This window comes from Gopherus flavomarginatus, chromosome 3, assembly GCF_025201925.1.
Source record: "Gopherus flavomarginatus isolate rGopFla2 chromosome 3, rGopFla2.mat.asm, whole genome shotgun sequence".
NCBI classification, from domain to species: domain Eukaryota; kingdom Metazoa; phylum Chordata; order Testudines; family Testudinidae; genus Gopherus; species Gopherus flavomarginatus.
Window position 1 is genome coordinate 288,719,600 of NC_066619.1, and position 250,020 is coordinate 288,969,619.

The 250,020-nt window shown below is 48.8% G+C and overlaps 1 protein-coding gene across 1 annotated transcript; it reads left to right on the forward strand.

The window, feature by feature from the left end:
* Positions 1–31,994: 31,994 nt before the first annotated feature.
* On the forward strand, positions 31,995–240,163 carry SEMA4F (ssemaphorin 4F). Its single transcript, XM_050946080.1, has 14 exons — positions 31,995–32,102; positions 98,763–98,914; positions 121,042–121,105; positions 162,721–162,815; positions 163,464–163,557; positions 164,515–164,634; positions 167,167–167,309; positions 177,620–177,795; positions 196,397–196,544; positions 199,990–200,212; positions 201,406–201,515; positions 210,872–211,029; positions 236,976–237,034; positions 237,859–240,163. Exons 1-14 carry the CDS (start codon positions 32,000–32,002, stop codon positions 238,479–238,481), a joined length of 2,268 nt encoding a protein of 755 aa, XP_050802037.1. The 5' UTR covers positions 31,995–31,999; the 3' UTR covers positions 238,482–240,163.
* The last annotated feature ends 9,857 nt before the right edge of the window (positions 240,164–250,020 follow it).

Sequence of the window (250,020 nt, forward strand, 5' to 3'; positions counted from 1 at the left end):
TAGCTCCAAAAGCTTCAGCAGAACTTGCACCAGGGAGGAATTTTGCTCTGTAGCACCAGTTCTGCCCTTCAGGCCAGTGTAACCCACTGGTCAGTATGTGTTGCCTGAGCCACAGAGAATGCAAGTCTGTCTCTTTAGCTCAAGCTGTGGAGAGTCATGCTTTTAGAGATGAAGGTCACCATTTTAATCTGTGGTGTCGCACTAGGATCACCATTGAAGACCGGCAGTGCTTCAGAGAATGTTAGAGTGTGCACTCTTCCAGTTAAGTTAGTGTCCCACTCCAGTCCCACATGGCTCCCATATGTTCTGGCCCAGGCTTACTCTGTAGCCAGATGCCCCAGGATCGCTTCCATCCCACTTTGTCTTAAAATTACCCTAAGTTTCTGGGTTGCTTCTTCAGCATTTTAGACTTTTTTTCTTTCAAAGAAATTCCTAAATCAAAATCATTGTAATTGATTGAATTTGGGAATGTGCTGTGAGCACCAGGACAAAAGAAAATAGGGCCCCTTGCTAATTCTCTGTGCCATGTGGGAAGCAGGGAGCACTGGAGTCACATGATCATGGTAGTTAAGCAGGAAAAGATCTGCCTGATTAAGCGTGTCCTTAGTTAGGTCAGGACAGACACTGAAATTCTAGTGTAATAACAGAATGCATGTTAAAAGAGAAAAATCTGTAAGCATGTGAATTACCCAGTGCTGAAGACAGTAAATTGACAGACAGGCCTCCTGGGGCCTATTTCCAGCTTTTGTGTTGACTCTGTGTGGCCTTACCCAGCTGACTTCAGGTGCCTCAGTTTTCCCATTTGTAAATGACCGTAACATTTACCCCTCTTCCCTCAGGAATTCTGGGAGGGTAATTAATGTTTAAAGTACTTCAAAATCTTTAGATGAAAGAATTGATAGCTATATGCCAGCCTCTGCCCCTCATAATCTCTATGTCTTTATTCATGGCTCCTTTGTGCTCCTAATGGTCCCCAGTGCTAGCAGGCGGGACCCCTACCTTCTCCTAATTCAGTCAATACTTAGGACTTGTTTCTCCTGCCAGTAGTGTACATGCATAAACTAAATGCCCTCATTGTTGCACTGCTGCCACACCTGTCCATCCTCACCCCTCACTTCTATGGCTATAAAAACTGATACAGAATTGTTACCTCCACTCCCTGACTTATGTCTAAAATGTAGATTGTAAACTCCTAAGGGCAGGGAACTAGTCTTTATTCTGGAAAGGGCTGAACAGTTGTGGGTGATGTCAAGATAATAGAAATCTATACTCAATTCATAGATTCTAGGACTGGAAGGGATCTTGAGAGATCATCGAGCCCAGTCCCCTGCCCTCATGGCAGGACCAAATACTGTCTAGACCAGGCCTGCAAAACATATGGCCCACGGGCCGCATGCTGCCTGCAGAGGCTCACTGTGCGGCCCGCGGCAGGATTCAAAAGGCTCTGCGCTGCCCAAAGCCGCGGGGAGCCCAGAGCTATTTAAATCCCAGCTGCGGCCGCGATTCAAAGAGCTCTGGGCTGCCCGCAGCGGTGGGGAGCCCAGAGCCATTTAAATCTCAGCTGCAGCTGGGATTCATAGGGCTCTGCACTGCCTGCAGTGGCGGGGAGCCCAGAGCCCTTTAAATCTCAGCTGTGGCCAGGATTCAAAAGGCTCTGCACTGCCCGCAGTGACGGGGAGCTCAGACCTCTTTAAATTTCAGCCGCGGCCGCGATTCAAAAGGCTCTGGGCTGCCCGCAGCAGCGGGGAGCTCAGACCTCTTTAAATCTCAGCCATGGCCGGGATTCAAAAGGCTCTGGGCTGCCCGCAGCTGCGGGGAGTCCAGAGCCCTTTAAATCCCAGCTGCAGCCACGATTCAAAAGGCTCTGAGCTGCAGGCAGTCGCGAGCTCAGAGCTCTTTAAATCTCAGCCGCAGCCAGGATTCAAAGGGCTCTGGGCTGCCCGCAGCTGCAGAGAGCCCAGAGCCCTTTAAATCTCAGCCACCAGGGCCGGCTTTAGGCCAATTCAACCAATTCCCCTGAATCAGCCCACCCCTAAGAGGGCCACATGCCCAAGCCCTAGTACTGTGTACCGGCAAAAGCCAGTGAGCTGAACCAGGTGGCCCAGCTTCCCCAGGGGGCAACTTAAAAGGCCTGTGGCTCCCAGGCCCTTTAAATTGCCACCAGAGCACCACTGCTGGAGCTCTGGGGTAGGGCTGTGGGGCTCTGGGGACTATTTAAAAAGTCTGGGGTTCCCGTCGCTTCTACCGCCCCGGCCCTTTAAATAGCCACCAGAGCCCCACCACTTCCCCAGGGTTCCCGTGGCTATTTAAAGGGCTGGGGCGGTAGAAGAAGGGGAGCCCTGGGCCCTTTAAATACCCCCAGAGCCCTGGGGTAGCAGGGGGCTCTGGGGGCTATTTAAAGGGCCGGGGCTCCAGCTGCCTCTGTGGCCCCGGTCCTTAAATAGTCGCTGAAGCCACACCACTTCCCCAGGGCTCCCTCGGCTATTTACAGGGCTGGGGCAGTAGAAGCAGGGGAGCCGCAGGCTCTTTAAATAGCCCTCAGAGCCCTGGGGTAGTGGGGGGGAGGGTCTCCAGATGCCTTTGCTGCCCTGGTCCTTTAAATAGCCCATGGAGCCCCACCGCTTCCCCAGGGCTCCTGCAGCTATTTACAGGGCTGGGGCAGTGGAAGCAGGGGAGCCCCAGGCCCTTTAAATAGCTCCTGAGCCAAGGGCTGCTACTGCTACCCTGGTGAGGGAGGCAGGAGGAGGGGGCACTCACCATACTGGATGGGCTGTACCCCCTGTACCTGCACCAGTTGCCCACAGCCAACCCCTGCCGCACCTCCTGCCCTGCCTGCACCAGTTCCTGTCTGCAGCCAGCCCTGCACCCGCTGCCCGCAGCCAGCCCATCTCCAGCCAGCCCCTCACCCCCTGCCTTGCCTTCAGCCCTGCACCAACCCATCTCCAGCCAGCCCTGCATCCCCTTCCCTGTCTCCAGCCAACCCCTGCCGCACCCCCCTGCCTGAAGCCAGCCAGTCCTGCACTCCTTTTTCTCCAGCCCTGCCAACCCATGCCGCACCCTCCCCCCCGTGGCCCTGCCTGAAGCCAGCCAGCCCATCCCACACGCCATCTCCAGCCTGCCCCACACCCCTTGCCCAGCCTGCAGCCAGACCCTACCTCCAGCCACCTCCCCACCACCTCCAGCCAGCCCCATGTCCACTGGTGCCCTGTAGTTCCCAGGGAAGTAACCCTGCACACCTGCTTCAATGAGGTGGGCAGGGAGCAGCTGGGACCCACACGTGCACCCTAGCACACCCTCAAGGAGTGGCGGAGCTCATTTCTAGTTCAGACATATCTTTTTAAAAAAGAACTTTAGGTAGGGTTAACATACATCTGTACTTTCCTGGACATGTCAGGCTTTTTGGATCTTAAATCGCCATCCAGGAGGAAAATACGGACGTATGGTAACCCTATTGGTACAAAAAATACATACTGTGGCAGAACTTTTTACAGGGAACCGGTTGCTAAGAAATGAAAGGCTTTTTTTTTACATTTTTTTTTCTTTCAGTCATCCCTGCCGGGGCCCCGCCGAAAATGTTCGAATTGGGCCCCGCACTTCCTAAAGCCGGCCCTGCCAGCTGCGGATGGAATTCAAAGGCTCTGGGCTCTCCACAGCCGTGAGGAGCCCAGAGCCCTTTAAATCTCAGCCACGACTGGGATTCAAAGGGCTCTGAGCTGCCCACAGAGATTCTTGGCCGTGGCTGAGATTTAAAGGGCTCAGGGCTCCCCGCTGCCACGGGCAGCCCAGAGCCCTTTGAATCCCGGCGGCAGTTCCAGAAGATGCACTGGGGCTGGGATTTAAAGGGCTCGGGCTCCCCTCAGCAGCAGGAGCTCTGGGCCCTTTAAATCCCTGCCCCATCCCCACGAAGCTCCGGGTTCCTGCAGCTGCCGGAGCCCCGGGCCCTTTAATTTGACCCTGAGGGCACCCAGCCACCTCTTCAGCTGGGAGCCCCTGGTTGATTTAAGATCAAGTATCGCCTCCCAATCCCCAACCTTCCTTTTTGGCCCACAGCTGTTTTGGTGGGGCGGCAATGGGAAAGGAGGGTTTGTTTCTGCAGGGCTGGGCGGTGCTGGGGCGGAGTGTTTCCGCTGGGCCGGGGGGCGGGGGGGTGTTTCCACGGGGCCGGGGGGTTTTGGCCCTCAGCTGTTTTCTTTGGAGTAATGTGGCCCTCGCTGCTTTACGAGTTGTGCAGGCCTGGTCTCGACCATCCCAGATAGACATTTATCTAACCTACTCTTAAATATCTCCAGAGATGGAGATTCCACAACCTCCCTAGGCAATTTATTCCACTGTTTAACCACCCTGACAGTTACAAACTTTTTCCTAATGTCCAACCTAAATCTCCCTTGCCGCAGTTTAAGCCCATTGCTTCTTGTTCTATCCTTAGAGGCTAAGGTGAACAAGTTTTCTCCCTCCTCCTGATGACACCTTTTTAGATACCTGAAAACTGCTATCATGTCCCCTCTCGGTCTTCTCTTTTCCAAACTAAACAAACCCAATTCTTTCAGCCTTCCTTCATAGGTCATGTTCTGAAGACCTTCAATCATTCTGCATCTGACGAAGTGGGTATTCACCCACGAAAGCTCATGCTCCAAAACGTCTGTTAGTCTATAAGGTGCCACAGGACCCTTCGCTGCTTTTACAGATCCAGACTAACACGGCTACCCCTCTGATACTTCAATCATTCTTGTTGCTCTTCTCTGGACCCTCTCCAATTTCTCCTCATCTTTCTTGAAATGCGGTGCCCAGAACTGGACACAATACTCGAGTTGAGGCCTAATCAGCGCAGAGCAGAGCGGAAGAATGACTTCTCGTGTCTTGTTTACAACACACCTGTTAACGCATCCCAGAATCACATTTGCTTTTTTTTGCAACAGCATCACACTGTTGACTCATATTTAGCTTGTGGTCCACTATAACCCCTAGATCCCTTTCTGCCTTCTCCTTTCTAGAGAGTCTTTTCCCATTCTGTATGTGTGAAACTGATTGTTCCTTCCTGCACTTTGCACTTGTTTTTGTTAAACTTCATCTTGTTTACCTCAGACCATTTCTTCAATTTGTCCAGATCATTTTGAATTATGACTCTATCCTCCAAAGCAGTTGCAATCCCTCCCAGTTTGGTATCATCTGCAAACTTAATAAGCGTACTTTCTATGCCAATATCTAAGTCCCTGATGAAGATATTGAACAGAGACGGTCCCAAAACAGACCCCTGTGGAACCGTACTTGTTATACCTTTCCAGCAGGATTGTGAACCACTAATAACTACTCTCTGAGAACAGTTATCCAGCCAGTTATGCAGCTACCTTACAGTAGCCCCATCTAAGTTGTATTTGCCTAGTTTATTGATAAGAATATCATGTGAGACCATATCAAATGCCTTACTAAAGTCTAGGTATACCATATCCACCACTTCTCCTTATCTACAAGACTCATTATCCTATCAAAGAAAGCTATCAGATTGGTTTGATATGATTTGTTCTTTAAAAAACCATGCTGGCTATTCCCTATCACCTTACCACCTTCCAAGTGTTTGCAGATGATTTCCTTAATTACTTGCTCCATTATCTTCCCTGGCACAGAAGTTAAACTAACTGGTCTGTAATCTCCTGGGTTGTTTTTATTTCCCTTTTTATAGATGGGCACTAAATCTGCCATTTTCCAGTCTTCTGTAATCTCTTCTGTCTCCCATGATATTCCAAAGATAATAGCTAGAGGCTCTGATACCTCCTCTATTAATTCCTTGAGTATTCTAGGATGCATTTCACCAGGCCCTGGTGACTTGCAGGCATCTAACTTTTCTAAGTGATTTTTAACTTTGTGTTTTTTTTTTTTATCTTCTAAACCTATCCCATTCCCATTAGCATTCACTATGTTAGGCATTCCTTCAGACTTCTCAGTGAAGACCAAAACAAAGAAGTCATTAAGCATCTCTGCCATTTCCAAGTTTCCTGTTACTGTTTCTCCTTCCTCACTGAGCAGTGGGCCTACTCTGTCCTTGGTTTTCCTCTTGCTTCAATATTATTAACAGAACCACAAACGTTTCATTGGGTTTTATTACAATATTGTAAAGAGAAAATTCAGACACACAAACATTTTCTCCTGTTGTCAGAATTAGTAGCTGTAATGTATTGGGAGGGCTGCGGTTACGCGTGCCTTAGTTCCATGCTTTTTGGCTCTCATTGCCACTAGCATGGAGCTACCACGATGACAGTAAGGATACTGCTCCCCACTCTACCTCGTCCTTGTCACTTTTCATAACTCCACAACAAGAACTTCAGGTGGAAATCTTTAAAGGATTTTTTTTAAATAAATCAAACATTTATTAAGAGAATCCTGGCTGATTTGGGACTTGGTTAATAAAGAATTAAGGAGGGTGTGGTGATTTGGGGATCTGTCTGTGCAACTTATGAATTCTGGCTGATATTGTGAAATTACCATGAAATTGCTGCATCATGGAAAGCTTCTAATGTGTATCCACCTTGAGCTGAAATGGCTTGTGTCACATCTCTGCCAATGCACAGTCAACCTGTGGAATTAGTTGCCAGGAATTAGTGAAGGCCAAAACTATAACAGGGTTCAAAAAAGAACTGGATAGGTTCATGGAGGATGGGTCCATCAATGGCTATTAGCCAGGATGATCAGGGATGCAGCAGCATGCTCTGGATGTCCCTGGCCTCTCTTTGCCAGAAGCTGGGATGTACAACAGGAGATAGATCACTCAATGATTGTTTGCTCTGTTCATTCCCACTGAAGTACCTGGCATTGGGCTGCTTCCAAAGACAGGATACTGGGCTAGATAGACCTTTGGTCTGACCCAGTATGGCAGTTCTTATATTCTTAAACCAGGGACAATGGCTGATCATCAAAGCTGATTAGCACCTGAATAGATCTTACCTAGGAAGAATAAATGAGTAACTGCAGCCAAGGGGAAATCAACTCTCTCCAAACTCCTTGCAAGAGGAGGGGGTTTGGAGAAGTGGAAAGTTACCAAACCAAAAAACAAAAAAAGCCAGGTGTTGGGAGGAATCATAGAAACCGGGGAAGACCCACAGGGAGACGCAAGAAGTTTGGGCAGGAGGGAGGGAGGAAGGGAGTTCATAGACAGACAAGATAAAGGGACCAAGTATCAGAGGGGTAGCCGTGTTAGTCTGGATCTGTAAAAGCAGCAAAGAGTCCTGTGGCACCTTATAGACTAACAGACGTTTTGGAGCATGAGCTTTCATGGGTGAATACCCACTTCATCAGATGCATGTAGTGGAAATTTCCAGAGGCAGGTATATATATGCAAGCAAGAAGCAAGCTAAAGATAACGAGGTCAGTTCAATCAGGGAGGATGAGGCCCTGTTCTAGCAGCTGAGGTGTGAAAACCAAGAGAGGAGAAACTGGTTCTGTAGTTGGCAAGCCATTCACAGTCTTTGTTCAATCCTGAGCTGATGGTGTCAAATTTGCAGATGAACTGAAACTCAGCAGTTTCAACCGCATCTGCTCTAACCCCTCAGACAGAGACCAACACCTACAAAATCTCCACCAAGCATTCTCAAAACTACAATACCCACATGAGGAAATAAGGAACCAGATCAACAGAGCCAGACGTGTACCCAGAAGCCTCCTACTGCAAGACGAACCCAAGAAAGAAACCAACAGGACTCCACTGGCCATCACATGCAGTCCACAGCTAAAACCCCTCCAACACATCATCAAGGATCTACAACCCATCCTGGACAATGATCCCACACTTTCACAGGCCTTGGGTGGCAGGCCAGTCCTCGCCCACGGACAACCTGCCAACCTGAAGCATATTCTCACCAGTAACTGCACACCGCACCATAGTAACTCTAGCTCAGGAACCAATCCATGCAACAAACCTCGATGCCAACTCTGCCCACATATCTACACCAGCGACACCATCACAGGACCTAATCAGATCAGCCACACCATCACCGGTTCATTCACCTGCACGTCCACCAATGTAATATACGTCATCATCTACCAGGAATGCCCCTCTGCTATGTACATTGGCCAAATTGGACAGTCTCTACGGAAAAGGATAAATGGACACAAATCAGATATTAGGAATGGCAATATACAAAACCCTATAGGAGAACACTTCAACCTCCTTGGCCACACTATAGCAGATCTTAAGGTGGCCATCCTGCAGCAAAAAAAACTTCAGGACCAGACTTCAAAAAGAAACTGCTGAGCTTCTCCTCCCTTGGTTTTCACACCTCAACTGCTAGAACAAGGCCTCATCCTCCCTGATTGAACTAACCTCATTATCTCTAGCTTGCTTCTTGCTTGCATATATATACTGCCCTTGGAAATTTCCACTACATGCATCCGATGAAGTGGGTATTCACCCACAAAAGCTCATGCTCCAAAACATGTTAGTCTATAAAGTGCCACAGGATTCTTTGCTGCTTTTACCGATCCAGACTAACATGGCTACCCCTCTGATACTTGACTTTTTTTTATGAGATTACAAGTTTAGATGATAAAGGTAAGTAAGAACATAAGAATGGCTGCATTGAATCAGACCTTTGGACAAAGGTCCATTGCAGTCCTTGGATGTATAAACAGGAGACTATCAAGTAAGACTAGGAAAGTTGTACTACCTCTGTATTTGGCCCCAGGGCGACCACTACTGGAATACTGTGTCCAGTTCTGTGTGTGCAGTTCAAGAAGGGTGTTGAAATATTGGAGAGGGTTCAGAGAAAAGCCATGAGAATCATTAAAATATTTGAAAACATGTCTTTGCTTTCAAGTATTTGTCCACCCGGATCCCTGTGCGAAGTGCTCAGAATGGTTTTGGCCTTTACTGTCTGTTGAGACTGGGTACATGCCCTGTACATCCTCTCCTCTTGTGACACAGACATGCCAGGCAGGTACATTACACCTATGTCCAACCACCCTCCTAATATTTCACCGAAGGGGGTGTCATAAACAGATAGCTAAGGGTTAATGTCTCTTTCACCTAAAAAAAAAAAAAAGTAACCTGAAGCACCTGACCAGAGGACCAATCAGGAAACCAGATTTTTTCAGGTCTGGGTGGAGGAAAGTTTGTGTCTGAGTTCTTTGTCTTCTGCCTGTACTCTCTCGGCTATGAGGAGTGATTTTTTTCTGTCTCCTGCCTTTCTAATCTTCTGTTTCCCAGTTGTAAGTACAAAAGATCAGATAGTGATTTATATGTTTTTTTTTTTTTTTGTATTTACATGTCTATAGTTGCTGGAGTGCTTTGAATTGTATTCTTTTTGAATAAGGCTGTTTATTCATATTTCTTTTAAGCAATTGACCCTGTATTTGTCACCTTAATACAGAGAGACCATTTTTATGTATTTTTCTTTCTTTTTATATAAAGCTTTCTTTTTAAGACCTGTTGGAGTTTTTCTTTAGTGGGGAACTCCAGGGAATTGAGTCTGTGCTTACCAGGGAATTGGTGGGAGGAAGAAGTCAGGGGGAAATCTGTGTGTGTTAGATTTACTAGCCTGACTTTGCATTCCCTCTGGGTGAGGGGGGAAGAGAGATTAGCTCTCGGTAATTCTGTTTTCCAGGACTGGGAATGGGGAGGGTGGAGTCCCTCTGTTTAGATTCACGGAGCTTGCTTCTGTCTCTTTCTCCAGGAACACCTGGAGGGGGGAAGGGAAAAGGTTTATTTCCCTTTGTTGTGAGACTCAAGGGATTTGGGTCTTGGGGTCCCCAGGGAAAGTTTTTTGGGGGACCAGAGTGCCCCAAAACACTCCAATTTTTTGGGTGGTGGCAGCTTTACCAGGTCCAAGCTGGTAACTAAGCTTGGAGGTTTTCATGCTAACCCCCATATTTTGGACGCTAAGGTCCAAATCTGGGACTAGGTTATGATATGGTGTGCAGCGTTGTGGGAAAGATAGAATTCAGAAGCAGTAGGAATATTATAATTTTCTCTTCTCTGCTAGGGGATTTTTAGCAGAGAGAAACAGTTTGGTTTTAAAAGGGAACCAGAGAGAATTTTTTTTCTGCTCTCTCTGGCAGTTGTGGCTTGCATATTAAGCAAGAAACCATTAAGGAGCTATTAAGGGTCTTTTGTGACAATAGCACTCCCATTGAGAGTCATTACCAGCACTATACACATGCAAATAAAGTGGTTTTTCTGGTTTACTTTACATTGAAAAGATTAGCTAGAGGAAGAAAGGGAAAAAGACACTGTTGCTAGGCAGACCCCAGGAGGCAACAGAGCCTGCAGTTCAGACAATAAACACCGGAGGGCACCCCAACACAAGAAAACAGGAACCATGCCTACCAAGACAAAAATGGAGGCCGAAGAACAAATCAAAGACACCGAGCACAGGCGAGAGATGGAAAAAAACAAACAGGAACTAGAAATAAAACAAAAAGAGATGGAGATGAAAGAAAGAGAAGAACAGATCAAACAGGCAGCCCATAAAAGAGAACAAGAAGCCAAAAATGCAGCCCACCACAGAAAACTAGAAGAAGAAGAGGTGGCCCACCGCCGAGACATGGAAAAACAACAAAAAGAAAGTCAAGAGAAGGAAAAACAGAGAAAACATGAACTAGACTTAGCGCAAGCTGGGCTGCATGTGCCAGCCAATCCTAACAACCCTTCGCCAATTACGGTTCCACATCACAGGAAATTTCCCACCTACAAGGCAGGTGATGACACTGAGGCCTTCTTGGAAAATTTTGAAAGAGCCTGTCTTGGGTACCGCATCTCTGAAGACCAGTACATGGTAGAATTGAGGCCACAGCTCAGTGGACCTTTAGCAGAGGTGGCAGCTGAAATGCCTAAGGAGAACATGAACGACTATAAACTTTTTCAAACCAAGGCCAGATACAGAATGGGGATAACCCCGGATCACGCCCGTCGGCATTTCAGAACCCAAAAGTGGAAACCAGATGTGTCATTTCCCAAACACGCCTACTACGTTGGGAAAAATTATGAGGCCTGGATATCAGGACACAATGTTAAATCCTTGGAAGAACTGCACCTCCTCATACAAATGGAGCAGTTCTTGGATGGTGTTCCTGAGGACATAACATGGTACATACAAGATGGAAAACCCAAAAATCTCGCTGAGGCGGGGGAGATTGGAGCCAGATGGATGGAAGTGGCAGAAAGCAAGAAAGCTACTGTCAAGGGGAACGAATACCCCAGAGGGCACATCGACCATAAACCCTACAACCGAGGACAGCCAAAGACCCCACATACAACCCAAGTAAAGCCACAGACGCCCTATTCTTCCACCTCACCAGTCTCCAGTAACTCACCTCGACCCAGTGACCCATCAGATGGAAGATGCTTTAAGTGTAATGAACTGGGACATATCAAGGCCAACTGTCCAAAAAACGCCATCCGAGTGCAGTTCATTACACCACCATCACCCAAAAGATCCCCAGGCCCAGATGCCTCTCAAATACCCTTGGAGCGAAGGGAAAATTTGAGAGTGGGCGGAAAGAAGGTTACTGTGTGGAGAGACACGGGGGCACAAGTGTCAGCTATCCACCAATCCTTCGTAGACCCCAAATTCATCAACCCAAAGGCCCAAGTGACAATTTACCCCTTCATGTCATAAGCTGTAGACTTGCCTACAGCTGAACTGCCTGTCCAGTACAAAGGCTGGTCAGGAATGTGGACTTTTGCAGTCTGACAATTATCCTATCCCCATGCTACTGGGGGAAGACTTGGCAAACCAGGTGAAGCGGGCCAAGAGAGTGGGAATGGTTACACGTAGCCAAACCAGGCAAGCTTCCAAATCCATTCCTGTTCCTGAGCCGTCCACAGAGGCCCCGTCTGTGTTACCAGAGACCCAGACAGAGGTAGTGGACCCAGATTCCATGCCAACCACTGAAACAGCCACAGCGCCTCCAGTCCCAGGCTCGGAACTGGAACAGCAACCAGCACCAGCAGTTGCAACCACATCTTCAAACTCAACACCAGTGGGCGCCAGCGAGCCAGAACTGGCAGAAGCAACAGACAGCCATACCCAAAAGGCTCAGCCAGAGCCTGAAATACCCTCAGATGCACCAGCGGAGAGCGGTTCACCAGCAACGGAAACAACCCCATCACCTACATCGCTTCCAGAGGGACCAAACCCAAGTCCACAGCCTGAGGAAGAACTGGTAACCCCAGCCTCAAGGGAACAGTTCCAGACTGAGCAGGAAGCAGATGACAGCCTTCAGAAAGCTTGGGCCGCGGCACGGAGCACCCCACCGCCTCTCAGCTCTTCTAATCGATCCCGGTTTGTTATAGACCAAGGACTTTTATACAAGGAGATTTTCTGGTGGACACCGGGAAGAATGGCAGCCGCAAAAACAGTTGGTGGTTCCAACTAAGTACCGGGGGAAGCTCTTAAGCTTAGCCCATGATCATCCCAGTGGCCATGCTGGGGTGAACAGAACCAAGGACCGGTTAGGGAAGTCCTTCCACTGGGAGGGGATGGGCAAGGACGTTGCCAAGTATGTCCGGTCTTGTGAGGTATGCCAAAGAGTGGGAAAGCCTCAAGACCAGGTCAAGGCCCCTCTCCAGCCACTCCCCATAATTGAGGTCTCATTTCAGCGAGTAGCTGTGGATATTCTGGGTCCTTTCCCAAAAAAGACACCCAGAGGAAAGCAGTACGTACTGACTTTCGTGGACTTTGCTACCCGATGGCCGGAAGCTGTAGCTCTAGGCAACACCAGGGCTAACACTGTGTGCCTGGCCCTAACAGACATTTTTGCCAGGGTAGGTTGGCTGTCCGACATCCTTACTGATTCAGGATCTAATTTCCTGGAAGGGACCATGCAAAAACTGTGGGAAACTCATGGGGTGAACCACTTGGTTGCCACCCTGTACCACCATCAAACCAATGGCCTGGTGGAAAGGTTTAATGGAACTTTGGGGGCCATGATACGTAAATTCGTCAACGAATACTCCAATAATTGGGACCTAGTGTTGCAGCAGTTGCTGTTTGCCTACAGGGCTGTACCACATCCCAGTTTAGGGTTTTCACCGTTTGAACTTGTGTATGGTCACGAGGTTAAGGGGCCATTACAGTTGGTGAAGCAGCAATGGGAGGGGTTTATGCCTTCTCCAGGAACTAACTTTCTGGACTTTTGTAAGCAACCTACAAAGCACCCTCCGACACTCTTTAGCCCTTGCTAAAGAGAACCTAAAGGATGCTCAGGAAGAGCAAAAGGCCTGGTATGACAAACATGCCAAAGAACGTTCCTTCAAGGTAGGAGACCAGGTTATGGTCTTGAAGGCGCAACAGGCCCATAAGATGGAAGCATCATGGGAAGGGCCGTTCACAGTCCAAGAGCGCCTGGGAACTGTTAACTACCTCATAGCATTTCCCAATTCCTCTCTAAAACCCAGAGTGTACCATGTTAATTCCCTCAAGCCTTTCTATTCCAGAGACTTACAGGTTTGTCAGTTTACAGTCCAGGGAGGAGATGACGCTGAGTGGCCTGATGGTGTCTACTACGAAGGGAAAAAAGACGGTGGCGTGGAAGAGGTGAACCTCTCAACCACCCTGGAACGTCTGCAATGGCAACAAATCAAGGAGCTGTGCACTAGCTTCGCCTCATTGTTCTCAGCCACCCCAGGACGGACTGAACGGGCATACCACTCCATTGACACAGGTAATGCTCACCCAATTAGAACCCCACCCTACCGAGTGTCTCCTCACGCCCAAGCTGCTATAGAACGGGAGATCCAGAACATGCTACAGATGGGTATAATCCACTCATCTACCAGTGCATGGGCATCTCCAGTGGTTCTGGTACCCAAACCAGATGGAGAAATACGCTTTTGCGTGGACTACCATAAGCTAAATGCGGTAACTCGTCCGGACAACTATCCAATGCCATGCACCGATGAGCTGTTGGAGAAGTTGGGATGTGCCCAGTTCATCTCTACAATAGACTTAATCAAGGGGTACTGGCAAGTACCGCTAGATGAACCTGCCAAGGAAAGGTCAGCATTCGTCACCCATGCGGGGGTGTATGAATTCAATGTCCTTCCTTTTGGGCTTCGAAATGCACCCGCCTCCTTCCAGAGGCTGGTCAATGGTCTACTAGCAGGACTGGGAGAATATGCAGTTGCCTACCTCGATGATGTGGCCATTTTTTCAGACTCCTGGCCTGAACACCTACTACACCTGGAAAAGGTCTTTGAGCGCATCAGGCAGGCCGGACTAACTGTTAAGGCCAAAAAGTGTCAAATAGGCCAAAACAGAGTGACTTACCTGGGGCACCAGGTGGGTCGAGGAACCATAAACCCCCTACAGGCCAAGGTGGATGCTATCCAAAAGTGGCCTGTCCCAAGGTCCAAGAAGCAGGTCCAATCCTTCTTAGGCTTGGCCGGGTACTACAGGCGATTTGTACCACACTACAGCCAAATCGCTGCCCCACTGACCGACCTGACCAAAAAGACCCAGCCAAATGCAGTTAAGTGCACTGATGAGTGTCAAAAGGCCTTTACCCAACTTAAGGCAACGCTCATGTCTGACCCTGTGCTCAGGGCCCCGGACTTTGACAAGCCATTCCTAGTAACCATGGATGCATCTGAGCGTGGTATAGGAGCAGTTCTCATGCAGGAAGCAACGGATCACAACTTCCATCCTGTCGTGTTTCTCAGCAAGAAACTGTCTGAGAGGGAAAGTCACTGGTCAGTCAGTGAAAAGGAATGCTACGCCATTGTGTACGCCCTGGAAAAGCTAAGCCCATATGTTTGGGGACAGCGGTTCCAGCTACAAACTGACCATGCTGCACTAAAGTGGCTTCATACTGCCAAGGGGAACAACAAGAAAGTACTTCGTTGGAGTTTAGCTCTCCAAGATTTTGATTTTGAAATTCAGCACATCTCAGGAGCTTCTAACAAAGTAGCTGATGCACTCTCCCGTGAGAGTTTCCCAGAATCCAGTAGTTAAAAAGTGTTCTTAAAATGTAGAAGTCTGTTAGTTTTATACTTAGTGGTATATGTAAAGGAGCACGTGTTGTATTAATCTGTTTATTTGAAAGTTCTAGGAGGAAATCGCCGCCAGTGAGCTTCCCCACTGTCTGCAATTTGGGGGGCGTGTCATAAACAGATAGCTAAGGGTTAATGTCTCTTTCACCTAAAAAAAAAAAAGTAACCTGAAGCACCTGACCAGAGGACCAATCAGGAAACCAGATTTTTTCAGGTCTGGGTGGAGGAAAGTTTGTGTCTGAGTTCTTTGTCTTCTGCCTGTACTCTCTCTCGGCTATGAGGAGTGATTTTTTCTGTCTCCTGCCTTTCTAATCTTCTGTTTCCCAGTTGTAAGTACAAAAGATCAGATAGTGATTTATATGTTTTTTTTGTATTTACATGTCTATAGTTGCTGGAGTGCTTTGAATTGTATTCTTTTTGAATAAGGCTGTTTATTCATATTTCTTTTAAGCAATTGACCCTGTATTTGTCACCTTAATACAGAGAGACCATTTTTATGTATTTTTCTTTCTTTTTATATAAAGCTTTCTTTTTAAGACCTGTTGGAGTTTTTCTTTAGTGGGGAACTCCAGGGAATTGAGTCTGTGCTTACCAGGGAATTGGTGGGAAGAAGTCAGGGGGAAATCTGTGTGTGTTAGATTTACTAGCCTGACTTTGCATTCCCTCTGGGTGAGGGGGGAAGAGAGATTAGCTCTCGGTAATTCTGTTTTCCAGGACTGGGAATGGGGAGGGTGGAGTCCCTCTGTTTAGATTCACGGAGCTTGCTTCTGTCTCTCTCTCCAGGAACACCTGGAGGGGGGAAGGGAAAAGGTTTATTTCCCTTTGTTGTGAGACTCAAGGGATTTGGGTCTTGGGGTCCCCAGGGAAGGTTTTTGGGGGGACCAGAGTGCCCCAAAACACTCTAATTTTTTGGGTGGTGGCAGCTTTACCAGGTCCAAGCTGGTAACTAAGCTTGGAGGTTTTCATGCTAACCCCCATATTTTGGACGCTAAGGTCCAAATCTGGGACTAGGTTATGATAGGGGGTCATGTGGGATCTCGACCAAAAGCCAAGAACTAGCTAGTGATCATGATCATTGTGGGATATTTGTACAGGAAATGGTTTTTAGAGTTTTATGTAACATGCACTATTGGGTTCCAAAACAGCTGGAGGTGAAAATTGTCACCTGAGGCGGGAGGGGTCTCAGATGACACAGTCAACACAGAACAATTTACATCTGTTGACTCAGCCCAGCCCTGTGTTTACAGACTGGAGCAGTTGTGAGGCTGGAGCACTGATCAAGATAAAAGAACCACAAGGAAAGACTCTGAATGGGGACTGAGCTGGAGTTAATGAAATGTCTGGATTATGAAATGAGACGACAGTCTGGGACTGTATAAAAGAAGGAAAAAAGGCACACACTGTTGTCCATTAAGGAGAAGATACTCTGCCAGTGGGAGTGTCTCACTGAAAGTGGATTGAAGTTCCCTGGACTAGACAAGCACTTCATGGACTGACCACTGGCCGAGAAATATCTTAGGAAAATAACTTGTTAAAAAATATAGGCTATAGCTTGCCTGTTATATTATTATTTTACCTGTAACCTTATATTACAAATAAGAAAATCCTTATACTTGTTTTTATTTAATTCTTAAATTTGAGCTTTGTAATATCTCAGTTTGGTTTTACTTTGGACATGCTAAGTGTCTTGTGATGGACTGAAGTGAAGCCAGTAAACTGGGGTGTGTGGCTTCCATAGAGGCAGCGGATTGGTATAGGTTGCAGGTGGCCAGACGACAAGGGTCTAGGCTGTCAGGTGCAACAAGGTGGAGTGTGTAAATTGCTAGCCTGTAGAGGGAAAGAGCAGGGTTTGTGGTAGCCTGGAGAGGAGTGCCTGCAACCGGTAGCTTTAGGAGGATGCCTTTTGCCCAGTGGGCACTGACAAGACTCCCTCACACCGTAAGCAGGTAGTAGCAATTCACCCCAGACACCTCAGTTAACCCCAGGAGTGTGCACAAGGGGTCAAGCAGGGATACCCCCTCCCAATAACCATTAGGGGCCCAGAACTCCTCCAGCCTTGGGGTTGCAGGAGGTGAGCTCACAGCTCCTCTGGCCCTGGTGCTGCAGCAGGCGCACAGAATGTGCCCCTCCAAAAGCGGTCAAATTTTTATTCCTGTGCATGCTCCTGTTAACCCTGAAGAGTGTCACATGAACACCCTTCTCCCCAGCGTGGGCATAAAGGTGGAGCAGCTGCAGCTGCCCCTCAGCTTCTCTTTATTGCCTATGGCAGCGAGACAGAGCTACACAGTGTCTGACTACTCCCCTGTAGCTTGCTTAGCATATTTCAGAGGTTTGGGAATTAGTGATTGGTTAGTTTATTGTGGTCCTGGTGTTTGAGCTTCATTTGGCCCACAGGCAAAAAGAGGACTTTTGTTTTTAAGTCTCAGCTTGGTACTGAGGCACTCCTCTGATGGCTGAGACTAAGAGTATGTCTACACTATGAAATTAGGTTGATTTTATAAAAGTCGATTTTTAGAAATCAGTTTTATACAGTTGATTGCGTATGTCCACACTAAGCGCATTAAGTTGGCGGAGTGTGTCCTAACTACCATGGTTAGCATCGACTTCCACAGCAGTGCCCTGTGGGTAGCTATCCCACAGTTCCTGCAGTCTCCGCCGCCCACTAGAATTCTGGATTAAACTTCCAATGCCTGATGGGGCAAAAACATTGTTGCGGGTGGTTTTGGGTACACATCATCAGTTGCCCCTCCATGAAAGCAACGGAAGACAATCATTTTGTGCCTTTTTTTCCTGGGTTACTCATGCACACGCCATACCATGGCAAGCATAGAGCCTGCTCAGCTCACCGTCATTGCTGCTGTTGTGGGCAAGTCTACTGTGGGGGCTGCTGTGATCCAAGTAGCCAATGCAATCATTGACGTTCTGTCATCAAGGGTAATGACTCTGGGAAATGTGCAGGCCTATTTAGATTTTAGGTGCATCATACTCCTGTCCTTTGTTGCTGGTGAAGAAGTCTTGCAGCCATACGTTCCAGTCTGGTCGGTGCTGTAACACCCCATAGCATTTCCGTGGTTGACACATGCAACAGCTCCAGGGCTCTTGCTCTTTTTCCTTGGCAAAGGTACCTTGCCCTACTCGGACCTGCAAGCATTCAACACAGAAGCAACTGCAGCAGCTGGCATTGCTACACAGCAGTAGCTCCTTGCCTTTGCAGCAGACAGTGCAGTAGGACTGCTAACCATCGTCATCCACAGCTTCCACTGCAACTCTGCTCTTCTGCTCCCCAGCAACGAGCTCGGGGATCCGTACTGGTCCTCCTGAGTGCTGCTGGCAGCAGATGTTGCAGTAGCATCATCCACCACTTCTGCTGCAACTCTGCTCTCCTGCTCCCCAGTGACGAGCTTGGGGGATCTGTACCAGTCCTTCTGGGTGCTGCTGGCAGCAGATGGTGCAGTAGGACTGCTAACCGTCGTCCTCTACCACTTCCGCTGCAACTCTGCTCTCCTACTCCCCAGTGACGAGCTTGGGGGATCCGTTTATAAAGCATGGACATTAGTAAGAAGCAGTTCAACTATAGGCTGAGCAAGTGCAGAATGGTGATAGAATGTGCCTTTGGACGTTTAAAAGCTCACTGACACTGTTGGTCAGATTGCAGCGCAACCAACATTCCCATTGTTATTGCTGCTTGCTGTGTGCTCCATAATATCTGTGAGAGTAAGGGGGAGACATTTATGGTGAGGTGGGAAGTTGAGGCAAATCACCTGGCATCCGATTTTGAGCAGTCAGACACCAGGGAGATTAGAAGAGCACAGCAAGGTGTGCTGTGCATCAGAGAGGCTTTGAAAACCAGTTTCATGACTGGCCAGGCTTTGGTGTGACCGTTGTGTGTGTTTTTCCTTGATGCAAACCCGCCCCCTTTGTTGATTTTAATTCCCTGTAAGCCAAACACCCTCCCTCCTTCAAAATAAAGTAACTATTGTTTTGAAAGCATGCATTCTTTCTTTATTAATTAAAAAAAATGAGATAATGGACAAGTTAGCCCGGATGGGGTCGGGGAGGATGGAAGGACAAGGCCACATTGCTTATGTAGTCACACTAAAAATCAAACTGTTTGAATGACAGCCTTCTGTTGCTGGGGCTGGGTGCCTGGAGCCTCCCACCCCAGCGTTCTTGGGCACCTGGGTGAGGAGGCCTGTGAGAAGGAGGGTAGGTGGTTATACAGTGGATGCAGCAGGGGTCTGTGCTCTTGTTGGCTTTCCTGCAGCTCTAACAGATGCTTCATCATGTCCGTTTGCTCCCCCATTAGCCTCTGCATCGCGTCCTGCCTCTGCTCTTTCCACTCACTTAATTCTTTCCTGGCCTCTGCCACTGAATGCTTCCATGCATTAAGCTGTGCCCTATCAGTGCAGGAGGACTGCATGAGCTTGGAAAACATGTCATCTCGAGTGCGTTTTTTTCCGCCTTCTAATCTGCGATAACCTCAGGGACCAAGATGATGGGGGGAGTGTAGAAACATTCTACGCTCTATGATTCTGGGGGGACTGCATGGTTACCTGTGCTGCTGAGTTTGCCACGCTGACCAAAACTGACACCACTATAGTAACCCTCACCCCATGGAGTTGAAACAATTCCTAGCCCACAACCTAGAACATTCATAAATGTAATACAATATAACTCCAAAGATATTGCAATATCTGTTACAACTTCAGGATCTTGTCTAGTTCATTGTCCCCACATTGAGGCAAGATTAAATATATCATTCTAGACCATTCCCAACAAATGCCTCTCTGTCACATCCTAGACCAATGCTCAGTTTGTAGAGCTTTTCCCAAGTGCACGAAACAAGCCTGTGATAATCATCTGAAATTACTGTTGATTGAAAAATTCATGAGTGCTTCTGATTCTGAGGCCCCCCTTTGAAGCAGTTATATGTTCTTCTAAAGGCAGTTTTAATTAGTGCCTCTGTTATCCCAGGAGCGAGGGTTTCTTCTGGCACTTAGGGCTAGATTCACAAAGGGTCTTAGGCACCTAACTCCCAGAATCAGCACCAATGATATTCACAAAACCCTGCTCAGCTGCTGCTGAACATAAGATAAGAGCTAAGGCATTCATATATACCCCAAATCCCAAAGCTAGTTGATTCGGGGCCACTCACCATCACAGATCACAAAGGATATTCAAGCAGTTCACCATCTATTCTCCCAGCTAGGCCTGAGGATCAATCACAAAATGTCTGCTCTAACCTCAATCAAGAGTTTCTCGGCGCAACATTGGACTCCGTGTTGCATAGACTGCATCTTCCTCAACGAAGGCTTTTTACAATGTAACATCAGGCCTTCATTCTCAGCCAAGGACTCTGAGAGTCTGCCTCAGCTTGCTGGGACACATGGTAGCACTCCACATGCAAGATTATATGATGCAATTGCAAAAAAAAAAATAGCACTCTAGGGTATATTAACAGCCATGATGAATATAAGACATGGGGAGAGGGGGGGTCAAATAAGGTGTCTAGGACAAGGTTACGGTTATTATGCTATCTGTATGCATGTATCATTTTTGTATTTAAAGTTATAAGAACTGGCTCTCTACTGTCTGTATTTCAAATTTGTGCTCTGCTTCTGGGTGACGCCTCAGACCATTTGGTGTTAACTCTGCCTAGCCTGCTTGATGGCTCATTAAGGACCACCAGCTATACAACTGATCCACTGAGAGAAGGTAGATACACCTTATGACTCAGCAAGGCATGCAGGGACATGCCTATGGAGAGAACTCTCAGGTTTTTCTATGCCATGTGCTGGAGAGTTTGTCTTTGAAACAAAGAAAGCAGAGGCCACATGGCAAGAGACTATCAAAGGCTGCTGCATCTCCTCCATCTTGTCTTCAATCCTGCTTCTGACCTCTGGAGAAACCTTGCTACAAACTGAAGCGCTGAACAAAGGACTGAATGACCCATCCCAGTGGGGGATGTACTCCAGAGACTTGATTTGAACCTGCAGTTTATTCCATTACTGCTACAAGCCTGAATCAAGAACTTTGCCATTACTGTATGGAATTGATTCCATTTAACCAATTTTAGCTCTCATCTATATTTCTTTCTTTTATGAATAAACCTTTAGATTTTAGATTATAAAGAATTGGCAACAGTGTGATTTGTGGGTAAGATCTGATGTGTATATTGACCTGGGTCTGGGGCTTGGTCCTTTGGATCGAGAGAATCTTTTTTCTTTTACTGGGGTATTGGTTTTCATAACCATTCATCCCCATAACGAGTGGCACTGGTGGTGATACTGGGAAACTGGAGTGTCTAAGGGAATTGCTTGTGTGACTTATGGTTAGCCGGTGGTGTAAAACCAAAGTCCTCTCTGTCTGGTGAGTTTGGTGTGCCTTAGAAGTAGAGAAACTCCAGCCTTGGGCTATAACTGCCCTGAATTGATACTCTCAGTTGTGTCCCACCAGAGGCAGCATCATTACAGTGCCACTTCTGAGCAAACTGATAGCATACGCTATGAGATCGCAAGCAGTTTCTGCAGCTTGTTTGGCCCAAGTACCTACAGAAGACATGTGTAGATCTGCAACTTGGGCATTGATGCATATCTTTACAACATCCTCTCTCAGCATTTCACAGGTGAGGCTAAGTTTGGAAGTGTGGTTTTACAATGTTCAGGTAAACTCCCAAACTCACTTCTGGACTGAACTGCTTGGGAGTCACCTGAAGTGGAATGGACATATGCAATCGCTCAAAGAAGAAAAGTGATCACTGTCCTGTTCTGTAACTGGAGGACCAACCCCAACTAAATCCCCAAGTGCCCTGTCATGATACAATTCCCCACTCTGAACCTTAGCGTCCAAAAGATGGGGTACCAGCATGAATTCCTCTAAGCTCAATTACCAGCTTAGAACCTGTAGCGCTGCCACCAACCAGGAATTCCAGTGCCTGGTACACTCTGGTCCCCCCAAAACCTTGCCCGGGGAGCCCCAAGACCCAGACCCTCTGGATCTCAACACAAGGAAAGTAAACCCTTTCCCTCACCATTGCCTCTCCCAGGCTTCCCCTCCCTGGGTTACCCTGGAAGATCACTGTGTGATTCAAACTCCTTGAATCACAAAACAGAGAGGACAATTCACCTTCCTCCCTCCTTCTCTTTCCCCCTCCAAGACTCTTCCTGAGAGAAAGTAATCCTGGCACAGAGAGAAATCAGCCTCTCTCTCCCTCTTCCCTCCTTTCTCCCCACCAATTCCCTGGTGAATCCAGACCCAGTCCCCTGGTGTCTTACCAGAATAAAAAAACAATTAGGTTCTTAAACAAGAAAAGCTTTTAATTAAAGAAAGAAAAAAATAGTAAAAATTATCTTTGTAAATTAAAAAAAAATGGAATAGGTTCAGGATCTTTCAGCTATAGACACTGGGAACACCCTCCCAGCCTAAGCATACAAGTACAAATTAAAATCTTTTCAGCAAAATACCAATTTGAACTCCTTTCAGCCAAATACACATTTGAACTTCTTCCAACCAAATACACATTTGCAAATAAAGAAAACAACCATAAGCCTAACTCGTTTTATCTACCTAGTACTCACTATTCTGGATCTATAAGAATATGTATCAGGGAAATTGGAGAGAAACCTGGTTGCACGTCTGGTCCCTCTGAGCCCCCAGAGTGAACAACCACCAAAACTAACAGCACAGCACAAAAACTTCCCTCCCTCAAGATTTGAAAGTATCCTGTCCTCTGGTCAGGTGACAGCCAGGCTTACTGAACTTGTTAACCTTTTACAGTCAAAGAGATATGAAGCATTTTTGTTCTATTAACGCTTACTTATCTGTTTATGACATGCCCCCTCAAGGATTGAGCTCACAACCCTGGGTTTAAGCAGGCCAGTACTCAAACCACTGAGCTATCCCATCCATTGTGGATAACTATTAGAATCATTCAAGCAGGGGCACTGTCCCCTGGGTCTCCCATCTCTCAGGTGGGTCCTGCCTGAACCCCCATGCTAGAAAGTCATTCTTGCGCTCTCTTGGTGTCTCAGTGACTAAGTCAGTGGTGGGTAACCTGTGAGCCATCAGAGTAATCCGCTGGCAGGCCATGAGACAGCATTTACATCCCTGCGGCCCACCAGTTCCCACAGCTCCCATTGGCCAAGAACGGTGAACGGCAGGCACTGGGAGCTGCGGGCGGCCGTGCCTGAGGACGGTCAACATAAACCCTGTCTCGCGCCTGCCAGCAGATTACCCTGACGGGCTGCAAGTTCCTCACCACTGCTCTAAGTATTTATCCACCTTGGAACAGCTTCAATAGGAGATACTGAGGAAGCCCCACATCAGAATATCTCATGGCTCGATAGTTAGAGCACTCCCCTGGGAGCTGTGGGAGACCCCTTCAAGGTGAAGTGGCCTGTGAACACTCCTCCAATCATGGGGGGGGAAGGAAGGAAGAGGGAAGGCAGCTGCGGGGGGTGGGTGGGAATTTTTCGTGGGTTACAAATTGTTGTCATAACCCGAAGAAGTGTTTTTTTACTCATGAAAGCTTATGCCCAAATAAATCTATGCCACTGGACTCCTTGTTGTTTTTGTAATAACCTCCTAACACCCCCCCCCACCTTTGCCCGCTGCCTTCCCTGGCCAACCTTCCTTTAACACCCTCCACTCACAGGGGTGGGAATGAGCCACTTCACCTTGAATGGTGTGTTGAACTGTTTAGTGTTGTTTGTTCTACGTTACATTGACTGTGACACGCCAAGGCCATGTCTAGGCTACCACCTATGTTGGTAAAATGTATGTTAATAATTATTGGAGATACACCTATCTCCTAGAACTAGAAGGGACCTTGAAAGGTCATTGAGTCCAGCCCCCTGCCTTCACTAGCAGGACCAAGTACTGATTTTTGCCCCAAATCCCTAATTGACCTTCTCAAGGATTGAGCTCACAACCCTGGGTTTAGCAGGCCAATGTTCAAACCATTGAGCTATCCCTCACCCCATATTCCACCCTACTGAGCGACATGTCTTCACCTCTTGTGCTGTATCAATGCAGCACTGTATCTGTAGACATGGCCTTAGTGTTTCCCAGACTGCAGCAAAGCTCTGTGTGGCTCAAAAGCTTGTCTCTTTCACCAACAGAAGTTAGTTCAATAAAAGATATTACCTCACCCACCTTATCTCCCTGCTATCCTGTGCCTAACAGGGCTAAAACAACACTGCCCAAGCTCCCAGAGACTTCCTGTTGGTGGAGCAAGAAATTCAGCTCAGATTTCCTGAGGCCCAGGCTAGTGTCCTCCTCTCAGGTAATAGGTGGGGTGGGTGGAGAAAGAAGTGTTTGTCTGTATGAGTGGAGATATTCCTAGGCTAGCTGAGGAGAGATGGAGGAGGAGGAGGGTAGCACATGTGGAGGGGGGGTAGGGGATGTGTGGGGACTCTGTTCATTGGGTACAAAAGGCTGTGGGGGAGGGGGAGTGTGTGGGGAGCAGAGGGAGAGGGGGGAGGGAGATGTGTGGGGAGCAGAGGGAGAGGGGGTGAAGAAGGCTGTGGGGAGCACAGGGAAAGGGGGTGCAGGGGAAAAGGGATGTGTGAGAAGCACAGGGAGAGGGGGTGCAGAAGGCGGTGGGGGAGAGGTGTGGGGAGCAGAGAGAGAGGGGGTGCAGAAGGCTGTGGGGGAGAGGTGTGGAGAGCACAGGGAGAGGTGGTGCAGGGGGAGGGAGAGGTGTGGGAAACAGGAGAGGGGGTGCACAAGGCTGTGGGGGAGGGGTTACAGGGGGTACAGGGGGAGGGGGGTGTGGGGAGCATGGGGAGACGGGGTGCAGGGGGAGGGGGGTGTGGGGAGCAGAGGGAGAGGGGATGCAGAAGGCTGTGGGGGAGAGGTGTGGAGAGCACGGGGTGCAGGGGGAGGGGGATGTGTGGGGAGCACAGGGAGAGGGGGTGCAGAGGGAGGGGGATGTGTGGGGAGCACAGGGAGAGGGGGTGCAGAAGGCTGTGGGGGAGAGGTGTGGGGAGCTGGGGGAGAGGGGGTGCTGGGGGAGGGGGATGTGTGGGGAGCAGAAGGAGAGGGAGTGCAGAAGGCTGCGGGGGAGAGGTGTGGGGAGCATAGGGAGAGGGCTTACAGGGGGTGCAGGGGGAGGGGGATGTGTGGGGAGCAGAAGGAGAGGGGGTGCAGGGGGAGGGGGATGTGTGGGGTGCAGGGGGAGGGGGTGCAGAAGGCTGCGGGGGAGAGGTGTGGGGAGCATATGGAGAGGGGTTACAAGGGGTGCAGGGGGTGTGGGGAGCAGAAGGAGAGGGGGTGCAGGGGGAGGGGGATGTGTGGGGAGCAGAGGAAAAGGGGTGCAGGGGGAGGGGAATGTGTGGGGAGCAGAGCGAGAGGGGGTGCAGAAGGCTGTGGGGGAGAAGTGTGGGGAGCACAGGGAGAGGGGGTGCAGGGAGAGGGGGATGTGTCGGGAGCAGGAGAGGGAGTGCAGAAGGCTGTGGGGGAGAGGTGTGGGGAGCACGGGGAGACGGGGTGCAGGGGGAGGGGGATGTGTGGGGAGCACAGGGAGAGGGGGTGCAGAGGGAGGGGGATGTGTGGAGAGCAGAGGAAAAGGGGTGCAGGGGGAGGGGGATGTGTGGGGAGCAGAGCGAGAGGGGGTGCAGAAGGCTGTGGGGGAGAAGTGTGGGGAGCACAGGGAGAGGGGGTGCAGGGAGAGGGGGATGTGTCGGGAGCAGGAGAGGGAGTGCAGAAGGCTGTGGGGGAGAGGTGTGGGGAGCACGGGGAGACGGGGTGCAGGGGGAGGGGGATGTGTGGGGAGCATGGGGAGAGGGGGTGCAGAGGGAGGGGGATGTGTGGAGAGCAGAGGAAAAGGGGTGCAGGGGGAGGGGGACGTGTGGGGAGCAGAGCGAGGGGGGGTGCGGGGGAGGGGGATGTGTGGGGAGCAGAGCGAGGGGGGGTGCAGAAAGTTGTGGGGGAGAGGTGTGGGGAGCAGAGCGAGGGGGGGTGCAGAAGGCTGTGGGGGAGAGGTGTGGGGAGCACGGGGAGACGGGGTGCAGAGGGAGGGGGATGTGTGGAGAGCAGAGGAAAAGGGATGCAGGGGGAGGGGAATGTGTGGGGAGCAGAGCGAGAGGGGGTGCAGAAAGCTGTGGGGGAGAGGTGTGGGGAGCACGGGGAGATGGGGTGCAGGGGGAGGGGGATGTGTGGGGAGCACGGGGAGATGGGGTGCAGGGGGAGGGGGATGTGTGGGGAGCAGAGCGAGGGGGGGTGCAGAAAGTTGTGGGGGAGAGGTGTGGGGAGCAGAGCGAGGGGGGGTGCAGAAGGCTGTGGGGGAGAGGTGTGGGGAGCACGGGGAGACGGGGTGCAGAGGGAGGGGGATGTGTGGAGAGCAGAGGAAAAGGGATGCAGGGGGAGGGGAATGTGTGGGGAGCAGAGCGAGAGGGGGTGCAGAAAGCTGTGGGGGAGAGGTGTGGGGAGCACGGGGAGATGGGGTGCAGGGGGAGGGGGATGTGTGGGGAGCACGGGGAGATGGGGTGCAGGGGGAGGGGGATGTGGGGAGAGCAGAGGAAAAGGGATGCAGGGGAAGGGGAATGTGTGGGGAGCAGAGCGAGAGGGGGTGCAGAAAGCTGTGGGGGAGAGGTGTGGGGAGCACGGGGAGATGGGGTGCAGGGGGAGGGGGATGTGTGGGGAGCACGGGGAGATGGGGTGCAGAGGGAGGGGGATGTGGGGAGAGCAGAGGAAAAGGGATGCAGGGGAAGGGGAATATGTGGGGAGCAGAGTGAGAGGGGGTGCAGAAGGCTGTGGGGGAGAGGTGTGGGGAGCACAGGGAGAGGTGGTGCAGGGGGAGGGGGATGTGTGGGGAGCAGAAGGAGAGGGGGTGCAGAAGGCTGCGGGGGAGAGGTGTGGGGAGCATAGGGAGAGGGGTTACAGGGGGTGCAGGGGGAGGGGGGTGTGGGGAGCAGAAGGAGAGGGGGTGCAGGGGGAGGGGGGTGTGGGGAGCAGAAGGAGAGGGGGTGCAGGTGGAGGGGGGTGTGGGGAGCAGAAGGAGAGGGGGTGCAGGTGGAGGGGGGTGTGTGGGGAGCAGAAGGAGAGGGGGTGCAGGTGGAGGGGGATGTGTGGGGAGCAGAAGGAGAGGGGGTGCAGGTGGAGGGGGATGTGTGGGGAGCAGAAGGAGTGGGGGTCCAGAAGGCTGTGGGGGAGAGGTGTGGGGAGCACGGGGAGACGGGGTGCAGAGGGAGGGGGATGTGTGGGGAGCAGAAGGAGTGGGGGTCCAGAAGGCTGTGGGGGAGAGGTGTGGGGAGCACAGGGAGAGGGGGTGCAGGGGGAGGGGACTGTGTGGGGAGCAGAGCGAGAGGGGGTGCAGAAAGCTGTGGGGGAGAAGTGTGGGGAGCAGAGCGAGAGGGGGTGCAGAAGGCTGTGGGGTAGAGGTGTGCGGAGCACAGGGAGAGGGGGTGCAGGGGGAGGGGACTGTGTGGGGAGCAGAGGGAGAGGGGGTGCAGCAGGCTGCGGGGGAGAGGTGTGGGGAGCACGGGTAGACGGGGTGCAGAGGGAGGGGGATGTGTGGGGAGCAGAGAAAAAGGATGTAGGGGGAGGGGAATTTGTGGGGAGCAGAGCGAGAGGGGGTGCAGAAGGCTGTGGGGTAGAGGTGTGCGGAGCACAGGGAGAGGGGGTGCAGGGGGAGGCGGATGTGTGGGGAGCAGAAGGAGAGGGGGTGCAGAAGGCTGCGGGGGAGAGGTGTGGGGAGCATAGGGAGAGGGGTTACAGGGGGTGCAGGGGGAGGGGGGTGTGGGGAGCAGAAGGAGAGGGGGTGCAGAAGGCTGTGGGGTAGAGGTGTGCGAAGCACAGGGAGAGGGTGCAGGGGGAGGGGATTGTGTGGGGAGCAGAGGGAGAGGGGGTGCAGCAGGCTGCGGGGGAGAGGTGTGAGGAGCGCGGGGAGACGGGGTGCAGAGGGAGGGGGATGTGTGGGGAGCAGAGGAAAAGGGGTGCAGAAGGCTGTGGGGGAGAGGTGTGGGGAGCACAGGGAGAGGGGGTGCAGGGGGAGGGGACTGTGTGGGGAGCAGAGAGAGAGGGGGTGCAGCAGGCTGCGGGGGAGGTGTGGGGAGCATGGGGAGACGGGGTGCAGAGGGAGGGGGATGTGTGGGGAGCAGAGGAAAAGGGGTGCAGAAGGCTGTGGGGGAGAGGTGTGGGGAGCACAGGGAGAGGGGGTGCAGGGGGAGGGGACTGTGTGGGGAGCAGAGAGAGAGGGGGTGCAGCAGGCTGCGGGGGAGGTGTGGGGAGCACGGGGAGACGGGGTGCAGAGGGAGGGGGATGTGTGGGGAGCAGAGGAAAAGGGGTGCAGAAGGCTGTGGGGGAGAGGTGTGGGGAGCACGGGGAGAGGGGGTGCAGGGGGAGGGGACTGTGTGGGGAGCAGAGAGAGAGGGGGTGCAGCAGTCTTTTAATAAGACTAGTGAGGAACCTTGCGATGATGGAGGGATGATAAACGGGAATGTGGATATGGAAGTGGATATTACTGCAACTGAGGTAGAGGCCGTACTTGAACAGCTCGATGGGTCGAAGTCGGAGGGCCCGGACAATCTCCACCCGAGGATATTAAAGGAACTGGCGCGTGAAATTGCGAGCCCGTTAGCGAGAATTTTTAAGCAATCGATAATCTCGGGTGTTGTGCCGTATGACTGGAGGATTGCTAATGTAGTTCCTATTTTTAAGAAAGGGAAAAAGAGTGATCCGGGTAATTATAGGCCTGTTAGCTTGACGTCTGTAGTATGTAAGGTCTTGGAAAAAATTTTAAGGGAGAAAGTAGTTAAGGACATAGAGGTCAATGGTAATTGGGACGAATTGCAACACAGATTTACTAAAGGTAGATCGTGCCAAACCAATCTGATCTCCTTCTTTGAGAAGGTGACGGATTACTTAGATAAAGGAAATGCGGTAGATATAATTTACCTAGATTTCAGTAAGGCGTTCGACACGGTTCCGCACGGGGAGCTGTTAGTTAAATTGGAAAAGCTGGGAGTGAATATGAAAGTTGTAAGGTGGATAAGGAACTGGTTAAAGGGGAGACTCCAGAGGGTCGTATTGAAAGGTGAACTGTCGGACTGGAAGGAGGTCACCAGTGGAGTCCCTCAAGGATCGGTTTTGGGACCGATCTTATTTAACCTTTTTATTACTGACCTTGGCACAAAGAGCGGGAATGTGCTAATAAAGTTCGCGGATGACACGAAGCTGGGGGGTATTGCTAACACGGAGAAGGACAGGGATACTATTCAGGAAGATCTGAACCACCTTGTAAACTGGAGTAATAGAAATAGGATGAAATACAATAGTGAAAAGTGCAAGGTCATGCATTTAGGAATTAATAATAAGAATTTTGGATATACGTTGGGGGCGCATCAGTTGGAAGCGACGGAGGAAGAGAAGGACCTTGGGGTACTGGTTGATAGCAGGATGACTATGAGTCGCCAATGTGATACGGCTGTTAAAAAAGCAAATGCGATTTTGGGATGCATCAGGCGGGGTATTTCCTGCAAGGATAAGGAGGTGTTAGTACCGTTGTATACGGCGTTGGTGAGACCCCATCTGGAATACTGTGTGCAGTTCTGGTGTCCCATGTTCAAGAAGGATGAATTCAAACTGGAACAGGTTCAGAGACGGGCTACGAGGATGATCCGAGGAATGGAAAGACTGCCTTATGAAAGGAGACTCAAAGAGCTTGGCTTGTTTAGCCTGGCCAAAAGAAGGCTGAGGGGGGATATGCTCGCCCTATATAAATATATCAAGGGGGTTAACGTTAGGGAGGGAGAGGAATTATTTAAGTTTAGTACTAATGTAGCCACGAGGACGAATGGGTATAAACTGGATATTAGGAAGTTTAGACTTGAAATTAGACGAAGGTTTCTGACCATTAGGGGAGTGAAGTTCTGGAATAGCCTTCCGAGGGAAGTAGTAGGGGCAAAAGACTTTCCTGGCTTTAAGACAAAGCTTGATAAGTATATGGAGGGGATGTTATGATAGGATCGTTAATTTGGGCAATTGATCTTGAATTACCACCAGACAGGTCTGCTCAATGGTCTGCGGGGAGATGTTGCATGCGATGGGTACTGAGTTGCTGCGGAGAACTCCTTCTTGGGTGCTGGCTGGTGACTCTTGCCCACATGCTCAGGGTTTAGCTGATCGCCATATTTGGGGTCGGGAAGGAATTTTCCTCCAGGGCGGATTGGCAGGTGCCCTGGAGGTTTTTCGCCTTCCCCTGCAGCGTGGGGCACGGGTCGCTTGCTGGTGGTGTCTCTGCAGCTTGAGGTCTTCAAACCATTTTTGAGGATTTCAATAACTCGGTCCTGGGATAGGGGTTGTATAAAATTGGATGGGTGGGGTTCTGTGGCCTGCCTTGTGCAGGAGGTCAGACTAGATGATCAGATTGGTCCCTTCTGACCTATGAGTCTATGAGCAGGCTGCGGGGGAGAGGTGTGGGGAGCACAGGGAGACGGGGTGCAGAGGGAGGGGGATGTGTGGGGAGCAGAGGAAAAGGGGTGCAGAAGGCTGTGGCGGACAGGTGTGCGGAGCACAGGGAGAGGGGGTGCAGGGCGAGGGGACTGTGTGGGGAGCAGAGGGAGAGGGGGTGCAGCAGGCTGCGGGGGAGAGGTGTGGGGAGCACGGGGAGACGGGGTGCAGAGGGAGGGGGATGTGTGGGGAGCAGAGGAAAAGGGGTGCAGAAGGCTGTAGGGGAGAGGTGTGGGGAGCACGGGGAGACGGGGTGCAGAGGGAGGGGGATGTGTGGGGAGCAGAGGAAAGGGGGTGCAGAAGGCTGTGGGGGAGAGGTGTGGGGAGCAGAGGGAGAGGGGGTGCAGGGGGAGGGGACTGTGTGGGGAGCAGAGGGAGAGGGGGTGCAGAGGGAGGGGACTGTGTGGGGAGCAGAGGAAAAGGGGTGCAGAAGGCTGTGGGGGAGAGGTGTGGGGAGCACAGGTAGACGGGGTGCAGAGGGAGGGGGATGTGTGGGGAGCAGAGGAAAAGGGATGCAGGGGGAGGGGAATGTGTGGGGAGCAGAGCGAGAGGGGGTGCAGAAGGCTGTGGGGGAGAGGTGTGCAGAGCACAGGGAGAGGGGGTTCAGGGGGAGGGGACTGTGTGAGGAGCAGAGGGAGAGGAGGAGCAGAGGGAGAGGGGGTGCAGCAGGCTGCGGGGGAGAGGTGTGGGGAGACGGGGTGCAGAGGGAGGGGGATGCGTGGGGAGCAGAGGAAAGGGGGTGCAGAAGGCTGTGGGGGAGAGGTGTGGGGAGCAGAGGGAGAGGGGGTGCAGGGGGAGGGGACTGTGTGGGGAGCAGAGGGAGAGGGGGTGCAGAGGGAGGGGACTGTGTGGGGAGCAGAGAGGAGGTGCAGCAGGCTGCGGGGGAGAGGTGTGGGGAGCACGGGGAGACGGGGTGCAGAGGGAGGGGGATGTGTGGGGAGCAGAGGAAAAGGGGTGTAGAAGGCTGTGGGGGAGAGGTGTGGGGAGCACAGGTAGACGGGGTGCAGAGGGAGGGGGATGTGTGGGGAGCAGAGGAAAAGGGATGCAGAGGGAGGGGAATGTGTGGGGAGCAGAGCGAGAGGGGGTGCAGAAGGCTGTGGGGGAGAGGTGTGCAGAGTACAGGGAGAGGGGGTTCAGGGGGAGGGGACTGTGTGAGGAGCAGAGGGAGAGGGGGTGCAGCAGGCTGCGGGGGAGAGGTGTGGGGAGACGGGGTGCAGAGGGAGGGGGATGTGTGGGGAGCAGAGGAAAGGGGGTGCAGAAGGCTGTGGGGGAGAGGTGTGCGGAGCACGGGGAGAGGGGGTGCAGAGGGAGGGGGATGAGAGGGGGTGCAGCAGGCTGCGGGGGAGGGATGGCGGGGTGGAGCACGGGCCGTAGCAGGCGGGGCCGGGACCTGGTCTCAGGTCTGGCCCCCGCCCCACGTGTTCACCCCCGGAAGGAAGTTGGCCCCGCCCCGGAGTTACCTGTCGCGGGAGCGCTACGCGGGGTGACGTCACGGTGCCACCTGGGGGCGGGGCCGCGGCTGCAGGGAGCGGCGCCTGGCCGGGGAGGCTGCAGCAGCCGCGGAAGCCGAGCATGGGGCCCGGGCTGGGGCTGCGGCTCCTGCTGCTGCTGGTGCCCGCGGGGCTGGGGGCTGCCGCGCGCTCCGCCGTGCCCCGGACAGCGAGACCCTTCCCGGGTAAGGGCGGGCGGTGCCGGCTGGGGGGCCCCGCCTCCCCCGGCTGGGCCGAGGGTCCCCATTTCCCGACCCCCGTCTCCCCGTGCCCCGGACAGCGAGACCCTTCCCGGGAAAGGGGGGGGGGAATCTCCCTAGGCTGCGGCGGGGGTCCCCCATCTCACCGGGTCCCGGCTGGGGGCCCATTTCCCTTGGGTGAGGAGGGGGTTCCCCCGCTGCCATCTCCCCGACCCCTCGCTGGGGGGTCCCCATTGTCCCGCGCCCCGGACAGCGAGATCTCTCTCGTGTAAGGGCGGGCGGTGCCGGCTTGGGGGGGCATTTCCTGGCCCCCCATCTCCCCGTGCTCCGGACAGCGAGACCCTTCCCGGGTAAGGGCGGGCGGTGCCGGCTGGGCCCCGCCCCCCAGCTCCCACGGCTTGGGGGCCCACAGCTTCCCGGGGGGGGCATTTTCCCGCCCCCCATCTCCCCGGGCCGGGGGGACGGGTCCTATCGCCCTGGCGCTCCGGGTGCTACTGCCCGACCCCGAGGAGCCTGCTGGTCGCCCGGGCGTGGCTGTCTCTTGCGGGGGGGGCTGAGCCTGGCTGCAGGGGCGCACCTGGCGGGCAGCCCCGGGCCCTGCGGGCAGGGACCGAGGAGCGGTTCCCGCCCGCCGGCAGGTCCCCAGCCTCGCCCATCAGCCCTGGGCACTCGCTGGATGATGTCACCAGCAATGCAGAGCCCCCAGCCTGCGGGTTGGCTCCTGGCATCCGCCGGGCCGGTTTCCCTAAGATGCGGCAGGCGCTGCTCTGAGCTGGGTCCCCTGCCTCCGGCCGGGCACGCTGTGCTGTGCCGTTTGCTGTGGGGCTGCCTAGGGTGCTGCCTCCCCTCCCATAGCTGATCAGGTTGTATCCCGGTGAGCTGCGCATGCACAGCTGCATTTTGTACGTCGCCCAATCGATTTTTACCTTTTCCTTTTGAAAAAGGACATTGTTTTAGAACGATATTAAAAGAACATGATCTAGGTTGAAAGTGAAGCACTCACAAGTAAGAGCCCTGATTTGGCCCCTGTGTGCCTATGCATTGTGACACAGTCTTTAAATGATCACACATTGTTTCTTCACAGGACCACTGACACACTCAGTGAGGGAGCATAAGGGGGCAAATTCAGGCTGGGCAGGTAAACAAATCTGGTATTTCTGACTTTTGAATGCGTCACTTTCCAACCTTACTATTCTTTTAAAATAAAACTACCTAGCCTTTTTTAAGGAACTGAAAAAAAAATCTTAATTCAGCCACCTGGCTAATCAACAATGTTAGAACCATTAGAGCCACAGCACCTTTCTGTCATTTGAGCGAATGGAGTAACTGAAACCAGTAGCAGGTTGTCATCCTCTGTGTGGGCCAGCTAATAGAGGGAGGCAAGGCACAGATTCTTGGCAGTGGGTTTCACAGCTATTTGGCAACAGCAGAAGAACCTTGAGATTCTGGAGTTCTGGCTTCTGTTCCTGGTTCTGAGGGGAGTGTGCTCTAGTGGTTACCAACCCACCCTGTCCTCATCCTTTTAAATTTATTCAAGTCTTGTTACAGTGGTAACTACAGTTTATACTGTTCATAATACTCCTGGTTGTGTTTCTTGCTCCACTTGTGTTTAGCAGTGATTTTTTTTTTCTTGGTTTGGGTGGATAACAGGGAGGAATGATCTGTCACCCTGTATCATCTATGGTAGTGGCGCTCAACCTTTCCAGACTACTGTACCCCTTTCAGAAGTTTGATTTGTCTTGCATACCCCCAAGTTTCACCTCACTTAATAACTACTCACTTGCAGAATCAGGCATAAAAATACAAAAATGTCACAGCCCACTGTTAGTGAAAACTTGCTGACTTTCTTATTTTTACCATATCATTATAAAATAAAGCAATTGAAGTACAATGTTTGTATTCACATTGTAGTGTGTAGAGCAATATAAAAAACACATTGAATGAAATTTTAGTTTGTACTGACGTTGCTAGTGCTTTTTATGTAACCTGCTGTAAAACTAGGCAAATCTCTAGATGAGTTGATGTATTCCCTGGAAGACCTCTGTGTACCCCCAAGGGTACACGTACCCCTGGTTGAGAACCACTAACCTACAGGTTCCTCAGAGGCTGAAATAAATGCACATCCGTTGCTGCTGGTCTCTTAGCCCTTGTCTTTGCTAGGAAAAAGGGTGTGTTCTTACTTTGCTACCTGATTCATAGACTCTAGGACTGGAAGGGACCTCGAGAGGTCATCGAGTCCAGTCCCCTGCCCTCATGGTGGTAACTAAAAGGGGCAAAACTGCCAATAGAGACAAGGCAGTTGTAGCTTTAACATGAGTAATTAGCAGATCAAGGAAGTTCTGGTTCTCCCATAGTCTTTATGTTAACCTTCTAACACGCGTGAAAGGTGCAATCTGCCTTGGCTTCCATAGGAAGTTACTATGTATTAAGTGACACAAACAGAAACACACTTTTCTATCCCAATCACAGGAGTATATCTTCGGTAGGAAATGTATTTGGAGACTTCTGTTTGTCCATATAAATGCATTGCGTTAATGGAAGTAAATAAGCTACACTTATTGGCTTGTTATCGTCGCCATTTCCTGTAGCTTTCATTATATCATCTTAACTCTCTCTTCTATCCATGTGATCTACATTACCTCTACAATCTAAGTAGCATGCCCTTCAGAAGAGTGATCTCGTCAGAACCCGTTATGTTTGTAGAGGGCCTGGCGCAGCAGGGCTGGGGCTCTGTAAGCTCCAGCCATACGTATTTTACTACTGATGTGTGGAAATGATTTCTGAGCCGAACAGTTTCATGTGTGTAGCAGTGATGGGATATGGCTCCCCTATTATAGCAGTCCTTTGTCCATGGCTTAAAGTGACAGTATTTGGTCCTGCCGTGAGGGCAGGGGACTGGACTCGATGACTTCTCGAGGTCCCTTCCAGTCCTAGAGTCTATGAATCTATGATTAACTTATTGCATGTTTAGTATCAGGTTATATAATTATTGTAGAAATACCAGCCCTGCAGTAAGACTCAGGGACCAGGATCTACTTAAGCTGCTTCCTCACTTGCCTGTTGCTGGTTTTAGAATATTGATTTTTATTTTTTTTTTTTTGCACAAAGCCCATTGTTTGCTTGGCCCCATTCTTTCTGATAAATATCTGTGCAAAGTGATTTATACTTCTAGAGGGAGGGTTGTAAATGCATTAGCTAGCTGAAGGTGAAAGCGTGTAGCTGAATCAGACTCTGTGAAATGGAAATGGTGGTAGAGGTAATGGCTTTTATTGGGCATATACAGGAGTTCAGATACAAAAGTAAGGAACTCCAGGCCAGAGTGCAAATCCAGTTGTGTCAAATGTTTCCTGATTGTTACTGATTAGATTGAGTGGAGAATAAAGTGTCCTACGTTGCTTCATTGTAGCTCTAGCTAATTTTGTAAATATTTGAAATGAGAAAATATGGTTTCATGGGAAGATTTACTTACTTACTTACATACAGCCTGTATGTCTGAAGGCACTGAGCCAAGGAAGTTGAAATCCCACCTTTTAAAACTCCCTTTTAAATGCTGCTTCTGCATGGAGGCGAGCAAGAATAACTGCACATAAAATGGCATTTTTGTCTTCTATGGGGAGGAGCTGATGTGGGTGTGCTGGCTAAAAGTATTGCCTCTGTCTCCAGCAGGACTAAAGGCTCGGGCCAATGTGCTAAGGCAGTGGCATAGGCACCGGCTTTCTAATTTCCCTAGGGTGCCCAACCCTCTGTCCCAGGCCCTTCCCCCACTTCACCCTTTCCCTCAAGGCCCCACTCCTGCCCTGCCTCTTTCTGTCCCTTCCCCGAGCATGCCCCATGCCCACTCAACCCCCCACCCCAGTGCCTCCTGCACGCCATTGAACAGCTGATCTGCGTCAGGCAGGAGGCACTGGAGGGAAGGGGGGAAGAGCTGATCAGCAGGGCCGCTGGTGGGTGCTGAGCACTCACTATCTTTTTTCCGTGATGCTCCAGCCCCAGAGCACCCATGGAGGTGACACCTATCGGCAATGGAATGGGAAAAGCAATCTGTGGCATCCTTGCTTCCCCTTAAATGCATCTCAGTAACAACTTGTAACTAGAAAAGCAAACCAGTCCTGTACATTTGTGTGGTTAGAATGTGTTCCACGGGATAGCCTCTCTTCGAGGCTCCATCTAGCTCCTACAGAACGTTCTGGCGCATCCAGAAAGGAAATTGCAGAAAACTTGCTGTTGACTGAAATGCCCAATCATCAGCTCACTCTATTAAGGCAGGGTCCCCTCCTTGTGAACTGATGCATAAGTAGCATCTGCTACCCCTATGAGGATGGATCAGAGTTAAATCATTCTGATTTGTCGCCTCACTGGTGGCTGAGGTTGTAACCCTTAACTAAACGCTGCTGCTCTCATCCAGCACTGCCTGAACTTGTCAGCATGCTTTCCCCCAGACTAGCCGTAAGGTGTTGAGCTGGAAATCTCTCCATGAGATCTGAGACAAGTAACATAAGAAGGTAGATCTGACAAGGACCTCTTGGGTCATTGAGTCCAGTACCCTGCTGTCACAGGCAACCCCGTCAGATTGCGCTGTTCATAAATTTATCAAGCTCCATCTTAAAAGGAGTTGGGTTGTTTGCCCCAACGCGCCCTATTGGGAAGCTGTTCCAGAACCTCCCTTCTCTGATGGTCAGAAACCATCTCCAAATGCAGCAAAGAATCCTGTGGCACCTTATAGACTAACAGACGTTTTGGACATGAGCTTTCGTGGGTGAATACCCACTTCTTCAGATGCATCTCCAAATGTTCATCCTAAATTTACTCTTGCGCCAACACTGTCCTTCGGCTTCAATATCTCTTCTCCCTCCCTTGTGTTTACCTCTTGATGTATTTATAGAGAGCAATCGGATCCCCCTCACAGCCTTCATTTTGCTTGGCTGAACAAGTCAAGTGTTTTTAATCTCTCCTTATAGGATAGGTTCTTCATTACTTTTGTCACTGGAGAGCAAAACAGCCTCAGACTGGGGTTCTGTGCACTAGGTGGAGTGGGGGACCCCTTCTGAGTCTGGTACTAACTCCAGCCCCGGAGGGTTGGGAGGGAGCAGGTAGATTGACATCTCAGTTGTTTTCCAGTCTCAGCTTTAGTTTTTTGTTTTTTTTGAAAAAAGCTTCAGCTGTTATGAAAGAAACCTTCAAAACATGAATCAAATGAAACTGATTTAATGACATCCTCCTGAGTCTGCAGAGAGCCTGAAACAGTAGTTTATAAGTGTGAGCTGCCCCAAACTGGCCTTTTCCTTCTTTCAGTTCCGCTTTGCATTGGGGCTGGTCTCTGTTGAACTTTAATCTTTAACACTGCTGGGGTGGATGTTTACTAGGGAAATGGTGTATTCTTACTGTGTCAGTGAACACGTGGGAACTAACAAGGTGTACAGTTCTAGTGAAGACAAGGCCGTTTGTAGTTTCACATTTTAGCAGGTTGAAGTTATGGCTGTGGGAGCGCCTAGAGTTTACCATGGCTACCTTGCATGTTAAAACTCCAGCTGTCTTGTCTTCACTGGGACTTTGCCATGTGTTGGCTAACACAAGATAAGAGTGCACCTTCTTGTCTAGTGACTGCAAGACTAATGTGTCAGCAGAATGCTGTACAGACTCTCTTCAGATTATTGTAGTTCTCACGCTGTCCCTGCTTACCTGGCCTCTGGCCAAGATCTAACCATTCTTAAACGCTGTCCTGGACTAGCTCTCAGTAGCTTACTCTCTTGACCACCTTGCCTCTCCCTGTCCTCCCCTTAATTTCTCCTCATGGGACTTGATCTCCTTAGGGTCTGCTCCTGCTCCCATTAAAGTAAGTGGGAACTTTCTTAGATATTAAGCCCACATCCAGACCAACCCGCGGCATCGGCGGGTTAAAATCGATTGCTCGGGGATCGATATATCGCGTCTAGTCTGGACGCGATGTATCGATCCCCGAGCGCGCTTACATCGATTCCGGAACTCCATCAACCCGAACGGAGTTCCGGAATCGACACGGAGAGCCGCGGACATCGATGCTGCGCCGTCTGGACGGGTGAGTACCTCGATTTTAGAAATTCGACTTCAGCTACGTTATTCACGTAGCTGAAGTTGCGTATCTAAAATCGATTTTAATACCCTAGTCTGGACGTGGCCTAAGACAGCCCTTGTGTTTTTCTCTTCTCTTATAACTCGGCTCTGCCATTCCTGGAGTCTGCAGGTCATCCTTAGTCCTTTGTGTGCTGCAATCTTTGTCCTGGACGGAGGGGGAGGTCCTGGGTTGCTTTCAGTCCTTGTTAGTGAGGAGGAGTGGCTTTCAGAGAAGGCAAAGTTCACACCGAGACCCCAAAACATGGCTTTGGCGCCTTCTGCTTTCTGCTGGAAACGAGTTGCCTTGCAAGAATGCTCTGAACTCCTCATGCTCGTTCTGTCAGTAGCTGCACTCACTGGTAACATTGCCATCTCAGACAGGCCCTGTACACTCTGGTTGTGCCGGTCTCTGCAGTGTGCTCCCTTCCCTCCCACTATCTCCTTTCTTAATCACTGTGGACAACACGCCCATCCTGCCTATTACTCAGGCTCATAGCTTGGGTATCACCTTTGACCAGGGCCCCACTCTAGGTCCTCAGACCCATGCTAGGTCTACAACTTGCAGGTTCTTTCTGCATAATGTTTCCTATGATATGGCCTCCCCGATCCATTCATGCAGCTAAAGCTCTCATCCAGGCTCCCTCTGTTCTCTTGTGCTCCTCCTCCTTGGTATCCATCTCTCTACTCTGGCCTGAGATTGTAAACTCTTTGGGGCAGTGACCCTTTCTCTTTGTTCTGCGTTTGTACAGTGCCAAGCACAGTGGGGCCTTGGCCCAGAACTAGGGCCTCTAGGTGCTGTGGTAATGCAAATAACCTATCTCCACTGGAAGCAAAGTCACACTGGTTTTCCTGGGGCTGAATTGATAATGAATAACCTGATTGGGCCCAGCCCTTGTCTCTTTCTGTTAGTCAATACAAAGGAATGACATTCTGAACAAAGATTTTGAGGCATCCGAGGTGTTGCAGGGACTGAGCTGTATAGTGGCAGGGGGAGGTGTGGGCTCAAGACTGAGGGGAGTGGCTGGGAGGATGGGGAAGGGAAAGAGTTGACAGCTCCTCCGCTCCAGAGTAAGATGACCAGATAGCAAGTGTGAAAAATTGGGGTGGGTGTGGGTAATAGGATCCTATATAAGACAAAACCCCTAATATTTGGGTATCTGGTCACCCTCCTCCAGGGTAAGGGGAGTCCTGCTCTGAGCAGCTGGCTGGGGGCTGCATATCTGTCTGTCTGCATTCCAGGCTAAACTTTCAAATGGAATCAACCTTTCCCTGTTTTGAGGGGGCTTCCCTTCCAAGTTAGTTGGGAGCTGCATTAAAGCCAGTATGACTTACTGCGTTGAGCAGTCCTCCCGGGAATGCTTGGCTCTGTGTCCTGGGGCTGGCAGCTCTGCTTTGAAGAGTCTAGAATGCTTGGCAGAACCCAGGTATCAGGTTTCACACCCCCATCTCCTGCACCAGAACATGGTGGAGAGTCTATGATTGGTTTGAGAACCCGGCCTCTGGTGAAGGGCATGTGCAGGTCTTGCCTCCCAGAATCCTGTTCTCAAATCTGCACAGATCATAGCAAAGGAAGGTCCTTCCTTGCCCTGCAAAGTCAACGTGAAGTGAGCGGACCCATTGGTTGGGTGGAGGTGGTGACTGTTACCTGGCTGAGTCTAGCTAACCCCTCCTTATCTGCAGCATGAAAAGGGTGTGAGAAAGGGAGGGTGTGGGTGGCATTTCATAGTGTTCCCTCTTCTCTAATCTCCTGCTGTCGGACTTGGCCAGCAATACACCTGCCGAGAGAGATTACAGTATGTGCAGGGTCTGGCATGCAGCAGCCTCTTTCCGGCAGCAGCAGATGTGCTCTCACTGGCTGACCAAAACTTCGTTTGGCATCAGTGTAGGGCGCTGGTGCTCAGGTGAGGCTCTACACAGCCCCATCCTCTGCCCTCCTCATGCTAGGTTCATAGCTTTCAAGGCCAGAAGGGGCTGTTACAATAATTTAGTCTGAGCTGTATAACACAGGCCAGAGAAACACACCAGCGGTTCTTGCATCCAGCCCATGACTTCTAGTTGAGCTAAAGTCTCCTTTAGAAAGAGACCTCTAAGATTGATTTTAAAGACCTTACGGGACAGAGAATCCACCACAACCGAAAGTAACTTGTTCCAATGGTAATTACCCTCACTGGTGAAAAGGTGTATTTCTAGTCTAAATTTGTCCAGTTTCAGCTCCAGTCATTGGATTTTATTTCTGCTTTTTTATGTTAGATTAGAGAGCCGTCTGTTTTGGGAGAAAAGGCTCTCGTGAGCAGAGCTTGGCACGCTCTGCAGGAAAGCTGATGGTGGTAATGGTTCGGTGGAAGCTGGGCATGTGGGAGCCCTGTCAGTTGGGCCCATAGAAGGGAGAGGGCATATCTTTCCTTGTCCTTCATGGGGGTGGGTGGTGGTGGAGATGAAGTGAATTGAGTGGGCATTACTGACTAGAGCTGCCAGGGCCCCTTTTCAACTGGGCATTCCAGTCGAAAACTGAACACCTGGCAATCCTAGCATAGATACAGTGTCTGTTTCAGAGTTAATTTGTGCCTGGGGCAGCCCATTCCTCTAAGCTATTATCCTACATTGGCTGCACACTCGGGTGGGTGTGGCTGCATTGGTTACACTTGGGATTTATTTTCTGTCTTCACAACCCATAAGAGTTTGTATTCTGTACCTGGGTTCTGCAACTGTAGCTCATACAGTGCAATAGCATTAGCCAGCTCCCGCCTCTGAGATGTCCCTGCACTGAATGCACTCGGGCACACAGCTAAAAAGCGCACTCTCAAATTTCAAAATTCCTAAAATTGTTTCTTTACACAAAGCTGCAAACTAGGTGAGTTACACCGTAAACGTGAACGGTGGGAACCCAAGGGGGATGAGGCTGTGTAGCCACGGGAGAGAGGCTGCTACTGCTGTGTATGAGGCTTGGTTGGAGGGGTTCGTCCCATGTATCTGGTCCCTGGAGTATCCCTGTAGTGCTGCGTATATGACTAAGCTAGCGCTCTGCATCCATCTAGGTCACTTACTGGGTCTGGATTAGGTCTCCAGGGTTTTATGCTTTGGAGATTTGGAGCTGTGAAACAGCTGGAGCAACGGCTGCTAATCCCTAATCCCTGCCGCTCAGGCCATGTCTCATCTCTGCAGTGCCACTGGTGTGCAGGCGGCCCAGCTCCTGCCTGCTGAGCCACTGTCTGAAAATAAACCTTCCTGGTCTGACCTCTGCTCTGAGTGGCAACAGGCTGTCTGGGGAGCCCCAGCCAGGCACAGGAGAACCTCTGTTAAATGAGAAGTGGAACAATGGAAGTGGTCACCTGTTGTGATCTGCCAAACTATAGCAAAAACAGTGAGGAGTTCGGTGCTACCTTAAAGATCTGGAGAGCAGGTCTGCTGATGGAGGTCTCTAGGGGGAGGTGGGAATGAGGGAAGGTTTAGGGCTGGTTCTGGCCCCAGAGAGAGACATTCAGAGGGAAGTAAAACACAGGTTGCCTGTAACCTGCTGGGGGCAGGCCTCGGACTGGGCTGTTGTGTGGTGCACTGGCACAGCTCAGACTGTTTGGTTATCCTATAGAAGCTCAGCGTTCACGTTTCTGAAAGAGGAAGGGTTGGTCTGTCTGTCAGTTCTGCTTTCGCTATTGCTAAGGCTACGATATACTCACGGGTGCTGTTAGTAAAAGTCACGGGCAAGAAACAAAAAGTCACTAAATCTTGTGCTGGGGGCGGTGCTCCAGTGGTCGCAGGTGCTCTGGGAGTGGGAAGAGGGGACCTGGGGTCCAGTTGCTGCTGCTCGGAGGGGAAATGGGGGGGGGGGCGCATGACGCGGGGCCCCACTGCTGCGAAGGGGGTATGTGTGTGGTATCCTGGCCCTGCTGCTCCTGCTCCGAGCGGGATGCGTGACCTGGAGCCATGCCGCACCTGCTTCTGCTGTGAGTTGGGGATGGGTGATCCGGGGGGGGCGCTGCTGCTGCTCCTCTCACATCACTGCAGCACCTAGGACTATCTGTCTGGCGGACAGCTGCAGCCACTGCAGAAGTTACGAAGGTCCCAGAAAATCATGAAATTTGTGACCTCTGTATCAGAGGTGTAGCTGTGTTAGTCTGGATCTGTAAAAGCAGCAAAGAGTCCTGTGGCACCTTATAGACTAACAGACATATTGGAGCATGAGCTTTCGTGGGTGAATACCCACTTTGTCAGATGCATGTAGTGGAAATTTCCAGAGGCAGGTATATATATGCAAGCAAGAATCATGGTAGAGATAACGAAGTTAGTTCAATCAGGGAGGATGAGGCCCTCTTCTAGCAGTTGAGGTATGAAAACCAAGGGAGGAAAAACTGCTTTTGTGACCTCTGTGAAAGACTCGCAGTCTTAGCTATTGCTGGGAGGAAATCGGTACCTCACACTATGCAGCTGGGTGTGAACAGTTATGCTGGTGGAAAACTCATCAGATGAGGCTCTGCTGGTGTAAACATCTTTAAACTCTCATAACTGCATCTGTTCAAGGGACTACCCAGTGGTTCTCAAACTGTGGGTTGGGACCATAAAGTGGGTCGCGATCTTGTTTTAACAGGGTTGCCAGGACTGGCTTAGACTTGCCGAAGCTTGAGGGTGGCAGGGCTCAGGTTACAGGCTCCCTGCCTGGGACTGAAATCCTTGGGCTTCAGCACAGGGCTTCCTCGCCTGGGGCAGTGGGACTTGGCTTTGGCCCCTACCTGGGGTGGTGGGGTGTACCATGCTACGTGGCCTGGCCTGAGGGCTTTGCTGTGGGCCTGGCCCTGTGGAAGATGGTGAGAGGGGCAAGCTTTCGAGCCACACAGAGCTCTTCCTCAGGTCTGGGAAACGTACTCAGAGTGCAACAGCTAAATACAAGGTGGAGCAGATCATTTAGCATAGGTAGTTAGTGCATTTCAAGGGACCATTCACATGTAGTGGCCTGTTCACACCCCTCTAGTCATGGAGAGGAAGGCAACTGGGGGAGGTTGTTGCAATAAGTCAGAAATCAGGGTCAATGTTCAGTCCGTGATTTTTAGTGTCTAGCAAAGTAATGAATGTAAGTGCCCAGGCTCATCTTTTGAAAGTGTTGTACAGGCTTCCTTTGAGGATGAGGCCTGAGAGGTCAGATACAGAATGATCGCTTTGTGATCTAGGGGTTACAGAAAGGGATCTAGGGGTTATAGTAGACCACAAGCTAAATATGAGTCAACAGTGTGATGCTGTTGCAAAAAAAGCAAATGTGATTCTGGGATACATTAACAGGTGTGTTGTGAGCAAGACACAAGAAGTCATTCTTCCGCTCTACTCTGCGCTGGTTAGGCCTCAAATGGAGTATTGTGTCCAGTTCTGGGTGACACATGTCAGGAAAGATATGGAGAAATTGGAGAGGGTCCAGAGAAGAGCAACAAGAATGATTAAAGGTCTAGAGAACATAACCTGGGAAGGAAGGCTGAAAGAATTGGGTGTGTTTAGTTTGGAAAAGAGAAGACTGAGGGGGGACATGATATCAGTTTTCAGGTATCTAAAAGGGTGTCATCAGGAGGAGGGAGAAAACTTGTTCACCTTAGCCTCTAAGGATAGAACAAGAAGCCATGGGCTTAAACTGCAGCAAGGGAGGTATAGGTTGGACATTAGGAAAAAGTTTCGTAACTGTCAGGGTGGTTAAACACTGGAATAAATTGCCTAGGGAGGTTGTGGAATCTCAATCTCTGGAGATATTTAAGAGTAGGTTAGATAAATGTCTATCAGGGATGGTCTAGACAGTATTTGGTCCTGCCATGAGGGCAGGGGACTGGACTCGATCACCTGTCAAGGTCCTTTCCAGTCCTAGAATCTATGAATCTATGAAAAAGTGTTCACTTGGTTTGCTAAGCAATGCCAGTGCCTCTCAGCCATCTCCTTGGCTGGGGCCCAGCCCCAGATTGGCCCACAAATGGTTCACTTAAGCCATGGGGTCTGCTATGAGGCTGGCTCTCCTCTGTTCCCCCTCCTGTACACTGACATTGGGGTCTGGAAACTGTTCCAGGGGTTAGTTCTCAGTGCCCAGGACTGTTGATTTTGTACACAGGGGTGGGGCCTTCCTCTGCAAACAAGGTGAAAGGAAAGTGAGTGAATCTGAGTGTGGGCAGAGTCGCTGGGCCCATTGCTGAGATAGAGCAGGCTCTTTCCCCGTGGTTGCGTGAGATGTCTCCTGCTGCTGTCTGAGCACTGAGGGTACGTCTACACTACGGGATTATTCCCATTTTACATAAACCGGTTTTATAAAACAGATTGTATAAAGTCGAATGCACGCGGCCACACTAAGCACATTAATTCGGCGGTGTGCGTCCATGGTCCAAGGCTAGCGTCGATTTCCAGAGCGTTGCACTGTGGGTAGCTATTCCGTAGCTATCCCATAATTCCCGCAGTCTCCCCCGCCCCTTAGAATTCTGGGTTGAGAGCCCAGTGGCAAAAATCATTGTCGCAAGTGGTTCTGGGTAAAGGTCGTCATTCCTTCCTTCCTCCGGGAAAGCAACGGCAGACAATCATTTCGCTCCCTTTTTCCCTGGATTGCCCTGGCAGACGCCATAGCACGGCAACCATGGAGCCTGTTCAGCTTTTTTTTTTTTTTTTTTTTTTTTTTTTTTTACAGTCACTGTATGCGTACTGGATGCCGCGGACAGAGGCGATACTCCAGCATTCATTTGCTTTTGCAAGATAGCAGAGACAGTTATCAGTCGTTCTGTACCGTCTGCTGCCGGTGTAAATTAGCAATGAGATGACGGTTATCTGTCCTTCTGTACTGTCTGCTGCTATCATGGGTGCCCCTGGCTGAGATCGGCCGGGGGCACAAAGGCAAAACTAGGAATGACTCGCCGAGTCAATCCCTCCTTTATGGTTTCTAAAAATAGAGTCAGTCCTGCCTAGAATATGGGGCAAGTGTACTAGAGAAGCAGTGTATCAGAGAGCACAGCTGCTCCGTGTCAGATCCCACAGAAATGATGAGCTACATGCCATTCACGGGGGGTACCCCTGCAACAACCCCACCCGTTGCTTCCCTCCTCCCCCAACCTTCCTGGGCTACCGTGGCAGTGTCCCCCCCCATTTGTGTCATGAAGTTATAAAGAATGCAGGAATAAGAAACAGTGACTTGTTAGTGAGATAAAATGAGGGGGAGGCAGCCTCCCAGTGCTATGACAGTCCAGGCAGGATATTAAGCGGTGTGGGGGAGAGAAGCCCAGCATGCCGCTGCTATGATAGTCCAGGCAGGACAGAATCTTTTCTTTACACAGGAAAGGGAGGGGGCTGATGGAACTCAGCCCCCAGTTGCTATGATGAGGACGGTTACCAGCTATTCTGTACCATCTACTGGGAATGACCAAGAATCATTCCTATTTTCACCCAGGCGCCCTGGCCAGCCTCACCTGAAGCCAGCCAGGAGCACTCACGGGTTGATAACAAGGACGGCTACCAGTCCTACTGCACCGTCTGCCACCGGGCAGGGGAGAGGAGTGAATACTGCTCTTCACTGCTGCAACATCGCATCTACCAGCAGCATTCAGTAGACATAGGATGACATTGAAAGAAGTCAAGAAACGATTTCTTTCCCTTTTCTTTCATATGGGGAGGGGGGGGGGGAGTAAATTGACGAGCTATTCCCTGAACCACGCCGGACAATGTGTTTGAACCTACAGGCATTGGGAGCTCAGCCAAGAATGCAAATACTTTTTGAAGATTGCTGGGGACTGTGGGATAGCTGGAGTCCTCAATACCCCCTCCCTCCCTCCATGAGCGACCATTTGAGTCTCTGGCTTCCCGTTACGCTTGTCATGCAGCATTGTGTAGCCTGTAGATTTTTTTTTCAAACGCTTTGGCATTTCGTCTTCTGTAACAGAGCTTTGATAGGACAGATTTGTTTCCCCATACAGCGATCAGATCCAGTATCTCCTGTACGGTCCATGCTGGAGCTCTTTTTGGATTTGGGACTGCATTGCCACCCGTGCTGATCAGAGCTCCACGCTGAGCAAACAGGAAATGAAAATCAAAATTTCGCGGGGCTTTCCTGTTTACCTGGCCATTGCATCCGAGTTCAGATTGCTGTCCAGAGCAGTCACAGTGGTGCACTGTGGGATACCGCCTGGAGGCCAATACTGTCAATTTGCGGCCACGCTAACCCTAATCCGATATGGTAATACTGATTTTAGCGCTACTTCTCTCGTTGGGGAGGAGTACAGAAACCTATTTAAAGAACCCTTTATATCGATATAAAGGGCCTCGTAGTGTGGACAGGTACAGCGTTAAATCAGCTTAACGCTGCTAAAATCGGTTTAAACGCTTAGTGTAGACCAGGCCTGAGAGTGATTCTCCCACTCCAGCCAGGCAGAGGGTGTGTGTGCATGGGGCTCAGACCTGCTGACCTGACACTATGTTGGGCCTCAGACCCTCTGCTATGGTGAGATCTCCAACCATTGTGGCTTGTGTGGGACAGTGGAAAAACAATGTCCCATTGGACATGTTCTAATGCCGATGTGGAAATGTCAGAACAAAGATCCTTCCTGGAGTTGATGATGGAACAAATGGGACGAAAGGGTGGCTGATGTCCTGATCTGATCTTAAAAACCTGTTCAGCAAAGGCAGGGGAGATGGACAATTGGGAAGCAAGGAACACCTTGAATATGTATCCCTTTCCCTGGCATTGCATGCATAATCCCATTGCTGTAGCTGTTTCTGGATTCCCTATGCACAGGCCTGGGGTAGCAGGACACGGGACCTGAGAACAGTCCCTGTGTCCAGGTCTCCCTGCACTCTTCTCTAGGTCTCTCCATCTCAGAGGGCTCCCAGCCTGGAGGTTGGGGGTGGAGGTCTCCCTCTCTTCCCGCTTGTATCCTGCATTCTGCTTTGGGCTCCTCAGACTGTAGGGAGCTCCAAGAAGAGCCACAGAAATGACCGGAGTCTCGAAGGAAAGATGTAAAGATCTTGGCTAAGCAATGGATGGAGTGGGGAAGAGTCTCTCTCTTCCTGTGCCACAAACTCCCCCGTACAACCTCCCATCTGGCCGTCTGCCCTGCTCCCTGTTTTAGCTGGCTCACAGGTGTTCCTTTTCTGCCTTGCTATCAAGGAAGGGGAGAGGTTGCCACAGGACTGGTCATGGGGCATCAGGTCAGACTGGTGACTCCTAGCGATGGATGCAGGCTGGGTGCCTGTGCTGAGAATGTCCGCTCCATCAGCTCCCGTTGATCACTGGATTGTGGGGCAGAGGATGACCTTTGGCTCTGTTTCTTTCTGTCCAGGAGGGGCACTAGAGGCAGCCTGAAGTGATTGCTCGTCTCCACTGAGGGCACTCATGGGGCTCCCTCCATCTTGTCCCCAGTCCAGTTCACTGCAAGTGTCAATGAAAAGGCATAGGCTGCTGCTGTCTCATCGTCTCCTGTTCATTGCAGGGGGATGGGGTGGACCTCGGCTGGGTGTCTGAGCCTGAGGCATGGGTGATAGAAGCTGGGTGAGGCTCTGTCCGGAGCAGACAGGTGTCCACCATTCTCCTCTCGCTCTTGCTGGATCCCCAGCTGCCCTGCTAGTGGCTGGACCAGCACTTCCCTTTGTCTGCACAGAGAGCTGAGGTCTCTTCTCCCCTAAAATCTATTGGGAAGCTGGAGCTGGTGACCTGCATGCTGAGCAGTGCTGTGTGCACAAACACCTTGCACCCATGTGCTGGCAGCTGCCCTGGTGGCATGTGTGAACCTGTTTCTACCACGTGATGCTGCTGCTCTTGTGGTTAGTGGACAGAGGCTGGGACTGGAGTTGGAGAAAGGGGGTGCTGACGAGTTGTTCTCTGTGGGATCCCTTGGCTCTGGAGTTTGATTCCAACTCCTCTGCGGCCCCCAGTCAGCAATAGCCTGGACTGACTGATCTTAGGGTGTGCTGCCTGTGGCTTGCACCTTGGCTGTGACTGGAATAGCTGTAGTTACATGGGGGAGGGGAGGTTGCTGGCTGGTTGTGTGTTTAAACCTTCAGTCAAAGCCTCGCCTGAGGGAGAGGCTTTGTATTTGTCTGTAAGATCCATGTCTAGTTGGCAGCCGGTTTCAGGCGGAGTGCCCCGAGGGTCGGTCCTGGGGCCGGTTTTGTTCAATATTGTCATTAATGATCTGGAGGATGGCGTGGACTGCACTCTGAGCAAGTTTGCAGCTGACACTAAATTGGGAGGAGTGATAGATATGCTGGAGGATGGGGATAGGATACAGACAAATTAGGGTATTGAGCCAAAAGAAACCTGATGAAGTTCAACAAGGACAAGAGCAGAGTCCTGCACTTAGGACGGAAGAATCCCATTCACTGTTACAGACTAGGGACTGAATGGCTAGGCAGCAGTTCTGCAGAAAAGGACCTAGGGGTTACAGTGAACGGGAAGCTGGATATTAGTCGACAGTGTGCCCTTGTTGCCAAGAAGGCTAATGGCATTTTGGGCTGTATAAGTAGGGGCATTGCCAGAAGATTGAGGAATGTGATCATTCCCCTCTATTGGACATTTTGGTGAGGCCTCATCTGGAGTACTGTGTCCAGTTTTGGACCCCATATGACAAGAAGGATGTGGAAAAATTGGAAAGAGTCCAGCAGAGGGCAACAAAAATGATTAGGGGTTGGAGCACATGATTTACGAGGAGAGGCTGAGGAAACTGGGATTGTTTAGTCTGCAGAAGAGAATAGTGAGGAGGAATTTGATAGCTGCTTTCAACTACCTGAAAGGGGGTTCCAAAGAAGATGGCTCTAGACTGTTCTCAGTGGTACCAGATGACAGAACAAGGAGTAATGGTCTCAAGTTGCAGTGGGGGAGGTTTAGGTTGAATATTAGGAAAAACATTTTCACTAGGAGGGTGGTGAAGCTCTGGAATGGGTTACCTAGGGAGGTGGTGGGATCTCCTTTGTTAGAGGTTTTTAAGGTCAGGCTTGACAAAGCCCTGGCTGGGATGCTTTAGTTTGGGGTTGGTCCTGCTTTGAGCAGGGGGTTGGACTAGATACCTCCTGAGGTCCCTTCCAACTCTGATATTCTATGATTCCGTGATTCTGTGAACAGCTGGGTGTCACAAATGCTGCCTCTGGTGGGAAGGGGAAGATCAGAAGATCCAAGAGAGAGCTACACTAGCAAAGGGAAAGTGAAGCTGAACAATGGGAACTTTCTAATTGGCAAGATTTACCCAGGGGAAGCAGAGGCGCTCTGGGGCTGTGTGGAGCTGTCTGGTGCACACAGGATACATGCTGAGAAAACTGCCTCCTTTTGGTTTTCATGGTTGCAGATGTGGCACAGCATAGGAGGGAAATGGCCCTCCGTCAGAAATCCCGAGCTCATGGTGCTGCTGAGGAAGAGAAGCTGGTCTCTTGGTTTCAGTGGAATAATCAGAGGGCAGCTAATTCCCCCCACCTCCCCCAGCACATGGCATCCACTCCAATGGAAATCCTGCATCAGGGAGGAGAGTCCGAGGGTTTTTCCAAGTTACAGTAGCTCTTGACAGGTTTCAGAGTAGCAGCCGTGTTAGTCTGTATGTGTAAAAAGAACAGGAGTCCTTGTGGCACCTCAGAGACTAACAAATTTATTTGAGCATAAGCTTTCGTGGGCTACAGTCCACTTCATCAGATGCATAGAATGGAACATATAGAAGAGTATATATATACACATACAGAGAAGATGCCATACCAGTTCTAAGAGGCTAATTAATTAAGAAGACCTGTTAGCAGGAAAAAAAAACTTCTTATAGTGATACAGACAGTTGATAAGTGGTGTAAGGATAGTTATCATATGGAAAAAGATTCAAGTAGTGTAATGACTCAGCCATTCCCAGTCTCTATTCAAGCCAGAGTTAATGGTAGCAGTGACTCCATCCTGGGGTGCTGAAGCCCAGAGTGGAGTGAGAATAGTGTGCTTTACTTCCCCCTCTCCCTCGGGGTGACTTCTCTCAGTCAGACACAGAGTGCAAAGTAACCATGCAGGCTCCAGCCCAGATTCTGCTGCTGGCCGAGGGTCCTGGAGACTGGGTCACAGCAGGAGCATACAGCAAGGACAGGGAAGTGGGGGAGAAAAGTCCCTCTTGTACCTGGCCAGCCTCAGGAAGGCATGGGGGACTTGCTCTGAAAAGGAGTGCTGTCCTGGTTGCACAAAGGAATTGACTTGTTGCTGCCTGCAGGTCCTGGCCTGGCATAGCCTTGGTTTGACTGCTAGTGTGGAAGGAGCAGAAGTACTTCATCCTGACCCAGGAAGGGCACTTGGCCTCTCAGTTCTGCCAGTCACGGGTGCACATTCCCTGGGTCTGAGCCATGCTGGCACTTCCTGCTCGTGCCCTGTCCCGCTGGCTGCAGTGACCCAAGAGCATCAGTACCAGCCTCGGTGCAGAGTCCACAGTGGCTGTGAGTTCTACACTTAGATTTTACCAGCCAGTTAGCAATTGTAAACTCCCCAGGCACTTAACAGCCTATCCACAGAGTCACAGATAGTCCCCTTGGGTGCTCCAACCTGTCTTTCCACCAAAGTACGTGTGTCTGTGATAGGTGGTCCCTTGCACCATGAGTTACAGCAATATTCAGGTTGCTTCTGATCCCAAAGGATCAGTCCCTTAACAGAGATCGATTGTCTCAAACCAAAGACAGCGCTTGTAGTTTATTACAGGATTGGCTGCAAGAAGATTTTATTAAAAAGGAAATGAGTTATTTACAGTGTTAAATCAGGTGAACGTGCATGCACATACAAATGAGTTACAAGCTTACCTTTCAAAAGGTAATATGGGCTTCTATAATAAGCAGGATCTATGTGTTCTTTAGGGCTAACCCAGGCTGAACAGCTGGAGATCCCTTGTTTATTTCTTGGAAACCTGGCCCCTCTGAGTCCAAGCAGCACAGAGATATAGTTTCTTCTTGTCAGGGGTTTTTATCCCCTTTCTTCCTTCCATTCTGAGCTGCTAACTTGGTTGAGGGGGGGAATCTGCTTTCATGACTCATCTTCAAGGGGGAGAACAACAAATGTCTTTTGTCCTCTTTGGCATCCCACAATAGTCTGTCTGGCAATGAACCTTCCCTATTGGGCAGGATGTTACATCTTCTGCTGGAGATGAGCACTTCATACCAGTTCATGTGTCTGGTGAGTTACACAGTCATGGAGGCTCAGTACAACTGCTCAGCTATTACCATACAGCATGGGATGCTGATGCTGAGAGTAAGATTAATGCCGGCAGCAGCTCGCCAGCATCCCATAAGGTCTAAACATGTTCTTAGAATCCTAACGCCTTTTTTAACAATAGTAGCGCACGGGTGAGCCAGGCTGATTCCAGCCATAAATCTGTCAATGCCCTAGTGAGGCACAGGGACTTTGGCATGAGCTGGCACTTGGGTGGCCAGCATCATGTGTTCCATCCCTGGTAACCTTAGCCCTGCTGAGATGTGTTGTGGATACTGATGAGAGTTTACATCCACAGTGCATCTCAGCTGGGTTGGTGTTTCTGTGGCTTCTCCCCACTTCTCCCTTCCCAGGTACAGATTAGCACGACCCAGGGCATCAGTCAGGAGATCATCTTGTCATCTGAGCTTATGGGTGGGGTTCTGACCAGTGAGTGTGGAGCTGGCAGTGCTGCCCCACAGCAGAATAAAATAGGAAGACAAAGAGGCAGATCTGACTTTTCTGAGCACCAGCTTTGCTTTCTGCACAGAACTGTCTTGCCCTGTTGGATGCTGGCAGGACCGTTGCCAGCGGTGTCCCAAATTGAATGAGAATTATGTGCTAACCCTGCTGGAGGCATGTGAGGTGAGAGCCCAAGAGAAGAGGGATGATTGTGTACAGGGCTAGGCCCATTAGCAGTCTGAGGGGACTTGTTCTGGGGCAGCTTGTTATGTGCATGGGCTGAGGCCTTGGCAGAGGGTCAGGCTGTAATGGAGAGGGTGCCTGGGACACTTCTTGGGGCTACCCAAGCTGTCCTGCGTGAATCAGTACAACCTCCTTACAGCATGAGAGCGCCTCATATGTGCTCACCGGGGAAAGCCTCCCCCCATCTGCTGCTCTGGGCTTCCCACTTCTGCTTTTTCGCCTTGCAGGTGAGCAATTTACACACCCTTTGTTACTGTCAAGTGCCCAGGCCCTTGTCTTTTGGACACCTGCAGCATACACAGATCTGCTGTCTCTGTGGAAACAGTGCACCCCCCAGGGGGCCCCCCACTCACCACTCTCCTTTGCACAAGGCTCTACAGTAAAGCCAAACCGATGTTTGTTTCACCGACCCTGAGACTGCGATTCAGATAAAAGCAAGTCTAATGTGCATTTCTCAAATGTGGTCTCCAGCAGATTTTTTTGTGGCCGCAGCAGTCTCAAAGCATGGGTGGAGATTGTGGGGCCAAAGCAGCGGCACCTCCCTGCAGCACCCAGCTGTTCTCCTGATGAGCTGTTTCCAAGGGCAGTGAGATGGACAGCCTTGGTGTTTGCGCTGGTGCAACCAGTGGGGATGGGTGTGCTGTATTGCGCGGCCTCCTGGGGGCTCCGGGCAGTGCCTCTGGAGACACCTGGGGCCAGTGTGCATGGAGCCGGAGGTGGCACTTGTCAGTGGAGGCAGCTGCAGTGTTCAGTCACTGGGGCACCTTCTCCGCTCCTGCCTGGCCAGGGCACAGGGAGCCTGGGACTCCCCTGGCAGCCAGTAAGTTCCTGACCCACCTTCCCTGGGTGGGCTCTCGCTGAAGGGCTGCGGGAGGCAGGGACAGAGAGACAGATTTGTCAGAGAAGTCACCAGCAAGAGTTGCTGGCTACACTCTAAGGCCACCAAAAATTTGTTGTGAGAACCCTTTTCTCTAGCACAGATTTATTAACAAGTTACTCTAATAAGATATTTCTCTCCCCCATTCACACTGCGGTGTGTGGCTGACAGTGGCTGCACAAACGAGTCTGTCCTGGAGGGCCTCCGTTTGCGTGTGAGTTGGTGGCTGTGCTTGAATTTCTTCCCTGCGGTGACAAATTACAGTGTCAGTCACAACTCGCTGAAGTCACAACAGCCCAACACTGTGGCATTTAATTTCAGAAGGGGGAACTATGCAAAAATGAGGGGGTTAGTTAAACAGAAGTTAAAAGGTACAGTGACTAAAGTGAAATTCCTGCAAGCTGCATGGGCGCTTTTTAAAGACACCATAATAGAGCCCAACTTCAATGTATACCCCAAATTAAGAAACACAGAGGGTCCCATATGAGGAAAGACTAAAGAGGCTAGGACTCTTCAGCTTGGAAAAGAGGAGACTAAGGGGGGATATGATAGAGGTATATAAAATCATGAGTGATGTGGAGAAAGTGGATAAGGAAAAGTTATTTACTTATTCCCATAATACAAGAACATGGGGTCACCAAATGAAATTAATAGGCAGCAGGTTTAAAACAAATAAAAGGAAGTTCTTCTTAAAGGTATACCACAAATTAAGAAACATAGTAAAAGAACTAAAAAAGAGCCACCCTAGCTTAACGACCATGTAAAAGAAGCAGTGAGAGATAAAAAGACTTCCTTTAAAAAGTGGAAGTCAAATCCTACTGAGGCAAATAGAAAGGAGCATAAACACTGCCAGCTTAAGTGCAAGAGTGTGTAACCCTTCTGCCCCTCTGAGTTGGCAGCAACAAGGGCCGGGTTCAGTATCCAGGGGTTCCGTTTCAGTAACACAATGCATAACCGGCTCTAGCCCCCACCCAGTGACCTGGGACACTCACATATCACACCCCCCGGGCGCCTCTAGGAGGCAATACTTCCCCTCTCGCAAGCACGGAGTCTGAATGTGGCAAAATCTTTTTAATAAAGGAAGGAATCAATGCTGCATCCCATTGGAGAAACACCACAAACAGGGTTATAACACAAACCATAAACAAAACCCACCTCCAAGTACGTTTGGCACTGTCCTTTTTCCCCTTAGGGTTTTAAGTCCAATCACCCCAAAGTCCAGCAACCCAAAAGTCTCTGGTCAATGCCACCCCAGAGTTCGAGAGTTTATCTGTAGAGGTCCCTCCCCCAGCCTGGGTAGAAAGGGGCACCTTACGTGGTCCAGGGCCAACTGCCCTGCCTCTCCGTGGGTTCTGCTTCCGCCTTCTCCACAAACTGCTCCGCTTCACCAGCTGCTCCACTCTGCTCCTCCAGCCGTCCTCAGAAACTGCTCCGCTCCACCAGCTGCTCTGCTGCATGAGCTGCTCCAGTTCTCCCTGCAAACTGCTCGGCTCCGCTCACTCTGTGGGCCGCTCCACCCATCCCACAGCTACTCCGCTCTGCCAGCCGCTCCGCTGCCACCAGCTGTCCCGTGATCCACTCCAGCCGTCCCCACAACTGCTCCACTCCGCCAGCCGCTCTGTTCCACAGCATATCTTCAGGCTCCCCCACTAGTTAGCACAGTACTCAGTGCTCTCAGCTCAGTAATTTCAGCTCTTTAGTGATTTCAACTCTTAGTGATCTCAGCTCTTAGTAGGGGAGCCCCAGTGCTAGTGCACCATTAGCCCAAAGTGAATTCAGCTCAGTAACCTGTATTTAGATTCTTGAGGGAATAAAAAAAAATCAACTCTGACATTCCACAGTGGAGAGAGAAGGGGGTGGAACTGGTGCTTCTGGCTCCACAAGGAGACTGCACCACCAGGCACAGATACCTGTCCCCAGCCTCTCTCAATTCTCTGGGTTTTGGAACCCATGTCCCTTGTCTAGCAAGTACCACCCAACTGAGGGTGAGTCATTTGTCACCGAGCAGTCCCACAGCTCAGCAGTCTGGGATAGAGTAGGCGTGCCTATGCAAATACACTCTCTGAAATTCTTTCCACCAGATGTCAGGGTAGAGCTTATCCTGACTCTGCTTACAAGTGTAATAAGAAAAGCCAAAGAGGAGTTTGAAGAACGGCTAGCCAAAAACTCCAAAGGTGGTAATAAAATGTTTTTTAAGTACATCAGAAGCAGGAAGCCTGCTAAACACAGTGGGGCCCCTTGACGATCAAGATACAAAAGGAGGACTTAAAGACGATAAAGTCATTGCGGAGAAACTAAATGGATTCTTTGCTTCAGTCTTCACGGCTGAGGATGTTAGGGAGATTCCCAAACCTGAGCCGGCTTTTGTAGGTGACAAATCTGAGGAACTGTCACAGATTGAAGTGTCACTAGAGGAGATTTTGGAATTTAATTGATAAACTCAACATTAACAAGTCACCGGGACCAGATGGCATTCACCCAAGAGTTGAAAGAACTCAAATGTGAAGTTGCAGGACTATTAACGAAGGTTTGTAACCTGTCCTTTAAATCGGTTTCAGTACCCAATGACTGGAAGTTAGCTAATGTAATACCAATATTTAAAAAGGGCTCTACAGGTGATCCCGGCAATTACAGACCAGTAAGTCTAATGTCAGTACCTGGCAAATTAGTTGAAACAATAGTTAGGAATAAAATTGTCAGACACATAGAAAAACATGAACTGTTGAGCAATAGTGAATATGGTTTCTGTAAAGGGAAATCGTGTTTTACTAATCTATTAGAGTTCTTTGAAAGGGTCAACAAACGTGGACAAGGGGGATCCAGTGGACATAGTGTACTTAGATTTCCAGAAACCCGTTGACTAGATTCCCTCACCAGAAGCTGTTACGTAAATTAAGCTGTCATGGGATAAAAGGGAAGGTCCTTTCATGGATTGAGAACTGGTTAAAAGACAGGGAACAAAGGGTAGGAATTAATGGTAAATTCTCAGAATGGAGAGGGGTAACTAGTGGTGTTCCCCAAGGGTCAGTCCTAGGACCAATCCTATTCAATTTATTCATAAATGATCTGGAGAAAGGGGTAAACAGTGAGGTGGCAAAGTTGCAGATGATACTAAACTGCTCAAGATAGTTAAGACCAAAGCAGACTGTGAAGAACTTCAAAAAGATCTCACAAAGCTAAATGATTGGGCAACAAAATGGCAAATGAAATTTCATGTGGACAAAAGTAAAGTAATGCACATTGGAAAAAATAACCCCAACTATACATACAATATGATGGGGGCTAATTTAGCTACAACGAGTCAGTAAAAAGATCTTGGCGTCATCGTGGATAGTTCTCTGAAGATGTCCATGCAGTGTGCAGAGGCAGTCAAAAAAGCAAACAAAATGTTAGGAATCATTAAAAAGAGGATAGAGAATAAGACAGAGAATATATTATTGCCCTTATATAAATCGATGGTACATCCCCATCTCGAATACTGTGTACAGATGTGGTCTCCTCACCTCAGAAAAGAAATACTGGCACTAGAAAAGGTTCAAAAAAGGGCAACTAAAATGATTAGGGGTTTGGAGAGGGTCTCATATGAGGAAAGATTAAAGAGGCTAGGACTCTTCAGTTTGGAAAAGAGGAGACTAAGGGGGATATGATAGAGGTCTATAAAATCATGAGTGATGTGGAGAAAGTAGATAAGGAAAAGTTATTTACTTGTTCCCATAATACAAGAACATGGGGTCGCCAAATGAAATTAATAGGCAACAGGTTTAAAACAAATAAAAGGAAGTTCTTCAAGCAGTGCACAGTCAACTTGTGGAACTCTTTACTCAAGAAGGTTGTGAAGGCTGGGACTATAACAGCGTTTAAAAGAGAACTGGATAAATTCATGGTGGTTAAGTCCCTGAATGGCTATTAGCCAGGATGGGTAAGGAATGGTGTCCCTAGCCTCTGTTTCTCAGAGGTTGGAGTTGGATGGTAGGAGAGAGGGCTAGCTCAGTGGTCTGAGCATTGGCCTGCTAAACCCAGGCTTGTGAGTTCAATTCTTGAGGGAGCTACTTAGGGATCAAGGGCAAAATCAATACTTGGTCCTGCTAGTGAAGGCAGGGGGCTGGACTTGATGACCTTTCAGGGTCCTTTCCAGTTCTGAGATAGGTATATCTCCAATTAAAAAAAAAAAAAAAAGGAGATCACTTGATCATTGCCTGTTAGGTTCACTCCCTCTGGGGCACCTGGCATTGGCCACTGTCGGTAGACAGATACTGGGCTAGATGGACCTTTGGTCTGACCCAGTATGGCCATTCTTATGTTGTAAGGTGCTACGAAGAGATGAGACGGTACAGGCCAGACTGTAGTGTTTGTGGGGCTCTTCTTCCTGCCTCCAATCTTTCTGAGAGCTTTCTGCTTTGCATGTCTGAACCTATCAGTACAAATGTGCTGGGCTGGGGCCAGCACTCCCTCGCAGCAGCCTGGAGAGGATGGCGGGTTCATTTTGATGAGGTGGCATTATTTTTCATTTGCGTTACTGTAGCACGTTGGAGCCCTGCTCATAGACAACAATCCCAATGCACTAGGGCTGTACAAATGCATTATAACAGCCATACTGGGTCAGACCAGGGTCCATCTAGTCCAGTATCCTGTCTGCCGACAGGCCAATGCCAGATACCCCAGAGGGAATGAACAGAACAGGTAATGATCAAGTGATCCAGCCCCTGTTGCCCATTTCCCAGCTTCTGGCAAACAGAGGTTAGGGACACCGTTCCTGCCCATCCTGGCTAATAGCCATTGATGGACCTATCCTCCGTGAATGTATCTAGTTCTTTTTTGAACCCTGTTATGATCTTGGCCTTCACAACATCCTCTATCAAAGAGTTCCACAGGTTAACTGTGTGTTGTGTAAAAAAATACTTCCTTTTGTTTGTTTTAAACCTGCTGCGTATTAATTTCATTTGGTGACCCCTAGTTCTTGTGCTATGAGAGAGAGAGTAAATAACACTTCCTTATTTACTTTTTCCACACCAGTCATGATTTTATAGACCTCTATCCTATCATCATCATCATCATCAATAATAATTATCCCCACGTAGTCATCTCTGTTCCAAGGTGAAAAGTCCCAGCCTTATTAATCTCTCATATGGCAGCTGTTCCTTATCCCTAATCATTTTTGTTGCACTTTTCTGAACCTTTTCCAGTTCCAATATATCTTTTTTGACATGGGGTGACCACATCTGCATGCTATATTCAAGATGTGGGCTACCATGGATTTATATAGCAGCAATATATTTTCTGTCATATCTTTCTCAGTGATTCCCGACATTCTGTTCATTTTTTTGGCTGCTGCTGCACATTGCGTGGATGTTTTCAGAGAACTATTCACAACAACTCCAAGATCAGATTTCAACAGAAAGATGGTCCTTTCTTTGTCAGTGTAATACCTTGTGGGCCCCTTGCCTGGCTGCAAGGGACAGGAGAGGGGATGGCAGCAGGTCACCAAGAGAAGGCTGTTACGCTTGCTCTTTTTCCCTGGAGACCAGATGGCTGTGAAATGGGTAACTCCTTTACAAACCTTCTTTATAAAACCTGCCCTCCATGGTACCTACATGTGATACCCAGGAACAAGCTCATCAGCTCTCAGAAAGCTGTGGAGTGATCTGGAAAGCAGGGCCCTTGGCCAGCTGATTGTTGAGCTCTGATGATGCCCTGAGTGTCTTGTTTATTGGCTGAGTGTCTTTATTGGCTCTGTGGATGCTTCTCTGAGGAAGCCTCCCTCTATAGATGCTCCTGCAGTTAAATGTCATTCTTAAGCTCTCCCCAGGCTCCAGTACACTGTCCCTGGTCAGGCAGAAACCCTACCCTTTCTTCCCATCACCCCAACCTTGGCTGGCTGTCTGAAATGGCTCTCTTCTGCCATGCTGTGCCTTCGGGCTTGTAGTGTGATGTTGCACTCCATATGCTTTATGGAAATATGCTTATGAATATGACATAACTGGAATATGTTTTATGCTAAAAACCCCTTATGTTAGCTTATTATCTACTGAGTGTGTTCATCCTATTTGTATGCATGTATCATTCTTGTGTCTGAAGCTAGAAATATGAGTATAACTCTGAGGTCCTATTGTAATTATGCAACATGTGGGCCATTAATGGTGGCTTAGAATCTTGATGGCTCCCATTGACTAGGACAATTGGTTGTGAATGGGTTTATTTACCTGCAAGCCTTCCTGTGTACATGTGGGCCAGCCTGTGGGTAATGAAAAATGTCTCTCAAGGACATGTGACCATGTCACATGGTGCTGGAATCCATCTTAAATCTGGTACTTTTCCATTTAGAAGGAGGGTGGGGACTCAGAGACAAGATTCCTGCCTTATGCTAAAGCTGTAAAAGGGGGTGAAGCAGGACAAAGAGGTGCCAATCATGAGAGAGCCCCTGCTTAACACCTAAGATGTCTGCTGGAACTAACATGGGCTGTACTGGGGAAAGGACTGGGTCCAGACTAGGAAGGTGTCTGTGAAAGAAGCTTATTGGAACATCTCTGAGGGTGAGATATTACCTGTAATCAGTTTCTTAACGTATTAGGCTTAGATTTGTGTGTTTTTGCTTTATTTTGCTTGGTAACTTACTTTGTTCTGTGTGTTATTGTCAGGGCTTTGGAGCGGAGCCCAGAGCTGGAGTGCGGAGCATCTCCGGAGCAGTGGAGCTGCAGGTTTTTACCTGGAGCAGAGTCGGAGCATAGCTCCAAAGCCCTGGTTATTATTTGCAACCACTTAAATCCTTCTTCTTATACTTAATAACATCACTTTCATTTATTAATCAACCCAAAGTAAGTGATTTAATACCTGGGGGAGCAAACAGCTGTGCATATCTCTGTCAGTGTTATAGAGGGCAGACAATTTGAGTTTACCCTGTATGAGCTTTATACAGAGTAAAACGGATTTATTTGGGGGTTGGATCCCATTGGAAACTGGGTGTCTGGGTGCTGGAGATAAGTGACCTGCTGAGCAGTTTCTAGTTAAAGTCTGCAGCTTTGGAGGCGTGGCCCGGACACTGGGTCTGTATTGAACAGACTAGCATGTCTGACTCAACAAGGCCAGGTTCTGAAAGTCCCAAGCTGGAAAACGGGCTCAGAGGTAATTTCAGCACATCAGGTGATAGTCCCAGGCAGAAACCCTACCCTTCCTTCTCTGCTGTCCATCCCCCCTACCTTGGCTGTCTATCTGAAATGGCTCTGGTCTGCCATGCTGTGCCTTGGGACTTGTACCATCTTGGTACTGTTGGGATGTGGGTGGGACTAGTTTACCTGTGGCTATGTCCATACAGGGCTTTCCCTTCCCAGTATTTCACTAGGATCAGTGCAGCTCCCCAGGTGGATAGACTGGAAGGAAATGGATCAACAACCTTGCAAGTAAAGTTTGCAGATCACAGAGATTGCTGTGCTAGTAAATAAGGGTAGGTTCTGTAAACTGGACAAAACACAGCAAGTTTTAATAAAACCAAAGGCAAGATTATACCTGTGGGAATGAAGAATGTGAGTCACATTTACAGGCCAGAGTGCTATATCCTGGAAAGTAGTGACTCTGCAAGGGATGAAAGAGTCACAGTGGAGACCAGGTGAACATAACCTCCCACTGTGATGTATAAGCAGAGGAATATTGACTAGGAGTAGGGAGGAGTTATCCCTTTACACAGCGTAAGTGGGAATGTTACTGGATTCTGTGTCCAGTTCTGGTGTCAGCACATCCAGAAAGACACTGAAAAACTAGAAAGGGCTCAAGAGCTACAAGAACAATTTGAGGTCTGGGAAACCTGCCTTACAGCACAGACATAGAATTACAGAAGATCAGGGTTGGAAGGGACCTCAGGAGGTATCTAGTCCAACCCCCTGCTCAAAGCAGGACCAATCCCCAACTAAATCATCCCAGCCAGGGCTTTGTCAAGCCTGACCTTAAAAACTTCTAAGGATGGAGATTCCACCACCTCCCTAGGTAACCCATTCCAGCGCTTCACCACCCTCCCAGTGAAGTTTTACCTAATATTGAGCCTAAACCTAGCCCAGTGCAACTTGAGACTGTTACTCCTTGTTCTGTCATCTGGTACCACTGAGAACAATCTAGATCCATCCTTTTTGGATCCCTTTCAGGTAGTTGAAAGCAGCTATCAAATCCCCCCGCATTCTTCTCTTCTGCAGACCAAATAATCCCAGTTTCCTCAGCCTCTCCTCATAAGTCATGTGCTCCAGCCCCCTAATCATTTTTGTTGCCCTCCGCTGGACTCTTTCCAATTTTTCCACATCCTTCTTGTAGTGTGGGGCCCAAAACTGGACACAGTACTCCAAACGAGGCCTCACCAATGTCCAATAGAGGGGAATGATCACGTCCCTCGATCTGCTTTCAATGCCTCTACTTATACAGTCCAAAATGCCAGTAGCCTTTTAGGCAACAAGGGCACACTGTTGGCTCATATGCAGCTTCTCATCCACTGTAACCTCTAAGTCCTTTTCTGCAGAACTGCTGCCTAGCCATTCGGTCCCTAGTCTGTAGCAGTGCATTGGATTCTTCCATCCTAAGTTCAGGACTCTGCACTTTGTCCTTGCTGAACCTCATCAGATTTCTTTTGGCCCAATCCTCCAATTTGTCTGGATTCCTCTGTATCCTATCCCTACCCTCCAACATATCTACCACTCCTCCCAGTTTAGTGTCATCTGCAAAGTTACTGAGAGTGCAGTCCACGTCATCCTCTAGATCATTAATGAGGATATTGAATAAAACCGGCCCTAGGACCGACCCTTGGGGCACTCCATTTGATACCGGCTGCCAACTAGACATGGAGCCATTGATCGCTACCTGTTGAGCCCGACGATCTAGCCAGCTTTCTGTGCACCTTACAGTCCAATCATTCAGCCCATACTTCTTTAACTTGCTGGCAAGAATACTGACAAAAGGAGCTCCACCTACGTAGCTTGTCGAAGAGAAGGTGGAGAGGTGACTAGATCAGTCTACAACAGGGGTAGGCAAACTCTTGGGCAAACTGTATGGAGGGCTGGGTAGGGAAGTCTGTGCCTCCCCAAACAGCCTGGCCCCTGCCCTTTCCCATGACCTGCCCCCTGACTGCCCCCCTCAGGACCTCTGACTCATCCAACGCCCCCGCTCCCTGTCCCCTGACCGCTCCCTCCTGGGACTCCCTGCCCCCAACCACCCCCAGCCAACCCCTCCCCCCTGCTCCCTGACAGCCCCGACCCCTTTCGACACCCCCGCCCCCGACAGGCCCCTGGGACTCCCATGCCTTGCCAACTTCTCCCCCCCCCGAACCTCCACCCATCCAACCGCCCCCTGCTCCATGTCCCCTGATTGCCCCCCGGGACCCCTGCTCCCTTACCATGCCGGATCTGGCCACACTGCCGGCGGTATGGCAGTGTGGTTGCGGGGGACGGGGGACAACAGGGGAGGGGCCGGGGCTGGCTAGCCTCCCCGGCTGGAAGCGCAGGGTCTGGGCAGGACAGTCCCACAGGCCATAGTTTGCCTACCTCTGGTCTATAAGGACTTGCATGAGGGGAATATGGTAGAGGGCTCTTGAATACATAGGTGCTGACTCCAGGGCTGGACCACCCACAGAAAAAAAATGGTGGGTGCTCAGCCCCCACTGGCAGCCAACGCCTCCCATCTGCCCACTGCCGATCACTCCTCCCCTTCCCTCCTTGCGCTTTTTACCCTCTCCGATCAGCTGTTTCATGGGTCTGAAATCCTGGATCTGAAAGTTGTCAGATTCCCAACTGTAGTGCTAACTAGCACAAGCCGCTTGTCTGAGGAGACCAACAATTCACTAGCTTGGAGCAGTTTTTCCCCATGCACTTAGCAGCCTGGTAGCAGTCAAAGCTGCATGATTCATCCCCTTCCCACACAGCTCTGGCTTTACATTTCTGGACTCCCTTTCTGCCTCTGATAACCCATCATTTGACACTCCCATCTCTTGAGAGGGGGATGGGGCCATGTTTCCTTTGTGTCTGAGATGAAGCTAGGCTTCTTCCAGGTGCTTGGATCAGCCCACAGGGTGAGATCAGGGCTGAGAGGTTCCTGTCAACCCAATGAAGGGAATTGCGGGGGCTGCCGGAGGGATGAAGGTTTCTTCCTAGTCCACCCAGTTAACTGCTGCTGAACCCTTGATTCGAATGCAGGCTGCTGATTTCCCACAGAAAGTCTGTGCTGCTGATGTTGGTGGGGAGGGGAGGAGTGGAGTCGAGGGGACTGCGCACGTTCACTGGTCCATGATGAGTAAGTGCACGCTTCTCTGCTGAGAACTGCCTGTGCAGATCCCTGCTCCTGGGACGTGCCCCCAGTGCTGTGAGCGACATCCCTGTAGCAGGTGGTGGAGCTGGGGCTCTTAGCATGGTGAGCATTCAGTGCAGGGGTACGTGGGCATTGCGGCTTCCCTTCAAGGCATTAAAAGTGGGAGTGCTTAGAACAGGATCAGGCCCCATTGTGCTGGGTGCTACTGCAGATGTGACCGAGGACAGTCTCTGACCCAGGAACTACCATCCACAGGACAGGTGGACAAATGAAGCACCTGGAGTGGGAAACTGAGAATGATCAAATGAGGAGGGTTCATTCAGCAGAAGGCGGCGTCATGTCACTTGCCTAACAAATATGCTTTGTTTGTAGTCTAAATGTTTAGCTTGAGGTCAAGACTTGGTTGGCAGCCAGCAGTGCTGTGCTGACTCTGCCAGTGTGGGTGCTACATGGAGCAATATTGGACTGACCTGCAGCCATCTGGGGAAGACCTTTGTGGAGCTTGAAAGCTCCCCCTCACCCACCTCGTCTCTCTGCAGTGACTAGGCAGGTCAGCATCAAAGGTTGAATTCCGGTCCCCATCCCCCCCTTGAATTTAAGCTCTGACGAGTCTGGGTCTAGTTTAATAACACAGATGAGACTTGGAGAGGTTCAGAGACCAGTTCTCTCCCCCCTCCAGTCCCTGGGCCTCTTCTCTTTGGCTTCTAGGAGAAAAATCTGTCCTGTCCCAGTATTGCAGAGTCACCTCAAGCACGGTCTTTGGCTCAATGTCAGCTTTTCCTGAGTGCCCTGCAGGCTCTGGAGCAGTTCTTTCCTGTCTCCCAGAGCAGAACAGTCTAGGCAGAAATAGTCACTTGTTGCATTTGCAGCTCCAGCTTGGGTAGCTAGGTAAGGCATCCATGTAGAAGGGCTGGAATGGCCTTTCCTTGGGACTCTTGGAAATCACAGGAAAATCCTTTATCATTCACTTCTGCTGCATGCTGCCTTCGTATGCTACCCTTACTCTCTCTTTGGAAATCTTCTTGTGAGAAGCTCTCTGTGCAAAGCTGGGATTTGCATAGTGTCCCTCAGCTTATCAGTTCCCCGATTGCCCAGGACAGGAGAAAGGCCTCTGTCCCATATTGGGCTGAGGGGAGCAAAAGCATTGCAGCAAAATCACATTCCCTATAATGACCTTGGCATCCATAAACTCTTCATTCAATCCACAAGGTTGGCTTTCTCCACCAAGCATATAGATCCTGTGGTGCTCAAACTCTGCCAACCAGGAGCCTTTCTCTTGCCAGAGTAGAACATCTGCAGGCTGTATCTTCCTTGTGGAGTTTGCGGATGCTCCAGGAGCAAATTTTCTTGCTTGCAGGCTCCATTAACAAAGCTATAAATGCCAAGACAGTCACTTCAATGCAAGAAGTTTGTAGGCTCTTCAAGTCTGTTAGATCTGTATTTGTCTCTTTTAAAATGACTCTATTAACAGCTACAGTAGCCAAGGGAGGGCGGGGTTTTTACTCCAACTCTCAGGCTATACCTGATTCCAAGAATAAATTAACATTTTGCATAAAAATTCTGTAACCCTGCCTTCCCAATCGAGGTGTGAGGCCTTGAAGTCAACGTGCTCAGAGATCTCCCAGACGCCCTGAAGCAAAGCGAGGGAGTACCGGAACAGATGGGTCAGAGGTTTATGGTAAAACACAAATGAGAGTGACTGTCTCAGTCTGCTTTGTATGCCATAAAGAATCAAAAACTGGCCCAGTCCCAATGTCAGCCTACAAGGAATGGAAGATGATGTGGGGGGGGGTCAGCAGGAAGGTTCTCTCTTGAAGGTCAGAAAGTGGAGGGCTAAACTGAGAACTGCCAAAAGCCAAGCAGAGTTGGACCTTGCAAAGGAGATTAAAACCAACAGTAGAAAGTTCTATAGTCATATACATAAAAAGAAAACAAGGAAAGAAGTGGGACTGCTAAGCACTGAGGATGGGGTGGAGATAAAAGACAATCTAGGCATGGCCCAACACTTAAACAAACACTTTACCGTAGTTTTTAATAAGGGTAATGAAGAGCCTCAGGTTAGTGGCAGGGTGGCTAATAGGAACGAGGATATGGAGGTAGAAATTACCGCATCTGAGGTGGAAGTCAACAGCTAATCGGACTAACTGGGGTGGGAGGGCTGGATAATCTTCATTCAAGAATATTAAAGGAACTGGCACACAAAAAATCCTTGCACTTTTATGAATCTGTAAACTCGGGTTGTACCCTATGGCTGAAGAGCTGCTAATATAGTTCCTATTTTTTAAGAAAAGGGGAAAAAAGTGATCCAAGAAACTACAGGCCTGTTAGTTTTATCTCAATTGTATTCAAGGTCTTGGAACAAATTTTGAAAGAGAAAGTAGTTAAGGACATAGAGGTAAATGGTCATTGAGATAAAATACAACATGGTTTTACAAAAGGTAGATCAGGCCAAACCACCCTGATCATCATCTTTGACAAGATAACTAATTTTTTAGACAAAGGAAACGCAGTAGATCTAATCCATCTGGATTTCAGTAAGGCATTTGATACAATATCGCATGGAAATCATTAGTTAAATTGGAGAAGATGGCGGTTAATATGAGAACTGAAAGGAAGATAAGGATCTGGTTAAAGGGGAGACTACGAGTCATGCTGAAAGGTGAACTGTCAGGCTGGAGGGAGGTTACTAGAGGAGTTCTACAGGGGGTCAGTCTTGGGACCAATCACGTTTAACATTTTTTGTTAAAAAAAGTGGGAGTGTGCAAATAAAAATTGTGGATGACACAAAGTTGGGAGGTGTTGCCAATATAGAGGAGGACCAGAATATAATACAAGAAGATCTGGACAACCTTGTAAACTAGAGTAATAGAAATGGGATGAAATTTAATAATGTAAAGTGCAAGGTCATGTACTTTGGGACTAACAACAAGAATTTTTTCTATAAGCTGGGGACTTATCAGTTGGAAGTGATGGAGGAAAGAGATCTGGGTTTATTGGTTGATCACAGGATGATAAGCCACCAATGTGATGCGGTTGTGAAAAAGGCTAATGCAGTCCTAGGATGTATCAGATGAGGTATTTCTAGTAGAGACCAGGAAATGTTACTGCCATTATACAAGACACTGGTGAGACCTCATCTGAAATACTGTGTCCAGTTCTGGTCTCCCATGTTTAAGAAAGATGATTTCAAATTAGAACAGATGCAGAGAAGGACTACTGGGATGCTCTGAGGAATGGAAAACCTACCTTACAAGAGGAGACTCAAAGATCTTGGCTTGTTTAGCATAACCAAAATAAGGCTAAGGGGAGATCTGATTGCTCTCTATAAGTATATCAGAGGGATACATACCAGGGAGGGAGAGGAGTTATTTAAGTTCCATGCCAGTGTGGACACAAGAATAAACTGACTGTCAACAAGGTTAGGTTTGAAATTAGAGGAAGATTTCTAACCATCACAGGAGTGAATTTCTGGAGCAGCCTCCAAAGGAGAGCAGTGGGGGCAAAAATCCTAATGGTCTTAAAGACTGAGCTTGATACATTTATAGAGGGGATGCTTTGATGAGGTTGCCTATGATGGCATGTGGCCCATTGGTGACTGCTAGCAGCAAATATCTCCAGTGGCTGGTGATGGGACACTAGATGGGGAGGGCTCTAAGTTACTACAGAGAATTCTTTCCCAGGCGTCTGGCTGCTGGGTCTTGCTCACACGCTCAGGGTCTAACTGATCACCATATCTGGGATTGGGAAGGAATTTTCCCCTGGGTCAGATTGGCAGAGACCCTGAGGGTTTTTCACTGTCCTCTGCAGCATGGAGCACAGGTCACTTGCTGATTTAAACTAGTGTAAATGGTGGATTCTCTTTAACTTGAAGTCTTTAAATAATGATTTGAGGATGTCAGTAACTCAGCCAGAGCTTATGGTTTTATTACAGGAGTGGGTGGGTGTGGTTCTGTGGCCTGCAATGTGCAGCAGGTCCAACTAGATGAACACGATGGTCCGTTCTGACCTTGGGGTCTATGAGTCTGAATCTCCAACACCTTAGCAGGCACATATTCACACATACTTGTGTGTGCGGCTTTTGATAGTAATGTGTCCAGTTCAAAGGCAGGGTGCTCGTCCACAGTGCACTGATACCTCATCTTAACCTCGAGTCTATTGTTAGATGTGTATAACAGGATATGCCATGTGGTTCAGTCTGTGATCAGCTGGACTGTTGAGGGAGGGAGGGAGAAGGTTACTGTTTTTTATTTTTTACTGATTTTGTGACTTTACCTGGAATTCAGATATTTTAAACTGATGCATGATCTTGACTGATTTACTAAACTGTGGGCTGAATGAGTGAGAATGCACTTTAAAACCAGTTTCCCATCCACAACACAGTAAACTTTCAAGTTTGCTTTTCTCTTAGGCTCTGATTTTATTAGTGTTCTTAAAAGTCAGTCACTCTACCCCTTGGGAGCACTTGGACTTGCTACAGTAACACAGATTTTAATCTGTTACCGTTTTGTAATATAACTCTCCCAGTGCAGTTTCATACAGGTTACATCTAAAGTGCTTCCACCAAATGCAAGGGAAGGGGCTATTTCCAGCAGCAGGTTGTGGGGAGGTGGAGAGCCCCGAGGCACGTGGTGATTGGTGAAGGAGGCAGCTGCGGAGCTGACTGTTATGCTTGTCGTCATGGGACCGAAGAGGCTGGTTCAAGCAGAGGTACCTGATGCTCTCGCATCTCAGCATATTGAGGCAGAGCTGCCATTTGGGACCCACAACCCCTGGCTATTGTGGACATTCTGCATGTCAGAACTAGCAACCTGTCCATGCCTTTCTCGTGCCACACAAAGCCATGTAACTGGTGCACCTGCCAGTCTTCACTTGCAACCCTCCCATTTCCTCTCAACTGCAGGGAGCCTGGCCCCTGAGCCAAATGCTGCCGCTGCCATTCCTGGAATGTTTCTAACTTGTGAACATTGCCATGTACAAGGGCTTCTCATTCCTCTTCACCCAGGACAAAGGCTGCAGTGTGTTCGCAAGGCAAACAGGGCAGGCAGAAGGGGCTTAGGCATGATACTGCCTGGAGGAGGCCACAACAAGGGCTCTTTGTGAAGACAGGCTAGGCTGGTGCAGTCTGGCCTTTGCACATCTGGGCCTTTAAAAACAATTACAGGAACAGCTTAAAAAGCTTCTTGTGTCTCTGAGCTGGCACTTGACTTGATCTCTGTCCTGACGACTAGGGGAGCCTGCATCTTGCATTCAGAGAGGACCCCGTGAGCAGAGAGGCTGGTGACCTCCCTGTAGGAATGGGGGAGAGAGGAGGCTGTGAAAACAGCTGCTCCCAGTGCACCTCGTTCTAGTGGCTCTGGCACTTAACCATGGCATCTCCTCGGATAGGCAGGTGTCTGATATGGGAAGGCATTGGTGCCAGCTTTCTGTGTCTTGGGCCAGGCCTTGGGGCAGTGGGTGTCTGATCAGAGGTCTGAGGAAGGAGACTACAGAACTGTTGCTAGGCTGGAGTGTCGTAGATGTGCCCATGATACTCAGCTCTGTTTGCCACTCTCAGGGGTTTTAGATACAGTTTAACTGGAGGGTGATGGCCTGGCAGTACCACCTACTCTGAGTGCACCCAGTGAAGTGCTGTCCCATCTGTACAGGCAAGTCATCCTTCCTTGTGATCAGTGGGGTCAAAGGCTGCTGAGGGATCTTCTCAATGTGCATCCCTTTTCCGCGTCCTGTCTGGAAAGATCCACTGTCTCCATCCCAAACGAGGTCTGAAACTATCCTGCTAGGACTGTCAGGTCTGCAATCCAAGGACAGCTGGAGTGGCCCCATCACAGCCATGTGCTTGCCCTTTCCACACACCAGCCTGTCTCAAAAAGCCTCTTAAGGAGAAAGTTGATGTTCTCATGTGGCTTCTTGAGCAAAGGTCAGTGGTGACAGCTTGTCTTCTCCATGGGATTAACACACCTCACCAGTGCCAGGTCTGGCATCTCGGGGAAAGTCTATGCTACTACTTAAGTCGACATAACTTATGTTGCTCAGGGCTGTGAAAGACACCTCCTGAGTGACCTAAGTACTGGCGCTTTCGGTGGGAGATGCTGTCCTGTTGGCAGAGAGTGTCCTCACCAGACACGCTACAGCGACACAGCTGCACTAATGTGGCGCTTCTAGTGTAGCCCTGCCCTGACTGGCAACTACCAGCCATGGACAGGGCTCTGCTTGTAGAAGATTAGCTGCTTGCAGTTCCCAAAGCATATCCAAAACTGCTGTCAGAGAAATGGGGTGGAAAAGCCGATGAGTGTAGAAGGTGCCTTCCACTCACTGTCCTATAACCCAGTCACTGCAAAATAACTGGACAGCTCCTGACACCCATGCACTCTACACTCATTCATGGCTGTATGCAGGTTAACAGGCCTACAACCTACAGCTCTTCTACTGGTCTGGACTTCACTAATCCTGTGGCCAGGAAGAAATTCTGCTGCAGCCTGGGAAACCATTTATCTGATAATTGACAAAACTTCCCTAGGTGTTGCAGCCTTCCTTGCATGGGAATGCATGCTTCATTGGTCTCTGGCCACTCATAACCTGTGGTGACCAGTGAAGGGGCTGCTTCACACGCACAGACCATGCAGTCTTAACTGCCCTCTCTGACTGATGGAATTTAAGGCCAGAAAAGGCCATTGTGCTCATCTAGTCTGATCTCGTATGTAACACAAGCCACTGACTGACACTCGGGGACTTCTGCTTCTGTCTGCATAAATTCTCGTTGAGCTAGTGCATATCTTCTAGAAAGGCACCTGATGCTAATGTAAAGACTTCAAATGATGGAGAATGCCCATGTCTCTAGGTAAGTTGTTCCAATGGTTTATTACTCTCACTGCTTAAAATTACGCCTTATGTCTAATCTTGACTTCTTTCTTCTGCTTTCAGCCACTGGATCATGTTCTCCCTTTGTCTGCAAATTAAAGAGCAGTATGGACACATACACAATGGGAAATGACTGCCTAGGAAGGGGCACTGCGGAAAGGGATCTGGGGGTCATAGTGGATCACAAGCTAAATATGCAGCAAAGAATCCTGTGGCACCTTATAAACTAACAGACGTTTTGGAGCATGAGCTTTCGTGGGTGAATACCCTCTTCATCAGATGCATGTAGTGGAAATTTCCAGGGGCAGGTATATATATGCAAGCAAGCTAGAGATAACGAGGTTAGTTCAATCAGGGAGGATGAGGCCCTGTTCTAGCAGTTGAGGTGTGGAGACCAAGGGAGGAGAAACTGGTTTTGTCGTTGGCAAGCCATTCACAGTCTTTGTTTAATCCTGAGCTGATGGTGTCAAATTTGCAGATGAACTGAAGCTCAGCAGTTTCTCTTTGAAGTCTGGTCCTAAGCTAAATATGAGTCAGTGTAACACTGTTACAAAAAGAGCACACACCATTCTGGGATCTATTAGCAGGAGTGTTGTAAGCAAGACGCAAGAAGTGATTCTTCTGCTCTGCGCTGCGCCGGTTTCGCCTCAGCTGGAGTATGGTGTCCAGTTCTGGGCGCCACATTTCGGGAAAGATGTGGACAAATTGGAGAAAGTCCAGAGAAGAGCAACAAAAACGATTACAGGTCTAGAGAACATGAGCTATGAGGGAAGATTGGAAAAATGGGGTTTGTTTAGACTGGAGAAGAGAAGACTGAGAGGGGACGTAAGTTTTCAAGTACATAAAAGGTTGTTACAAAGAAGAGGGAGAAAAATTGTTCTTAACCTCTGAGGATAGAACAAGAAGCAATGGGCTTATATTGCAGCAAGGGAAGTTTAGGTTGGACATTAGGAAATACTTCCTGTCAGGGTGGTTAAGCACTGGAGTAAATTGCCTAGGGAGGCTGTGGAATCTCCATCACTGGGAATTTTAAGAGCTGGTTGAACAAACCCCTGTCAGGGATGGTCTAAATAATACTTAGTCCTGCCTTGAGTGCAGGGGACTGGACTAGATGACCTCTCGAGATCCCTTCCAGTCCTATGATTCTGTGATGATTCTATGCAATCAGATCTTCTCTCTGTGTAGATGCTCGCAGACAGTGAGCAAGCCGCCTCTTAGTCTTCTCCTTAAACTGAGCTTTAAAGATTGAGGTTGTTTAGTTTCTTGCTGAAAGGCAGATTTTCCAGACCTCAAATCAGTCTTCGTAGTTTTTCTATGGTGTCCCTAGCCTCTGTTTGACAGAAACTGGGAATGGCCGACGGGGCATTTGCCACTGTCAGAAGACAGGATAATGGGCTAGATGGACCTTTGGTCTGACCCAGTATGGCCGTTTTTATGTCCTCCAGTTTGTCCATATCCTCTTTGATGTATGGACACAGGAAGAGGGCACAGTATCCAGCAATGATCTCATTAATGCTGTATGTAATGGTTATTCCACATTCCTGTTCTCCTACTTGATATTCCCATTTTGACAACCGAGAATCTCATTAATCCTTTTAACCACAGGATTGCACTGAGAGCTCATCTTCACTTGGCTTCCAGCATGATCCCCAGGTCCTTTACTCTGATGCTGCTGTTGTCTAGGATGTAGTCCCCACTCTAGAAGACTGTCCCACACTCTTTGTATGTACACCTCTACCCTGATATAACGCGACCCGATATAACACGAATTTGGATGTAGCGTGGTAAAGCAGCACTCTGGGGGGGCGGGGCTGCGCACTCTGGCTGATCAAAGCAAGTTCTATATAACGCGGTTTCACCTATAATGCGGTAAGATTTTTTTGGCTCCCGAGGGCAGCGTTATATCGGGGTAGAGGTGTAGACGTACTAAAACTCATTTGAATGAGCCCAGGTTACCGTGTGATTTAGAATCACTCTTTAGAAATTACCTGTCACTATTTACTGCTCCTCCAGTTTTTTGTCATCTGCAGATTTTACTAGAAAGGATTGTATTTTATTTTCCCAGGCAACTTGATGGCTCTTGAATGACACTGGGCCAAGTATAGATCCCTGTGGGACCCCACTGGAAACGCTGTGATAGGATGATTCCTTTGATATGTCTAAGCAGTTTTTAATTCACTTTTAATATGGGCTATATTGATTTTTGTATACTGCTAATTTTATAATCAGAATATCATGGAGGACTAGGCCAAATGCCTTGCAGAAGTCTAAATACACTGTCTATACAGTGAACTTTATCGACTAAAGTTGTAATCACCCTTAAAAATGACAGTTTGTTTGACAAGACCTATTTTCCCTAAAACTATCCCAAGTTGCATTAATACCACTGCAACCTTTTAAGTCTTCACTGATTGCATCTCACATCAGCCTTGCCATGATTTTACCTGGGACTGTCATCAGGCTAACTGAACTGCAGTTACCAGGGTCATCCCTTTTACCCTTTATGTGTACTGGCAGAACATGAGCTTTTTTTCAAGTCATCTGGAACTTCCCTATGTTTCAAGGTTTATTAAAAATAAATGTCTAATGCTTCAGAGAGCTCATCTGCCAGTTATTTTAGTACTGTGGGTGCAAGGTATTGTGGTCCTGCAGACTTAAACATTTTTCACTTCAGTAGCTGCTATTTAACATCCTGTCTGGTTACGGTTGGAATAGAAAATACAGAGGTTAGGTTTATTTCAGGAGTAGGTGGGCGAGGTTCTGTGACTTACAGGAGGTCAGACTGGATGATCATGATGGTCGCTTAAAGTCTGAGTCTATTGTTAGAATGGGAACTATTTCATTATCTTTGTAAGATATGAATATAACATCAAGCTTCCATGTTCCTACCCTTAGGAGTCTTCAGTAGTAACTTAACCAGTCTCAACCCTTTCTCAGAGATTAATAGATTTTAAGGCCAGAATCGTGACCAGTGTGAAAATGAGTCTGATCTGCATAATCCAGGCAAAAGAAATGCACCGAGTAAACTTGGCATAAAGAATTGTCTTTTAGAAAGAGATCAGCCTTAATTTCAAGTGATGGAGAATCCACCACATTCCTATGTACATTTGTTCCAATGGTTAAACCTCCTCACTGTTGAAAACGTGCATTATTTCTAGGCTGAATTTGCATAGCTTCAGCTTCCAGCCATTGGATCTTCTTCTGCATTTTTCTGCGAGATCAGAGCCCCCTACTATCAAAGCAGAACACTTGACAGGACAGTCTTGAAAGACACCTATTTTCATGTTTTTGATCTGTCTCACTGACTCCTCCACTGGCGTATACAAAGGGGGGTCTCTACCCGCTAACACTGACCCATTGTGTCCTTTCTGTAGCAACAAGTTTTCACCAAACATCTGACTGTCACAGCTATTTTTCTCAGATGTCAGGTGTCTTGGGCCTGTATCTAGACTTGAGCCCTGAGGAAATGCATACATTGTTCCAGTCCTGGGAACTTTTGTATAAAACAAGGATAGTTCACTTTCATCCCAGCACTAACAGCGGGGACATTGGACTTGCAAAGTTTTCTGAAAGAGGATGAGTTTGTTGTGCCGCTAGCTGGATGACTCCTTTCACCTGGCTACATCTGTGGCCTATGTGGGACAGGCATCTCTCTTTTCTACACTGAGCACCTGCAACACTGGGGCTCAGGACATTTAAGATGCTTCACTGTTAGAGGGGAAGGAAGAACATACCTGTCAGGCTGTTCCTTTCTCCCCTTCTCTGCTCAGTAGCTACCGCAGGTAAGGGCTGAGGTGCTCCTTCAGGATGGTTGAACTCTGCAGTGGATGAGGCTCAACATCAGTGCACTGGAGCTGAGAGCTGTTTGTCTGACCTACCAGACTTCCTCCCTCTGATCATATGCAAACTTGACGTACTTCTGGCAGGCCAAAGAGGGTGCACTACAACAAGTGCCAAGGAGCAGTCTGCTCTAGCCAACTGTGGCACGGAGTTTTCCTGTTCAGAGCACAGTGTCCACCACTGGGTCGCTCTGATGTCTCAGATGTTCAAGAAGGCAATATTGGGACAGATATTTACACTCGACAGCACAAGTGCGCTATCAAGAGCTCTTGACTTGCTTTGGCTGTTATCAGGGGATAAATTCCACCAGGCACAATACCAGTTGTCGCCAGTTCTGCTCCAGCAGTGAACAAGATCCAAGTCACTGACTTTTCTTTCTCCCTCTGGCCTGGGGTCAGGAGTTCAGTGTGTTCCCTCTGATTCCACTCAGTGGGGACCTCTTTCTCCAGAAGTCTGTCAGGATGAAAACCAAGATTTCCTGAAGGAGGGAAGGATGGCCTTCTTGGTAAGATTTTAGCCTGGAACTCTGGAGAACTGAGTTCAGTTCCTGTTTCTGCCACATACTTCCTCCATAACCTTTGGCAAATCACTTAATTTTGGTGCCTTAGTTCAGGCCCAGTTCTAGAGATGGGCAGGCAGAGTGACTGCCCTGGATGCAAAATTCCAGGAGGCTCTGTGCTGTTCAATTTTTGCTCTGCTGATTGGCCAGAGTGTGTATTTGCTTGGCCACTGGGACTGGGAAACGCTGTCATGAAAACATTTTTCATCCTACCCAGGAAAATGGCTAGGGATGCTCCTGCTTTGGTCCCCATCTGTAAAGTGGAAATGGTTCTTCCCTGTCACCATTAGTGAGCCATTAGTGACGATGAGACACTTAAATACCATGATGGTGATGGCTATGTAAGTATCTGAGAACTGCAATTAGTAGCCCAGACTGGGTCTTGGCAGTTTTGTTGTCTAACACTCTGGCTCTGATTTTGATATCACTGCCTTGCTTTCTGACCTACTGGCTCTCTGGTCCTGGGGTTGCAAAGATGCTCCACTCACCCAATCCAAAGTTTCTCAAGTCACTAAATTGGCTCCTGGGTAGCTAGGACATTTGGGTGAGGGAGTTCTGCTGAGGTCTGACAGATTTTATGGGAAGCAGGAGACTTTGATCAGATGAACCTACTCTTAATTTGAAGTGATTCCCCCATCTGAGCAGCTCAAAAAGGAGTGGACCTGAGAAGATTCTTTGCTTTAAATTTGGACTATGTAGGATATGTGGAACAGCCTCCTGCTGCAAGACAAGCCCAAGAAAGAAATCAACAGAACTCCACTGGCCATCACATACAGTCCCCAGCTTAAACCTCTCCAATGCATCACCAGTGATCTACAACTCATCCTGGACAACGATCCCTCGCTTTCATGGACCTTGGGAGGCAGGCCAGTCCTCGCCCACGGACAACCTGCCAACCTGAAGCATATTCTCACCAGTAACTGCACACCACACCATAGTAACTCTAACTCAGGAACTAATCCATGCAACAAACCTCGATGCCAACTCTGCCCACATATCTCCACCAGCAACACCATCACAGGACCTAACCAGATCAGCTACATCATCACCGGTTCATTCACCTGCACGTCCACCAATGCTATATACGCCATCATCTGCCAGCAATGCCCCTGTGCTATGTATATTGGCCAAACTGGACAGTCCCTACGTAAAAGGATAAATGGACACAAATCAGATATTAGGAATGGCAATATACAAAAACTTGTAGGAGAACACTTCAACCTCCCTGGCCACACAATAGCAGATTTTAAGGTAGCCATTCTACAGCAAAAAAAACTTCAGGACCAGACTTCAAAGAGAAACTGCTGAGCTTCAGTTCATCTGCAAATTTGACACCATCAGCTCAGGATTAAACAAAGACTGTGAATGGCTAGCCAACTACAAAAGCAGTTTCTCCTCCCTTGGTGTTCACACCTCAACTGCTAGAAGAGGGCCTTATCCTCCCTGATTGAACTAACCTCGTTATCTCTAGACTGATTCTGGCCTGCATATTTATACCTGCCTCTGGAAATTTCCATTACATGTGTCTGACGAAGTGGGTATTCACCCATGAAAGCTCATGCTCCAATACGTCTGTTAGTCTATAAAGTGCCACAGGACTCTTTCTTGCTTTATACCAATGATAGGAGACTGTGTAGCAAGCAAGAAGATTTGGATATTCTCACTGAGAAGAAATTTGTATAGTTGGCATTACTGAAACCTGGTGGGATGAGTCAAATGATTGGAATGTTAAAGTCACTGGTTATAATCTGTTTAGGAAGGAAAGAATGAACAAAAGGAGTGGTGGTGGGGGGTGGAAATCTGCATTTGACACTTTCTACTTAGATCATTATCAATAGCTAAGTGCAGAATCTTGAATGCATATGAATCAATATGCTAGCTAATGAAGCCCAGGAGGGGGTGCTCATAGGTGTCTGTTAAACCACTAAATCAAGAAAGCTACTTCTTAAGCACCTGTATGTAATGTGTGGAAAGTTAAAAATATGGTGTTATGGAGGGTTTCTGTTTGGAAGATGCACGTTAGAGGTCTCATGCAGCCTGTAGCAAAATGTCATGAGTTCTTCTTTGAGTGATTGCTCATATCCATTCCAGTTAGGTGTGTGCGCACTGCATGCACGTTCGTCGGAGAAACTTTTACCCTAGCCACACTCGGCCGGTCGGCTGGACGCCCCCTGGAATGGCGCCGCTATGGCGCCAGATATATACCCCAGCCGACCCGGCCACCCTTCAGTTCCTTCTTACTGTCCGTGTCGGTCGTTGGAACAGTGGAGTGCGGCTTAGGGGTAGCCCCTTCCCCGCACCCGGTGCCGGAGCTCATGCCTGGCTCACCGGGTTTCAAGCAGTGCTCGGCCTGTCGTAGGCCGATGCCAACAGGCGATCCCCATGACTCCTGTTTGAAGTGCCTCGGGGAATCGCACTTATCTGCTAAGTGCCCAATTTGCAAGTCTTTTAAGCCAAGAACTAAGAAGGAGCGGGACATCAAGTTAAAACAGCTCCTCATGGAAGCGGCCCTGACACCTTCGCCTTCGGCATCGAGCACGAGCCAATCCATGAACAGAGGCACCCCTACGGCACCAGGCATCGCCGGTACGCCTAAGGACTCCCGGCACTGGCCACCGCCGGCACCGAAATCCACTCCGCGCCGCTCCCTCTCCCCGAGGTCGAAGACGGCGAAGGGTCAGATGGCCCCGACAACACCCGCGTCACAGCCAGAGACTGCGCCTAGGTCGGACCACCCAGCACCAATACCTGCCGCGGCGCTGCCGAAACCAGCACCGTCGACTCCAGCCCCACGAGGGCCATTGTGTCCGGCACCTGACAGCTCCCCGGCACCTGCCGTGGTAGAGCTCACTTTGCCGTCTATTCCGGAGACGTTTTGTGTGGCGAGAGACTTGATCGCCATCACCGAGGCAGCACTGCCCCTACCCCCGGCACCGCCGGTGCGGGTATTACAATCCAGGGGCAAGCCGCCCTGACCAGACCGCCGTCTGTCAACGTAGTGGACTGGCACCGCTCAAGGTCATGATCCCGCAGACGCTCTGGGTCGAGACGTCGCTCCCACTCTCGACGTCGCTCCCAGTCCCGGCACCGTTCCTCGCCACGGCACCAGTCGGACTCTTGGCACCGGTCCATCTCTCGCTCCCCGACCCGCTACTCGCGGTACCGCTCCAGTTCCCGGCACCGACCCAGGCACCGTACCTCCCGGAGCAGATCAAGGCGTAGAGACTCAAGATCCCGGTCGACCTCCCGGCACCAGTCCGGTCGCAGGTCTCGGTCTCGTTCTTGGTACCGCTCTGTGTACCGGCACCGGTCCCCACGGTCAAGGGGTGTGAGATCCATCGGGACTTCGGCTCCAGGCTTCTCTGCTCCTCCATGGCCGTTCAGACAGATGTCCGTATCCTCCCAGGCGGACAGCTATTATGACTGGGACCGTGATACGGGGCTACCTATGGGAGTTTTCCAGGACTCTCGGCCTCAGGACATAGGACCTCAACAGTGGTCCTTTTGGACACCCTGGGCATATCACCAAGCCCAGGGTGCTCCCCTAGTCCAGACCTGCTCTGTTGCCTTAGAACATCGGGCACCAGAGGCCACCATTTCCCGCCCCCCCCCCCCCACAGCTGAGTCGGAGGAGCACGCGACACATCCTCCAGACTCCCCGGGACAGCTGGAGCAGGAACCGTCCCAGGAGCAAGAGGCCATCCAGGACCCTCTCATTTCCGGGGTATCATCCTCCTCCTCACCGGATGAGGCTGTGGCAGGGACCTCATCATCAGGGCCCCCGCCGATAGACTTCGGGGCCCATCAGGACCTCCTTCGCAGGGTGGCTCTCAATATCAACCTCCCAGTGGAGGAAGTCCCGGAAGTCGAAGACCCCGTAGTGAGCATCCTTACCGCCGATGCTCCCACACGGGTGGCACTGCCATTTATTAAGACTATCCAGGCCACTGCCGACACCCTCTGGCAGTCTCCAGCCTCCATTCCACCGATGGCAAAGGGATTTGAGAGAAAGTACATGGTACCCTCTTGGGGGTATGAGTACTTGTACGTTCATCCTCCTCCCTCCTCCTTAGTTGTCCAGTCGGTCAACGAAAGGGAACGCCATGGCCAGCAGGCGCCTGCCCCAAAGTCCAAGGAAGCCAGACGGATGGATCTCCTGGGTCGTAAGATGTACTCAGCGGGGGCCCTACAGCTCCTAGTGGCCAACCAGCAGGCTCTACTGAGCCGTTATAACTATAACACCTGGGCAGAAGTGGGTAGGTTCACCGAGCTGCTACCCCTGGACTCACGCCAGGAATTTAGCGCATTCCTGGAGGAAGGGAAGAAAGTGGCCAGGACCTCTCTCCAGGCCTCCCTAGACGCGGCCGACTCAGCGGCCAGAACTTTGGCCTCGGGCATCACCATGAGGCGTATCTCCTGGCTCCAGGTCTCTAACCTGCCTCCTGAGCTGCAGTACACCATCCAGGACTTACCCTTTGATGGCAAGGGTTTGTTCTCGGAAAAGACTGATCCCAGGTTGCAGAGCCTGAAGGATAATAGGGTCATCATGCGCTCGTTGGGAATGCATACCCCCGTAACCCTACGTAGACCCTTCAGACCCCAAACACACCGCCCGTACTTTATTCCTCGGCACAGGCAGGACCTCAATAGAAGGCACGGGCGGGGTGGCCGCAGATGCCAGTCCGGTCCCCAGGGGGGCCAAAACCACGGGCCCTCTAAGGCACCACCGGGACCTAAGTCCAACTTTTGAAGGTGCACCCGGGGACGGCATACCAGTCTCAAGACAGGATCCTTCCCCTCCCTTCTCCAACCGTCTCTCCTACTTCCTCCCGGCATGGTCCCAATTGACTTCGGATCTTTGGGTTCTACGCACAGTGAAGCAAGGATACCACCTCCAATTTGCTTCATCCCTGCCCTCCCGCCCCCCATCCTGGTCCCTCTTCAGGGACCCATCTCACAAACAAGTCCTCTTACAAGAGGTCTAGTCTCTCCTCACTGCGGGAGCCATAGAGGAGGTACCTTTAGACAAGAGGGGGAAGGGGTTTTACTCCCGCTATTTTCTGATTCCCAAGTCCAAGGGAGGCCTCAGGCCTGTCCAAGGGAGGCCTCAGACCTATCCTAGACCTGCGAGGACTCAACAAATGGATGCTCAAGTTGAAGTTTCGCATGGTCTCCCTGGGAACAATTATCCCGTCCCTGGATCCTGGCGACTGGTATGCTGCCCTCGACATGAACGATGCGTACTTCCACATTGCCATCTTTCCACCACGCAGGAAGTACCTTCGCTTTATGGCCAACCACCAGCACTTCCAATTCACAGTCCTCCTCTTCGGCCTCTCCACGGCCCCGAGGGTGTTCACGAAGTGCATGGTCGTCGTCGCCGCCCACCTCCGCCAGCAACGGATACATGTGTTCCCATATCTGGACGACTGGCTCATCAAGGGGACCTCTCAGACTCAGGTCCGGCAGTATGTCGGCATAATCACGGACCTATTCTCCTGGTTGGGCCTACTCCTCAATACCGAGAAATCCACCCTGGTCCCCACGCAAAGGCTGGACTTCATAGGGGCAACGCTGGATTCCACTCAAGCCAGGGCCTACTTGCCTCAGCCCGGCTTCCAAGCAATCATATCGATCATCCAAGGTTTGCAGGCCTCCCTAATCACCTCAGCTCACACCTGCCTCGGCCTCCTGGGGCATATGGCCGCATGTACTTATGTGACCAAGTATGCCAGACTCTGCATGCGACCCTTTCAAACATGGCTCCATTCGGTCTTCCGCCCGGGCAGGGACCCTATAGACGTCCTGGTGACAGTTCCCTCGAGCCCCCTCCGCTCCCTCGATTGGTGGCTAACTCCATCCCTGGTATGCGCAGGGATGCCGTTCCATCCACAGCCGCCGTCGCTGGCCTTAACGACAGATGCATCATCCCTTGGTTGGGGGGCCCATCTAGGTCATCTGCATACCCCGGGCCTTTGGTCGTCCCAGGAGCTAAGGCTCCACATAAACGTCCGGGAGTTGAGAGCAGTCCGCCTCGCGTGCCAGGTGTTCCAGCAACATCTTCACGGCCGTTGTATTTTGGTCTTCACGGACAACACAACGGCCATGTACTATATCAACAAATGGGGGGACCTGCTCATCTCCCCTGTGTCAAGAGGCCATTCGACTCTGGGACTTCTGTATAGCCCACTTGATAGACCTGGTGGCGTCCTTTCTCCTGGGGGTCCGGAACGCTCTGGCAGATCGGCTCAGCCGGTCCTTCTTATGTCACGAATGGTCAATAAGACCGGACGTCATCCATTCGATCTTCCGGAGGTGGGGATTTCCCCTCATAGACCTGTTCGGCTCTCGCTCGAACAGGAAGTGCCAAGAGTTCTGCTCCTTTCAGGGTCTCTCTCCGGGGTCGATCACAGACGCATTCCTCCTGTCGTGGAGGCACCACCTGCTGTATGCCTTCCCTCCGTTTCCTCTGGTGCACAAGGTCCTGTTAAAGCTCCGCAGGGACAAAGCGCATCTGATCCTGATTGCGCCTGCGTGGCCCAGACAGCACTGGTACGCCACCCTGCTAGATCTGTCCATGGCCACCCCAGTTCCCCTCCCTCTCCTTCCAGACCTGATCACGCAAGACCACGGCAGGCTTCGCCACCCAGACCTGCGAGCCCTCCACCTCACGGCGTGGCTCCTGCATGGCTAAACACAGCGGAGTTACGCTGTTCTGCTCCAGTACAGCATATTCTCCTCAGTAGCAGGAAGTCTTCCACCCGCTCCACGTATTTGGCGAAGTAGAAACACTTCTCTTGCTGGTGCGCAACACAGGGCGTTACTCCCTCGGAGGCCTCGATTCCCATGGTCCTAGACTACCTCTAGTACTTTAAGCAGCAGGGCCTGGCGACATCCTCTCTGAAGGTGCACTTAGCGGCTATGTTCACTTTCCAGCCCGGCGAGGGTGGTCACTCCGTGTTCTCCCACCCCTTGGTCTCTAGGTTCATTAAGGGCCTAGAGCGCCTCTATCCCCCTGTACGTCGCCCTGCCCCTACCTGGGATCTCAATTTGGTCCTAAACAGACTAATGCACCCACCCTTTGAGCCACTAGCAACTTGCTCGCTCCTGTACCTATCGTGGAAAACAGTCTTTCTGGTGGCCATTACATCGGCCAGGCGGGTCTCCGAGCTGAGAGCGCTCACTGTGGACCCGCCATACACTGTCTTTCATAAGGACGAGGTAAAACTGCGACCTCATCCAGTGTTCCTCCCTAAGGTTGTGTCTGCCTTCCATACCAACCAGGACATCTTCCTCCCGGTCTTCTTTCCGAAGCCCCATTCTTCTCGGCGGGAGCAGCAGCTACACTCCTTAGATGTACGCAGAGCGCTCGCTTTCTATATTGAGCGGACGAAGCCCTTCCGGAAGTCTCCCCAGCTGTTCGTGGCGATCGCGGAATGGCTGAAAGGTCTGCCAGTCTCCTTCCAGAGAATCTCCTCCTGGGTGACTGCATGCATCCGCACATGCGATGACCTAGCTCATGTCCCTTCGGGCCACCTCACAGCGCACTCTACTAGAGCTCAAGCGTGATCAGCCGCCTTCCTGGCGCGCGTGCCCATCCAGGAGATATGCCGTGCAGCGACCTGGTCATCGGTCCACATCTTCACCTCGCACTACGCGCTGGTCCAGCAATCTAGAGATGATGCAGCCTTTGGCGCAGCGGTTCTGCATACTGCCACATCTCACTCCGACCCCTCCGCCTAGGTAAGGCTTGGGAATCACCTAACTGGAATGGATATGAGCAATCACTCGAAGAAGAAAAAACGGTTGCTCACCTTTGTAACTGTTGTTGTTCTTCGAGATGTGTTGCTCATATCCATTCCAAACCCGCCCTCCTTTCCCACTGTCGGAGTAGCTGGCAAGAAAGAACTGAAGGGTGGCCGGGTCGGCTGGGGTATATATCCGGCACCGTAGTGGTGCCACTCCAGGGGGCGCCCAGCCGACCCGCCGAGTGTTGCTAGGGTAAAAGTTTCTCCGATAGGCGCGCACACAGCTAACTGGAATGGATATGAGCAACACATCTCGAAGAACAACAGTTACAAAGGTGAGTAACCATCTTTTTCTAAAAATTAGAAATGATTTTTTAAATATAAAGTCTTGCACTAAGCATAAGAACTTTCTGTTTTGGACTTTATGATGGATAAAGATTAATAAATCACTGAATTAGTAGTTACCTAGGGGCCAGTGATTATGAGCTGATTGTTTAATATGGAAAACAGGAGAGTCCTAATCAGTATTTAGAAAAATGTGAATGAAAATTGGGCGTTTTTGGCCATCTAATAAAGTTCTTTTAAAAAGCCACAATTCCACAATAAAGAGGAAAACTTAGGCTAAAAGCCCATTCTGGTGCAGTGCCCATCTGAAGGCAGCAGTTTGAAAAAAGCAATATGTAATAAATGGAAAAAGTGAGAAATTGCAAATTATATAAATTAGTTTGACACTTCAGAACTCCTAATTAGGGAAGCTAAAGACAACAGGGAAAAACCTATGGTTGGCAGAGCTAAGGACAATGAGGATTTTTTAAAAGTATAATAGGAATAAAAAGTCCTAGCAAAATGGTGTGATGGGTTTGGTCACAGAGATCCCCTTGGGACTCACCTGATGTGATGAGACTACCTCTGAGCCTGTTTTCTCTGCCAGTTTGGGCCTCCAGAACCCTGTCTTGTTGTTCCAGATACGCTAATCTGCTGCAACACAGACCCAGGTCTGACCACGTCCCCAAAGCTGCAGACTTAACTGAAAATGGTTTTAGCAAGTGCTTCTGTCTCTAGCACCCAGACACTCAGCTTCCAATGGGATCCAAACCCCAAATGAATCTGTTTTACTCTGCATGAAGCTTATGCAGGGTAAATGCATAAATTGTCCCCCCTCTATAACACTGACAGACATGCACAGCTGTTTGTTCCCCCAGGTTTTAATTACTTACTTTGGGTTAATTAATAAGCAAAAGTGATTTTATTAAGTATAAAAAGTAGGAGTTATGTGGTTCGAAGTAATAACAGACAGAACAAAGTAAGTTACCAAGCAAAATAAAACAAAACATGCAAGTCTAAGCCTAATACAGTAGGAAAGTGAATACAGGTAAATCTCACCCTCAGAGATGTCCTCAGAGAGAGCTTTTCACAGATTAGACTTCTTCCTAGTCTGGGCCCAATCCTTTTCAGACCATCGTAGTGGTTTATGGGTGCATCAATCACTCACACCACCTTAGTTAGAGTCCTTTGTCCCAGTTTCTTTCAGGCATCTCTTTGGGGGTAGAGAGGCCATCTCTTGAGCCTGTTGAAAACAAAATGGAGGGGCTTCCAGGACCTTTTATATTCTCGGGTGGGTGGAAATCCCTTTGTTCTTCTGTGCAAAGTCACAGCAACAAGATGGAGTTTGTAGCCACCTGGGCAAGTCATGTGTCCATGAATGATTCAGCTTTTTGCAGGCCGATGCCATTGTTTACATGTTAGTTTGAATGTTCCCAGGAAAGCTCAGATGTGGATTGGCATCTCCCAAAGTCCATTGTCAGTTAAGTGTTTCTTGGTAGGACTATTCTCAGTAAGTGCTCATTCTCAGGAAGCTGACCAAATGCTTCACTGAGGCTACTTAGTATCAAACACATTGAGATACAAGTACATAGCCAATATTCATAACTTCAAATACAAAAATGATACAGAGATACAGACAGCATCATCATAACCAGCAAATTGCAACCTTTCCATAGACACCTTACTTGACCTCCTTTGTACAAGATTTGGTGCAACAATAGGACCTTGGTTACAACAATGATCTATATGATCACAGTTCATGTCAATAACGTCACAAATGGTATTGTTAATTATGCTGCAGAAAAGGCAGAAGTGTCCAATAAATATTTCTGTTCTGTCATTGGAAAGAAGCAGGATGATGTTCTCATATTACATAAAGATGATGAAGTACTTTCCAGTCCATTAGTAACTGAGGATGTTAAACATCATCTGCTAGGGTTAAACACATTAAACTAACCTGCCAGGATAACTTATACCCCAAAGTCCTTTTGTTTTAAGTGACTAAGTAAAACTTGGAATATAAGGAAAATCCCGGAAGAGTGCTCTTGTGCTGATATTCCAAATGGGCAAGTGAGGAGACCCCTATAACTATAGGCCAGTTAGCCTGACATTACTCTGGCCAAAAAATGGATAAGCTGCCATGAGATGCTCTCAGTAGAGAATTAGAGGGTGGTAGCATTATTAATGCCAATTAGTATGAGTTTATGGAAAATAAGTCTTGTCGTAGATGTAATATGACCACAAGAAAGGAATCTGCTGCTTTGGCATCATTTCCCGTTCTGAAATAGAGTTGGTGTGATCCTTCAGTGCTGTTTTGAGGCAGGAGCCTAGGGGAGGAAAGGTTCTAGTGGCTGAGAGGGAGAGAAGAAAATAAGCTGAAAGGGGTATATATTGGTGATAGATCCAATATCAGTGCAACATCAGCTCCTGAAGAATCAGGGTGGGGCATGAAAGTTGCCTGCTGGAACAAATTTGAACCCATGGCCTTCCACACAAGAAGGCTTTGAATTGAGCCACAAGGATAAAAGTTCATCAAAGGGTAGGTCTGAAAACATCTAAGCAATCTAGAGATGGTGGCTGCTGTTTTCCTTTAAAGTTTCTCACCCATTATAATGGCATGTAATTTAAACAAGCACTTCAGAAGTCAACTAATTAGCTCTCAGAGGCATCCCTCCGGAGTTCAGGAAGGGTTGGTGCCCTCCTCTCTTTGCAGTAATGCTACAAGATTGTAGTTCCAGCTGGAATCATGGAGACCATGTCTGCAGTTTTAGAGAAGGCCGGAGGCTTCCTTGTGGGGTGTGGGGAGGCAGGGGACTGCCAAGAGCATATTTCGAGCCACTGGACAAAATAAAAAGAAGAGCAGATCTTTAAACGCAGAACTGGTGAGCAAAGAAGAACTTATTACATGGTAAGCCTTCAACTCTGGGGCAGAGAGTGCAAGAAGCTAGATCAGAGGAAAGCCTGAAAGGGGAGACAGGAGAGGCTTATCCCTAGTACAGTTCATGGGCAAACCATCCGTCTGGATACATATCCCTCAGTACTGAGGGAAGCGTAAAGTAACAGCAGGGGCACCAGCTGGCATGTGGTTTGCATTTGTTTGGATCTGACCGTGTCATGGATATGATCCTAATCTATCATGTGCATGGGGATCTGAAGAATCTCCCTTTCGTTCCTATCACACATTTACCAATGGGAAAAGACTGGACATTTTCAGGTTTCAGAGTAGCAGCCGTGTTATCTGTATCTGCAAAAAGAACAGGAGTACTTGTGGCACCTTAGAGACTTACACATTTATTTCAGCATGAGCTTTCATGAGCTACAGCTCACTTCTTCAGATGCATAGAATGGAACACACAGACAGGAGATATTTATACATACAGAGAACATGAAAAGGCAGAAGTATGCATACCAACAGGAAGAGTCTAATCAACTGAGATGAGCTATCAGCAGCAGGAGAAAAAAAAACTTTTGAAGTGATAATTAAGATGACTCATAGAAGGTGTGAGGAGAACTTAACATAGGGAAATAGATTCAATTAGTGTAATGACCCAACCATTCCCAGTCTCTGTTTAGGCCTGAGTTAATTGTATCTAATTTGCATGTTAATTCAAGTTCAGCAGTCTCTCTTTGGAGTCTGTTTTTGAAGTTTTTTTGTTGCAAAATTGCCACCTTCAAGTCTGTCACTGAGTGGTTAGAGAGGTTGACGTGTTCTCCCACTGGTTTTTGAATGTTATGATTCCTGATGTCAGATTTGTGTCCATTTATTCTTTTGCGTAGACTCTCCGGTTTGGCCAATGTACATGGCAGAAGGGCATTGCTGGCACATGATGGCATATATCACGTTGGTAGATGTGCAGGTGAACGAGCCCTTGATGGCGTGGCTGATGTGATTAGGTCCTATGATGGTGTCACTTGAATAGATATGTGAACAGAACAACTGTATTTGCTCCAATCCCTCAGACAGAGATAAACACCTACAAGATCTCTATCAAGCATTCTTAAAACTACAATACGCACCTGCTGAAGTGAAAAAACAGATTGACAGAGCCAGAAGAGGACCCAGAAGCCACCTACTACAGGACAGGCCCAACAAAGAAAACAACAGAATGCCACTAGCCATCACCTACAGCCCCCAACTAAAACCTCTCCAGTGCATCATCAAAGATCTACAACCTATCCTGAAAGATGATCCCTCACTCTCACAGATCAGGTCAGTCCTCGTTTATATACAGCCTCCTAACCTGAAGCAAATACTCACCAGCAACCGCACACCACAGAACAAAAACACTAACCCAGGAACTTATCCTTGCAACAAAGCCCGATGCCAGCTCTGTTCACACATCTATTCAAGAAGACCTGCTTGCTCAGGGGTTCGGGGAACGCGAGAGCAAACCGCGGGGAAGGAGACCAGCTTCACCGCGGTTTGCTCTCGCGTTCCCCGAACCACCCTGCAAACTGCAGGGAAGGAGACCTGCTTGCTCGAGGTTCGGGGAACGCGAGAGCAAACCGGGGAAGGAGACCAGCTTGATTACCAGAGGCTTCCTCAGGTATGCTGGGATACCTGCTTATTCCACGGAGGTCAAGAAAAGCGCTGGTAAGTGTCTACACTTGATTACCAGCGCTGGATCACCAGCGCTGGATCCTCTACACCCGAGACAAAACGGGAGTACGGCCAGCGCAGCAAACAGGGAGTTGCAGCGCTGGTGATGCCCTGCAGATGTGTACACCTCCTAAGTTGCAGCGCTGTACCCCCCTCACCAGTGCTACAACTTTGTGATGTAGACAAGCCCTAAGAAAGAGAAAATTATCCCAACAGTGAGCAGTATCCAGCTGTGGATCAGTCTCCCAAAAGGAAGGGTGGAAGCCCCTTTGCTTGGGATTCTTAGAGCCAGACTGGTCAGTACTCTAGGAACAATATACTTACACTTTTGTAAAGTGTTTGGCTTAGTACAGCACAATGTTCTGATTAAAAAATTAGCCCTATACAGTATCAGCAGAGCACATATCAAATGGCTTGAGAACTAGCTAACTGCCCCTAGGAAATCACTGAATGGGGATGTTTCTAGTGATGTTACACAGGGATCAGTTCTAGGCCCAATACTATTCAATATTTTTATCATTGATCTAGAAGTAAACATAAAATCACTGTTGATAAAATATTGGACGACACAACAATTGGCAGGATGATATATAATGAGGACAAGTCTGTTATATGGAGCTATCTGGATCACTTGGTAAACTGGGGCCATTCAAATAAATGGTGTTTAGTACAGCCTAAAGCAAAGTCATTCATCTAGGAACAGGAAGTGCCGGCCAAACCTATAGACTAGGGGACTGTATCCTGAAAAGGAGGGACCTGAAAAGGATCTCGGGGTCATAGTGGACAAGCAACCCAAGAGGAGCTGCCAGTGTGATGCTGTGGAAAAAAGGGTTAGTGTGATTCTTGGCTGTCTAAATGGGGGGAGTAAGCAGGGATAGTTAGGTGGTTTTTACCTCTGTATCCTGCACTGATGAAGCCAGTACTGGAATACTGCATCCAGTTCTGGTGTCAACATTTTAAAAAAGGATGTTAAAAAATCGGAGAGTGCAGAAAAGTCACAAAATGATTCGAGGACAGGCCGGAGATGCCTTTCAATGAGATTTAAAGAGCTGAATTAAGGGACAGTCACTTCTAATACTTGTCATCTGCCATGCAAAGCTGCTGCTTCTTTTGGCAGTTCTGCTATTCACCTAGAACATCTCCGACCATCTTCCTGGGGGTGGTATTGCTGGCTAAACTCCCATGAGCCGGAAGATGTGGAGGTCACGCAAAGTAGTAGTGAAGGTTATTTCCCAGTAATTAAAGTCCTTTGAGATAAGCATCTGTTTGTGTTCATTCCCTGCCCATCTTCTTTGTTTCTTCATTTTCTGGGGTGAGGAATTCCCGAATTAACAGAAGTTACTGAGGGTTAGTTAGGCCATTCCTACTTTCATACTCTTAAACCCCCTTGTTGATTACTGTTCTGTGCATTCTCTCTGGGGCACCTGGCATTGGCCACTGTTGGAAGACAGGATACTGGTCTAGATGGACCTTTGGTATGACCCAATATGGCTGTTCTTAATGTTCTTATGTCCCTCTGTGGCATGGGGGGACAGAGGGTCAAGTGGCCCCTAATGGACACTGCTCACTAGAAGATTTCAGTGGCTTGTAGTGCACCTGCTTTGATCCTGTGAGGCCAGGGCTGTATCTTGGGAACCCCTTGACCAAATGACTACTTTATCCTAGATCCTAAAGTGCCACACCAGTTTGCCTCATTTAAATAATTTATCTGGAGGTTTCACAGTTTAGCTTTAAACAGAAACCCTGCTTCAACGTTAACTTAGTTGCCACTGCTCGTGCATAATTACAATGATGATATTAAGCCTGTGCACCTCGTGTGGAAATTAGAAATCGGAACGACAGTCTATTGTAACTTTGACTCTTCTTTTGGAATGTGTTTGGATTTGTTGGTGGGAGGGTGTCTTTATAAAACCCTAGGTGGCTACATTTACCTTCTCCCCATGTTTGGAACCTCCAGCCTATGGCAGTTGCTTAGCAGGAACCAGTCTTCCCAGCATGGCAGTGGGCTCATATGGCTTTGATGTGATAACTTTTCTGCTGATCAGGGAATTTTCTCTGTGATAACCAAACTGTGCTATTGCTAAATACAATGAAGGTGCTAACGCCCTACTTTGCCTGGGGATATGATTGCTTCCTGTAGAGACAACTTATGGGATTTATCCATTATGTTGAGAGACTCTGTGCTGGAGAGCCTGGGAGGGTGTGGTAGATGTGCTGGGGGCTAGTTTAAAATCTGCTGCTGCTACTTGTTCTGAAGTGTGGGAGGAGCCCTGAGGAGAAGGTTTGTCCTCCTAACACTTGCCTCATTGCTGAGAGAATTCACTGGTGGCTCCTTGTCAGATTAAGTGAGTGCCTAGACTTGCAGCTTCTCTTTCCAGGGCTTGAGGCTGGAGCTACTACCTGTGTTTGCTGCCCTCCCTGACTTCTCATGCGACTGGTTAGAGAGGCGTCCCTGCAGATGGCTGCTGTCTTGCACAGGGGCCAGGCCACTGAGTCCTACTGAAATAGTCACCAATCCACTGGATTGGTGCTACACGCCAGCTTTGGAACAGCCTCTTGGAGGAATCTCTGTGATGTCCAGACCCCCAAGGGGCCCCAGTGTTCAGGGCAGTTCCCCAGCCTCACCTCCTAGACTGAGCCTTTGGCTCCAGTGCTCCTGCTTCACCCCGTGAGCTCTGCCCAGCGAGTCCAGCTGAGCTAGGCTCCTGATATAGACTAGTGCACCTAGCAGATATCTGCAGTTTTTAAAACAGAGTAGGATTTACTGGTGAAGTGGACACAATCCTCAGGTTAGCACAGAGAGCTGGAGGTTAAAGTATCGTCCAGTCAGCTCAAGCCACAGGTCATTAGCCAAGCTGTGGGGAACTCCATTTTCTGTCTCTGGCTTCCTTCCTCAGTCAGGGAGCCCAGGCTTTTTCCAGAGCCCATGTCTAATCCCCCACCTTGGAGGACTCATCTACACTTAAAATTTTGCAGCTGTGCCGTGGCAGTGCTTCAGTTAAGATGCTACACGCCGGAGGGAGGGCTTCTGCCATTGCTGTAGTTAACCCACCTCCCTGACAGCCAGTAGCTAGGTTGATGGGAGAATTCTCCCAACGACACAGCGTGCTTTACGCTTGGAGTTAGGTCTGTTTAACTGTGTCATTCGGGGGTGTGGGTGTGTGTGTGGATTTTTCACACCCCTGAGCAATGTGGTTATACCAACCTAATTTCCTAGTGTAGACTAGCGCTAAGCCCTTTGCTCCCTAGCTGAGGTCTGTGCTTAGCTTCCCTTTCTAACAGCACTGTTCATTCCTCTTAGCCTGCCCTGAGAGAAAAGTTAATCCCCCTGCATTAGGTAGCCATGCAAAGTATAGGGGGAAACTGAGGCGCACATAGGATTAATAAAAATATTAGAAAAAATTCCTGCTTCCTAACATCTCTTCCTCTCTTCAAGATCCAAAACCCCATATCCTCTTGTGCACTCCAAACTCCCTCCTACACCCCCGGCCATGACCCCCGTCCCAGAGCCAGCACCCCATACCCCGTCCTGCACCCCAAGCCCCAGCCCTGAGTCCCCTTCCAGTTCCAGCACCCCATATCCTCTTCTGCACCCCAAACTCCCTCCTACACCCCCAGCCCTGACCCCCCTCCCAGAGCCGGCACTCTGTACCCCCCTGCACCCCAACACTACCCCAGCCTGGAGCCCGCACCCCATATCCCCTCCTGCACCCCCAGCTGGGAGCCCCTTCCCAGAGCCAGCACCCCATACCCCCTCCGGTACCCTGTACCCCAGCCCTGACCCCCCTCCCAGAGCCAGCACCATGTACCCCGTCCTGCACCCCAACACTGCCCCAGCCTGGAGCCCCCTCCTGCACCCAACTGCCTCCTAGAGCTCGCATCGCTCACCCCCTCCTGCACCTCAACCCCCTGCTTCAATCTCAGCCCAGAGCCCATTCCCACATTGTGAACCCCTCGTTCCCAGCCCAGAACCTGCATCCGCTCCTGAACCCCAACTCCCTGCCCCAGCCCAGTGGAAGTGAGTGAGGGTGGAGGAGAGTGAGTGATGTGGGGGGCTGGAGTGAGCAGGGTGGGTCTTTGGGGAAGGGGAAGGGCCTCGGGGAAGGCGCGGGGTAGATCCTGGGTTACCTTTAGATTCAAAAAGTGATCTTGGGCGTTAAAAGGTTGGAGACCACTTAATTAGTTGAAGTCGATGCCACACACATACACACCCCCACTCATCAATCTAGGGTTGACTTGGATTAGCTACATTGAAGTAAAAGCTACCTGTGCATTGGCTGGACTAGTTAGCTGTCTTGCTGTACAAATGTGAGTTATCTCATTCTGCCTCTAAGGGTTTGTCTGCAGTGCACGCTAAGCTCAGGTCTTTGGCATATGGCCCATCTGCAATTGCTAGCAACAAATATCTTTGATGGCCGGCGATGGGACACTAGATTAGGAGGGCTCTGAGTTACTACAGAGAATTCTTGCCCAGGTGTCTGACTGTTTGTGCTTTGCCCACATGCTCAGGGTCTAATTCAGGGGTAGGTAACCTATGGCACGTGTGCCAAAGGCGGCACGCAAGCTGATTTTCAGTGGCGCACACACTGCCTGGGTCCTGGCCACCAGTCTGGGGGGCTCTGCATCTTAATTTAATTTTAAATGAAGCTTCTGAAATATTTAAAAAACCTTATTTACTTTACATACAACAATAGTTTAGTTATTTATTCTAGACTTATAGAAAGAGGCCTTCTAAAAACATTAAAATGTATTACTGGCATGTGAAACCTTAAATTTGAGTGAATAAATAAAGACTCAGCACAGCACTTCTGAAAGGTTGCTGACCCCTGGTCTAACTGATTGCTATATTTGTGGTCGGGAAGGAATTCCCCTCCCCAGGTCAGACTGGCAGAGACCCTGGGGTTTTTTTGGTCTCCCTCTGCAGCATGGGTCATGGGTCACTTGCTAGTTTGAACTACAGTAAATTGTGGAGTCTCTGTAACCTTGAAGTCTTCAGATCAAGATTTGAGGACTCCAGTAAGCCAGCCAGAGGTTATGGGCCTATTACAGGAGTTGAGTGAGGGTTTTGGACATGCCTGGCTCCCCAGGCTTCAAGAGATGCTCCTCCTATAAGGATGCCATCCCCACCTCGGATGGACATTCACAGTGCGTATGCTGTTTGGGAAAGTCTCACGTACCCCATTTGTTGCATCCACTGCAACAAATGAAAAGCGCGGACCGGCAAGGACTGGGAGCTCAGGCTTAAGATGCTGCTCCTGGAAAACTTCTTCAGATCTGCCTCTGATCCTGGCCAGCAAACCTCTGTGACACCCTCCAGAGGTAAAGCAAAAACAAAAAAAGGTCCAGCTTCCTCTCCCCTGAGGAGTCATTTCTTGGGGAAACAGTTAAAACTGGGTCTCTGGTCACTCCAGCTCCATGACTCAGCACTTTTCATGCGGCAGGCACCTCCAGCACTGACCGTTAATTGGCTTCCCCACTACACGGTGCCAAGGCCCAGGACTTCCAGTTGCCCGCCTCTTTCAGCTCTCCTACGGTCACCTTTACTACTACGGTGCCGACAGCGCGAGCGGCGGCTGCGGCACCGTCCTTTGATCCTGTGGTGCCACTTTTACAGCCACCGCTCTCAGCACCGAGCCTCCTGGGGTCTCCTGCCTCCCTTGCTGTGCCTACCTCAGGGGCTCCTACTCCCCGGAGCCAACTTGCACCCCCGGGACACCCTTCGGTGTGCCGGCAGACGCCCCAGCAGACTCTGCCTCCACAAGCTACACCAGCACCGACTCCTGGTCACTCCGCTCCACTGCAGCTTTTACAGCCAGAGGAGTTAAGGGTGTCCCATGCTCCTGACTCTTCTCTTCTCAGCACCAGCTTATCACCGAGCTCTTTAGCACCCTACTTGCAGTACTCTCCTACCACTTCAAGCCCCTCCAGTGGAGTCTGGGAGGAGGAAGAAGATGAAGAGGAAGATAACCAGATGTTTTCCTCTCAATACTCTCCCCAGAGCCAGTAGATGCATTACCGCACGATCTCCATATCCTCAAGGCTATCCACACTGGTATTGCACTCTCTGGATGGGACCACCTATGTTCTTCCTCCCCACCCCCGGGGCAATGGCCACACTGGGGTCCATGGACCTACACCGCACCACACTCAGGTCTTCCCTGGGATGCCTGGAGGAAAGCTGTCAGATCCTCCCCATTGCCTGCTTACACTGAAACCCAGACAAGACCTGAAGTGGCTGCCACTCCTACAGAAGACACTGCCCCACACACCCCTTCTATAGCGATAACACCACAAGATGCCATGGTACCCCCACCAGCTCGCTCACTTTCAAGGGTTGTTTCAGAGAGTAGTGGAAGAGCTCAAGATGATCCTGGAGGAGATACCTGAAACATACCACGAGCTTACCAGCATCCTGCAAGCTACCACCTCCTCCAAAATAGCCCTACCAATTACTGGGGCCATTATGGAACCTACTAAAACTATTTGGCAGACCCCAGCTATTATAACGCCCACTAGCAAGAGATTGGACCAAAAATAATTTGTTCCATCTAAGGGTTCTGAGTTTCTATTTACACACCCCTCACCCAATTTGCTAGTGGTTGACGTGGCCAATCAGCAAAACAAATACCAGTGCTTCCACTCCAGACAAAGATAACAAAAGACTGGACTCCTTTGGCTGCAAAGTGTGTTCTTCTTCCACTTTGCAATTTAGATTAGCAAACTATGCAGCGCTCTTAGTAAAATACGACCACAAAAATTATGCTAAGGTAATGCAATTTATTGATGATGTGTCAGAGGATAAATGACAACAATTTAAAGCAGTGGTGTCCGAGGGCCAATTGATCTCTCGCACAGTTCTTCAAGCCTGTGACTATGGGGTGTGTTTAGGGAGTAGTGTCATTTTGCCATAATTCTTGGGGTGTGAGGTTTTGAAATTCTGTGGTTCTGTAGATTCAAATCTAACTTAAAACATTTGGCTGATCAGAGCCTGGATCATGGTGCAAGTCCCAGCACATCTGGCGGGTGGAGTTTTTGACACCTGTTCAGTCAGCAGCTGTCCGGGCTCCTGCATGGTGAGAAGTCACTGTGTTGCTGTGGAGAAGTCACACATGCCCATACAGATTGCTGGTAGGCAGTGAGGGCAGGTGTGCTTAGGTTGTCATTTGGAATTTAATACTTTTCACTTCCCTTGCAGCCACTGGAATATTATGCAAAGTGCTGATCTGAGACTCTCCTTTGTGAGGTGGATTTGAGTTGATACTTTGGTTTGTTCAGCGTGATGAAGTGCATTAGCCCTGTTGTTTGAGAAAATATCTTGTTTGGGGGCCCAGCATAATTTTATTTCATTAACTGGCTTTTTCCTTATTTTATTTTCCCCTGAGATGTGCTGGAAGTCTGTGTTTGTAAAGCAATGACATCAGATATCAAGTTGGTGGCATTTCTGTGCTCTCTTTTCTGCAAAAGGACCTAAAGTGAATTGAAGATGTGGGAGGGGGGAGGTTTTGTCAAATGCCAGCTTAGGCTGGGTCGAAGTCAAGTACCTTAACCATAAGACCATTCTTAATCTTCCTGCAACTCCTGACTCATTCACTGCAGCGAGCTCTGCAATGAGGGATTCATTCCTTGAGCAGAGAGGCAGAGGGCATGCAGTGCAGTTGAACTGATGCAAATGGCAGATTTTCCATGGCTTACTCAGACAAAGCTGGATGGAGTATCATGCTGATCCCAGGACAACGTTCCTGTGGCCAAATCTGGAGGTGATAGAGCTGTTTTGGGGGGCAGGGAAGGAGGTCAGAAAATGTTGGCACTGATCAATCTAACCTGTTCCTGAAGCTTGTTCTCAGAAATGGCTGCACAGTTAATGTATGTCACAGATAAAACTGAAATGAGAGGGTATAATGTGAGGCAACCTTCATATTGGGGTCACTAGCAATCCTCCTCCAATGTACTACTTAGGCCTGTTATCTCTCCCCTCCACCCAGTGTGACTTCTCCGGGGCTTTGTGCAGCCTGGCTTGAAATGTCCTGTTGGTGGCACCTCCACCACTTTCCTTATGGAAAAGTGAAAATGAACTCTATCCCTTTGACACAGTTAAATCCAAGAGAGTGGGTGGCTGGTGTAAATGTACTGGCTGCAGCTCTGTGGCAGCATCAGTCACCAGGGCAAGGCAGGGGGAGGTAGTGGCAAGGAAGAAAGTACATTTTCAGCAGACTTGAAATAAGTGTAAGTGAGGCAGAGAAACATGCTATGGAGAGCAGAGTACTAGGGGACAGGAGCTGCAGATGAGAGAGCTCTTGCAGCACCAACAGTGGCCCAGTTGTGTGAAGGGATGGAGGAGGCCAGTTCTGGATGGGGAGGGAAGGGAGAACAGAGAAACAAAAGGCTTTTGAGCTCAGCTAGGGCACATGCCTGGCTGGTTTTAAAAGCTTAGGGCAATTTTGTACTTGATGCTGACTGAAGGCAGTAAACCCTGTAGCCTGTGTAACTGCACCTTGGGGAATGAGGCAGGAGAGACCTAGCCAGGGTTGCCTCTTCCCTGCCACCCAGCATCCCTTCAGAACCAGAACCGTGCAGGGGAAATCCCCCTCCTTGTACACTAGGATCCATGCAGTGCCACCCTGCCCCATAACCAGGCAAATTTGGGGAGAGAAATTCCTGGGAGGAGCCTGGTGCCGCAGGGGCCTTGCTCCTCAGAGGTACTTTAGTGTTGCAGTACTAGGTACAGCAACCCCCGTGTCCTGTGGTGCCCTGCTGTCCAGTGGAATCCTCAGCCCTGTACAATTCTTGGGGATAGTGAGGTGCCTAAGAAGCCAGCAAGCTGTGCAGGGAGACATCAAAGCTAGCTAGGAGAGCAGTGGGGAGAGGAGAGGGGCGTGGATACCTAAATGGCTGATGTGATGTACCTGGTTGACAGGCCCAGAGATTCTTGCCTCATTCCACCTGGGATCCTCCTCCTCGAACCCAGGCTCCTAAGCCAGGCCAGCCCTTTAGGTAGTTCCTAGCCTAATAGTTAAGACCACCTCTCTCTCGTGCTCACGCTTGATATGTCTCTCCTGCTTTTCTTGGGCCCTTGCTGGCTTTTGTGTGGGTGCCAGCTGCCCTCTCCTACTTCTTAGTGGCCTGCATCTGCCCTCCAGCTGTGGGATCTGACAGGTGTCAGGTCTGAGGCGTGCTCCAAGCATGCCCACGGGATTGGGGCCTGCTGAAGGCTCCAAACCACTCAGCTGCTGGGGGGCAGCGTAAGCACATAGGCAGCTTTGTGCATATTGGCCAGCAGAGCTCAGGGGTCTCTTGGCGCTGTCTGAGCACATGCAGACTAGTGATTCATAGACTCTAGGACTGGAAGGGACCTCGAGAGGTCATCGAGTCCAGTCCCCTGCCCTCGTGGCAGGACCAAATACTGTCTAGACCATCCCTGATAGACATTTATCTAACCTACTCTTAAATATCTCCAGAGATAGAGATTCCACAACCTCCCTAGGCAATTTATTCCAGTGTTTAACTACCCCGACAGTTAGGAACTTTTTCCTAATGTCCAACCTAAATCTCCCTTGCTGCAGTTTAAGCCCATTGGTTCTTGTTCTATCCTTAGAGGCTAAGGTGAACAAGTTTTCTCCCTCCTCCTGATGACACCCTTTTAGATACCTGAAAACTGCTATCATGTCCCCTCTCAGTCTTCTCTTTTCCAAACTAAGTAAACCCAATTCTTTAAGCGTTCCTTCATAGGTCATGTTCTCAAGACCTTTAATCATTCTTGTTGCTCTTCTCTGGACCCTATCCAATTTCTCCACATCTTTCTTGAAATGCGGTGCCCAGACCTGGACACAATACTCGAGTTGAGGCCTAACCAGCGCAGAGTAGAGCGGAAGAATGATTTCTCGTGTCTTGTTTACAACACACCTGTTAACGCATCCCAGAATCATGTTTGCTTTTTTTGCAACGGTATCACACTGTTGACTCATACTTAGCTTGTGGTCCACTATGACCCCTAGATCTCTTTCTGCCATACTCCTTCCTAGACAGTCTCTTCCCATTCTGTATGTGTGAAACTGATTGTTCCTTCCTAAGTGGAGCACTTTGCATTTGTCTTTATTGAACTTCATCCAGTTTACCTCAGACCATTTCTCCAATTTGTCCAGATCATTTTGAATTTTGACCCTGTCCTCCAAAGCAGTTGCAATCCCTCCCAGTTTGGTGTCATCTGCAAACTTAATAAGCGTACTTTCTGTGCCAACATCTAAGTCGTTGATGAAGATATTGAACAGAGCCGGTCCCAAAACAGACCCCTGCGGAACCCCACTTGTTAGACCTTTCCAGCAGGATTGGGAGGGGATGTGGGAGGGGAGGCAGGAGAATGGCTAGGGACTGAGAGAGGTGTGCTGGGTTCGGACAGGAGCTGCAGTAGCGAAAGGGAGATGAAATCTTCCTCTGGGCCTGCCTTTCATCAGAGAGACATTGAGCACAGCCGCGACGCTGGCAAAGTGAGGATGGTGGAAAGGCTGTTCAGGGCTCCCCCGGTGTTCTGTTGGAGAGCTCTCATCGCCCCCTGCTGGCTCCCCTTGGAAGCTGCAGCAGGTAACAGCTAGATGGAGTGAGTCAGCTGCTGCCTCTTGCACCCTCCTGCTGCACAGGGAGCTGCAGGATTCCCACTGTCTGAAGTGTTTTCCCGTCATTGAGCCTACGCTCCAGGTTTTCCTTAAAATTTCTCAGTTACCACCTCTTCAGTTTCCTGGCAGGAGGAGCATGGGATATCATAGGGCAGGGCAGGCTCCTGCAGCCCCAGACCTTCCCCACTGTGCCAAGTCCTGCTTGGATCAGTGCTCAAGAGCACGGTGCTAAATGCCAGCACTCTTGGAAGCCCTGCTTGCATTAGCAAACACATGGTCAGTCCCACTGAGGGGCAGGGGGGCTGGGGTGAAATGCCATTGCAGACCAGGCTGGTGAGTGCTGTGTATCTGCCTCACTGGGTCTCTGGGCAATGGCAGGCTGAGAAGCAGGGCTGCCCGGGTGGGGGGCAAGTGGGGCAATTTGCTTGGGCCCCTGGAAAACTCTCGCAGGCCCTGGCCCTCGAAGCTTTTTCCACTCCAGGTCTTCGGCAGCAATTCGGTGGCAGGGGGTTCTTCCACCCTGGGACCTGCCACCGAAGTGCCAGGCCTTCGGCAGCAATTCGGCTGAAGACCCCAGGCCCCCTGAATCCTCTGGGTGGCCCTGCTGAGAAGTGCAGTCTAGGGGTGGGACATGCCGCTGATCTGTGCACGTGTGTGTTCTCAGGCGGTGGGGGCAGGGGAGTGCAGCTAAAACTGCACTCCCCAGGACTGGCTCTAGGCACCAGAAAGCCAATAGCATGCTTGGGCAGCACAATTCCAGGGGCGGCATTCCAGGAGGCCTTTTTTTTTTTTTTTGCTTCTGCAGTTGTGCACTCTGAGGTTTTGGGTTTTTTTTTTTGCTTGAGGCAGCAAAAAACCTAGAACCGGCCCTGGCACTCTCTTCCCATCTGGGTCTGAAGCAGCAGGTAACTGTTGGATCCCGAAGCTGAGTGCATTCTTGGTGACCCCACTCGCCTGACTCTCACTGGTCAGCGTGTGTGGTGCTGGGTTAGGCCTTGCCTACTGCAAGCCCAGGACAGACTGTATGCTTGCTCTCTAATTGCAGAGGTCCAGCAGATGGTTCATCGCTTCTCCCAGGAGGCCATTTCCAACTACAGCATCTTCCTGGTGGCCCCGCAGACAAGGACCCTGTATGTGGGAGCCAAGAACGCCATCTTCGCCCTGCCTTTGGAGTCAATCAACCAGCCTGCCAAAATGGTGAGCACAAGACCCCAATCCTATGGGGCCGTCTGTGGCAGGGTGGGTGCATGTGGGGTGTGATCACACATGAGGTTAATTGTGCTGGCAGGGCGTGTGTGTATATAGGCTGTTTTCGAATGGGGGAGGTGCGTATCTGAGCCGAGGTGGAGTCTATCTGGGTGGATTTCAGGAGATGCAACCAGGGACTCATAGGGACCGGGGAATGTGGATGGGGGGTGTAGACCTGATTGTGCACATCATGGAGGTTACTGAGTTTTGTGGCACTGTCCATGGGTGCATTGCTGTGAGGGTGGGTAGGGGGTGTGGCTGTGGGTGCAGGTGCACAGGGATGATACACTCAGGGTAGAGGTGCATGCGGGGTTGTTGCTGTTGAGGCGTATGATATGAGTTTGGAAAATGAGATCTTGGGTGCTAGTTACCCCCTCCCCCACTGTCTGAGAAGAACTAAAGCAAATGAAATGCGTAGTCCAAAGGTGCCTAAAACCAAACAACCGCAGAACATAACTCCGGACCCACCTGCCAGCAGCACAAACAGCTCTTACAAGACTGCACTACTGCAGTGAGGGAGGCCAAACAAGCTGCCTGCTCCTCCACAGTCCATGAGGCAGAATCGTGGTCATCAGGGCTGTTTCACTTAGTGAACTGGCTCATCAACCAGCCTGCACAGCCTGGACACTAGATCCAAGCACTACTGTGATGAGCTGTCTGCACATTTCGCTGATAGCTCAACTGAAGATGAATGGAACTGACCCCAGCCAGATCATATTATCCACCCCATAACCTCAACTGAGAGTGGCCCATCAGACATGCTGAAGCTCAAGAAGAGCCTAATGAAGGATCTAAATAGCATAGCTGCACACCATTACCACACAGATCTTTGTAAGCAAGCACATTTATTCTTAAGGTGAAAGCGTTACAGAAAAAAAATTAATACAAAAAAGAACTTAAGCACATGCGAATAAGCTTACAGAGATCACACCCCCCCCCCCCCCCCCCAGTTCCAGCACAGGCTCTGGTAGGAGTCGGACCTTCAAACCCCACAAAAGGGTGTTTTGGTAATTAACAGTTCATAACAGTTTTAGCTCAGAACAGGCATCCCCATGAATCAGTTAGTCTTTCTTTATACAGCTTGGGCCTTTGATTTTTCAGGAGCAGGTAATAGTAGATAGTGGTTCCCTTCTCAGGATGTAGCTTCAAAAGATTAAACACAGACTGTGAATGGCTAGCCAACTACAAAAGCAGTTTCTCCTCCCTTGGTTTTCACACCTCAACTGCTAGAAGAGGGCCTCATCCTCCCTGATTGAACTAACTTTGTTATCTCTAGCCTGATTCTTGCTTGCATATATATACCTGCCTCTGGAAATTTCCACTACATGCATCCGACGCAGTGGGTATTCACCCACGAAAGCTCATGCTCCAATACATCCGTTAGTCTATAAGGTGCCACAGGACTCTTTGCTGCTTCAAAAGACTGGATTTTTGCATACCCAGAGGAGGGAATTTGCGTTCATCTTCCCCCAAATGTTTCCCAAACAAACCACTTGACACTGTCCAAAAGTCCATTCTTGTCAGTCCCATTGTTCAGTACAGTCCTTTGAAGTTCATAACACTTTCCAGGGCTAACATCCTGTGTTCCCTCCTAGAGAGGTCACGTACAATCCTGGCTCACAACACACAACCTTTGCATTTAATATAATGGACACCAAAGATATTTAATATGATTTTTCTAGGATATTGCAGGGAATTACCATATTTGTCACAGCCAGTATTAAAACATCTTTGGAATGTCTAAATATTATAACTTCCTAACTCAAAATGTGTTGCTTCCAGTATGGGGAATTCTATATTAGACCTCATCTTGACAGATACAGAGGAACTGATCACAGAACTAGAAATTAATGGTAGAAGAAAGAAATAATGGAGATATCCTGTCTCCTAGAACTGGAAGGGACCTTGAAAGGTCATCGAGTCCAGCTCCCCTTCCTTCACTAGCAGGACCAAGTACTGATTTTTGCCCCAGATCCTTAAGTGGCCCCCTCAAGGTTTGAACTCTCAAACCCTGGGTTTAGCAGGCCAATGCTCAAACCACTGAGCTATCCCTCCCCCTTCAGTACAAGTGATCACACATATAATGTGCAAACAGAATAAAGTCTGCCACTGCCTCCTTCCTCTGGTGATGTCTGGCCCTCCTTTTGTCCCCCACCTCATGTGCTCTTCTGCAGTGTTGCCAACTCTTTTATGATTTTACTATGAGTCTCATGATACTTGGTGGCTTTCATAATGACCCAGCTCCTGGAGACAAGTGAGTATGTGAGAGACTTGGCTGGCATTTTCAGAAAGTCCGTTTGTAGCCCGCAGGGTTTGGAGAAAAGTTTACAGATGTGACATATGCTTGAACAGCTCAGAAACCAGAGAGAGCAAGAGCTCAAACTTGGTTTAAAAATCATGAGATTTTTTTAAATAAAATAATCTAATGACTTCTTGAGGCCCGGGTCATAATTTTTGAACTCCTGGGTGTGGCAGTACTGGAGATGTCACAATTTTGCCCTCTCTCCATCCATCTCCCAGCCCTTTGAGACCTGCAAGGCACAGCACTGCTGTCTGCTGGCAGATTCTCCCCCGCCCCCCCTCATTATTCACACCAGGATCTTTTGGGGGCTATATCAAGTATCTTCTGTCCTGCCACTTCCAGCCTCCGCCTTCCCACTCCCCCTCCATCAGGTCTTTCTCTCCCCTACACCCTCCTGATAGCTCGTCCCTGACCACATCCCTCTGATTTTGATGCCTGGATCTCCCTCTTCTTCAGGGCCATCAGCCTCCTCTCGAGGTCCCTGTGCCAAACACAGCAATTTCCTGCAATATCCTAGAAGCGTCTCATTGAATTCATTTTTGTTCTTTGGAGTCTATTCATTAAATGCAAAGGTTGTGTGGTGGTGGTGTCCAGGATTCTACCGGATATCTCTAGGGGGGATATGTGATTTTTGGTTATAAATTAGGGACACATCAGTTGGAAGTAACAGAGGAGGAGAAGGACCTCGGAATATTGGTTGATCACAGGATGACTGTGAGCTGCCAATGTAATATGGCCGTTAAAAAAGCTAACGTGGTCTTGGGATGCATCAGACGAGGTCTTTCCAGTAAAGAAAGGAGGTGTTAGTACCGTTATACAAGGCACTAGTGAGACCTCATCTGCAATATTGTGTGCAGTTCTGGTCTCCCATGTTCAAGAAGGATGAATTCAAACTGGAACAGGAACAGAGAAGGACTACTAGGATGATCCAAGGAATGGAAAACCTGTCTTATGAAAGGAGACTCAAAGAGCTTGGCTTGTTTAGTCTAAAAGAAGGCTGAGGGTAGATATGATTGCTCTTTATAAATATATCAGAGTGATAAATATCAGGGAGGGAGAGGAATTATTTAAGCATAGTACCAATGTGGACACAAGAACATATGGATATAAACTGGACACTAGGAAGTTTAAACTTGAAATTAGACAAAGGGTTCTAACCATTAGAGGAGTGAAATTCTGGAACAGTCTTCTAAGGGGAGTAGTGGGGGCAAAATACATATATCTGGCTTCAAGACTAAGCTTGATAAATTTATGGAGGGGATGGTATGATGGGATAGCCTAATTTTGACAATTAATTGATCTTTGATTATTAGCAGGTAAATATGCCCAGTGGTCTGTGATGGGATGCTAGATGGGGTGGGATCTGAGTTACTGCAGAGAATTCTTTCCTGGGTGCTGGCTGGTGAGTCTTGCCCACATGCTCAGGGTTTAACTGATCGCCATACTTGGAGTCAGGAAGGAATTTTCCTCCAGGGCAGATTGGCAGAGGCCCTGGAAGTTTTTCACCTTCCTCTGCAGCATGGAGGATTCTCTGCACCTTGAGACGATTTGAGGACTTCAGTAACTCAGACATAGGTTAGGGGTTTGTTACAGGAGTGGGTGGATGAGATTCTGTGGCCTGCATTGTGCAGGAGGTCAGACTAGATGATCATAATCGTCCCTTCTGACCTTGAGTCTGAGTCTAAGAGTTGTGAGCCCTGAAAAGTGTTATGAACGCCAAAGGACTGTATTTGAACAATGGACCAGACAAGAATGGACTTTCTGACAGACAGAGTCGTGTGGCTTGCATGGGGAATATCTAAGGGACGGTGAATGCAAATTCCCACCTCTGACTATGTAAAAACTCTCCTTTTTGAAGCATGACCTGATTACCTGCTCCTAGAATCTGAAGATCAAAGGCCCGAGCTATATAAAGGAAAGACTAACTGATGCCTGGGGTGCTTGTTCTGAGCTAAAGCTGTTATGAACTTTGTAACCCCGGGAAAACTCCTTGGTGGCATTTGAAGGACTGACTCCTCCCAGAGCCCTCTCTGGAGTTGGGGGTGGTCTCTGGTGAGCTTACTAGTGTGTGTAAGATCTTTTACTGTTTTAATGTTTTCTCTGTAATCCTTTTGCCTTAAGACTAAATGTACTTGCTTAGAAAGAGCTGTGTGGTAACTTAAACTATGGGCAGTTACGCTGTTTGGAGCCTCTGAAGAGAAAGGAAAGTGTGGACAGTGGCCTGTTTAGGCAGGCTGGCTTGCTAGGAATATGCAATGCTGTTATAGCCCTGTTGGTCCCAGGATTTTAGAGGGACAAAGTGGGTGAGGCAATATTTTTATTGGACCAACTTGGTGAGAGCTCTGCTTTAGGTCTGGGAAACTAACTCAAGAGTGTCACTGCTGGGAGTAACATGGTGTAGACGGGACCATGCAGCCTGAAAAAACCCTGGTCAGGAGGTGGGGAGAAGTGCGGGTCTCTGCCCAAGAGAGGTGACAACTGAGGAGCTATGAGCCTACAGTGGGTTTGCTCAAGGGAGTACAGAGGAGGAACACAGATGCAGTTGCCCTGAAGTGTGACAATCCAGTCTCACCTACTAGCCTTCCATCTCCTCTTTTCTTGCCTCGTCTCACCTCTCAAGGCTGGATCAAGTCAGCCACTCGCCCAGCCAAGCACCTCTCAATTTCTGCATTGCCCCTCTGGCCACTGTCTTGTTTCCATTAGCATCGCTCACTATCCCGGTGATGGGGCCTCTGCACATTCCAGTCCATTGATGGCCATGACCTCTTTGCAGGTCTAGGTCTAGGTCTCTCCTCCACTGAGTGTTGTAGAATCCCTCTACCTAGGGGGATACAAATGCATTTTTGTTTTTTTTTTACTTAAATACTTTTCTAAAAATACTTTTTTTAAAATTTAATTTGAAAAGATTGCAACCTATACTAGGGCCTAGACTTACTCTGATATAATTTAAATAAAATAGTACTCGTGCAGTATGTTTGCTGTCAAAGTTTTAAAGAAAATTAAAGCCCTGAACTGGTGGACGTCACCTGGAACCAGAGTTCACAGAAGTGCTAAGCCAGCAGGTTCAGAGAATATTTGCTTCACTTCAGCTTATTCAACTAGTTCATTCAAGGTTGAGAAGCTGATTGGGAGTTGAAAAAGCTGGACCACTGGTTTTCTTCTTTGAGTGACTGCACATGTCTGTTCCACTTAGGTGTACATGTACTCAAGCCAGAGAGCTTTCTGTAGCAGTGCCTGTCAGAGTGGAGCATATGCCCTTTGCTTCCTCATGCCTTCAGCCAAGGTTAGAAAAGGCAGAGCTACCCTGAATCTCCCTCAATTCCTTCTCACTGCCTTGGGCTACAAGTTGGAGCTGCTTGTAAGGATTTTCACTTTTTTTTTTTTTTTTTTTGCAAATAATAGATTGTAGTTGATGTAAATAGTTAGTGCTTTTGATGGTTTTGTCTCTGCAATGGGGTGTACAGTAACTCCTCACTTTAAGTCGTCCTGGTTAACGTTGTTTTGTTGCTGATCAACTAGGGAACATGCTCATTTAAAGTTGTGCAATGCTCCACTCTTACGTTGTTTGTCTTCCTACTTTCTCCACAGCTGGCAGCCTCCCTGCACTCCCCCTCCCCACAGCATGTCCTACCTGCCTTCAGACCCCACAGATCAGTGCCTTCCTCCTCCTGCCCCCCCGGAACAATCAGCTGGCTTGCAGCATTTCGGGGGCGGGAGGGGGCAGGAGCGAGGACTTGCCACGCAAGGTCCCCACTGCCTCCGCAACGCCGCAAGCCAGCTGATTGCCTTGGGCAGGAGGCAGGGAGGAGAGAGGGAGAGCCTGCTTGCTGAGTCCTTGCTCCTCCCTCCTCCCACCTGCACCCTAAACACCTCAAGCCAGCTAATTGCCCCAGGCAGGTGGGAAGGGGGAGGAGCGAGGACTCAGCGTGCCTCCCCCCTCCCTCCCCTGCCTCCTGCCGGTGGCAGTCAGCTGGCTTGTGGCATTTAGAAGGGAAGGGAGGGAGGAGCGAGGACGCAGTTTGGGAAGTAAAGGGGGAGGAAGTGAGGGGGAGAAGAGGCAGGTCAAGGATGAGGGTTTGGGGGAAGGGGGGGAATGGGTGGGCTGAGTGAACCCCCCTGCCCCCCTGCCTCTGGTGCCTGCAGAGTAGGGGAAGCTGCTGCGCAACGTGCTTCTCCCAACCTACAGCACGTTCAGCCTCCTTGCCTGCCTCATCTCCGGTGCCAGTGGGCTGTGCCCATGTGGGGTGAGCCGGGGGCACCTCCCAACTATAGTACTGTATGTACTGTATGCTTGTAAACACACAGCACGTACACACTACTCTCCCCCCCATTGTAGTATTAAATTGCTTGTTTAATATATATATATATATATATATATATATAAAATGCCTTTTGTCTGGCAAAAAAACATTTCCCTAAAACCTAACTCCCTCACTATTTACATTAATTCTTATGGGGAAATTGTATTCACTTAACGTTGTTTCACTTAAAGTTGCATTTTTCAGGCACATAACTGCAATGTTAAGTGAGGAGTTACTGTGTTAGGACCAGAGGCCCCCTGCTGGAGGCCTTGTGGTCCTACCACACCCCATCCCAGAAAGGAGCAGTGGAGATGAGTCCTCCAAGCTGACCAGAGCAGCTGTGTGGGATGCAGTCAGTCAGAAAGCGGCTGCAGAGAAGCAGCCAGTTAGGACCTAGAAAGCTCATATAAAAGGAGCTGCAGGGCCAGTGTGAGTCAGTCTGACAGAGACCAGAGGAGCAGGAATTTGCTCCTGGGTGGGACTTACCTTAGGGCTGAAGTCTCATTTCAGGGAGAAGATGAGGGGCTGTGGGGAAGTGGCCCAGGGAAACAGTAGCAATTAGTTATATGGACACAGCAGGGGGCTGCTACTTATATGGTCTCTGGAGTTGAGTTGGGACCTGGAGTAGTGGGCAGGCCTGTGTCGTCCCTTCCCCCCCCCACCCCGCCCCTGCCATCAGCCACAAGTGGAGTGGCCTAATCCCAGAGAGGGGAATTTGTTTAAGCCCTGAGGAAGGGAGTTAAAACAGGCCTGGAAAAGGGGCTGAATATTGAACTTCGGTACACCCCCCAGAGGTCATGGTGGATTCTCCATCCCTGACAGTTTTAAAATCAAGAGTGGATATTTTTCCAGAAGGTATGCTCTAGGAATTAGCTTTGGGAGGTTCTCTGGCCTGTTGTACAGGAGGTCAGACTAGATGATCACAATGGTCCCTCTTGGCCTTGGAATCCATGAATCTGTGACCAGCAGTTTTGACTCGAACACTCTCACTGGCTAACCTGCTGTTGTTTTGTAGGTAACGCCTGACCCCACGCAAATTGACAACTCATTCTCAGAGTGCCCAAGCAACTTCACTGGCCTTCTTATGGAATGTATCTATACTGGACATTTGCAAAGCAGCAACTTGGTTGTCAGCACAGACCTCCACTAAGCCTTATGCTATTGCTTGAGCCTCTAGAGCTGACATGGGCTTGGGAGAGCAGTGCTGCAATCCCTTTCCAAACAGACTCCAAGCTCTGACCCCCCCACACCCCCGCTTGAGAGTCTGCTTGAGAATCACCTAGGTGGAATGGACATGTGCAATCAATCGAAGAAAGGTTACGTGCTGTGTTGTAACTTGTTCTTTGAGATGTTCTTGCACGTGTCTGTTCTACCACTCACCCTACTTTCTCTCTGCTTCAGAGTCTATTTCATTGCTATTCCAGTGCGAAGGAGCTGAGAGAGGGTCAGGGTGTGTCTGCCCTTTGTATTGTTGGCTAGAAGCATAAGGAGGTGCAGGGCACATGCTCTGCCCCAGTAGGTACCGCTACAGAGAAAACTCAGGTTCAAATGCGCACACCAGAGTGGAATAGACATGAGCAATACATCTCAAAAACAATGGTTGCAAAACAGGAAAGTAACCGATTTTCCTCCTTCAATGTATGGATAAAAATGAGATGTGAGAGGACGAGGTCTACTAGTTCAAAAACCTTGAAGAATATGGTGACCAGAAACAAGAATTAAATTCACTAACTGCAGATTGTTTCCTTTGTTTAATAAATCAGCTTTAAATGTAAAACGTGTTGATAATCTGATTTTTTTTTTATTATTTATTCTGCACATTTAAGGTAGTTTTGTTTAGCTAATTAAATTATTTTAAATGCTGTTTTTTGTGTGTATTAATTGAATTTGACTTTCCATCCAAATAGAGCTTGACACAAATCAAGTGTGTGTGGGGAGGGGAGTCAATCTTGTTACATATGCATCATTCACCATTTTCTAATATCATAAAAAAGTAAAAAAAATAAAAAATAAAATAAAATTTGAAACTGAATATATGTAAGTTAATCTATATAATTGCTTAAATAAATGTGTATTGATACAGTGTATCCTCCTGGTTAGCAAAAAATGCCAAATTTAGTGTGAAGGCTATATTTAGTTACAGATCATCAACATGTTTTAATGGCCATCAGCCAGTGATGATCAGCCTTTCTTTAGGAAAATAACTAAAGTACAAAAGCAAAAGAGATTAACATGGGTGATTTAACTCAATCTCCCCTGCCCCTGCCCCAATGTCCTGTGCATCGCTTCCACTCCTGTAGTGTCAACCACTCTGGGGAGAACTTCACAACTGCACAGACAAATTCACTCTCTCCTCCTCTGTCTCTGCAATTGGCAGTACTCTTGCAGACATTTGCCCTTGTTGCCTACTCACAACCTAGGACTACCTCCTCCCTCTCTGTATGATCTTGAGACTGTGCAAAGAAAATGATTCACTGTGAGGTCCCTCGCTCACTTTCTACCTCTAGCTCCTCCGCCTTGACCTCAACCCCTCCTGGCTGCTAAACTCTCTCACCACAGCTTCCTGCCCTCTTCTTGGACAATATGAACATGCTCTAGTCTCCATGCCTCTTGTCTTCATCCCCTGGCTGCTCTGCCCCAGTTCCATACTGGATCCCCTTCTTCCAGTTCCTGATGCTGCTGTCACCCTGGCTTCATGGCCAGGCCTTGGCGGGACTCTTGCCTCATCCTCCTTGATAGCTCAGTTGCTTTTGGCACCATTGATTGCACTCTCCTCCATCTAATTCTGCCCTCCCATGGCTTCCACAGTACTATCTTGTCCTGAATCCTCCTGTCTCTTGGCTTTGACAGAACAAGGAATAATCGTCTCAAGCTGCAGTGGGGGAAGTTTAGGTTGGGTATTAGGAAACACTATTTCACTAGGAGGGTGGTGAAACACTGGAATGGGTTACCTGTGGAGATGGTGGAATCTCCTTCCTTAGAGTTTTTTAAGGTCAGGCTTGACAAAGCCCTGGCTGGGATGATTTAGTTGGGAATTAGTCCTGCTTTGAGCAGGGGATTGAACTAGATACCTCCTGAGGCCCCTTCCAACCTTGATATTCTATGATTCTACTGCTCCTCTCCCACCCTCTTGCCATGGGACTCCATAGAGCTCGACCCTGGACTTTTCTTTCTTTTTCTCTTCTCTCTCTCTGTTTTTTAACACCTTCTTGGTAGGTGACCTCGTCTGCTGACCCAGCTTCAGCTACCATCCTTGTGCTGATGTCTCGCAGATCTTGCTGCTCTGCTCCTGCCTCCTTCCATCCATCGCACACTTCAGCACATCTCTCTGTCTCACCTGCCAAAACCAAGCTCCTGATCTTCCCTTGAAAACACCCCATCCTCCTTGTCACATGATTGTCACTTTAGACGCCTTCCTCTCCCCTCATACCCAGACTGTGTTTTTCCTAAATAACACCTCTAAGATCCAGCCTTTTTCTCTGTTCACACTGGGAAAACCCTCCTGGCCCCTCTCCACCCTTATCACTGCAATTCCTTCCTCTTCAGCCTCCTGGACACTCACCCCACACCTCATGCACTCTGCTCCATTCAGATGCAGCTGCTGGGATCATCTTACTGGCCAGGCACTTGGAAAAACCTACCCCTTCCACAGGTCCCTCTGTTGGCTCCCCATGTTCTACTGCATGTTAGATGCCTATATACAAATGTGAGAAGTATGGGTAATAAGCAGGAAGAACTGGAAGTGCTAATAAATAAATACAGCTATGACATTGTTGGCATCACTGAAACGTGGCAGGATAATACACATGATTGGAATGTTGGTGTGGATGTGTATAGTTTACTCAGGAAGGATAGACAGGGGGAAAAAGGGAGGAGGTGTTGCCTTATATATTAAAAATGTACACACTTGGACTGAGGTGGAGATGGACATAGGAGATGGAAGTGTTGAGAGTCTCTGGGTTAGGATAAAAGAGGTAAAAAACAAGGGTGATGTCGTGCTAGGAGTCTACTACAGGCCACCTAACCAGGTGGAAGAGGTGGATGAGGCTTTTTTTAAACAACTAACAAAATCGTCCAAAGCCCAAGATTTGGTGGTGATAGGGGACTGCAACTATCCAGATATATGTTGGGAAAAAAACACCGCGGGGCACAGACTATCCAATGAGTTCCTGGACTGCATCGCAGACAACTTTTTATTTCAGAAGGTTGAAAAAGCTACTGGGGGGAAGCTGTTCTAGGCTCGATTTTAACAAATAAGGAGGAACTTGTTGAGAATTTGAAAGTAGAAGGAAGCTTGGGTGAAAGTGATCATGAAATCATAGAGTTTGCAATTCTAAGGAAGGGTAGAAGGGAGTATAGCAAAATAGAGACAATGGATTTCAGGAAGGCAGATTTTGGTAAGCTCAGAGAGCTGATAGGTAAGGTTCCATGGGAATCAAGACTGAGGGGAAAAACAACTGAGGAGAGTTGGCAGTTTTTCAAAGGGACGCTATTAAGGGTCCAAAAGCAAGCTATTCCGATGGGTAGGAAAGATAGAAAATGTGGCAAAAGACCACCTTGGCTTAACCACGAGATCTTGCGTTACCTACAAAATAAAAAGGAGTCATATAAAAAATGGAAACTAGGTCAGATCACAAAGGACGAATATAGGCAAACAACACAGGAATGCAGGGGCAAGATTAGAAAGGCAAAGGCACAAAATGAGCTCAAACTAGCTATGGGAATAAAGGGAAACAAGACTTTTTATCAATACGTTAGAAGTAAGAGGAAGACCAAGGACAGGGTAGGCCCACTGCTCAGTGAGAAGAGAGAAACAGTAACAGGAAACTTGGAAATGGCAGAGATGCTTAATGACTTCTTTGTTTCGGTCTTCACTGAGAAGTCTGAAGGAATGTCTAACATAGTGAATGCTTACGGGAAGGGGGTAGGTTTAGAAGATAAAATAAAAAAAAACAAGTTAAAAATCACTTAGAAAAGTTAGATGCCTGCAAGTCACCAGGGCTTGATGAAATGCATCCTAGAATACTCAAGGAGTTAATAGAGGAGGTATCTGAGCCTCTAGCTATTATCTTTGGAAAGTCATGGGGGACGGAAGAGATTCCAGAAGACTGGAAAAGGGCAAATATAGTGCCCATCTATAAAAAGGGAAATAAAAACAACCCAGGACACTACAGACCAGTTAGTTTAACTTCTGTGTCAGGGAAGATAATGGAGCAAGTAATTAAAGAAATCATCTGCAAACACTTGGAAGGTGGTAAGGTGATAGGGAATAGCCAGCATGCATTTGTAAAGAACAAATCGTGTCAAACCAATCAGATAGCTTTCTTTGATAGGATAACGAGCCTTGTGGATAAGGGAGAAGCGGTGGATGTGGTATACCTAGACTTTAGTAAGGCATTTGTTACGGTCTCGCATGATATTTTTATCGATAAGCTAGGCAAATACAATTTAGACGGGGCTACTATAAGGTGGGTGCATAACTGGCTGGATAACCGTACTCAGAGAGTAGATATTAGTGGTTCACAATCCTGCTGGAAAGGTATAACAAGTGGGGTTCCGCAGGGGTCTGTGTTGGGACCGTCTCTGTTCAGTATCTTCATCAACGACTTAGATGTTGGCATAGAAAGTATGCTTATTAAGTTTGCAGATGATACCAAACTGGGAAGGATTGCAACTGCTTTGGAGGACAGGGTCAAAAATTCAAAATGATCTGGACAAATTGGAGAAATGATCTGAGGTAAACAGGATGAAGTTCAATAAAGATAAATGCAAAGTACTCCACTTAGGAAGGAACAATCAGTTTCACACATACAGAATGGGAAGAGACTGTCTAGGAAGGAGTATGGCAGAAAGAAATCTAGGGGTCATAGTGGACCACAAGCTAAATATGAGTCAACAGTGTGATACTGTTGCAAAAAAAGCAAACATGATTCTGGGATGCATTAACAGGTGTGTTGTAAACAAGACACGAGAAGTCATTCTTCCGCTTTACTCTGCGCTGGTTAGGCCTCAACTGGAGTATTGTGTCCAGTTCTGGGCACCGCATTTCAAGAAAGATGTGGAGAAATTGGAGAGGGTCCAGAGAAGAGCAACAAGAATGATTAAAGATCTTGAGAACATAACCTATGAAGGAAGGCTGAAAGAATTGGGTTTATTTAGTTTGGAAAAGAGAAGACCAAGAGGGGACATGATAGCAGTTTTCAGGTATCTAAAAGGGTGTCATCAGGAGGAGGGAGAAAACTTGTTCACCTTAGCCTCCAATGCTAGAACAAGAAGCAATGGACTTAAACTGCAGCAAGGGAGATTTAGGTTGGACATTAGGAAAAAGTTCCTAACTGTCAGGGTGGTTAAACACTGGAATAAATTTCCTAGGGAGGTTGTGGAATCTCCATCTCTGGAAATATTTAAGAGTAGGTTAGATAAATGTCTGTCAGGGATGGTCTAGAAGTATTTGGTCCTGCCATGAGGGCAGGGGAGTGGACTCGATTACCTCTCGAGGTCCCTTCCAGTCCTAGAGTCTATGAATCTATGCATCAAATCAATGTCTTTGTCCTCCCCTTTGGCTCTCTTCCCAGCCCTCCCCTATACCCCTGCTTCTCTTCTTTCTCATCTTATTGTTACTCCCCTCAAACTCCAACTTGTCTGCCTGTCGGGCAGCTTCTCACACTGTTTTCTCCCCACCACCACCACCACATCTGTGGCCCCCTCAAGAGCTACTCCTGCACTCTGAGTGTTTTTCCCAGACCTAAACAAGAGCTCTAAGTAGCTGGAAAGCTCGTCTCTCTCACCAGCAGATGTTGGTCCAATACAAGGTATTACCTCTGTCAAAGTTAGAATCAAGACTCACAATTTGTCAGACCACTCTGTTTATTAGCGCAGCGCTCCGCCAATAACATTCAGAATATGTGAGTGGCCATGCAAGACCCAAACAGTCTTATTTATACAGATAAAAGAGCGGGAATTAGACAAAGGAACAAAGAAAGCAAAACAGGAAAATTCATTTGGGGCACAGCATGCATATCCTATTTCCTTACTAACTGTTATCGATCTAAGGCTAATGCTTCACCAATTGCCCTTAAACGGTGCAATTGTTCTATGTTAATGTCTGTATTCCTGACACCTGGTTGCAACATTCCAACATTTTTGCTTACAGATACAGACAGCATTTCTTTAATCCTTTCTATTCTTAATATATAATTTATTTTACTTTCACAATCCCTCCTTTTGGTCAGGCGCACGCCATGACCAACCCTTACTGGGTTCCACAAATTAACCGTTCCTTATCTTTTAGTTCATCAGCGATATTCAAAATCATCATGTTAGCACTCTGTTTTGGGGTAGTCATCTGGGTGACACAATTGTGAACACAACAGGAGATTAACTGAAAGCATACAAAAATCACTAAGATTCCAAACAGGATAGTTAGGTCTCCCTGAAACAACCAGTTTCCTATGCCAGAGAAATTGAACAGGTTACTTAGCCACTTCCATAAAGAACTCAGCTCTTCATGAGGAAGATATGCGATTTGTTCTAAGTGGCTAGCGCGATCTATTACCTCATTGGTATTGTCAGGTATAAACACACAACATTCTTTTCCAATGAGAGCACAGGTTCCTCCTTTTGCCGCCAGCACTATATCTAATGCTTGACGGTTTTGGAGGGCAACCTGTCTGATCACCCCTGTTTCTTTGGCCAGGGTTTTTAAACTTTCTCCGGTTTCATTTGCCATTATTTCAACCACTGCTTGTAACCTTAGGAGTCTTTTTACGTGGTGTATTACTCCCCCAAGTGGGATAAAGGAAGTGCCAATGGCCTCTTCCCAAGTTAAGGGGCTTATGTTATGTATATACCATTGGGCATCTAGTAAGTCCCTTCTTTTTCGCCTGAAATTACGGAGGCGTTCTCGTGGGAGGGACTCTAGCACCCGGAATTGTGGGAAGAGTTGGGCAGGATAACAGATACCTGACCAGTTAGCTGGTAATACAGTATAAGCTTTGGTTCCACAAACCCAATGATGGCCTATTAAGGCCGGGAAAAGTCAATTGCATCCATTTGTTACATAGGTATCTGCAAATGAGGAGTAATATCCTCCAAAGGGCACAGGGTAATCCTCCTTACGAAGAGTGGTAGTATTTGTATGGCATTGGAAGATTGTATTATTTTTACTAAGATTACTGTAGGGGGAACATGAGATTGATTTTTCTGTTTGATCCCAGGTTGAGAAAAAATTCATATCCCCATACCCAGTCCGCCACTTCTTAGTTTTGTTTGAATAATCCCATACACCATTTGCCACAATATGCTGAAGGCAATGGCTTGTTCCCAGATCCAGCCCTGTCCCATTACACACCCAACACCAATGACCTTTCCCCTCCACCACACTTATCCATTTAGATACATTTATTCCCACTGCTTCCCAAGTGTCATTGCTGTTCCATGTTTTGTTAAATGGACGAGGTCCTCCAGTAAGGTCTGGGGAATTCAGTGGGATAGCCAGGACAGGAACACCAGCTTGAGAGTGGGCTGGGATGTGGCTGCAGACCCAGCATTTAGAAATATTAAGGGTCTGGGCTATCCACACTTGCTGCTGGATAAAAGAATTGTCATTGTGGGCACCCCAGACCTTAAGATACCAGCAGCCGAGGAACAGGCGCCACCAGAGGTGCATGTTGGAGGCAAGGCCCTTCTGGTTCTGACAACCTCAACTGAGGGAACTGCACTCACAGTTTTATGTCCACCAGACAGCAGGCGCAAGGCTCACTGCTGCTGCTTCTTGGGCCTTGCTTTAGATCGTCATCTGCTTCTGGCAACCCTTACGAGAGCGTAGATTGTAAGGTATTGCAGGCTGTTCCTCTACGTCTTCTTCTGGAGTCAAAACTGACTCTGCGCAGTCCTGAGGTGTTGATTGGTTCACCGGGGAGGGTGTCTTCTTACACTGTGAAGCATGTGTCCATGCTGCAATGCCAGATAGCTTAACAGCTGTCTGGGTAGTAAGCAGTACCTGATGAGGACCCTTCCAGCGAGGTTCCAAGGCGTGTTTTCGATGGTGATGCCGTACGTAGACCCAGTCACCTGGTTCAAGGTTGTGGCAGGCGTCAGAGGTGGGTTCCGTCGGCCAGGCGGCTCGAACCTGTGAATGGAAGTGACTTACAGCTTGCATTAATCCCTTGCAATATTGAAGGAGCGTACTGTGAGTCAAATTCAAGTCTGGGACTGGAGTAATGGTAGCCACAGTTCGCATAGGGCGTCCCATAACGATTTCAAAAGGACTCAGTTTATGCCTTTGGGATGGAGTGGATCGCATTTCCATAAGGGCTAGTGGTAAAGCTGCTGACCAGCTTAACCCTGTGGAGTCACAAATTTTAGCAAGTTTATTCTTAAGTACACCATTTCGCCTTTCCACAGCACCTGCACTTTGTGGGTGGTAGGGACAGTGCAGCAGGTGTGTGACATGTAATATACGATCCAGGTGTTGAACAATTTGTCCGGTAAAGTGTGTACACTGGACAGAGTGGCAGGAATTCCCTTGGCAGGCATAATATGGTTTAACAAACATTTAGCAACAGACAGTGAGTCAGCCTTGCAACAAGGAAAGGCTTCAATCCAACCAGAAAATAAACATACCATAACCAAAATAAATTCAAATCGTTGACACTTAGGCATTTGTACAAAATCAAGTTGCCAATGCAAGAAGGGTGCTTGGGGCAAGCCTCGGAATCCCTGAGCCACTTTTACAGGTTTACCAATATTGTGGCTTTGGCAAGTGGTGCAGGCGGCACAGTGGCGGGCTGCAAAAGAGCTGAAATGGGGAGCCCACCATCCCGCCTTAGTTAGAGCAGACACCATTCCCTCCTTTCCGACATGCGAAACACCGTGTAGCAGGGCGGCCAGCGATGGGTAGAATGAAAAGGGGGCTACGAAGGTACCAGTAGGCGAACACCAAAGGGAATCAGGATGTAGAGAGCAACCCTGGGCAACCCAGGAATCTTTTTCAGTTTCTGGGGCAGAGCCCTGGAGCAGGGTGAGGTCAGTGAGGGTGGGTGGTGGTATAGAAACAGAGAGGGAACCTAGAAATGCATCTGGGGAAGGTTCTATAGCAGCAGCATGTTTAGCAGAGGCATCAGCAAACGCATTACCCTTAGCAACATCAGTGTCTGCCATTGAGTGGCCAGGGCACTTAACAATAGCCAGGGCAGAGGGAAGTAAAACTGCATACAGGAGAGCAGCGATATAGGGGCCGTTCTTAATAGGGGTACCGGCAGATGTAAGGAAACCCCGAGCTTGCCAGAGGGTACCAAAGTCATGTACAACCCCAAAAGCATAGCGAGAGTCAGTGTAAATGGTGGCGGAGCGTCCCTTAGCCAAGAAGCAGGCACGGGTGAGGGCAACTAATTCAGCAACTTGTGCTGAGGTTACAGAAGGTAAAGGTGCAGCTTCTAGGGTTTCAGAGAGTGACACTACAGCGTATCCTGCAAGGAGACGACCTTGGTTGTCTCGAAAACAGGAACCATCAGTAAACAAAACAAGGTCAGAGTTAGGGAGAGGGACATCAGAAAAGTCAGAGCGCGGGACGGTGATAGCAGAGACAGTAGCAAGGCAGTCATGAGGATCACCGTCATTAGACAAAGGAAGGAGAGTGGCAGGATTTAACTGAGAACAGCGCTTTATAGTGATATATGAGGCCGACAGCAGTAGAAGTTCATACCTGGTAAGGCGAGCAGAGGAGAGGTGGCTTGTATTGCGTTGTAACAGCAGAGTTTCTACAGAGTGAGGGACCATGAGAGTAAGGGGGGAGCGAAGGACAAGGGATTCAGACATTTCGACTAAGCGTGCTGCAGCAGCCACAGCACGCAGGCAGGGGGGCAGGCCTTGGGCCACGGGGTCCAAAGTGGCAGAGAAATAAGCTACTGGGCGATTCCTGCCTCCGTGCACCTGAGTGAGAACTCCAAGTGCACATCCAGATTGTTCATGGCAGAAAAGGGTAAAAGGCTTAGAATAGTCTGGCAGCCCTAAAGCGGGGGCCGAAGCCAAACCTTGTTTGAGGGAAACAAAGGCAGAGTCTGCTTCAGGTGACCATGGCATGGGATTAGGCACAGAGAGTCGAGTGAGTTCCTGTAGAGGTTTTGCAAGGGAGGCGTATTGGGGAATCCATTGCCTGCAAAATCCAGTCATGCCTAAAAATTTTCGGACCTGGCGTGGAGTGCAGGGTCGGGGAAAGCTAAGAATAGCCTGGACGCGGGTGGGAGAAAGTGTACGGGAACCCTGGGAGAGGAGAAAACCAAGGTATGTGACAGAGGTTTGACAAAGCTGTAGTTTAGAGCGAGAAGCCTTGTGACCTTTGTTTGCTAGGGCAGTAAGGAGCACTAAAGAATCAGTTTCTGAGGCAGATAACGAGGGGGAACAGAGGAGCAGATCATCTACATATTGGACTAGAGTGGACCCAGATGGGAAAACAAGGTCAGCTAGGTCTCGGGCTAATGCCTGGGAGAAATAAGATGGACTTTCCGTATACCCCTGAGGGAGTGTGGTCCATGTATATTGCTGTCCCCTGTAGGAAAAGGCAAAGAGGTATTGGGAATCAGGGTGAACCGGAACAGAAAAGAAAGCAGAACACAAATCAACAACAGTAAAATGAGTTGCAGCTGGTGGAATAGAAGCCAGGATCGTTGCTGGGTTTGGGACAACAGGAAAAACAGGTATGACAATACGATTAATGGCTCGAAGGTCCTGAACAAATCGCCATGATTTGCCATCAGCTTTTCGAACAGGGAGGATAGGGGTGTTACAGGGACTGGAACAGGGAACAATAATGCCTTGCTCCTGCAGGGCAGTTATGACCGGAGCAATGCCAGCCTCTGCCTCAGGGTTTAAAGGGTACTGAGATAGGCGAGGCAGGGGTTTGGAAGAGTCAACAGTAATGCAGACAGGATCAGTATTTAAGCGGCCCACCTCAGAGGGATGGGTTGGCCACAGAGAGGATGGGACCTGCGAAATTAGGTGCTCAAGGGACGGGACCAGTGGGCAGCAAGGGACCGGAGTAGAAAGGGATGTTTCAGACAGCAGGGAGGCTACAGAATCACTCAGGGAAGACTGGGGAATTTGTAAATAGACCCCATCCGGGGAACAGTATGTGGTGCAGCCAAGCTTACATAACAGATCCCAACCCAAAAGGTTTACTGGAGTGGAATCAGAGAGAAGGAAGGCATGATCTGCAGAAAGGGGACCAACCTGGACCGGTAGAGGTTTTGAAATGGGATAAGGGGTTGGGACTCCCGTAATGCCCACAGCGGACACGGTTTTTCCGGAGCGGGGAACCTCAGGCAGGTCGATAGTATGAACTGCAGAGAGCGAAGCTCCCGTGTCAACAAGGAAAGGGAGAGAAAGATCATTGATAGTTAACACACACTCACCAGTGGGAGTGAGAGGTAGTAAAGGGGCTAAAATTTCCTGAGGTTCCCCGGTGTCCCGTCATTGTTGTGAGGCTAAGTAAGGCTGGGGGCTGACTGGCTGTGCTGGCAGGGGGTTTAACTGGTTGTTCACAGAGTTACCAGGCCGGCTTGGACACTCATTTTTCCAATGTCCCGGCTGTTTACAGTAATTACAAACATCCCCATAACCCGAAAATCCAGTTCCCTGTTCCCTCCCGCGACCACGTCCCCCCCGTCCTCGTCCCTGGTATTTTCCCCGTCCCTGGTACTGTTTGCCCTGCCCTGAATAATGCTGTATTTGCAAGGCCATTAACTGCTGAGCTGATTGCTCTTCCTTTCCTTTTAAAGTATGTTGGCAATGCTCTGCCACTGTTTGCAATTTGTCCATGGTTTCGGTCTCCCATCCAACACTTATGCGTTTTAGCAGATTGCCAATAGCAGACAGGAGACCATTAACAAATGCACTAGCCAGGGCACCTTGTCCATTTGTATCTGGTTGCTGTATACCAGAATGTTGCAGAAAAATGTCAGTTAGCCGGGTGCGATAGTCGCCAGGGTTTTCTCCCTGTCGTTGCTTACAGCTATTTATGGCAGTCCAGTTGGTTTTAGGAGTCCATACCCGAGGGATGGCTTCAAATAGATTTTTAGCTCGTTCCTTACACTTTTTTCGGTATTCAGCAGTAGGACCAGTGTCTGGCAAAGTAGAGTGGCGGTCAGCAGCGGGCCAATCTGCTGCTGTGAGCCATTTATCATGCTCACTAGGGGCTGTTACAAGTAGCTTGCACAGCTGCAGGAGGTCTGCCTCAGAGGGTTCATAGGTATCGCACACCAACAAAAATTCCTCTGCAAATTTGGTAGGATTTTCTCGGGGCTTTGGAAAGCCTTTTATAATTGAAAGGAGCTCAGTTCGAGTCCAGGGTTTATAGCTCCAAGTGGGACCCCCGTCCTGGCCCCCAGTATGCAGGATTCGGAGGGGAGCCTGGATATTTTTAAGGCCTAAGCGTGAACTTTTACGAGGCAGAATTAGTCCAGAGGAATGGGCCTCGGCATTACCAGATGGTCCAGACGGGTTCGAACTGGAGATCTCTGGGAATTGTTCCTGATCTGGGAGATCTGGTGACAGTTGTTCCTGAGCTAGGGGCGTGGGTGGCCGTCTATTGATTCGACGCAAGGCTGCCAGGCCAATTAATGCGTCTTCTTCATCCTCATCCCCGGAATCTAGCAAGGGGTTTTCTTCGTCTTTTCCCACCCGGAGACAGGAGTATGAAGGGGGGTCTGCTTGGAGAACAGGGTAAAGGGGAGCGCTCGGTCTAGTGGTGGGAGAGGAGGTTTCCAATAAAGATTTTAACTTATCATTTGAATCTTTGAGAGAGGCGAGTTTCGATTCTGTCCATCTATGATTTGCCTCTTCCCACCATTGCATGAAACAATCGACCTCTCCTTTTGCCAATTTAGTTTTAGATTGGCTGAGCTTGTCTTTTAAGACGTCTACTCGATCCTTATCCCAAGATCCTAACAGTGGCCACTGAGTTTTGGGATCTCCCTGAGTTAGCCTAGACCATTTTTCCAGAAACTTACAGGAGTCTAGACCTTTCCTAAAATACATAAAATGAGCCGGAGTTCCTTTAGGGAACTGCCCCGGCTTAGACGTCTGGTTACCCATACAGGAGGACTTCACACACCAATCACACAAGAAGGAAATTAGGGTTCGTCAGAGTGATGCCCAGTGCAACACAGAAAAGGAGCCCACAGGCTACTGCCTCAATCGCCCTTGCTTTCACACTAAGGGTTTTACCCAAGGTGTGGTGCGGCTGCGATTGTGCAGATTTCACTCACTCAGACCGCAGGGACGGGAACCCCTTGGTCGGCCGATCCCCAGATAGAGACGGCACCCAGACTCAAACACTCCACAGGGAGGACGGATAGACACAGAGATAGGACAGTCCTCAGTCCGGACAGAACACAGAAATAATTACCTGACCAGAATCCTGATGTCAGATCCCGGGATCCCTACCAGAACAGAGTGGGAACCAACAGGTTCGATGGTGTAGACTTCACTGTGGTCGTGCGCCTTTCCGTTTTAGTGGAGGACCGCTTGGGCCAAGTGCCCAGGTGCCGGCTGCCACGGTCGTCCTACACAAACGGTCAGGAATCACACAGCCCCAGTGAAGACGGTTGCCATCTCGGTGGAACCTCCAAATTGTCAAAGTTAGAATCAAGACTCACAATTTGTCAGACCACTCTGTTTATTAGCGCAGCGCTCCGCCAATAACATTCAGAATATGTGAGTGGCCATGCAAGACCCAAACAGTCTTATTTATACAGATAAAAGAGCGGGAATTAGACAAAGGAACAAAGAAAGCAAAACAGGAAAATTCATTTGGGGCACAGCATGCATATCCTATTTCCTTACTAACTGTTATCGATCTAAGGCTAATGCTTCACCAATTGCCCTTAAACGGTGCAATTGTTCTATGTTAATGTCTGTATTCCTGACACCTGGTTGCAACATTCCAACATTTTTGCTTACAGATACAGACAGCATTTCTTTAATCCTTTCTATTCTTAATATATAATTTATTTTACTTTCACACCTCACTCTCCTTGTGTCTCCAATACCCTAGGACCAACCCAGCTACAGCAACACTGCATACATCAGCTGTAAGCAGTCAAGCACTTAACTGTGGATGGGCTGAGTCTGAGCTGGAGTAAAGGGGTCTTATTTAAAATATATGCTCTGGTTCAAATGGGAATGGTTCTATTGATGTTCTCTGGCCCATGCTGTATGGGAGACCAGACTAAAGGATCACAGTGGTCTGTTCTGGGATTAGAATCTGTGACAGTGAAGGTGTCCATGTTGGCTTTGGCTGCTCCTTCCTCCTGTCTGGGTTTGTCAGCTGCTTGGGCAAGGAGTGTCTCCCCAGTGACTGTGCAGTGCCCAACAGGGTGGGCTCCAATCCTGTGTGCAGCACAGGCAGTGCTGAGGGCGGGTGTCCTGCAGTGCTTGAAGGATAATTGACATTGAAGTTTCTTGCTTTTTTTCAGATCTCCTGGGAAGTGCCTAAGAATCATCGAGATTCCTGCACAAGGAAGGGGAAAAAAGAGGCAGGTACCGGGGTAGGGTAGGGCTGTGGGGCAGCCCCTTGTAGTTCTTTTCACAGTATGCTGAGTCACCAGGCTGTAGGCTCTGAATGTATGCAGAAGGAGGCTGAGTCAGGACCATAGATTTTAGGATTGGAAGGGACCTCGAGAGGTCATTGAGTCCAGTCCCCTGCCCCCCATGTTCTAGACTGCTTTCCTCCTCCCAGGGGTTCCATTGGTCCTAAAACAGCAGCCTATGTTCAGTGTGATCTTTGAGGAAGAAGGCCGTCCTGGTTACAAAACCTGCCTTGTTTAGAGGGAAGACACCTACAAAAATACAGTATATAACACATGGAAGAAAGGGGAAATTGATAGTAATGAATGTAAATAAGAAGTTAGGAATTGTAGACAACTGATTAGGGAAGTACAGTGTCACAAGCAGAAATCTATATGGCCAGCAGATTTAAGGGCAATAAGGAGTTCTTAAAATATATTAGGAACAAAAATAATCCTGACAATGGTAATTCAATAAAGGCCAAACTATTCAGTAACTATTTCTGTTCTGTATTTGAGGAAGAACAGATGATACAATCTCATCATATGGTTATAACACTCTTTCCGTTCCAGTTGTATCTCTGGAAGATGTTAAGGCAGAAGCTATTAAAGTCAGATATTTTTAAATCACCTGGTCCAGATAAAACTCTTGGATACAAGTTAAAAGAGCTGGATGACAAGCTCGCTGGACCATTAATGTAGATTTTCAGTAAGTCTTGGTGTGCTCAGGAAGTTCCAGGAAACTGTGAGACAGCTAATGTGGCAATTTTTAAGAAGGGGAAAACAGGATGACCTGGGTAATTATAGGCCTGTCAGTCTGATGTTCATCCCAGGCAAGATAATGGAGTGACCGATAGAGGGCTCAGTTAATAAAAGAGGATAATATGATTAAGGCTGCGAATTTGTCACGGAAGTCACAGATTCCTTGACTTCTGAGAGTTCTGCAGTGGCCGGTGTGTCTCGCCTGTGGGCCACCTGAGCAACTCAGGCAGCCCCCCTGGGCCAGTCACACTGTCTGCTGCTAGGGCAGTCTCGGGCCACCACACCCGCCTCCCCTAGCACCAGTGGGGGGTGGGAGGGGAGGGGTCCCTGGCCATTCACTGCCTCCTACCTTCCCCCAGCGCCCGCGGTGCCTCCAGGCTGCCCCGCCACCCCCCAAGATTTAGTCAGGGATATGTAGTGCAAGTCATGGACAGGTCATGGGCCATGAATTTTTGTTTACTGCCTGTGACCTGTCCATGACTTTGATTAAAAATACTCGTGACTAAAATGTAGCCTTAAATATGATTAATGCTAATCAACATGGATTTATGGAAAATAGATTCTGTCAAACTAATGTGAGATATAGATATATATTTACAAGATCACAAGCTTGTTTGATAAAGGTAATAGCATTGCTGTAATACACTTACACTTCTGTAAGCAATTTGATTTTGTGCTGCGTGGCAGTTTGATTTAAAAAAACCTAGATCAATTTAAAATTAAGATGGCACACATTCAGTTGATTAAATATTGGCTAACTCATAGGTCTCAATTTAATTATAAATAGGGAATTCTCATCAAGCAGGTGTATTTCCAGTGGGGTCTCACAGGGATCAATTCTTTGCCCTTTGAAATTTAACATTTAAATCAGTGACCTGGAAGAAAACACAATGATCACTGATAAAATTTGCATATGAGCAAAACCTAGGGTAAATGAGGAGGACAAGTCACTGATTCAGAGCGATCTTGGTTCCTAGGTATGCTGGATGCAAGCAAAGAATGTATGTTTTTAGTACAGTGAAATGTAAATAAATGATAACGTTAAGAATGGCCACTCTGGGTCTAGCCTTGTATCCTGTCTCTGAGAATGGTCACTGCCAGATAGTTCAGAAAGAGTGAGCAGAACAGGGCAATTGTCAAGTGATCCATCCCCTGTTGGCCAGTTCCAGCTTTTGGCAGTCAGAGATTTGGGGACACCCAGAGCCTGCGTCCTTGACCATCTTGGCTATAGCTATTGATGGACTCATCCTCCATGAATTTACCTAATGGTTTTTTAGAACCCAGTTATACTTTTGGCCTTCACAACATCCTGTGGCAACAAGTTCTGCGTGTGAAGAAGTAATTCCTTATTTTAGTTTAAAACCTGCTGCCTATTACTTTCATTGGGTGGCCCCTGCAGCTTGTTTTGTGTGAAGAGATAAATAAGGCTTTCCTATTTACTTTCTCTGTGCCATTCATAATTGTATAGACCTTTATCATATCTCTTCTTTTTCTCTTTTCTAAGATAAGCAGTCCCAATCTATTTAATCTCTCCTTATATAGAAGCTGTTCTGTTCCCCTAATTATTTTCGTTGCCTTTCTACGTACCTTTTCCAATTCAAATACATCTTTTTTGAGATGGATTGACCAGAACTGCATGCAGTATTCAAGATGTGGGCGTAACATGGATTTACATAGTGGCATTATGATGTTTTCTGTCTTCTTATCTATCCCTTTCCTAATGGTTCCTAACATACTGTTCACTTTTTTGACTGTCGCTGCACATTCGGCAGATGTTTTCAGAGAACTACCCACAATGACTCCAAGATCTTTCTTGAGTGGTAACAACTAAATTAGACTCCATTATCTTATATATATAGTTAGGATTATGTTTTCCAGTGTGCATTACTTTGCACTCCTCAACGTTGAATTTCATTGCCACTTTGTTGCCCAGTCACTCAGTTTTTTGAGAGCCCTTTAAGATTCCGCTTGCATGTTTGATATTTTTGATACACCTAGGAACAAAGAATGTAGGCCATACTTACAGGATGGGAGACTCTGTCCTGGGAAGCATTGATTCTGAAAAAGATTTGGGGATCATGGTGGATAACCAGCTGAACATGAGCTCCCACTGTGATGCTGTGACCAGAAGAGCTAATATCCTTGGATGTACGTATAAACACTGAAAACTCAGGTAGGAGCAGAGAGATTATGTTATCTCTGTTTTGCACTGGTGCAGATACTGTTGCAATACTATGTCCAGTTCTTTTGCCTACAATTCAAAAATGCTGTTGATAAATTGGAGTGTGTTCAGGGAAGAGCCACAAGAATGATTAAAGCAGAGATTCCCAAACTTTTTGCCGGTGTAAGCCTATTTTAATTACCGTATATAGTCAATCATAAGCTGGTTTGTTTATAAGCTGACCCCCTGCCCCCCAAGATGGATAAGTAAAAATGGAAAATTTTTGTGACCCATTCATAGGCCGACCCTATAATTCAGGATTCAGCAAACTTTGGCTCCTGGGCCATCAGAATAAGCCGCTAGTGGGCCAAGATGGTTTGTTTACCTCGAGTGTCCACAGGCACGGAGGTAAACCTAAGTAAACTAAGTGTCCCGGTATGCCAGCTGCTTACCCTGACAGGCTGGGACAGCAACTGGTGGGGAAGTTTTTTTGGGGGGGAGATTCTCGGAGTCAGGAGAGTAACCCCAGTGACCACCCCCACATAACCCCACCCCTAGCCTGGGATCTCCACACTCTCCCCATCCCATCCTTTCCCACCTTATCTGGGGAGGTTGTCTGTGGCCTGGCTGCAGCCTGCTCTGGTGGGCCTGGTGGTGCGGGCGCAGCCTTCTCTGGGGGTGGGGCCAAGCGGCACGGCTGCAGCCTGCCAGCCCTGAAGCTGCAGCTGCTTCAGAGGCTGGGGGGAAAGCAACGTAGCCAGAAGCGGAGAGACTCTGGCCTCATCTATTCCCTTCTGGCTCTGCTGGCTGTGCTGCCTCTCCTTGCTCTCTCTGTTGTGGGGAGGGGCCGTGTCCCACCTCTCCCTCTCTATACTTGTTCATAAGCTGACCCCCATCTCTGGTGCTTCCCTTTTTTACTAAAAAAATTCGGCTTATGAATGAGAATATATTTCTTCCCGGGACCCCAGACAGCATGGAGGATGCCATTTTGTAGAGCAAAATGTCATCCTCCATACAGCGTGATCTCACACACGTTTTGCACAGTAGAAATTGCTATGACCCTATTTGCTGATAGTGTGACCCCAGTTGTGACCCACAGTTTGGGAACCACTGGATTTAAGGATTAGAAATCATGCATTTTTGAAAGAGGCTGAAGGAACTCAATATATTATTGTAACAAAGAGAAGGTTAAAGGTGACTTGATAAAGGCTTTAAGAATCTACCTGGGAGAGCTGGCTTTATTTTAAAGAATCCTTTTTGAGGTTGCAGGAAAAAACCATCCCGATGTGTAGAAAGAATAATAAATATGGCAGGAGACCAGCTTGGCTTAACAGTGAAATCCTTGCTGATCTTAAATGCAAAAAAGAAGCTTACAAGAAGTGGAAGACTGGACAAATGACCAGGGAGGAGTATAAAAATATTGCTCAGGCATGCAGGAGTGAAATCAGGAAGGCCAAATCACACTTGGAGTTGCAGCGAGCAAGAGATGTGAAGAGTAACAAGAAGGATTTCTTCAGATATGTTAGCAACAAGAAGAAAGTCAAGGAAACTGTGGGCCCCTTACTGAATGAGGGAGGCAACCTTGTGACAGAGGATGTGGAAAAAACTAATGTACTCAATGCTTTTTTTGCCTTTTCTTCACAAACGAGGTCAGCCCCCAGACTGCTGCACTGGGCAGCACAGTATGGGGAGAAGGTGACCAGCCCTCTGTGGAGAAAGAAGTGGTTCAGGACTATTCATAAAAACTGGACGAGCACAAGTTTATGGGGCCGGATGCGCTGCATCCGAGGGTGCTAAAGGAGTTGGCGGATGTGATTGCAGAGCCATTAGCCATTATCTCTGAAAACTCATGGCGAACGGGGGAGGGTCCTGGATGACTGGAAAAAGGCTAATGTAGTGCCCATCTTTAAAAAAGGGAAGAAAGGGGATCCAGTGAACTACAGACCAGTCAGCCTCACCTCAGTCCCTGGAAAAATCATGGAGCAGGTCCTAAAGGAATCAATTCTGAAGCACTTAGAGGAGAGGAAAGTGATCAGGAGGTGGCGGAATCTCCTTTCTTAGAGGTTTTTAAGGTCAGGCTTGACAAAGCCCTGGCTGGGATGATTTAGTTGGGAATTGGTCCTGCTTTGAGCAGGGGGTTGGACTAGATACCTCCTGAGGTCCCTTCTAACCCTGATATTCTATGATTCTATGTGACCTCGCCTAGCAGCTGGGACCCCTGGACAATGGCCTGGAGATGGGGAATCCTAACAACTGGTGACTAAGAGGCCCACCCCAGCTTGGCCCTTAGCTGGTTCTGGCCAGTGGGAGGACAAAGGGCTGAGAAGAGAGGACCCCGGTGACCTGACCAACTAGTTCCAGCCAGAGGGAACAAGGACAGACGCGAGCGGGCCCCAGAGACCTGTTTACCTGGGATGGAAGACAAAGGACAGGGAGGAACTGTTGAGGCTGGGATGCCCAGCTGGAAAGCGCATGGTCTCTGGACTGGAGAGAGAGAGCAGGCAGAGCCTACCTGGATGCAGGGGAGACGTAGATGTGCTCTGCTGAGGGAGGCCAGGCCTGAGGACTCTGAGAGTTTCTTATGCTGTGTTCAGTCAGTCAATAAACTCTCTTGTTTTATACTGGCTGAGAATCGCTCTGGTCTAGAGACAAGGGTTGCATTATTTCCTCTGGGAGTGAAGGCCCAGGGGTCCAGAGCAAGTGGACTTCCTTAGGGGGCTCATGGCAAGAGACAGATGTGCTAAGGCTGTGGGGGGGAAGGAGGGATAGCTCAGTGGTTTGAGCATTGGCCTGCTAAACCCAGCGTTGTGAGTTCAATCCTTGAGGGGGCCACTTAGGGATCTGGGGCAAAAATCAGTACTTGGTCCTGCTAGTGAAGGCAGGGGGCTGGACTCAATGACCTTTCAAGGTCCCTTCTAGTTCTAGGAGATAGGTATATCTCCTATTATATTATATAAGGCTCAGAGAGGTGCAGTTCCAGGAGGCAGAGGGGCTTAACCCCCAAGAGAGAGTGGACCCCCGAGAAGCGCTGTTGCACTGACAGGGGTTCCCCCCAGGGACCGTACGAGGCCAAGAGTGGGCACAGCCTGTGAGTCTGTGACAACTGGGTGTGGTGGTCAGGTATCAGAATCTGAAGAACCATCATCCCATGAGCTGAAGGGGAAGCCTCAGACATAGTTGCCAGTACCAAGGCTGGAGATCCAACTGGGATTCAAGCTGTCAGAGTGGCCCTGGGGAAGAGACCCTGTTAAAGAACTGTAGCAGGGGAGACTCCTGTTCCTCAATACAAACAGATTCTCCAAGGACAGAAAAATGGAGGGTGCTGGAGGGCTATGGTATTCAGACGACTAACTTGCTACCAGGGCCTGGCATTGCCAAGATGGAGAGCACTGTACTGGTGAGGGTTGTAGAGGAGCTTCTATAACCTTGGAGCCCTGCTGTCATGGAGGTGAAGGTACCGCGGTGTGTAGGTGGCCATTTTGGTGCCTTGGCATGCCAGTCATTTCTTGCAACTTATCTGGGCGTTCTATTTAACACCCTGTTTAGTCCCTAATTGATTGAAAAGGAGTTTATCATCCTGCTTTTTCCAACACCAGATAGCCCTTGCCCCATGGAGCCCAGTACCCAGATCAGCACAGTTCAGATGAAGCAGCGAGGAATTTGCTGATAAGCTCCATGTGGTTTTAATGAAGAGGGAGAAGAGATTGACTGGCATCAAGAGAGGGTCAGGCAACTGGGGAAGCACAGAAGGCATGATGCAGGCTGAAGTAGACAGGTGGAAGGGAGAGGAGAGACTCAGGCTCAGTCTGTATTATGCAGAGACCAGACAGGATGGACAATGGGAAAAGCCAGTGAATGGGTATACAGAGAGAAGGGACATGGCCAAAGCAGCTCGAGAGGAAGAGAACTCTTTAGCTATGATAGCCTGGGGGTCCCTTCATCCAGGACTCTGGGGAGCATCAGGGACAAATGAAAATTCTCCCTACCACAAATTCATAGATTCCAAAGCCACAAGAGATCATTAGGATCATCTAGTCTGGCCTCCTCTGTAACCCAGACCAGAGACCTTCCTCCAAATAACATCTAGAGCAGAACTTCTAGAAAAATATCCTGTCTTGGTTTACAAATTGTCAGTGATGGAGAATCCAGCATAACCCTTGGTAATTATTCCAATGGCTAATTACCCTTTGTCCAAATTTTACACCATATTTCCAGTCTGAATTTATCTAGCTTCATCTTCCAACCATTGGATCGTGATATAACTTTCTCTGCTCAACTGAAGAGCCCATTATTAAATATTTGTTACATAGAATCATAGAATATAAGGGTTGGAAGGGACCTCAGGAGGTATCTAGTCCAACCCCCTGCTCAAAGCAGGACCAATCCCCAACTAAATCATCCCAGCCAGGGCTTTGTCAAGCCTGACTTTAAAAACCTCTAAGAAAGGAGATTCCACCACTTCCCTAGGTAACTCATTCCAGTGCTTTACCACCCTCCTAGTGAAAAAGCTTTTTTCCTAATATCCAACCTGAACCTCCCCCATAGCAACTTGAGACCATTACTCCTTTTTCTGTCATCAGGTACCACTGATAACAGTCTAGATCCATCCTTTCTGGAACCCCGCTTCAAGTAGTTGAAAGCAGCTATCAAATCCCTCCCCCCCATTCTTTTCTTCTGCAGACTAAACAATCCCTGTTCCCTCAGCCTCTCCTCATAAGTCATGTGCACCAGCCCCCTAATCATTTTTGTTGCTCTCTGCTGGACTCTTCCGAGTTTTCCACATCCTTCTTGTAGTGTGGGGCCCAAAACTGGACACAGTACTCCAGATGAGGCCTCACCAAAATGTCCAATAGAGGGGAATGATCACGTCCCTCAATCTGTTGGCAGTGCCCCTACTTATACAGCCCAAAATGCCGTTAGCCTTCTTGGCAACAAGGACACACTGTTGACTCATATCTAGCTTTTCGTCCACTGTAATCCCTAGGTCCTTTTCTGCAGAACTGCTTCCTAATCATTCGGTCCTAGTCTGTAAGAGTGAATGGGATTCTTCCATCCTAAGTGCAGGACTCTACACTTGTCCTTGTTGAACCTCATCAGGTTTCTTTTGGCCCAATCCTCTCATTTGTCTAGATCCCTCTGTATCCTGTCCCTACCCTCCAGCGTATCTACCACTCCTCCCAGTTTAGTGTCATTTAGTCCATTCATCAGCCCATACTACTTTAACTTGCTGGCAAGAATACTGCAGGAGACCGTATCAAAAGCTTTGCTAAAGTCAAGGAATAATACATCACTGCTTTCCCCTCATCCACAGACCCAGTTATCTCCTCACAGAAGGCAATTAGGTTAGTCAGGCATGATTTGCCCTTGGTGACAGGGCTGGCTCCAGGCACCAGCCAACCAAGCACATGCTTGGGGCAGCACCTTGGGGCGGGGCGGCGCTTGGTTTTTTTTTTTTTTTGGTTCATCAGGGCAGCACTGGAGGGTTTTTTTTTTGTTTCGGCAGCACAGTGCTCAGGGAGGGCGGAGGGTTCGGGTGGCACGGCACTCAGAGGGGTGACGGGAGCTTCAGGGGTGGGGGCTTGTGCGGCACTCGGGGGGGCAGGGTCTTTGGGCAGCGCGGCGCTCGGAGGATGGGTGGAGGCTTGGTGCGGCGCTTGGAGGGAGGGCAGGGGTTCCAGTGGCGTTGTGCTGTGGGGGGAGATGGACGGTGGGGCGGGCGGCGCTCTTCTTCTTTGCTTGGGGCGTCAAAAAAGTTAGATTTCAGAGTAGCAGCTGTGTTAGTCTGTATCTGCAAAAAGAACAGGAGTACTTGTGAGCCGTCGCTGCTTGGTGAATCCATGCTGACTGTTCCTGATCACTTTCCTCTCCTCTAAGTGTTTCAGAATTGGTTCCTTGAGGACCTGCTCCATGATTTTTCCAGGGACTGAGGTGAGGCTGACTAACCTGTAGTTCACCGGATCTTCCTCCTTCCCTTTCTTAAAGATGGGCACTACATTAGCCTTTTTCCAGTCATCCGGGACCTCCCCCAGTCACCATGAGTTTTCAGAGATAATGGCCAATGGCTCTGCAATCACATCCACCAACTCCTTTAGCACCCTCGGATGCAGCGCATCCGGCCCCATGGACTTGTGCTCGTCCAGCTTTTCTAAATAGTCCCGAACCACTTCTTTTTCCACAGAGGGCTGGTCACCACCTCCCTATGCTGTGTTGCCCAGTGCAGCACTCTGGGAGCTAACCTCGTTCGTGAAGACAGAGGCAAAAAAAGCATTGAGTACATTCGCTTTTTCCATATCCTCTGTCACTAGGTTGCCTCCCTCATTCAGTAAGGGGCCCACAGTTTCCTTGACTTTCTTCTTGTTGCTAACATACCTGAAGAAACCCTTTTTGTTACTCTTAACATCCCTTGCTATCTGAAACTCCAAGTGTGATTTGGCCTTCCTGATTTCACTCCTGCATGCCTGAGCAATATTTTTATACTCCTCTCTGGTCATTCGTCCAGTCGTCCACTTCTTGTAAGCTTCTTTTTTGCATTTAATATCAGCAAGGATTTCACTGTTAAGCCTGTTGATCACTGATTACTCTCACCCCTCGCTCCACTGATATGGTCACAAGGTGCCCGTTATCTACCGGGTAATGAGCGTTGGGATAGGGCGGAGGCTCGATCACTGGATGTCCTCGGGAGGGTTGACAAGTGCCCCGAAGGTAGCAATGGGGATAACGCAAACAATGAGTTGTGGGGTTAAAATTGAGGGTTTATTGAATGAGTCACAAGTGAGGATGAGGAACAACTTAATACTAGTTACAACTTGGGCCTACAATATAATACTAGAACAAATAATAAAAATACTGCAATTACAAACAGAAGCTGACCCTGGTACCGCTCTAAGTCCCAGTAGTTATTCAGGTCCTTCCAAGGGTTAGTAAAGGTGCTATTGGTGCTATTATTAAGCATAAATGCAATTACTCGTCTAAGTAAAAAAAAAATGCAATAAGACAGTTAAAGATTGCCATGAGACTCCGGCCAATCCCCCTTGCGTTCAAGGTTTCCTGGTTAGTGGGTTTCCCCTAGCAGGAGCCTTGGGGCGGCGGGAATCGGCTTTCGTCTCCGGCTTACAACACGATTACAGGCTCAGTTAGTTAGCAGAATTAGCAGCTAGGCATACTTACACACACAAACCACAAACGTTTCATTACCACCGGCAGATGGGTAGGCTTCTGAGAACACGGAGCTGAGGGAGACCTCGAGTTGATCAGGCTCGGTTACGGATACAGGTTTCTGCGTTTTCTCCCTGCCCACTGCTTGCACGGTGGGCAATTTATAAGGGTAATGACGTGTTCAGTTTTTTGGCCAGGTTTCTCCTAATTAGGAGATTTACAGGTGCCTCGTTACCACCCTTGGGGGGGGGGGGGTCCTGGAAATGGCTGACCACAAAATTTGCCTAGCCCCAACGGTAACTTTCGGGTAATGCTTCTCGCTTGAGAGTACGTGCATGCTCGTTTCCTGAACATGGAGGCCAGGGCAAAAGCTGCCTAGGTCTGTGACACTAACAAAGCCAAGCTGGTCTCTTGCCATATTTACTATTCTTTCTACACATCGGGATGTTTTTTTCCTGCAACCTCAAAAAGGATTCTTTAAAATACAGCCACTCTCCTGATCTCCTTTTCCCCTCATGTTATTCTCCCAGGGGATTCTGCTCATCAGCTCCCTGAGGGATTCAAAGTCTGCTTTTCTGAAGTGCACGGTCCGTATTCTGCTGCTCTCCTTTCTTCCTTGTGTCAGGATCCTTAACTCGACCACCTCATGGCACTGTCTCCCTGGTTCCCATCCACTTTTGCTTCCCCTACTAATTCTTCCTGGTTTGTGAGCAGCAGGTCATCTTGTCCCCTGCAAAAACAAACACTCTCCCACCACCTTGTTAAACATGCAGCACACAGGGAAACTGAGGCGAGCACACGCTATTCATGTACAACACTACAAAAATCCCCAACTTCGTCACATCTCTTCCCTCTTGGAGTCTGAATTGAGCTGGGTCACTCCAGCCAATAACCTGGGGAAGTTCAGGCCCCCCTCTCCGGGACACAGCATCCACTATAACATCTGCTCTCCTCTAAACATGGACCACCCCCAGATGATGATCTTGGCAGATCAGACTCCACCCTTGGAGTTTGGCATTGGCTCCTTTCATCCGGTGCAGCCACGTCAGGGCGAGTGGTCAGTGTATACCAGAAAGCACCACCCAAATAGATATGGCTGCAGGTTTTTAAGAGCCCATCCCAGGACCAGGCATTCCTTTTCCATGGCCGCGTAGTTCTGCTCCAGGAAGAGCAGCTTCTTGCTCAGGTACGTGATGGGGTGTCTCTTCCCCTTCACATTGGCCTGCATCAGCACCATGCCCAGCCCTGTGTCTGAGGCCTCCGTGAGCACCATAAAGGGTTTGTCTAAGTCTGGGTTTACCATCCCCAGCCCCTGGGTTTAGAGCCTCTTTCAGTGCGCAGAGCGCCTCCCTGGCACTGCTCGGTCCAGACCATGTTGTCTGTTTGTCCAACTTATCAGTCTTCATAATGGGAGCTAAAGGGGGTACAAACCTGCAGCAGTACCCCGCCATCCCATTAGAGGCCTGGGCCTGTCTCTTGGTTTGAGGAATGGGCCAATCTCTGGTTACTTTCACCCTTGGCTGGCTCTGGCTTTAGACAACCGCTTCCCACCTTGTGGCCCAGGTACGACACCTCTGCCATCCTCATTTACTCTTTCTGGCCGCTATCATCTGTTCTGCATCCTGGAGGTGTCCTAGCCCCACTTCACTGGGACACATGGTTCTCCCAGGTCGGGCTGAAGACACAGATATGATGAATGTAGCCAGGCACAGTCCTCCACCCCCCTCAGTAACTGACCCCACGGCACTGGGGAGTGGCAGGTGCCCCCTTGAGGCCAAAATGTAGGACCAGGAACTCTGAAGGAATGTCTAGTATAGTGAATGCTTACGGGAAGAGGGTAGGTTTAGAAGAGAAAATAAGGAGAGAGCAAGTAAAAAATCACTTAGAAAAGTTAGATGCCTGCAAGTCACCAGGACCTGATGAAATGCATCCTAGAATACTCAAGGAGTTAATAGAAGAGGTATCTGAGCTCTAGCTATTATCTTTGGGAAATCATGGGAGATGGGGGAGATTCCAGAAGACTGGAAGGGGGCAAATATAGTGCCCATCTATAAAAAGGGAAATAAAAACAACCCAGGAAACTACAGACCAGTTAGTTTAACTTCTTTGCCAGGGAAGATAATGGAGCAGGTAATCAAAGAAATCATCTGCAAACACTTGGAAGGTGGTAAGGTGATAGGGAATAGCCAGCATGCATTTGTAAAGAACAAATCGTGTCAAACGAATCTGATAGCGTTCTTTGATAGGATAACGAGCCTTGTGGATAAGGGAGAAGCGGTGGATGTGATATACCTAGACTTTAGTAAGGCATTTGATACAGTCTCGCATGATATTCTTATAGATAAACTAGGAAAGTACAATTTAGATGGGGCTACTATAAGGTGGGTGCATAACTGGCTGGATAACCGTACTCAGAGAGTAGTTGTTAATGGCTCCCAATCCTGCTGGAAAGGTCTAACAAGTGGGGTTCCGCAGGGGTCTGTTTTGGGACCGGTTCTGTTCAATATCTTCATCAACGATTTAGATGTTGGCATAGAAAGTACGCTTATTAAGTTTGCGGACGATACCAAACTGGGAGGGATTGCAACTGCTTTGGAGGACAGGGTCAAAATTCAAAATGATCTGGACAAATTGGAGAAATGGTCTGAGGTAAACAGGATGAAGTTCAATAAAGATAAATGCAAAGTGCTCCACTTAGGAAGGAACAATCAGTTTCACACATACAGAATGGGAAGAGACTGTCTAGGAAGGAGTATGGCAGAAAGAGATCTAGGGGTCATAGTAGACCACAAGCTTAATATGAGTCAACAGTGTGATACTGTTGCAAAAAAAGCAAACGTGATTCTGGGATGCATTAACAGGTGTGTTGTAAACAAGACACGAGAAGTCATTCTTCAGCTTTACTCTGCGCTGGTTAGGCCTCAACTGGAGTATTGTGTCCAGTTCTGGGCACCGCATTTCAAGAAAGATGTGGAAAAATTGGAGAGGGTCCAGAGAAGAGCAACAAGAATGATTAAAGGTCTTGAGAACATGACCTATGAAGGAAGGCTGAAGGAATTGGGTTTGTTTAGTTTGGAAAAGAGAAGACTGAGAGGGGACATGATAGCAGTTTTCAGGTATCTAAAAGGGTGTCATCAGGAGGAGGGAGAAAACTTGTTCACCTTAGCCTCCAATGATAGAACAAGAAGCAATGGGCTTAAACTGCAGCAAGGGAGATTTAGGTTGGACATTAGGAAAAAGTTCCTAACTGTCAGGGTAGTTAAACACTGGAATAAATTGCCTAGGGAAGTTGTGGAATCTCCATCTCTGGAGATATTTAAGAGTAGGTTAGATAAATGTCTTTTAGGGATGGTCTAGACAGTATTTGGTCCTGCCATGAGGGCAGGGGACTGGACTCGATGACCTCTTGAGGTCCCTTCCAGTCCTAGAGTCTATGAGTCTATGAGAGCCCTATGGGGTGATGGGAGCAGATTTCAACCCGGCAACTGGGTCCAAAGGCACCTGTAGCCCCAGTGAGAGTCACAGTAGTGAGGTTCCTCCCCCCCACACCTCTTGTCTATGGTTTTGTCAGTCCTGGGCATGGGGCAGACGTCGAACACAGTGATGGCACTGAGCTTCCAGTAGTGCACACCGGGTCTGATCAACTCATCTTACTTGGGGTCCAGCCCCACTGGTGACTCACAGGGGCTGGAGGAGGCTGGATCACCCCTAACGCCAGCATGTCATTGCCTTCTTTTCTGGATCCCGGGCTGTTTTCCCGGTGACTGAACTGGGAACACTTCCCCTCCCAACAGGGACAGCTCGATTAGTGAGCCCAGTCTGGCTGGTGCCCAGCTGCAGGGACAAACGCAGCCCCTCCAATCTCAGCCTGGGGGCAGGGGTCAGCGGATCAGAGAGGGGAAGTTATTCCAGCAGGAGGCCGGCTCCTGCCTTAGGAGAGAGATTCTCTTTGCCCTTCTCCTTCCCCTGCCACACACTCATGGCCGCACCAACAGCCTGCCTGTCAAAGTACAGCTTCATTATGTTGATATGGTACAACTGCCCAACTGGGCAGCTCCAGCACATGACTCACTTCCTTCAGCTCATTGCTGATTTCACAGGGCTCTTTCCAGGTGCCCTTTGCACTGAGCTGAGACCCCTCTTCCGGTCCCTGATCAGGCACATTGTTATACCAGCCCTTTTGCAGTTCCTGGGCCCCGGCTAGGTTCTTCCTGGCCAAATCCATGAGCTTTCCCCAAAACGATAGTTCAGAATCCACCACCGATTCCCCATTTGTTTTTCATCACGTCCTTGGGTCCCCTACTTCTCCTTCCACACATCGACTCAAAAGGGTGGACCCTTGGGAATTTCCAGGAACCTCCTGATGTTTAGAAGAAGGGACATCCCCCCATGGTACTTCTGGTGGGCCACCAGATTCCTTCTGATCCCCCAAGTTCAGTTTTCCCGTAGGGAGCCTTTCCTGGTACCGGGTTGCTTCTCTCACTTGGATCCTTCCCCGGGATCTTGTAACACTGGGGCCTACAAGGCCCCAGCTTCTTCCAGGCAGGATCCTTCTGCGGCCAGGTCTAGAATTCAGCTGCTGGGTTCAGGGCCCAGCACTCACTGCTCTGCCTTAGTTTTCCCACCTTGGGACAAGGCTGATCTCAACCCTGTCCTGGAAACTCACTTCCCTCCATTGGAGGTTCCATGTCCCCCTGCTGGGTGGATTGCTGGTGCCAGGCCAAGTGACCCTCCCTGACCTCAGCTGCAGGCAAGGACCAGGGCACCCTCTGGCCAGTTCTTCAGTCCATCCCTCATCAGCACTTCTGCAGGGAGCTGATCCTGCACCCCAGCCTCTTTGGGGCCCCCATTCAGATGTGTCCTTGCTATAGGGTCCTAAGTGGGGTCCAACCCCACAGAGAGACAGAGAGAAACAGAGAGAGTTTGCTATAACATCTGAGAGCTACTAATCTAAGCCATTCCAGTACAACCAACAGCAGGCTTTTCCCACACCTTTGGACTTTCAAATAAGGAGATCTAGACCTGAGAAAAGGGGACTAGCGCTTTCTACAGCACATCATCCATGCCTTCTTCTAAGAAATAGTTTTGACATCTCTGAGGGTCTCAAGCAACCTACCTTCCCAGGTCCTGTAATAAACGATCCATCCAACTGCCATTTGGAGATCAGCTATTCCACTTCCTGCCTGTGTCCCAGTGAGGGTAGGGAGCGAGCCCACTGCTTTGGTTGCTGCACCAGAGCCAGTGTGAGCCCCTCTCTCCTGTGCAGGGCTGTTGTCACACTCAGCTCCAGGGCTGGCTACAGATAGGCAGTTAACCGGAGCTTTGCAGTTCTTCCCTTGTGCTACTAGCCGGGGAAAAAGTACCCCGCTTCCTGCTGGTCGGGCCAGTTATGGGCCATTCACATGCTCACTGGCTCCTGCCCTCTCCACCTTCCAATCTCCGGGTTCAACTCTTTGGCTGTTACTGGCACGGGCTCCGGATCCAGTCTCAAAGAGACAGTCACTTCCCAAGAGTACATCAAAGATGATGTGCTGACGGACTCCAGCTAACAGCCCTGCACCCCGATCCTTCCTGTGTCTGCACAGGCACCCCGGGTGAATGGCTGCCATCTGGGAGCCTTCCCCCAAGTTTCACAGCCCCTAAGCAGCTGGTGAGGTGGCGTCACATCCACAAGAGTCTCGGTCCCAGAATATCTTCACTCTGTGAATGTCTTCCCACTGGCTCCCACTGGGGATCAGAGGCGCCTGAGTCCGGGCGTTACAAGCAGACATATCTGCTGGGCTTGGAGTGGAAGCCCGTCTGCCTTCCCCATGTCAGCCCTGCCCCAGGAGCTGGCTGGGTGACCGATTCCTAGTTCGCTCTCTCAACTTGTGCTACAGGCTGTGTCCCCTTCGTCTGTTAACCCTTTGAGGCTTCTCTTGGGCAAAAATTTCCTGTGTCTTTGGGCTTGACATCACCGTGGGTCCTTTTTAGCCAAAGTAATTACATTTCAGGTCCCTTAAATCCCACGAGGGGTCAGCCTGCCCCAGCATTCATGGGCACCTCTGAGTTTGGCTTCCTGGTGTCCCACCTTTGAGAGGTCTCTGAGTGACTCCTCTTCTGGGTCTCCCTCCTCCCTGTGATCTGCTGTCTACAAACTCATCCTCCAGTGCCCCTGCACTGCACAAAGCTTTAGGCTTCCAGTCCACTAACCACATCTTAAGGTCTCGAGGGCAGATGTCATACAGCAGCTCCAATCCCACCAGGTTATACACATCCTCCACAGTAGTGGCCCTGTGCCCTTTCTCCATTTGCAGAGATATTCCTCCAGCAGGTTGGCGACCTCCTTGTAGGTGCCGCCTGAGGTCTTGTATACACCTCAAAATCATTTCCTGTACTCCTTGGGGGTCAGTTCAAATTCAGCAGCAAAGCCTGTTTGAACAGATCATAAGGCTTCTCAAAGGCGGTGATGTAGGCATCAATATCTCCGCCCCCGCTCCCCCAACCGGGGCAGCAGTTTGGTGTCTAGATTCCCTGCAGAACTGGCATCTTGGGGCCCTTCCCCACTCTACCCCTCCGGCAGGCCCTCGTGGCCCTCCTGTCCTCCAACTCCAGCTCATGTTTTCACTGCTCCAAGCAGTCCGCCAGCCTCCGTTCCTCCAGCTCCAGCTCCTTCACTCTCAGCTCCAGTTTCCATTTCTTCACATTCACTGGTGGGAACACAGGTGGGAAGCCTCCCTCCTGGCTGGGGAACTGGATGCGGTGGACCCCCTGCCACTACCCCAACTGCCCCCCTGCTACTCCCAGACTCTTCAGGCATCCCAGGAGCCCCCCCCGGGATCTGGAACTTGCTCCACAGACTGGTCATTCTCTGTGAAAAATGGGGTTTTCTATTTAGAATACCCAGTAGATAAATTTAATTGTCCTATTTGTCCACAAATTTTAGCATCATTTGGGAAATAAGCTAAGCAATCAGCTGCTCCTTAGTGAGCCTTCCCATGCTCAGCCCTCTCCCCCTGCACAGACATGCCAGGTCCCTCTTATGGAGCTGGTTATAGGCCATTTCCATGCTGGTTCCTTCAATTCCCTCATTTTATCGCTGGCAGCAACTCACTGCAAAGCACTTGCGCTCGCAGCCGACTGTCTACTCTGCAGGGTGCATCTGCCAACCATCACAGGTTGTGCCCACTCTTGGCCTCAGATGGTCCCTGGGGGGAACCCCCGTCAGTGCGACAGTGCTTCTTGGGGGTTAAGCCCCTCTGCCTCCTGAAACTGCACCTCTCTGAGCCTTAACATGTCTGTGTCTCGCCATGGACCCCCTCAGGGAGTCCACTCGCTCTGGGCCCCCGGGACCTCCACTCCCAGAGGGAATAATGCAACCCTGTTCTGTAGACCGGAGCAAGACTCAGCCAGCATAAAGCAGGAGGGTTTATTGAGCGTCTGAACACAGCACAGAAACTCTCAGGGTCCTCAGGCCTGGCCTCCCTCAGCCCAGTACATCTATGTCTCCCCTACATCCAGGTGGGCTCTACCTGCTCTCTCTCTCTCCAGTCCAGAGACCCTGCCCTTTCCAGCTGGGCATCCCGGCCCCAACAGCTCCTCCCACATCCTTTGTCTTCCGCCCCAGGTTACAGGTCTCTGGGGCCCTTTCACTTCTGTCCTTGTTCCCTCTGGCTGGAACTGGTTGGTCAGGTCACCGGGATCCTCTCTTCTCAGCCCTTTGTTCTCTCACTGGCCAGAACCAGCTGAAGGCCAAGCTGGGGTGGGCCTCTTATTCACCAGTTGTTAGGGTTCCCCATCTCCAGGCCGTTGTCCCAACCACTAGGTGAGGTCACATCTGTTTCTCTGCAACAACAAACCCTCTCCCACCTCCTTGTTAACCATACAGCACACAGGGAAACTGAGGCCCGCACACGCTATTCATGTAAACCACTACAAAAATCCCCAACTTCGTAACACCACTATTCTCTTTTGGACCCCACCAGGTGTCCTTAAGTCAGGGGTTGTGACAGTCTGTGGGTCCTCTATCCACCCAATCGGTGGGGTTGCTGCAATCCCTGGTCACCTCAGTGAACAATTTGATAGGGTTCTAACCAGAAAAACCCAGTGCCCACTGGTACTGCATCATTCATAGGCACTGACTAACCTTCAGTACCACAGGATTGCCCTCCTGTACCTTATGCCTCCTCAGCACCAGGAGACACCCAGGAGCAGCAGGGCCCCCAGATGGAGGGAAACTTGCTTCCTCTTCATTCCTAGATGAGACAGTAATGCTTCCACCACCACCACCTTATGCCAATGACTTTCAGGCCTTCCACCTTCTCATGAAACTCCTGGCAGAATCCCTCCAGATCCTACTAGAGGAAGTCCAGGAGTCTCAGTGCTTCTTAGACATTTTAAATATCACCCCTCAGGAAAAAATTGCCCTTGCAGTAAATGACGCTCTGTTATTGCCTGCTTGTACAGTCTGGCAAACAGCTGCCCCTATCCAGCTTGCTCGTAAGGGGGCAGATAAAAAGTACTATGTTCTGGCCAAGGGAACAGAACATTTATTGTCTCACTTCCAGTTCCCTGGTGGTGGTGGCAGCTAATGAAAGGAAAAGACAGGCCCATTCCAGACCCCCTCCTTATGATAAGGAGTCCAAATGTTTAGACCCTCCTGGCTAGGAAAAGCTACTTCTCAGCAGCTCTTCAATTTTGTGTGGCAAACTACCAAGCCATGTCGGTGAAACAGGCCTTCCATTCCAAGTTCACTCATTGTATTGAACATCTGCCACAGGACCAGAATGAACCATTTCAGGTCTTTATTTCAGAGGGTCAGTTGGTAGCCAAAATCTCCCTCAAAGCTGCCCTAGATGCCATAGATAGTTTCTAGAGCCCTAGCCACCACTGTGGTTATGCAAACAGCATCCTGGCTCCAGTCTTCCAGTCCCCCAAGAGAAGGGCAGAATGAAGTTGAAGGTCTTCCCTTTGAAGCATCTGAGCACTTCAGCTCTGACACAGATGCCTCCCTCCACACTCTGAAGGACTCGAGAGCTACCTTATGGTCTCTGGGAATTTATGTTCCTGAAACAGAGAGAGTTTGCTATAACATCTGAGAGCTACTAATCTAAGCCATTCCAGTACAACCAACAGCAGGCTTTTCCCACACCTTTGGACTTTCAAATAAGGAGATCTAGACCTGAGAAAAGGGGACTAGCGCTTTCTACAGCACATCATCCATGCCTTCTTCTAAGAAATAGTTTTGACATCTCTGAGGGTCTCAAGCAACCTACCTTCCCAGGTCCTGTAATAAACGATCCATCCAACTGCCATTTGGAGATCAGCTATTCCACTTCCTGCCTGCTTGGGAACAAATTAACTTAGACAGATTTTGGAGGTGATCAACATGATCAAATCTGCAGATGACACAAAGTTAGGGAGGGTTGCCAACGCCCTGAAAAACAGAACTAAAATTCAAAGGGATTTTTGATAAATTGGAATACTGGGCTGGAGGCAAAAAAATGAAATTAAACAAAGACAAATGTAAGGTACTATACTTAAAAGCAAAACCAAATGCACAAATATGTAATGGAGGATAACTGGCTTGGCAGCAGCACTGCTGAGAAGGATCTGGGAGTTGTGGTGGATCACAACCTCAACATGAGTCAACAATGCAATGCTGTTGCAAAAAAAGCAAATGCAATTTTAGGTTCTATTAACAGAGGCATAGAATGTAAGTCACGGGAGGTGATCATACCACTATATTCGGCACTGGTTAGGCCTCAACTGGAGTATTGTGTCCAGTTTTTGTTACCAGTGTATAGAAAGGATGTAGAGAAACTGAAAAGGATCCAGAAGCAAGTGACAAAGATAATCAAAGGAATAGACTGCCTAGAGAGATCATGGAAGCTCCTTCACTGGAGGTTTGCAAAAACAGGCTAGAGAGCCATCTGCCTTGGATGGGTCAGACACAACAAATCCTGCATCTCAGCAGGGGGTTAGACTAGATGACCCTTGCGGTCCCTTCTAGCCCTACGGTTCTATGATGTGTTTATCAATCTAATTAGCACAATTAGCAATATCGCAAACATTACAAACCAACAAAATAGACTGAGCTAATACAAAGCATCCAGCCCTATACTATGGATACACTCATCCTCCTTTGTGAGGGATCCCTGTAATGGGTAAGATGACTCAGAAGTGGTCCTTTGGCCGGCAGGTTCCAGGAAATCTCCATGGAGTGTACTGGCCAAGTGCCACCTATTATCATAGATTAGCTAATGCCCATCATACCTACTGCATATTCAGTAGGGGTTTCAGCCCTTTTTCCTTATGTGTATTTCCTCACCCTATTAATGTTGGGGTGTCCTTCTTCCATGGGTCACTAAATGCACTACCCCAAACTTATTAGCATATATGTCAGTTAGTAACTAAAGAGACAAGGTCAGTGAAGAAATATTTTTTTTATTGGACCAACTTCTGTTGGTGAGACAAGCAAGCTTTTAGAGAAGAGCTGTATGTAGCTTGAAAGCTTCTCTCACCAACAGAAGTTGGTGCAATAAAACATATTGCTTCACCCACCTCTTGTCTCTCTAATATCTAGGACCGACATGGCTACAGTTAGTTACTATGGCATTCTTGTGGTATCAGCAGATGTTCCTAACTTGATGCAGTCCTCTGAGCTGTCCTGGACTTGCCTCCTCTGAATCCACCTACTCACTGAGTTGCTGATTGGGAGTCTCCCATGGTGGAGCTCCCATATGGATGTACTCTCAAAGGAGAGGTTACTTACCTTACAGTAATTTGAGTTCTTCAAGATGTTTTGTCCTTCTGGGTGTGCCACGTCCCTCCCTCCTTCCCCTTGGAGGCTCAGTTCCTTCTCGACTATGAAGCAGAGTAGTGGCACCTCCTTATATACCCTCGTTTGGAGTTATGAGGTGCTGCTCTGTGCAGCTGTGGGCCTGCAGACACTGCTTTGCATTCTCCAGTTGAGAGTGCACACTCGCTATGGCAGAGTGCCTTTAAGGACAAAACACCTCAAAGAACTCAAGGTACCATAGGGTAAGTAACCTCTTCTTCAGTGCTTAAGGCCAACATTTGGGCATGACTGACATCCACAAAACCACTGCTCAGCTGCTGCCTGACTCTGTAGGTGCCTGAAGTCACTAGGCGCCTGAGTTTCCACCAGTAAAGTCCCAGAGGCACTTAAATTTCTGTCAATGGGCAAGTCCTTATGCTTCCAGGCTGCTAAGTGCCTCCCTCACATGGAAGCCCAATGGAATTCACAAACAAGGCATTCTCCCATCTAGCTCATCTGTGGGGCCGGGTCTGGTAGGCATTCTCTGAGCACACTTAACTGGCACAAAGTGGTGGTGGTGCTGGTGCTGGTTCTCCTCTCTTCTCCCTCTCCCACCCAACGATGAGATATTCTGGGGTGGGTCTCTTTCTCCTGTTGAAGCTGTCCCAGTTTGTTTGAAATACCATCAGTCACCCAATAAATATTTAAGTATGTCTACGCAGAAAAGAAAAACCCACAGCTGGCCCATGCCAGCTGACTCGGGCTTGCGAGGCTGTTTCATGGCTGTGTAGGCTTGGGCTAGAGCCTGACCTCTGCGACTTTCCCACTTCTCAGGGTCCTAGAGGAGCCCAGACATCTGCACAGCAGTGGAACAGCCCCACAGCCCAGGCCCTGCAAGCCTGAGTTGGCTGATACAGGCCAGCTACAGGTGTCTAGTTGCTGTGTAGACATACCCTGAGAGAACGAGAATGACACTCCAGCTCAGTGGTTGGGACCCTCTCCTGGGAGGTGGGAGACACAGGTTCAAGTCCCTGTTCTGAAGGAGACAGAATGGATGTTTGAATCTGGTTCTCCCCCATTCCAGGGGAAACGCTCCAACTACTGGGCTTTTAAGCATAAGGGGTGGAGAACACCACCACCTCCTGGCTGAGGTGCCAAGCTCAAGGAGAGGGTTCACTGTTGTGAATCCTGAGTGGAGGGAGGCACTTTACCTACCGTTGAGAGACTGGGCTTAGGCATTGTCCTTGGCATTTCACTCCTGGCCAGCTTAGGCCTCTCCCCACTGAGCTTGCCCGGTTTCTGTTAACCTATCTTTTAGAAGCCTGATTCTCCCCATGCATTGTGTACGGAGCCTTGGTCCAAAGCTGGGGGTTGTGAATTCCAGTGGGTGACAGGGCACCTAGGCCCCTCTTGTGAAAGAATATAGGCCCTACCAACAGAATGGGCAACGGTATCTTGGGAAGCCATGTCATAGAAAAGAATTAGGGGTCATAGACAAGCAGTGGAACATGAGCTCCTCATGTGATCCTCTGGCCAAAAGATCCCAGGTGTCTAAACAGGGAGGAGTGAGAAGGAGATTTTACTTCTGTGTATGGCATTGATGAGACCAATACTAGAACACTGCACCAGTTCTGGTGTTCATGGTTTTTAAAGGATGTTGAAGGATGCAGAAAAGATTCACACAGCTTATTTGAGCACTGGAAAAGATGCCTCGTCGTGAGAGACTTAAGGAGCTCGATCCATTTTGTTTATCAGAAAGAAAATTGAGAGGTGACTTATTACAGTATATGAGGCCTGTCACAGGGCACAAAAGGGCTCTTTAATCTTGTGGAGAGGGGCAGAACAAGAACCAGTGCCTGGAGCTGAAACCAGACACGTTCAAGGGATCACATTTGAGGGACTAGTTTTTAGCAGTGAGGGTGATTAACCACAGGAACAAACTCCCAAGGGCAATGATGGATTCTCCATCTCTTGAAGTCTTCACACCACAATCGAATCCCTTTCCAGAAGGAGCCTTAGTTAAACACAAGTTACTCGTTTTGTACAGGAGTGATTGGGAGAAATTCTATGGCCTGTGTATACCTGAGATCAAGCTAGATGATTGGATGGTCCCTTCTGGCCTTAAGCTTTCTGAATCTGGGCACAGTGGAACTCATCTGTAATGCTGCTCAGTTAGAACACTGACCCACTCGATACCTGTGGGAGTTGGGACCAGCTCTCCTGCTCCTACTTCCCTCTGTGCCCATCTCTGTGCCTTTGGTACAAGCTGTCTGTATCTCTGAAATCCTTGCTCCCTGCTTGGCTGGGGTGGAGGAGCTGTGGGAAGCTGCTGCCTGGCCAGCATTTTCCTTCAAAATCATGAACACAGGCTCCTTTGTGAGCAATGCAGAGCCCTGCACAAAGCTACTGTTTGTTGGGGAGCAACAACATTAAAGCCACAATTGTTCTCAGTGAGATTCTTTGGACCTTTCCACATCTGCACCCCTACACCCCTGCCTCCTGCTGCAACAAAGAAGCCAACATCTTGGCCCCCATCAGCTCCACCCTCCAAGCTGACGGATCGCCTGTGGAGGAGCTTAGATCCTTCTGAAGTGTAGGTGGATTCACTGGAAAATGGGAACATCCAAAGCCATGGTAGGGAGAGTAAAAACTGGAAGGGCTAAGGCTGTCTCTCTCCTGTTTCAAGGCAGGATCTGCTCCCTAACAGCTATCCTCCATGGGTGGAGCTTTCCCGAGGTGCAGGTTATTTTGCCCTTTCATCGGAAGTGGCTGGGCCTGACCACCCGAGACAGAGACTGGGTGTGCTAGTCCTCTGCGCTGATCCAACCTGACTATGCTTGGTCCTGCAAAGACCAACACAAGATAGTGTGATCTCAGCCAGCTGGTGTCTGTATAGCCCGTCACTGGGACTTGCTCTTGTTCTGTTCAGTCAGACCTGCTCTACATGACACAGTTAAGTCAATGTAAGGCAGCTTATGGTGACCATATGATGTCAGTGTACACACTACAGCCATACTCCCGCTGATGTAAGTGCCCTGCTAAAATGATGACATAACTCCACCTCCATGAGAGGCATAGGGCTTATGTCGGTGTCCTTAGGGCGACGAAGTGTTTGTTACGTACATTGGCTGTTGGCTGTCTTGTCAATTTCATGGCATCAGGAAAGTCCGGCAGCTAGAGCCTGGCTGGCCCCAGCTCCCTACTCCTAGATGGGCTTGTGCCCGGAGGCTCCTTATTCTGGGAGCTGAAAAAAGTAAGTGGTGGTATCTTTCCAGCAACACCCATTCATGGCATAACAATTAGAAACGACTCGGAGAAGACTGTGCAGATGGTTATAAACTGATTGTCCCTCTCTTCCTTCCATAGTGTGATTAGCAGTGGCAGTCACAATACAGGCACTGTGACAAAGTTCCTCCTCTACCTTGGTGGGACCTGGCAGGTTTGGTCACCTCAGTGATCTTCCCCACAGTCTGGGTCAACTCCTCCTGTGTCTGATCAGGAGTTGGGAGGTTTGGGGGGAACCCGGGCCCGCCCTCTACTCCGGGTTCCAGCCCAGGGCCCTGTGGATTGCAGCTGTCTATAGTACCTCCTGTAACAGCTGCATGACAGCTACAACTCCCTGGGCTACTTTCCCATGGCCTCCTCCAAACACCTTCTTTATCCTCAGCACAGGATCTTCCTCCTGATGTCTGAGAACGCTTGTACTCCTTAGTCCTCCAGCAGCACAGCCTCTCACTCTCAGCTCCTTGTGCCTCTTGCTCCCAGCTCCTCACACGCACTTCCTCTCCTCTAGCTCCTCCTTCCCTGACTGGAGTGAGCTCCTTTTTAAACCCAGGTGTCCTGATTAGCCTGCCTTGATTGACTGCAGGTGTTCTAATCAGCCTGTCTGCCTTAATTGGTTCTAGCAGGTTCCTGATTACTCTAGTTCAGCCCCTGCTCTGGTCACTCAGGGAACAGAAAACTACTCATCCAGTGACCAGTATATTTGCCCTCTACCAGACTCCTGTACCCCACTGGTTTGGGTCTGTCACAGCACTTTGATACCCAGTGATGATTCCTTGAGTGCATACCTCACTGAGATGAATGAGGTAGTACATATAGGGCTAGAGACCTGCTTAAAAAAACAAAACAAAACAAAAACAGAGCGCAGAGTTTCTGGAGCACAGTGATGGCAGATTGGGAGCACTGATGTGATGTAGTGCCCTGTAACGCTCTCCTCCTCTGGCCTCTTGATTAATAGATTTTAATGCCCCTGGGGATGGGCGGGTGGGGAGGTGGGACACCATTATGGTGATCTAGTCTGACCTTGTTACTAACACAGGCTAGAGAATTTCATCAAGTGATTCTTGCTTCAAGACCAGAGTTTTTGTTTGACCAACAGCATCTTTTAGAGAGAGACACCTAAAAGATGTGTGTGACGGGTTGGCCCCCTCTTCTAGGATGCCACCTGATGTACTGGGATTTCACTAAGGCCACGTCCAGACTAGGAATTAAAATCGATTTTAGATACGCAACTTCAGCTACGAGAATAACGTAGCTGAAGTCGAATTTCTAAAATCGAGGTACTCACCAGTCTGGACGGGGCGGCATCGATGTCCGCGGCTCTCCGCGTCGATTCCGGAACTCCGTTCGGATTGATGGAGTTCCGGAATCGATGTAAGCGCGCTCGGGGATCGATACACCGCGTCCAGACTAGACGCGATATATCGATCCCCGAGCAATCGATTTTAACCCGCCGATGCCGCGGGTTAGTCTGGACGAGGGCTGAGTCTCTCCTGCTTAAGTAGCCTGGGTTCCCTCTCCCTGCTGTGCTGAACTAGGCTCTGCGGCCTCTTGCAGCACACACACAGGTAGGGCCACATCCCGCTGCAGACACGGATGGAAGTCAGCTCTTTGTGAGAGGGCTCCCCCAGCACTCACGTGCAGACTCCTTTTGGGAGATAAACCCAAAATACTACTATCTTTCACTGTATAGAAATATCTGTACAGCTCAAGCTCATAAAATTCACCCTCTTACTCAATGTGAAGAGAGAGATGCACGACTTCTTGCCCCCCCGTTAGAAATTACAAACTGGGTTTTATTACAAACAAGAAATAAGTATTAACTACAAAAGGTGAAGTTTAAGTGGTTCAAGGGATAGCAAACAGAACTAAGCAGATTGCCTTAGTAAATAAACAAAAGCTGCAGACTGAGCTTAACGTATTTGATAGATAGGATACAAATTAACAAATTCTCACTCTGAGTGATACAGGCTGACATTCTTAAGGCCCAAGTTGCCTTGGCTTTCCCAGGTTTTCTTACACAGGCTAAAGATCTTAGCCTGGGACCATCACTTCTCACAGTTCAGCCTTTATTCCTCAGGTGTTTTCAGGTGTGGAGTTGTAGGGAGAGTGCAGATCCCATCATGTTGTCATTGTCCCTCTTTTATATCTTCCCCCCATCTGCTGGAGAGCTTTTTTGCTGTGACCTGGGTCAAACCTAGTTCCCATTGTGTAGCGCCATCTCTGAGAGGTTGCTAGTGCAGACAGTTCCTGGGATAATTCTTATGCTCGTGTGCATTGCTTCAGTAAACCACTAACATTGTTTGGCCTCAACCAATGTAGCACATTTGAAATACAGAGACATGGTCAATATTCCCAGCTTCAGATACAAAAATGATACATGCATACAAATTGGATAAATTATTACTTTTCCAATGATATCTTACAAGACCCATCTTGCATAAAGTATATCTTAGTTATACCATATTCATATCATTACCATATTTCCATAAAGAACATGGGGTGTAATGTCACACCTCTCCTCTGAGATTACTGCCAGAAGATTGGTCACTGACCAGTGCGGAATCAGTATACCTAAAATCCCTTTTTGGCTTTGGTTACACAATCTTCAACTGACAAGTGACAGAAAATCCACTGTCCGCAGGTAAATTATCCCAATGGTTAATCATCCTCACTGTTGAAAATTATGCCTTATTTCTAGTCTGAATTTGTCTAGATTCAGTTTTCAGCCTTTGATTGGATATTGTTCTGCCTTTATGTACTAGTTTTAAAAAGCAGTTTACCATCAGAAATCTTCTCCCGATGTAGGTGCTTGTAGACAGTGATCAGATCTCCTCTTAGCCCAATTTGTTAAACTAAGCAGATTGAGCTTCTTCAATCAATCTCTCACTATAAGGCAGGTTTTTCAGACTTTCACTCATTCTTGTAGCTCTCCTTTTCAGTTGTCGGCTGCCCTTTCAGGAACCAGAACTGTAACTAGTAATAGGCTCACTAATGCTGTGTATATGGGTAAGATCACTGCCCAGCTCCTACTCGATATTCCTCTGTTCATACATCCAAAAATCATATTTGCTCACTGAGCCACCACATGACATGGGGAGCTTGTGTTCAGCTGATTTCCATCATAACCCACAAGGTCTTTTCAGAGTCACTGATTCCTGAAATACGGTTCTCTATCCTATATGTGTGAGAGGCATTCCTTGGGAGAGTGCTGGTGGATTGCACTTTCCCCTGGCTCCCTTTCCTGCTCATCCTGGGCACTGATTACATGCAAAAATAATCAGTTTAGGCGTTCATCTGCGTAGAAGTAAAGTTCCCAGGTCTGATGGCACTTGGTAAACACAGGTTACAAAGCCGTTTCCATTATGAGCCCATTTTCATATGCTCCTAGCTTGCCAGTTGAATTTCTGTCATCAGCGAGACCAGGCTTACTGCATTAGTGCTCTATGGGCTTCATTCCCTTGAAGGTTTTGATCTTTTCCAGCACCAGCAATAAACTCTGCCTATCACAACCCTCTCTGTTCTGAGGCCAGTCTCACTCTGGCTGTAGTGAGGGGCCAAGCGCTCAGTGAAGGTCTCTGAGACCTGGGCATTATACCTGCCCTCAGCCTCTCTAGTCCTTTCTGGTTTTTCATCCTCGAATCAGTTCTTTCTCCGTGATAAGTGTCAGAGGAGGTAGTCTAATCTAGTGGATGGGCATGGGGCTGGGAGTCAAGAGACCTGGGCTCTGCCATTTACCTGCCAAGTGACCTTGGTTAAGTCACTTCACTTCTCTGTGCCTGTTTTACCTTCCATATCTGTCTCCTGTTTAGACTTGCGGCTCTGAGGCAGTGATTGTACGGCACCCAGAACAATGGGACCCTAATCTCAGTTGAGTACATTCGGTAACCTTATAATACAAATAATACAGAATAAAAACAAGTAAAGGTATGGCAGGATATATAAGGATTGGGGTGCAAAGGATACCCAGAATGTTGTAATGCCATGATAGTAATCAATGGCATACCCTCACCGGGTTATCAGACTCAATTCTGTTCACCTGGTATAGAAAAGGTTGGGGGGGGAAGGGTTGGAGGGGAATTTAAACAAAGAAGTAGAGAGTGTGGGGGGGAATGGGTGGCAAATGATTAGGATGTAGAAAGACTTCCCTGTGAGGAGATAGTAAAACGATTAGGACTATGTTTAATTAGTAGAGAAGGCTAGTGAGAGAGGATGTAAGAGAGGTTTTGTGAGTTCATTGGGGCAGGGACTTTACTCTGTACTTTGGAAAAGCACCGAGCACATTGTGGTTCTATTGTCGTCATGCAAATAAATCACTGTCTAGATGAGTGGTAGATAGAGAATCCTGTTTATCCTCTTCCAATACAGACAAGGAAGCAGTCAATGAAATCAAAAGGAAACCAATTTAAAACAGCTCATAGGAAATTTTTTATACACAATACCCAATAAATCTGTGGACTCCCTTTGCCATAGTATATCATGGAGTTGAGAACTTTTCAGGATTCAGAGAGGTGGAATGTTTCTCTGATAGACAGTCCACTTACATTTGATAAGAACATAAGAACGGCTGTACTGGGTCAGACCAAAGGTCCATCTAGCCTAGTATCCTGTCTACCGACAGTGGCCAATGTCAGGTGCCCCAGAGGGGGTGAACCTAACAGGCAATGATCAAGTGATCTCTCTCCTGCCATCCATCTCCATCCTCTGACAAACAGAGGCTAGGGACACCATTCCTTACCCATCCTGGCTAATAGCCATTTATGGACTTAACCACCATGAATGTATCCAGTTCTCTCTTAAACGCTGTTATAGTCCTAGCCTTCACAACCTCCTCAGATATGGCGTTCCACAGGTTGACTGTGCTCTGCGTGAAGAACAACTTTCTTTTATTTGTTTTAAACCTACTGCCTATTATTTTCATTTGGTGACCTCTAGTTCTTTATTATGGGAATAGGTAAATAACTTTTCCTTATCCACTTTCTCCACATCACTCATGATTTTATATACCTCTATCATATCCCCCCTTAGTCTCCCCTTTTCCAAGCTGAAAAGTCCTAGCCTCTTTAATCTTTCCTCATATGGGACTCTCTCCAAACCCTTAATCATTTTAGTTGCCCTTTTCTGAACCTTTTCTAGTGTCAGTATATCTTTTTTGAGGTGAGGAGACCACATCTGTACGCAATATTCGAGATGTGGGCGTGCCGTCTATTTATATAGGAGCAATAATATATTCTCAGTCTTCTTCTCTATCCCCTTTTTAATGATTCCTAACATTCTGTTTGCTTTTTTGACTGCCTCTGCACACTGTATGGATATCTTCGGAGAACTATTCACGATGACTCCAAGATCTTTTTTCTGACTCGTTGTAGCTAAATTAGCCCCCATCAAATTATCTGTATAGTTGGGGTTATTTTTTCCAATGTGCATTGCTTTACACTTATCCACATGAAATTTCATTTGCCATTTTGTTGCCCAATCACTTAGTTTTGTGAGATCTTTTTGAAGTTCTTCACAGTCTGCTTTGGTCTTAACTATCTTGAGCAGTTTAGTATCGTCTGCAAACTTTGCCACCTCACTGTTTACCCCTTTCTCCAGATCATTTATGAATAAGTTGAATAGGATTGGTCCTAGGACCGACCCTTGGGGAACACCACTAGTTACCCCTCTCCATTCTGAGAATTTACCATTAATTCCTACCCTTTGTTCACTGTCTTTTAACCAGTTCTCAGTCCATGAAAGGACCTTCCCTTTTATCCCATGACAGCCTAATTTACGTAACAGCCTTTGGTGAGGGACCTTGTCAAAGGCTTTCTGGAAATCTAAGTACACTGTGTCCACTGGATCCCCCTTGTCCACATGTTTGTTGACCCCTTCAAAGAACTCTAATAGATTAGTAAGACACGATTTCCCTTTACAGAAACCATATTGACTATTGCTCAACAGTTTGTTTTCCTATGCATCTTGACAATATTATTCTTAACTATTGTTTCAGCTAATTTGCCCGGTACCAACGTTAGAGTTATCGGTCTGTAATTGCCGGGATCACCTCTAGAGCCCTTTTTAAATATTGGCATTATATTAGCTAACTTCCAGTCATTGGGTACAGAATTCAATTTAAAGGACAGGTTACAAAACTTAGTTAATAGTTCTGCAACTTCACATTTGAATTCTTTCAGAACTCCTGGGTGAATGCCATCTGGTCCTGGTGACTTAATGTTGAGTTTATCAATTAATTCCAAAACCACCTCTAGTGACACTTCAATCTGTATCAGAGGAGTCGTTGTGTTTAGTCTGTATCTGTGAAAGCAGCAAAGAGTCCTGTGGCACCTTGTAGACTAACAGACGTATTGGAGACCTGCTAGAGACCTGCTTCTGACTTGCATATATAAACCTGCCCCTGGAAATTTCCATTACATGCATCCGATGAAGTGGGTATTCACCCACGAAAGCTCATACTCCAATACGTCTGTTAGTCTATAAGGTGCCACAGAACTCTTTGCTACTTCAGTCTGAGACAGTTCCTCAGATTTGTCACCTACAAAAGCCAGCTCAGGTTTGGAAATCTCCCTAACATCCTCAGCTGTGAAGACTGAAGCAAAGAATCCATTTAGTTTCTCTGCAATGACTTCATCGTCTTTAAGCACTCCTTTTGTATCTCGATCATCAAGAGCCCCCACTGGTTGTTTAGCAGGCTTCCTGCTTCTGATGTATTTAAACATTTTGTTATTACCCAAATGCAGAGCATCTGTCCCTAAAAATCAGCCTTTCACTCCCCTTAGTGCTGCAGGGCCAACACAGCGTTGCCCGAGGGAGCCAGTTTCTCTTCCATCTTGTGCATCATCAGCAGACCTGTGATCTAAGTCCTGTCTGCGATATCTTTCCCACGATCCTTCATACATCTTTGGATCCTTTCACAGCAGTATCTGAGCACCTCACAGCCTTTAATATATTATTTAATGTCACACGACACTCCTGTGAAGAAAGGAAGTATCCTCCCCCCGTTTTACAGGTGAAGAACTGTGGCAGAGACAGGTTTCATAGACCTTACAGCCAGAACGGCCCATCGTACCAAAACCTTTGGAGTTTTTAGCTAGCTGTTCTTCAAACTTCTTTTTGGCTTTTCTTATTACACGCTTGCACTTAATTCGGCAGTTTTTATGCTCCTTTCTATTTGCCTCACTAGGATTTGACTTCCACTTTTTAAAGGAAGTCTTTTTATCTCTCACTGCTTCTTTTACATGGTTTTTAAGCCAGGGTGGCTCTTTTTTAGTTCTTTTACTATGTTCCTTAATTTGGGGTATACATTAAAGTTGGGCCTCTATTATGATGTTGTAGACGAGCAGACTCACCCCTGCGGCACTTCCTGCTGGTGACTTCTGAGAATTAGCTCGATTCAACTCTGGAGCACTCTCTGCAGGCCAGTGATCCGCCTGTCCTCTGGCCCCACATGTCCCTCCCTGGACCCCGGTGCCCTTTTATCTGGGGTGCTGCCCCCTGGCATTAATCCCTCAGTCTTAGGGTCTCCCCTCTCTGGGGAATCCCCACTCACTATCCCCACCTTGCCACAGTATATGGCTACTGTCAGTCATTGTCTAGCCCCCGCGCCCTGGGGCAGACTGCAGTATCAGCCTACTCATCACTGGCAAGGAGGGTTTGGACCTGCTGCCTTGGCCTACCCGTGGGCTGCCCTCTGCAACCCCCAGTACCTGTTGGCCTCATGCTAGGCCGCAGCCTGGGGCTTTCCAGGAGCTCCCCAGCTCCTCTGCCTTTCTCCGGCCCTGCGTCACTCAGGTACCCTGTCTCTAGCTCCCTGCCACCAGGCCCATCTCCCTGTACAGGCAGAGGAAGACTCTTGTCTGCCCCTGGCTTCTCTGCCTCTATAGGGCCAGCTGAGTCTGTTTGGGGAGTGGCCCCAGCTGCAGCCACTTCCCCCAATCAGCCCAGCCTAAAGCTGCTTTCTTCAGCCACAGCCCCCTCCCAGGACTGTCTTTAACCCCTCAGGGCAGGAGCAGGGGACCACGCTGCTACAGGTGTCTTTAAAAAGCGCCCATGCAGCTTGCAGGGATTTCACTTTAGTCACTGTACCTTTTAACTTCTGTTTAACTAACCTCCTTTTGAAATTAAATGCCACAGTGTTGGGCTGTTGAGATGTTCTTCCCACCACAGGGATGTTGAATGCTATTGTATTATGGTCACTATTTCCAAGCGGTCCTGCTATAGTTACCTCTTGGACCAGTTCCTGCGCTCCACTCAGGATTAAATCTAGAGTTGCCTCTCCCCTTATGGGTTCCCGTACCAGCTGCTCCATGAAGCAGTCATTTAAAGTATTGAGAAATTTTATCTCTGCATTTTTTCCTGAAGTGAAATGTTCCCAGTCAATATGAGGATAATTGGAATCCCCCACTATTATTGAGTTCTTAATTTTGATAGCCTCTCTAATTTCCCTTAGCATTTCGTCATCACTATCACTATCCTGGTCAGGTGGTCAATAATAGATCCCTAATGTTATATTCTTCTTAGAGCATGAAATTTCTATCCATAGAAATTCTATGGAATGTGGATTCACTTAAGATTTTTACTTCATTTGAATCTACATTTTCTTTCACATATAGTGCCACTCTCCCCCCACCCCCTGCACGACCTGTTCTGTCCTTCCGATATATTTTGTACCCAGGAATGATTGTGTCCCACTGATTGCTCTCAGTCCACCAGGTTTCTGTGATGCCTATTATATCAATATCCTCCTTTATCACGAGGCACTCTAGTTCACCCAGCTTATTATTTAGACTTCTAGCATTTGTGTACAAGCACTTTAAAAACTTGTCACTGTTTATTTGTCTGCCCTCTTCTGATATGTCAGATTCTTTTTTACGTGAATGTTTGTCATCTGATCTGGCCCTTACATTATCCTCTTCCATCCTCTGCTGCTGACTATAACCTGGAGATTCTCTATCGTTAGACTCTCCCCTAAGAGAAGTCTGTGTCCGATCCACATGCTCCTCTGCAGCAGTCGGCTTTTCACCATCTCCTAGTTTAAAAACTGCTCTACAACCTTTTTAACGTTTAGTGCCAGAAGTCTGGTTCCACTTTGGTTTAGGTGGATCCCATCTCTCCTGTGTAGGCTCCCCCCATCCCAAACGTTTCCCCAGTTCCTAATGAATGTAAACCCCTCCTCTCTACACCATCGTCTCATCAATGCATTGAGACTCTGAAACTCTGCCTGCCTACCTGGCCCTGTGCATGGAACTGGGAGCATTTCTGAGAATGCCACCATAGAGGTCCTAGATTTCAGTCTCTTCCCTAGCAGCCTAAATTTGGCTTCCAGGACATCTCTCCTACCCTTCCCTATGTCATTGGTACCTACATGTACCATGACCACCGGCTCCTCCCCAGCACTACACATAAGTCTGTCTAGATGCCTCGAGAGATCCGCAACCTTTGCACCAGGCAGACAAGTCACTGTTGTTAAAGGTGTGTTGTCAGATGCTACCGGTGTGGTGCTCTGCTCTCTCCTTGTTGGTATCACTCGGCTGCGTGCGTGTGTTCCCTCTTGTGCTGTCCCAGCTCTGCAGATAGCTGACACAGCAGACCCGAAGAGAACCCCCAATGACCACGGAGTCTAGTAAGGTACGAAGGCACGTCGGCCAGGTTTATTGCGATCTCGGACACAATTGCAGTTCCCCGTAGATTACTTAGTCTACCGGGCATACTACGAGAAAGTGCCTCTTGGCAATGGACCTGGCTCAGTCAGTGGCAGGACTTTCCACTGCCCCCTAGGCCAGACAAAGACATCACCCCAGGGATACATTCTTATACACAGGTACAAACAAGTTACACATCACTCCTGACGTATTGAGGTACAACCCTTCTACGTAGCAAGGTACAACCCCTCTACGTAGTAAGGTGACGCCTCTCACCTTGTACATGTTGGTTTGAACAAAACAACTCTATCCATCATATTACCCTTTTGCCCCTGTCATTGGGATGGGTCAGTCTGTTCCTTGTTATCTGTGTGGAATGTGCAAGTATGTGAATGTTCTGATCGCTAGTGTTCAGTACCTTTTAGGTACGTATCTTCTTGCAGCATCAGCCCTTTCCTTGCCAGCTTCTGTGAGCAGGGCCTGCCTCTGGCTCCCAGCTTCACTTTGCTTTATGTTAGCAAAGTCTTGGCCATTATTTTAGTTCAGGCCTCAGGTCTCATACTGGGCCTTCACTTACTACAGTCACCATACCGTTCTCCCGGTCATCACAAACCCAGTTTTCTACGTTTCTAATGATTGAATCTCCCATTACTATCACCTGCCTTTTCCTAGCAACTGGATAAACATAAACATGCACAAGGGACAGACCCTTCTGCTTTATGTATAACCCACAGCTTACCTTCTGGCAGGTTAGCCCTTTACTGTCTGCAGGGGGGTGCTCCTACCTTCCTCTGAAGCACCTGGTGCTACCTCCTGTCCAGTGAATGACCAGGCTTCATGCATCCCTGTTTTGATCAGATGAGCCTTGTGTTCTGAGACAGTTAATCCCCTGGACGCTGTCTGAATCTGACTGTGAATAGGAGCTGGGTTGCCGCCAGACCTCCACTTTCTACATGTCAATCTGGTGGGGGAGAAGGAGTGTTAGGGGTAAGCCCGGCAGCTCTGCTGTGGTGGTAAGAAGTTTATTCATGCTCCTGCCTTTAAATTGTGGTTCGGCCACAAACATTTTGAGGGCAATAATAGCAATTTTCAGTGCTCAGGCTGGGTGAGGTGCCCACCGCCGTAGTATCTGTGTGCCAGCGATTTCCTTCCAAACAAATGTTGGTGGCACATTTTCAAACATTCATAATTTGATTTGAAAAATAGCCTCTTGCACCTGGCCAAAGCCTGTTCTCTCACTGTGGGAAGCGTCTCAGAGTTTCTTGGTCTTTTTGATTTAGCACCTCGGTCAAAAGAAATCACTAATTTTCCTAGTGGGACGCTTAGCCTGAGCAGGCTGCTGGTCCAAGTCACTGCATAGATCACCAAAGTCATAAGGTGGAAAGTGGGGCTGCAATGCTGGGTCTCACAATGAGGTGGCACTCTGCGGTAGCAAATCTTTGACGTACTCATGTAGCTATTGGCAGAATTGGGAGCTACATTTGAAGACCAGACCTAGCAAGTGGGTTTAACCAGCAGTCGCAGAGAGAAGAGGAAGGTAGGATGGGTCAGAGCTGCAAGCATCTATGACTCCATTTGGTGAGCTGGATTCATAGACTCATAGACTCTAGGACTGGAAGGGACCTCGAGAGGTCATCGAGTCCAGTCCCCTGCCCTCATGGCAGGACCAAATACTGTCTAGACCATCCTTAATAGATATTTATCTAACCTACTCTTAAATATCTCCAGAGATGGAGATTCCACAACTTCCCTAGGCAATCTATTCCAGTGTTTAACTACCCTGACAGTTAGGAACTTTTTCCTAATGTCCAACCTAAATCTCCCTTGCTGCAGTTTAAATCCATTGCTTCTTGTTCTAGCATTGGAGGCTAAGGTGAACAAGTTTTCTCCCTCCTCCTGATGACACCCTTTTAGATACCTGAAAACTGCTATCATGTCCCCTCTCAGTCTTCTCTTTTCCAAACTAAACAAACCCAATTCCTTCAGCCTTCCTTCATAGATCATGTTCTCAAGACCTTTAATCATTCTTGTTGCTCTTCTCTGGACCCTCTCCAATTTTTCCACATCTTTCTTGAAATGCGGTGCCCAGAACTGGACACAATACTCCAGTTGAGGCCTAACCAGCGCAGAGTAAAGCGGAAGAATGACTTCTCGTGTCTTGTTTACAACACACCTGTTAATGCATCCCAGAATCACGTTTGCTTTTTTTGCAACAGTATCACACTGTTGACTCATATTAAGCTTGTGGTCTACTATAACCCCTAGATCTCTTTCTGCCATACTCCTTCCTAGACAGTCTCTTCCCATTCTGTACGTGTGAAACTGATTGTTCCTTCCTAAGTGGAGCACTTTGCATTTATCTTTATTGAACTTCATCCTGTTTACCTCAGACCATTTCTCCAATTTGTCCAGATCATTTTGAATTTTGACCCTGTCCTCCAAAGCAGTTGCAATCCCTCCCAGTTTGGTATCGTCCGCAAACTTAATAAGCGTACTTTCTATGCCAACATCTAAATCGTTGATGAAGATATTGAACAGAACCGGTCCCAAAACAGACCCCTGCGGAACCCCACTTGTTAGACCTTTCCAGCAGGATTGGGAGCCATTAATAACTACTCTGTGAGTACGGTTATCCAGCCAGTTATGCACCCACCTTATAGTAGCCCCATCTAAATTGTACTTTCCTAGTTTATCTATAAGAATATCATGCGAGACCGTATCAAATGCCTTACTAAAGTCTAGGTATATCACATCCACCGCTTCTCCCTTATCCACAAGGCTCGTTATCCTATCAAAGAATGTTATCAGATTAGTTTGACACGATTTGTTCTTTACAAATCCATGCTGGCTATTCCCTATCACCTTACCATCTTCCAAGTGTTTGCAGATGATTTCTTTAATTACCTGCTCCATTATCTTCCCTGGCAAAGAAGTTAAACTAACTGGTCTGTAGTTTCCTGGGTTGTTTTTATTTCCCTTTTTATAGATGGGCACTATATTTGCCATTTTCCAGTCTTCTGGAATCTCCCCCGTCTCCCATGATTTCCCAAAGATAATAGCTAGAGGCTCAGATACCTCCTCTATTAACTCCTTGAGTATTCTAGGATGCATTTCATCAGGCCCTGGTGACTTGCAGGCATCTAACTTTTCTAAGTGATTTTTTACTTACTCTTTTTTAATTTTATCTTCTAAACCTACCCACTTCCCGTAAGCATTCACTATACTAGACATTCCTTCAGACTTCTCAGTGAAGATCAAAACAAAGAAGTCGTTAAGCATCTCTGCCATTTCCAAGTCTCCCATTACTGTTTCCCCCTCCTCACTGAGCAGTGGATCTACCCTGTCCTTGGTCTTCCTCTTGCTTCTAATTTATTGATAAAAAGTCTTCTTGTTTCCCTTTATTCCCATAGCTAGTTTGAGCTCATTTTGTGCCTTTGCATTTCTAATCTTGCCTCTGCATTCCTGTGTTATTTGCCTATATTCGTCCTTTGTGATCTGACCTAGTTTCCATTTTTTATATGACGCCTTGTTATTTTGTAGGTCACGCAAGATCTCATGGTTAAGCCAAGGTGGTCTTTTGCCACATTTTCTATCTTTCCTAACCATCAGAATAGCTTGCTTTTGGGCCCTTAATAGCGTCCCTTTGAAAAACTGCCAACTCTCCTCAGTTGTTTTTCCCCTCAGTCTTGATTCCCATGGGACCTTACCTATCAGCTCTCTGAGCTTACCAAAATCCGCCTTCCTGAAATCCATTGTCTCTATTTTGCTGTACTCCCTTCTACCCTTCCTTTGAATTGCAAACTCTATGATTTCATGATCACTTTCACCCAAGCTTCCTTCTACTTTCAAATTCTCAACAAGTTCCTCCCTATTTGTTAAAATCAAGTCTAGAACAGCTTCCCCCTAGTAGCTTTTTCAACTTTCTGAAATAAAAAGTTGTCTGCAATGCAGTCCAGGAACTTATTGGATAGTGTGTGCCCCGCGGTGTTATTTTCCCAACATATATCTGGATAGTTGAAGTCCCCCATCACCACCAAATCTTGGGCTTTGGATAATTTTGTTAGTTGTTTGAAAAAAGCCTCATCCACCTCTTCCACCTGATTAGGTGGCCTGTAGTAGACTCCCAGCACGACATCACCTGTGTTTTTTACCTCTTTTATCCTAACCCAGAGACTCTCAACCCTTCCATCTCCTATGTCCATCTCCAGCTCAGTCCAAGTGTGTACATTTTTAATATATAAAGCAACACCTCCTCCCTTTTTCCCCTGTCTATCCTTCCTGAGCAAACTATACCCATCCACACCAACATTCCAGTCATGTGTATTATCCCACCAAGTTTCAGTAATGCCAACAATGTCATAGTTGTATTTATTTATTAGCACTTCCAGTTCTTCCTGCTTATTACCCATACTTCTTGCATTTGTATATAGGCATCTAAGATACTGGTTTGATCTTGCCTCCCAGCTTTGCCCTGACCCTCCTTTCTCTCTGCCATTATAGCCCGTGCTCCCTCCTGTTTCCAACCCATCTCCCAGGTCTTGTTCCCCACTTACCTGTGGGGTTTGCTCACCTGTCCCCATCGAACCTAGTTTAAAGCCCTCCTTACTAGGTTAGCCAGTCTGTGCGCAAATAAGGCCTTTCCCCCCTCGAAAGGTGAACACCATCTCTGCCTAGCAGTCCTTCCTCGAATAGCATCCCGTGGTCGAGGAAGCCAAAACCCTCCTGGCGACACCATCTTCGCAGCCAGGCATTCACCTCCACCATGCATCTGTCTCTGCCCGGGCCCCTACCTTCGACAGGAAGAATTGAAGAGAATACCACCTGCGCTCCAAACTCCTTAACCCGTACTCCCAGAGCCCTGTAGTCACTCTTGATCTGCTCAGTATCACACCTCACAGTATCATTTGTGCCCACATGGATGAGTAGCATGGGGTAGTAGTCAGAAGGCCGGATAATCCTCGACAATGCCTCTGTAACATCTCGGATATGGACCCCTGGCAGGCAGCATACCTCCCGGGATGAACGGTCAGGGCGACAGATGGGTGTCTCCGTCCCCTCAGCAGAGAGTCTCCAACCACCACTACCCTACGTTTCTTATTATCAGTGGTGGCAGCAGACCTCCCAGCCTTAGGGGTACGAGGCTTCCCCTCCTTAACTGTTGGGGGTGATTCCTTCTCTCCTGTATCAAGAAGAGCATAATGGTTATCTATTACCACAGCAGGAGGGTTCGCAGCAGGGGTGGAGCACTGCCTGCTGCCAGAAGTAACCAGCTGCCAGTGTCCACCCTGAGCCATCTCCTCCTCCACTGGTGTGTCAGTAGTCCTGTGAACTGGGACAGCTACGTCAGCTGTCTCCACATGGATACTGTCCAGGAATTGCTCATGGATACGGATGTTCCTCAGCCTAGCTACCTCCTCCTGTAGCTCTCCCACCTGCTGCCTGAGAGATTCCACCAGTAGGCATCTTTCACCTACGAAGAGTTAAAAGGGAATCTCACAAACCTGGGTGACTGGGCAACAAAAATGACAGATGAAATTCACTGTTGATAAATGCAAAGTAATGCACACTGGAAAACATAATCCCAACTATACATATAAAATGATGGGGTCTAAATTAGCTGTTACCACTCAAGAAAGATCTTGGAGTCATTGTGGATAGTTCTCTGAAAACATCCACTCAATGTGCAGCGGCAGTCAAAAAAGCGAACAGAATGTTGGGAATCATTAGGAAAGGGATAGATATAAGACAGAAAATATCATATTGCCTCTATAGAAATCCACAGTACACCCACGTATTGAATAACGTTTGCATTTCTGGTCACCCCATTTCAATTAAAGGTATATTGGAATTGGAAAAGGTTCAGAAAAGGGCAACAAAAATGATTAGGGGTATGGAGTCTTCTGTATGAGGAGAGATTAATAAGACTGGGACTTTTCAGCTTGGAAAAGAGATGACTAAGGGGGGCGGGGGGGATATGATAGAGGTCTGTGACTGGTATGGCAAAAATAAATAAGTGTTATTTACTACTTCTCACAACACAAGAACTAGGGGTCACCAAATGAAATTAATAGGCAGCAGTTTAAAGCAAACAAAAGGAAGTGTTTCTTCACACAATGTACAGTCAACTGTGGAACTCTTTGCCAGAGGATGTTGTGATGGTCAAGACTATAACAGGGTTCAAAAAAGAAATAGATAAGGTCATAGAGGATAGGCCCATCAATGGCTGTTAGCCAATGTGGCAGGGATGCAAAACCATGCTCTGAAGTGTCCCTAGCCTCTATTTGCCAGAAGCTAGGAATGGGCGACAAGGGATGGATCACTTGATGATTCCCTGTTCTGTTCATTCCCTTTGAAGCACTGGCATTGGCCACAGTTGGAAGACAGGATACTGGGCTAGAAGGACCATTGGTCTGGCGCAGTATGGCTGTTCTTATGTTAAGGGCTGTTGTAAAGAGGACAGTGATCAATTGTTCTCCATGTCCACTGAAGGTAGGACAAGAAGTAAACAGCTTAATCTGTAACAAGGGAGATTTCAGTTTGGTACAGGGGAACCCCATTTTATCCAATCTACTTGGGGCCAGGGCCAGATCAGATAATAAAAAATTTGGATAATCAGGCGAATGTGCGGGGCTTGTGCTGTCAAGCCCACGTGGAGGGGCTTGGTTCACTTAATACAGAAAGATGGTTAAATGGGGTTCTACTGTATTAGGAAAAACTTTCTAACTGTAAAGGTAGTTAAGCTCTGGAACAGGCTTCCAAAGGAGGTGGATTCTCTGTAATGTCTTTAAACCATGATTTGAGGACTTCAGTAACTCAGACAGAAGTGAAGGATCTATTACAGGAGTGGGAGGGTGGCATTCTGTGGCCTGTGATGTGCAGGAGGTCAGATTACATGATCATGATAGTTCCTTCTGACCTTTGAGTCTGAGTTGTGGAATCTCCATCACTGGAGGTTTCTAAGAATAGGTTGGCCAAACACCTGTCAGGGATGTTCTAGGCTTATTTGGTTCTGCCTCAGTGCAGGGGATATAACTTCATGACTTCTCAAGGTCCCTTCCAGTCCTGCATTTCTATGATTTCATGGTCTGTCCTTCATGGTAAAGATTCTCTTAGGTGCTTCTTCTGGCTCTGCTGGCTGAAAAGTCAAGCATACTCGTGGGTATGACACATTTACACAGTGTTTCCAGCATGTTGTCAGTTACTGCGGGGAATTGAGTATTTATGTCACCTACTGACATGGCTGTGAGTGCCTTCTCTGCAATTACTACTTACGTGAGCAAGAGTGGTCCACTCCTCCATAGGCGCCGACTTCTTCTGGCACCAGTGGGTGCTCGACAATCCCAGCCCTGCCCCAACTCCACCCCTTCCCGACCCCCTCCCACCCCCATTCCACCTTCTTCCCCAAAGTCCCCACCTCAACTCCTCCCCCTCCCGCCTCCATTCCAACCCTGTTGTCTCCTCCTCCCTGCCCCATTCTACTCCTTCCCCAAATCCCTACCCCAGCCCCGCCTCCTCCCCTGAGTGCGTCACGTTCCTGCTCCTCCCGCCTCCCTCGCAGCGCTTACTACAGCTGTTTGACGGTGGCAAGCGCTGGAAGGGAAGGAGGAGCAGAGACGTGATGTGCTGGGAGGTGAGGGCGGTGGGGCGGGGAGCTGCTGGTGGGTGCAGAGCACCCACTCATTTTCCCCCGTGGGTGCTCCAGCCCCGGAGCACCCACGGAGTCAGCGCCTATGTGCTCCTCTTCTCTTGCACTCAATCCTTGACATCAGTGCTGGTTGTGCTTTTCACAGTGCCTGTGTCATGACTGTTTTCTCTGTCTCTGCAGGCAGAGTGTCACAATTACATTCGCATTCTGGAGTTTGCTGATGAGAACCACCTCTTCACCTGCGGGACCTTTGCTTTTGATCCACAGTGCGGCTTCATTGTAAGGGCCTAGTGCCTGTTGGGGGAGGAAATAAACGGGGGGGTAGTGAATGGGCGAGGAGAAGAGTCCAGTGCTGCCTGCTTGGGGAAATGGGCAGAGGCCAAGAAGAATGAACCTAAAGCTAATGAGAGGCTTTTTTGTGGCTTCATCACCCTAGTTCGAGCCCTCGGAGGCCGTAAGAAATTCACCCTCAGCCTCGTGGTGAGCTATGGAAGTAGTATCCCCATTGTGCAGAAGGGGAAGTGAGTTGCCCAAGGTCATGCCAGGAGTCTGTGTCAGAACCAGGGTTCGAACCCTCCTGAGGCCCCAGGCAGTGTTTTAACCACAGGACATTCCCTCCATATATTAAATTTCCAGTCCTGAGTGGGGTCGTAGTGAGGCAGGAACCCAGGGAAGGATTGGGGCCTCCAGTGAGTGGTTAACGGTCTTTGTAACGAAGCACCGCAGCAAAAAATAAATGTTCTCTTGGCTGTAATAACAAGTTAAACAAGAGAGGGGACAAGTCCTGGGGCTTCCACCATTGAGAGTTCACACAATCTAGCTTAACATCAGCCTGTCCCACCCCAGACAGTCCCTAGGGGAATCGTGTCTGTAAGCCTCTCCCCAAACCCAAATGAGGTGGCTGAACTTTCTCTGCTTTTATTGCAGAAAGTGGCCAATTTCAGCAGCGTGGAGCGGCAGGAAAGTGGCCGAGGAAAATGCCCCTTTGAGCCTACACAACAGTCAGCAGCTGTAATGGTCGGTATGTTTGTTGTAGTGTCAGTGGCATTTTGATTTGGTCTGGAACTCGGTGCAGGGAGCAAGACTGTGGCTCTGGAAGGAAGAAACATGTTGGGGGCAGCAGCAGCAAGCGAACAAGCTTCCCTCAGCATCCAAGTGTAAAGGGAGTTCAGTCCTTGGCCTCCTATGCAGACACTGCTTGCAGGGCCAGTTAGTTACAGTAGCAATGTGGACACCTGTCTATTAGAAACTGGACAGAAGCACCAGCCCTTCGTTCCCCAGAGTCACTACATGGGGGCAATGGCTTCCTGGGATTACTATCTCTCTCTCAATGGAACTTGTGACCTATGTGTAAAACCCCATAATCCGTATCCTGACCCGGAGCTGGAGAGGGATACAAATTACACTGTGCACATCACAGAGCGGCATCTGCTGGTGCCCACTCCAGGAGCTGGTGTGGGCTGTATGAGGTCTGCACCACCTTGAACCATTTAGTGTTTGAAAGTTAACACTTTTTAAATACGCTGACCTGAGCATCCAGGACTGAGGCTACCAAGGCCCAGGGTGCCCCCACGACCTAGAATCTCCCAAACCTGGTCCTCATTTTCTTGCCTGTGCTTGAGCCATGGGTACCCAGGCAGAGTGCAGTGACTGACTTGGTTAGGAAGATTCCCTTCCATCTCCAGCTGGAGAAGGGTGCCACGTGACTGGGTTAGCACTGAGGCCACAGGTGGTTACCACTAGCATTCTAAACCAGCTGCTGAACCTGGGGGAAAAATGAGGGAAAATCCAGCATCTCCTTGCCATCCAGATGCTACACTAAAGCCCGATTTGCCACATTTTCCTACTAGGTTCAGGCACAGCTCTGCATTACAGCCTGGCCATGGTGTACTCCCTTCCCCTCCCCCATCTCTTTCCCTGCATTTCACATTGGTCCCTTGTGTCTTTCACACCTGTCACATCTTGGACCTTCCTCTAGATGGTGTCCTGTATGCTGCCACTGTCAGCAACTTCCTGGGGACACAGCCCATCATATCCAGAGCAACAGGAAACCTTGAGGAGCGCATCCGGACAGAGATCTCAGTGACCTGGCTGAATGGTGAGTGACCAATGAAAATCAGAATCATAGAATATCAGGGTTGGAAGGGACCTCAGGAGGTCATCTAGTCCAACCCTGATATTCTAAGATTCTATGAACCCCCTGCTCAAAGCAGGACCAATTCCCAATTAAATCATCCCAGCCAGGGCTTTGTCAAGCCTGACCTTAAAAACCTCTAAGAAAGGAGATTCCACCACCTCCCTGGGTAACCCATTCCAGTGTTTCACCACCCTCCTAGTGAAATAGTGTTTCCTAATGTCCAACCTAAACCTCCCCCTCTGCAACTTGAGACCATTGCTCCTTGTTCTGTCATCTGCTACCACTGAGAACAGTCTAGTTCCATCCTCTTTGGAACCCCCCTTCAGGTAGTTGAAAGCAGCTATCAAATCCCCCCTCACTCTTCTCTTCCGTAGACTAAATAACCCCAGTTTCCTCAGCATCTCCTTGTAAGCCATGTGCCTGAGCCATCTGATAATTTTTGTTGCCCTCCACTGGACTCTCTTCAATTTGTCCACATCCTTTCTGCAGTGAGGGGGCCCAAAACTGGACACAGTCTCCAGATGAGACCTCACCAGTGTCGAATAGAGGGGGATGATCACATCCCTCGATCTGCTGGCAATGCCCCTACTTATACAGCTGAAAATGCTGTTAGCCTTTTTTGGCAACAAGGGCACACTGTTGACTCATATCCAGCTTCTCGTCCACTGTAACCCCTAGGTCCTTTTCTGCAGAACTGCTGCCTAACCATTTGGTCCCTAGTCTGTAGCAGTGCATGGGATTCTTCTGTCCTAAGTGCAGGACTCTGTACTTGTCCTTTTTGAACCTCATCAGGTTTCTTTTGGCCCAATCCCCTAATTTGTCTAAGTCCCTCTGTGTCCTATCCCTACCCTCCAGCGTATCTACCACTCCTCCCAGTTTAGTGTCATCTGCAAACTTGCTGAGGGTGCAATCCATGCCATCCTCCTGATCATTAATAAAGATATTGAACAAAATCGGCCTCAGGACCGACCCTTGGGGCACTCCACTTGATACTGGCTGCCAACTAGATATGGAGCCACTGATCACTACCTGTTGAGCCTGACCATCTAGCCAGCTTTCTATCTACCTTATGGTCCTTTCATCCAGCCCATACTTCTTTAACTTGCTGGCAAGAATACTGTAGGAGACAGTATCAAAAGCTTTGCTAAAGTCAAGGAATAACCCATCCACTGCTTTCCCCTCATCCACAGAGCCAGTTATCTCCTCATAGAAGGCAGTTAGGTTAGTCAGTCATGACTTGTCTTTGGTGAATCCATGCTTACTGTTCCTGATCACTTTCCTCTCCTCTAAGTGCTTCCGAATTGATTCCTGTGGGACCTGCTCCATGATTTTTCCAGGGACTGAGATGAGGCTGACTGACTTGTAGTTCTCTGGATCCTCCTCCTTCCCTTTTTTAAAGATGGGCACTACATTAGCCTTTTTCAAGTCATCCGGGACCTCCCCCAGTCGCCATGAGTTTTCAAAGATAACGGCCAATGGCTCTGCAGTCACATCCGCCAACTCCTTTAGCACCCTCAGATGCAGTGCATCCGGCCCCATGGATTGTGCTCGTCCAGCTTTTCTAAATAGTCCCGAACACTTCTTTCTCCACAGAGGGCTGGTTACCTCCTCCCCATGCTGTGCTGCCCAGTGCAGCAGTCTGGGAGCTGACCTTGTTTATGAAGACAGAGGCAAAAAAAATCACTGAGTAAATTCGCTTTTTCCACATCCTCTATCACTAGGTTGCCTCTCTCATTCAGTAAGGGGCCCACACTTTCCTTGACTTTCTTCTTGTTGCTAACATACCTGAAGAAACCCTTCTTGTTACTTTTAACATCCCTTGCTATCTGAAACTCCAAGTGTGATTTGGCCTTCCTGATTTCACTCCTGCATGCCTGAGCAATATTTTTATACTCCTCCCTGGTCATTTGTCCAGTCTTCCACTTGTTCTTTTTTGTATTTTAAGATCAGCAAGGATTTCACTGTTAAACCAAGCTGGTTGCCTGCCATATTTGCTATTCTTTTTACACATCAGAATAGTTTGTTTCTGGAACCTCAATAAGGCTTCTTTAGAATGCAGCCAGCTCTCCTTGATTCCTTTCCCCCTCGCTTTATTCTCCCAGGGGATCCTGCCCATCAGTTCCCTGAGGGAGTCAGTCTGCTTTTCTGAAGTCCAGGATCCAAAATGCTGCACTTGCTAAGTGTCTAAGGGATCTGGGGACAGAGAAAGAGAAGGGGGGAGATGGATGTTTCTGAGGGCGACCAGGGTGGGTGTCTTAGAGATCATCAATGGCTGATGATACACAGAGAAGATGCCAAGTGAATCCTGCCTCCTCTTGGCCCCTGAGAGTGTCCAGGGCAGGTAGGGATGATATCAATATACTGGCCCTTTGCCCAGGAACAGTGGTAGTCACCTGTGGGGGAGAGAGGGGGCAGGAAGGATCTGCCTTGTTCAGCATTTGAACCTCCGATAGTTCATTTCCTGTTGTGATTGTCTCTCACCTGTATCCATAGACCCAGCCTTTGTGGGCTCCACTTTCCTGAGAGGGGGCGAGAGTGGAGAGGACGACAAAATCTATTTCTTCTTCACGGAGACAGCTAGAGAGTATGACTTCTATGAACAAGTGAAGGTCCCACGCGTGGCCAGAGTCTGCAAGGTACAATCCCCAGGGCTCCACAGTCCAGAAGGGAGGGGATGACCTCACAGGCACCTGGCAGCTCCTGTGCAAGGTGAAAGCTGCCTGCCAGTCCAGGGTGTCTGCCACTCTCAGGAGGTGATAAAAAATAATTATCCTTATCTGGCCAGGACACCAGTGTGACGGTCTGGATCACAGAAACCCCTTGGGAACTGCCAACTGATGTGCTGAGACTGCCCCTGAGCCTGTTTCCCCTGGCAACTTAAGACGTCATTGCCCTGCCTGGTTTGAGCCAGACATGCTAGCCTGCTGCAAACCCAGACCCAGGTCTGAACCTCATCCCCTAACAGCTGCAGGCTTAACTGAAAACAGCTTAAGAAATGTTCCTGTCTCCAACACTCAGATACCCGCTCTGTCCTAAACAGATAGCTAAGGGTTAATGTTCTTTTACCTGTAAAGGGTTAACACAGGGAACCTGAAACACCTGACCAGAGGACCAATCAGGAAACAAGACTTTTTCAAATCTGGGTGGAGGGAAGTTTTGGGTGTGAGTTCTTTGTTCTTTGTCTTGTGTCTGTGCCCTCTCGGCTCTAAGAGTGATTTTTCTATCTCCTGGCTTTCTAATCTTCTGTTTCCAAGTTGTAAGTACAAGGATAGTAAGACAATAGGTTTATATTGTTTTCTTTTGTATTTACATGTGTGTAGTTGCTGGAATGTTTTAAATTGTATTCTTTTTGGATAAGGCTGTTTGTTCATTTTTCTTTTAAGCAATTGACCCTGTATATTGTCAACTTGATACAGAGCCTATTTTTAATGTCCTTTTTTCTTTCTTTTTATATAAAGCTTTCTTTTTAAGACCTGTTGGAGTTTTTCTTTAGTGGGGACTCCAGGGAATTGAGTCTGCAGCTCACCAGGGAATTGGTGGGAGGAAGAAGTCAAGGGGAAAATCTGTTTGTGTTAGATTTACTAAGCCTGACTTTGCATACCCTCTGGGTGAGGGGGAGAGATTAGATCTCTCGGTACTTATGTTTCCAGGACTGGAAGCAGGGAATCTCCTAGGGTCGTCCAGGGAGGGGAGCCTGGGAGGAAGTAACAAGGAAACAAGGGGAGGGAGTTATTTCCCTTTGTTGTAAGACTCAAGGCATCTGAGTCTTGGGGTCCCCCAGGGAAGGTTTTGGGGAGACCACAGTGAGCTAGGCACTGTATAATTCCTAGCTGGTGGCAGCCGTACCAGGTCCAAGCAGGTAACTAAGCTTGGAGGTTTTCATGCTAACACCCATATTTTGGACGCTAAGGTCCAGATCTGGGAAAAAATGTTATGACACGCTCCCACGCTTATGCAGGGTAAACTCATAAATTGTTCTCCCTGTATAGCACTGATAGAGAGATATGCACAGCTGTTTACCCCTCCTCCGCCCCCCCCCCCCGGCATTAATACATACTCTGGGTTAATTAATAAGTAAAAAGTGATTTTATTAAATACAAAAAGTAGGATTCAAGTGGTTCCAAGTAATGACAGACAGAACAAAGTAAATTACCAGACAAGATAAAATAAAACATGCAAGTCAATGCTTAATACACTAAGAATGTGATTAGAGATGAAATCTCACCCTCAGAGATGTTCCAGTAAGCTTCCTTTACAGACCAGCCTCCTTTTAGTCTGGGTCCAGCAGTCACTCCCACCCCTGTGGTTACTGTCCTTTGTTCCAGTCTCTTTTAGGTAACCTTTGGGTGTGGAGAGGCTACCTCTTGAGCCAGATGAAGACAAAATGGAGGGGTTTTCAGGGGCTTAAATAGACTTTCTCTTGTGGGTGGTCCCCCTCCTCCAGAATTCAGCTCCAAGATGGAGTTTTGGAGTCACATGGGCAAGTCACAGGTCCATGCATGACTGAGTTCCTTACCAGCCAAGCCACATTCCTGGGAAAGCTCAGGTGTGGATTGTCGTCTCCAACTTCATTGTTGGTTTAAGTGTTTCTTGATTAGGCGCTTACTGAGAATAGTCTTTTCTCACGTACCTGACCAAATGCTTCACTGAGGCTACTTAAAATTAAACAAGTACATAGCCAATATTCATAACTTTTAATACAAAATGATACATGCATACAAATAGGATGAATATATTTAAGAACAAATCGTGTCAAACTAATCTGATAGCATTCTTTGATAGGATAACGAGCCTTGTGGATAAGGGAGAAGCGGTGGATGTGATATACCTAGACTTTAGTAAGGCATTTGATACGGTCTCGCATGATATTCTTATAGATAAACTAGGAAAGTACAATTTAGATGGGGCTACTATAAGGTGGGTGCATAACTGGCTGGATAACTGTACTCACAGAGTAGTTATTAATGGCTCCCAATCCTGCTGGAAAGGTCTAACAAGTGGGGTTCCGCAGGGGTCTGTTTTGGGACCGGCTCTGTTCAATATCTTCATCAACGATTTAGATGTTGGCATAGAAAGTACGCTTATTAAGTTTGCGGACGATACCAAACTGGGAGGGATTGCAACTGCTTTGGAGGACAGGGTCAAAATTCAAAATGATCTGGACAAATTGGAGAAATGGTCTGAGGTAAACAGGATGAAGTTCAATAAAGATAAATGCAAAGTGCTCCACTTAGGAAGGAACAATCAGTTTCACACATACAGAATGGGAAGAGACTGTCTAGGAAGGAGTATGGCAGAAAGAGATCTAGGGATCATAGTGGACCACAAGCTTAATATGAGTCAACAGTGTGATACTGTTGCAAAAAAAGCAAACGTGATTCTGGGATGCATTAACAGGTGTGTTGTAAACAAGACACGAGAAGTCATTCTTCCGCTTTACTCTGCACTGGTTAGGCCTCAACTGAAGTATTGTGTCCAGTTCTGGGCACCGCATTTCAAGAAAGATGTGGAAAAATTGGAGAGGGTCCAGAGAAGAGCAACAAGAATGATTAAAGGTCTTGAGAACATGACCTATGAAGGAAGGCTGAAGGAATTGGGTTTGTTTAGTTTGGAAAAGAGAAGACTGAGAGGGGACATGATTCAGTTTTCAGGTATCTAAAAGGGTGTCATCAGGAGGAGGGAGAAAACTTGTTCACTTTAGCCTCCAATGCTAGAACAAGAAGCAATGGGCTTAAACTGCAGCAAGGGAGATTTAGGTTGGACATTAGGAAAAAGTTCCTAACTGTCAGGGTAGTTAAACACTGGCATAGATTGCCTAGGGAAGTTGTGGAATCTCCATCTCTGGAGATATTTAAGAGTAGATTAGATAAATGTCTTTTAGGGATGGTCTAGACAGTATTTGGTCCTGCCATGAGGGCAGGGGACTGGACTCGATGACCTCTCGAGGTCCCTTCCAGTCCTAGAGTCTATGAGTCTATGAGTAGATCATAACCTTTACAGAGATATGTTACATGGCATATGTAGCATAAAACGTATTCCAGTTATGTCATATATACATTCATAAGCATAAGCATATTCCCATAAAGCATTATGGGGTGCACCGTCACAACCAGAACTGGAAACCTGGTTCTGCCAGAAGAACCTATGGGATATGCAGTGATGGTACATGGCCAGGCCCTCACTTGTGCTCACTGTCAGGAGCACAATATGTCCTGCCACCGCTTGGGGGCAAGGATGTCACTGTGGACTTGGAGCCCCTCTGCTCTCTTTGCCAAAGAACATCTTCCATCCCTGATCAGAGTCTGTCACTAAACTGAGCTCTGCTATATCTCCAGATTCTGTCCACTCCTCTCCATCCACGCAGCTGAACTCCGGTCCTGGCCTTGGCCATCCACACCTCCACCATAGCAAATTCCTTTTCTCTGGCCTCCCTAACACACATCTACCTCTCGTCTCTGTCCAAACCTCCACTGCAAAAATAACCTATCTCACTGCCCCCACAGAGTGTGTTCAGCTCCTGGTAAGCCTTGTGGGTTCCCTTTGAACTCCTGGTTCTCCTTCCTGCCTCTCAGCCTCATCTTCTCTTACTTCTCCATGATCTCCGTCCTCAGCTCATGCTGCTTGCCTAGACATTCCTGCCTGTACTTCCTCTGCACTGCCTCTCATGCAGTCTTCTCCTCTCCATCATATGGGCCGCCATCCATATACTGCTTGTCTGTGTCTCCTACAAGCATCTCTGTGCTTTCCTCCATGGCTCCTTTTCCCTCCACGCGCTAGTCCATAAAGACTGTCTTGTCCTCCTCCATGACCCTTTCCTAGCCCCACATCTGCTGTGACATCAATAGTAAATAGCCATCTTGAAGGGCTATGCAGGGTCTTCCAATGTCATTAAAGTTGATTGCTTGCTGAATACCTTTTAAAAACTAATCTGTAATGGTGTCTTTCTGCTGTGTTACCCCAATATGCCCTCCCCCACTTCCTTAGCTGCTTATATCCACCTGTTCCTGCTTGTCTTAGGTTGTGAACTCTTTGAGACAGTGCCTCTCTCATTCTGTCTATGCAGCATCCAACACAACGTGGTTGTGATGTGTGATTCAGCTCTTATTTATTATCATTATTTATATTATCATAGTGCCTAGGAGCCCCAGTCATGGACCAAGAGCCCATTGTGCTAGGTGCAAAATACAGACCCAAAAGGCTGTCACTGCCTCAAAGAGCTTACAATGTAAGTACAAGACGAGATGACAGATGGATACAGACGGAGTACAAGGAAACAATGAGACAGTATTGGTCATCACAAAAGACAGTGGTATCAGTGAACCAGCAGCCTAAACCTTGTCAAATTTTTGTTGGCTTCACAGCAATTTTAAGTTGGTATTTGAAGGAGAACAGTGAGTTAGTTTTGCAGATGTTTGTGCAGGGCCACCCAGAGGATTCAGGGGGCCGGGGCAAAGTGGGGGAGCTGCAGCGCTTGTACTTACCTAGCGGCAGTCCGGGTCTTCAGTGGCATTTTGGCAGCAGGGAGCCCTTCAGTCACTCCACATCTTCGGCAGCACTGAAGGTCCCCCCACCGCTGAAATGCCACTGAAAAACCGGAGCGACTGAAGGGGCCCCCGCCGCCAAAGACCCGGACTGCTTCTGGGCTAGGGCTCACAAGGCCTCTGCGGGGCCCAGGGTCTGGGGCAAATTGCCCCACTTTTCCCCCTGCCCCTCCCCAGGCAGCCCTGTATTTGTGAGGAGCACCTTCCACGCTCAAGAGGCAGCATGGGAAAAAGCACGGAAGGTGCTTGTTTGAAAATTTACGAGTGAGTGGTGCAGGATGGCATCATGGGCTGATCGGAGGCTGGAGTCAACCTGTCAATACTAAAGGCTCTGTAGGCTCTACAATAATATACAAATAAAGAACACAGGTTTCCATACTGACTACTGATCACATCCATGTTTAATAAAAATGCTTCATTTGTTATCTGCATCTACTGCAAACCTTCCAGTGTGCCCCTGCAGAATCTAAGTCCAGCTTGCTGTGCAGCGCTGGGTGGGGCTTTACCTTCGTTATCGTTGTAAATGCCATGATCAGTTAGTCTGCCTGTCTGTGTATTGCAAAGCTCAGTGCTCATCTGTTAGAGGGACAAGGTGAGTGAGGTAATATGTTTTTTTGGACCAGCTTCTGTTGGTGAGAGAGACAAGCTTTTGAGTCACACCTAGCTCTGCTTCAGGTCTGGGAAAGGTACTTACCGCATCACAGCTAAATGCAAGGTGCAACAGATTGTTTAGTATAAGTTAGCATGTATTATAAGGGACCATTCAAGGTAGAGTGGTCTGTTGACACAAAATGGGAGGGTGGGGGTTAGTGAGTTACAGATTATTGTAATAACCCATAAATCCAGTGTCTCTGTCCAGTACATAATTTTTAGTGTCTAGCAAAATAGTGAATTTAAGCTCCCAGACTTGTCTATTTTGAAAGTGTTGTGCGGGTTTCCTTTGAAGATGAAGACTAAGAGGTCAGATACAGAGTGATCACTTTGTGAAAAGTTTTCATCCACCGGTGACAGGGTGTTTTTGTCTTTTATTGTTTGTCTGTATGAATTATCTCTAATATCCCAGGACCGACACAGCTACAGCTACACATGCTCATCTATTGTCTAACATGCTATGTTAGCTGTAACACAGACCATGCCTGGTTTGGGTAGCTTGTGATATCTGACAAGCTTGCAATCAAGATCATTCATCAGTAATTTAACACCGCCTCTGGTGGTTATGTATTATGCCAATTGAAGCTTTCTTTCTGTTATCTTGGCCTGTTGAGAGTGGTTTACAATAGGAACAGCCATACTGAGTCAGACTAATGGTCCATCTAGCTTTCTTGTCTTCCAACAGTGGCCAGTGCCAGGAGCTTCAGAGCGAATGAGCAGAGTAGTGCTATTGAGTGATCCATCCCCCGTCATCCACTCCCACTATCTGGCAGGCAGAAGCTAGCGACACCCAGAGCACGAGGTTGCATCCATGACCATCTGGGCTAATAGCCATTGCTGGACCTGTCCTCCATGAACTTCTCATTCTTTTTTCAATCCTGTTATAATTTTGGCCTTCACAGCATCCCCTGGAAAGGTGTTCCACAGGTTGACCATGCATTGTGTGAAGAAGTATCTCCTTTTGTTTTGTTTTGTTTTGAACCTGCTGCCTATTGATTTAATTGGATGACCCCTGGTTCTTGTATTATGAGGAGGAGTAAATAACACTTCTGTATTCACTTTTTCCACACCATTCTCTAGCATAGCCCCCCCTGCCCTCCCCAGCCATCTCTTTTGTAAACTCAGCAGTTCCAGTCTTTTTAATCTCTCCTCATACAGCAGCTATTCCATACCCTTAATCAGTTTTGCTGCCCTTCTCTGCACTTTTTCCAGTTCAAACATACCTTTTTTGAGATGGGATGACCAGAACTGCACGGTCATTCACGGTGTGGGCATATCATGGATTTATATAGTGGCATTATGTGTTCTGATTTAGGAAAGGTAATAACATTGTTAGCTTTTTTGACTGCCACTGCACACTGAGCGGATGTTTTCAGAGAACTATCCACAATGACTCCAAGAGCTTTCTTGAGTGATAACAGCTAATTTAGACCCCATCATTGTGTATGTGCAGCAGGGATTATGTCTTCCAGTGTGAATTACTTCACATTTATCAACATGGAATTTCATCTGCCATTGTGTTGCCTAGTCACCCAGCTTTGTGGGATCCTTTTGTAACTCTTTCCAGTCTGCCTTGGACTTAACTATCTTGAGTAATCTTGTATCATCTGCAGATTTTGCCACCTCGCTGTTCACTCCTTTTTCAGGTCATTTATGAATGTGTTGAACAGCACATGACTGCTTACTTTGCATAAGAGCCTTTGGTGTTGGAACTTGTTGGAGTTTTTCTGAAGGTCCAAGTGCACTGTGTTAATTGGATCAACCTGTGTGTGTGCTTGTTGATACTCAAAGAATTGTAGTAGATTGGTGAGGAATGATTTCCCTTTCCAGAAGGCTGAGTTGACTCTTCTCCAATGTATCATGTTTGTCTGTGAGCCTGATAATTCTGTTCTTTGCTATAGTTTTAATCAATCTGCCTGGTACTGAAGTTAGGCTTACTGGCCTGTAATTGCCAGGATCGCCTCTGGAGCCTTTTAAAAAAATCGGCATTACATTAACTATTCTCCAGTCATCTGAACAGAAGCTGATTTAAGCAATAGGTTATTAGTTCTGCAGTTTCTTGTATGAATTCCTGATCAGTTTGTTCCAAACCCACCTCGATTGACACCTCAGTCTGGGACAGTTTTTCAGATTTGTCACCTAACAAAAATAGCCTGGCTGTGGGAATCTCCTTCACATCCTCTGCAGTGAAGACCGATGTAAATAATTCATTTAGTTTCTCCGCAATGGCCTTATCTTCCTTGAGCCTACTTTAGCACTTCAATCAGCCAGTGGCCCTGTCATAAACAGATAGTCAAGGGCTAATAGAACAGAAGTACTTCATCTCCCTTTTGCCTGTAAAGGGTTTACAAGATCAGTGAGCCAGGCTGTCACCTGACCAGAGGACCAATCAGGGGACAGGATACTTTCAAATCTTGAAAGAGGGACGTTTATGTGTGTGCTGTTAGATTTTGGTTGTTGTTCACTCTGGGGGCTCAGAGGGATCAGACGTGCAACCAGGTTTCTCTCCAATCTCTCCGATACAGGCTCTTATAAGTTCAGAATAGTGAGTACTAGGTAGATAAAGCGAGTTAGGCTTATGTTTGTTTTCTTTATTTGCAAATGTGTATTTGGCTGGGAGGAGTTCAAATTGGTATTTTGCTGAAAAGATTTTAATTTGTACTTGTATACTTAGGCTGGGAGGGTATTCCCAGTGTCTGTAGCTGAAAGACCCTGTACCTATTCCATTTTATATTTAAAAGATAATTTTTACTGTTTTTCTTTCTTTAATTAAAAGCTTTTCTTGTTTAAAAACCTGATTGTTTTTTTTTTATTCTGGTGTGAGATCCCAGGGGACGGGGTCTGGATTCACCAGGGAATTGATGGGGAGAAAGGAGGGAAGGGGGGGAGAGAGGTTAATTTCTCTCTGTGTTAGGATTACTTTCTCTCTCAGGGAGAGTCTGAGAGGGGGAAAGAGGAGGAGGGAGGAAGGTGAATTTTCCCCTCAGTTTTAAGATTCAAGGAGTTTGAATCACAGTGATCTTCCAGGATAACCCAGGGAGGGGAAGCCTGGGAGAGGCAACGATGAGGGAAAGGGTTTACTTTCCTTGTGTTAAGATCCAGAGGGACTGGGTCTTGGGGGTTCCCAGGCAAGGTTTTGGGGGGACCAGAGTGTACCAGGCACTGGAATTCCTGGTTGGTGGCAGCGTTACAAGTACTAAGCTGGTAATTGAGCTTAGAGGAATTCATGCTGGTACCCCATCTTTTGGACGCTAAGGTTCAGAGTGGGAATTATACCATGACAGGCCGCACTGCCAATTAGTCTGGCAGGCTTCCTGCTTCTGATGTACTTAAAAATTTTTGCTGTCAGTTTGATGACCAGATAAATTGGGATGGGGGTGGGAGGTAATAGGCTCCTGTGTAAGACAAAGCTCCATATCGGGACTGTCTCTATAAAATTGGGATATATGGTCACTCTAGCTGTCAGTTTTTGTCTTTTTGCTAGTTGCTGTTCAAATCCTTTGTTTGGCATGCCTAATTTTCCTTTGACTCTTGACTTGCCAGAATTTATGCTCCTTTCAAGGATTCCTTTTTGTCTCTAACCACCTCTTCAACTCTGTTGTTTAGCCATGCTGGCATTTTTTTGATCTGCATGTTGTTTTTTTATTGCATTTTCTATTTTGGCTATACATTTAATTGAGCCTCTATTATGGTATGTTTAAAAAGTTCCATGAAGCTTGGAGGCATTTTATTCTTGCGACTATTCCTTTAATTTCTGTTTAACAAACCTCATTTTTGTGTTGTTCCCCTTTTTGAAGTTAAATGCTACTGTGGTGGGTTTCTTTGGTATTTCCGCTCCAAAAGGAGTTAAATATAATTACATTATGGTTGCTATTACCCAGCATTTCAGCTATATTTACCTCTTAAACCAGATCCTGTGCTCCACTTAGGACTAAATGAAGAATTGCCTCCCTCCTTATAGGTACCAGACTAGCTGCTCCAAGAAGCAGTCATTAATGATGTCTAGAAACTTTATCTCTGCATCTTGTCCTGAGGTGACATGTACCCAATCACTATGGGGATAGTTGAAATCTTCCATTACCATTGGGTTTTCTGGTTTTGGAGCTTCTGTGCTCTCCCAGAGCATTTCACAATCATCATCACCGTCTTGGTTATGTTGTTGGTGGTATATTCCTACTGCTAAACTCTTATTATTCAACCAGGGAATTTATATCCATACATTCTATGGTACAGTTTGGTTTATTTAAGATTTTCTCTATATATGACTCTCTGCTTTCTTTCACATATAGTGCCATTTCCCTACTCTGTCATTCCAATATATTTTGTAGATTCCAAGGCCAGAAGAGACCATTGTGATCATCTAGTCTGATCTCCTGTATAACACAGATCATACAACTTCCCCCAAATAATCCCCAGAATAGATCTTTTAGAAAAACAACCAGTCTTGATGTAAAATTTGTCAGTGATGGAGAATCCATCACGTCCCTCATGGTTAAAAATGTATGTTTTATTTGCAGTCTGACTTTATGTACATATTCTGCCCTAATCTTGGGGCTGCCTTCTTCTGTGTTGAGGACACCGGAATGGACCTGTTGGTCATAGAAGCCCCAAGTGAAAGCAGAGTGCTAATGCTTGAACAGAAGAATACCCAAAATGCTTGGATGAGTTAAGATAAGCTCTTGCTAGAAGCTGTGAGCAGCCGATGAATCCTCTTTTTCTTGAGGGTAAATGTCTCCTTTTTTCTCTCTCTCTAGGGGGACTTGGGAGGCCTGAAGACCCTGCAGAAGCGGTGGACAACTTTCCTAAAGACCCAGCTGGTTTGCTTGGATCCAGAGAGTGGAACCAACTTCAATCTACTGAAGGATGTATTTACCTTGCACTCTGTAAACGGGACTTCTGCAGTGTTCTATGGTATCTTCTCAGCCCAGAGGTGGGTGCCTTTCCTGGCTCCGGCAGGTGCTCATTGAATGAAAAGTGGACTTGGTATGCAAAGGGGAGTGATCCTCAGTCTCGTGATATGGCTGTGCTCTGCACACCAAGTCTGAGTTCCTGTGGACATCTCTGCCAGCAGAGCCAAGTGTATATCGTCTCAAGCAATGCAGTGCTCTGTACAAGGATAGAATAAGGAGGAAAAATCCTCACAACTTCTCGCTTCCTTACAGGTGCTAAAGAGCAGGTGGGAGCATCCTGGTCTTTTAGTCCATTGACTGCTTTTATTCTCTTCACTCCTAGTTACAACTGTTCATCTTGTGTGTTGCCCAGATCATTTTAAATCTGGAAACACTGTGTTTTGGAGAACTTCGGTTTCTCTCTGAGTGACTGTCCACACAGATTCCACGCTTGACACACACGCGGCCCATGTGTGCAATAGCAGTGTCCATTGGGGCCAGGCCTGCACTCTGATGTCCTTACATTTCCCCCCAGTAAATGAAGGCCTATAAGGTTGAGCGGGATCAGCCACTGCTCAGTTCCTTAAAGCCCATGGTTGTGAGACAGAATCCCTGCAGTGTCCATTCCCTTGCTTTGTGCGACTTAAGTATTACCTTACTAATGTCTATAATTAGTATTAGAGTAGGTAGAGTTAGTTTAGTTAGGTTTCCTCTCCTTGTAGGCTTCATAAAAACAACGCCTCCCCTTTACCAAAATCCAAAACTTTTCATCGGTTTCCTTTTTTCCTAGGGCCCCCCCCCCCATCATCTCTCCACAATACAAGAGGTTATTCTGATATCATAGAATCATAAAAATGTAGGGCTGTGTCATGGTATAATTCCCCACTCTGAACCTTAGCGTCCAAAAGATGGGGCACCAGCATGAATTCCTCTAAGCTTAATTACCAGCCTAGAACCTGTAGCGCTGCCACCAACCAGGAATTCCAGTGCCTGCTACACTCTGGTCCCCACAAGACCTTGCCCGAGGAACCCCAAGACCCAGACCCTCTGGATCTTAACACAAGGAAAGTAAACCCTTTCCCTCACCATTGCCTCTCCCAGGCTTCCCCTCCCTGGGTTATCCTGGAAGATCACTGTGTTTCAAACTCCTTGAATCTTAAACAGAGGGGAAAATCCACCTTCCCCCCTCCTTCTCTCTCCCCCTCCCAAATTCTTCCTGAGAGAGAAGGTAATCCTAACACAGAGAGAAAATTAACCTCTCTTTTCCCCTTCCCTCCTTTCTCCCCACCAATTCCCAGGTGAATCCAGACCCAGTCCCCTGGGGTCTCACCAGAATAAAAAACAATCAGGTTCTTAAACAAGAAAAGCTTTTTAATTAAAGAAGGAAAAAAACAGTAAAAATTATCTTTGTAAATTTAAGATGGAATATGTTACAGGGTCTTTCAGCTATAGACACTGGGAATACCCTCCCAGCTTAAGTATTCAAGTACAAATTAAAATCATTTCAGCAAAATGCCAATTTGAACTCCTCCCAGCCAAATACACATTTGCAAATAAAGAAAACAAACATAAGCTTCGCTCGCCTTATCTATCTAGTACTCACTATTCTGATCTTATAAGAGCCTGTATCGGAGAGATTGGAGAGAAACCTGGTTGCACGTCCAGTCCTTCTGAGAACTCAGAGTGAACAACAACCAAAAACTAACAGCCCACACAAAAACTTCCCTCCCTCAAGATTTGACAGTATCCTGTCCCCTGATTGGTCCTCTGGTCAGGTGACAGCCAGGCTCACTGATTTTGTTAACCCTTTACAAGCAAAAGAGATATAAAGTACTTCTGTTCTATTAACTCCTACTATCTGTTTATGACAGGCTGGAAGGCACCTTGCGAAGTCATCTAGTTCAGCCCCTTACTAGGGGCCAGACCAGCTGTGCCTAGATCATCCCTGGCAGGTGTTTGTTTAACTTGTTCTTAAAAACTTCCAGTGGTGCGGATTCCAAGCCCTCCCTTGGCAGCCTGTTCCAGAGCTTAACTCCCCTTAGAGTTAGAAAGCTTTTCCCAAAATCAAACCTAAATCTCCCTTGGTGCAGATTACTTTTTGTCTCACCTTCAATGGATTTGGAGAACAATTTATAACAACCCTTAACATATGTGACACAGTACTCCAGCTCAGACCCCACCAGTGCCAAGCAGAGCAGGATATGTATCTCCTGTGTCTGACATATGACACTCCTGTCAGTACACCCCAGAATATTAGTCTTTTTCTCAGCTGCATCACATTTTTGGCTCAGATTCAATTTATGATCCACTATAACCCTCAGATCCTTTTCTGCAGTACTACTGCCTACCTTGTTTTGTAGCTGTGCATTTATATGTATTTGTGTATTCTTCTTCGAGTGCTTGCTCATATCCATTCCAATTAGGGATCATATCCATTCCAATTAGGTGTGTGCGCGCCGCATAAACGTTTGTCGGAGATTTTTTTTTTACCCTAGCAACACCCGGCGGGTCGGCTGGGCACCCCCTGGCGTGGCGCCGCTATGGCACCGAATATATACCCCTGCCGACCCATCCGCTCCTCAGTTCCTTCTTACCGCCCGTGTCGGTCGTTGGAACAGTGGAGTGCGGCTCAGCTGATCTCCACTTCCCTAGCTATTCACTCCTTCTAGTTCTTATTGTGTATATAGTTTTATAGTTCATAGTTGTAATTAATACTTTTCATAACCTTTTTCTTAATGTAGTTAGTGTATATAGTTCAGAGGGTTGGGGATTAGCCCTTCCCCTCTCCCAGTGCCCAGGCTCATGCCTGGTTCACCGGGCTTCAAACCGTGCTCGGCCTGCCGGCGGCCGATGCCAGTGGGAGACCCCCACGACTCCTGCCTAAAGTGCCTGGGGGAATCCCATCTCAAAGATAAGTGCCGGATTTGCAAATTGTTTAAGCCGCGGACTTAAAAGGAGCGGGACTTTTGTCTTAAGCAGCTCCTAATGGAGGCGGCCCTCACCCCTCCATCTTTGGCACCGAGTACCTCACAGTCCACGCCAGGGAGAAGTGCCCCATCGGCACCAGAGAGTGCTGGCACCGCCAAGATGCCCCAGCACCAGCCATCACCGGCACAGAAGCCAGCCCAGCACCACTCCCTCTCCCCGCGTGCCAAAAAGGTTAAAGCTCCTGCGGCTCCGATATCTGCACCGCAGTCTGAGCACCAGCCAAAGCCGAGTCGCCCGGCACCAACAACTGCCGCGGCACCGGCAGGTTCGGCACCATTGATTCCGGCCATGCAAAAGCCGTCAAGTCCGGTGCAGGATAGCTCCCTGGTACACGCCTCTGTAGAGCTTATTGTTCCCACCACGCCAGAGACCTTTTCGACGGCGAGGGAACTGATTGCCCTGACGGAGCCCTCCCTGCCTCAACCCCCAGCATCGCCGGTGCGGGTTATTGCGTCAACAGGGAAGCCTGCCCTCGTCAGGCTACCTTCCATCGACGCCGCAGGCAGGCACCACTCCAGATTGAGGTCTCGACAGCGTTCCCGATCTCATCGCCAATCCCGATCTAGATGCCGCTCGCAGTCCCAGTACCGTTCTCCTTCTCGGTACCGGTCGTACTTGCGGCACCACTCAAGGTCCCGCTCTCCGGACCGGTACTCCAGACGGCAGTCCAGCTCCCAGCACCGTTTGCGCCGCAGCCGCTCTCACCATAGAGCCTCACGATCCCGGTCGACCTCTCAGCACTGTACTGGTCGCAGGTCCTGGTCAACCTCTTGGCACCGGTACGACTCCCGGTACCACTCTCCGGCACGGCACGACATCCGGTACCATGCTCACAGGGCTTCTCACGCACTCTCTGCTCTGCCATGGCCATCACGGCACCCATCTCAGTCTTCACACGCGGATAGCACCACATATGGGGACTCAGAAATGCAGAGCCGTGTCCTCCAGGAGGCTCAGGTCTCGGAACAAGCACCTCAGTGGTCCTTCTGGACGCCTTGGGCATATCACCAGGCCCAAGGCGAACACATGGTTCCACCTCGTTCCGTCCCGTCGAAACATTGTGCACCAGAGGCCACTGTTAGCCGCCCTCCTCCAATGGGTACAGATGAGTCGGCTCTGGCGCCGGACCCTCAGGTGCTCCCGGACCCTGATGCTCCTCCAGAACCGGAGTTACTAGATGAGCCAACCGTGCCGGGTCTGTTGTCCTCCTCTTCACCGGACAAGGCAGTAGTGGCACTTTGTCATCGGGCCCACCCTCGATCGACCTCCGAGCCCACCAGGACCTTCTTCGGCGAGTCGCCCTAAATATCAACATCCAGGTGGAGGAGGGTCCGGAAGTGGAAGACCCGGTCATTGACATACTCTCAGCAGATGCCCCAACTCGCGTGGCTCTGCCATTCATCCGTTCCATCCAAGCCAAAGCGGACACCATTTGGCAATCTCCGGCGTCTATCCCTCCTACGGCCAGAGGCGTGGAAAGGAAATACATGGTACCCTCTAAAGGGTACAAATAATATACCCATCCTCCTCCATGCTCTCTGATCGTTCAATCCATGAATGAGCGAGAGCGCCATGGACAGCAAGCCCCTGCCCCAAAATCGCAGGAGGCTAGACGGATGGATCTGCTGGGGCGTAAAGTTTACTCCTCCAAGGGCCTCCCGCTACGGGTAGCCAACCAACAGGCCCTGCTCAGCAGATATAATTATAATACCTGGCAATCGGTGAGTAAGTTCGCTGAACTGGTCCCACAGGACACGTGCCCGGAATTTCAAGCCCTTCTTTAGGAAGAGAAGAAAGCACGAACTTCCCTGCAAGCCTCCCTCGATGCTGCTGACTCGGCGGCCAGAACTGTGGCCTCGGGGATTACGATGCGGAGAATATCGTGGTTACAGGTCTCAGGTCTACCTCCTGAACTGCAACACACTATTCAGGACCTTCCGTTTGAGGGACAGGGCCTTTTCTCTCAGAAAACGGACTCTAGACTCCGGAGTCTCAAAGACAATCGCGTCATCATGCGTTCCCTCGGGATGCATACCCTGCAAACCCAACGGAGGTCCTTCCGTACCCAACCTCAGCGCCCTTACCCACCACGCAGACCACGACAAGATTTTAGCAGGAGGCGTGGTCGCGGGAACCGCAGACGGCAATCGGGTTCCCAAGGGAGCCAGAATAACGGTTCCGCCAAACCATCAGCGGGACCAAAACCGAACTTTTGAAGGTGCGCCCGAGAGCAGAGCACCAGTCCTTCCCCAAGATCCCCTCCAGTTTTCCAACCACCTTTCCTCCTTCCTCCCTGTGTGGGCCCAATTAACCTCAGATCGTTGGGTCCTACTCACGGTGGAGTCTGGATACCACTCCAATTTATTTCACCCCCTCCTTCCCACCCTCCCTCCCCGTCCCTCTTCAGGGATCCCTCTCACGAGCAATTCCTCTGGCAAGAGGTTCGTACGCTCCTCTCTATCAGAGCTATAGAGGAGGTGCCGGAGGAGTTCAGGGGCAAGGGATTTTACTCCCGATATTTCCTAATCCCCAAGGCGAAAGGAGGTCTTCGACCTATCTTGGACCTGCGCGGTCTCAACGTCTTTCTAAAAAGTTGAAGTTCCGCATGGTGTCCCTGGGGACCATCATCCCATCCTTGGATCCCGGAGACTGGTTCGCTGCTCTCGACATGAAGGACGCATACTTTCACATCACCATTTACCCTCTGCACAGACGGTACCTACGGTTTAAGGTGCACTATCAACATTTTCAATTTGCGGTCCTTCCGTTTGGCCTCTCCACCGCCCCACGCGTATTCACAAAGTGCATGGCTGTAGTGGCCGCCTTCCTCCGTCGTTGATGAATACACGTCTTTCCTTACCTAGACGACTGGCTTATTCGCGGGACCTCCGAAGCCCAAGTTACCAGGCATGTTGCCGTCATCATGGACCTATTCGAGCGTTGGGCCTGATGATCAATCTAGAGAAGTCTACTCTAGTGCCCACTCAAAGAATAGAATTCATTGGGGCCGTGCTAGACTCAAAACTCGCAACAGCCTGCCTTCCACTGTCCTGCTTTCAGGCAATAGCCTCGGTCATAGAAAGCCTCTGAATTTTTCCGACGACCTCGGCCCGCACCTGCCTCACTCTTCTCGGTCACATGGCCACGTGCACTTTTGTAACCAAGCATGCCAAATTACGCCTGCGTCCCCTTCAAACCTGACTCGCCTCGGTTTACCGTCCAGGCAGGAATGCCATAGACATGGTCGTCACTGTTCCTCAGAGCGTCTTAGGCTCCCTCAACTGGTGGCTAACATCTGCCCTGGTGTGTGCAGGAATGCCGTTCCAACTGAGAGAGCCCTCAGTATCCCTAACGACGGATGCGTCATCTCTTGGCTGGGGAGCACACCTAGGCCATCGTCGCATGCAAGGTCTCTGGTCTTCTCAAGAGCTGGCGTTGCACATAAACGTCTGGGAGCTGAGAGCAGTTCGCCTCGCCTGCCAGACGTTCCAACATCATCTGCAGGGCGGTTGTGTTCTAGTACTCATGGACAACACAACAGCAATGCACTACATAAACAAGCAGGGAGGGACTCGATCCTCCCCCCTTTTTCAGGAGGTGATCCAACTGTGGGAGTTTTGTATAGCCCACTCCATAGACCTTGTAGCATCTTTCCTCCCAGGGGTCCAGAACACTCTGGCACACCATCTCAGCAGATCCTTTCTCTCCCACGAGTGGTCACTTCGCCCGGACATTGCACATTCCATCTTCCAGAAGTGGGGCTTTCCCCACGTAGACCTCTTCGCTTCCCGCAACAACAGGAAGTGTCAGAGGTTCTGCTCCTTCCAGGGTCTCGCCCCGGGCTCAATATTGGACGCCTTCCTAATCTCTTGGGCGAACCACCTGCTTTACGCCTTTCCCGATGGTGCACAGGGTTCTCGTAAAGCTTTGCAGGGACAGGGCTCGACTGATCCTGATCACCCCTGCATGGCCCCGACAACACTGGTATACCACGTTGCTGGACCACTCAATAGCCAACCCGATCCCCCTGCCCCTTCATCAGGATCTGATAACGCAGGACCATGGCAGGCTTCTCCACCCAGACCTGCAATCCCTCCATCTAACGGCGTGGCTCCTGCATGGTTAACCCAATCGGAGTTACGCTGCTCTGCACTGGTGCAAGAGATACTCCTGTGTAGCAGGAAATCTTCTACTCGGTCTACTTACTTAGTCAAGTGGAAGCGGTTTTCTTGCTGGTGCCAAATGCGAAATGTCACACCTACAGAGGTTCCCATCCCCACTATTTTGGAGTACCTCTGGTATCTTAAACAACAAGGCCGTGCTATCTCATCTTTGCAAGTGCACTTGGCAGCTATTTCTATTTTCCACCCTGGAGAAGGAGCTTACTCCGTCTTCTCCCACCCTATGGACTCAAGATTCCTCAGAGGCCTGGAGCGTCTATACCCCCTAGTACGTCGCCCCGCCCCTTCCTGGGACCTCAGTTTAGTCCTGACGAGACTTATGTCCCCCCCGTTCGAGCCATTAGCAACCTGCTCACTCCTATACTTATCATGGAAAACAGCCTTCCTTGTGGCCATTACATCGGCTAGGACAGTCTCTGAGCTTCAGGCTCTGATGGTGGACCCACCGTACACGGTGTTCCACAAAGACAAGGTGCAGCTACGCCCACATCCAGCATTCCTCCTGAAAGTAGTCTCGGCCTTTCACCTCAACCAGGACATATTCCTCCCAGTCTTCTTCCCCAAACTGCATACATCTCGTACGGAGCAGCAGTTACATTCGCTTGACATCCATAGGGCGCTCGCCTTCTATATTGACGATACGAGACCTTTCCGCAAAACGCCCCAACTCTTCGTTGCAGTGGCGGACTGGATGAAAGGCCAGCTCGTCTCTTCTCAGAGGATTTCGTCCTGGGTAACAGCATGCATCCGGACTTGCTATGATCTAGCGCATACCTCTCCCGGTCATATTACCGCACATTCTACCAGGGCCCAGGCCTCGTCGACTGCCTTCTTAGCCCAAGTACCTATTCAGGAGATATGTCGGGCTGCTACGTGGTCTTCGGTACACACCTTTGCTTCCCATTATGCCCTGGTGCAACAATCCAGAGACGATGCAGCCTTCGGCTTAGCAGTTTTGCATTCTGCAGTTTCTCACTCCGACCCCACCGCCTAGGTAAGGCTTGGGATTCACCTAATTGGAATGGATATGAGCAAGCACTCGAAGAAGAAAAGACGGTTACTCACCTTTGTAACTGTTGTTCTTCGAGATGTGTTGCTCATATCCATTCCAAAACCCGCCCTCCTTCCCCACTGTCAGAGTAGCTGGCAAGAAGGAGCTGAGGAACGGATGGGTCGGCAGGGGTATATATTTGGTGCCATAGCGGCGCCATGCCAGGGGGCGCCCAGTCGACCCACCGGGTGTTGCTAGGGTAAAAAAAAAAAAATCTCCGACGAACGTGCACGTGGCGCGCGCACACCTAATTGGAATGGATATGGTCCCTAATTGGAATGGATATGAGCAACACATCTCGAAGAACAACAGTTACAAAGGTGAGTAACCGTCTTTTTAATTTTTCCTTCTTAAGTGTAGTACTTTGCACTGGCAACCCCTCCCAGCTTTGTGTCATCCACAAATTGTATGAGCATAGTCTCCACTCCATTATTGATGTAATTGATGAAAATATTCAGTAGTACCAGATCTCTGTGAGAACCCACTAGATATGTCCTCTCAGTTTGACAGTAAACCATTGATAACTATTCTTTGAGTTTGGTCTTTCAAACTCCTCTCTTAACGTTGTAGTTATGTGCCTGAAAAATGGAACTTTAAGCGAAATGATGTTAAACGAATCCAATTTTCCCATAAGAATTAATGTAAATGTGGCCGGGGGGTGGGGGAGAGTTAGATACCAGGGAAATGTTTTTCACCAGACAAAAGACTATATTATATATATTTATACACAGTATAAGTTTTAAACAAGTTAATACTGTTCACAGCAATGATGATTATGAAGCTTGGTTGAGGTGGAGTCAGAAGGTGGAAGAGGGTAGGATATTTCCCAGGGAATGCCTTACTGCTAAATGATGAACTAGCACTCGGCTGAGCCCTCAAAGGTTAACACGTTGTTAATGTAGCCTCACACTCTACAAGGCAGCATAAATGGAGGGAGGGGAGACAGCATGGTAGACAGAAACACACACCGTGTGAGAGAGAGAGAGGGAGATGCACATTGCCCCTTTAAGTACACTGACCCCAGTCTAAGTACACTGCCTTTTAAGTAGATCAGCAAGTTGAGACAGCAGCTGCTGTGAGCAAGCTCCCTCCATCCTGAGCCCTGTCGTGTTCCTCCCCCCCATCCCGCTCTATGGAGATGGGGTAAATGTGGGGCAGGAGCAGGGGGGAGAGAGACACCCTGACATCAGCCTCCTTCTTCCCCTTCCCCCCTCCTCCCCACACAGCAAGCAGGAGGCTCCTGGGAGCAGCTCCAAGGCACAGGGCAGGAGCAGCACAGGGCAGTGGAGGGAGGGACAGCTGAACTGATGGCAATTCGTAGCCTGTTGGGCAGCTGCCACACAGGGAACTTAGGGGAGCTGATGGGGAGCTGCCGGTCCACCCTGGTTCCAAGCCCCTACCAGCTAGCTCCAATGGGCTGCTCTTTCTGCAAGCAGTGGACAAAGCAGGTGGCTGCCAAACAGCGTTATACGGGAGCATTGCGCAACTTTAAATGACCATGTTCTCTAATTGATCTGCAATGTAACAACAAAACAATGTTATTTAAGTGAGGCGTTATTGTAGTAATTTCTTCTACAACACGTTTCCCTAGTTAGCTTTTGAGAATGGGGTTGTCAAACTGGGGATCAGGACTCCTCAGGGGTCACAAAATTATTACATGGGGGGTTGCAAGCTGCACCTCAAACCCCGCATTGCCTCCAGCATTTGTAATGGTGTTAAATATATTTAAAAGTGTTTTTAATTTATAAGGGGATCACACTCAGAGGCTTGGTATATGAAAGGGGTCACCAGTACAAAAATTTGAGAACCACTGCACTAGGGCACTAATGCTGTTAAAGGAAGTTACGTGACAAATTGCTTGACATATTCATGTTAGCTATATCCTCTGGGTGCTTAAAAATTGATTGTTTAAAAATTAGTTCTAATATCAACAGTGTGTCCTTGCTGCCAAGAAGTCCAGCGGAGTGCAACAAAAATGATTAGGGGGCTGGAGCAAATGACTTATGAGGTGATGCTGAGGGAACTGGGTTTGTTTAGTCTGCAGAAGAGAGGAATGAGGGGGGATTTGATAGCTGCTTTCAACTAGAATCATAGAATATCAGGGTTGGAAGGGACCTCAGGAGGTCATCTAGTCCAACCTCCTGCTCAAAGCAGGACCAATTCCCAACTAAATCATCCCAGCCAGGGCTTTGTCAAGCCTGACCTTAAAAATCTCTAAGGAAGGAGATTCCACCACCTCCCAAGGTAACCCATTCCAGTGTTTCACCACTCTCTGAGTGAAAAAGTTTTTCCTAATATCCAGCCTAAACTTCCCACACTGCAACTTGAGACCATTACTCCTTGTTCTGTCATCGAGTACCACTGAGAACAGTCCAGATCCATCCTCTTTGGAACCCCCTTTCAGGTAGTTGAAAGCAGCTATCAAATCCCCCCTCATTCTTCTCTTCTGCAGACTAAACAATCCCGGTTCCCTCAGCTTCTCCTCATAAGTCATGTGCTTCACCCCCTAATCATTTTTGCTGCCCTCCGCTGGACTCTTTCCAATTTTTCCACATCCTTCTTGTAGTGTGGGGCCCAAAACTGGACACCGTACTCCAGATGAGGCCTCACCAATGTCAAATAGAGGGGAATGATCATGTCCCTCGATCTACTGGCAGTGCCCCTACTTATACAGCCCCAAATGCCATTAGCCTTCTTGGCAATAAGGGCACACTGTTGACTCACATCCAGCTTCTGGTCTACTGTAACCCATAGGTCCTTTTCTGCAGAACTACTTCCTAACCATTCTGTCCCTAGTCTGTAACAGTGAATGGGATTCTTCCGTCCTAAGTGCAGGACTCTGCACTTGTTCTTGTTGAACCTCATCAGGTTTCTTTTGGCCCACGCCTCTAATTTGTCTAGGTCCCTCTGTATTCTAGCCCCACCCTCCAGCGTATCTACCACTCCTCCAAGTTCAGTGTCATCTGCAAACTTGCTGAGAGTGCAGTCCATGCCATCCTCCAGATCATTAATGAAGATATTGAACAAAACTGGTCCCGAGACCGACCCTTGGGGCACTCCACTTGAAACTGGCTGCCAACTAGATATGGAGCCATTGATCACTACTCACTGAGCCTGACGATCTAGCCAGCTTTCTATCCACCTTATAGTCCAATCGTCCAGCCCATACTTCTTTAACTTGCTGACAAGAATACTGTGGGAGACTGTATCAAAAGCTTTGCTAAAGTCAAGGAATAGCACATCCACTGTTTTCCCCTCATCCACAGAGCCAGTTATCTCATCATAGAAGGCAATTAGGTTAGTCAGGCATGACTTGCCCTTAGTGAATTCATGCTGACTGTTCCTGATCACTTTCCTCTCCTCTAAGTGCTTCAGAATTGATTCCTATAGGACCTGCTCCATGATTTTTCCAGAGACTGAGGTGAGGCTGACTGGCCTGTAGTTCCCCGGATACTCCTCCTTCCCTTTTTTTTAAAGATGGGCACTGCAGTAGCCTTTTTCCAGTCATCTGGGACCACCTCTGTTCGCCATGGGTTTTCAAAGATAATGGCCAATGGCTCTGCAATCACATCCGCCAACTCCTTTAGCACCCTCGGACGCAGCGCATCCGGCCCCATAAACTTGTGCTCGTCCAGTTTTTCTAAATAGTCCTGAACGCCTTCTTTCTCCACAGAGGGCTGATCACCTTCTCCCCATACTGTGCTGCCCAGTGCAGCAGTCTGGGAGCTGACCTTGTTTGTGAAGACAGAGGCAAAAAAAGCATTGAGTAAATTCGCTTTTTCCATATTCTCTGTCACTAGGTTGCCTCCCTCATTCAGTAAGGGGCCCATAGTTTCCTTGACTTTCTTCTTGTTGCTAACATACCTGAAGAAACCCTTCTTGTTACCCTTCACATCTCTTGCTAGGTGCAACTCCAAGTGTGATTTGGCCTTCCTGATTTCATTCCTGCATGCCCGAGCAATATTTTTATACTCCTCCTTGGTCATTTGTCCAATCTTCCACTTCTTGTAAGCTTCTTTTTTGCGTTTAAGATCAGCAAGGATTTCACTATTAAGCCAAACTGGTCGCCTGCCATATTTCTACACATCGGGATGGTTTTTTCCTGCAACTTCAAGAAGGATTCTTTAAAATACAGCCAGCTCTCCTGGACTCCTTTCCCCCTCATGTTATTTTCCCAGGGGATCCTGCCCATCAGCTCCCTGAGGGAGTCAAAGTCTGCTTTTCTGCAGTCCAGGATCTGTATTCTGCTGCTCTCCTTTCTTCCTTGTGTCAGGATCCTGAACTCGACCATCTCATGGTCACTGCCTCCCAGGTTCCCATCTACTTTTGCTTCCCCTGCTAACTCTTCTCTGTTTGTAAGCAGCAGGTCAAGAAGAGCTCTGCCCCTAGTTGGTTCCTCCAGCACTTGCACCAGGAAATTGTCCCCAACACTTTCCAAAAACTTCCAGGATTGTCTGTGCACCGCTGTATTGCTCTTCCAGCAGATATCAGGGTGATTAAAGTCTCCCATGAGAAAGAGGGCCTGCGATCTAGTAACTTCTGCTAGTTGCCGGAAGAAAGCCTCGTCCACCTCATCCCCCTGATCTGGTGGTCTATAGCAGACTCCCACCACGACATCACCCTTGTTGCTCACACTTCTAAACTTAATCCAGAGACTCTCAGGTTTTTGTGCAGTTTCATATCGGAGCTCTGAGCAGTCATACTGCTCTCTTATATACAATACAACTCCCCAATCTTTTCTGCCCTACCTGTCCTTCCTCAACAGTTTATAGCCATCCATGACAGTACTCCAGTCATGTGAGTTATCCCACCAAGTCTCTGTTATTCCAATCACATCATAGTTCTTTGACTGTGCCAAGACTTCCAGTTCTCCCTGCTTGTTTCCCATGCTTCTTGCATTTGTGTACAGGCACTTAAGATAACTCGCTGATTGTCCCACTTTCTCAGTCTGAGACAGGAGTCCTCCCATCTTGCACTCTCCTGCTCATGCTTCCTCCTGGTATCCCATTTCCCTACTTACCTCAGGGCTTTGGTCTCCTTTTCCCAGTGAACCTAGTTTAAAGCCCTCCCCACCAGGTTAGCCAGCCTGCTTGCAAAGATGCTCTTCCCTCTCTTCATTAGGTGGAGCCCGTCTCTGCCTAGCACTCCTCCTTCTTGGAACACCATCCTATGGTCGAAGACTCAAAAGCCTTCTCTCCGACACCACCTGTGTAGCCATTCATTGACTTCCACAATTTGATGATCCTTACCCAGGCCTTTTCCCTGCACAGGGAGGATGGACAAGAACACCACTTGCGCCTCAGACTCCTTTATCCTTCTTCCCAGAGCCACGTAGTCTGCAGTGATCCGCTCAAGGTCATTCTTGGCAGTATCATTGGTGCCCACATGGAGAAGCAGGAAGGGTTAGTGATCTGAGGGCTTGATGAGTCTCGGCAGTCTCTCTGTCACATCGTGAATCCCAGCTCCTGGCAAGCAGCGGACCTCTCGGTTTTCTTGGTCGAGGCGGCAGATGGATGACTCAGTCCCCCTGAGAAGGGAGTCCCCAACCACCACCACCCTCCTCCTTGTCTTGGGAGTGGTGGTCATGGAACCCCCATCCCTAGGACAGTGTATCTCTTGCCTTCCAATCGGTGGAGTCTCCTTCTGCTCCCTTCTCTCAGATGTACCATCTACTCCACTCTCCGCATTAGTACCTGTGGAAAGAACATGAAGATGATTGCTCATCTGTATCTCCATTGCTGGTACATGGATGCTCTTCTTTCTTCTTCTGGAGGTCAGATGCTGCCAAATTTCTTCACGGTCCCTCTCTCCCCTCTGCACAGTCTGCTCTGATTCTTCAGGATGTTGTGCCCGTAGAAGCATATCCTGACATCTGTCCAGGAAATCTTCATTTTCTCTTATGCAATGCAGGGTCAATACTTGTTGCTCCAGACCTCGAACCTTCTCTTCCAATATAGAGACCAGCTTGCACTTTGTACAGACAAAGTCGCTTCTGGCCTGTGGAAGAAAGACAAACATGGCACAACCTGTGCAGGATACAACAGCTGAGTGCTCACCTTCCATAATTTCTTGCTTTTAAGAGCTTCCTCAGCTGTTGCAGCAACTCACAGAAGCCCGTGAGGTGAAAACCTCAATGGGCCCTCCCCAGGCAAACTCCCTCTGTCAGCCTCTGCTGTTCGCCGCTTAGCTGGTTCGCTGCTGACTGCCTTTTTATAGCAGTCAGGCCCACTCAAGGCCCACCTGGAACAAAGCACTCCCAATTCACACTGTTCAAACAAACAATCAAGCACACGGTCAAACTGACAAACTGTCCCCTGCAACAGACACTCAGATACTCACCAACACAGCCCCCCCTAATTGCAGCACTTAGCGTACCTCCTCACAGACAGATCCTAGGCAAGCTTCCTCTGTTAACCTCTGCTGTTCGCCACTCCCTCTGCTGTTGGCCGCTACCTGAAGGGTGGTTCCAAAGAGGATGGATCTAGACTGTTCTCAGTGGTACCTGGTATCAGAGGGGTAGCCATGTTAGTTTGGACCTGTAAAAGTAGCAGAGAGGCCTGTGGCACCTTATAGACTAGAAAGCATGGGCTTTTGTGTGTGAATACCCACTTCGTCGGATGCAGAGCCTGATGACAGGACAAAGAGTAATGGTCTCAAGTTGCAGTGTGGCAGGTTTAGGTTGGATATTAGGACAAACTTTTTCACTGAAAGGGTGGTGAAACACTGGAATGGGTTCCCTAGGGAGGTGCTGGAATCTTCTTCCTTAGAGGTTTTTAAGGTCAGACTTGACAAAGCTCTGGCTGGGACAATTTAGTTGGGAATTGGTCCTGCTTTGAGCAGGGAGTTGGACTAGATGACCTCCTGAGGTCCCTTCCAACCCTGATATTCTGTGATTCTATCACGTGGGCAAGAGAAGTGGGCAGAGCTGCAAGTCCTGATGACAGGTCCCCCGTACCACATTCTATAAATACAAAGTCTCAATGAAACCACATCTGGAATTTCTAATGAAGGTGATGTCCAGCTCTCACCATAATCAGACAATCCATCTGCCTACCTTTTCCTCTGAAACCTGTGTGCATAAGGATGAGGAGAGACTCCCTACACTAGATGTTTGTTGTGTCCTCTTTTTATATAGCCCACATCTATTTACCGTATATACTCAATCATAAGTCAGTTCGTTTATAAGCCGACACCTCCCAAAATGGATATGTAAAAATGGAAAATTGTTGTGACCCGTTCATAAGCTGACCTTATAATTCAGGGGTCAGCAAACTTTGGCTCCTGGGCCATCAGGATAAGCCGCTGGTGGGCTAAGATGGTTTGTTTACCTCGAGCATCTGCAGGCATGGAGGTAAACCTAAGTAAACAAAGTGTCCCGGCATGTCAGCTGCTTACCCTGAGGAGCTGGGACATTTTTTGGGGGGGAGAAGCTGGGAGTCAGGGGAGTAACCCCTGTGACCACCCCCAACATGACCCCACCCCTAGCCTGGGACCTCCACACTCTCTCCATCCCACCCCTTCCCACCTTATCTGGGGAGGGCCAGGGGAGGATGTCTCTGACCTGACTGGAGCTGCTTCAGCAGGCTGGGCAGCACGGTTGCAGCAAGTTCCAGAGAGCTGGGCTGGGCGGCGTGGCCACAGCCTGCTCTGGGGGGCGGGGCCAAGCGGCATCCCTGCAGCCTACCAGCCCCGGAGCTGCAACTACTTCAGAGGCTGAGGGGAGAACAGCGTGGCCAGAAGCGGAGAGACTCTGGCCCTGTCTCTTCCCTTTTGTCTCTGCCGGCTGTGCTGCCTCTCTTTGCTCTCTCCGTTCAGGGGGAGGGGCTGTGTCCCATCTCTCCCTCTCTATACCCGTTCATAAGCCAACCCCCATCTCTGGTGCTTCCCTTTTTTACTAAAAAAATTCGGCTTATGAGCAAGTATATATGGTATGTCCCATCCAGGAAGGATAAAGGGTCAGGCAGTTCCAGCCCAGGAAATTTCTCACTGGATAATCTCATGTTATGAGTAGGTTTGCCAATTTTGATTGGACATATTCCTGGAGGTTTCATCACCTTACATAATCTTTAATTACAGATTAATCTTTAATTTGTGGAGACTCCAGGACAATCCTGGAGGCTTGGCAACCCTCATTTATGAGCTAGCTAACACTTTATGTCCTCCAAGAGTGGCAGTGCATTCTACCACAGCCCAAGCAACTTGCCTGACTTTGTTGAAAAATGTGCCTATAGAGGACATCTGTAAAGCAGAGACATGGTCCTCGAGGCATATCTTTGCCAGGCATTGTGTGGTTATTGCACTTTCCAAAGCTGACTTAACTTTAGGAGAGCAACGGTGCAATCCCTTTTCAAATTGACTCCAGGCCCCACCGCCATGATGCACAGCTTGGGTGTCATCTAAGTGGAATGGATGTGTGCAGTCACATAAAGAAGAAAAATCTGTTACTTAACTGCGTTGTAACTGTGTGAGAACCCACAGCCTACACTCTTTCTCCTCTTCCTTGGAGTCTATCTCATCATGATTCTGGTGTGAAGGAACTGAAAGGGGATTGGGGACTCCACCATTTATGCCTTTGGCCCATGGTGTGGAGAGCAGGGTTGCTAACTTTCTAATTTTTGGAAACCCCCCCCCCCCACACACACACACTCTCTCTCTCTCTCTCTCTCTGCCCCACCTCTTTTGCCCCTAGACCCTTCCCCCTGTCCTGCCTCTTCCCCAGTCACTCACTGCTCTCCCCTCTCCCCCTTCCTGGTTGCTCAATCCTCTCCACCTCCCTCCCTCTCCCCAGCTGGGCTCCCTCTGTTCTGGAGCTGGGACAGGAGCTGCAGCCTGATGTGGAGCCTACTGCCTGCCCATGTGATGCAGGTAGGAGGCCGCCCTGGCTGAGCAGGGGTTGGGGCAGGTTGATGACCGGGTCCTTCCCCTCCCCTTCCTTCCCTATCCACAGTAATCTGACTTTTGGTGTCTGGTCCCCTTTTTTTACTGGACTTTCCAGTCAAAAACTGGACACCTGACCACCCTAGTCAGGAGGTGCAGGGCACATGCTGTGTCATGAACTCTTTGGCTTGAGCACCCCGGGTGCGCCCACACCAAAGAAGAAGAGAGACACAACACATCTTGAAGTACAACAGCTAAAATATAGGAAAACAACCATTTTATCAAACGACCTGTCCCAAGTTCTGCAACAGTGCCACACTGTGATATGTAGGTCTGATACTTGGGAACCCCTGGATTTGACATGCGAAGCTGCCTTTGCCTGTGCCAGGTCTTCTGCATCTACTGTTATAATGTTTTATGGTGACACATCTGCCAGGAGAACTAGCGTCCCATCCTTTACCGCTGAGCCCTACTTACACAGCTTTCGCTGAAGACAAATGGGTAATGGGCCCACACCCCAATTTCTTCCCTAACGTGGTTACTGATTTTCTCTTGTCTTCCCCAAATCTTTCCCCTTCAATGGAGGTTAGCATACACCCTGACACACACGTATGCATGACATTAAAAGTGCTCCTAACTGCTACCTAATGGAACAATCCCCCAAGTAGAGTTAGGGGACAGGCTATTTCCTCCTGATAGATAGATCCCACTGGGTCAAATCCTCTATAGGAACATGCTGTGGGTTAGCAGCTATCCCATCCCACTGCAACCAAGGTGTCTTACAAGGCTTGCTTTCTGTAATGTCCTCAGTGTAGAACTATACAGAGCTCAATTCCTACCTTCATAGCATCACTTTTGCCCTAGCTTTGACATCTGGTGCCTAGTTCAGGAGAGCAATTTTTCAGTCACTTATCTAACTATCTTCCTCGTTCCCTGCTCTTTAGGGGTTTCTTACCACTCATGAGTGAATTTCCCCAAAGTGCATAGCTCTACTGATAATGCCTATAACTGGATTCATAGAGTTTAAGGCCAAAGGGGCCATTAGGTCACCTATTGTGACCTCCTGTACATCACAGGCCATTACATTCACTCAGTTACCCCTGTATGGTGTGTGACTAAGGCACACCTTCCATAAAGGCATCTGGTACTGATCTGAAAACATCAAGAGCTGGAGAATTCACCACTGCCCATGATACTTTGGTCCAACGGCTAATCTGTTGTTTTTTTTTATTGTCCCTAACTTCTGATTTGAATTATCTGCCTCCAGAATCAAGCCATTGAGTCTTGTTATGCTTTTCTCTGCTACATTAAAGTGCCCTTTAGTACCTGGCATTTTTCTTCCATGATGGTATTTATAATCAAGTCACCTCTAAATCTTTTTTGATATGCTGAATAGAAACTTGAGAGGTTGTATGGGCCACACTCCTTATTTAACTTCACACAAGTCATTCCTTGATGCCACTCGGAGTCTGAGGATCCTCCCCTGACAATCTGCTCAAAGCTTCTCTTACAGCTAATTAACCTCTCTTTCTGTTTCTCCTTCAGGGATGGCGGGCAGGTCTCAGCTGTCTGTGCCTACAGCATTTGGGACATCCAGAAAGCCATGAACGGCCGTTTCAAGGAATTTGAACATGATTGTGACAAGTGGACAAGTATCATGGGTGGGGATGTCCCTGAGCCACGGCCAGGCGCAGTAAGTGATGAGAACTGTGCTGACATACAGATCTCTTCTTTTTTTCTTTTTCATGAACAGGACTGTGACCTTCAGGCTTTGGCCTAGAACACTGGGTGGGGCAGTGAGGGAGGTGTTGACAAACAGGGCCGGCTCCAGGCACTAGCGCAGCAAGCAGGTGCTTGGGGCAGCCAATGGAAAGGGGCGGCACATCTGGCTCATCGGCGGCAATTCAGTGGCAGGTCCCTCTGTCAGGGAAGGACCTGCTGCCAAATTGCCACCGAAGATTGAAGCAGCGGCAGTAGAGCTGCCACCGAAGTGCCGCCAATTGCGGCCTTTTTTTTTTCCCTCCTGCTTGGATCAGCAAAAACGCTGGAGCCGGCCCTGAACTAACATATGCTTCCTAATATATATATATGTATCATATTAATAATGTGTACCATATCATTCATACACATATCTACCTATCTATCTCAGTATGCAGTAAGCACAAATATTATAGCAGTTATATAGCCTAAATTGGCCTATAATTTTTATATAACCCTGATAACTTATGCTAAGTGTCCCATAACCTTTGCATTCACTAAAATAAGTGGCAAAGAGTCCTGTGGCAACTCATGCTCCAATACATCTGTTAATCTATAAGGTGCCACAGGACTCTTTGCTGCTTTTACAGATCCAGACTAACACGGCTACCCTTCTGATACTTAAAATAAGTGTTGGCTTACGCAAATAAAAAAGCTGTCAAAATTGGTACAGATGAGTGCTTTATCATAGGAGCAAAAAGAAAGTTTCTCTCACAGGCCTGTGTTGGAATGTCCCAAAGGAAGAGGACATAACAAATAATTGTTCTACCCTAGTCCAAAACTGGAAGGTGAAGTCATACCTTTTGGTACCTAAAATGCATGTGTACAGAATAAAACGATAAGGGTTACACCATGTTATTTTAAAAAAAAAAAAAAAGTAAAAACCTAATTGGTTAAATTTAGTTTCAAATAGTGTACACAATACCTTTTACTTGTAAACAGGATATAAAAATGGCTTTAGGGTGTAACTTTGGGAGTCCACTTTCCACATAAACAGACGAGAACAAGGAGTAATGGTCTCAAGTTGCGGTGGGGGAGGTTTAGGTTGGATATTAGGAAAAACTTTTTCACTAGGAGGGTGGTGAAGCACTTGGATAGGTTACCTAGGGAGGTGCTGGAATCTCCTTCTTTAGAGGTTTTTAAGGTCAGGGTGGACAAAGCCCTGGCTGAGATGATTTAGTAGGGAATTGGTCCTGCTTTGAGCGGGGGTTTGGACTAGATGACCTCCTGAGGTCCCTTCCAGCCCTGATATTCTGTGATTCTGTGATTCTATAAAGTAAATATAACAACACTGTATGAGGTAGCTTCCTGGAGACTGGTATTGTATAAAACAGAGGTGGGCAAACTATAGCCCATGGGCCACATCCAGCCGTCAGCTCCCGCTGGGGAGCAGGTTTGGAGGTTTGCCCCGTTCCAGTGCTCCAGACAGGGAGCGGTGTCTAGGGGTTTGCTCCACTCTGCCCGGCTCCTAGGAAGCAGCTGGCATGACCCCATTCCGTCTCCTACGTAGTACGTGGACGTATGACCAGGCGGCTCTGCACACTATGCCGTCCGCAGTCACCAACCCTGCAGCTCCCATTGGCCACGGTTCCATGGATGGTGCCTGTGGAGGGGGAAGCTTGCAGAGCCGTCTGGCCATGCCTCGGAGCCGGAGGGGGAACATGCTTCCAGTAAACGCCACCCGAAGCCTGCACCCCTGAGCACCCCCTGCACCCTAGTCCCCTGCCACAGTCCTGATCTCCCCCTCCCACCCTCGATCCCAGCCAGGGCCGGCTCCAGGCACCAGCTCAGCAAGCAGGTGCTTGGGGTGGCACGTTGGGCTCTTCGGTGGCGAGTCCCTCTGTCCCTCTCAGAGGGAAGGACCGGCTGTCAAATTGCCACTGCAGAAAAAAGTGGTGCGGTGGAGCAGGTGCTGATCATGATTGCGGCTTTCCTCCCCCACCCCCCCCCACTTGGGGCAGCAAAAACCCTGGAGCCAGCCCTGATCCTAGCCCAGAGCCTCCTCTTGTGCCCCAAACCCCACCTCAGACCCCGCACCCCCAGCCAGAGCCCTCACCCTCCCCACCCCAACAGCCTGCCCCAGCCCTGATCCCCCTCCCGCCATCCAAACCCCTCAGCCCCAGCCTCACCCCCAATCCCAGAGCCTAACCCCCCTGCACCCTGAACTCCTCGTTTCTGGCCCCACCCCAGAGCCCGCACTCCCAGCTGGAGCCCTTACCTCCTCCTGCACCTCTACCCCCAATTTTGTGAGCATTCATGGCCTGCCATGCAATTTTCATACCCCGATGTGGCCCTCAGGCCAAAAAGTTTGCCCACCCCAGTATAAAACCTTTTTTCCTGTGTTATATTATAATGGCTTATAGCAATAAACCTAACTAACGTTGGTTATTTGTCTCGTAAGTATATTTCATAACAAACCAAAGTATGGTCAAGCAATTAACTGTGCCCAATTTATCAACAAATTGGCGCGCTGAGCGAGGAGCCATCCAGCCAAAACATCAGTCAAACCAAGCAGTGTTGGGTCGCAACCTAACTGCTCGGAAGGGGTAACGTTGAATGAGAGGTGGGACGCTAGTGTTTGTTAATCTCATGTACATTTGTGCAGGCCAGCAAGCGCTGTGCTCAATCCTGCAATTCCAGGCCGCACAGAAGTTGCTACTGTAACTTCTTATTAAAAAAAGTGCTACTATAGCAGAATGCCTCTTTAAAAAATTAACTGATTTTATCAGACGTGCCTAATAAAGCACTCAAGGCAAAACACTAATACTTAAAAAATTCCTGAGCAAAAAAACATACTTTAAAAATATATAAAAATTAATTACAAGTAAAACTTCCGAGGCAAAATGCACAAATACAGCAAAGGTGAAAATGGCAAAACACCGAAGTCCCAAAATTAGCAATTATAATTGCCAAAAATAACTGATTGTCTCTGTGAGAGGGCAGATTTTATCTGGGGAGGATTTGTTGTAGGCAGAGATGGCAGTAGTTTCTAATGCTTCTCATTATATCCCCCTTTCTCAGGTGCTTAGTTAAGCTATTAACCATCTCCCCAGTCAGCCATTAGCCTGTAGATACCTTTGTGACCTGTTTGTAAGGGCAGCTAAGTAGTCCCTCTATTGCTCTGAGATGTGCCTTAAAAGCCTGAATGGGCCATTGTGGAGTTAGCCCCAGTCCCAGTGGAATTTGCTGAAACACAAGATGATTTGCTACTGTGTGTATGAAACCCCATATGCAGGTTGTATGCACCATATTTTGTATTCAGAAGATCCCGAGGGTACTGAAGGAGTGGAATTACCAGTTTCTGACTAGGAAACAACATCCAGTCCAGGTGTTCTGCTGCCCAGGTCATTTGAACATGTCTTCCTGTTTTTTACCCACAGTGCATTACCAAGAGCATGAAGCTGGCTGGCTTTGGCTCCTCGCTGGCACTGCCTGACCGTGTTCTGACATTTGTCCGAGATCATCCTCTCATGGACCAGATTGTTCATCCACTGGAAATGGGGCCCGTGTTGGTCAAGCTGGACACACAGTACCTCAGAATTGCAGTACATCGTGTCAGAAGCGTCTCTGGGCAGGAATATGATATGCTGTACCTGGGGACCGGTGAGGGAGATGGCAGCACTGGGTGGAGACAGGAATGGACAGGCACAGGGAAAGAATGGGCACAGGTTGGGAGAGTATTGCTATAAATCAGGTGCAGTCACCTGGGGGCAGCCACATGGAGTGGAGAGATGATTGATTATTTGTATTGTAGCTCCTGGAGCCCAGTCATGGACCTGGACCCCATTGTGCTAGGCACTGTACAAATGCAGAATAAACAAACCCCTGCCCCAAGGAGCTTACAGTCTAAGAATAACACAAGAGATGGACACAGACAGACTGAGAGGGGAGTACCAAGAAACAGACAATATTGGTCAGCATGGTAGGAAGTGGGCTCAGCACACTAGCACCATTGTCAATTTTTTTTTTTAGACTTCACAGCAAAGGAGGGTTTTGAAGGAGGATAATGAGTTAGTTTGGGGGCTGTTTACTGGGATCATCTCCCAACTGTGGGGGTAACAGGAGAGAAGGCACAAAATGTTTGTTTGAAAATGTAACAAGTGGGCAGAGGAAGCTGTCATGATGGTCTGACTTGAGCAGGAGTCAGCATTTCAGTAGTTAATGAGAGATGATAGCAATAGTGGGAATAGGTTGCAAAGGGGCTTGAAAGCAAAGACAAGGGCATATGTCTGAAGTGACAGAAAAGGGGGAACCAGTGGAGGTATGCGGGGAGGGGCTAGCATGGTCAAAGCAATGAGCTAGGAAAACAATCTTTGCAGCAGTATTCTGAATGCTGTGCATTGGGCAAGACTACATTTGTCTAGGCCAGGGAGAAGGATGTTCAGTAATGGAGATGTGTGAGAACCAGAGCCCAGATGAGAATTTTAGCCGTGTGGGTGGGTAGGAGAGTCCATATTTTAGAGACATTATGCAGAAAGAATCTGCAAGACATGAACATGGTATGACCTCTCTCTAGGTCCTCACATCCAGAGTCAAAGGGGACCTCTGCAATATGGGACTGAGTGACAGGCAGATGCTGATGTTGTCCACAGTGATGGAGAGAGGAGGTGTCAGGGAGGGCTTGAGATGCAGGCTGAGGGTCAGCTATCTGAGGTGAGAGCAAGAATGGCCACCCCCTGGCATGGGAGCTGAGGCCCTTTTGGGAAGGGACAGTTGTGGAATTTGTTTCTGCTGCTGTGGCACCAGATGGTGGTGCTGATCTAATCTCTTCCCCTGCTCTGGCCTTTCCTTTGCAGAGGATGGACATTTGCACAAAGCAGTGAAGATTGCCCAAAAAGCTGTCATCATTGAGGATCTGACACTATTCCCAGAGCCCCAGCCAATTCAGAACCTGCAGCTCCACGAGGTGAGAGAACAAGCCCCTGGGTGCCTGGAGCTAGCTCCAACTAGGCTGGCATGTTCCAAGCACTGATGGACACATGGTATTTGAAAAGGAAACAACACGTACAGGGTGGGAAAATGGGGGTCTGCTGGATCAAATCCAAAAAGTGGCTGCCTGGCCCCTACCTTCCTTATCCTTGATTCACTGGCAAATGAGGTTTACTGGGTTCCATTGCTCCCTGTTGGTGAGGGTAATAGATTCCTCCCTTACCCATACGCCCCAGTTATCTGCCTGAGTGCTTATACTGTGCTCAGCACCATGGCAACTGTACATCTGACAGGTTATATATTAGAAGTTCCATGGAATCTTGTTTTTCTTCCCCCGTCCGCGTCGGCTGGTTGCTGTAGGAATGGTGATCACGTGAGTTTAATATGTGGTCCTGGCAGCACTGAGATTTGTGCAGGGAGTGATTCCCGCAGCTGTGGGCTACTAGTCACAAAAGTGCTATCCTTATGCTCATGGGCCTTCCCTTTGTGGCTGGCAGCTCCAGCAATATATACAGGGCCGGCTTTAGGAACTGTGGGGCCCGATTTGAATACCCAGCGACGGTCCGGGTCTTTGGCGACACTTTGCAACAGGGAGTCCTTCACTCACTCTGGGTCTTCCGCGGCACTGAAGGAACCCCCTGCCGCCAAAATGCCACCAAAGGCCCAGACTGAGTGAGGGACCTCCTGCCGCCGAAGACCCAGACCGCCGCCAGGTATATTAAAAAAAAAATTTTTTTTAAATTAAAAAGGTGCCTAAGACGTGGGGCCCTCTTAGGCACGGGGCCCGATTCCAGGGAATCAGGGTATATAGGTGTCATGGTGCCATCCAAGGCAGAGAGAGAATTTCTCAGGTACCTTGGGCCGACTTCCTGATTCCAGACTCAGTGTGAGGTGGGGAGACAGATCAGCTCCGTTGGCCCTGTCTGCAGTTCCTTTCTCAGGTCCTTGCAGGTTTACAGGCTGTTCCTCTAGTCTCCAGGAGCGTTTTGTTCAGCTGTGAGTGGACATTCCCCACAATACATTACACTTCTCTGCCCTAATGATCACACCCTTAATCTTTTCACCTCATAGGCAGGAGACTGTTCAGTTCTCTGTACCTGGGTCATAGATTGCTCTTCTGAGAGTTACCATATGGATGGATCCATGCTTGGCACTGAACCGGAGCTCTTAGAAGAGCAGTTTCTATTGGGCTGGGCATGTGCTCCTTTGTGAATCCAAATTTTTAGTTCAAGAGATGTGGCTGTGATCCCGTCCAGCTCCTTTCTTGCTGCTGCAGTACAGCAAGTCGTTGTCTGATGGACGTGCTAGCACTGAGCTGGATCTGCTCTGTCTCCCTTGGGAGTTCCTGTTTGAGGATGTCTTCCTATTCATTGCGCAGTTTGCTGAGTCTCAGCTCTCGCACCCGTCTCACTTCCCCCTTCACCCATCCCCAGAGAGACAACTCCCACTCAAAATGTTATTCAAGTGGCTGGCTATATTCCACTTGTTGAATTACACTCCTCCTCACACCAGAGAGGAAGAGTGTCCCATTGGCTGATCCCTGCCTGATTTGTGAAGGAGGTGATAGGAAGCTGCACAGAGTGGGAGGAATGCAAAGATCTATGCAGGAGAGGCACCCAGAGGCTCATGGGGTTATAGAGCCTTGTCATAAACAGATAGCTAAGGGTTAATGTCTCTTTCACCTGAAAAAAAAGTAACCTGAAGCACCTGACCAGAGGACCAATCAGGAAACAGGATTTTTTTCAACTCTGGGTGGAGGGAAGTTTGTGTCTGGGTCCTTTGTCGTCTGCCTGAATCTCTCTCAGCTATGAGGAGGATTTTTCTATTTCCTGCTTTCTAATCTTCTGTTTCCCAGTTGTAAGTACCAAAGATCAGATAGGGGATTTTTAGGTTCTTTTGTATTTACATGTCTATAGTTGCTGGAGTGCTTTAAATTGTATTCTTTTGAATAAGGCTGTTTATTCAATATTTCTTGTAAGCAATTGACCCTGTATTTGTCACCTTAATACAGAGAGACCATTTGTATGTATTTTTCTTTCTTTTTTATATAAAGCTTTCTTTTAAGACCTGTTGGAGTTTTTCTTTAGTGAGGAACTTCAGGGAAATTGAGTCTGTACTCACCAGGGAATTGGTGGGAGGAAGAAGTCAGAGGGAAATCTGTGTGTGTTAGATTTACTAGCCTGACTTTGCATTCCCTCTGGGTGAAGAGGGAAGTGCTTTTTGTTCCAGGACTGGAATTGGAGAGGGTGGACTCCCTCTGCTTAGATTCACAGAGGTTGCTTCTGTGTATCTCTCCAGGAGCACCTGGAGGGGGGAAGGGAAAAGAGTTATTTCCCATTGTTGTGAGACTCAAGGGATTTGGGTCTTGGGGTCCCCAGGGAAGGTTTTTGTGGGGACCAGAGTGCCCCAAAACACTCTAATTTTTTGGGTGGTGGCAGCAGTACCAGGTCCAAGCTGGTAACTAAGCTTGGAGGTTTTCATGCTAACCCCCATATTTTGGACGCTAAGGTCCAAATCTGGGAGTAGGTTACTGACAAGCCTACATGCAGTGCATGCTGGAGGTGCATGAGGATTGTCAAAGGGACCCTTCTAGAGGCTCAGATTTAGTCTCTCAGACTGCATGGAAATTTTTCAAAGCACAGTGTGGGCAGTGCTTGGTCTTTGAAAATCTGCTATCAGCACTGAGCACCTGGTGCCTCGGCCTTAGGGGACCTTGTAGCTGTGATGCTGTACTCCCTGTTTCTAAATGTCACTGCTTCCCTGTTGCACTCTGCCACCAAGGCTGCTCAAGATACTTCAGCAAGGGGTGCATGGTGTTGATGGGGATGGCATAATGACTGCACCAGCCTGTCAAATGATAGAAAAGCCTCAGAAATCAATGGGGTGGGGAGGGACCTGGTCACTGGGGTGTAAGAGATTCCCAGATGTACAGATTTCAAGGGCAGAAGGGATCTCTGCTCATGTAATCTGACCTCCTGTGTAGCACTGACCAGAAAACCTCACCCAGTGATTCCTGCATCCAGCCCATAATTTCTGTCTGAGCTAGAGCAGATCCTGTGGAGAGCCAGGCCTGGATCTAAAGACTCCAAGTGATGGAGAATGCACCACATCCCTCGGTCAGTTGTTCCAGTGATTAATTCCTCTCACTGTTAAACAAAATATTTGCCCCTTACTTCTAGTCTGAGTTTATCTAGCTTCATCTTCTGGCCCCGGACCATGTCGAAGGAAACTTACCCTTTATTTGTTACATAGAGCAGCCTGAGTATTTAGTTATTAGAGAAGTTATGAACCTCTGCATGTCACATCTATCCATCATATTCATGGAGCAGGGACATGTCCTATGTTCTGTCCTTGGACCCCTGGGGAGGACAATGCAGTTCCCCCACTGACGGAAAATTCCACCAGATCTAGAAGTGTGACGTAACAAGCCACACATATACCCTGCTTGCTGCACGGCTGTGATGTTCCCCTGGTGTTATCTGGACTGGTGATCTGCTAGGTCACTCCAATCCTTGACTCTGGGAGCCAGCCTTCCCCTGCTCTGCTGTGAGAACCCCACTCCTGGGTTGTTCCCACACAGCCTCTAGCATGTAAGCTGCTCCCAGCTACATGAGTGAGCACTTTTGGCTAGTCGCTGCTTGGATTGTGCAACCGATTGTGGATTGTGCAGCTAGCCAATATCTCTGGTCCCAGACACAACCCTAGGAACTTCCATCTTGCAGTGTCCAGTTATGCCGCTGAATGCTGCAAGCTTGTATGAGTTCGTGGGCACCACAATGCTCCACGTGGGCACCAATGACACTGCCAAGAATGACCTTGAGCAGGTCACTGCAGACTATGGTTCTGGGAAGAAGGATAAAGGCATTTGAGGCGCAAGTGTTGTTCTCGTCCATCCTTCCTGTTGAAGGAAAAGGCCCAGGTAGGGACCGTCAAATTGTGGAGGTAAATGTGTGGTTACGCAGGTGGTGTCGGAGAGAGGGCTTTGGATTCCTCAACCACAGGATGTTGTTCCAGGAAGAAGGATTGCTAGAAAGAGATGGGATCCACCTAATGAAGCGAGGGAAGAGCATCTTCGCAGGCAGGCTTGCTAACTTAGTGAGGAGGGCTTTAAACTAGGTTCACCAGGGGACGGTGATCTAAGCCCTGAGGTAAGTGGGGAAGTGGGATACCGGGAGGAAACACAAGGAGGAGGGTGCAATGGGGGGGCCTCCTGATTCATACTGAGAAAGCAGGGCAATCGGCTAGTTATCTTAGGTGCATGTACATGAACGCAAGAAGTCTGAGAAACAAGCAAGAAGAATTGGAAGTACTGGCACAGTTAAAGAACTATGATGTGATTGGAATAACAGAAACTTGGTGGGGTAGCTCACATGACTGGAGCATTGTCATGAATGGGTATAAACCTTTCAGGAAGGACAGGCAGGGAAGGAAAGGTGGAGGAGTTGCACTGTATGTAAGAGAGTGGTATGATTGCTCAGAGCTCCAGTATGAAACTGGAGAAAAAACCTGTTGAGAGTCTTTGGGTTAAGTTTAGAAGCAAGAGCAACAAGGGTGGTGGTGATGTGGGCGTGTGCTATAGACCACCGGACCAGGAGGATGAGGTAGACAAGGCTTTCTTCCCACAATTAACTGAAGTTTCCAGAACACAGGCCCTGGTTCTAATGGATATCTTCAATCACTCTGACATCTGCTGGGAGAGCAATACAACAGTGCACAGACAATCCAGGAAGTTTTTGGAGAGTGTTGGGGACAACTTCCTGGTACAACTACTGGAGGAACCAACCGGGGCCATTCTCCTCTAGACCGGCTGCTTACAAATAGGGAAGAATTGGTAGGGGAAGTAGAAGTAGGTGGCAACCTAGGCAGCAGTGACCATGAGATGGTTGAGTTCAGGATCCTCACAAAAGGAAGAAAGGAGAGTAGCAAAATACAGATCCTGGGCTTCAGAAAAGCAGACTTTGACTCCCTTAGGAACTGATGGGCAGGATCCCCGGAGAGGCTGATATGAGGGGGAAAGGAGTCTAGGAGAGCTGGCTGTATTTTAAAGAAGCCTTATTGAGGGTGCAGGAACAAACCATCCCAATGTGCAGAAAGAATAGCAAATATGGCAGGCAACCAGCTTGGCACAACAGTGAAATCTTCGCTGAACTTAAACACAAAAAGGAAGCTTACAAGATGTGCAAACTTGGATAGATGACTGGAAAGAGTAGAAAAATATTGCTCGAGCATGCAGGGGTGTAATCAGGAAGACCAAAACACAACTGGAGTTACAGCTAGCAAGGGATGTGAAGGGTAACGAAGGGTTTCTACAGGTACGTTAGCAAAAAGAGAAAGGTCAGGGAAAGTGTGGGACCCTTAATGAATGGGGGAGGCAACCTAGTGACAGATGTGGAAAAAGCTGAAATACTCAATGCTTTTTTTGCCTCAGTCTTCACAGACAAGGTCAGCTCACACACTTCTGCACTGGGCAGCACAGTATGGCGAGGATGTGAGCAGCCCCCAGTGGTGAAATAGCAGGTTAAAGCTGTACATGCACAAGTCCATGGGGCCGGATGCACTGCATCCGAGGGTGCTAAAGGAGTTGGCGGATGTGATTGCAGAGCCATTGGCCATTATCTTTGAAAACTCATGGCAATCGGGGGAGGTCCTGGACGATTGGAAAAATGCAAATATAGTGCCCATCTTTAAAAAAGGGAAGGAGGAGAACCCGGAGGACTACAGACCGATCAGCCTCACCTCAGTCCCTGGAAAAATCATGGAGCAGGTCATCAAGGAAATCATTTTGAAGCACTTAGAGGAGAGGAAGGTGATCAGGAATAGTCAACATGGGTTCGCCAAGGGCAAATCATGCCTAACCAACCTGATTGCCTTCTATGATGAGATAACTGGCTCTATGGATATGGGGAAAGCAGTGGATGTGATATATCTTGACTTTAGCAAAGCTTTTGATATGGTGTCCCACAGTATTTTTGCCAGCAAGTTAAAAAAGTTTAGATTGGATTAATGGACTATAAGGTGGATAGAAAACTGGCTAGATTGTCGGGCTTAACGGGTAGTGATCAACAGCTCAATATCTAGTTGGCAGGGCCGGTTTTGTTCAACATCTTTATTAATGATCTGGATGATGGGATGGATTGAACCCTCAGCAAGTACACAGATGATACTAAGCTGTGGGGAGAAGTAAATACACTGGAGGGTTGGGATAAGGTCCAGAGTCACCTAAACAAATTGGAGGATTGAGCCAAAAGAAATCTGATGAGATTCAACAAGGACAAGTGTGGAGTGCTGCACTTAAGATGGAAGAATCCCATGCACTGCAACAGGCTGGGGACTGACTGGCAAAGCAGTAGTTCTGCTGAAAAGGACCTGGGGATTACAGTGGACGAGAAGCTGGATATGAGTCAGCAGTGTGCCCTCGTTGCCAAGAAGGCTAGTGGCATGTTGGGCTGCATTAGTAGGAGCATTGCCAGCAGATTGAGGGAAGTGATTATTCCCCTCTATTTGGCACTGGTGAGGCCACATCTGGAGTATTGCATCCAGTTTTGGGCCCCCCACTACAGAAAGGATGTGAACAAATTGGAGAGAGTCCAGGGAAGGGCAATGAAAATGCTCAGGGGGCTGGGGCGCATGATTTACAAGGAGAGGCTGAGGGAACTGGGCTTGTTTAGTCTGCAGAAGAGAAGAGTGAGTGGGGATTTTATAGCAGCCTTTAACTACATAAGCGGGAATTCCAAAGAGGATAAAGCTCGGCTGTTCTCATTGGTGGCAGATTTCAGAACAAGGAGCAATGGTCTCAAGTTGCAGTGCGGGAGGCCTAGGATGGTGTCATGGTATAATTAATTCCCCACTCTGAACCTTAGCGTCCAAAAGATGGGGTACCAGCATGAATTCCTCTAAGCTCAATTACCAGCTTAGTACTTGTAGCGCTGCCACCAACCAGGAATTCCAGTGCATGGTACACTCTGGTCCCCCCAAAACCTTGCCCGGGGACCCCCAAGACGCAGTCCCTCTGGATCTTAACACAAGGAAAGTAAACCCTTTCCCTCACCGTTGCCTCTCCCAGGCTTCCCCTCCCTGGGTTACCCTGGAAGATCACTGTGATTCATACTCCTTGAATCTTAAACAGAGAGGAAAATGCACCTTCCCCCCTCCTTCTCTCTTCCCCTCCCAGATTCTCCCTGAGAGAGAAAATAATCCTAACACAGAGAGAAATTAACCTTCCTCTCCCCCTTCCCTCCTTTCTCCCCACCAATTCCCTGGTGGATCCAGACCCAGTCCCCTGGGGTCTTACCAGAATAAAGAAACAATCAGGTTCTTAAACAAGAAACTTTTAATTAAAGAGAAAAAAACAGTAAAAAATATTTTTGTAATTTTGAAAAATGGAATAGGTACAGGGTCTTTCAGCTATAGACACTGGGAATACCCTCCCAGCTTAAGTATACAAGTACAAATTAAAATCTTTTCAGCAAAATACCAATTTGAACTCCTTTCAGCCAAATACACATTTGAACTCCTTCCAACCAAATACACATTTGCAAATAAAGAAAACAAACATAAGCCTAACTCGCTTTATCTACCTAGTACTCACTATTCTGAACTTATAAGAACCGGTATCAGGGAGATTGGAGAGAAACCTGGTTGCACGTCTGATCCCTCTGAGCCCCCAGAGTGAACAACAATCAAAATCTAACAGCACACACATAAACGTCCCTCCTTCAAGCTTTGAAAGTATCCTGTCCCCTGATTGGTCCTCTGGTCAGGTGACAGCCAGGCTCACTGTTCTTGTTAACCCTTTACAGGCAAAGAGATATGAAGCACTTTTGTTCTATTAACTCTTACTTATCTGTTTATGACAGATGGAGATTAGGAAACACTATTTCACTAGGATGGTGTTGAAGCACTGGAATGGATTACCTAGAGAGGTGGTCGAATCTCCATCCTTAGAAGTTTTTAAGGTCCAGTTTGACAAAGCCCTGGCTGGGATGATTTAGTTGGTGTTGATCCTTGTTTGAGCACAGGGTTAGACTAGATTATCTCCTAAAGTCTCTCCCAACCCTAATCTTTTATGATTTGTCAATTTAACAAAGAAATAGATATGTACCAGGCTTGTTATCCCAAGGGGAGTCTCTGACTTGCTTCAAACCAAACGCACTGCTTCAGGTAGAGTAAACAAACATATTCATTAACTACAAAAGATAAATTTTAAGTGATTCTAAGTCAAAGCACAAGAAGTCAAATTTGGTTAAATGAAATAAAAGCAAAACACTTTCATTGCCCTTACAAACTTAGATGTGTCTCACCACAGGCTGGCTGGTTGCCCTTCAACCAGGCTCTCCTCTTTAATCAGTGCTTCAGTCACTTGGTGGTGGTGTCTGTAGATGGAGTTGGAAGAGAGAGAGAGAGCATGGCAAACATCTCTCCCTTTCATCATGTCCTTTCTTCCCTCTTGGCTCCCCCCCCCCCTTCAGAGTCAGGTGAGCATTACCTCATTGTAGTCCCAAACTGACCAAGGGAAAGGGGGTCCAATAGATCCTTTGTTGCTGTCTAGGTCAATGTCCTTTGTTCCTGTGAGGCTGGGCTGGGGTTGTCCCATGCATGCCCTGATGAGGTGTGAACTGCCCCTCAGCTCCTGGAGAGTTTTGCCTGGACCTCTGCTCCTAGAGAGTTTTTTGCCTGGGCTTGTTTTAAGCCGTGAGGACACATTTTCAGCCTTATAACTATATACATGAAATTACAACCTATAACATTACTATAACAACAATGCTTAGTGTATCATGAACCTTCCAAAGTCTGCCGTGACAAACTTTGCATTGGATACCACACAATCATCCAAGGATGAACATGGGGGTGCAGAGTGTTCCCCTGAGGTACAGAGCATCACACCCTGCAGGTCACATAATTTCAAAGCCTCCTAGGCAAAGAGGCAGCAAATTTGCTGATGCCAGTCACATCTCTCAGAGGACCCAGAGGCAAAGAAGAGTGCTGTGCTGACCCTGTCTAGCATGTAGAGGAGCCTGGTTCCTATGGGTTGGTCTCTCTCCTGCTCCCCTTTAAAGTCAGGAGGTGCTAGATGGCTTCAGGGATGAACCAGCGTCTCTGTGAGGACCTTGTTACAGGAGGGTGAGGGGTACCTATCACTTAGATTTTGCCCTGTTGTCCTCCCTTGGAATGCTCATTGGGCAACTTGAGCACAAACAAACCCCAACTTTGAAAATCTCCTGGGTGCTCAGCTCACACCTGAGCCCATCCGTTGTGCCCAAGATACTCTTTGTACATAGCCAAACTTTGCAAATGTTGGTTTTCACCTTTTGTTCTCTCTTGCGACCTTTGTAGAGTTGGTTGTATGTAGGGTCCTCTACTGAAGTGACTCAGGTCAACACAACAGACTGTGAGAGATACAAGAGCTGCATCGAGTGTGTCCTGGGCAGAGACCCCTCCTGTGCCTGGAGCAGAGAGCTGGGTGCTTGTATACACCACCAGGGACAAAGTGGGTAAGTGATTTGCCTCCATTTCCTATTGTCACCAAAGGACCCATGAAAAATAAAACCTATGAAAGAGATCATCGTCGACCTTGAGGGATTGCTGCCACCACCGATTGCCTATAGCCTGGATCGTGACATCTTTTCCCTGAAATCTGACATCTGCAAATCTCCTGTCACCACCTCTTCAACATTGCCATTTGCAACACCTGCGACCTTAAGATTCCCCATCCTGGGTCCCATCTCCTCTGGCCAGGGCCATTCCAGCTTCCTGCCCTCTGGCCTCCCTGAGCTCCAGCCCTTCTAATGCCAACTTGTCCAGAATGCTGCTTCACACCTTATCACTTCGCTCCACCCCCTGCACTCTGCCAGTGATACCAGCCTAGATACTCTATTTGTCTGCTTCTCTCATAGCCCTCTCCATTCTTTCTTGCACACCATCACAATGCATGAAACCTGAAATGATCTGTGAGGTCTGTACCCTCGCCTTAATCCCTATCTGCCTACAAGAATAGAGCCAAAAATGACTGTCAGGCTGTCTGAAGTGGCTCATGAATGTGGGTGCCAACCTCAGGGCATATGGTTATAAACCAGGGCACAAACCTCAAACTGGTCATGTGATCTATAATTAGAGTTCACCAACCAAGTGTCGAGTGTGAATTCCTCAAGCACTATAACAGACTGAACATGAAATCAGACAGCCCCCTTGGGCACTCCGTCTGTCTTGCAGCAAAGTGTGCCTTTGTGATAGATGGTCTGTTACACAAAAATCACAGCAATATTCAGGTTACTCCCAGTCACTTACCCCAGGTCAATTGTACCTTAGATCTCTCACCAAAGACAACACTTGTAGCCAATCCTATATTAAAGTAACTGAAGGTTTATTAACTAGGAAAAGGAAATCTGGCTGGTAAAAGAATAGGCATCTTCTGTATTTCCTTGTCAGGACTGGAGGTGTCCAGCACACTTACAATAATGGAATACAAATTGGCCTGACTGAACCCCGTGTACCTCTCCTTGTCACCCTATCGAAGGATTAGTTCAGATGTATCCCATGTTGTATAGATTAGCAGGGACTTTAAAGGTGTCCTGTATCGGGAAGGTAGCTGTGTTAGTCTGTATCCACAAAAGCAACGTGGAGTCTGTTGGCACCTTAAAGACTAACAGATTTATTTGGGCATAAGCTTTTGTGGGTAAAAAACTCACTTCTTCAGATGCATGGAGCCTCATTTTTTTTTAAAGGTGTCCTAGGGATGTTAAATCATATAATATTACAGGTCTTCTTTAAGTGGCCTCTGCATAGTCACACTTATGGTATATAGCAGCCCTGCTATCAAGCTGTAGAATTTTTCTAATAAGCATTGTCCACTGGGGCCTCTTATCAGTTCCCCCATGGAGGATACTGGGGTGTTAAAGAAGGAGTGTCCCCAGCCACTTTCCAATTCATTTTTAATCACCAAATGTGCAGCAAGCTTGGCTCACATGCAGTGTCCTCAACTTTTCACTTGTCGCTTTCTTTTTTGATTCTGCCTTTGGGGGACATTTCCAATTTAGATAGAGTAGCAGTGCAAATTTCTTCAGTTTGAAATGACCACCAGGCACTGGTGAGCTGTCTCAAAGCCTCTACTGTTGAAGGAGGTTCCTGAAGCCCAGTTGGCAGTGTGCAAGTCCAGCAACTATTTTTGACATCTGCTAGCCTCAAGTGACTCTGTGCTCAGTGTGGAGAAGGTGGGAATTGTAATATTTTTATGAGCAATGTGTGACTCAGTTTATCCACTCATTTTGTGCTGCTGCCCACTGGGGTTGAAGGAGTTAAAATTCTCCTCTGGGACAAAGGGAATAAGAGCTTGGTGGTGGAGGCAAGCATAGATGAAGGAACTATCAAGGACTCTCAGCATATGAATGGAGACAAGGGGAGCACCTGACAGCCAAGGAAGGGATGGAAACAGCAGGACTGCAACTTGGAATAGTGGCAGGAGGTTTCCAATGACTGTGTTAAGAACTGGTCAGATAGACACACAAGGAGACAGAGGGCCACAGACAAAGACTAGGTGGATTCCAGGAAGGCATGGAGTAATAAGGCAGTTGCTTTTGCCAGTAGTAACTCTGTCTTAAGTTGGCTTTTCCATGCTAGCCTAAGTAATCTCACATGTTGTGTTTCAGTTGACTAATAAATGCTACTGTTTTGAAAAGGCTGCCCCATGTCACTGAAAATACTCACTGATTGCTTTGCTCCTTGAAGATGCAGAAGCTTAAAGGCTTCTGAACTCCATGTAAGTGTGCACAGTGAGAATTGGGCTGTTGGAGGCCAAAGGTGCAGTTTTGCAGCCATGGGGCTGCATGGCCCACCTTTGTAAAAAATTAAGCCCAGTGCCTGGTGAATAATAAGGGTGTTTCCGAAAGGGACTGAAGGAAGGCCATGATATAACAAAGCCCGTATAGATCTATGACACTCAGCTTAAGTAGTATCCACCTTCCTGGTCTTATCCTGGTGAGCCTGGTGCTGAGGCCCTGGTGCCAGCTTGCACCAAGATCCCTGAATGTGTCCGGGTTAACCTGTTCATTCCAGAGTCCCAGAATTGCAATGCAGCACCGAGGTTTCTAGATTCCTCCAGGTCAACCTATATGTTGCCAAGGTCCCAGCACAACACTGATGCAGTAGGTTGCTCTCTTAGACTCATAGACTCATAGGTCAGAAGGGACCAATATGATCATCTAGTCTGACCTCCTGCACAAGGCAGGCCACAGAACCCTACCCATCCACTTTTATAACAACCCCTAACCCAGGACTGAGTTATTGAAATCCTCAAAATTGGTTTGAAGACCTCAAGCTGCAGAGAATCCACCAGCAAGCGACCCATGCCCCACGCTGCAGGGGAAGGCGAAAAACCTCCAGGGCCCCTGCCAATCCGCCCTGGAGGAAAATTCCTTCCCGACCCCAAATATGGCGATCAGCTAAACCCTGAGCATGTGGGCAAGACTCACCAGCCAGCACCCAAGAAGGAATTCTCTGCAGTAACTCAGTTCCCATCCCATCCAACATCTCCCCGCAGACCATTGAGCAGACTTATCTGGTGATAATCCAAGATCAATTGCCCAAATTAAACTATCCTATCATAACATCCCCTCCATATACTTATCAAGCTTAGTCTTAAAGCCAGATAAGTCTTTTGCCCCCACTACTTCCCTCGGAAGGCTGTTCCAGAACTTCACTCCCCTAATGGTTAGAAACCTTCGTCTAATTTCAAGTCTAAACTTCCTAATATCCAGTTTACCCATTCGTCCTCGTGCCTACATTAGTACTAAACTTAAATAATTCCTCTCCCTCCCTAACGTTAACCCCCCTGATACATTTATATAGAGCAAGCATATCCCCCCGCAGCCTTCTTTTGGCCAGGCTAAACAAGCCAAGCTCTTTGAGTCTCCTTTCATAAGGCAGGTTTTCCATTCCTCGGATCATCCTAGTAGCCCATCTCTGGACCTGTTCCAGTTTGAATTCATCCTTCTTGAACATGGGACACCAGAACTGCACACAATATTCCAGATGGGGTCTCACCAGCGCCTTATATAACGGTACTAACACCTCCTTATCCTTGCTGGAAATACCTTGCCTGATGCATCCTAAAATCGCATTTGCTTTTTTAACAGCCGTATCACATTGGCGGCTCATAGTCATCCTGCTATCAAACAATACCCCAAGGTCCTTCTCCTCCTCTGTCGCTTCCAACTGATGCGTCCCCAACATATATCTAAAATTCTTATTATTAATCCCTAAGTGCATGACCTTGCACTTTTCACTATTGTATTTCATCCTATTACTATTACTCCAGTTTACAAGGTGGTCCAGATCTTCCTGAATAGTATCCCTGTCCTTCTCCGTGTTAGCAATACCCCCCAGCTTTGTGTCATCCGCAAACTTTATTAGCACATTCCCGCTCTTTGTGCCAAGGTCAGTAATAAAAAGGTTAAATAAGATCGGTCCCAAAACCGATCCTTGAGGGACTCCACTAGTGACCTCCTTCCAGCCTGACAGTTCACCCTTCAATACGACCCGCTGGAGTCTCCCCTTTAACCAGTTTCTTATCCACCTTACAACTTTCATATTCATCCCCATCTTTTCCAATTTAACTAACAGTTCCCCATGTGGAACCGTGTCAAACGCCTTACTGAAATCGAGGTAAATTAGATCTACCGCATTTCCTTTATCTAAGTAATCCGTCACCTTCTCAAAGAAGGAGATCAGATTGGTTTGGCACGATCTACCTTTAGTAAATCCATGTTGCAATTCGTCCCAATTACCATTGACCTCTATGTCCTTAACTACTTTCTCCCTTAAAATTTTTTCCAAGACCTTACATACTACAGACGTCAAGCTAACAGGCCTATAATTACCCGGATCACTTTTATTCCCTTTCTTAAAAATAGGAACTACGTTAGCAATTCTCCAGTCGTATGGCACAACCCCCGAGTTTTATCGATTGCTTAAAAATTCTCACTAACGGGCTCGCAATTTCACGCGCCAGTTCCTTTAATATCCTCGGATGGAGATTGTCCGGGCCCTCCGATTTTGTCCCATTAAGCTGTTCAAGTTTGGCCTCTACCTCAGTTGCGGTAATATCCACCTCCATATCCACATTCCCGTTTATCATCCCTCCATCATCGCTAAACTCCTCACTAGTCTTATTAAAGACTGAGGCAAAGTACTTATTTAGATATTGGGCCATGCCTAGGTTATCCTTAACCTCCATTCCATCCTCAGTGTATAGCGGCCCCACTTCTTCTTTCTTTGTTTTCTTCTTACTTATGTGGCTGTAGAACCTTTTACTATTGGTTTTGATTCCCTTTGCAAGGTCCAGTTCAATGCGGCTTTTAGCCTTCCTCACTTTATCCCTACATGTTCTGACCTCACCAAGGTAGCTTCCCTTGCTAATCCCGCCTTTCTTCCACTCCCTGTAAGCTTTCTGCTTTTTCCTAATCCCCTCTCTGAGTTGCTTGCTCATCCAACTTGGCCTACAACTCCTGCCCATGGTTTTTTTCCCCTTTCTTGGGATGCAGACTTCCGACAATTTCCGCAGCTGCGACTTAAAGTAATTCCAGGCCTCCTCCGCATTTAAATCCACAAGTTCCTCCATCCAATCCACTTCCCTAACTAATTTCCTTAACTCTTTAAAATTAGCCCTCGAGAAGTCGAAAACCCTAATCCCAGATCTACATTCGTTTATCCTTCCATCTAGTTTGAACTGAATCAGCTCATGATCACTCGAACCAAGGTTGTCCCCTACCACCATTTCTTCTACGAGGTCCTCACTGCTCACCAAAACCAAATCTAAAATGGCATCCCCTCTCGTAGGTACTTCAACTACTTGATGAAGAAATCCATCCGCTATCACATCCAGAAAAATCTGACCCCTATTATTCTTGCAAGCACTCGTCCTCCAGTCTATATCCGGGAAGTTGAAGTCTCCCATAATCACACATTTCCCCTTTGTGTTTACTTCATTAAAGACATTAAAGAGGTCTCTATCCATATCCAAATCAGATCCTGGTGGTCTATAGCACACCCCAAGCACTATCTCAGGGGAAGCTCTAGTTGCTTTTTTACCCAGTGTGATTTTTGCCCAGACAGACTCTGTCTTATCCATTCCATCGCTTCTTATTTCATTACAGTTAATCTCATCATTGATGTACAAGGCTACTCCACCACCTTTGCCTTTCTTCCTGTCTTTTCTAAACAGACATAGCCTTCAATACCTGTACTCCAGTCATGAGTACTATTCCACCAGGTTTCTGTTATCCCTATAATATCCGGTTTCACTTCCTGCACCAGTAGTTCCAGTTCCTCCATCTTGTTACCTAGGCTCCTCGCATTAGTGTACCGACATTTTAATTTTTGGCGTTTGGCGTCAGTGACATTCTTTCCCCCGTCGTGCACAGACCTTCTACCACCAGCATCATCCGTTAATCTGGTTTCTACTCCACTATTCCTCCTTGGATCAATTCTTTGGTCCGCAAGGGTATCCCCTCTCACTTTGTTTACTTCCCTCTCCAGGTTATATTCCGGCGTGGAGATCTCCTGAACATCTCCCAACCATCTCCCCCAACTTCCTAGTTTAAAGCTCTCTTGATGAGGTCGGCGAGCCTCCATCCTAGAATTCTATTTCCCTCCTTACTTAGATGAAGTCCATCCTGAGCGAACAGTTGTCTATCCGTAAACGCTTCCCAATGACCGTACATCCCAAAGCCCTCCTTATAACACCAATGCCTGAGCCATCTGTTGATCGCCATAATCTTGTCAATCCTTCGTCGCCCTGCTTTAGGAACCGGCAGAATCCCACTGAAGATCACCTGAGCCTCGATTTCCTTGAGCGTCTTCCGCAGTCTGGCATAGTCCTCCTTGATACAGTCCAGCGAGTAACTAGCCGTATCATTCGTTCCCACATGAAGGACAATCAACGGATTCTTTCCCGCTCCTGCTAGGATCCTATTCAGCCTCAGGTCCACATCCTGTATCTTAGCCCCTGGCAGACAGCACACCCTTCTGTTCTCCCGATCAGGTCTAGTTACAGGCCTGTCTATTCTTTTCAGTAAAGAGTCTCCAATCACGTAGACTTGCCTTTTCCTGGCGACAGTGTGATTCTCCGGTCTATCCCCCACACCAGCTGGCCGCAAGTCCTCTCGATTTGTATTCGCCCTTACAATCCTCCTAGGGCTCATACTTGGTGTCGCCTCCATTGACTCCTCCCCTCCTTCTGCAGGACTAGCTGCTCGTCTCTTTTTCCTTGCCCTCTCTCCTTCTGCAGCCTGCTGTGCTCCATCTTCATTTTCCGACTCAGCAAACCTGTTCCTGAGTTCTATTTCTCCATCGCTGGCCCGTCTTTTCCTCTGCCTGGTTCTCCTAGTCACATGCTTCCACCGTCCACTTTCCTCACCCAGCAGCCCCTCCTCAGAGTTCTTTGGTCCTGCTTCTATCCGCTCATCTGAGCTCATCCCCTGTGCCTCATCATGTCTGTGTTCCATCATCTGCTCAAACCCCCTTCTAAACTCAGCCAGAGTTTCCACCTGCATCTCCAGTCCTCTTATCTTTTCTTCCAGCAGCTTTATCAGGCGGCACTTCATGCAGACAAAACTCCTTTCAGGTGCCCCCTCCAGGACCATGTACATGCCACAGCTACCGCATCCGGTCATCCTCAGTGTGTCTGTACCTGCTGCCTCTGCCTCAATCATACCCTTCCAACTCTGTGCCTGGCAATCCACGCCTCATACCACACCACAGGCCACCCACAAGCACTGGGCTGCTGGCAGACCCCTGCCCCTTCCCTTGTCTGACTTCCTGGTTTCTCTGCCTTGGTCTCCCCTGTAACCTCCCCCTGGAAACTCCCACTGAAACTCCCCTGTTAGCAGCTCTGTTTGCTGGCTCCTGTGCCACTGCAGCTGTCTGTGCAGCACTGAGATCCCGGCACCACTGGTAGCTGAGATCCTTGGGTCTCTCTGGTGGCATCAGTTTGGTGTCACAGTTCTCAAGTCGTTCTGGGCTGACCTAGTTTGTCCCCAACATCCTGGCTCCATCCTCAGATCCATCCAAGTTAACTGAGTTCAGTGCGTGTGATCCAGCATCATGAACCCTGGTGAACCACTTGATGGAAGTGTTTCAGTGCCTATTACATATGGCATTAATGTTCCCACAACAATCTGGCTCATCTAAGGTTTTGACCCAGTTAGCTAGGGTACCACTAGTCTAAAGGAGTCCAGCACCAATATAAAAGAGTGTTAGGTCTTCAGGTCCTTCTTGGTGCATGGGGCTATTGCTTAGAACTTGGCACAATTAATTGTGACTCTTGCTTCAAGTGACTCGGGAGCAGTATAAACGGTACTAAGGTGGACCTTAGTTGGAGTGTACTGTACCCAACTCTATGGTCTATAGGATCCATTTGAGCCAACATAGGTCAGTAGGAAGATTCAGCACCATTAACTTGAGTAAACCACTTGACAAAGCAGTTTGGTGCCCAAATAGTCAAATTCCCATATTTGCTCAGTATAACTGGATCTGATGCCAGCATGATTCACTGTCTAGGAAGTACATGTTGCTAAAGGAGTTTTATCCCCTATATCAGTGTCACCAAGGTTTCCTGATTTCTGGCAGATTCAGGAGAATCACATATTTTGATGCTTTAGGTCTACCATAAGTGGCTTATAGGCCCCCAAACATATCTACATTGTCTGGGTCAGAGAACCTGGCAGCGTTGACTGTTGCCACCTATAAGAAAAATAAAATAGTTCCCTGATCCCCTAGGGACTGCTGTTGGTACCCCTAAAAAAATCTGGGCCTACTATCTTGGAGAATATCTTATTGCCTTTATATAAATCCATGGTATGCCCATGTGATGCAGTAGGGACTGTCTGCATGGGGGGATGGGAGAGCAGGGGATGACTTTAGGTGAGGGACAGGACCTGAGCCTGTAACCTGAGCCAGGAAGAGGGGTGGAGAGAGTCAACACCTTTGCCCGGGAAGCTGGACAAAGGAAGAGAGCCTGCTGGAGAGGTTTTTGAGTTTTGATTTTGGGCTGGCTGGGAAGAGGCAGGGAACCCCAAGTCTGGGGTCTAAGTTCCTTGCCCCCAGAGGGACCTGACTGAGGGGTCCTGGTTGTACCTACAAGCCCTGCTTGGGACTGTGTTCCTGTTGTCTAATAAACCTTCTGTTTTACTGACTGGCTGAGAGTCATGGTGAATTGCAGGAAGTGGGGGTTTCAGGGCCCTGACTCCCCCACACTCCGTGACACCCACATCTTGAATAGTGCATACAGATGTCGTCTCCTCATCTCAAAAAAGATATACTGGCATTAGAAAAGGTTCACAGAAGGGCAACTAAAACGATTAGGGGTTTGGAATGGGTCCTATATGAGGAGAGATTAAAGAGGCTAGGACTTTTCACCTTGGAAAAGAGGAGACTAAGGGGGGATATGATAGAGGTTAATAAAATCATGAGTGGTCTGGAGAAAGTGAATAAGAAAAAGTTATTTACTTGTTCGCAGAATACAAGAACTAGGGGCCACCAAATGAAATTAATGGGCAGCAGGTTTAAAACAAATAAAAGGAAGTATTGCTTCACACAGTGCAGTGTCAACCTGTGGAACTCCTTGCCAGAGGAGGTTGTGAAGGCTAGGACTATAACAGGGTTTAAAAGAGAACTAGATAAATTCATTGAGGTTTAGTTCATTAATGGCTATTAGCCAGGATGGGTAAAGAACAGTGTCCCTAGCCTGTTTGTCAGAGGGTGGAGATGGATGACAGGAGAGAGAGAATTCTCAGATAATTTTGAATTTAGCCTAACCTGAGAACTCAGGAAGCTACAATACCCAATGAGAAAGCACTTAACTTCTAAAGCTAGGATTACCACTGAAATTAAGAACTCCAATTGCTCAGAATTGTTGGTGTGGAGTGCTGTTCCTTGGCCCCAGCACAGGAAAATCGCTACATACCGTCCCACTATAAAGTAACATTTTCATTTTATAACCTTTTATCATAAAATAAACTCCAGCTTTTATATCGGTCCAACTAGCTATATGTATCCGTTGGATGCTTTCGTTTTAAAGCAGTTAAAAAAAATGAGATGGAGAGAGAATCCTGCTATCTAACTCAGACATCAGTGTGTCCATGTCTGTATACAGACTCTTTTGGTCAACAGGCAGATTCCTTACAAGTGTAACTGGGTTTTACCTGTATTCAGCCGCCATAAGACTGATTGCAAAGGAATCATACTTCATTGATGCTACTTACTCCCAAGCCACTTATGTCTCAGGTCATGCAAGATGCAGAAAGTAAACATAACACATGCTCCTAAGGGAATTTCTTTCTCTCCTACCTGACTATCTACAGTAATATTTGCAGATGGTGACTGGAATGGTAGAACAGTTCATATTGTTATCCAACCTTTTTAAGGTTCATATACTCTGTAGAAAGTGAAAGCTCCATGTTAGTGTTCTGGAGTTGAAAGCTATTTGTCTTGCCTGCAAGACATTCTCCCTTTGATCAGGACCAGAACCTCATCTGCCAAAAGCAGAAATGTCATATATAGGTCTCAGTCTACTAGTATATATTATTGGTCTGCTTCGAGTGATTGTGTATGTATTGATCCACCTCAGTTGTGTTCATGCCCAAGGTACATGAGCCAAAGAATTTTAGTTGGCAGTACTTGGGGTGCCATATGTCCCTTACAGGGCCGGCTTTATGAAGGGCGGAGCCCGCTTCGAATACCTGGCGGCAGTCCGGGGCTTTGGTGGCACTTCGGTGGCGGGGGGGGCCGCTACAGGTCTTCCGCAGCACTGAAGGACCCCTCGCCACTGAAATGGCACCAAAGCCCCGGAGTGGACCCCCACCACCACTGAAATGCTGCTGGAGCTGCGAAGCAGACCACACACACACACACACACTCCTGCCGGGTGAGTTAAAAAAAAAAAATTTAAAAAGACGCCTAAGGTGCAGGACCCTCTTAAGTGCGGGGCCTGATTCTGGGGAATCGGCTTCAAGCCGGCCCTGGTCCCCTGAGTATCCCCATTCCTCCAACAAGGGCATAAAGGCCTGGGCTGTCTTGACCCTTCTTGGTTCTACTCACCGTCTGTGTCTATAAGTTGGAGCTCCTTGTGAGCCTCAAGCTCACTTTTCCACTTAACTTCTCATTACTCTTTTCATGTGTAAATAGTTGAGTGTTTAGGCTTAGAGTAAATGGATAGTGTTTGTTTCCTTTATCTGTTCCTGGATGGGAAAGCTTTTCTTTGTTTTTGGGGGTGGTATTCCAGTACTACATTACTATGGAGAAAAGAATTCTCTCTTTCACATGAGGCAGTTTTGCGCTCATTGCTTCATTTGGATATGTGAGAGACAAGAGCAGCATTTGCAAGTCCTCTACTAGGAGAAAGTTGAAATACCATGAGCCTCATCTGAGAGAATACCTTGTGGAAAAATCTATGCATCCAAACTCAGATCCAGACTATTGTGGATCTGAGCAAGCTGATTACTCCTCCTACAGAAGTGCTCTGGCTGCTCCTTCTTCTGCTTCTGAGGCTATGTCTACACTACCGCTGTAAGTCGACTTACACAATTCCAGCTATATGAATAATGTAGCTGGAGTCAATGTAGCTTAGGTAAACTTACTGCGGTGGCTACACTGTGCTACACTTACCTTACACTTCTCGTTCCCTGTGGAATACTGGGGTCAACCACAGAGCGCTCTGCCGTTGACTTAGTAGGTCGTCACTAGACCCGCTAATTACTGGAGCATTGATCTGGCGATAGCGTAGACATAGCCTTACTCTCAGAAAGGCAAAAAACCCCAAAGACCCACACAGAGAAGAGGTATCGCTCTCCTTCCCTAAGGTCACCCTTCAAGGACATGAAAACTTTCTGTTGTCAAAGTAAAGATTATGTCAGGACCCAAGAAGTGCACCTCAGCCTCTCATGGGGATTCTGGCCTTTGTATTTCTACTGTATTTTCTCCCTCTGTAACAGCGAAGGCTAACAGAGGGAGTTTGCCTGGGATCTGTCCGAGATGAGGTACACTAAGTGCTGCATTACGGGGGCTGTGTTGGTGGGTATCTGAGTGTCTGTTGCAGGGGACAGTTTGTCAGTTTGACCGTGTGCTTGATTGTTTGTTTGAACAGTATGAATTGGGAGTGCTTTGTTCCAGGTGGGCCTTGAGTGGGCCTGACTGCTATAAAAAGGCAGTCAGCAGCGAACCAGCTGAGTGGCGAACAGCGGAGACTAACAGAGGGAGTTTGCCTCGGGAGAGCCCATTGAGGCTTTCATCTCGCGGGCTTCTGTGAGTTGCTGGAACAGCTGAGGAAGCTCTTAGAAGCAAGAAATTATGGAAGGTGAGCATTCAGCTGTTGTATCCTGCACTGGTTGTGCCATGTTTGTCTTTCTTCCACAGGCCAGAAGCGACTTTGTCTGTACAAAGTGCAAGCTGGTCTCCATATTGGAAGAGAAGGTTCGAGGTCTGGTGCAACAAGTATCGACCCTGTGTTTGCATAAGAGAAAATGAAGATTTCCTGGACAGACGTCAGGATATGCTTCTACGGGCACAACGTTCTGAAGAATCAGAGCAGGCTGTGCAGAGGGGAGAGAGGGACGGTGAAGAAATTTGGCAGCATGTGACCTCCAGAAGAAGAAAGAGGAGCATCCATGTACCAGCAATGGAGATACAGATGAGCAATCATTTTCATGTTCTTTCCACAGGTACTAATGCGGAGAGTGGAGTAGATGGTACATCTGAGAGAAGGGAGCAGAAGGAGACTCCACCGATTGGAAGGCACAAGATGCACTGTCCTAGGGATGGGGGTTCCACGACCACCACTCCCAAGAGAAGGAGGAGGGTGGTGGTGGTTGGGGACTCCCTCCGCAGGGGGACTGAGTCATCCATCTGCCGCCCCGACCAAGAAAACCGAGAGGTCCGCTGCTTGCCAGGAGCTGGGATTCACGATGTGACAGAGAGACTGCCGAGACTCATCAAGCCCTCAGATCACTACCCCTTCCTGCTTCTCCATGTGGGCGCCAATGATACTGCCAAGAATGACCCTGAGCGGATCACTGCAGACTCTGGGAAGAAGGATAAAGGAGTCTGAGGCGCAAGTGGTGTTCTCATCCATCCTCCCTGTGCAGGGAAAAGGCCTGGGTAAGGATCATCAAACTGTGGAAGTCAACGAATGGCTACGCAGGTGGTGTTGGAGAGAAGGCTTTGGATTCTTCGACCATGGGATGGTGTTCCAAGAAGGAGGAGTGCTAGGCAGAGACGGGCTCCGCCTAATGAAGAGAGGGAAGAGTATCTTTGCAATCAGGCTGGCTAACCTAGTAAGGAGGGCTTTAAACTAGGTTCACCGGGGGAAGGAGACCAAAGCCCTGAGGTAAGTGGGGAAATGGGATACCAGGAGGAAGCATGAGCAGGAGAGTGCAAGATGGGAGGACTCCTGTCTCAGACTGAGAAAGTGGAACAATCAGCGAGTTATCTTAATTGCCTGTACACAAATACAAGAAGCATGGGAAACAAGCAGGGAGAACTGGAAGTCCTGGCACAGTCAAGGAACTATGATGTGATTGGAATAACAGAGACCTGGTGGGATAACTCACATGACTGAAGTACTGTCATAGATGGCTATAAACTGTTGAGGAAGGACAGGCAGGGCAGAAAAGGTTGGGGTGTTGCATTATATGACTGCTCAGAGCTCCGATATGAAACTGCAGAAAAACCTGAGAGTCTCTGGATTAAGTTTAGAAGTGTGAGCAACAAGGGTGATGTCGTGGTGGGAGTCTGCTATAGACCACCAGATCAGGGGGATGAGGTGGATGAGGCTTTCTTCCGGCAACTAGCAGAAGTTACTAGATCACAGGCCCTGGTTCTCATGGGAGACTTTAATCACCTTGATATCTGCTGGAAGAGCAATACACGGTGCACAGGCAGTCCAGGAAGTTTTTGTAAAGTGTAGGGGACAATTTCCTGGTGCAAGTGCTGGAGGAACCAACTAGGGGCAGAGCTCTTCTTGACCTGCTGCTCACAAACAGAGAAGAGTTAGCAGGGGAAGCAAAAGTAGATGGGAACATGGGAGGCAGTGACCATGAGATGGTCGAGTTCAGGATCCTGATACAAGGAATAAAGGAGAGCAGCAGAATACGGACCCTGCACTTCAGAAAAGCAGACTTTGACTCCCTCAGGGAACTGATGGGCAGGATCCCCTGGGAAAATAACATGAAGGGGAAAGGAGTCCAGGAGAGATGGCTGTATTTTAAAGAATCCTTATTGAGGTTGCAGGAAAAAACCATCCCAATGTGTAGAAAGAATAATGAATATGGCAGGCGACCAGCTTGGCTTAAAAGTGAAATCCTTGCTGATCTTAAACGCAAAAAAGAATCTTACAAGAAGTGGAAGCTTGGACAAATGACCAGGGAAGAGTATAAAAGTATTGTTCAGGCATGCAGGAGTGAAATCGGGAAGGCCAAATCACACTCGGAGTTGCAGTTAGCAAGAGATGTGAAGAGTAACAGGAAGGGTTTCTTCAGGTATGTTAGCAACAAGAAGAAAGTCAAGGAAACTATGGGCCCCTTACTGAATGAGGGAGGCAACCTAGTGACAGAGGATGTGGAAAAAGCAAATGTACTCAATGCTTTTTTTGCCTCTGTCTTCACAAACAAGGTCAGCTCCCAGACTGCTGCACTGGGCAGCACAGTATGGGGAGAAGGTGACCAGCCCTCTGTGGAGAAAGAAGTGGTTCGGGACTATTTGGAAAAACTGGACGAGCACAAGTCCATGGGGCTGGATGCGCTGCGTCTGAGGGTGCTACAGGAGTTGGCGGATGTGATTGCAGAGCCATTGGCCATTATCTTTGAAAACTCTAGGCGAACAGGGGAGGTCTCGGATGACTGGAAAAAGGCTACTGTAGTGTCCATCTTTAAAAAAGGGAAGAAGGAGGATCCGGGGAACTACAGGCCAGTCTCTGGAAAAATCACGGAGCAAGTCCTCAAGGAATCAATTCTGAAGCACTTAGAGGAGAGGAAAGTGATCAGGAACAGTCAGCATGGATTCACCAAGGACAAGTCATGCCTGACCAACCTAGTTGCCTTCTATGATTAGATAACTGTCTCTGTGGATGAGGGGAAAGCAGTGGACGTGTTATTCCTTGACTTTAGCAAAGCTTTTGATACGGTCTCCCACAGTATTCTTGCCAGCAAGTTAAAGAAGTATGGGCTGGATGAATGGACTTATAAGGCGGATAGAAAGCTGGCTAGATCGTCTGGCTCAATGGGTAGTGATCAATGGCTCCCTGTCTAGTTGGCAGCTGGTTACAAGCGGAGTGCCCCAAGGGTCGGTCTTGGGACCGGTTTTGTTCAATATCTTCATTAATGATCTGGAGAATGGCGTGGACTGCACTCTCAGCAAGTTTGCAGATGACACTGAACTTGGATGAGAGGTAGATTCGCTGGAGGTTAGGGACAGAATACAGAGGGACCTAGACAAATTAGAGAATTGGGCCAAAAGAAATCTGATGAGGTTCAACAAGGACAAGTGCAGAGTCCTGCACTTAGGACGGAAGAATCCCAGGCACTGCTACATACGAGGAACCGAATGGATAGGCAGCAGTTCTTCTTCGAGTGATTGCTCATATCCATTCCAGTTAGGTGCGCGCGCCGTGCGTGCACGTTCGTCGGAAGATTTTTACTCTAGCAACTCCGGTAGGTCGGCAGGTCGCCCCCTGGAGTGGCGCCGCTATGGCGCCTGATATATACCCCTACCGGCCCGTCCTCTCCTCAGTTCCTTCTTACCGCCGTGTCGGTCGTTGGAACTGTAGAGCGCGGCATAGCTGTCCTCCATGTACCTAGCTTCTCCTTCTTCACTTGTTGGGTATAGTTATCGTTAGTGTATAGAGTAATTAGTTCATAGTTGTCAATTAGTTATTGTATATAGTTTAGCGGGTTCGGGCTCAAGCCCTTCCCCGCACCCGGTGCCCGGGCTCATGCCCGGTTCGCTGGGATTCAAGCCGTGCTCGGCCTGCAAAAAGCCGATGCCCATGAGCGATCCCCACGACGCCTGCCTAAAGTGCCTGTGGCAATCGCCCATATCTGAGAAGTGCCGCATTTGTAAGGCCTTCAAGCCACGGACCAAGAAGGAGAGAGACCATCGTTTGAAGACTTTCCTTATGGAGGCAGCTCTTAACCCTCCTTCCTCGGCACCGAGTGCCGACACCGCGCCGGCACCGCAAAGACGCCTCGGCACCGGCCTTCCCCGGCTCAGGGTCCCGACAGAAGAACATCAGCTGCCTCTACTCCTGCGAAGCAGGCTTGTGTGGACTGCCCAGCACCGACTCCTGCCGTGGCCCCGATGCCAGTGATACTGTCGACTCTGGGCCCGAGAGATCTGTCGAGTCCGGTCTTGGTGAGCTCCCCGGTGAGACCCGTGGTCGAGCTGACGGTCCCCTGTACACCAGAAACATTCTCGTCGGCCAGGGACCTTATCGCAATGACCGAGTCTGCTCTCCCTCAACCCCCGGCACTGCCGGTGCGGGTTCTTCAATCTAGAGGCAAGCCGGCAGCCATGAGACCTCCGTCCCTGGAGTCGGCGGGCCGACACCGATCTCCACCTAGGTCCCGGCACCGCTCCAGGTCCCGTGGAAGATCTCGATCGAGGCGCCGCTCGCAGTCCCGGCACCGCTCACCACGGCGGTACCGGTCGTACTCGTGGCGCAGATCCACCTCCCGGTACTCGGCACCGCTCCGGTTCTAGTCATCACTACTGGCACCGAGACTCCTGCAGCTGCTCGCGCCGTTGGCGTTCCCGATCCCAGTCGACCTCCCGGCACTGAGCTGGTGGCAGGTCCCGGTCGCAATCTCAGCACCGTTATGACTCCCGGTACCGGTCTCCGGCACCTAGGAGGTCTCCACCAACGAGGGCGAGGGACCCATACTAACCTCGTTCAGCCCCCCCCGGCCGTCCCGCCAGCCGTCTGTGTCCTCTCAGGCGGATAGCCTATATGCCCCGGACACAGATGTACTTACTACCTTGTTCCACGAACCCCAGCCTTGAGAGCATGGACCGCAGCAGTGGGGGTTCTGGACGCCTTGGGAGTACCATCAAACCCAAGGCCTTCAGCCGGGTCCCTCACGTTCCAATGTCTCGGAGCACAGGGTTCCTGAGGCCACGATTTCCCGTCCTCCTCCCCCTCCCACGGAGGAAAGGTTGTCCCAGCCTCAAGACCCCAACCACCCTGCGGAGTCGGATGCAGTTCTTCAGGCAGAGCCCTCCGCAGACCCGCTCCTCCCATGTCTCTCCTCTTCATCCTCTCTGGACGAGGCTGTGGCTGGAACATCATCTGCCAGCCCGCCTCCACTTGACCTTAGGGCGCACCAGGACCTCCTCAGGCGTGTTGCACAGAACATGAACCTGCAGGCCGAGGCGGTATCGGAGATACAAGATCCAGTGGTGGACATATTGTCAGCGGATGCCCCCACTAGGGTGGCCCTTCCATTTATTAAAACCATTCAAGCCAACGCCACTACCATCTGGCAGTCTCTGGCTTCTGTTCCCCCCGCTGCGCGAGGGGTGGAACATAAATACATGGTCCCCTCAAAGGGATATGAATACTTGTATGTCCACCCTCCCCCTTGTTCCCTCGTCATCCAATCTGTGAACGAGAGGGAGCGACATGGTCAGCAGGCCCCGGCCCCAAAATCTAAGGAGGCGAGACACATGGACTTACTCGGCCGAAAAGTCTACTCTGCGGGGGCCCTCCAGCTCCGCGTCTCTAATCAGCAGGCCCTCCTTAGCCGCTACAACTATAACACCTGGGCCGCAGCAGACAAATTTAAGGAGCTGCTCCCTTGGGAAGCACGTCAGGAGTTCTCCGTGATCCTTGATGAAGGCAAAAAGGTCGTGAGAACTTCCCTGCAGGCTGCCCTAGATGCCGCGGACTCAGCTGCACGTACTCTGGCATCTGGCGTTACCATGCGCAGTATCTCATGGTTGCTGGTCTCCGGCCTCCCCCTGGAACTCCAGTATACCATCCAGGACCTCCCATTTAAAAGCCAAGGCCTGTTCTCCAACAAAACTGACCCTAGGCTGCAAAGCCTAAAAGACAATAGGGTCATTATGCGCTCCTTGGGGATGCATACACCCGTTACCCAGCGCAGACCCTGCCAGCCACAGCAACAACACCAGCCTTACCCCCAACCCCGGCAGAGGCAGGACTTCGCCAGATGGCGAGGCAGGAATGGTCGCCGCAGACAATCCGGCAACCAAGGAGGCCAGAACCAGAACCACTCCAAGCCTTCTTCCGGGCCGAAACCTTCCTTTTGAAGGTGCGCCCAAGGGCGTTGTACCAGTTTCATTGATGGATCCATCCCCTCCATTTTCCAACAGTCTTTCCTCCCTGCGTGGTCCCAGCTAACATCGGACCACTGGGTCTTACGCACGGTGGAACTTGGATACCACCTGCAATTTGTTTTAAACCCTCCCTCCCACCACCCTCCCTCGTCCCTCTTCAGAGACCCCTCTCACTAGCAACTCCTCCTACAGGAGGTGCGAGCGCTCCTCACCAAAGGAGCCATAGAGGAGGTTCCCGAGTTCGAGCAGGGCAAGGGGTTTTATTCCCGCTACTTTCTAATCCCCAAGGCGAAGGGAGGTCTCAGACCTATTCTCGATCTGAGGGAACTCAACAGATACCTAGTAAAGTTGAAGTTCCGTATGGTATCCCTGGGGACCATTATCCCATCCCTGGATCCTGGAGACTGGTACGCCGCCCTCGACATGCAAGATGCCTACTTTCATATAGCCATCTTCCCACCCCACAGGAGGTTCCTCCGGTTTGTGGTCAACCGGCAACATTTCCAATTCGCGGTCCTCCCATTCGGCCTATCTACAGCCCCAAGAGTGTTCACCAAGTGTATGGCTGTAGTTGTCGCCCACCTTCGCTGCAGTCGTATACACGTATTCCCATACCTAGATGACTGGCTTATCCGGGGGACTTCCGAGGCGCAAGTCCTCAGGCATATCCGCATTGTCAAGAACCTGTTCTTAAGCCTAGGTCTACTGATCAGTGTGGAGAAATCAACGCTAATCCCCACACAGAGGATAGAGTTCATAGGCGCCACCCTGGACTTCACTCTTGCCAAAGCCTCTCTGCCTCTGTCGAGGTTCCAAACTATGGCAGCCATCATACGGAGACTGCAAGCAGCGCCCCTGACCTCGGTGCGCACCTGCCTTACCCTCCTGGGCCACATGGCGGCCTGCACGTTCATAATGAACTATGCAAGGCTCCGCCTAAGACCCCTCCAGTCCTGGCTCAACGCACAATACCGTCTGGCCAGAGATCCAATCGACATGGTTGTCACAATTCTCCAGGGCTTCTTGGACTCCCTCCAGTGGTGGCTGGACCCTTCCGTGGTGTGTGCGGGGCTCCCGTTCCATCCCCCCCAACCCTCGGTGTCCCTGACAACAGATGCCTCCTCCCTGGGTTGGGGGGCTCACCTTGGGCTCCTGCAAACCCAAGGCCTGTGGTCACCTCTCGAGCTAGCCCTCCACATCAACATCCGGGAGTTGAGAGCGGTCCGCCTTGCTTGTCAGGCATTCCGTCACCATCTGCAGGGCCGTTGTGTCTCGGTATTCACCGACAACACGACGACCATGTATTATATAAACAAGCAGGGCTGCACGAGATCCTCTCCCATGTGTCAAGAGACCTTACAGCTCTGGGACTTCTGTATAGCCCATTCTATTCACCTCATCGCGTCCTTTCTCCCAGGGGTTCGGAACATGCTGGCGGATCATCTCAGCAGGTCCTTCCTGTCCCACGAATGGTCCCTTCGCCCGGATGTTGCTCTTTCACTCTTCCGGAGGTGGGGGTTTCCCCGAATGGACCTCTTCGCATCCCACAGGAACAGGAAATGCCAGATGTTCTGCTCCTTTCAAGGCCTCTCACTGGGTTCGGTGGCAGACGCCTTCCTTGTTCCTTGGACTACGCACCTGCTCTATGCCTTTCCACCATTTCCGCTCGTCCACAAGGTGCTATTGAAGGTGTGCAGAGACAGGGCCCGCTTGATCATGATAGCTCCAGCGTGGCCTCGGCAGCACAGGTACTCCATGCTGCTGGACCTTTCCATAGCCGACCCTGTCCCGTTGCCCCTTCATGTGGACCACTCAGGACCACGGCAAGCTCCATCACCCGGACCTTCAATCGCTCCACCTCACGGCGTGGCTCCTGAGTGGCTCCTGAGTGGCTGACCCGGTCTGAGCTCCGTTGCTCTATCCCAGTGCGGCAGGTGCTCCTGGGGAGCAGGAAGCCTTCCACTAGAGTGACGTATTCAGCCAAATGGAAGCACTTCACCTGCTGGTGCGCGGAACAGAGTTTCCTTCCCACCGAGTCTCCATTGCTAATATCTTAGACTACATCTGGTCCCTCAAGCAACAGGGCCTAGCAATATCATCTCTCCGGGTTCACCTGGCAGCCATCTCCACCTTTCACCCAGGGGAGGATGGCCGCTCGGTGTTCTCTCACCCTATGGTGACTAGATTCCTTAAGGGCTTGGAGCGTCTCTACCCCCAGGTTCGCCGTCCTGCCCCTACCTGGGACCTTAACCTGGTTCTGACCTGGCTCATGTCCCCTCCATTTGAACCATTAGCAACTTGCTCCCTTCTCTACCTCTCATGGAAAACCGCTTTCCTGGTGGCCATCACATCAGCGAGACGGGTCAAGGAGCTTTGGGCCCTCACGATAGATCCCCCCTATACTGTGTTCCACAGGGACAAGGTGCAGCTGAGACCGCACCCAGCCTTTCTCCCCAAGGTTGTATCGGTTTTCCATGTTAACCAGGAGATCTTCCTACCTGTCTTCTTCCCAAAACCCCATTCGACTCGCAGGGAGCAGCAGCTACACTCACTAGACGTCAGTAGGGCGCTCGCCTTTTACATAGAGCGAACTAAGCCATTCCGCAAAACCCCACAACTCTTTGTTGCGGTGGTGGAACGTGTCAAGGGGTTACCCATCTCCTCGCAGAGAATTTCCTCATGGGTAACATCCTGTATCCGCGTCTGTTATGAATTGGCACACACACCCCCGGGCCACGTGACTGCGCAGTCCACCAGGGCTCAAGACTCATCGGCTGCTTTTCTTGCTCACGTGCCCATTCAGGAAATCTGCTGGGCAGCAACCTGGTCTTCTGTCCATACCTTCGCTTCCCACTACACCCTGGTTCAACAATCTAGGGATGACGCAGCCTTCGGCTCCACCGTGTTGCACTCTGCGACATCTCTCTCCGACCCCACCGCCTAGGTAAGGCTTGGGAATCATCTAACTGGAATGGATATGAGCAATCACTCGAAGAAGAAAAGACGGTTACTCACCTTTGTAACTGTTGTTCTTCGAGATGTGTTGCTCATATCCATTCCACCCGCCCTCCTTCCCCACTGTTGGAGTAGCCGGCAAGAAGGAACTGAGGAGCGGTCGGGTTGGCAGGGGTATATATCCAGCGCCATGGCAGCGCCACTCCAGGGGGCGACCTGCCGACCCACTGGAGTTGCTAGGGTAAAAATCTTCCGACGAACGTGCACGCGCGGTGCGCACACCTAACTGGAAGGGATATGAGCAACACATCTCGAAGAACAACAGTTACAAAGGTGAGTAACCGTCTTTTCTGCAGAAAAGGACCTAGAGGTTACAGTGGATGAGAAGCTGGATATAAGTCAACAGTGTGCCTTTGTTGCCAAGAAGGCTAACGGCATATGGGGCTGTATAAGTAGGCGCATTGCCAGCAGATTGAGGGACATGATCATTCCCCTCTATTTGACATTGGTGAGGCCTCATCTTGAGTACTGTGTCCAGTTTTGGGCCCCACACTACAAGAAGGATGTGGAAAAATTGGAGAGAGACCAGTGGAGGGCATTAAAAATGATTAGGGGGCTGGATCAAATCATGACTTATGAGGAGAGGCTGAGGGAACTGGGATTGTTTGGTCTGCAGAAGAGAAGAATGAGGGGGGATTTGATAGCTGCTTTCAACTACCTGAAAGGAGATTCCAAAGAGGATGGCTCAAGTCTGTTCTCAGTGGTACCAGATGGCAGTACAAGGAGTAATGGTCTCAAGTTGCAGTGAGGGAGATTTAGGTTGGATATTGGGAAAAACTTATTCACTAGGAGGGTGGTGAAGCACTGGAATGGGTTCCCTAGGGAGGTGGTGGAATCTCCTTCCTTAGAGGTTTTCAAGGTAGGTCTTGACAAAGCCCTGGCTGGGATGATTTAGTTGGGAATTGGTCCTGCTTTGAGCAGGGGGTTGGACTAGATGACCTCCTGAGGTCCCGTCCAACCCTGATATTCTATGATTCTATGACCTGACATGACCAAACTAGTCTGCAGATTCCAGACCATCCCTGTAACCCTTATGCCCCCACTTGTGCCCTCTGCCTGTTGACACCAAGTAGTCACTAGGTCACAAGCACCACTTCCCCAGACTTCTTCAGTCTCACTCCCAGAGCCCTTTAGTCACTACTGATCGGTTCAGGGTCAGTCCTGGCAGCAGCATCAGATCCCATGGGGATGAGCAGCAGGGGTAGTGATCAGAGTCATGGATGAGCCTCTGTAGCCTTTGTGTGACGTTTCAGAAACAGGCCCAAGGCAGCCTGTGCACCTCCCAAGATTTCAAGTCAGGTCAGCTCAAGAGATGGATGCCTCCATGCCCCTCAGAACTCTCTTAGGTGGCTAGAAATACTGCAGTTGGCTGTAACAGTGCCTAGAGACAAGGCATTCTAGGACCTGGCCAAACTCCTTTGGCAGACACCTGCTTCCCTGACACCTATTTTGCAGAGGATGGATCACAAACACCATGTGCTCTCACAGGGATTCCAACAGAATTTTTGCTCACCCTGTGCTGTGTTCCCTGGTTCTGGCTTGACAAGGATAAATCAGGCTGAGAGCAGTTCAAAGCCACACCAAAATATAAGGAGCCAGAAAGACTAGTCTTATTGGGCAGGGAGACGTACTCAGCGACTAGTCTGTAAATGCAAATAGCAAACTACTAAGCATTTTTATCTAAGAACAGCTGTACTAACTGACTCCTCAAAGAAAGATCACCAATTTCTGAGGTGAATCCCTTCAGCATCTGTCTTTGTGGCCTTTCAAAGCAGCTGACTTGACTGCTTTGAGAGCTGAATATCCATCAACCAGGATCTTCCCAACCCATCCCTTTCTTTGGGCATCTCCTCTCCAGTTCCTATGTGTCTGTAACTCCATAACTAGTGATCATGGGGATTTAGACACTTGGAATGGGGATGCATCATCTGATTTCAGTCCTTGTCCTACCCCCATCCCTGTTCAGGTACCCCTCTCATGAGACCATAGTGCTGCAGGAGGTGCAGTCTCTTTTAGGTGTCGGAGCTATAGAGGAGGCCCCTTTACAGCACAGGAGAAAGGGAGGGATTCTACTTTCAGTATTTCCAAAAAAGAGGGGGACTGAGGCCTATCCTGGACTTAAGAAAGTTAAACAACTTTATTAGAAAGATAACGTTCAGTATAATATTCCTTGTCTCTATTAACCTATTTCCAGATCTCAACAACTGGTAAGCTGACATGCAGGATGCGTATTTCCATGTTTCAATTCACCTGGGCCACAGGAAATACTTAAGATTTGTAGTAGGAGACCACAACTCCATTTTGGCTTTTCATCAGACCCAGGGACATTTACAGAATGTATGGCGGTGGTCATCGCTCACCTCAGCAACTCAGTCTTCAGCTGTTTTCATATCTGTATGATTGATTCATAGATTCCATGGCCAGAAGGTATTAGCCTGGGCTCAGCTATTGCCTCTTGCCCTTGGGTCCCCCCCAGAACCCCCCTGTAGGACTTAACCTCACTCCCATGGTGCTTTCAGAGTATAATTAGCTCCAGTCCCTGGTGCAGGTCCTCAGGTCCAGATATAGGGCACTGATGGAGAGCAGACGTCCAGAGTCCCTCCCTGGGCTGCAGTGTCTGACTGCCCTAAACTGGGGGGAAAGGAAGTCTGGTCACTGCCTCGGGCTGGGCTCCCTGGAAGTCTCTAGCAGCCTTGACTCTTGGGCAGACTTCCCCCCTGCTTTATGACAAGCTTCACCTTCTCCAGATAGAGCATGCTTTGCAAGTGCACCTAATTGGCTTTGCCTAAGTGCAGTGATGCTCATTAGGCTTGCTGTCACTGGAATGGGGCATGTCCCATCATAGAAGATACCATTGGGATCATCTAGTCTGACCTCCTGTATAACACAGGCCAGAGACCTGCCCCAAAATAACTCCTCGATTTGGCTGGTTTCAGGCTGATCCAGCCAACAGGTAGCAGACAAGAGAATGAACAGAAGAAGTAATCAGGTGACCCATCCCCTGTCGCTCATTCCAAGCTTCTGGCAAACAGAGGGTAGGGGACACCATTCCTGCCCATCTTGGCTAATAGCCATTGATGGACCTATCCTCCATGAATTTATCTAGTTCTTTTTTTGAACCCTGTTATGATCTTGGCCTTCACAACACCGTCTGGCAAGGAGTTCCACAGGTTGACACTGCATTGTGTGAAGGAATACTTCTTTTTATTTGTTTTAAACCTGCTGCCTATTAATTTCATTTGGTGACCCCTAGTTCTTGTGTTATGAGAAGTAGTAAACAACACTTCCTTATCTACTTTCTCTACACCAGTCATGATTTTATAGACTTCAATCATATCTCCTGTTAGCCATCTCTTTTCCAATCTGAAACGTCCCAGTCTTATTAATCTTGCCTCATATGGAAGCCATTCTATATCCCTAATCACTTTTGTTGCCCTTTTCTGAACCTTTTCCAGTTCCAATATATCTTTTTTTGAGATGACACGACCACATCTGCACACAATATTTAAGATGTGGGCATACCATGAATTTATATAAAGGCAACATGATATTTTCTGTCCTATTATCTATTTCTTTCTTAATAATTCCCAGCATTCTGTTTGCTTTTTGGACTGCCACTGCACATTGAGTGGATGTTTTCAGAGAACTATCCACAATGACTCCAAGATCTTTCTTGAGTGGTAACAGCTAATTTAGACCCCATCAATTTGTGTGTCTAGTTGTGATTATGCTTTCCAATGTGCATGACTTTGCATTTATCAGCACTGAATTTCATCTGCCATTTTGTTGCCCAGTCACCTAGTATTGAGAGCTCCTTTTGTAGCTCTTCACAGTCTGCCGGGGTCTTAACTATTGTGGCAGAGCTCCAACCTTGTCCCCGTGGGTCCCACGCTTCCAGGCAGTTTATGCTAGCCTAAGATGCTCACTTTGACCCTCCATGTAGCCCTTCTCTCTCTAGGGCCAGGGCTCAGTCAGCAGCAGGTGTTTCTGCTGTCCCCTCAGCCACACAAAGGGTATGGGGAGATATCCCAACATTTATAGACTGAGACATCCAACTGGGGTAAACAACTTACATTACCCCTTACATGTTTCTTGTCATCTGTTTGTTGCCTCCCTTTGTACCTTTCGTCTAATGTTTCAGACAAAACATCCTTATTCATCACTTCTGTCAAACCATCTTATCTTGTGTTGGGTTGGGGTGTAATTGTGCTAGCCTTTTGGAATGTGTTTACATACATATTAAGTGTGTTTTAGCAATGCTAGCAGCACCGTCGCCAAGTTCATCTACCTGACAGTGAACTTATAGGCATGTGCTGTAATACGTGGCCTGACTTTGGTTCACAGCTGGTCCAGGCCTCATGTCTTGCACCAGGCGCAATGCTGTAGGCTCTCTGTGTTACAGGACAGTCAGTCTATAAAATGTTTTGAGATCCTTAGACCCTGCACAAAGTGCTGCAAGCCTCTGCTGGGAATGATTCCTTCCTGAGCCTACTCCCACACCTTTGCCACCAGCCAACATCCCCATTTCTGACAGCCCCAGTTACTGTCCTCTCACTCCCCTTTTCCCAGTAGACACACACTCCTGGCCAGCTTACCTCCTTTTCAACCTGGTGTTGGTACCGTTGTGTGTGTCTGAACACAAACCAGAGCGCAGGGCAGTTTTCTGGTGGTAATGAGATAGATAGGGCAGGTAAACCCCTAGAAAACAGCACTTCTCAGTCCTCCTAGTAACTGACCTCCACCCAGGGAGGGGCAGTCCCCAGGCAGGGTTAAGCTCAGATCCTATGGTAGCCTGGTAACCTCTGTCCCTTGCAGATACTGGAAGTTTTAATTTCTGTCCCTGGATTTCCTGCCATTTGGGCCCCTCTCTAAGACCCCCGTGTAACAGTTTGCTGCTCAGAAATGGAGGCTTATCCCCTAGTCTAGGATCCCCCCCCTCCCAATGTGCTTCCCCCTTCCTCACCTGCTGCAGAGCCAGACTCAGCTCCCCTACACATGGGAACCTGGGCTGGGTGGGTCATTTCCTGATGAGGCTGCAGCAGCCACTGAACTTCATCATGATCTCTGCTTTTCTGCCTCATCTCAGGTTACTCCAGGACCTCACATCTCTAAGCATCTTAACACTGTGTCCACAGGGAACAGAAGGTATGTGGCCTGAGGACAGCTCAGTGCTGGAAGCACATACAGCACTGAGAAGTTTGGGAGTTAGGGCCTGGATGGGTATGGCTCTGAGGGGTTCCTGAGCAGCGTGGCTGTGGCTCAGAGATCAGTGTTCCCATATCTGAAGGGGGAAGCACATCCCTTAGCCACGCCTGGCTTTGCATAGACTAACTGGGGGGAGGGGTTGTGCATGGGGGACTCTGCTGTGGAGGGGGCAGGACCAGTGGCAGCTGGGAAGAAGGGCCATGTCAGGACGCCAGCCTGTACTGAGCCCTGATTGACCACCTTGCTACTGGTTTGGGGTCATGCACCTTCCCCCAGCCTGGGCCAGTGGAGGCAGGTTGTGTGCCAGTGCAGCAGATGCTGGCAGTAGGGAGAAAGGGGCATGGAGACCAGAGTGGCTCTGGACTGAGTTAAGGGCATAGAATAGCTCGGGTTTGGGAGGGTGCCTCTTTCAGTACTATAGCGAGGGGCCTGTGAAAGACTAACAGAATGGGGGGAGGGCTTATTCTGAAGAGAGGAAGAAGGAAGAAACTCCACCAAAGAGGGGATCCTAGAATTGTGCTTTCCCTGAGGAACTCAGGCTATGGGTTCACCTCCCCAGTGTCCCTGTGCCATATGCTTTGTACCCTCTTCTTTTGTCTCTAGGGGATACGGCTGCCCCCTTGTTATTTCCATGGGACTGGACTGGGCTGGGGGATGCTCCTCTCCTGCTGCCCATGCCTATGGAGAATCAGTAGCACATATGGCAGGAGCCCTATCTCATGTTCAGCTCCTGCCCCAATGCAGTGTTTCTATCCCACTTGCAGATGTGCCTGTTACAGTCGAGGTGCCAGTGTCCCTGGCTGCCCGGGTTGTGCTCCCCTGTACTCCACCATCAGCCTGGGCAACCTGCATGTGGCAGAAACCTTCCCAGGATGCCACTGTGTATTCCTTGCGCAGCGACGGGCTGGAGTTCACAGTGACAGAGAAGACTCTTGGTGATTACACCTGCGAGTGCATGGAAGGTGGAGCAGGGGCTGTGATCGCCTCCTACAGCGTGGTGAGGGGCAGCAGCTCTGCTAACGCCTGGAAGACAACTGAGCGGAACTACAGTGTCCTGGTGGGAATCCTCTCGTTTTTCCTTGGCTTTGCTGCTGGCTCTGGCTGCTTCTTCATCTACGAGAGGAAGCGACGGGAGCGACTCCAAAGGGAGCTGCTCAGCCATGAGAGAAATGGACTGGATTTGATGCAGTCGAATACGACTAGTTGCAGCCATGAGCCACACACACCCAGCTCCCCAGAAGACGAGCGCCACCCGCTCGCTACAGCTAAGAAGAATGGCAGCCTCAATGGCTTCCCCCACCTCTACATCAATGAGCTGGACAAAGACCAAGCCCGGATCTACCTGACGGGGGTTCCACTGGCCAAGTGCGATGAAACTTCCATTTAGTAGCCCCCAAAGGGAGCACATCCATCACCAACACCCATGGCGATGCCTGCCCCTAGTGGGGCACAGCCATCACTGACAACCCTGGCTGTGTCTGCCCCCTAGGGGGAGGAAGGGGACAGCCATCATTGACATGCCTGGCAGTGGCTTCCCCAATAGGCAAAGAGGGGCACAGACACTTCATGTCATTGCCAGAGTTCTTGTTCTCAGAATCCATCTGACTGATGCGGCCATCTAGGCCTGGAGTTGGTGTGATGCCCCATTGTGGTCAGTGAGCAGAGCTGGTGTGTCTGAGAGTGGGACTCACCCAGATTTATTTCTGCTAAAACCTTCATGCAGCCTCCTGGCTCTGGCCAAAGAATTCCATGCTGAGTGGCTTTGAGTCCTTGTGCCCCAGATCCCCCAAACTCTGTGAAGCTGTTTGGAACAGGCCATTGGAGTCTGTGTTACTAGCCTGGTGGTGTTACTTGGCAAACATGCACCAGGGCCGGGTTCCTAGGCTCTGCATCCTGTAGATATTCCCTGGAAGTGGTGATTGTATTGGCTAAAATTAGCCTTGATTGTGACTGTAACCCGAGCTACCTGGAACAATATTCCCCTCCTCCCTTATCCCTGCTGCCTGATCAGCTGTAGGGGTGGTAGTAGAGACCTGCTACTGGCTTCTTCAAGAGCAGGAAGCATGCACAGCCAGCACTTACCGAAGCCTTCTGTGTTTATGTGGAGTCTTCTCTGCCTTCGGAGTCTGGTACGCAAGAGACAATAAATGCCCCTGGAGACCTCTTGACCAATGTTGACAAGTGACTGCCTTGGTGGTGCTTTCTGTTAACCAACACCATCCTCATGAATGTGGTGTGACTCAAACCAGGTGCAGAGTCTCCTTGAGATCATGTGGCCCTCTGAGAACAGTTGTTGTCCTCCAGGTGCAGAAGTCTGTAACACTCTTCAGAAAGAATGGTGGCTGATTCTATAATGCCAAATTCTGCAGCTGCCCTGACTGCACATGCCTTTAGTCCACAGCCATGTGGATCCTTGTGTGTCTGGGCTGGAGAAGGCCCAGCACTGTTTTGCCAAGTGTGTTATGGTAGATGTGAATGATCAAAGCCAATGACATAGTGGTACTGTGGAATATCGTAGCTATGCATGTTGAGACAGGAGAGACTAGGCCATTGCAGAGAGTAAGTTGAAACCTTCTCCCAGAGCTGCTTTTCCTCCAAGCAGTGAGGTCAGGTGGAGTTGCTTGTTGCTGTGGTATTCATGCTGTAAAGCACTGAACCCGAGGGCATCTCCCTCTGTTAGAAATGTCACAGCCGCTTTGGACTTTGTCTCTAGCAAAAGTGTGACACACACCCATGTCACTGCCATGAGCCTCTCCTTGCAGGTGACTATCTGCACATATTGGACTGAGGACATGTCTCCCACTCCTGTGTGTGTCCACTTGCAGCTTTTCCCACTCCGATCTCCCTTAGCAAGTACAATGAGACTCTTCCAACCTTCTATTGTTCTCTGGCTTCCTCAATAGGCCCACTGGCCGTGTCTGGCTTCCTCACAGGCTGGTTCAGCATCTCCAGCCACTGGAGCTTTCCCAGCTTGTCTTGCAATCTCAGTGAGAACTCCTTTCTTAGCTTCCCATGGGCCCCTGCTGTGGCTGGGGGAGTGGGTTGGGGTGGGGGTGGGACTGAATGTGAAATTAATGTCACCTGCTGGTTTTGCTGTTTTGTGTTTTCTGTTTTTAATCAAACTTTTTTATTTTGTGATTTATTAAAAATTATTGTCAAAAAGAATCATTGTCTGGGTGTTGGTAGGAGATGGGTGAAGGAGCTTGGCAGACAGAAAATCTTCGGGGCTCTGTTACTAGTGATTTTTTGTGGTTCTTCGAGTGCTTGTTCACGTCCATTCCACATTAGGTGTGCACGCGCCACGTGCACGAATGTCGGAAACTTTTTCCCTTAGCGGCTCCGATCAGGCCAGCTTGCCTGAGAGGCGCCACTGCACCGTGCATATATACCTCCGCTGGCCCGACCCTCTCCAGTTCCTCCTTACCATCTGTGGCAGCGTTGGAACAGCCTCCTGCTCTCCTACGAGAAGCAATCCCTTAGCTTTAGAGTTGCATAGCTGTTATCAGTTCGTTAGCATTCCCTTGTTGTGGACACTTAGTAGATTAGGTGCTTGGAGGCTTCCAGCAGCCGCCCTGGGCTGCGGGGTATGCCACAGGCCCATGGGTTTAAGGTTTGTGCCACGTGCCACAAGCCTATGCTGGTTAGTGACCCCCACGACTCCTGTCTACGTTGCCTGGGGGAAGCACACCAATGGAGCAGTGTAAGATTTGCAAGGCATTCAAGCCAAGAACAAAGAAAGAGAGACTTTCATCTGAAACAGTTGTTGATGGAGGCCGCACTGCAGGCACCAGGCCTGGAGCGCCTGATGTCGGCTCCAGCTTCCTCGATTTGGAGTGCCCCAGAGTCATCAGGAGACCCGGTGCCAGCCAAGCACCACCAGCAGTTGGCTTTGGAGCGCCAAAGTAGGCCCCAGCACCGCTCATCCTCCCCGGTGCAGCCCAAGGCACAGCCAAAGGAAGGGCATGGATGTTCCCCTCAAAGGAAACTGGCGTCATCTAAGGCCCCAGACACCAGGAAGAGCGTGCTGAATGCTGTACTGGCGCTGTCACTGGTGGTACCAGCTCTAAGTGAACTCAGTGCGGATGAAGGGCTCAAGGGCATAATAGATCAGCCCTTCATGCCTGACACCTTTGAGGCAGCAAAGGACCTCATCGAGTTATCAGCGGCGAGCCCCCTCCCGACCAGGGAGAAGCCTCCAGTACCTGTGCCCAGGGTGCCATCAAGGGGAAAGCCAGCAGTGGTGCGCCGTTTGAGAACACTGTCCTGGCATCGCTCCCGGTGTTGGTCCCGGTCGAGCTCAGAGTCCGTGGACTCCCATTTACCCATGTCTCAGAGGGAAGTCTTGGTACGGGAGGCAAGTCAACGTGCAGAATTAGTGGAAGGGGCATGCTGCTTGCCAGCGCCCCCCGGAGGCTGGCAGGAGGAGAAGACAGGCCAGCTGTCGCTGGAGGCTCCCCAGACACCGGTCCCAGGAGTACTGGTACCGGTCCTGGTCCAGGTCCCAAGGGCATCGGTACCGGTCCCACTCCTGATCGGCCAGAAGTTGTTCATCGACCTCCTGCCGGAACAGATCGACAGCACCTCCGTGCCTTCACGTTCGATGTCGCCAGAGTCCAGCACTGATTTGGGCTGATACAGTTACCTGCCCTGGGCACCAGACAGTAGGGAAGCCCAGGCTGGTTGGCACCCCCAATGGGGGCCACCAGGATACTGGCTCTTCTGGACCCCTTGGGCCTACCACTAGTGGCAGGGGGCTCCCTCCAGGGCCAGCTACTCAGTGCAGCAGTCCCAGTCCCCGCACCGATGCTCTTCCGTGTGGGAAGCTACGGTGTCCAAACCCCATGCTGATCCGAGTCACCGCAGCCTGCACACCCTGGATGTCGATCGAGCGTTGGCGTTCTACTTGGAGTGCACCAAGCCCTTTCGTAAATCCCACGCAGCTGTTTTTGGCCATATCTGAGAGGATGAGAGGCCTCCTGATGTCGGTGCAGTGAATCTCATCATGGATTACAGATTGCATTCGGGTGCGTTATGACCTCACAGGTGTTCCGGCTCTGGCGGTCATGGCTCACTCAACCAGGGGGCAAGCAGCTTCCATGGCTTTCCTGGTGCATTCCCAATCCAGGGAGATCTGCAGGGCAACCTCCTGGTCATTGGTGCATACCTTCACAACTCACTACACAGTCAACCAGCAGGCCTAAGAAGACGCGGCAGTTGGCAGCGCAGTCCTCCAATCAATTGTTCCGTGACTCCTACTCTCCTCCAAAGGTAAGCATGTGATTCACCTAATGTGGAATGGACATGAAAAAGCACTCGAAGAAGAAAAACGGTTACCTACCTTCTCGTAACTGTTGTTCTTCGAGATGTGTTGTTCACGTCCATTCCACCACCCGCCCTCCTTCCCCTCTGTCAGAGTCACCGGCAAGAAGGAACTGGAGTGGGTCGGGCCAGTGGGGGTATATATGCACGGTGTAGTGGCACCACTCGGGAAAAAGTTTCTGATGCTTGTGCACGTAGCGCATGCACACCTAATGTGGAACGGACGTGAACAATACATCTTGAAGAACAACAGTTACAAGAAGGTAGGTGTGATGATGTGGTTCTGGCGAGACCCAACTGAGAGTGCCAATTCAGGACAAATCACTTAAAACAGGGCAGTTACAGCCCAAGGCTGGGGTTTTTCCACCTCTAAGGCAAACCAAACCAGCCAGACAAAGAGGACTTTGGTCTCACCCCACGGGCTAACCGCAAGTCACACAAGCAATTCCCTTAGACACTCTAGTTTCCCAGTATCACCATCAGTGCCACTCGTCCTGGGGATGAATGGTTATGAAAACCAATACCCCAGTAAAAGAAAAAGGTTCTCTCGATCTCAATGAATCAAGCCCCAGACCCAGGTCAATATACAAATCAGATCTTACCCACAAATCACGCTGGTGCCAATCCTTTAGAATCTAAAAGTTTATTCATAAAAGGAAAAAGATACAGATGAGAGCTAGAATTGGTTAAATGGAATAAATTACATACAGTAATGGCAAAGTTCTTGATTCAGGCTTGTAGCAGTGATGGAATAAACGGCAGGTTCAAATCAAGTCTCTGGAGAACATCCCCTACTGGGCTGGTCATTCAGTCCTTTGTTCAGAGCTTCAGTTTGTAGTAAAGTCCCTCCAGAGGTTAGAAGCAGGATTGAAGACAAGATGGAGATGAGGCATCGGCCTTTTATAGTTTTTTTCCAGGTTTAAGAACCTCTTTGTCCTTACTGTGGAAAATTACAGCAAAATGGAGTCTAGAGTCACATGGGCAAGTTCCTGCATACTTTGCTGAGTTACAAGGCGTATCTGCCTCCTCTCAATGGGTCAGTTGTATAGTTGATGGTCCTTAATGGGCCATCAAGCAGGCTAGGCAGAGCTAACACCAACTTGTCTGGGATGTCTCCCAGAAGCATAGCATAAGTTTGAAGTACAGACAGTATAGAGCCAATATTCATAACTTCAACTACAAAATGACAAATGCATGCAGACAGCATAATCATAACCAGCAACCCATAACCTGGTCTTAGACACCTTATCTGACCCCCTTTACATAAGATTTGGTGCCACTACAGGACCTTGGTTGCAACCATGTTCTATATGGTCCCAAATTATATCAATAACGTCACAGTAGGTAACCGTTTTTTATGTGAGCAGGCTGCTGGCACAGTACTGTGCTCACTATCAACATAAGACTAGCCAGACTGGGTCAGGCCAATGGTCCAGCTAACCCAATATCCTGTCTTCCCACAGTAGCCAACGCTAGGTGCTTCAGACCAGGGGTTCTCAGCCTTTTTCTTTCAGAGGCCCACCCAACATGATATAAAAAAACTCCACTGCTTGCTTCTGCCACATCTGGTTTTCTGCATATAAAAGCCAGGGCCAGCGTTAGGGGGAAGCAAGCAGGACAATTGTCTTGGCCCCCACGAAGTTGCTCAGGCTTTGGCTTCAGCCCCATGTGGCGGGGCTCAGGGCCCTGGGCTTCAGCCCCATGCAATGGGGCTTTGGCTTTCTGCCCTGGGCCTCTGCAAGTCTAATGCTGGCCCCACTTGTCAGACCCTCTGAAAGGTGCTCGCAACTCCCCCAGGGACCCCCAGACTCCTGGCTGAGAACCACTGCTTCAGAGGCTATGAACAGAACAGGTAATCATCAAGTGATCCATCATCGCCTGTCACCCATTCCCAGCTTCTGGCAAATGGGCTAGGGACATTTCAGAGCATGGGTTTGCATCCCTGCCCATCCAGGCTAACAGACTTTGATGGACCTATCCTCCATGAACTTATCTAGTTGTTTTTTAAACCCTGTTATAGTCTTGCCCTTCTCAACATCCTCTGGTAAGGAGTTGACTGTGCCTTGTGTGAAAAAATGCTTCCTTTTGTGTGTGCGAAACCTGCTGCCTATTAATTTAATTTGATGACCTGGTTCTTGTGTTATGAGAGCGTGTAAATAATACTTACTTATTTACTGTCTCCACACCAGTAATGATTGTATAGCTCTCTATCATATCCCCCCTTAGCTGTCTCTTTTCCAAGCTGAAAAGACCCAGTCTTATTAATCTCTCCTCATATGGAAGACTTTCCATACCCCTAATCATCTTTGTTGCCATCTTCTGTACCTTTTCCAATTCCAATATATCTTTTTTGAGATGGGGAGACCACATCTGGATGCAGTATTCAAGATGTGGGCATACCATGGATTTATATAGAGTCAATACGATATTTTCTGTCCTATTATCTATCCCTTTCCTAATGATTCCCAACATTCTGTTTGCTTTTTTGACTGCTGCTGTACATTGAGAGGATGTTTTCAGAGAACTATCCACAATGACTCCAAGATCTCTTTCTTGAGTGGTAACAGCTAATTTAGACCCATCATTTTATATGTATAGTTAGGATTATGTTTTCCAATGTGCATTACTTTGTATTTATCAACATTAAGAGCACCTCCAGTTACCCCTCCCAGGATACACAAACCCCTCCTATGGTTGCCAACTTCCTACTTGCACAAAACCAAACCCCCTTCCCTCCCCCCCCCCCACAAGGCCCCTCCTCTGCTCACTCCATTCCCCCTCACTCACCGTCGCTCGCTTTCCCCACCCTCATGCTTCATTTTTACTGTGCTGGGGCAGGGGGTTGTGGTGCAGGGGGGTGCAGGCTCTAGAGTGGGGCTGGTGCTGAGGGGTTTGAAGTGTGAAAGGGGGCTCTGGGCTGGGGCACAGGGTTGGGGCATCGTGGGGGGAGATGAAGGCCCGGCTATGGGTGTGGGCTGTGGGGTGGGCCTGTGGATGACTGATTTGGTGTGCAGGAGGGTGCTCCGGGCTGGAACTGAGGTGTTTGGTGGACAGGAGCAGGATCAGGGCTAGGTGTGGGAAAGGGTCAGGGGTGCAGGCTCCAGTCGGCACTTACATCAAGCAGCTCCCAGAAGCAGCAGCATCTCCCCCTTCTGGCTCCTACACAGAGGTGCAGCCAGATGGCTCTGCATGCTGCTCCATTTGCAGGCGCCGCCCCTGCAGCTCCCATTGGCCACAGTTCCCAGCCAAAGGAAGCTGCTGAACTGGCTCTTGCAGCAGGGGTAGCGCACAGAGACCCCTGGTTGCCCTTATGCGTAAGAGTTGGAGGGGGACATGCCACTGCTTCCGGGAGCAACATGGTGCCAGAGCAGGAAGGGAGCCTGCCTTGTCCTGCTGTGCCACCGACTGGACTTCTAACAACCTGGTGGGGTCCCTTTTTGACCAGGCATTCGGGTGGAAAACCAGACACCTAGCAACCCTAACCCCTCCAGCACTCCCAGGTACCCTTCCCAGTACCCCCCCCCCCCCCAGGTATCCCCTCCAGCACCCTCAGGTACCCATCATTGAAGATTAGGATTGAAAGAGACCTCAGGAGCTCATCTAGTTGAATTGCTTGCTCAAAGCAGGACCAATAGCCAGGCTTTGTCAAGCCGGGCCTTAAAAACCTCTAAGGATGGAGATTCCACCACCTCCCTAGGTAACCCATTCCAGTGCTTCACCACCCTCCCAGTGAAATAGTGTTTCCAAATATCCAACCTAGACCTCCCCCACTGCAACTTGAGACGATTGTTCCTTGTTTTGTCATCTGCCACCACTGAGAAAGCCAGGCTCCATCCTCTTTGGAACCCCCCCCTTCAGGTAGTTGAAGGCTGCTGTCAAATCCCCCCTCACTCTCCTCTGCTGCAGGCTAAACAAACCCAGTTCCCTCAGCCTTGCCGCGTAAGTCATGTGCCCCAGACCCCTAATCATTTTTGTTGCCCTCCGCTGGCCTGTCTCCAATTCGTCCACATCCTTCCTGTAATGGCGGGGAAAAACTGGATGCAATACTCCAGGTGTGGCCTCACCAGTGCCAAATAGAGGGGACTAATCACTTCCTACACCAGAGGTGGGCAAACTATGGCTGGCGGGACCCACCTGCCTGGCCCCTAAGCTCCTGGCCCCTCGCTGCAAGCCCCTGCGGCAGTGCATCTGCAGAGCCCAGCCTGACCCAGTGCTCTGTGCTGTGCGGTTGCGTGGCTGGCTCCAGCCGGGTGCCGCGGCTGCCTGTCCTGGTGCTCTGGGTGGTGCAGCTGTAGCACCACCAGCCACTAGTGCTCCAGGTAGTGCGGTAAGGGGTCAGGGAGCAGTGGAGGAGGTTGGAGAGAGGGCAGAGGAATTCAGGGTGTTGGTTGGGGGGGTGGATGGGGGGATCAGGGCAGTAAAAGGGTGGGGACCACAGGGGTTGAATGGGGGTAGGGGTCGTGGGGGGGGCAGTCAGGAAGGAGGAGGGGTTAGATGGGGCACTGGGGGTCAGGGATCAGGGACAGGGGTTCTGGGAGTGGTCAGGGAGAAGGGGTAGTTGGATGGGGCAGGGGTTGTGGGAGTGGACAGTCAGGAATGAGAGGAGGTGTTGGGGCGGTGGGAGGGCAGTCAGGGGACAGGGAGCAGCAGGGGGCGGTGGATGGGGCAGGGGTTCCAGGGGGCTGTGAGAGAATGGGGTTGGATGGGGCAGAAGTCTGGAGGGAGGGCATCAGGGAGTGAGATACAGGGAGGGGGGTCAGATGGAGGCAAGGGCCAGGCTATTCCTGGCTGTTTGGGGAGGCACAGCTTCCTCTAACTGGCCCACCATATAATTTCTGAAACTGAATACAGCCCTCAGACCAAAAAGTGTGCCTGCCCCTGATGTACACACACACTCCTCCAGCACACAGCCCCCAAATACACCCTCTCAACTCCCCCCGTCTGCTCTTTGGGAACCTGAAATATGGTAACTGCACCCTCCTCTACTCTTCAATTTACTCTCCGCTTTCCCTCTCTAGCCCCTTCCCCACGTGGCACAAGAGTTGGTCACATTCCTGCCGGCCGGGGCCACATGCTCATTCTCGGAGCTGCAGAATTGGCCCCTGCCAGCGCCGCTCGCAGAACCCAGACCCAGAGTGTAGGGAAAGCGGGAGGAGGCGCTCAGGCGGGGCTGGCTCCTGGCCACTGAGTGTGGCGGGCTGCAGCCGGGTAGGGGCTGGAGCACCAGGGGTGGGGCCGGAGGAAGTCCAAAGAACAAGGAGGAGACACGGAACAATTGGGGGCAGGGGAGCCCAAGCCAAGCCGCTACTGCCTGGTGGGGCTGGGTCAGGAGAGACCTACCTTGAAGTGCTGTCAGTGTCTGGAGAGACCTCGGGCAGGGGCGACTCTAGACCTTTCTCCGCCCCAAGCACGATGGCATGCCTTGCGGGGCGCACTGTGCCGGTCGCCGGTCCCGCGGGACCAGCGGACCCTCCGCAGGCATGCCGCCAAAGGCAGCCTGCCTGCCACCCTCCTGGCGACTGGCAGAGCGCCACCTGCGGCATGCTGCCCCAACAAGCGCTTGGCGTGTTGGGGCCTGGAGCTGCCCCTGACCTCAGGGCAGCAGGGTGGGCAGGGCACAGACCCTGCACCAAGGCTTCAGGAGCTGCAGGTCTCGCAGCCCCTGGGGACCTGCTCCTGGGCGGGGCTTGGACAGCGATGGCATTGCTGCCCTCAACATGCCTCCAGCTCAGGCAGACTCTGACCCAGGGGCAGCACTGGGGGTGGGGGGAGGGGTTCCCCTTTGTGTGTCTGGGTGGGGAAGGGGCGGGATGGAAAAATCAGCCTGAGATGGGGGGGGGGCAGGGACAGACTGTGTGCGTGGGGGGGGGGGGTGTTGAACTAGCTTTGTGCAGCCAGGGATCTGGGGGCGGGGGGAGGGGTGTGAAATCCTCTCTGGGTCTGTTATTGCTCGCTCCAGAGTGATAAAATTCTCCCCGTTTCCCCGACTGTCATGGATGGGTATAAAATCCAGACAGGTTTATCCTGTCCTCTCCAGTTATTGACACTTTCTGTAGTCCCCGCCTCAGCTTTTGAACCATTTTCTCTCTAGTTCTCCAATGGAAATTTAAAATCACCTCAGATTTGGGATATTTTCCTACTGTTTGACCTGCTGCAAATTGTCCTTGTTTAGGTGGAAAACTGTTGCCCTGAGTCATTCTGTAAATGGGAAGAGGGTTAAAGATGAGCACTGACACAAGGCTATCTTTGGGGTGGGATGTGGTGGCCATTCTGTGCCAGCAACAAGAGCCTGCATGGAGGGGCTTAGGAAACGGGAGGAGGTAGTGTCCCGAATGGACACTGCCCAGCCCCAGGTCACACAGTCCTAGCTATTGCCCCCTTAATGGCTTCCTGAGGCCCATGTGACTGGGCAGGGGGGGAGGGGCTTTTACTGTCTATTTAATTGACCTTCCATATACAATCCCATCAATCTATCCCTGTCCCACTACTCTCATTTGTTTAATATCAATATAAACTCCTTTCAGCTCTAGATGGTTTTCTTTCCCTAGCTAATATTTCTTTTTTTTTGGCCTATTTCCTCCCCAATTCTCAAAGTTGCATATAAAATAGCCCATGTGCAGTGCTGCGGTAGCCATGGTGGGCCCAAGATAGTAGAGGCTGCTCCCTTTATTTATATACAGATGTTTGGTGTTACTCTCTATCACGTACCTTATAAATCCTAACATTTTGTTAACTTTTCTAGCTGTGCACTGAATGGAGTTTTTCATTGTGCTGTCTACAACATGCAGCTTGTTTTCTTGAGGTGATAGTTATTTACAACCCAGTATGGGGTATCAGGCGCTCAAGTTTTTCCGTCCAATGTGCATTCCTTCACATTTAGAGAGACAAGGTGGGTTACGTAATAACTTTTATTGGCTCAATTTCTGTTGGTGAGAGGGACAAGCGTCTGAGCTACACAAAGCTCTTCTTCATGAGAACATTCTAAAATTTTGCCCTGCTTCCTCTCTAGTTACCTGTTCCTAATTTAATGTTCCCTGACGCTTTTTTCCATGTCTCTCTAATTATAAAATATTAACATAAAAGCCCTTCTGTTTTTTGCTTTTTCCCAACTTCTTGAATATTAATAGAAAATCCTTGCATATGCTGCCACTTTTCTCTCAATTTGTCAAATAAAGATATGACAGTGACTCAAATTTTACATTTACCAACTATAGACTACTGATATAAAATCCCTTACATTTTTCCACTTGCCTCTCTAACCTGTGAAAATTGAGCCAAAATTCTCCAAATTTCCACCCTTCTCTAATGAGTGAACAATGATACCAGCTGTCAGATTTTGCCTTTTTCCATATAATTATCAAATGTCTGTTAAAAAGCATCTTAAGTTTGGCAGTATTCCCATTTTCAGTTGCAGCAACTTTCTCCTTTTTTGGAGAGAATGTGTTGCTTGAGTCATTCTCCATCCTGATGTTCACAAGGGGTTAATTATCAATTTTCCTGTCTCACTTGAGCTTCATTTCTTTCCTCCTTTAGCTCCAATAAAATGTTGCCTGATGAAAGGGACTTGCCTCATATTTCCACATCAAGACCAGCGGCTGCCTCTACTC

Excerpts from the sequence above, each read along its gene's own strand:
- SEMA4F (XM_050946080.1), top strand. The coding sequence starts at position 32,000 with ATGGGGCCCGGGCTGGGGCTGCGGCTCCTGCTGCTGCTGGTGCCCGCG. Across the intron at positions 32,103-98,762 it reads GACAGCGAGACCCTTCCCGG|AGGTCCAGCAGATGGTTCAT; the intron begins GTAAGGGCGGGC and ends CTCTAATTGCAG. Across the intron at positions 98,915-121,041 it reads TCAACCAGCCTGCCAAAATG|ATCTCCTGGGAAGTGCCTAA; the intron begins GTGAGCACAAGA and ends GCTTTTTTTCAG.